The 288,358-nt window shown below is 43.7% G+C and overlaps 2 protein-coding genes, 1 long non-coding RNA gene and 1 other non-coding gene across 9 annotated transcripts; 3 read left to right on the forward strand and 1 right to left on the reverse strand.

Moving 5' to 3' along the window:
- The first annotated feature begins 56,171 nt into the window (after positions 1–56,171).
- Positions 56,172–138,979, forward strand: SNX31 (sorting nexin 31). Of its 3 annotated transcripts, none has more exons than XM_061439271.1 (14): positions 56,172–56,665; positions 56,758–56,832; positions 67,630–67,744; positions 74,250–74,314; positions 90,050–90,160; positions 94,887–94,977; positions 96,787–96,874; positions 100,684–100,753; positions 113,157–113,249; positions 117,086–117,289; positions 125,212–125,325; positions 129,106–129,183; positions 134,800–134,856; positions 137,991–138,979. In XM_061439271.1, the coding sequence occupies exons 1-14, from the start codon at positions 56,606–56,608 to the stop codon at positions 138,078–138,080; spliced, it is 1,311 nt and encodes a 436-aa protein (XP_061295255.1). In that variant the 5' UTR covers positions 56,172–56,605; the 3' UTR covers positions 138,081–138,979. The 3 variants fall into 3 exon arrangements, with proteins under 3 accessions (XP_061295255.1, XP_061295254.1, XP_061295256.1); XM_061439270.1 differs by lacking the exon at positions 137,991–138,979 and adding an exon at positions 134,952–137,302 and having other exon boundaries at positions 56,339–56,665; XM_061439272.1 differs by lacking the exons at positions 56,172–56,665; positions 56,758–56,832; positions 74,250–74,314 and having other exon boundaries at positions 67,656–67,744.
- LOC133260669 (uncharacterized) lies at positions 138,723–149,147 on the reverse strand. The gene is made up of 3 exons (XR_009740925.1): positions 147,738–149,147; positions 144,286–144,378; positions 138,723–140,982 (listed from the first exon to the last, which is right to left on the reverse strand). It is a non-coding gene; the product is annotated as an uncharacterized LOC133260669 (long non-coding RNA).
- A 76-nt stretch (positions 149,148–149,223) lies between these two features.
- Positions 149,224–217,226, forward strand: ANKRD46 (ankyrin repeat domain 46). Of its 4 annotated transcripts, none has more exons than XM_061439273.1 (6): positions 149,258–149,365; positions 176,231–176,326; positions 180,578–180,915; positions 182,090–182,248; positions 188,675–188,840; positions 208,948–210,919. In XM_061439273.1, the coding sequence occupies exons 3-6, from the start codon at positions 180,605–180,607 to the stop codon at positions 209,179–209,181; spliced, it is 870 nt and encodes a 289-aa protein (XP_061295257.1). In that variant the 5' UTR covers positions 149,258–149,365; positions 176,231–176,326; positions 180,578–180,604; the 3' UTR covers positions 209,182–210,919. The 4 variants fall into 4 exon arrangements, with proteins under 4 accessions (XP_061295259.1, XP_061295257.1, XP_061295261.1 ...); XM_061439277.1 differs by lacking the exon at positions 208,948–210,919 and adding an exon at positions 216,080–217,226 and having other exon boundaries at positions 149,260–149,365; XM_061439276.1 differs by lacking the exon at positions 208,948–210,919 and adding an exon at positions 190,348–190,726 and having other exon boundaries at positions 149,260–149,365.
- Positions 202,730–202,801, forward strand: TRNAC-GCA (transfer RNA cysteine (anticodon GCA)). Its single transcript has one exon. It is a non-coding gene; the product is annotated as a tRNA-Cys (tRNA).
- Positions 217,227–288,358: the final 71,132 nt, after the last annotated feature.

Consider the following 288,358-nt stretch of genomic DNA (forward strand, 5'->3'; position numbering starts at 1 on the left):
GATAATCAAAACCTCCCAACACAGAAAACCCCAGAACCAGAGAGCTTCACTGCCAAATTCTACCAAACATTTAAAGAAGAATTTATGTCAATCATTTTCAAACTCTTTCAAAACATGAAGAGGAGGGAATGCTTCCAAACTCATCCTCCAAGGCCAGCTTTACACTGACACCAAAGCCAGATAAGAACACTATAAGAAAACTCTTAGGTCAATATTCTTGATAAACATAGATGCAAAAATTCTCAACAAAATAATCAGCAAACTGATTTCACGAACATATTAAAAGGATTAACATGAGCAAGTAGGATTTATCACTGAGATGCAAGAATGTTTCAACATATGTAAAACAATAAGTAACACATCATATTAAAAGAATGAATGATAAAAATCACTTGTTCATCCCCTAAAGAAAAAAACACTTGACAAAATACACATCCTTTCAAGACAAAAATCCCATGATGCAGCAATTCCACTTCTGAGTATATACCAGCTGAGAGGCACTGAGACGTCCTGTGATAAAGCTTTGTTTGCCTACCTTGAAGCACTGACCTGAGGGGCAGGCACCTTTGGGGTTCTCTCTGGGAATGGACATGGGTGGGTGTCATCTTTGCTCTCTTCTGCCTCACGTCAGCTTGCTGGAATCTCTGGGAAAGGAGCTTGTCCCCTCCTTGAATGTTGCTTTCTATGGCTGCCATGGAGAAAGTGTTCTTAATTGGCTGCCGCTCCCTGGGCACAAGAAGCAACAGACCGAGGCATCGAGTCCTACTATGAAAGCAGCCTACTAGCTTATCTTGATAGCGGTGTCCTAAAGGGCAGGCTTCTAATGAAACACACACATGTGAGGGTCCACTGTAATCCTCTGCAGAGACCCCAAGTGTGGGCACTGTCTTCATGCTGTCCCTCTGCCATGCTCCAGAGTGCCAGTATCTCCTGGAGAGTAATGTGCACACGTATCTGGTGCCCTGGCTTTTTGTGGCTGCTGCCCAGAGGCTGCCATTGATCACTGAGCTCTGATGGCCAGTGGGGCTTGTGTTCCTTGTCCCCTGCTAATGCTAAGTCGCTTCAGTCGTGTCCGACTCTGTGCGACCCCATAGACGGCAGCCCACCAGGCTCCGCCATCCCTGGGATTCTCCAGGCAAGAATACTGGAGTGGGTTGCCATTTCCTTCTCCAATGCATGAAAGAGAAAAGTGAAAGTGAAGTCGCTCAGTCGTGTCCGACTCTGATCGACCACATGGACTGCAGCCCACCAGGCTCCTCCGTCCATGGGATTTTCCAGGCAAGAGTACTGGAGTGGGGTGCCATTGCCTTCTCTGTCCTCGTCCCCTGGGACTGTAACAAATGGCGAGACAGTTCTGGGCTGGCTACCATGCCCAGGGCACTAAGCAGACAAGCAGTCTGAAACACACTCCCACACTTTCTGTGAAAGAGACCTATTTGCTTATCCTGGAGCTTCAACCTTACAGGCAGGCTTCGAGTTTGACACACATTTAGGAGCCTGCTTGGGCTCTAGGGATGAGGTCAGCGGATAGTATTTTTCATACTCTTTACCCTGCTCCAGGCTACCAGTATCTCCTGAAAGGAACTAGCATACTCCTCTGTTGCCTTGGTTTTTGTGACTACCACCAGAGAACATCTCCAGATCACCTGGATCTGGTGGCCAGTGGGACTTATGTGTGCAGTTCCACAGGTCTGTATATGTCTGCATACTTTAGAAGCTGCTACTTGGGGGTCTAGCTTTCAATCATCCTGAATCTAGGTACCAAATAAGACCTGTCCCTTTGGAGTACTGACAGGTCTTGACATATGCTCAACTACTGGGAGCTACAAAAAATAAAATAGGCTGCTTGGACAATCACAAAGTTTTGAGAGACAACTAAAAGAGGGCAAAGTCAAATGATAAGGCTCATCCACTACACAAGATTATTCCAAGACAAAGAGAGGTGGGGTCTTTTATCTAATACATAGAAACTAACACAGAAGGTCAAGGAAAATGAAAAACCAGAAAAAAGTTCCAAAAGAAAGAACCAGATAAAACCTCAGAAAAAGCCATTAATGAAATAAGAAAAGTGATTTATCTTATAAAGAGTTCAAAATAATGATCATAAAGGTACTTACCAAATTATTGAGAAGAATGGATGAATACAGTGAGAATGTCAACAAAGAGATAGAAAATACAGCTTTCAGCCCTAGAGTCATAAGAACTAAGTGGAAGAAGCAGCAAATGTGCATGCTGAAGTGTCAAAGAAGAAAGAGGCAGAGGTTCAAGTACATGTGTACACCTATGGAAGCCACAGGAGCAGAAACAAGGGAAGCCAGAGGCCAGGGCTGCTGGTACAAATTGTTGGACTGCAATGCCTACTGTCTAGAATTTGTCTTAAAGGATCTAGAACACCTATGGCCACCCCAATTACCTAGACCACCTTTGAGAGGCCCACCTTGCTCATATCAAAATGGCTCAAATCAAAGGACATTTTGGTCCTTTGTCCTGGACCTGTGACATTCTGGACTAGTTCTGTTCTCAGCCGTGGCTGAATGTAATATGTGTATAATAGGTCATCTCTTTTGAAAAAATAAAAAATTAGTTTTAAAGAATATGTAAGATAGAACCAAATATAAATTATGGGGCTGAAGAATGTAATAACTCGACTGAAAAATACACTAGAGGTGGAGGTGTTCAACAGCAGACTAGATGAAGAAGAATCAACGAACTCAAAGACAAGGAAGTGGAACTCACCCAAGCAAAGGGGAAAAAACGATAGCGTAAGATTAAGGGACTTATGGGACAATATCAATCAGACCAATGTGTATATTATAGGGATCCCAGAAGAAGGGGAGAGAAGAGGGAGAAGAAAACGTATTTGAAGAAATAATAGCTGAAAACTTCCCATGCCTGGAAAAGGAAACAGAAATCTAGATTCAGGAAGCTCAGAGAGTTCCAAAAATGATGAGCCCTAGAGAGCAACACCAAGATGTATTATAATTAAATTATCAAAGTTAAACAAAGTAACAAAGATAGAGTCTTAAAATAAGCAAGAGAAAAACAACTTGTCATATTCAAGGGAACCCCTACAAGATCATCAGTAGATTTTAACAGAAGCTGGAGGGCCAAAAAGAATGGCCTAATATATTTAAGTGCTGAAAGAGAAAAAAAAAAAAAAAAACTTGCCAACTAGTAATACTTTACTTGGCAGAGTTGTCACTCAGAACTAAAGGAAAAGTAAAGATTCCTCCAGGAAAGCAAAACCTAAAGGAACTTATCATTACTAGAAAGTCCTTCATCTTCATCACTAAGATGAAACAAATGGTGCTAAAGAGCAAGAGGAAAATACATCAAAGTGTAAATCTCACGGTAAAGGTGAATATACAGTAATATTCAGAATAATCTAATGTTGTAAAGGTGGTAGGTTAGTTACTAACAAAGCTAGTATGAAGGTTAAAAGACAAAAGTAGTAAAAATTACTGTAACTACAATATCTTTTAAAGAGAAATACAAGATAAACAATGTAAAATGTGACATCAAAAGCAAAAGACGGGGGGCGGGGAGGTATAGAATAAGAATGTAGACCTCTAGAATGTGTTCACACTTAAGTTGCTATCAGCTTGAAAAAGACTGTTGTAAGCTGTTATTTGTAGGCATAACAGTAGTCACAAAGCAAAAACTTATAGTAAATACACAAAGGAGAAAAAATCTAAGCATACCACTACAGAAAAACCATCAAATCACAAAAGAAAGCAAGAGAAGAAAGGAACAGCAACAAAACAGTTAATAAAATGGAAACAAATACATACCTATCAATAGTTAAATGTAAATGATTGAATTCTCCAATCATAAAACAGAACGGCTGAATGGACAATTTACAATTGCGTCAAAAATAATAAAATAACTAGGAATAAATTTAACTAAGGTAGTGAAAGACATGTACACCAAAAAAGACAAGACATAGAGAAAAAAATTGAAGAAGACACAAATAATTATCCTTTTAAGATGTCTATACTACCCAAAGCAACCTACAGATTCAATGCAATCCCTATAAAAATTTTAATGGCATTTTTCACAGAAATAGAAGAAACAATTCAAAAACTTTTATGGAGCTAACACACACACACATGCACCAAATCGTCAAAGCAATCTCGAGAAAGAACAACAAAACTAGCGATAGCCTGTGCTCTGACTTCAAAGTATCACAAAGACCTATAGTCAACACATTATGTGTCTATGTTTATGCCAAAACCAAGGATCAACAGAACAGAACTGAGAGCCCAGAAGTAAACCCAGATGTATATGGCCAATTTATTTAGGGCAATGGAGACGAGAGTATACAGTGGGGGAAAGGACAGTGTCTTCTACAAATAGTATTGGGAAAACTGAACCGTTCCACGCAAAAGAATAAAACTGGACCATAAGACTGAAACCGTAAAATTCCTACTGGAAATCAGGTGGTAAGCTCCTTGACTTTGGTCTTCCTTCAATATGGCAAAGGAAACAATTAACAAGATGAAAAGGAAACCTATAAAGTGGGAGAAAATATCTGTAAATCATATCTGATAAGAGGTTACCACTCAAAATACATAAAGAATTCATATATGCATACAAGTGGAAATTTGCACATGTATATAAAAATACAGAAAGTATTATAATAAATCAAATGTTCCCATCACCCACTTTCAACACTTACTGACACTTAGTCAATTTTGTGTCCTCTACCTTTCCCTGAAACCACATGCCTTCAGATTATTTTGAAGCAAACTTTTTTTACTTTTAAAAATTTATTTATTTTTAACTGGAGGATAATTGCTTTACAATATTGTGTTGGTTTCTGCCATATATCAACATGAATCAGCCATAGGCATATATATTTGAAGCATACTTCTAACAGTATATCACTTTACCTGTAATTATTTCAGAGGGTATCTATAAAAAAGACTCTTAAAATAACCACAATGCCATCATCCAGCTAAAAGAAATGAACATTAATTCTTTAATACATAAAATATCCAGTCAGTATTCGTATTTCACCAATTGTTGAACTTTTATTTGTGTGTGTGTGGTTTTGAGTTTGCTTTTGTTCGTCTTTTGGTAACAGCTTGTCTGTCTGAATCAGGATTTAAATAAGTTCAATTTATTGGTCTTGGGTGACATGTCTCTGACACATCTCTTACTGTCCTTAGTTGCTCAGTCACGTCTGACTCTTTGTGATCCCATGGACTATAGCCTGCCAGGCTGCTCTGTCCATGGGGATTCTCCAGGCAAGAATACTAGAGTGGGTTGCCATGCCCTCCTACAGCGGGCCTTCCCAACCCTGGGATAGAGAACCCATGTCTCCTTCATTGCAGGCAGATTCTTTACCAAAGTCGTTCAGTCATGTCCAACTCTTAGCGACCCCATGGACTGTATAGTCCCATGGAATTCTCCAGGCCAGTATTCTGGAGTAGGTAGCCTATCCCTTCTCCAGGGGATCTTCCCAACACAGGGATTGAATCCAGGTCTCTTGTTTTGCAGGCGGATTCTTTACCAGCTAAGCCACAAAGGAAGCCCAAGAATACTGGAGTGGGTAGCTTATCCCTTCTCCAGTGGATCTTCCAGACCCAGGATTTGTATCTCTTAAGCCCCTCTGAATTTAAAGTTGCCTACTACTGACCACTTGTGATACTGGGCACTTTATCCTTGCTTATTCACCACTCCTGTGTGTATCTTATTTTGTGAAATATCTGTTCAAGTCTTTTGCCCAAGTTTTTAAAAACTGGGTTTCTCACCTTTTTATTGAGATACAGAAGTTCCTTATTTAGTCTGAACACAAGCCCTCTGTATGTGTGTGTGAAATATTTTCTCGCGTTCTGTGACTTATCTATTCATTCTCTTGAAAGTGAAAGTGAAGTCACTCAGTCGTGTCTGACTCTTTGTGACCCCATGGACTGTCACCTATCAGGCTCCTCCATCCAGGCAAGAGTACTGAGTGGGTTGCCATTACCTTCTCCAGGGGATCTTCCCGACCTAGGGATCAAACCCGGGTCTCCCGCATTGTAGGCAGATGTTTTTACCATCTGAGCCACCAGGGAAGTCCATGAAGTTCAATATATCAAGTTTTTCTTTCTTCATGCTATCTGGGTCCTTCTCTGTACTCAGTAAATGTATTATATTTAATATTATTAAATTCCTTTATGATTGTTGGAGCAGGGTGATGAAGGTCACTGATTAGCAAAATCTTAGAGGCTAAGATGGTAAATTATGGCATTTAAAAAATAGAGGTGTAGTTAACACATTAGTTTTAAGTGTACAATGATTCAATATTTGTATATACTGAGAATTGAGCACAACTGTTGCTAGTTAACATCCATCACCACAGGTAGTTATAATTTTTCTTGCGACAAGAACTAAGATCTTCTCTCTTAGCAACTTTCAAGTATATAATACACTGTTGTTAACTGTAGTCACTATTGTATACATCTCCATGACTTATTTTATAACTAGAAATTTGTACCTTTCGATTCTGTTCACTCGTCTTGCCTGTGGCATGTTTTCAAAAAATGTCTGTATTATTTTGTCCTCTCACTTATTCTAAAAATAACAGCTCCTCTTAAAAATGATTCAAAATAAAGCAGAAAGTAAAAGCCCTTCATTACTGGGTGTGTGTGTGGGGGGGTGGTATTGGGGATGAGGAGCTATGAAGTAAAACTTAGAAATATCTATTACATCCTAAACGAATGATTTTTTACATTCTTGACCTGATCAAATCAAAACAATCACGCCCATGTTCAAGGCCCCAAATCAAAATACGCCCTACCGTGGAGCACCTAGATTTAAATGTCCCGTTACTCTGCTGAGTGTACTGGTTTTTAAGCTTTTTACTTGGAAACAATCACAAGTTAAAAAAAAGTTAGAAATGTAATATGAAGAAAACGTTTTTCTAAACCATGTGTGAGTTGGTTGCCAACCTGATTGTCCCTTTCTGTAAAGCTGCTGCTGCTGCTAAGTCGCTTCAGTCGTGTCTGACTCCGTGCGACCCCAGAGACGGCAGCCCACCCGTCCCTGTGATTCTCCAGGCAAGAACCCTGGAGTGGGTTGCCATTTCCTTCTCCAATGCATGAAAATGAAAAGTGAAAGTGAAGTCACTCAGTCGTGTCCGACTCTTATTGACCCCATGGACTGCAGCCTACCAGGCTCCTCCGTCCATGGGATTTTCCAGGCAAGAGTACTGGAGTGGGGTGCCATCGCCTTCTCTGTTCTGTAAAGCAGTTCCTGTTTTCTATGAAAGGACATTTTCCTACAGAACTGTAATATCACTATCTGTAGTATTGATGCATTATGGCCATCCAGCCCTCAGATCCCATGTAAGTTTCTCCAATTGTTTTACGGATGTCCTTTATAGCAGAGGATCTAGTTTAAAAGCATGTGTTACATTGAGTTGTCATGCCCTTTTGTCTTCTTCAACTTGGGGCAGTTTCTCAGTCTGTTCTCAGCTTTCCTGACCTGGATGCTTTGGGACCCGACAGCATAGCCCTCAAATCAGATGTATCTGAGGTCTCCTTTCTGTGAGATTGAGAGTGTATATATTTTTGGTGGGATTGTCACAGAACTGGCACTGCTTTCTTCCCATCACATCCTGCCACTTGGCCCCAGTTTCCATTTGTCCCATGACTGATGATGTGCAGTTTCAACACCTAAGTTGGTATCTGACTCTCTAAAGTCGCTATTTCCCCTTTGTATTTAATAATATTTTGTAAGAAGCATTTTGAAACTATGTACATACCCAATTTCTCCTCACACGTTCCATTTATTCACTGACTCATTCTTATCTGTGTGCAGACATGGTTCCCTACTTTATTCAACAGGTTGTAATCTGTTAGTCTCATTATTAATTATTATATGCCAACTGTCTATCACGTGACCAGTGGCAGTCCCTTCAAGCTGGCTTATGTATCCTTTTGTTCCCGTTATTTTTTGAGCACTTTCTTGGTTGGGGAAGGTTTTCTTATCTTCTGTTCCAGCCCTAAATTGAGCCTTTTTCTCTAAAGAACCCTGGTTTCTTTTAGTGGAAAACAGCATTTATAAACCGAGACTTGGGTGTAGATATTATATATATGCTTGTATATTTTAAGAGGGCTTCTGCTCTTAAGCTGTCTCAGTGAAAAGTGCAAGGGAATATACCGAAGGCCTGTGAATTAGAGTATGCATTTTTAACAAAACCCCTGGCTGATTCATGCGTGCATTAAAGTTTCAGGAGCACTGCCCACCAACCGAGTAATGACTGCCGTGTCCTAACCAGCTGTTGGCGTGCCAGCTGTCACAGCTCCATCTAAGGCATCAGGAAGGAGGAAGGAGGCAGAAGGACTCACCCCCTGTTGCCTCACTTTCCTTTAATCCCAGAAAACCCTCATGGCAATGCTGCTAACATCTTGCTGAGAACTTAGTCACATGGTTGCATGCAAGGGAGCAGGAAAATCTAGTTTTTCAATTGGGCCCAGCGTCACCTGGGATAAAACTAGTGATCTGTTTCTAGGGATGGAAGATGAACGATGGGTACTGGGGAGGTTACAGGAACCTGCCCCTCTGGCTGATTTGGTTATCTCTCTGTGTGCTCTCAGCATGAGGGGAAGGCGTTGGTAGCAGGAGCTGACACTGGGCACAGCTGCCCATCACCCACTTGTGGACAGCAAGGAGGTCATCATGGCCAACTCAGAGACAAAGCACAAAGGTAAAATCAGTCTTTTATTTACCACTGAACCACTGGGGAAGCCGAGTCTTTATTTAGGCTCGGCTTCCCCAGTGGCTCAGTGGTAAAGTATCTGCCTGCAATACAGGAGGCACAGGTTTGATCTCTGGGTCGGGAAGATCCCCTGGAGAAGGAAATGGCAACCCACTCGAGTATTCTTGCCTGGGAAATCCCATGGACAGAGGAGCCTGGCGGGCTACAGTCCAGGGGGTTGTAAGAGTCAAACATGACTTAGTGACTAAACAGTAACGATAGTAACCATCGCATCTGTCCACCTCACCTTCTGCCTGGCCCCAGGATGGAGTGAGGGGCAGATTTCAGGGACCAGCAAGGTAAACCAGAAAGCATGGGCTGCAGAGTTTAGCACAGAGTCTTAGCTGGGAGACTCTAGACACCAAACCCCCTAGATTCAAACCCCGGCAACAGCACTTACCAGCTGTTGGGCTTTCAGTAAGTTACATCTCCTTGCTAGACCTCAACGGCCTCCTCTTAAAAAGAATGAGCACAGACCAACCTCACAGGTTCTTGTAACAATGTGATGGAAAAACCCACAATAACAATAATGATAATAATAATGCACAGCTCTTGGAGTGCCTGGCCCACATGAACTCTACACGAACAAAAGTTATTATTACTGAGCAGAACTACCACGAGCAAAGACGTGACCTTCCTGAAGACAGCTGCCAAGTCTGACGGTGGATTTGGGTCCAGAGGCCTGCCACACAGGAAGTAAGAAAACCACCAACTTGGAACTGCTGGTTATTTACTTAATACTGTCATCCAATATTCCCACCAGCTTAGAGAAGGCAACCAGCTTCACTGACTATTTAACACCCTTGTGACAAATCCCCAGGACTTTCCTGCCTGTTGTTATTTTATGGCGCAGTATCTTTTCTTTCCATGAGCTTGGTTTCCCTTCTTGACTATTAGAACTGCATTTTTTTTTTTTTTGGAACAACACTTAAGCAAACAAAAAACCAACGTGCTAGATAGAGCATTTGGCCTTACACTCATCTTCTCCACAGCAAAGCCTGCAGCCGCCACTGTCCCTTCACAAGGACTTAGTGAATGCTGGCAAATCCACATTTGTCACTGGATACGTGAAAAGGGACACTATCATTTTCTTAGACAAACATCCTGGGCAATCTGGTTTCTTTTACTTTGTCATTAACAACCGGTTTTGCTGAGGGCCTTAGGGGACCTTGAATGACCAGTTATTGTTTCAACCTCCTCACTAGCTTATCATTTGGATTTGTCATTCTAACATATTTGCCAATGGCTTCCAGGTATCATTGAAAGAAATTCCTAAGATAAACAAAGCATTTTTTTCCTTTTCTTTTCTGAGACCTGCGTCTCCATAATAGGGAGTTGAAGAATGTCAACAAGTTTTGTGAGCAGGTGTTTATGCAAAGCTAGGACTCAATGTCCCCGGCAGCCTCTGTTGAGCCCTTTTGGCCACTTCCCAGTTTGGCAGAAACAGTTGCAAGTAATCCCTTTGCCTCTTTAACCTATGATTTATTTAAACTGAGACCTAAATGACACCTGGTTGGCCACCTCATGGACCAGAGAAGTGAGAAGAGTAACAGCGCCCCCTACAGGTGTGTGCCCGTGACAGTGAACTGCTGCTGCTGCTAAGTCGCTTCAGCCGTGTCCGACTCTGTGCGACCCCATAGACGGCAGCCCACCAGGCTCCTCTGTCCCTGGGATTCTCCAGGCAAGAATGCTGGAGTGGGTTGCCATTTCCTTCTCCGTGACAGTGAACTAGAAACCTCTCCTAGGGCCCCTTGAAGCAACAGGGTTCTGTCCCCTGGTATCTGGCCTGATGGCAAGTGCAAACTGGTGATTAATGGTGACAGTAAGTGTGGTACTGATTGCCAGCGTCTCCAGGAGCCGGGAGACTGGGCGCTCCATGCTGTCTCTGTGGTGGGCTGTGGCAGCTACAGCTGGGGTCTTTCCAGCCAGTTTCCCCCCTCCTCTTCCCCGTTCCCTCCTCCTCCACTGCAGATGAATCTAGCGGGTTTGACACCCTGTCCACAGGGTAGAGTTATGACCCAGCCAGGGCAGTCTTGGATCTGCCTCCCTTTGGCCATGGTTGAGCAAGCTGGAAATCTGTATGTCATCTATAATACCAACCGCCTGCTCACCAGCTATATCAAAGCTGTCAAGGCCTGCCAATCTCACCGCCGACATTTCTTTCTTGCCCATCTCTCTGGTCATCCTAATCCCAGCTGTCACTGTCTCTCTCCCAAACCACTGTCTAGCTTCTAACTGAAGTTCCCACATCCATCTGGGCCACCTCCATCTAGTCTACGGCAGCTAGAGTCTTTCTTTCAAAGGTCAAATATGGGACTTCCCAGGTGGTCCAGAGGTTAAGAACTCGCCTGCCGATTCAGGGACATGGGTTTGATCCCTGGTCCCGGAAGATGCCACATGCTGCCGGGCAAGTAAGCTTGGGCACCACAACTACTGAGCCCAGGTGCTGTAGAGCCCCACAACAGGAGGAGCCACCGTAATGAGAAGGCCACACACCACAGCTGGAGAGTAGCCCCTGCTCATGACAACTCGAGAAAGCCCATGCTCAGCAAGGAAGACCCCGCAAAACAAAAATAAAATATGTAAACAAAGAAAAGGACAAATATGATTGTGTCACTCCACCCATATCCTGTGTCTATCCTGGCTTCCCATGGCTTTAGGACAGAGATAAAAAAATTTTTTTTTTAAATACTTATTTGGCTACATCAGGTCTTAGTTGTAGCATGCGGGGTCTTTCTTGGACCATGCGTGATTGGTCCTAGTTATGGAGTGGGGGCTCCAGACCTTACGGGCTCCAGTAGTTGCCGTGTGCAAGCTTCGTTGCTCCACAGCACGTGAGATCTTCCCCTAACAAGGGCTGAACCTGAGTCCCCTGCCTGGCAAGGCAGATTCTTAACCACTGGACCACAGGGAAGTTCTGACAAAATGTTCCTAGTGTCACCCACAAGGGACTCCACAGACCGCTCCCTCCCCGTTTTTCCTGTCTTACTTGAACTGCTCTCTGCAGGGTATTGTTCCAGCCACTCAGGACTTCCTGCAGCCCCAGGCCTTCGTATTAAAACACTGCTTTGCATTAACAGCAGTATAACAAGCTGCTCCTTCTACCCTACATACCCTGCAACCTAACTCTTCACCTAGGCTACTCATCCTTTTGATCTTAGCTCAAACATCATTTACTTAGGAAAGCTTTCCCTGACCTCCAATTGGGGTCAAGGCCTCTCGTACAATCTCATAATACCACCTATCTCTTCCTCAACTCCCTGGCCACAGTGCCATCTTGCCCTTGTGGCCGTTCATTTATATTTGTCTCCTCCTCCTGGTGTTGGAGAAGACTCTTGAGAGTCCCTTGGACTGCAAAGAGATCCAACCAGTCCATCCTAAAGGAAATCAGTCCTGAATATTCATTGGAAGAACTGATGCTGAAGTTGAAACTCCAATACTTTGGCTACCTGATGTGAGGAACTGACTCACTGGAAAAGACCCTGATGCTGGGAAAGATTGAAGGCAGGAGGAGAAAGGGGACGACAGAGAATGAGATGATTGGATGGCATCACCGACTCTATGGATATGAGTTTAAGTAAACTCCGGGAGTTGGTGATGGACAGGGAGGCCCGGCGTGCTGCAGTCCTTGGGGTTGCAAGGAGTTGGACACAACTGAGTGACTGAAGTGACTGACTGATCTTGAGCTTCATGACTATGGTGTCATTTTATTCATATTTATTAAATGACTGACAATAAATTGGTCCAAGTGGTGAGCAACCAGGATAGGCTGGGCTGACTGGAGCTTTTCCCTAGCTTTCCCAAGTCAAAGGTGGAGGAGAATGGTTCTCTTTTATTTTGGGCTCAGGAGTTACCAGGAGGCAGGCTCTAGGTTGCAGATGACCATCTTCCCTGCCTTATCTGTCTGCAAGATGGAACTTGGCAAGTGGAGAGGAGACATGGTCCTGCCAGCATGGCGTCCCTCGCTCCATCCTCAGGCCCCAAGCTCAGGAATTCTCCCCCTAGTTCTTCAAGCCTCCCCAAGTCATTCCCAGCGGTGAAAGCCAGTAAAACCCCAGGTTGTAAAAGCTGGTTGGGGTTTTGTGACTTGCAACAGAAAGATCTTTGGCTCAGGCAAGTTAACCTGCTGGCGTGAGCCAAGAGACTGGAGAGACATTAAATTAGGATTTTAACAATCAGCCTAAATGCAAGTTAAAATTGTGTTCGACATGGCAAATTTTGCGTGCTACAGTTAGATGGCCTGAATCCCCACAGTCATCTGCCATAGGGAAGGTGGCCCTAACCTGCCGGCAAGCTTCTGGGGAGCGGTTCAAGTATTTCATCCAAAAGCTGAGTCCATCTCTGCAGCAAGTGAGCAGCCAATCTAACCAGCCATCCGTTCCTGCAACACACATGTGTTGCGTACCTACTATGCGCACCAGAGATTCGGCAGGGAACACAGGATGGATAGGATCCAGCCTTCTTGAGAGACTTACAGTGTGGTCTGTTATGGGGTGGGGCACGGATGTGGACAGGATAGAAAGTTCTCAGAACTATGGTCACGTAGCCAGCTTCCGACAGGCGGCATGAAGGGTGGGGCAGCAGCGTGCCGGTTAGAGTCAGAAAGCCCAGGCTACGGATTTTGGCTCTTCTGCTCACTGACACAGAGCCTCACTTAGCTTCCCCTGCTGTTAATAGGGATAATAATACCGCTGCAGGTTATAAGGAGGATTAAAACAGAAAATAAGAAGCGCCAAGCTGAAAGGCTTTCAGCAAATTGGAGTTAATGTTGTTATGTGTCCAGATGTCACCAGGGAAGATCCCCTGACCAAATTACCCCTCCACACATCAGCCAGAACACCTGAAATCCTAGCATGAGGGATTCGGGTTTTGAGTTTACGGTTTGATTGCTATAAGGTCCCTGTGAAAATGCACATGTATTGTTTGAAAGTGCTAACACAATGAGTCAATGGAAGGGATGAATTAAGTCAGCAAAGAACACGCTAGAACTGGAGAATAAGGCAAAGCATACTATGACCCAGCTACATGCAGGCACTGTGCAGCCTGTGTTTTTCACACCCAATTTCCCTCGGATAATTGACCTAAGCTCCTGGTGGCTCAGCGTCCTCATCTGAAGACTCTAACAATAACAGCATCTCTCTCATAGGATTGTTTTTAGAGGTAATTAAGATATTACAGGAAAAGCACAGCCACCATGCCTGGGCACGCCAAAACTGGGGGCCCAAGCCTGTTTGAATGCTTAGGAAGCATGTGGAGCCACAGTCCATCTAGTAGGAAGATCAGTTCAGTTCAGTCTCTCAGTCATGTCCGACTCTTCGCGACCCCATGAATTGCAGCATGCCAGGCCTCCCTGTCCATCACCAACTCCCGGAGTTCACTGAGACTCATGTCCATCGAGTCAGTGATTCCATCCAGCCATCTCATCCTCTGTCGTCCCCTTCTCCTGCCCCCAGTCCCTCCCAGCATCAGAATCTTCTCCAATGAGTCAACTCTTTGCATGAGGTAGCCAAAGTATTGGAGTTTCAGCTTTAGCATCATTCCTTCCAAAGAACACCCAGGACTGATTTCCTTTAGAATGGACTGGTTGGATCTCCTTGCAGTCCAAGAGACTCTCAAGAGTCTTCTCCAACACCACAGTTCAAGAGCATCAATTCTTCGGTGCTCAGCTTTCTTTACAGTCCAACTCTCACATCCATACATGACCACTGGAAAAACCATAGTCTTGGCTAGACAGACCTTTGTTGGCAAAGTAATGTCTCTGCTTTTGAATATGCTATCTAGGTTGGTCATAACTTTCCTTCCAAGGAGTAAGCGTCTTTTAATTTCATGGCTGCAATCACCATCTGCAGTGATTTTGGAGCCCAGAAAAATAAAGTCTGACACTGTTTCCATTGTTTCCCCATCTATATCCCATGATGGGACCATATGCCACGATCTTAGTTTTCTGAATGTTGAGCTTTAAGCCCACTTTTTCACTCTCCACTTTCACTTTCATCAAGAGGCTTTTTAGTTCCTCTTCCCTTTCTGCCATAAGGGTGGTGTCATCTGCATATCTGAAGTTATTGATATTTCTCCCGGCAATCTTGATCCCAGCTTGTGTTTCTTCCAGTCCAGCGTTTCTCATGATGTACTCTGCATAGGACATACTCCTTTTCCTATTTGGAACCAGTCTGTTGTTCCATGTCCAGTTCTAACTCTTGCTTCCTGACCTGCATATAGGTTTCAGCAGGTCAGGTGCTCTGGTATTCCCATCTCTTTCAGAATTTTCCACAGTTTATTGTGATCCACACAGTCAAAGGCTTTGGCATAGTCAATAAAACAGAAATAGATGTTTTTCTGGAACTCTCTTGCTTTTTCCATGATCCAGCGGATGTTGGCAATTTGATCTCTGGTTCCTCTGCCTTTTCTAAAACCAGTTGGAACATCTGGAAGTTCATGGTTCACATATTGCTGAAGCCTGGCTTGGAGAATTTTGAGCATTACTTTACTAGTGTGTGAGATGAGTGCAATTGTGCAGTAGTTTGGGCATTCTTTGGCATTGCCTTTCTTTGGGATTGGAATGAAAACTGACCTTTTCCAGTCCTGTGGCCACTGCTGAGTTTTCCAAATTTGCTGGCATATTGAGGGCAGCACTTTCACAGCATCATCTTTCAGGATTTGAAAGAGCTCAACTGGAATTCCATCACCTCCACTAGCTTTGTTCATAGTGATGCTTTCTAAGGCCCACTTGACTTCACATTCCAGGACGTCTGGCTCTAGGTCAGTGATCACACCATCATGGTTATCTTGGTCATGAAGATCTTTTTTGTACAGTTCTTCTGTGTATTCTTGTCACCTCTTCTTAATATCTTCTGCTTCTGTTAGGTCCATACCATTTCTGTCCTTTATGGAGCCTGTCTTTGCATGAAATGTTCCCTTGGTATCTCTGATTTTCTTGAAGAGATCTCTAGTCTTTCCCATTCTGTTGTTTTCCTCTATTTCTTTGCACTGATCACTGAGGAAGGCATCTCTTCTTGCTATTCTTTGGAACTCAGCATTCAGATGCTTATATCTTTCCTTTTCTCCTTTGCTTTTCGCTTCTCTTCTTTTCACAGCTATTTGTAAGGCCTCCCCATACAGCCATTTTGCTTTTTTGCATTTGTTTTCCATGGGGATGGTCTTGATCCCTGTCTCCTGTACAATGTCACGAACCTCCGTCCATAGTTCATCAGGCACTCTATCTATCAGATCTAGGCCCTTAAATCTATTTCTCACTTCCACTGTATAATCATAAGGAATTTGATTTAGGTCATACCTGAATGGTCTAGTGGTTTTCCCTACTTTCTTCAATTTAAGTCTGAATTTGGCAATAAGGAGCTCATGATCTGAGCCACAGTCAGCTCCCAGTCTTGTGTAGGAAGAGAGACAGCAAAAGGGGAGGAGGGAGCCCTCAAGTTCATCTGTGGCCAGAGCACTTACGACGCCGTAGTAATACGACCACAGAGCATGGCTTCACCAACTCTTTTCCCTGGATACAGGCCCAGGAGTGAGATTGCTGTATCATATGATAGTTCTAGCTTTTGAGGAACCTTCATAATTTTTCTATAATGACTTGACCAACTGACATTCTCATCAGTGATGTTATAAGGGTTCCCTTCCCTCTATATCCTCACCAACATTTGTTACCACCAACTGAAAATGGTCAGTGAAGGGATGAGGAAAGGCTGATGCAGCTGGATCCGTTTGTGATGGCAACAGGAAAGACGACATTGTTACCAGATCTCTCTGACCTTGAGAAAATCTGTTCCTGATATTCCACTAGTTCTGTAAATGCCACCTTTTAAGGTGCGTTCTCTGTTCTTATATTTCTAAGGACTAAAATGTGCTCCATGTGTACTATTTTAAGACAGGGGAACTGATAATAAGATGGTGCCGGCTAAAAGATCTGAAAGAAATGTAAACACTGAGACTTCTTGTTGCAATAGTCCACAGGGGGGCATTGCATGACAAATCATAATTTATGGAATTTTCTATTTCACCACTAGACACCTGAAGATCACAAAGTCCTACACACAAATGACACCTCTGTTATTCTCTCAGTGGGAATTGATTCTCTCTTGTCTTTATTAACTCGACTCTTCTTCTGATGGGAAGGGTTGATTTTTTTCAATAAAAGGTCAAAGGCAACAAAAGCAAAAAAAAAAAAAGGTGGGACTACATTAAACTAAAACACTTCTGCACAGCATAGGAAAACCATCAACAAAGTGAAAAAGGCAACCTGACCATGGGAGAAAATATTTGCAAATCATATATCTGATAAGGAGTTAATATTCAAAATATAGAAAGAACTCATTCAACTCAATGCTTTCCTGATAGCTCAGTTGGTAAAGAATTAGCCTGCAATGCAGGAGACCCTGGTCCAATTCCTGGGTTGGGAAGATCCCCTGGAGAAGTGATAGGCTACCCACTCCAGTATTCTTGGGCTTCTTTTGTGGCTCAGCTAGTAAAGAATCCACCTGTAATGTGGGAAAACTGGGTTTGATATCTGGGTTGGGAAGATCCCCTGGAGAAGGAAAAGGCTACCCACTCCAATATTCTGGCCTGGAGAATTTCATGGACTATATAGTTCATGGGGTCGAAAAGAGTCAGACACCACTGAGTGACTTTCACTTTCACTCCCATACAACTCAATAAACAATCTGATTTTTTAAATAGGCAGAGGATTTGAATAAACATTTTCCCAAAGAAGACATACAGATGGCTAACAGGCACATGAGAAGGTAATCAACATCACTAACTGACAGGGAAATGCAAATCAAAACCACAGTGAAGTTCCAGTCACAACCAGGCTCCCAGTGGACAATCACAACTTAAATTTTGTGGAATTTCTAAAAAACACACAAAGCACACTAATTAAAAAATTGAGCTCACGGGTACAGAGAACAAATTGGTAGTTAACAGAAGTAGGGGAATAGGGAGTGGGGAAATGGGTGAAGGGAGTTAAACAGTACAAACTCTTCTAAAATAAATGAGTCTCAGGCATGTGATATGCAGCACAGTGATTACAGTTAATAATGTGTGTGTGTGCTCAGTCATGTCTGATTCTTCGTGACCCCTTGGACTGTAGCCTGCCAGCCCCCTCTGTCCATAGAATTTTCCAGGCAAGAATATAGGAGTGGGGTGCCATTTCTTCCTCCAGAAGATCTTCCCAACCCAGGGACTGTACCCACATCTCTTGTGTCTCCTGTATTGACAGGCAGATTGTTTTTTTTTACTGCTGTGCTGCCTGAGAAGCCCCCATAATTAATGAGTGTATCCTATATCTGAAACTTGCTAAATGAGTAGATCTTAAAAGTTCTCTTTACAAAGAAAAAAACATTGTGTGTGGTGATGGATGTTCACTAGCCTTATGGTGATCCTTTCACAATACATATGTTTACTGAATTGTTATGTCCATACCTGAAACTAATGAAAGGCTCTGCGGCAGTTAAATCTTGATATAAAAATATGCATCAACTTTGGAAACAGAAAAGATGGGGGAGAGATCAAGATGGCAGAGTAGAAGAACGTGGAGCTCGCCTCCCACCAATGAACACATCAAAAATACATCTAACGTGTGGGACAATTCTCACAGAGTACCAGTTGAAAGCTGGCAGAAGATCTCCTATACAACCAAAGCGGCAAGAAAGATCCCCACATAACCAGGTAGGATGAAAAAGAAAAGAAAAAAGAAAAATCAGGATGGAACCTAAGCCCCTGGGAGGAAGCAGTGAAAGAGGAAAGTTTCCACGGCCCCAGGAAGCTCCTTTGCAGCAGCTGGGTGCTGAAGCTTGGGCTACAGCTGGCAGAACTGGGGAGAGGACTCTGGCTGTGCCTGTGGTGTGGTCTGAGCTGTCATTATGAATACAAGCAGGACAGAGCAAGGGTCCGCCAGAGAAGCGCCTTTATGCCTACATGAAGGGCAGGGTACAGGTCTGCCATTACACGCCTCACCGTCAGCATGTTCATGGCCCAGCTGGGTTCCAGCCACCTGGGGCTTTGAGAGGGCTTGTGCCCGAGGGGGAGCTGACCTCAGGGCCCATTAGAGGTACTTCCACAGCAGGCGGGCTTCAGTGGACTTGAGGACCTCAGGTTGGCCAGAGGTGAGACTGATGTCTGAGCTGATTACTAGCGCTCCTCCAGAGGGGTTGGGTCTGGGGGCAGTTCCAGCAGCAGAAACTTTGTGGACACACACACCAGGTGGTGGGGGTTGCCACAGAGTCACACCTCCTGGTGGACAGCTAAAGGAATTAAGAAAGACTGTTGACAGAAATGCAGATGACTGTAACAAGGAATTAGAAACTAGAAAGAGGAAGCAATCAAAATTAGACAACTCAGTTGCCAAGAAAAAACTGAGGTAAAGGCAATGACTAGCAGATGAAATAATACAGAAGAATGAATAAGTGATACGGAAAACAGAATAATGGAAATCACCCAATCAGAGCAGTAGATAGACAAATGAAAAAAAAAAATCAAAGCAACAGATGAGATCTCTGGGATAATATTAATAAAAAGCATGCCAGCCTACACATAATAGGGGTTCCAGAAAGGGGAGAAAGAGAAAAGGGGATGGAAATATATCTGAAGACTTTATGGCTGTAGACTTTCCAAACTTTCAAAAGGAAACATTCAGAGAGCCCGAAACAAGATGAACCCACAGAGACCCACACCAAAGCATATTGTAAGTAAGATGGCAAAAGTTAAAGGGAGGATTCTAAGGCAGCAGGAGAAAAACAAGAGAGTCAGTTTCTAGGGGACCCCCATAATGCTATCAGCTGATTTCTCTACAGAACTTGGTAGGCCAGAACGGAGTGGCAAGACATATTTAAAGTCCTGAAAGGGAAAAATATTCAACCTAGGATACTCTACCCAGTAAGATCATCATTTAGAATAGAAGGAGATAAAGAATTTCTCAGACAAGCAAAAACTAAAACAATACAGCAATATTAAACCTAAACTATAAGAAATTAAAAAGTCTTCTCTAAATAGAAGAGAAATAAGAATCTATAGGAAAGGGAAAAACAACAAAGGAAAGGCAAATATATAAAAAGATTGAAGATCACTTAAATAAGCCAGTATATAGATTAAAAAAGTTTTCCTGAAAGCGATCATAATTACAATGAGCAGCAAAATGATGGGTATGAAGATATAAAATAGAACATCTAAATCACAAAATGTGAGGGTGGGGAGCAAGAAAATGTAGATCATTTAAAATCTGTTTGGACTTACATGACTATCAGTCTAAAAGTAAGTAGATAGAGTTATTAGGTTAGCATACTTGAAAACCAGGGTGACCCCAAAGCAAGAGTATGTTGCGGATTCACAAAAATCTAGAGGAAAGGAACTCAAGCATAACACAAAAGAAATCCATCAAATCACAAAAGGAAAAACAAGAAGAAGAAAGGAAAAAAGAACTACAAAATCAACCGGAAAGCAAGAATTGAAGTGGCAATAAACATGTACTTGTAATTACTTTAAATGTCAATAGACTAAGTGCACTAATAAAAAGACATAGAATGGCAGATTGGATAACAAAACAAGAACCTACTACAAATAATAAATGCTGGAAAGGGTATGGAGAAAAGGGAGCCCTGGTGGGAATGCAAATTTTTGCAACCACTGTGGAGAACAGTATGATGTTCCTTAAAAAACTAAAAATAGAGTTACCATATGATCCTGCAATCCCACTCCTGGGTGAAAAGATGAAAACTCTAATTTGAAAAGATATATTCACCCCAATGTTCACAGCTGCGCTATTTACAACAGCCAAGACATGGAAGCAAGCTAAATGTCCATGAACAGATAAACGGATAAAGAACATGTGGTATACACACACACACACAAGACTATTACTCAGCTATAAAAAATGACATTGGCAGGAACATGGATGGACCTAGAGATGATCATATTAAGTGAAGCAAGTCAGACAAAGAAAAACAAATATCTTATGAGATCACTAGTATGTGGAATCTGAAAAGATGCACACCAGGGCGCATTTGGCAATGTGGGGAGGTATTTCTGGTTGTCACGCCTGGAGGAACGTGGAGTGGGAGAGATCAGAGATGTTGCTAAACATCCTAAAAGGCACAAAGCTGCCCCGCTACACAGGAATTTCCTATCAAAGTGTCAGCAGTTCCAAGGTGGAGAAGCCTTGCCTGAGGGATTTAACAGAGGACGTGGAGGACATTTGGGAAGTGAAGTGCTGGGATTCCGTCTTCTCCCTTTTCCCAACTGAACCACGTCTGGATAGTTTCAGACTTCCACAACTCAGCCTTTCCCAAAATATCTTCAAAGAAAAGGGACCCACATTGTCTCAGAATTCTTCCCAGAGTCTGAGATTTAGTTTATATTAGAGGTTCTTATCCCAGGATCCAGAGCTATAGGGAATTTATGAGCCGCCTGAAATGGTTTACAAAACCAACACAGTGGGGGAAAGAGGGGGGCAAACAGAGAGAGTGAAAGTGAAAGTGAAGTCGCTCAGTCGTGTCCGACTCTTTGCGACCCTATGGACTGTAGCCTACCAGGCTCCTCTGTCCATGGAATTTTCCAGGCAAGAGTACCGGAGTGGGTTGCTTTTTCCTTCTCCAGGGGATCTTCCCGACCCAGGGATCAAACCCAGGTCTCCCGCATTGCGGGCAGACGCTTTACCCTCTGAGCCACCAGGGAAGCCCCCAGACTGGGAGAGTAGCACTGACATATCAAAATAGCTAGCTAGCGGGAAGCTGCTATAGAGAACAGAGAGCGCAGCTCTGCACTCTGAGGACCTAGAGGAGGGGATATAAAAAAGAAATACACACACATACACATATGGCTGATTCATGATACTGTACAGCAAAAACTACATAAAGCAGCAATTATTATTATTTTTAAAGTGTGTGCATGTCAATTTTTTCTGGAAAAAGTGTCATTTCTAAGTGTGTTCATGAGCCAAATCCTTTAGATCTTCTAACCTATTTTTCCTCCTATTCAGTTTTCTGTGGTATCTCTTCATAGGCAGAAAATTCTGTTATCTGATGCCAATCAAGACCGAATAGCCAAAGCGATCTTGAGAAAGAAGAATGGAACTGGAGGAATCAACCTACCTGACTTCAGGCTCTACTACAAAGCCACATTCATCAAGACAGTATGGTACTGGCACAAAGACAGAAATATAGATCAATGGAACAAAATAGAAAGCCCAGAGATAAATCCACGCACATATGGACACCTTATCTTTGACAAAGGAGGCAAGAATATACAATGGATTAAAGACAATCTCTTTAACAAGTGGTGCTGGGAAATCTGGTCAACCACTTGTAAAAGAATGAAACTAGAACACTTTCTAACACCATACACAAAAATAAACTCAAAATGGATTAAAGATCTAAACGTAAGACCAAAAACTATAAAATTCCTAGAAAAGAACATAGGCAAAACACTCTCTGACATACATCACAGCAGGATCCTCTATGACCCACCTCCCAGAAGACTGGAAATAAAAGCAAAAATAAACAAATGGGACCTAATTAACCTTAAAAGCTTCTGCACATCAAAGGAAACTATTAGCAAGGTGAAAAGGCAGCCTTCAGAATGGGAGAAAATAATAGCAAATGAAGCAACTGACAAACAACTAATCTCAAAAATATACAAGCAACTCCTACAGCTCAATTCCAGAAAAATAAATGACCCAATCAAAAAATGGGCCAAAGAACTAAATAGACATTTCTCCAAAGAAGACATACAGATGGCTAACAAACACATGAAAAGATGCTCAACATCACTCATTATCAGAGAAATGCAAATCAAAACCACTATGAGGTACCATTTCACACCCGTCAGAATGGCTGCGATCCAAAAGTCTACAAATAATAAATGCTGGAGAGGGTGTGGAGAAAAGGGAACCCTCTTACACTGTTGGTGGGAATGCAAACTAGTACAGCCACTATGGAGAACAGTGTGGAGATTCCTTAAAAAACTGGAAATAGAACTGCCTTATGATCCAGCAATCCCACTGCTGGGCATACACACTGAGGAAACCAGAAGGGAAAGAGACACGTGTACCCCAATGTTCATCGCAGCACTGTTTATAATAGCCAGGACATGGAAGCAACCTAGATGCCCATCAGCAGATGAAAGGATAAGAAAGCTGTGGTACTTATACACAATGGAGTATTACTCAGCCATTAAAAAGAATACATTTGAATCAGTTCTAATGAGGTGGATGAAACTGGAGCCTATTATACAGAGTGAAGTAAGCCAGAAGGAAAAACACCAATACAGTATACTAATGCATATATATGGAATTTAGAAAGATGGTAACAATAACCTGGTGTACGAGACAGCAAAAGAGACACTGATGTATAGAACAGTCTTATGGACTCTGTGGGAGAGGGAGAGGGTGGGGAGATTTGGGAGAATGGCATTGAAACATGTAAAATATCATGTAAGAAACGCGTTGCCAGTCCAGGTTCGATGCACGATACTGGATGCTTGGGGCTGGTGCACTGGGACGACCCAGAGGGATGGTATGGGGAGGGAGGAGGGAGGAGGGTTCAGGATGGGGAACACATGTATACCTGTGGCGGATTCATTTTGATATTTGGCAAAACTAATACAATTATGTAAAGTTTAAAAATAAAATAAAATTTAAAAAAAAAAGACAGAACCGAGAAGTAGCTATGATGCAAACAGGGAGGAGGTTGAGCCATTTGTCCAAGGACACTGTTCGCTGGTGGCAGAGACAACTCTAGACCTTCCCTCAGCACCTCGAGGAGAAAGAGGCTTTGCAAAAATGTTCTAGCAAAATGGCCAAGAGCACTGGCCTTGGAGCCAGGTGGCCTGGCTTGGAATTCCTGCTCTGCCACCTCTGGTTGTACAATTTTAGAGATTTTTAACCATTTTGTGCTTCAACTTCCTCGTCTGAAAAATGGGGGTCGTAATACCAATCAACTCACACGGTAAGAATTAAGAGGTTAACATGCTTTGAATGATCCTAGCAGGGGGTAAACACTTCATTCTTTCATATTTGTTATTTACACAGTACTGCTCTATATTTTTAAACAAATAAATACAGTAATCAATGTTTTTGACATGTCAGCATGAGGGTTGTTTTGTTGTTTTTTTTTTGGTATCCTTGAAGGCAGACTTTTGTGTGCAAAATTAAAAAAAAAAATCACCGTAATATCCAGCATATAATCTGCCAGATGGTGGTGGTTAGAGCTGTGAAGACAGATAATGAAGTAGGACAAGGGAGACAGAGGGTGAAGGGGTGAGCAGAGGGCATGGAGGATTTTGCACAGGGATGGTCAAGGAAGACATCTCTGAGAAGGTGACATCTGAGTGCAAGAAGGCAAGGGATGACCCATGTTGCCACCATGGAAAAGAGCATTTCTGGCAGAAGAAACAAAGACATGCAAAGGCCCCAGAGCTGGGATGCTTGTCTCAGCCATGAACCTGAAGTAAGCAAAGGAGAGAGCGGTAGGAAAGTAGAAAGTAGCGGTAGAAAGAGTCAGGAAAGTCGGAGCAGTGGGTGGGAGTTAGCATCCTGAGTGCGAAAGGAAGTGCCAAAAGTTGGAAAAGTGTCATGACCTGGCTAATAGAGGATGGGGGTAGAAGTAAGGGACCACTTTGGAGCCTGTATTTTTTTTTTTTTTAGCTCAGGAGAGAGACAACGGTGGCTATATCACGGTGGGTGTAGGAGTGAAGCTATAGTGAAGCTAGGGAGGAGGACTCTGGATATTTTTTAAAAGAAGTGCAAACAGGCTTTGCTGATCAGAATGGGATGTGAGAGAAAGGAATCAAAGTAAATTACTATTTCTAAAGTAAACACAAGCCTCTTCTGAAACTTAGTTCAAGTTCTGTAAACATCTTAAGCTGTGTTTATACATTTCACATTTTTAAAAGCATCTCAAATGCTAGATTAACAAGGATAATCATCTAGTACTTAAACAATCATAGATAAATCTAACGAACTAGATGACTGATGAAAGGAATTTGCTAGTTATCTTGAACACTAGACTATTGTTAACATATTTGGATAAATTCTATTATATTTTAACTTAAAATCTAAAGTCCACAATTGATTACTCAATTACACATTTTACACTGGAACCACAGGGCTAATATGTTACAATCCCTTCAAACATTACAAACACTGTAGGCGCCAACTGACAAATGTTACACAAACTATTTTCAAATTTAATACAAAAATATAAATACAATTGCTTTAGCTTCATCATCTCTAAGATGATAAAAGTAAAGATGATTTAAAGTCTAAGACTTTACAGGGGTAAATTTGCACACACTCAGTAAGGAAACAGTTTCCCCTCAGTTCACCTGGGGTGATATCTCCTCTCACTGACTAGTCTGAGATTAGCGGTGAATCAGATAGTATTGGCCAGGAAACAAGTTCTGAAGATGCAGAGATCCAGGGAGAGATGTGTATTTGTTTTTTTAATAAGAAAGGGCAAGTGGAACTTAAATGAGAAGGACTCTTTTCCCTCCCCAGAGGTTTTGGAGGGGTGGGAATTTAATGGCCCACCTCCTCTGGACTCAAATTACGCAGTGCCTAAGTCTTTTGTGATCTCCAGATTTGATGGGACAATAACTTTCCCTCCGATTATCTCACCACTTGATCAGACTCAATCTTGGATGTGGCTCTCAAACTTGGCTGCCCAATGGATTCCTCTGTGGGGCTTTATCAACAGTGAGTCCAGGGTCCCATGCAGAGACTCTGATGTAATGGGCCCGGGATAAGACCCAGGTCTTGGAATTTTGACAGCTCGCAGGTGTCTGCACTGTGCAGCCAGGGTTGAGATCCATTGCTGATGCTCATCAAATGTGGGTACAGGCTAAAATCTCCCAAGTCTTTCTATTCTTGTGGTGATTCAGAAATTCTTTTTAAGTCTTAGAGTACTCAGGGGCCAGGGCAGGAATACTCAGGAGCAGCAGTTTTTTCCTCCAGTGTTTGTTGAGTGCTTTTCCTGCACAAGTCATTCCTTAGGCCCTGGAGGTAGGTACACAGTGGTGGCTCAGACACCTCTCTGTCCTACTGGCACTTAACAGTCCAGAAGGGAGACAGTTGACAGCCAAATAAGGAAGAAAATCAGTCAACAACAGTGTGAAGAGCAGCTATATGGCCTAGTGGTTAAGAACATGGGCTTGAACTAGCTGGAATCTAAGTCCCAGTTTGGTGTGACCTTGGACAAGTTCCCAGGTGGTGCCAGTGGTAGAGAGCCCGCCTGCCAATGCAAGAGACATAAGAGACAGATCCCTGGGTAGTGAAGATCCCCTGGAGGAGGGCATGGCAACCCACTCCAATATTCTTGCCTGGAGAATCCCATGGACAGGGGAGCGTGGTGGGCTATAGTCCATGGGGTCACAAAGAATCAGACATGACTGAGTGACTTAGCACACACTCACATGGACAAATTACTTACCCTCTCTTGCTTCTGTTTCCTCATGTGTGAAAAAGGAATTGTAGGACTTCTCTGGTGGCTCAGTGACTAAGACTCCACACTCCCAATGCAAGTGGCCTGGGTTCAATTCCTGCTCAGGGAAGTATATCCCACACTCCACAGCTAAGAACTCGTATGCCGCAACTAAAGATTCTGTGTGGCAGAACTAAAAGATCAAAGCTCCTGCATGCTGCCACTAAGACCTGGTGCAGCCAAATAAATAAATGAATATTTTTTAATGTTAAAAAAATTGTAATAGCTAGGTTAGTACCAACTCATAAAGTTGTTAGAAGAATGAAAAGAGTTAATATATATAAAATATTTAGACTAATTTCAGATGAATAGAGAACAGGGGAAATTAACGATTATTTTAACCTCAGAAACTGATAATTTTATAATAACAAATCAAAGTGAGTCAGGGAATAAAAATGGTGGGAGTAAGAGAACAAAAGTCTGGGAAGGAAAAGGAGGATTGTTATTTTAGCTAAGGTGGTCAGAAAAGGGCTCTCGAGGAGGTGACATTTATGCAGAGACCTAAGTGCAGAGAAACAGTGTCAGACTTTATTTTGGGGGGCTCCAAAATCACTGCAGATGGTGACTGCAGCCATGAAATAAAAGACACTTGCTCCTTGGAAGGAAAGTTATGACCAACCTAGATAGCATATTAAAAAACAGAGACATTACTTTGCCAACAAAGGTCCATCTAGTCAAGGCTATGGTTTTTCCGGTGGTCATGTATGGATGTGAGAGTTGGACTGTGAAGAAAGCTGAGCGCCAAAGAATTGATGCTTTTGAACTGTGGTGTTGGAGAAGACTCCTGAGAGTCCCTTGGACTGCAAGGAGATCCAACCAGTCCATCCTAAAGGAGATCAGTCCTGGGTGTTCATTGGAAGGACTGATGCTGAAGCTGAAACTCCAGTACTTTGGCCACCTGATGTGAAGAGCTGAATCATTGGAAAAGACCCTGATGCTGGGAAAGATTGAAGGCAGGAGAAGAAGGGGACGACAGAGGATGAGATGGCTGGATGGCATCACTGACTCGATGCACATGAGTTTGGGTGAACTCTAGGAGTTGGTGATGGACAGGGAGGCCTGGCATGCTTCGATTCATGGGGTCGCAAAGAGTCAGACATGACTGAGCGACTGAACTGAAGTGCAGAGAGGAAAGAGTGAAAGAAAAAGTGTTAGTGGCTCAATTGTGTCCTACTCTTTGTGACCCCATGGACTGGATAGCCCATTAGGCTCCTCTGTGTTTCTCCGGGCAAGAATACTTGAGTAGGTAGCCATTCCCTTCTCCAGCGATCTTCCTGACCCAGGGATTGAACCTGGGTCTCCTGCAATTGCAGGCAGATTCTTTACTCTCTGAGGTCTGACCCACCAATAAAGAGGATGGGATCCCTCAAATATTCTGAGCTGAGAAAATAGCAAAACACAAGACCCTGAGGCAGAAGACAGCTGGTGGGGCCAGATGAAAAAAAGGAATGGAAACTTGGGGTGGAGTGAAGTGGAGGCGGGAGCAGGGGTGGGGAAGGGCCCATTGTGCTGGGCAGCACATCCGTCTGAAGACGTGATCACCCCACTAGACTGTGATTCTCAAGTCTTTGTATTGCTAGATATTGTGCCAGGCCATGGAGTATGCTCAATACATGTTTATTAAATAAAGGGAAATAAATTATTAACCAGATAAAGCCCCCTCCATCAGCAAATTAGAATATCAGTATTCCAGACTCCATTGTTCACTCCCAAGTTCCATGCAAAACCCATCTGGGAGGTGTGACATTTATAGGTCTCCCAAGGCCTTCTTTTATAAAAGACAGAGTCAGCAGCCCACGAGGAGGGACGTCAGATGGGCCACCAGTTGATAAGAACAATGCAGTCCTTTCCTTGGTACTTACAAGTGAGTGGATACAATTCCCTAGAGGGCCATTATTATGCACAGTTGCTTCTGTGCAGCCAAGGGTTACCAAAATTAGTGCTTTGCTAGTGTTTCCTGGGGACTGATTTAACATTCAACGGAGGAGCTGAGCTGCCAAGTCCGGCTCTGGGGGGTCGCCATCTCCCACTGTGCGTGTGCACGGCATAGCTGGAATTCCTGCCAATTTTAGATGAAAGCTTTGTTATTATTGCATCATCAGTGCAGTTTAGACAGGGATCATGGCTTTCTCTTGCAGTTTTTCTTGCATTTTAATGATAACTCTCTGTTTCTCTTTATCCTTAGGAATCTGGTTCGTTATGGGTTGGTGTGGTAAACTCTAGAGGCTGTGGTAGAGAATGTTCCATCAATGTTTCTCCATCACTTAGGTTCTAAGTCATGGGTAAACTGGTTTTTGAGCACAACTGTTACCTTAGCCTAACCAGCTTTGCTTCTGCTTTCATGCAGAAGCAGCACTCAAGTTTTATGTTGGGGACCCCTCCTCAACTCCACATGTCTCTAGTGGGGTGTTTAACTTGGAGTCTTGCTTCTCCTGCTTCCTTCCTGGCCCCTGCTCCAAGCATGTTCAGCTACCCAGACTAGCCAAGAAGAGCACTTCCTTCTAGCCACATTGAGTCTGGGCTCAGGGGTGGGATCTGACCCATTCTAGATGATCAAGGTCCTCCTTGTGAAGTTGGCAAATTGACGCTCATTAGGCAGGGGAAGGCTTTGTCCTTTTCGTCTAGGACACTGGTTCTTAAAGCCAACACTTCCTTTTTAAAAGCAAATGTTGTTATTATCCCTTTGACATACCAAAGAGAATTCATAGATAATACACACTGTTAAAAATAAACAATGTTGCCCTAATTCTAATATGAAAGAGAAAAATTAAAAATAAAATTAAAAGACACATTAAAAATAACATAATAAAAATAGCTTATAAAAAGTTTACAGTGAAGTAATGATGCATCAATATGTACAAGCATGAGCATGCCTACTCTAGAAGACGACTACTAATATGACGACAAAAGAGAGGTAGGCAAGGTTTAACAAAAAGGCGCATCTCCAACATGAGTTTACTCCTTTAAGGATGGACTTTTTGCCGCTGACTCCTTGTGACCCCATGGGCTGTAGCCTGCCAGGCTCCTCTGTCCATGGACTCTTTCCAGGCAAGAATACTGGAGTGGGTTACCATTTCCTACTCCAGGGGATCTTCCCAATGCAGTGATCAAACCTGCATATCTTGTGTCTCCTACATTGGCAGGCAGATTCTTTACCACTGTGCCACCTGGGAAGCCCTAAGACTGGGAGAGGTGGTTGTTTTATCTAATATACAGAAATCAACTTCCCTCGTGGTTCAGATAATAAAGAATCTGCCTGCAATGCAGGAGACCCAGGTTCAATCTCTGGGTCAGGAAGATTCCCTGGAGAAGGAAATGGCTACCCACTCCAGTATTCTTGCCTGGGAAATTCCATGGACAGAGGAGCCTGGCAGGCTACATGGAGCTGCAAAGAGTTGGACACAGCTTAGTTACTAAACAACAACAACAACATATAAATCCTCTACATATGAATGAGTTCTGTTCAAAGAGTACATTCATAAGTCCAATTTGTATGTGGGGTGCTAAGTCGCTTCAGTTCAGTTACTCAGTTGTGTCTGACTCTTTGTGACCCCATGAATCGTAGCACACCAGGCCTCCCTGTCCATCACCAATTCCTGGAGTTCACTCAGACTCACGTCCATCGAGTCAGTGATGCCATCCAGCCATCTCATCCTCTGTCGTCCCCTTCTCCTCCTGCCCCCAATCCCTCCCAGCATCAGAGTCTTTTCCAATGAGTCAACTCTTCGCATGAGGTGGCCAAAGTACTGGAGTTTCAGCTTTAGCATCATTCCTTCCAAAGGAATCCCAGGGCTGATCTCCTTTAGAATGGACTGGTTGGATCTCCTTGCAGTTTATGGGACTCTCAAGAGTCTTCTCCAACACCACAGTTGAAAAGCATCAATTCTTTGGTGCTCAGCCTTCACAGTCCAACTCTCACATCCATACATGACCACAGGAAAAACCATAGCCTTGACTAGACAGACCTTTGTTGGCAAAGTAATGTCTCTGCTTTTGAATATGCTATCTAGGTTGGTCATAACTTTCCTTCCAAGGAGTAAGCGTCTTTTAATTTCATGGCTGCAGTCACCATCTGCAGTGATTTTAGAGCCCCCCAAAATAAAGTCTGACACTGTTTCCACTGTTTCCCCATCTATTTCCCATGAAGTGATGGGACCGGATGCCATGATCTTCGTTTTCTGAATGTTGAGCTTTAAGCCAACTTTTTCACTCCCCTTTCACCTTCATCAGTAGGCTTTTTAGTTCCTCTTCACTTTCTGCCGTAAGGGTGGTGTCATCTGCATATCTGAGGTTATTGATATTTCTCCTGAAGTTGCTTCAGTTGTCTCCTATTCTTTTCTACCTTTTGGACTGTAGCCTACCAGGCTCCTCTGTCCATGGGATTCTCCAGGCAAGAACACTAGAGTAGCTTGACATTTTCTCCTCCAGGGGATCTTCCTGAGCCAGGGATCAAACCTGTGTCTCTTATGTCTCCTGCATTGGCAGTGGATTCTTTACCACAAGTGTCACCAGGGAAGCCTGAAATTAACCTAGGTATTCAACTAACACCGTTGGCTATATAGTACTCTAATAGTTTTATAATACTTTTCACCCAATAATACCTAAAAAACAAGCACAAAAAGTAAAGAAAACATTTAAAATCTTATAGTACAGTATCTTGAAAAGTGCAGTAGTACAGCAGTACCGTACAACACCTGGCATACAGGGGCTGGAATCGAGCCAGAAGAGTTACTTGGAGTCTTGCTTCTCCTGCTTCCTTCTTGGAAGGAAGGGGAGGAGGAAGGGAGAAGGTGGGAGATGGTAGAGCTGAAGAATCATCAGCAATAGGAGACAGAGGGGAAGCTGCAATTTCACTCATGCATGATGTTGACGATACACTTTCTGCTCCCTTGCTGGAACCAGATGCGTGTTCACATCTTTGAAAGTTTGCACATTGAAGGTCTGTATGTAGGGGACTTATAGTATAATAATAGTAGAGAACTTTAACACTTCACTTTCATCAATGGATAGATCCATACAGAAAATCAATAAGGAAACATTGATCATAAACAACATGGTAGACTAGATAGAAACACTTCAGAACAAGTAACAGAATCAACATTCTTCTCAAGTATATGTGGAACATTCTCCAGGATAGATCGTATGTTAGGCCACAAACAAGCCTTAATAAATTTAAAGACTGAAATCATGTCAGCATCTTTTCCAACCACAATGGTATGAAACCAGAAGTCAATTATAAGAAAAAAACTGAAAAATTCACTAATATGTGGAGATTTACAACATACTACTGGACAACCAATGGTCAAAGAAATAAAAAATTACCTTGAGATACATGCAAATGGAAATACAACATACCAAAACTATGGAATGCAGCAAAAGCAGTTCTAAGAGGGAAGTTCACAGCAATAACCATCTACATAAAGAAATAAGAAAAACGATTCATCTTAAGGAACTGGAAAAAGAACAAATGAAGCCCAAAGTTAGTAAAACTAAGGAAAAAGCAAGAATCAGAGTGGAAATAAATGAACTAAAACCTAAAAAGATGATAGGAAAGTTTTTTTTTTAAAAAACTAAGTGTTATGAAAAGATAAAATTGAGAAAACATTCACTACATTCATCAAGAAAAGTAGGGCTCAAAATCAGAAACAAAAGAGGAGATGTTACTATTGATACCAAAAATTATGAAGGATCATAATTACTATGAACAGTCATATACCAAATTGGGCATCCCAGAATAAATTCCCAGAAACTTACCAAGACTGAATGAAGAAGAAATGGAAAATCTTACCAGACCAGCTAGTAGTAAGGAGATTGAGTCAGTAATGAAAAACTTCCTAACAAAAGTCCAGGACCAAGTGGCTTAACTAGTGAGTTCAACCAAATATTTAAGGGAGAATACCAAACCTTATCATTTATTCTAAAAAATAGAAGGTACACTTCCAAACTCATTCTATGAGACTAGCATTACTGATACCAGAATGAGATAAGAATACCACAAGAAAAGAAATTTACAGGTCTATATCCTTCAAGAATACAGATGTAAAAATCCTCAACAAAATATTAGCAAACTGAACTTAACAATACATTAAAGGATCATATCCAATGATAAAGTAGGATTTATTCTAGGAATGTAAGGATAGTTCAGTATCCACAAATCAACGTGATACCACATTAATAAAATAAAGGATAAATTCATATAATCATCTCTAGATACAGAAAAACACTTGACAAAGTTCAACATCCATTTACAATAAGAAGTCTCAATGAAGAGGCTATAGAAGAAATATACCTCAACATAATAAAGCTAAATGACAAGCCCATAGCTAACATCATATTCAACAGTAAAACAAACTAACAAAAAACCACAGTGAAAACTTTTCACCTAAAATATGGAACAGAACTTTCCCCCTAAAATCAGGGACAAAGCAAGAACACCCACTCTTTCTACTTCTATTCAACATAATGTTGGAAGTCCTAGGTAGAGGAATTAGGCAAGAAGAAGTAAAAGTCATCCAAATCAGAAAGGAATAAGTAAACTGTTGTTATTTGCAGATGACACGATATTATGTATAGAAAATCTTAAAGGTACCATCCAAAAACTTGTTGGAACTAAATAAACAAATTCAGTAAGGTTGCAAGATCTACACACTGATAATGAATTATAAGAGAGAGAAATTAGGAAAAATCCCATTTAAAATAACATCAAAAAGAATAGGAATAAATTAAACTAATGAAGTGAAAGACTGATATACTGAAAACTATCAGATATTGATGAAAGAAGCTGAAGACACAACTAGTTGCAAAGATATTCCATAAGAATGGATTCTGTTCAGTTCAGTTCAGTTCAGTCGCTCAGTCGTGTCCGACTCTTTGCGACCTCATGAATCGAAGCACTCCAGGCCTCCCTGTCCATCACCAACTTCCAGAGTTCACCCAGACTCACGTCCATCGAGTCAGTGATACCATCCAGCTATCTCATCCTCTGTCCTCCCCTTCTCCTGCCCCCAATCCCTCCCAACATCAGAGTCTTTTCCAATGAGTCAACTCTTCGCATGAGGTGGCTAAAGTACTGGAGTTTCAGCTTTAGCATCATTCCTTCCAAAGAAATCCCAGAGCTGATCTCCTTCAGAATGGACTGGTTGGATCTCCTTGCAGTCCAAGGGACTCTCAAGAGTCTTCTCCAACACCACAGTTCAAAAGCATCAATTCTTCAGCATTCAGCCTTCTTCATAGTTTAACTCTCACATCCATAGATGACCACTGGAAAAACCATAGCCTCGACTAGACAAACCTTTGTTGGCAAAGTAATGTCTCTGTTTTTCAATATGCTATCTAGGTTGGTCATAACTTTCCTTCCAAGGAGTAAGCGTCTTTTAATTTCATGGCTGCAGTCACCATCTGCAGTGATTTTGGAGCCCCCAAAAATAAAGTCTGACAGTTTCCACTGTTTCCCCATCTATTTCCCATGAAGTGATGGGACCAGATGCCATGATCTTTGTTTTCTGAATGTTGAGCTTTAAGCCAACTTTTTCGAATAAATATATTGTTAAAATGTCCCCATATACACAGTAATCTAAAGATTCAACATCAGTTCAGTTCAGTCGTTCATTCGTGCCCGACCCCTATCAAAATTCCAATGGCATTTTTCATAGAAATAGAAAAACCTCTAAAATTTACTTTGACCCACAAACTCCAAACAGCCAGTGCTATCTTAGAAAGAGCAAAAAGCTGGAGGCATCATGTACTCTGACTTCAAACTATATTATAAAGTTCTAGTAATCAAAATAGTATGGCATTGGCATAAAAACAGACACATAGATCAATGGAACAGAAGAGCAAGGCCCTAAATAAACCCACATTTATATGGTCAATTAATTATGGCAAAGAATCCAAGAACATCCAATGGGGAAAGGATAGTCTCTTCAATACATCAGGCTAGGAGAACTGTACAGCCATGTGCAAAAGAATGAAACTGGACCACTAATTTACACCACACTCCAAATTAACCAAAAATGGATTAAAAACTTAAAAGACCTGAAACCATAAAACTCCTAGAAGAAAACATAGGCTGTAAGCTCCCTGACATTGATCTTGGCAATTAATTTCTGGATGTGACACCCAAAGCAGGTAAGGAAGTGGGACTGCGTCAAACTGAAAAGCTTCTGCTCAGCAGAGGAAAGTGTCAATAAAATGAAAAGGCAACTTACCAAATGGGAGAAAATAATTGCAAATCACATGTCTGCTAAGGGGTTCACACTGCAATTATATAAAGAACTCATACAACTTAAGAACAAAAAGTAATCTGATTTTAAAAATGGGCAGAGGACCTTCTTTTCCAAAGAAGACACACAGATGGTCAACAGGTACATGAAGACATCTTCAATATCACTAACCAGGGAAATGCAAAGCCATAATGAGAGATCGCCTCACTTCTGTTAGGATGCTTATTATCAGAGAGACAATAGTGTCCATGATGACGTGGAGAAGAGAAGCCTTGTGAACTGTTGGTGGGGTTGTAAACTTGTTAAGCCACTATGGAAAATAGTATGAAGTTCCTCAAAAATTAAAAACAGAGCTACCTTATAAATGTGGCACTTCTACTCCTGGGCATTTATCCAAAGGAAACAAAAAACTAACTTGAAAAAATATGCACCCCCATACTCACTGCAGCATTATTTACCATAGTCAAAATATGGAAGTGTGCTTCGGTGGATGTGCAGATAAAAAGATGCGGAACACACAGAGCAATAATGTGAAAGTGAAAGTCACTCAGTCGTGCCTGACTCTTCGTGACCCCATGGACTATACAGTCCATGGAATTCTCCAGGCCAGAATACTGGAGTGGGTAGTCTTTCCCTTCTCCAGGGGATCTTCCCAACAAGACCAATAATATTCAGCCTTAAAAAAGGAAGGGTATCTTGTCATTGTGGCAACATGGATGGACCTTGAGGGCAGTGTGTCCTCAAGAGATAAGTCAGAGGAACAAATGCCATATGCTTTCACTTATTTATGAAATTTAAAGAAAAAAAAAAACACTAAGCACATAGATGGGCTTCCCTGGTGGCTCAGATGGTAAAGAATCCGCCTGCAACGCGGGAAACCTGTTTGATCCCTGGATTGGTAAGCTCCTCTGGAGAAGGGAATGGCAATCCATTGCAGTATTTTTGCCTGGAGAGTCCCCATGGACAGAGGAGGCTGGCGGGCTACAGTCCATGGGGTTGCAAGGAGTAGGACCCGACCGAGCAACTAAGCGCAGCACAGCAAGTGCATAGATACAGAGCAGGTGGGGGTTGTCAGAGGTAGGGGTTGGACAGTGGACAAAATGGGTGAAAGAGATCAAAAGATAAAATCTTCCAGTTATAAAATAAATCATAGGAATATAATACAATGGTGACTATAGTTAATAATACTATATTGTATACTTGAAAGTGGCTAAGAGCATAGATCTTAAAAGTTCTCATTACAAGGAAAAAAATATGTAACTCAGTGTGGTGATAGAACTTAATTAGACATTGTGGTGATCATTTCACAATGTATATAGGTACTGAAACATTATACTGTATGCCTGACACTAAAGTTATGTCATTATGTTATGTATACTCAATTAAAGATGACTGTGCAAACGGCTTTATATATAAATCGGGGTTAAGTCTAGGCTCAGTTCATTACAAATAGGCTCTCTACCTACATGAATGTCCAGTGGGACATTAGAAACTGGCATAGAACATAAGAACTCTTCTTTGTATAGGAGTGCCCCATGCTCCGTAGGATGTCTAGCATGAAATTCAAACAGTAGCTCCCTACCATCACTGTGACAACCCCAACTATCCCCCAAAATTTCCAAGATGCTTTCTAGGGGGTACCCCCCCCCCAACTCCTCTCGTTGAGGAGCACAATTCCAGGATGGTGAGCTTCATGCTGGGGCTGCTTGCAGTCATCTCACACAGCTTCACGGACGCAGTCATTTGTGGAAGACACATATGAAGCCAACATGGAGAGGATGGTAGAACTGGAGAGAGAAAGGCAGAGTCCAAGATATCTTTTGAGCTCCTGGATCCCAATACACCTTACGTTAGATCTAACATCTGTACTTCCCTCTTTACATGAGCATAAAATTTCCTTTTTGTTGAGTTTGGTTTCTGACATGTGCAACTAGAAAAATTTGGTCCAATACATGCTTTAAGAGGCAGCTGTAAACATAACTTATTTTCTTTTTTGCTTATTCAATGATATTTTATCATCACAACTTTTTTTCCTTCTGCAAAATAGGAATATAAGGGAAGTCTATTCTAACGTGTCATGAACTCTAAGGTGTTATGTTCCAATATGGCAGACTTACTAATGCCTGTGAGCCAACTGACTCTTTTTCTCATGGGATTTATCTACACCTAGACACACACACACTTTCTAGCAGGCATATTCATATACTTTGGTCATGCTCTCCGGGTATGCCTGATTGGACCATGGATGCTCATCATTGTTCAGTCATTAAGTCATGTCTGACTCTTTGCGACCCCATGAATTGCAGCACACCAGGCAATGGCACCCCACTCCAGTACTCTTGCTTGGAAAATCCCATGGACGGAGGAGCCTGGTGGGCTGCAGTCCATGGGATCGTGAAGAGTCAGACACGACTGAGTGACTTCACTTTCACTTTTCACTTTCATGCATTGGAGAAGGAAATGGCAACCCACTCCAGTGTTCTTGCCTGGAGAATCCCAGGGACGGCGGAGCCTGGTGGGCTGCCGTCTATGGGGTCGCACAGAGTCAGACACGACTGAAGCGACTTAGCAGCAGCAGCAGCAGCAGCAGCAGGATTCCCTGTCCTGCACTATCTCCCGGAGTTTGCACAAGTTCATGTTCATTGAGTCGGTGATGCTATCTAACCGTCTCATCCTCTGGACTATGGTGGACCACTCAAATTCTCTCTCCCTGGAATTTCAGCCGTAGGCTTAGTGGACTGAAGCTGTCTCCCTAGGGCTGGAACTGTTACAGGTAACATGAACGCTAGGGAGGGGGAAAAGGAGAGCTGTAAGGCGTTTTATTCTGTCAGATGATTTTAAAGAGGGAAACTGACTAGCAGAGGTGCAGAAAGAAAAACAGTTTCAGAAGCATTCTAGTTCCAAGACCCATGCCTTCCCAAGATTCAACTGTATTCTGCTCGTGGGCTCTTCCAGAAGCCTTATATCTTTAAATGAATTTCCACCCTTTATTTACATCTCCAGTGAGTTTCTATTATTATCCCTAAAGAATTCTAACACTTTATTCCTCTAGGTATTCTAAGTTCTCTCCTCACATCAAATCAGATCACTAGGAAGCCACGCTGTGTGGTGAGGGTAAGGGGGTGAGTCATCCCTGCAGAACAGGGGAGGGGGTTGGGAGAGCTGATGGGGAGATTTAAGTGTTGCCCTCAGCTTTAATCAAACATCAACTCAATGTATGGCAAAACCAATACAATATTGGTAAAGTAATTAGCCTCCAATAAATAAATTTATATTTAAAAAAATAAAAAAATCTCAAAAAAACAAAAACAAAAAAAAACCACAAACCAACCAGAGGCTTTCACAACCAAATCCAGAAATCCAGGCTCTGAGCCTCATCAGCTGTGTCTCTTTGGGTAAGTCACTTAACTCCCCTGATCTCTAAACTTGAGACAATAATGATAACCCACTTCCCAGGGTTGCAGTGGATAGCTCAGTGAGATGAAGACAGAAATGTGCTCAGCGCAGTCATCCGAGCTCAGTAAATATTTCTCCTACATTCTCCCCTGTCCTCTTTGCCACCTTGCTCTTAGTGGCTAACCAGCCCCTCAGTATCAGCACAAGTAATGCCTCTCTTGCACTTGAATTTTAATTTGAAATTCTGACAAAGCATAGAACAATAGAGGAGGATTGAGTCTTCAAGTTTATCTGGTCCAACCTCCCCACCCCTCTTTATTTTCAAAACAATTAAAAAATAATTTATTTTTGACTGTGCTGGGTCTTCGTTGCTGTGCAGGTTTTTCTCTAGTCACAGCGCGTGGGGCTACTCTTTCGTTGCAGAACACGGGCCTAGGGTGCTCCAGCTGCAGCAGTCACGGGTCTGGACTCCAGAGCTCAGGGTTAACAGTTGTGGCCCACGGGGCTTAGTTGGTCTGAGGCATGTGGGACCCTCTCAGATCAGGGATCAAACCCGTGTCTCCTATATTGGCAGGCAGGTTCTTTACCACTGAGCCACCAGGAAAGCCCCTTTTTTAATTTTTAAAAGTTTATAGAGTTGCATATAGGTTAAAGAGTCAACTAAGTCTATAAAGTTTATGAAGATAAGCAGTTCTCTAGACCTCACCCCCGTCTCACCCTCCAGAGAGGCAATCTCTCCCTGTATCTGACTGATAACCTCCACGTCACCAAATGTCACCCTTACAATGCCACTTATTTTTCAGGATCAGCCTCATCTATTGACTTCTCACAATAGAAAGTGAGGATCTGCTCCCTTATTTTGCAGATCAGAAAGCTGAAGTGGTTCAAGATCAGTGACTTTCCCAAGGCCTCACTCAGATAATCTGGGGTTGAGGTCAGAGTTTTGTTTTTTTTTTTAAGCTTCTCAGCATTTTCTCATACTCATGCATGTTTGAGAGCCACTGCCAAGGCAGTGAGAGCTTTAGAGGCAGAACTTCAGCAAGACTTCAACTTCAGAAGTCTTGATTCCGATGCTTCTGGCTATGTCACCTTGAGAAAACCTTTTCTGAGCCTCAGTTTCTTAATCTATAAAATCAGCACATTTTAAAGGCCTTATAGGAATAAAGGGGGTCAAATGCTGTATGAAGATGTGTGATGACTGAGAGTTCCAGCTACAGCAGCATAGGCATATCAATGAGCTTCCCAGAGTCTCATTTTCCTCATCAGTACAGTGGGCCTCACCCGACCCCATCTTACCTCTTCCTCCTCCGTTCCAATTCAATGGCCTTAGTCCTATTTTTCTGAGAGTGCTAAGAGCTTCCTCACCCTTGCCCATTTTTCTACCTTAATCACTTCTCACTTTCATCTCTTCATCAGACTAATCCTGACATACTTAAGGTCTCAGTTAACTGTGCCTTGTCCAGAGAAGCCTTACCTCTGCCCCTGACTCAGGGTTGACACTCTCGCACTCCAGCCCCATGCATGTGCCATGCTCTACGCTTGTCCCTGCGTGGAACAGATTGTGCTTGGAGACTGTTGTGTTTTTTCTTGCTGAATGTCTGGCTTCCCCATGAGCCAGTGTGAGCGCAGAAGCCACTTCTGTACAGTCCCTGCAACACCCACAGCCCAGGCACAGGGCCGACGCTTCCATGGAAGTGGAAGTGTGGGTCCCCCAATCGTGTCTCTTTGTGACCCAGTGACCGTAGCCCACCAGGCTCCTCTGTCCATGGGATTCTACAGGCGGGAGCCCTCCTCCAGGGGATCTTCCCAATCCAGGGACTGAACCCAGGTCTCCTTTCATTGCAGGCCTATTCTCTACCTTCTGAGCCACCAGAAAGACACACGGTAGATCTCCACTAAACATTCTCTTCTCTTGGCTGAATATCAGTCCATCTTGCTGGCCCGGCTCACTACTGGAACCACCAGCTCAACCTTGCTCCTACAACTCCCTGACTAGAGATGCAGAAAATCTGGTTGTCCTCAAGTTCACAATATCACAGTCTGACGGCTGAACAGTAAGACGGGCTCAGCAGGTGGGGCATACTCAGGCATGTTATTGTTGACAGAGTGTCCCGGCTTGGCTGGTAATGTTCTGTCTTCATTGCCAGCCTTGAAGTTGTGGCTGTCGTTTCTGTTAAACACATTTTTTTCTTAAAAAAAATTTGAATCTGTCTCAGTTTCTATTTTGAAAATATTTTTATTAAACTCTCTCTTTTTTTTTTTCCCCTGGCTATGTTACATGGCATGTGGGATCTTAGCTCTCCAACCAGGGATCAGACCCAAGTACCCTGTATTGAAAGCCTGGAGTCTTAACCACTGGACCACCTGGGATGTCCCTAAATCTTTATACAAACCCTTAAATAAGAGTTTCAAGTGACAGGGAGGGTCCTGCTCTATTTCTGAACTGTGGGGCATCACTGCAATTCACATGGTATCCACAGTATCCTCACAAGCGAGGAAGAGGAACCAAAAGGAGAAAGCAAGATTTGCCCAAAAGGCATTCCCTGTGACCTCAGAAAAGTGCACCTTGGGTCATCTCCAGACATACTGCTGGGAAAGAGTTCTCTTTTTAAACTTTCAATACAAAGGTTTTTGTTCAGTGGCAATCTTATGTGACCCATTTCTACTGATTTTCAAAAGCCAAAAGTATTCTTTAAAAACAGTAAGGCCAACTGTGTTATGATACTTTATCACTGGAATAGAAATTTCTAGTGCTAAACAAATTCATACCTAGAAATGTTTTCCATTCAATGAATAAACACCTGAAATGGATGTTGCAAGGGGACTTCAGCAAGGGGTAGGATCGTTCAGATGGCAAATGATGGAGCCTGGGTAATGCAAGTACAAGGTGTAACCGCCATCTCCCCACCCCACCTATGACAGGAGTGGCTAAGTTTTGGTAACAGTTAAGCGGGGCAGTGTAGAATGTGGTCTCTAGAATCATGCTGTCTAGGTTTGATTCCTAGTTCTTTCTTTTAACAGCTGCATGACCGTGGGCAGTTTACTTGGCCACACGGTGCTTCAGTTACTCATCAACACGGAGGGGAAGTGCCTGCCTTGTGCATGCGTACTCAGTCACTCAGTTGTGTCTGACTCTTTGTGACCCCATGGGCTGTAGCCCCCAGCCTCCTCTGTCCGTGGGATTCTCCAGGCAAGATTACTGGAGTGGGTTGCCATGCCCTCCTCCAGGGGATCTTCCCAACCCAAAGATCAAACCTGTTTCTGTTTATGTCATCTACATTGCAGGCAGATCCTTTACTACCAGCTCCACTTAGAAGGGGGTTTGGCCCAAAGTACTCAAAAAACATATTAAGCTCTTAAGTCAAAAAGTAGACACAACCCAAGTAACCACAACAAGCCAATGGATAAACTGTGGTATATCTGCACACTGGAATACCACTCAACAATGAAAAGAAAAGCTATCAACTAACACCCACAAGAACCTGGGTGAATCTCCAGATAACTACCCTGAAGGAAAGAACCCAGGCCGGAAACACTATATGATCCAATTTACACAGAACCTGTGAAAAAACAAAACAAATTTTTAGTAACAGCACATTAGAGGTTGCTTGGGAATTGGGGGTGCAGGGAGAGGCGGTAGGAAAGAAAAAAAGGACACAAAAAAACTTTTGATGGTGATGAATTAATATGTTCACTATCTTGACTGTGGTGATGATCTCATGAATTTATGCATATATCAAACTTATTACACATTTTAAGTATGTCATTTGTTATATGTCAATTATATCTCAATAAAACTGCTTAAGAAATGTCAGCCATTACCAGTTTCCCACTAATCCACCCTTGTTAACAATGTCCCAGGTGGTCATTACTGGATCAGACTCATTCAATTCTAGTCCTCTTGGTTATCCCTGCTGCTGCTGCTGCTGCTGCTGCTGCTGCAGCGAAGTCGCTTTAGTCGTGTTCGACTCTGTGCGACTCCATAGATGGCAGCCCAACTTTTCTGATTTTCTACCACTTTTGAGAATTTATGATTCTGTAACTTACTAGTTCTCTGATCTTAGACAAGTCACAAGCTCTCTGAGCCTCCATGTTTTCCATCAGTAACACATGGAAATTTTATCTATCTGCCTTTCTGGATGGTTGTGAAGACAGAATGTGGAAACGTTCAAAGTGCTCCAAAATACTGTACGGTGTTACGTGTACACGAGGGAGGGACATGTGCTGCGTTCCTCTGAACACGTACTGTGTTTGCCAAGACTTGGTCTGCCAGCAGAACTTGATACCAAGCACCTCTCAAAATAGCCCTTCTACAAATACTACTCAAGTTTATGGTTTTTGTATGAACACCTTTGTTAGCTCATTTTTATGGTTACTCATCAGGCTGTGCTGAGCAGAGGTCCAGAGATGTCAAGAGTCTGAGGGACCCAGGCGAGGCCACTCTGAGAGGCATGCCAGTGTTGGCAGATCACCTTATATAGGAATTTTCCAGGTGGAGATGCCACCACCTGTCAAAGCTGGTTCCTTCTGGCCCGGAGCCTCTGCCCTTTGATGAGTTAAAGCCTGCTGCTGATTAGCATAGCGGGGCCTAGGTTTGATCTCTTGTCATAAAAAAACAAAACAAAACAAAAACAGCCATTTAATACCATTCCAGAGAACCTACCAGGTTGTTCTCCAGAAACAGTGCTTGATAGAAGACCTCATTTTTGTGGTGAGAGGAAGTTTATAAGCTTAAAAAAAAAACCCACTGGAAAGACACAATTATAAGTGTACTAAATAGATGTTGAGAGGTATAAACCAAAACAGTAATAGTGGCTCATACTTCCCAGGTGGCGCAAGCAGTAAAGAGTTCACCCGCCAACACAGGAGATGTAAGAGGCTGCGGGTTCGATCCCTGGGTTGGGAAGATCCCCTGGAGTAGGAAACAGCAACCCACGCCAGTATTCTTGTCTGGAGAATCCCATGATCAGAGGAGCCTGGCAGGCTGTAGTACGTAGGGTCACAAAGGCACAACTGAAGCACCTTAGCACATACGACAGTGATTACCTTTAGACTTAGGGTGAAGATTTTTACTTTGCTCTTAGCTTTCCTGCATTTTCTAAGTTTTCTATGAGTGGATGTCACTTTTACAATAAGAAACTTAAAAAAACAAAAAACAACCAAGGTATGTCTGGCATAGAATTGCTACCTTTGCCCAGAAAGGCAAAGACATTCTTATGACCTCTAACCAATAAAGATGACCATCAGCTGTAAACAGGAACAGAATTTAAATGCCTTTAAGTATGATCTGTCAGCTCAGGCATCCATCTCTGAGGGCTGTGGCACCGGGTAGTTTCAGGAAGAGCTTGCTCTGCCCCTTGACCCCGAAATAAAAATGATCGTGCTGGCCCCAAGCCTCCTTAAGTCCCTTAATACTAGATCTTGTTCTGGAATCCACACATCTCAGTTCTTCTTGAATCAACATGTTTTCTGTCTGTATGACTTAGCTTGAGACTAATCATACCCTGAGTTCCCCCCAAGCCTATCAGTCACTGGATCCCACCAAGAGCCATGAAACAGCCATCACTGGTTCATGTCCATCGAGGATCATATTGAAACCAGGAGCTACTGCAAGAAACCTTTTAAAATGTACAGTGACCCCAGGAGCATCTCATGTATCCATTTCGGCCATGCTCCACAACTGTCTTTTTGTCTTAGACTTTCCTGCAACGCCCAAACAGCCAAATTTCAAATCTTGGGGTTTACCAGCTGGGTAATCTTGGATGAGACAATTTCTCTGTATTTCAGTTTTCTTGTAAAGTGAACTCAGTAAAATCTCTTTCTTAGAACTGGTATGAGAATTAAGTGATTGATATGGCAAAGTTACTCCAAGTAGCACATGGCACATGGTACCTACTTATACACATGAACTATTTTTATTCCTGCCCAACGCCTCTGCTCAGCTTTTGAGCTGCACTCACCTCAGTGGGTCCCCAGCAGTGTGCGAAACAAATCTTCATTCTGCAAACGAATGTAAAACTTGGAATAAAATCCCAGGCGATGCTTCACAGACTTCATTTTATCCCAGAAAGCAGCTTGGATGAAGTTCTAAATGCAGCCAGCCTCCCAGGGAGCCATCTCTCTGAGATTAGACGCTGTCTCACACAGAGCAAGGTGGAGCCAAACTCCAAACTTCAGAATCCGAAAGAGCTAGGAAGGGCTCTGACTATAATGGCTTTTATTACCTTCCCATATCCCTCACACCTGGCAAGTTTTAAGAGCCTGATGCCCAGGATGTATCCCCACACCAATGAAATCAGAATCCCTGAAGGCAGGACCCAGGCTTCGGTATTGCAAGCTCCCCAGATGATTCCAACAAGCAGTCACGGCTGAGAAGCGTTGCCTGGGCCTAAGTCGAAGGTCATGAGTGGGTGAATGTTTTCACAGTAGGAATGGGTGACAGGTGGTGGCTAATGCTATTTAAAGATATAAGATACTGATGAATTGGCAAGATTGGAGGCAGAAAAGGGTCAGGAATGGGGCCTTTCATGAGACAGGCTGGGACTTGGGACCCTTTGCTGCAGTGCTCACCTCTGGACAAATGTCTCCTCCGGTAACAAAATAAAAGAAACTATAAAGGACAAAAAGTGACTGTGTGCATGTATGGCTGGGGGCAAATTATGAACAAGAAGATACAAAAAGGCCCAGACAGCAACTTCCACTTCTGAAGTGCCGGGAGCAAAAGCAGGGAATCTGCGCGTGACCTCTGCACATGGCACCACCAAGAGGGCCAGCACACCACGTGCGCCACCCCTCCCGGCCGACCCAATCTGCTCCCATCCTCACCCCATTTTAGGGACCATCTTGCATCACCCTGGGGAGCTAGCGGGGGCACCTGTTACTGGTTTTCACTTCCTTGTGCAGCAGCGGGTGTCCCAGTGAAGTTTTGCCTGAATTCCACGCCTGGCCTCTGATCAATTTTTACTGGTCAAAGAGTCCAAGAACGTGGGTCAGTAACATTAAGATGTTCAAGCTCCATGGTACTTGATCTTGACAAAAGATGCTTGACTTTGCAGGGATCCTCAGGTAGTACTGCTTGTGTTCTTGTAATGTACAGAGCTTTAGGGGACCATCTCCCTCTTGTTGGCTAACACCTGTCCCACGCTCATAACTTCCCACGAGAACACAAAGGCAGGGCTGGGCAAAGGCACATTTGAGCCTCACATTTCTGGAATGGAGGCACTCGGGGCCTCACGGAGGAGAGTTGAGGGATAAAGGGGAAATGACCAGCCCTTCCGCATATGCTGAAGGTGTGATGGGAGCCGAGCCTGGAAGCATAGAGAAGGAGGCTATGAAGAGTCTCTGAAGAGATGAGAGGCAGTCAGAGGAGGCCACGAGGGAGGGACACGGGCTATGTGTCCCTAAGAGAGTTTCTCACCCTCACAGTGCCTGTCCTTCAAAGGTCAAATGAGGATAATACCTATCTCAGGGTCACTGTAAAGACTGAGTTGGTACCACTTAGATAGTGCTTGGCGCTGAGAAAACCCTTACAGGGTAGGTGTGTTTTCATCTTCATCACCATCAGTATTAAGCAGCAATGGTTATTTAGACTCTTCTACAACCCAGATTAAGCTTTCCTCAATAACATGCCCATCACTTTTGAGAGGTGATAGACTCCTTTCCATTGTGGTTTTTGGGCAATGCTTTGGGTGGTTTTTGAATTCTCATGTTCAAGGTCTGTGCTGCTGTTAAAATCGTGGTTGACATCTGCACTATCTGTAATAATTTAATAACACGCTTACACTTCAGGAGGCTTCCCTGGTGGCTCAGATGGTAAAGCATCTGCCTGTAATGCGGGAGACCTGGGTTCGATCCCTGGGTCAGGAAGATTCCCCTGGGTTCGATCCCTGGGTCAGGAAGAGAAGGAAATGGCTACCCACTCCAGTATTCTTGCCTGGGAAATCCCATGGACAGAGGAGCCTGATAGGCTACAGTCCATGGGGTCGCAAAGGATCAATGCAACTGAGTGACTTCACTTTCACTTTTCATTCTATATCCCATTTCTCTACAAAAGGTCATTTGTTCTTCATCTCTCTCATGAAAATCATCTATCTTTCCCCCAAAGCTATGCTGCCCTTAGAGACAGTTGCCAAAGTGGGTGCTTGTGGCCTACTGGGCTTCACACAGTGTTATGACAGTTGTCTCCTGTGGTCTCCATGGGCCGACCTGGGTACCTAGAATTGGTCAGGCTCACAAAGGACATATGATCTAGGCTTACAGGAGGCTGACGTACTGGCCAACCTCTGATTTATTGAACTACCAGCAGGGAGGGCAATTCTCCATGACAGGGTATTGCTGGCTGGGGTCTCCAGGATACCACTCCTTTGCCAGTCTTCCCAGAAATTCAAATTACTAGTCAGGAGTTTGTGTGGTGAGCATCAAGTCAAAGTGGAGGACACTGGATGGTCTTGAGTGGTACCTCGTCCTGGATGTGCAGAAGCCTGAAGCTCATCCTCTGTCTCACAGCTCCATGGCCGTAGGTACAGGATGGATAAGTCACTTCCTCCTCTGGACAGAACTTGGGGAGGGACAGAAGGAGGAGCCTGGGCTGGTTGGCTGCCCTTCCACCAACCAGAGACCTTAGGGTTCTATATCCTTTCTTGGATACTCACTTCAGTAAAATTGATTTCATTCATTCAGAGGAAGTCTTCTAGTTGTCTTAACTGCACTTCAGAGGCTTTTACCAAGTTTCCACAACATGAGCCCACGTCACACCCTCTGTGCCTTTGCCAGACGACCGGATCCTCTTCTGTGATGTTGGCCTCCCACTGTATTCCCATTCATGGTCTCATCCTTCCTCTCCAGCCTGAATTGAATCCTCCAACTGACTTTCTCTCCAGCACATCCAACTCAGCCCATCCAAACTCGTCTTGGGCTTCTCCCATCCCCTACCTGCTGTCTCCCCAGATGGAGGCCCCAGTGTCCATTGAGCCTCTCCAACCCAAACCCTGAGGCAGCCGTGGGTCTTCTTTATCTTCTTTCTTTACCTCCCATGCCCATCATTTTGAGCCCTGCAACTTTCTCTCCTCCCCCCCGCCCCCGCCACAATTTAAGTACATTGAATTTACTGCAAGATATGATGATATGAAGGACAGGGAAGGCTGGCATGCTGCAGTCTGTGGGGTTGTAAAGAGTGGGGCACGACTGAGCGACTGAACAACAACGATGATGTACAGTGCCATGCCATCCTTGTCTGGTGAAAGTGAAAGTCGCTCAGTCGTGTCCAGCTCTTTGTGACTCCATGGACTTACATACTCCATGGAATTCTCCAGGCCAGAATACTGGAGTGGGTAGCCTTTCTCTTCTCCAGCAGATCTTCCCGACCCAGGAATTGAACTGGGGTCTGTCCAGCAGTCATCATTCATAATAAAGCTAGATGTAGATGTCTGATGTTTGCTCTTGCACCCTTATTTCTTCAAAAGTCAATCCCTAGTTCGTTGCTTCCCATACACCTGGCTACCAGACCAGAACACAGCAGTTGTTAGGAGCAACCATTACACGTGGAGAGAGGAGCCGAGAGAAAGGAAATAGAGCCCACAAATTACTCTAAAGTTTGGATCAGGAATAGCTGGTCAAACTTTGCAACATATTGTGCAAGGATTACAGAGCAGCTTAAAGTCAAATAAAAGTTATTAGTGCCTTCAATTAACATCCGTTGGCTACTTGAGAACAAGAACCATTGCTAATTATCTAGTTGGTGCTGTGTGTGCATGCTCAGTCGCTTCAGTCGTGTCTGACTCTTCTCGACCTTATGGACTGTAGTGCGCTAGGCTCTTCTGTCCATGGGATTCACCAGGCAAGAATACTAGAGTGGGTTGCCATTCCTTTCTCCAGGGGATCTTCCTGACCCAGGGGTCAAACCTGGGTGTCCCGCATTGCAGGCAGATTCTTCACTGTCTGAGCCACCAGGGAAGCCCAGTTTGTTCTGTACTCCTTCAGATTTTAAATCTATCCCTGAGAACACTGCCCTGTCTTCTCTGGCACAAGGACAGCATTTCCTAGGACGCCACTCCTCAGAGTGTGAACAGGAAGACCTCAAACAGCTCCAGGTTCCTCTGCTGCAGACTTCTTAAACTATGTCGACAGCCCAGGAGGGGACTGTCACAAGCAGGTTCACCCCAAGCTCTTAGAGCAGGTTTTGAGGAGCACTTTACAGCAATCTAGAATCTCTTTTGGCCAAAGACTTCCTTGCTGGTCTGACAGCCTCTGGTGGTACAGTCACCAGTGACCCAACTAAAACGCAGGCACCACACCCTCTCTCTGTTTACAAAACTTCAGTGGCTCTTCATCTACGGGACAGACTCCAGGCTCCTTGGCCCAGCGGCTATGCCTTTCAAATCCTGCCTACCTCCCTCGCCAGTCTCAACATGTCCCTCTTTGAGCCTCCTTATAATAATAAACTTCTTGTTTTGGTTTGGTTTAGTTGCTTGATTTGTTTGTTTTCCCCAACCATCCTGGGTCTTTGCTGCCTCCGTCCTGGAATGTTCTCACCAGTTAACTTCTCCTTGCCCTGAAAGGGGGCTCCCCTGGTGGTTCAGGCAGTAAGTAATCTGCCTGCAATGCAGGAGACCCAGGTTCAATCCCTGGGTCAGGAAGATAGCCTACAGAAGGGAATGGCTACCCACTCCAGCATCCCATGGGGTCGCAAAGAGTTGGACACGACTGACACTTTGACTTTGACTTTGTCCTGAAAGGATCTCCAAAAGGGACAAAGCTCCCCTCCTCTAGGAAGTCTCCTCTGCCTCCCGCCTCTCTCTGTGCTGGTCGGGTCAGGGTCCCCTCTTTGTGCTGTTGCTGTGCACCAGGCATCTCTCTGTCCTTGAACTCGCCGCATGCTGGTATTTCAGAGTCTGCATGCCTGCCTCCCCCGACCAGGCATCAAGGCCCCCCCTGCAGTCAGTCCTTGGCCCTTCCTTCCTTCCCAGCCCCTGATGTGGCGTTGGGAGGCACTGGGGCAGAGCTGAACTTGTTGGCAGCCTGTTCACAGGCCCCCTTGATGGGCTTGCTTCCGCAACGCCCTATTCCCAGCAGTTTCATATCCACAGTGTAATCAATTCCTAATGTCAGTGCCCCAAATCTGAAGGCCCTTGACTTTCTAGAGTTCCTTCCATGAGCAAGCACCACCTGAAAAGTTATTTTTGTTTGGAGAAGTGATGGGGAGCAAGGGCTCCAGAGACAGGGGTTTCATCCTGACTCTCCTCTTACAAGCGGTGTAACTCCGGACAAGGGTTCCACTCCATGCACCTCAGTTTGGTCTCCTGTAAACAGGAATGGCAAGTGCACCCAGCTCATACAGTTGTAACAGGGGTTAAGTGGGTTTGTATGTGTAAACACGTAGAGTCACGCCTGGCCCAGAGTGAGCACTGCATAACGTTAGCCTGTCTTGTTATTTTCATGGGGAAATACTTCCTTGCTTCTTCCAGTTTCCAATGACCCCAGGCATTCTTTGATTTGTGGCAGCAAAACTCTATTCTCTGCCTGTCTCCCCACAAGACTTTCTGTGTGCTTGTCTACGTGGCCTTTTCCATGCCTTATAAGGACACTTCAATTGGATAAGCCATCTTAATCCAGCAGGCTGTCATCTCGACTCTTACCTTAAATGCATCTGCATGGATCCTATTTCCAAACAAGGTCCCATCTGAGGTTCCAGGTATACATGAATTTTGCAAGGACACTATTCAACTGATTACAATCAGTCTCTGGGTTTAGGGGTTCCAGATCAGAAAATCACCTAGGAGCCCTGGATGTTTCATAACGACCCATTAGCATAACTTTGAAGCTTTTATGTTTTCTATAGTTCTGTAGTCCTCTCAAGTTCTCAACACAGCCCAATACGGGCAGAGTCGAGACAGAAAGAGACACACAGCCCAAGCTCTCCAGTTCTCCTTTATAACTCACATGTTTGAACTCAAGGAGCTAAAGAGAATGCTGACAAATGAAGAAAAATACTATGGGAAGATTTAATTTTACACCCCTCATCTTATGCCTCTTATACCTTAGTATATTTGCTCAAAAATGCTGCCCATCAACCCAGAAACTCTTTGCATGTTTGCTCAAGTGCTTTTGTTCATATGGCCCATGGCTTTGACCACTGGTGCCCAAAGACTGAGCTATAAGAAAAGAGGAAAGGGCACGTATGTACGGATGGGTTCCCGCAGTGTACGTGAGAGCATCAGTCATTATGAACCACCCAGCTGGCTCTCTGATGGACCCCACTACACTGCCCATCTCAGAGGCCAGAGGGTGTGGACTCAGGAGAGGCAGAAAACTCAATCTCATTATTCATACGCTCAGAAAGAGCGTGAGTACCATATATAAAAGGACCAGAAAGATTACAAACAGGATAAGGAACTACAAGCAAATAACATTTTAAAGGCTTTAAAAGCAGTAAATGTGTACTTGTTTGGTAATATTGTAGAAGTTGCCTTAAAAAACAAAATCTAAAAACTAGCCTGTAGGCTCTGTGAGGTTAGGATACTGAAATCTGTCACTGCAATGCCCAGCCCATAGGAGGCATTCAATAAATCATCCTTGACCGAATGAATGTTGAGCTTTTGTTAAATGCCTGCCACGTACCAGATTAGATCAGATCAGTCACTCAGTCGTGTCCGACTCTTTGCAACCCCATGAATCGCAGCACGCCAGGCCTCCCTGTCCATCACCAACTCCCGGAGTTCACCCAGACTCACGTCCATCGAGTCAGTGATGCCATCCAGCCATCTCATCCTCTGTCGTCCCCTTCTCCTCCTGCCCCCAATCCCTCCCAGCATCAGAGTCTTTTCCAATGAGTCAACTCTTGACATGAGGTGGCCAAAGTACTGGAGTTTCAGCTTTAGCATCATTCCTTCCAAAGAAATCCCAGGGCTGATCTCCTTCAGAATGGACTGGTTGGATCTCCTTGCAGTCCAAGGGACTCTCAAGAGTCTTCTCCAACACCACAGTTCAAAAGCATCAATTCTTTGGCGCTCAGCCTTCTTCACAGTCCAACTCTCACATCCATACATGACCACAGGAAAAACCATAGCCTTGACTAGATGGACCTTTGTTGGCAAAGTAATGTCTCTGCTTTTCAATATGCTATCTAGGTTGGTCATAACTTTCCTTCCAAGGAGTAAGCGTCTTTTAATTTCATGGCTGCAGTCACCATCTGCAGTGATTTTGGAGCCCAGAAAAATAAAGTCTGACACTGTTTCCACTGTTTCTCCATCTATTTCCCAAGAAGTGGTGGGACCAGATGCCATGATCTTCGTTTTCTGAATGTTGAGCTTTAAGCCCACTTTTTCACTCTCCACTTTCACTTTCATCAAGAGGCTTTTGAGTTCCTCTTCACTTTCTGCCATAAGGGTGGTGTCATCTGCATATCTGAGGTTATTGATATTTCTCCTGGCAATCTTGATTCCAGCTTGTGTTTCTTCCAGTCCAGCGTTTCTCATGATGTACTCTGCATATAAGTTAAATAAACAGGGTGACAATATACAGCCTTGACATACTCCTTTTCCTATTTGGAACCAGTCTGTTGTTCCATGTCCAGTTCTAACTCTTGCTTCCTGACCTGCATACAAATTTCTCAAGAGGCAGATCAGGTGGTCTGGTATTCCCATCTCTTTCAGAATTTTCCACGGTTTATTGTGATCCACACCGTCAAAGACTTTGGCATAGTCAATAAAGCAGAAATAAATGTTTTTCTGGAACTCTTTTGCTTTTTCTATGATTCAGCAGATGTTGGCAATTTGATCTCTGGTTCCTCTTCGTTTTCTAAAATCAGCTTGAACATCTGGAAGCTCATGGTTCACATATTGCTGAAGCTTGGCTTGGAGAATTTTGAGCATTACTTTACTAGCGTGTGAGATGAGTGCAATTGTGTCGTAGTTTGAGCATTCTTTGGCATTGCCTTTCTGTGGGATTGGAATGAAAACTGACCTTTTCCAGTGCTGTGGCCACTGCTGAGTTTTCCAAATTTGCTGGCACATTGAGTGCAGCACTTTCACAGCATCATGTTTCAAAATTTGGAATAGCTCAACTGGAATTCCATCACCTCCACTAGCTTTGTTCGTAGTGATGCTTTCTAAGGCCCACTTGACTTCACATTCCAGCATGTCTGGCTCTAGGTGAGTGATCACACCATCGTGATTATCTGGGTCGTGAAGATCTTTTTTGTACAGTTCTTCTGTGTATTCTTGCCACCTCTTCTTAATATCTTCTGCTTCTGTTAGGTCCATACCATTTCTGTCCTTTATCGAGCTCATCTTTGCATGAAATGCCAGGCACAGAGTAAATTAAAATACCCCTTAGAAACAATATAGAATTGATTCAGAATGAGCAGCATAAAATTTCTTTACTTAAAAAACTGCATTGAGTTAAAAACTATAAAGGTCATGGGGATAACGAAATGGCATAGATTTCACAAGGAACCCTTGAAAAGTAGCCATCTGGTCTTTTCAATAAATAGTGCTGGGATAGCTTGACCACTGTCTAACACAATATCCCTCCCAATTAAATATGGATTAAAGACTTGAATGTAAGACCCCAAACCTTAAACGTTCTAGAAGAAAACATCCGTGGTAAGCTCCTTGACACCAGTATTGGCGATGAATTTTGGGATGTGACACCAAAAGCAGAAATAAATGAGGCGTGCATCACACTAAAAGCTTCTGCAGAGCAAAGCAAAGCATCAATAAAATGAAAAGGCAGCCCACCAGATGGGAGGAAATATTTGCAAGTCTTATATCTGATAAGGGCTTAATACCCCAAATATATAAAGGATTTACACAACTCATTAGCAAAAAAAAAAAAAAAGGCACTATGATTTAAAAATGGGCAAAAGGGACTTTCCTGTTGGTCCAGTGATTAGAAGTCTGTCTGCCAGCGTAGGTGACATGGGTTTGATCCCTGGTCCAGGAAGATTCCGCATGCTGCAGAGCAAATAGACTAATGGTCGCCATGGGTTGGGGGTGGAGGAATGGGTGATGGCGGTCAAAGGTACAAATTTCCAGTTTATAAGATGAAAAATTTCTGGTGATCTAATGTACAGTATGGTGGCTATAGTTAATAATACTATACTATGTACTTTAACATTGCTAACAGTAAATCGTGAATGTTCTCCCTAAAAAAAAAAAAACTATGTGAAGTGATAGATATATTAACTTAATCATGGTAATATTTTACAATATATACGTGTATCAAGTCATCACATTGTACACCTTAAACTTACACAATGTTAGATGTCAATTATATCTCAATAAAGCTGGGAATAAAATACTCCAGCAAAAAAAAGTTCATTGACAATAAGTGATTAAGACCTGATTGTCAACTTAGAGGGGTGGGATGAGGTGGGAAGTAGGTTCAAGAGGGAGGGGACGTATGTGTACCTATGGCTGATTCATTTGATGTATGGTAGAAACCAACACAATATCATAAAACAATTATCCTTCAATTAAAAGGAAGACCTGCAAGGGGCAGAGATCAGGGATGAAGGAGGGCAGGGACTTACAGAGAGGCCAGTCCTGTTCTCAGATTCAGGTGTGACATAAGTTAAAGGGAGGAAGTGGCTTGTTTGGACTTTGCTGGGGGTTGAGTCAGGACCCAGGCCCCTCACAGGTAGAAGTAAATCCCCAGGAGGAGGAACCTGACCAGGGCGCTCCACATTGCTGCCTGAAGACTGGACCAGATCCCAGAGCGTACGCTTAGCCTCTAGTCAAGGGGACGCTCAGGGACACCTCTGGCCTTGCTGTGGAGTGCCCCTCCACATTAGACAGGACCCATAGGCAAAGGAAAAACCCTGAGCCCCAGCTGTCCTGGAAGGAAAGTCCTCTTGAAGTGGGTAGCGTAATTAACATGATTTCAGAGACGGAAAGTACACACTTTAAGAATCCAGGGACTTCTCTGGAAGTCCAGTGATTAACAACCTGCCTTCCAACACTGGATTTGAGCCCTCGCTGGGTTTGATTCCTGGGGACATGTGTTTGATTCCTGGTTGGGAAATAAGATCCCACATGTGGGGCAACTGATGAGCCCCCGTGTCACAACTAGAGAGAAGCCCACATGCCACAAGGCAAGATCCCACATATGACAACTAAGACCCGACACAGCCAAAAATGAATAAATAAATATTTTTTAAAAACAATCCACTCACATGCGAAGACCTCTGAGTGAGAGGCTGCTGAGCTGGGATATAAATTCCTACTGCCACACTCTTAGCCACACTGCCTTCTACAGCCTCCCTAACTCCAGGGTTCTAAATCTCAATTCCCTTTTCTGAAAAAGCAGAACAGGTTCCTAGCTCCAAGTTACTGGGGCTATTGAACAGCATGATGTACATCACAGCCCAGCATCCAGCAAGCCGATGGGAACCAACGGGGTTCGGCCGTGCTGTGCTCCTTCCCTGTCTCGGCTTCTCACGTCAGGCCCTCAGTTCTCTCCCAGTGATAAGCATCTTAAAGGGCTTTCCGTGGTTCTGCTGAAGTTCTAGAATAAACTATTTGGACCTATGAAAAAGTGATCTGTGACTTGTAAAAGCTACCTCATTCTCTGGCCTGTCATGGGTAGGATGTTACTCTTCATGTTTACCTGGAAGACTTTACGGGAGGATAAAGGACAGGATAAAGCCCAATGTCCACCTTGGGCTTCCCAGGTGGTGTTAGTGGTAAAGAACCTGACTGCCAATGCAGGAGAACTAAGAGGTGCTGGTACAATCCCTGGGTCGGGAAGGTCCCCTGGAGGAGGAAATGGCAACCCACTCCAGTATTCTTGCCTGGAAAATCCCATGAACAGAGAAGCCTGGGCAGGCTACAGTCCCTGGGGTCCCCAAAAGTCGGACATGACTAAAAGTGACTTAATACACCACACAAAGGACAGGAAGTGAGGAGAGAGCCCAGGGCCCACCTATGACAGACACGCGTGGGACTTCTACCTCCCTCCACCCTCCACCCTGATGACCAGGCAGCAGGAATGCTATTTTGGTTTAACTAAAATAAGGGAATTAGGAGGATTACTTTCCAACTAAAATGAGAGACTGCTGAAAGAACTTAAGATGGTTAGTCCAGAGACCAAGGAGTTTAGGGGAACTCAGCTAACTGGGTGCTGGCACCTGTTTGAAATCAGGGCTTCTTGGGGATCAAGAGTTGCTGAAACCACTTCCATTTGATGAGGTTTCTGGTGTATTAAAGGAAAAAAAGTTTTTGGTTTTCTTTTTTTCTTTTTAAGGAAAAATATTTAGTATTTTAGAAAATCCTAAAGTGGTATTGCAAATACTATGGCATATCTCAAGTATTGCCTTTAACAAATGTTAATACAAAATACTGAATGTAATACAAATGTTCTAGTCATAGGGTAATTACTTGTTGTTTAGTCACTAAGTCATGTCCTACTCTTTTGTGACTCCATGGATTGTAGCCCACCAGGCTCCTCTGCCCATGGGATTTTTGTACTCTCGAAAGAGTACTGGAATGGGTGGCCATTTCCTCCTCCAGGGGACCTTCCCCACCCAGGGATCAAACCCACTTCTCTTGAGTCTCCTGCATTGGCAGGCAGATTCTTTACCACTGAGTCACCTGAGAAGCCCAGGGTAATTACTAGATGTAGGAGAAGGCAATGGCACCTCACTCCAGTACTCTTGCTTGGAAAATCCCATGGATGGAGGAGCCTGGTAGGCTGCAGTCCATGGGGTCTCGAAGAGTCGGACACGACTGAGCGTCTTCACTTTCACTTTTCACTTTCATGCATTGGAGAAGGAAATGGCAACCCAGTGTTCTTGCCTGGAGAATCCCAGGGACAGGGGAGCCTGGTGGGCTGCCCTCTATGGGGTCACACAGAGTTGGACACAACTGAAGCGACTTAGCAGCAGCAGCAGCAGCAGGCATATGTTGACAGTCTTAATTCACAGTGTACTGCATGCAATGATGGCTTGCAATGGGACACAATGTTTTTCAATCCTATCAGGACACTGACTTGCAAAAAAAAAAAAAAATGTCAACATTTGGAGTCTGAAGGTGGGTCTGAGTGTGGTCTGTTTTTGTCATGACGGACCCAATGGAAGGGATCCTGGACATTCTGCTGGCCACAGAGATCAGAATGCGGCCCGGGAGCCCACACATGGAGAAGACGGGGTTCTCTTGGGCTGTGCACCCCCCACCGCCTAACGCCCAGCAAGGAGCCTGAGATGCCGGGTGGGGTGGGGAGTAGTTAGTGAGTTACACAGTTGACAGGTGCACACGACATCCATGCTGCCGGAGCAACTATTTGTAACTTTCGTGGGTCCAAGGAACCCTCTGAAAGTCTGATGAAACCCAGGACCTTCTCAGAAGAATTCCATCGCCCCACCCATCCATGCACATTCTCCCCTAAAGAGCCCCCGGGAGTCCACAGACCCCACGGTGAAGCCTCTGGCCCAAGACGGGCACTGGCACTTTCTAGCGTCTATCTTGAATTCCGTTCCTGGCCCCGCGGAGCACCTGAAGCCCCGCCTGGGGCGCAGACTGGCTGTGGGGCGTGGACGGTGGCCTCACTTCGCCTCCTTCCGTTCCGGGGACCCGAGTGGTCCAGTCGGAGCGGGGCGGGGACCAGGAGGCGGGCCGCACCTGAGGACACCCGAGGCGAGCGGACCGCGGGACCCGCCGCTGCACCCACCGCCGCGGGACTCAGAGCCGAGGACCGCGCCGCCGCCGCAGCCGCGGGCCGGGTTCCCAGCGCCGCCCCGGGCCGCCGCCAGAGCCAGGAAGATGCATTTCTGCATCCCGGTGTCCCAGCAGCGGCCCGACGCGCTGGGGGGCCGCTACGTAGTGCGTCAGGGGGCTCGGGGTGAGACTGGGCAGGGACAAGGCGGGGGTTCACCTCACTCGGCTGATTCGAACTCTGATGTCTCTGTTTGCAGCTGTATTCCGTGTACCTGGACGGGTTTCTGTTCTGCAAGGTGCGTTACAGCCAGCTGCATCGTTGGAACGAACAGGTGAGAGGACCCAGGCGGGTCCCAGCCCACCCACCCGACTCCAGTGTGGCCCGTGGGCTCTGGGTGCTTGACCCTGACAAGACACTGCACTTCCTGAGGGCTTTGGGCTCCTAATCCGAGTCGTGGTAACTGGTTAATCGTGAATTGCTTGGCATATAGCTCAATGAATACATGTTACCTGGTCTAATCACCTAGGGCTGTGAGGTGAGGTGGGGTGCCATAGGTAATTAATTATCCAACCCACCCCAGCCCGGTGACCCCCACCAGCCCAACCTGGGCTCCATTTCAATCCCAGTTGTTTTCCCAAGACAATGTCCTTGTGCAAAATGAGCAAACCAAGTCTAGATCAAGGTGTAGTCTCCAGTCTCTGGTATGTGAGTATTGGGCTTCCCTGGTGGCTCAGATGGCAAAGAATCTGCCTGTGATGCAGGAGACCCAGGTTCAATCCCTGGGTTGAGAACATCCCATGGAGAAGGGAATGGCAACCCATACCAGTATTCTTGCCTGGAGATTTCCATGGACAGAGGAGCCTAGCGGGCTACAATCTATGGGGTTGCAAAGAGTTGGACACAACTGAGTGACTAACACTTTCTTTCTCCTAGAGTTTAATTTTCCCCCCTTTGAAAAGGTGTGTCTCTATTTTTGTTTTCAAAGGAAGGTATTCATAGGCTTCAAATATGGGCAGACTGGAAAGCCAGGAAACAGAGGAATTATTAAATTAGAAGGCCATTTTCCACTCTAGTTTCTCACTCTGGTGTCCTGATGACACTTTCTTCCAGCATGCAGATTGATTTATTAACCAGGTCTAATGGGTTTTGTTTTCCTAACAAGGAAGTGTTGCAAATCATCAAAGTGGGTTAGAGGAGTACATGGAAGTTTGGAAATGAACTTCACCTTTCCCCCACCTTCATGCAGTTTTTGTTGGTTTTTTTAAGATTTTGTATCCAATTATAAAGAACACATACCTAAAGTTAGAAAGAAAAAAGGAAAAAGAAAAAAGCTTGCCTCGGCAATAGATATTAACATTTTGGGGAGAGTCCTTTCAGATAATCTCTGGTTTCTAGTGAGTAAATAGATCATATTTCTTTAAGACCGTTTTCTGTTGATGGACAGCTCAGTTCCATTATTACACTATTATAAAATCTTCACTGAAGTGAGCCTTCTCCCTCATACATTCCAGTGTGTTGGAAAAGTCCATTTTCAAGGTATGACTAAGTTTCTCTGGATTCAGGGAAAACAGGTGTAATGTGGTTGTGACTTTTTGTGGTCATTTTTGAATTGCTAGCACTTAACACAGTGTCTGTGACCCAGTAGGTCCTCAGGAATGACTGTCAGGGGCTGAATAAAAAGGGCATGGATTCAGACTTTTGAAGGATGACAAGCTACTTGTGACTGAAACCTGCCTGGGGAGTTGAGAGGACTACAGATGGGGAACTCAAAGGAAGAGACAGTATGGTTGGTTTAGGCAGTTGTAGGATGAACATGAGGATGAACTCCCACCCTCATCTGCCTCCCTGCATGTGAGGTCATGATGGGGAGGTGGCCATCACAGGTAAAAAGCAGGAGTCGGCAGAGAGGAGAAGGGAGAGATGGACTGACCACTTCCTGGCTGGACACCTCACCTCTTCTCTGACCTTCCATTTTTTCCTCAGAAATGATCAGGTAGGTGGTTGTGGGTGTCAACTTCACAAGGCTCTTGTGAAGCTTCGAATCCAGGTGTTCAGAGAACCTGACGCGTAGTTTATGTGCTCGGTAAATATTTGCTGACGCAGAGGCTTGTCAAGCCCTCCTTAACCGACTCAGAAAAATGCTTGTTTTCAGAAAAATTCAGACTTATCAAATCCTAGCAGGCCCTGAAGCAGAAACATAAAGCCAGTTCTTCTGATCTCCACAAAGATCTGCCTTTTGTAGAGTATACAATGGATACTGATGAATATTTTGTACTTGTTTTTCAAAATTCTAAAGTGAGGATTTCTTTAGCCATTTTCCAACCATCTTACATGTATCATTGTTTCCCTTTTCTGTAGGAACAGTTCCTTTTAAATAAACTACTTAGATCTTAGGAGGTGGCTATTGGTATTATTAATTTAGAACAATAACTAACAGTTACTCTGTGCTAAGGTTGGTGCCAAGAGCTTTATATGTAATATTGTGTTTAATTTTTATAACAGTCTTATGAGCTAGGATTATAATTAGCCCCATTTAACAGATGAGAAAACTGAGGTACACCTTGCCCAGGGTCATACCACTCCAAGTGTTGGAGCCTAGATTTGATCTTTGGAACCTGCTCTAACCATTTTGTGGTTCATTATCAAAGTTGGCAAAACATCAGAAAAACAGACTATCAGAAAAACAACTGCATCCTAAGCTAACATTTTTTTTTTACTTTATTTAAGCATAGTATAATAAAATTCCCCAATTGTATGTGTCTAGTGTGATGAACTATCAGATCAGATCAGTCGTTCAGTCATGTCTGACTCTTTGCGACCCCATGAATCACAGCACGCCAGGCCTCCCTGTCCATCACCATCTCCTGGAGTTCACTCAGACTCACGTCCATCGAGTTAGTGATGCCATCCAGCCATCTCATCCTCTGTCGTCTCCTTCTCCTCCTTCCCCCAATCCCTCCCAGCATCAGAGTCTTTTCCAATGAGTCAACTCTTTGCATGAGGTGGCCAAAATACTGGAGCTTCAGCTTCAGCATCATTCCTTCCAAATATATTTAATCTACTGCCACCATAATCAAGACAGAGAACAATTCCCACACTCATAATGTTTCCTTGTCCCCTTTGCTCTTGATCCCTTCCCTCTACCTCAAGTCCCAGACAACAAGATCTGCTTTCTGTCCTTAGAGTTCCTGGCATAAGATTTTATTCCACCTGCCCAAGAAGCCCCTATAAGGTTGGCATTGCAATCATTATCATTACTCCCATTTTATAGATGAAAAGTCCAAGTAAGTTTGCTAGATTTAGCAAATAAAAATATAGGATCCTCAGTTAAATGTGAATTTCAGATAAATAACAAATACTTGTCTAGTATTAGTTCCGTCGCTCAGTCATGTTCGACTCTTTGCAACCCCATGAACCGAAGCATGCCAGGCCTCCCATCACCAGCTCCCGGAGTCAACCCAAACCCTTGTCCATCGAGTCGGTGATGCCATCCAACTATCTCATCCTCTGTCGTCCCCTTCTCCTCCTGCCCTCAATCTTTCCCAGCATCAGGGTCTTTTCCAATGAGTCAGTTCCTCACATCAGGTGGCCAAAGTATTGGAGTTTCAGCTTCAGCATCAGTCCTTCCAATGAACACCCAGGACTGATCTCCTTTAGATCAGTTGGATCTAAAGGATCTGGTTGGATCTCCTTGCAGTCCAAGGAACTCTCAAGAGTCTTCTCCAACACCACAGTTCAAAAGCATCAATTCTTTGGCGCTCAGCTTTCTTTATGGTTCAACTCTCACATCCATACATGACCACTGGAAAAACCATAGCCTCGACTAGACAGACATTTGTTGGCAAAGTACTAGAATATTTCCTGCAATATTTGAGATACTCTTAACTGGGCATCCTCTATTTTATCTGGCAACCCTAAGTCAGAGACCAAAAGGTTGGCTGACTTCCCCCAGCCTCTTCTCAGCAGTTTTTATTCTTCCTACTCCATGGAAGATGTGAAATGGCTAAGAATTCTTAATCTGATTTAATATTAATACTGAGCACAATAAAAAATGAGACAATATAAAGTAAGTCCCCATCTGTGTTTATGAATGTGTGTGTCCTGTGTCTGTTTGGTGAGTAGAAGTTTATTTCCAATTGATTTGGAAGTTCTGCATCACAATAGAACAGAAATTTCATCTTAATAGGCTTAACTGATTACTCATTTACTTAAGAATATTTACTAAGTACCTATTAAATGGCAAGCACTATGTTAAATTAAGTGAAGACTCTGACTTTTAGCACATGTGTTTTTTGGATTTACGAATTTGATTTCTATTTTGTATATTGATGGAGTGGAAGTCTCTCAGTTATGTCAGACTCTTTGTGACACCGTGGATGGTAGCCCTCCAAGCTCCTCTATCTGTGGAATTCTCCAGCAAGAATACCGGAGTGGGTAACCATTCCCTTCTCCAGGGGATCTTCCCAACCCAGGGATCAAACCCAGGTCTCCTGCATTGCAGGCAGATTCCTTATCATCTGAGCCACCAGGGAAGCCCTCTGCAATTGAGAAGGAGAACCTGACTGAGGTGATGTGGCCCCTGCCCCTTCTATGGGAGGCTAATGTGTATACGACTGACCTGAGGAATGATGGTTGTGTTTCCCAGAGGTCAACTGTGACCCGTGATCTCTGAAGTCATGGCCGGCAGCCCAGTTCCCACGGAGGCTCTCAAGTTCTGGCAGCTTCCCTTCCACTGCTGAGTGTTATCCGTCTCTCTGCCACGGGAACTCCCTGACCTGACTGCTTTCTGTGCCTCTAAATGAATAAAATCGGTTTGATCTACGCCCTTGCCTGTACCACCTCCCTCAAGGGGAGTTAAATCTGTGAAAGAAACCTTTAACTGGCTCATTTTGGCCATCCTGTGTAAATGAGGCTGGACTCTGTGGCAAGGATGCTTGCCTCTTTGGAAATGCCCTGCTGGCATCAGTCATAGCAATGCTGACGAGCCTTGCAAAGGATCCTCCGTGCGAGAGGAGGGTTCCGCACTGGTTCAGTCTTCTTCCCTGCCAGGTGCTGACTCAGTCTGGCTCCTACCTGCTATTTCTTCTCCCTGACTTAGACCGTCTGTTCTCATGAGCTGGCCGGTTGCCACTCCCTGGCTCACTTCCCCCTCCTGAGAAGGCCTCTGCCTGCTGGGCCATGGGTTAGAGACCAGCCTTTCTCAAGGGTCACCTCGAGCTCCACCTCCTCTGGAAGTCCCCCTTAATTGCACAAGACGCCTTTCTCTGATTCCTCTGCCACTCTGTGTTTAGACCTTGTTGCTTTCCCCTTCTTTGTGTGAAGATTTTGTTTCCCTCTTTATTTAGTTGAGAAGCCCACATGCTTAAATGAAGGAATGAATGAAGGCTGTAGGCATAGCGTATCCAGCACAGAATCCTGTTTTAGGAGAGGCCCAATAGAGATTTGATGGAGGAGGAGGATGGGAGGGAAAGAGGGCAAGGAGAAAGAAAAAGTGGTGAAAAGACTGTGTCCAAGTTCTGCTGCTCATTGATCTTGGTTTAAGTCACTTCAGCTGCCTGAGTTACTCATTGTCAACTAACCTTGTTGTCCAGGTGGGAGGATGTGGTCAGATTGCCCTCATTATCAAGGTGGGAGGGTGACAGGGTTCATGGCCATGATGATTGCCTACTTCACAGGACTGTACTGAGGAAGAAATGGGAAAACACACAAGACTGATGTTCTTTGGTACAAAATCCCACAGTCCAGGTTGATTTGAGCTTGTGACCCATTATCTGGACAATCTGAGATTTTTAATACAAGGGGCCTTGGAAGGTGGGATGACTGAGTCAACATCGGAAACAGAGGCTATCAAGAGGACAGTGTTGTGACTGTAATTCCACTCGTCCCAGGTCACCACCAAGGGATAGAAATAGGGGGATGCAAGTGCATATGGCATCTCCAGATAAAAGGTCACAGCTCAAATCAACCTGGACTGTGGGATTTTGTACCAAAGAACATCAGTCTTGTGTATTTTCCCATTTCTTCCTCAATACAGTCCTGTGAAGTAGATGATCATCATGGCCATGCACCCTGTCATCCTCCCACCTTGATAACGAAGGCAATCTGATCACATCCTCCCACCTTGACATCAAGCTTCATTTGGCCAGTAGAGTTCTGTTCATGTTAAGACGCAGAACTGTGCAATGGAGAAATTGGAGTAGGAGACTGTGCTGGAATTTAAAAAAATAATGTTACCTGAACATGATTTTTCAAAGCAAGCAAACAAAAACACCTCTTACTGAAGGAACACAAGAGGTGCATTTTCCTTCTGATCTCTTGAAACAGTTTTTGAATGTTGGGGCTAACTCTGCTGCTGCTAAGTTGCTTCAATCTGTCTGACTCTTAGCGACCCCATGGACTGCAGCCCACCAGGCTCCTCTGCCCATGGGATTTTCCAGGCAAGAGTACTGGAGTGGGTTGCCATTGCCGTCTCCGGGGGCCAACTCTAATAACAGATAATTCTCAGTATGCAAGTGCTTTTAATAGGTAAACTATGTACTATTTGAGACTGTATTTTGGTAGAGTTGAAGAACTTGTGCGGTTGTGATTGACCTTTGGTGGACTTTACTGCTCAGTTTGTTGTGTTTATCTTCCCCCTTAGACCAGTGCTTGAGAAAGGAGGGGAAAGATTCCTTGAGAAGTCAGCTCTGGTTGTAAAACCTGCTGGGAGAGCTTTGGCTCTGGGGTGGGTATTAGGACCTTAATCCTTGTTGACTTTTCGTCCAGCTCTTGGCTGTAGGGCTCCTCCCAAATCTCCCCTGGATAACCCAGATAGCCCTGCTGGTTCAAGGATACTGCGATTCCCACCCATTTGGGAGCATCTGTGATGTTTATGTGGAGAAGGCAGTGGCAACCCACTCCAGTCATCTTGCCTGGAAAATCCCATGGACCGAGAAGCCTGGGTGGGCTACAGTCCATGGGGTCCCACAGAGTTGGAGACGACTAAAAGTGACCTAACACAATGAACCTGTATTGATGCAGAATTACAAACTATAGTCTATCATTTATTCTAACTTTGGTCTTTACTGAATGTCCTTCTGTTCCAAGGCCACATCCAGGCCCCACATTAAACTGTCATGTCACTTTAGGCTCCTCTTGACTGTGACCGCTTCTCAGGCTTTCCTCTTGTTCATGATTTTGACAGTTTTGAGGAGTATCCGGCAGGTAGTTTGTGGAATGTCCCTCTGTTGGACTTGGTCTGATGTTTTTCAGATGAGCAGACTGGGTTTATGGTTTTGAGAGAAAGACCCTGGGGGACAAGTGCTTCTAATCACATCTTGTCTGGGGCAGTTGCTATCGATCTAACATTTTTGATATTGCCCTTGGTCACCTGGCTGAGGGAGTGCTGGTCAGGTTTCTCCACATAAGGTTACTTCTTTCCCTGCCTTTCCACACTGTGCTCCTAGGAGGGAGGTCACCATGCACAGACCACACTTAAAGACTGAGGATTTATGTTCCATCTCCTTGTGGCATGAAGTATCTACATACATTATTTGGGATTCTTCTGCACCAGGATTTGTCTATTCTCTCTGATTTATTTATTTAGTCAATAATTTATAGCTGGGCTAAAAATTATTATAGACTCCTGGATATAATACTCCTGGAGTGGACTCCTAGATATTTACTTTATACTTCAGGCTGTACTTCAATTAGACTTTATTTTATTGTTCAAATTGTTCCAGCTTGGCCTGTGGGAGCTCTTTCTGTTTGTTCCTGTTTCTTTGACATACCCTTATTTGACTTTTGTTTGCTTTACACACTTTCTTATTTTCTGGCACTATAAGATTCCCCAGACTCATCTTTTCTTTTTTTTTTTGGCCCCACTGTGTAGCTGGTGGGATTTTTGTTCCCCGACCAGGGATCAAACCCACACCGTCTGCATTGGAGGCATAGAGTCTTAACCACTGGACCTTAGGGAAGTCCCAGTCCCAGACTCATCTTGTGTATTTCCTGCCTCAGTCCTAGAATCAACCATTTCTTCATGGAGTCCTAGTTGCTTTTATTGGAGAATAACATTAGAAACCAATATCTGGCACTAGATGTGTTCTCCACTGCCGCAGTGTCGTTGCTTTTAGGCCCTCTCAGCTTAAAGAGCAAGAAAACATATGTGCATATGTGCATGTCTATAAATAAATACCTCTGCGTGTAGCCATCGGTGTCTAAATTAAGTTAAACGTGAGTTCATACCGATGTCTTCAACGGTAACCCATCACCACCTGGCTCACTCTAGCCTGTTCCCTTATCTGAAAACTCTCATTACAACAGTGAGAAACCACTCACGCCACCTGCCACCTGTTGACTTGATTGTTCCATTCTGTGGGCACATATAGAGGTACCAGAATGGTTAACCTGTATCCACGTAGGAGACAATTTTATCAGCTGGAGCTCAGTGCTTCTGTACAGCTGCTCTTGCCTTTAATTTTACAGACTCATTTGCAGAGTGACTTGGGTCAGCACCTTTTCCCTCATTCCCTTCACTCCAGTTGATTCATGTATGTATAATATAGTTAAATTGTTTACTCACATTCTGCATTCCTTTCTGGGTTTCCCCCCACTTCCCAAATGATTCTTTAAAAATTTGCACACATTAAAGTTGTGTTGTAAAGTTCAGTAGGTTTGGCAAATGCCTAGTATTCTGTACCATAGTATCATACAGACCAGTTTCACCCTGAAAGGTTCCACAGGCTTCACCAGTTCAACACCGCCCTTTTCCAAGCTCCTGGTGACCATGGATGTTTTCACTCTCTCTATCATTTTGCTTTTCCCCCAAGAATATCATATCATTGAAGTCATAGAGTGTGTTTTTTCAGATTGACTTTTTATTTATCAATGTGTATCTCAGTTTCCTCCATGTCTTTTTGTGGCTTGACAACTCATTTCTTTTTATCGCTGGGGAATATTCCATGGTAGGGATAGACCAGAGTTTGTTTATCCATTCACCTATTGAAGGAGATCTCGGTTGCTTTCAGGTTTTGGTGATTATGAGTAAAGCACCTCTAAATGTTTGTATGCTGTTTTTTTGTGGCCACAGTTTTCAAATCTGTTGGGTGAATAACTAGGAGTGTAGTTGCTGAATTATGTGGTAAAACTATGTTTACCTTGTAAGAAATTGCCAAAAGTTCTTCCAAAGTGGCTGTGCCATTTTATATTCTCTCCAGAATATAACTTGAATATTTTTAAATTGCAAAAATAAATGTTGGCATCAAATTTAGATTCCCTAGAAATCGAACGAACAACCTAGCAGACCAAACGAAATATAAGGGAGCTGTATCTTCCCTTCAGGTAGGCAGGTAATAACCTTTCTAAGTGTTAAATCAACACTATCCAATAGAAATTTATGTGCTGGTGGAAATGCTCTGTATCTTCTTTGTCCAGTTTGCTAGGAACTTGCCATGTTTCCAGTGGCTACTGAGTATTTGAAATGTGGTTAGTGAGATGGAGGAGTTGAATTTTAAATTTTAAGTTTAAATTTAAGTAGTCATGGGTGGCTAATGGACGTCTTAGCGGGTGGCCCAGAATTGGGATTTTGGCTCGTACTTGAGTGAGATAGGCTGCTATGAAGGATTTTGTGCAGGGCAGAGGAATGATCTGACTTACACTTTTAAGTAACTTAGATTCTGTATTAGGAATAGACGGAAGGGGAGCAAGGGCGGAGGCAGACAGATCTGTTAGAAAGTTACTGCAATAACCTGGAGCAAGAGATGACAGGGGTGTGGACAAGAGTGATGGCAGTGGGGGAGGAAGAAGTGGCCAGATTTGGGATCTATTTTGAAGTTAGGGCTGGTGCAAGGTAAATAGCCAAACACACACTATTTTTGACAAAGGTAATGGAATTTTAGTTCGTTCTTATTTGCAGTCTCATTTCTCTTAGATCTGCTCTCATTTTCTTTAAGCCAGTGAAATTTCCTGTTCCAGAGGTACCATGTTAAAATCTTACTGGTTTCCTTTCTTCTACTTTAAAAAGAATAATACGATGTCTTATTTTCAAGCTTTCACTGTAAATGTGAGTCTGGAATGAAGGTCATTTTTGATTACCTAATTTTAAAATTATTTTTGATGCATCCACTATGAGCTTGCATAAAGATAGTTTCCAACCTGGTCGTGGTCTTGGGTCATATATGGGTGGGGAAGAGGGAGGGGTCTGGCAGGGTTTCTATTGGGATCATATGTCAGCCTTGCAGGACTTTTAGAAACCAACATTGTCCACTAGCAGTAGAATGTGAGCCACATATGTAACACTGCAAAATTTTGTGTTAAAATTTTAACATGTTAAAAAAGATTTTAAAAGCAGGTGGAATTAATTTTAATGATATATTTTATTTAATCTGATACATCTAAAATATTATGATTTCAGTAGATAATAAACATAAAAAGTTATTGAGGAGGGTATGGCAACTCACACCTATATTCTTGCTTGGAGAATCTCACAGACAGGAGCCTGGCAGTCTACAGTCCAAAGAGTCAGACACGACTGAAGCTACTTAGCATACACATAGGAAAATGTTTTACATTGTCTTCCCTTTGTACGAAGTCTTCCCTTAAAACTAGAGTGTATTTTACACTTACCTCCCATCTCAGTTTGGACTAGCTGTGTTATCAGAGGCTACCAAATTAGACTGCACAACTCTGAGCATCTGCTGTTCTGTTCAAATTGGGTGGGTGTGGGGAGGGGGAATTAAATTCCTAACTCTCATCATTGATGTCACGAATACTATTGGGGAATGAATTAAAGGAATATTGTATGATGTGACTGATGGGCAGTTGTGTAAAAACAAATGAAAGATTAAAATATACCCCAAATCTACCAAACTCAGACTGGAGTTGTCAGTCTGAGATACGTCTAACAGTGTTCTAGAAACCTATACTATAATAAAATCCTCTTTAAGAAAATCAAGGTATCACCTCTTCTTCCTTTTGACCATCAGTGCAGTTCAGTCACTCAGTCGTGCCCGACTCTTTGTGACGATCAGGAAGTGTTAATTTTAGATAAAGTGCGGGAGAGAGACTTGCCCCAGGCGGAGGTTAGGTGTCTCACCAGCCTTGAACAGTAGGGGCTTCGCCTTAACCCTGTGTTTTCTGGATCTTTCAGCTGAAGCGGGTGTTTGGAAATTGCCTGCCACCCTTTCCACCAAAGTACTATCTTGCAATGACCACATCTATGGCTGATGAGAGAAGGGACCAGTTAGAACAATATTTACAAAATGGTATGTATTTGGATTTTTTAAAACAGATCTGTGGAAATGTGAAGGTTTATATCTGTCCTCAATGGCTCTTAGTATATTTACAGAATTGTGTAACCACCACCGTCATCGAATCTGAGAGCATTTTTACCACCCCAAAAGAAATTTTATACCTATTATCAGCCACTTCCTATTGCTCTCCCTTACCAGCCCTTGTCTTTATGCACTAATTTATGCCTTTATAAATTTGCCTGCTCTGGCTATTTCACATAAATGGAATCATACAATATGTGGTCTTTGTATTTGGTATAAAAATGCTTTGTTTAGAGTTACCCCTTCCCCACGTGCTCTGTGTTGGTTTTGATTGTAGAAGTCAAAGAAATGTCATTTGGATTAAGACTGAACAAAAGGATAAAATGATCTGTTTTTATGTGAAAGCTTTCAGGAGAGATCAGAAATGTTTACTGCCAGTGCTGGAGATGGCAGTTTCCTCTCTGGCTTCCCTAGGAGCAAAGCTGAGGCACCAGGAATGCTTGGAGGTCTGCTCTGGACCCATGAAGCTAGTGATACAGAGTCTTGGAGCATTGGTGGGCTTCTAAAAAGCCCTATATGCACAGCAAGATGAGCTCTCATAAGAGAGGACGGTGGGGAGAAATAGAATCATTGGCATTCAAACAGTTAAAAGTTTAAAAAGGGGAAATGGTATAGACATAAAATGTTCTAAAAATAAAACCTGGCCAAAGAGTTTAAAATGAAAGACATGTTCCCTTCCACCTCAGATTCTCATGCCTTTAAAATAAAATACTATTATTAATACAAGAGGCTTGTGTATTTCTCAGAAACCATCCTGTGTATTCTAGTGTGTGAGTACATCTTTGTTGGTTAAAGACAAATCGAAGCTTACTCTATGCATTTTTCTGTATATGAGTTTTGTTTTAAATTAATTAATTAGCTTGTTTTGGCTGCTCTGGGTCTTCATTGCTGCACATGGGCTTTCTTTAGTGGGGGCTGCTGTTCGTTGCGGTGCATGGGCGTCTCACCATGAGCGGGTCTCTTGTTGCAGAGCATGGGCTCTAGAACACGTGGGTTCAGGGGCTGCTGTTCTTGGCTCAGTAGTTGTGGCCCAAGGGCCCAGTGGCTCCACGGCATGTGGAATCCCCCCCGGGCCAGGGCCCGAACCCATGTCCCCTGTATTGGCAGGCAGATTTCTATTAGCTGCGCCGCCAGGGATGTCCTGAATCTGAGTTTTTAAAACTTTTTAGTCTTAAAGAATTTCTGACTTACAGAGAAGTTGCAAAATTAATGCAAAAATTTCTGTATATTCTACCCAGATTTCCCAGATGTTATCACTTTACTTTATTACTTTCTTCATTACTTTATTACTCTCTCTCACTTTCCCATGTCTGTGTTGGTGTTATGAATGTATGCATAATATATATTGTATATAATTTTTGAGACACTTGTTTTGCATATATAAACCACTTTATCGTTAAGTATATCTATGTGTATTTCCTGAGATCAAGGACATTCTCTTCAGTAACTAAAGTGTAGTTATAAAAATCGGGCAATTAACACTGATATAGTAATGCTATCTAGTATAGAGACTTTATTCAAACATCGCCAAATACCCCACTAATGTCCTTCATTACAAAAGAAAAAAACCTTTTTCTTCTGTATGTTGATTTTGCTCCTCTTAAAATATCAGTCTTACAGATCTTTCTTATTGTTGTTCAGTTGCTCAGTAGTGTCTGACTCTTTGCGACCCCATTGACTGAAGCATGCCAGGCTTCCCTGTCCATCACCATCTCCCAGAGCTTGCTCAAACTCATGTCAATTGAGTTGGTGATGCCATCCAACCATCTTGTCTTCTGTCGTCTCCTTCTCCTCCTGCCCTCAATCTTTCCCAGCATCAGGGTCTTTTTTAATGAGTCGGCTCTTCATATCAGGTGGCCAAAGTATTGGAGCTTCATCTTCAGCATCAGTCCTTCCAATGAATAAACAGGACTGATCTCCTTTAAGATTGACTGGTTTGATCTCCTTGTAGTCCAAGGGACTCTCAAGAGTCTTCTCCAACACTGCAGTTCAAAAGCATCAATTGTTCAACACTCAGCCTTCTTATACCAGGGCTTCCCTGGTGGCTCAGAGGTTAAAGCATCTGCTTGCAATGTGGGAGACCTGGGTTTGATCCCTAGGTCGGGAAGATCCCCTGGAGAAGAAAATGGCAACCCACTCCAGTATTCTTGCCTGAAGAATCCCATGGACAGAGGAGCCTAGTGGGCTACAGTCCACGGGGTCGCAAAAAGTCAGACGCGACTGAGTGACTTTACTCACTCACTCAGCCTTCTTTATGGTCCAGCTCTCACATCCATCCATGACTACTGGAAAAACCATGTCTTTGACTAGATGGATCTTTATTGGCAAAGTAATGTCTCTGATTTCTAATATGCTGCTTAGGTTTCTCATAGCTTTTCTTCCAAGGAGCAAGCATCTTTTGATTTCATGGCTGCAGTCACAATCTGCAGTGATTTTGGAGCCCAAGAAAATAAAATCTGTCACTGTTTTCATTGTTTCCCCATCTATTTGCCTTGAAGTGATGGGACTGTATGCCTTCATCTTAGTTTTTTGAATGTTGAGTTTTAAGCCAGTTTTTTCACTCTCCTCTTTCACCTTCATCAAGAGGCTCTTTAGTTCCTTTTCGTTTTCTTCCATAAGGGTGATATCATCTGAATATCTGAGGTTATTGATATTTCTCCCAGGAATCTTGATTTTAGTTTGTGCTTCATTCAGCCTGGCATTTCACATGATGTACTCTGCATACAAGTTAAACAAGTTAAACAGGCAGGGTGACAATATACAGCCTTGATGTACTCCTTTCCCAATTTGGAACCAGTCTGTTGCTCCATGTCCAGTTCTTACTGTTGCTTCTTGACCTGTATACAGGTTTCTCAGAAGGCAGGTAAGGTGGTCTGGTATTCCCATCTCTTTCAGAATTTTCTACAGTTTGTTATGATATGCTAAAGTCAAAGGCTTTAGCGTAGTCAATGAAGCAGATGTTTTTCTGGAACTCTCTTGCTTTTTCGATGATACAGTGAATGTTGGCAATTTGATCTTTGGTTCCTCTGCCTTTTCTAAATCCAGCTGTACATCTGGAAGTTTACGGTTCACATGCTGTTGAAACCTCGCTTGGAGAATTTTGAGCATTACTTTGCTATGAGTGCAATTGAGATGAGTGCAATTATGCGGTAGTTTGAGCATTCTTTGGCATTGCCTTTCTTTGGGATTGGAATGAAAACTGACCTTTTCCAGTCCTGTGGCCACTGCTGAGTTTTCCAGATGTGCTGGCATATTGAGTGCAACACTTTGACAGCACCATATTTTAGGATTTGAAAAAGCTCAACTGGAATTCCATCACCTGCACTAGCTTTGTTCTTAGTGATGCTTCCTAAGGCCCACTTGACTTCGTATTCCAGGATGTCTGGCTCTAGGTGAGTGATCACACCATTGTGGTCATCTGGGTGATGAAGATCTTTTTTGTACAGTTCTTCTGTGTATTCTTGCCACCTCTTCTTAATATCTTCTGCTTCTGTTAGGTCCATACCATTTCTGTCCTTTATCGAGCCCATCTTTGCATGAAATATTCCCTTGGTATCTCTAATTTTCTTAAAGAGATCTCTAGTCTTTCCCCTTTTATTGTTTTCCTCTATTTCTTTGCATTGATCACTGAGGAAGACTTTCTTATCTCTTCTTGCTATTCTTTGGAACTCTGCATTCAAATGGGTATATCTTTCCTTTTCTCTTTTGCCTTTCACGTCTCTCCTTTTCTCAGACAACCTGAGAAGGCCTATTTGTAAGGCTTCCTCAGATAACCATTTTGTCTTTTTGCATTTCTTTTTCTTGGAGGTAGTTTTAATCACAGCCTCCTGTACCTGTTATGAACCTCTGTCCATAGTTCATCAGGCACTCTATCAGATCTAGTCCCTTGAATCTATTTCTCACTTCCACTGTATAATCGTAAGGGATTTGATTTAGGTCATAGCTGAATGGTCTAGTGGTTTTCCCTACTTTCTTCTATTTAAGTCTGAATTTGGCAATAAGGAGTTCATGATCTGAGCCACAGTCAGCTCCCAGTCTTGTTTTTGCTGACTGTATAGAGTTTCTCCATCTTTGGCTACAAATAATATAATCAATCTGATTTCAGTGTTGACTATCTGGTGATGTCCATGTGTTAGAGTCATCTCTTGTGTTGTTGGAAGAAGGTATTTGCTATGACCAGCACATTCTCTTGGCAAAACTCTGTTAGCCTTTGCCCTGCTTCATTTTGTACTCCAAGGCCAAACTTACCTATTATTCCAGGTATCTCTTGACTTCCTACTTTTGTATTCCAGTCCCCTATGATAAAAAAGGACATCTTGTTTGGTGTTAGCTCTAAAGGGTTGTGTAGGTCTTCATAGAACCATTCAACTTCAGCTTCTTTGACATTAGTGATTGGGGCATAGACTTGAATTGCTTAGAGTTGAATGGTTTGCCTTGGAAACAAACAGAGATCATTCTGGTTGTTTTTGAGATTGCCTCCAAGTACTGCCTTTCAGACTCTTTAGTTGACTATGAGGGCTACTCCATTTCTTCTAAAGGATTCTTGCCCACAGTAGTAGATATAATGGTCATCTGAAGCAATTATAAATTTACCTCATTATTTTTCAGAGTTGCACATATTTTTTTTTAAAACATAGCAAATAGAAATTCTAGAAGTCATCTATTTTCCATTCATCTTTTGTAATGGAGAATGTACCCCTTTTTAGACATATTAAATAAATTTTTTCAAGTTCAAAATGTAATATCTTTTGAAATTTCATTCTCTCTTGGTTTGCTTTCTCAGATCTTCATGAAATACTCCTTTAACAGCTGGCCTTTTCACAAATGCTTACTGTGCTTCAGGGGTCACTTCTCTAGACCTGGCCTTTATCCATAATCAGGATGCCCCGCGCATCCCCTTGGAAGGTAGAGGAAGGAGACAGTGCAGTGTGGCATGTGACTGAGGGCACAGGCTCTGCTCAGACCCAGAGCCAAGCCCCTGGTTTGCACCTCACTGGCTGTGTGACCTGGGGAAAGACACTTACCTTCTCTGAGCTTCAGTGTCTTTATCTGTAAACTGGAAATGCTCTTTACTTCAGGGTTTGTTGTGAAGATTAAGTGAGCTAAAACATGCAAAATGCTTTGCATAGTATTCCGTACTTAACGGTTGTACAGTAAATACTAATTTATTGAACACTTCTTCAACAGTGTTCCCCATCCCAAGGATCCATGGTACTGATTATCATGATTAGTTTGCATACATGCCACATATGGGTTTCCCAGGTAACACCAGTGGTAAAGGACCTGCCTGCCAGTGCGGGAGACATATGCCACGTGGGGTCGATCCCTGGGTCAGGAAGATCCTCTGGAGAAAGGATTGACAACCTACTCCAGTATTCTTGCCTAGAGACTCCCATGACAGAGAAGCCCTGCAGGCTACAGTTGATAGGGTCACACAGAGTCGAACATGACTGAAGCGACTTAGCACACATGTTACATATATTCCAGAAAATAAGACAAGAGCTTGCCCCCCACCCCCACCCCCGCAGTGAAATGACCTCTTTAAAAGAGAGGGAAAAAAGTTTTTGTTCTTACAGAGACTCTCTCTCTTAGTTATTTTATTTTGAAAAACCTGGCATCATTTGGGAAGCACAACCCGAAATGACCTCAGTCGGTGCTAGTTTGGAATGCTGGTAGAAGTGATTTGACAAGATCAGTAAAAGAGCAACAAAAAGAAAGACATTTGATATAGATTTAGAAGGTGGATAAGTTCAGCTCGAGTGTGGGAGAGGACTCATGGGGAGGAAGATAAGAACTGAGAAAGCTACAGGGAAGCCCCTCACGTGTGACTGTGGGGTCCTCGGGGGGCAAGTCCCAGCCCCATGTACTCTGGCTACAGCTCTGTGTGTTGGTATCTGGAGCTTTAAATCTAAGGGGGTAAATGTCTTATAAGTACATAAGAAAGTTTAAATCTCTGGCAGCCTTATTGTTGCTTTTTTTTTTTTTTTGATAACCTCTTGAGAGCTCCCATTGTGAAAAGAAGTCCTCTACATCCTTGTTTCTTGGCTGATTTAAAATTTTCAAATGACCAAGCATCTCTCTAAAGTGGGAGTCTAGATCCACAGTTTTAGATCTTATTTTTTCTTCATATCAACTTCATTGTCTTTCTAGTAGGGGCAGCAGGATGGCTATTGAGTGATGGATGTGCATGAATAAAAAAGGACTCCTGGAAAGAGTCACCTGGGACTGGTGTGATGGGTTCACAGTGTCAGTCCAGGCTGCCTGGAGGAGGACGCCTTGTGGGTTTTCATGGATTTGAGAAGTCACAGGCTCCATTGCCTTTGAGGAGGCAGCGGTGCACTGTCAAGGTCTGGAGGGCTGCCTGGAGGACAGGGCAGTTTAACAGAACAGCCAACCCAGCCCTGTGCTAACCTGGCTTGCTGTTCCTGTTTTTCAGTAACCATGGACCCAAACGTGTTGAGAAGTGATGTCTTCACTGATTTTTTAAAACTGGTGCAGCTGGTAAGCTTACGTTTCTTGACTAAGGTCATGATTTCACTACGGAACATGTTTCCATGGGTGCGTTTCTGACCATCAGCCCTACGGAGCCTGGATTCAGATAAAATACATTCATTTGAGGACACAGGAAGATGGTTCCTATTAATATTTTCTTCTTTTGGAGGCTTAGATTCTAGATGGAACATTAAGTGTATCACTTGGCCTTTTGCCCATTTTAATTAAGTTGATACCTTTTATCTGTTGCATAAGCACTGACATCTCAAAACTAGCCGTGGAAAAGAGAATACATGATTATTAGGGCCCCCACGACAACTCTGGGACCCTGATTCTGTAGCTGGGACTTCCAAGTTTCCACATTGAAGACCTCAGGACAGCATAATAGCCATGCCAGATTATATTTGTGTATTCTCTGCTTAGAACTTTATTGTAAATGAATTATGGAGAAAATTCAATCTCCACAGGACAGACAGGAACTCCCTGTCCTTTGGTGGTCTAAAGAACCATTGGCCACTTGCCCCCAGAGGCTGGAGCTTGGCCAGATACATTTGTTTAGTGCAGGATCCATTCGGCTGGTACACTGGGAACATCTTTATGCCTCCTTGTACGTTCTCTACTGAATGGAAGAGCTTTGAAAGGACCGAAGTCGTCCAGTGATATGATATTACTGAACTGATTCCCTGGTTCAGGGAGGAGTGATACTTTGACCAGATTTGTTTAAAAAAAAAAAGGGAACAAAGTGCATTTATTCAGTGGTTCAAGAGTGTTGATAAACTTACTGGTCCACCCAACTGAGAAATGCCGCTGGAGCCTCCCATTGCATGACTGCCCGTACTTTCACGTATACTTAATGTTAGGGGTGTGTGTGTGTGTGTGTGTGCGTGTATATACACATACATGTATATTTTCCTTCTATTTGAAAAGTTTGTTGTTGCAGTGGTGATGGTGGTAACATTCAAACAGCACAAAACGGTACATGATAAAAGTAACCTCAAAGTGGTGGTGAATCTGCCTGCCAGTGCGGAAGACACAAGCGTCATGGGTTCAATCCCTGGGTTGGGAAGATCCCCTGGAGGAGGAAATGGCAACGCAGTCCTGGAAAATTCCATGTGGACAGAGGAGCCGGGTGGGCTACAGTCCAGCAGTCGCAAAGAGTTGGATGCGACTGGGCCCCCACCCGTGCAACCTCACTCCCACCACACCCGTGCAACCTCACTCCCACCGTAGACACTTGTTTACAGTTTACCACGTGTCCCTCTACGCACTTTTGTGCAGATACGAGCATTCATACATAGGCATATCCTTTTCTGTCTCATGAATGAGCACTTACTCTACCCACTTTCTGAACCTTGCTTTTCACAATTTGCATCTTGCAAATCATTCTGTGTGAATGCACAGAGGTAAATCAGCCTTGGTTCTGTCATCTTTGTGTGCATTGTGGTTTTTGTTTTCAGTGCTTTCTAAAAGTCATTCAGAGGGTGGCAGCGCTTTGGAGCTTTGTTTTGAGTATCTTTGTTTTGAGTGTTTTAGTGCTCTTAGTGTTTTTTTTTATCTGTTTAACTGTGCGGAAGCCTTTTGCCCCAGCTGCATTTGGCAGCATCTCTTCTTTCTTCTTGTGATGGAGTTCTCACTTTTGCAGGGGCTTTGTTTTTCTCTTCCATTGCTTCCGTGAGTTTGGCCAGCTTCCTTCTATGCTCTTTTGTTTGCTTATCTCCTCGTTGAGGTCTTTATTTGTTCTTCGAGGTCTGAGTTCAGAGAAGTCTTGCTTTGGTTAACAGTCATCATCTTCATTTCCTTAGTTGCATCATTTTGCCTTTTTTTCTTTTTTAATTGAGATCTTTCCAGACGAGGGAGCAAACCCATGTCTCCTGCATCGGATTCTTTACCACTGAGCCACCAGGGAAGCCCAGTGGCATCATTTTGGGGGCATATATTTTTCACCCACATTTGGTCACATTTCTTTCCTCCTTTCCTGAGGGATTTTTGCCTCTGGGTCTTCCCAGGAGACCCTCAATTTTGAAAGAGTTTATGTTCCCGGAGCCAGTTGTTTGCTGACCCATGATGCTGGGAGTTGCCAGAGCTGAGTTGGTGGAACCTGTCTGCTGGATCTTGCCTCTCATTTCTGGGCACCTTCTCACTAACACTGTGCCCCAGGGTGGAGTGGCGTGTCTGTCATGAAGCCCAAACCACACAGTTCCTCTTCTCAAGATCATGTCTTCCACCCTCCTGCTGATGAATCAGCCCCAGGACTAACTCAGTAGCTGGGAGTGCTGGCTCGGAGTGAGATGCCCAAGATTCATAGTTTGGCGGCTGCCCCACTTTCAACTTGCATGGCTTGAGGCCATTTACTTAGTCTCTTTGTATCTCAGTCTCCCCATCTCTAGAATGAGCAGAGTAGCTCTTCTCTGAGGGTTGTTGGGAGGATGAAGTGAGCCGGTGCTCCTAAGGCACATAAATGTCACCTGGCCAATGTTGACACCTAGGAGGTCCTCCTGCCATCACCAACACCAATCCTTTTGCCTCTTCCCCACCTGCTGAGATTGCTTTGGGCAAAGACGGCAGGCCTGTGCATCTCTCCCCAGACACCTGGTGCCATCAGAGGGGCCCAGACTTGTGCTCCCAGACCCTCCTGGTGCCTCCTGAGGAGCTGCGTTAAGACAGCGTCAACGTGGCCTAAGTCCTGCCCGCTGCCCCTTTGTCCCTCTGCTTCCCTCCTCCCCACACAGGTCCAGTGTTCACCAGGCTCGGCAGCTCCTCTGCAAACCCAACGTTTCAGGCCTGGGACCATTTTCAGCTTCTTCAAAGAGGATGTTCCTTCCACTTGTTTTCTGTTTGCCTCCAAAACAAAATGAGGACAACTCCTGAAGATGTTTATAAAAGAGGCTACAGTATGATTTTGAAAAGGATACTAAGTCTAAGTCAGGAAGGTGGTTCTGTGTTCATCAGGCCCCTGCCCTGCCTGCTGCCGCCCTTGGCTGTTCATGTTGCTGTTTAGTCCCTTGGTTGCATCCGACTTGGTCGCGTCTGACTCTTTGTGAACCTATGGTCTGCAGCCCACCAGGCTCCTCTGTCCATGGGATTCTCCAGGCAAGAATACTGGAGTGGGTTGCCATGCCCTCCTCCAGGGGGGTCTTCCCAACTCAGGGATCAAACTCACATCTCTTAAGTCTCCTGCATTGGCAGGCAGGTTCTTGACCACTAGTGCCACCTGGGAAGCCTTGTGACTGTTTATAGTGGAACAAATATGTGTTGAATGGTTGCTGGGACTTGATAATGCTGTAGAGGAGACGGAGGCACCAGGAAATCACACCTCGTCCAGATCATGGAGTTTCCAGTCTTGTTGTGGAGACAGAAAAGTCACCATGTAAGACCATGATGTAATGAGCCCAGTGACATAGGAATGAGACTGTGATACAGGACTACATGCTACGGTACAGGGCTGAGTGCCCTTATACAGGACTGAGTGCTGTGATACAGGGTCATGATGCAGGAGAGGATTAGGGATATGTCGAGATCTCCATCCTCTCAGCCCTGATGAAGCATTTGTGGGCCCACCCACCTCCAGCAGCTCTGTGCCCACCTTCCCTGTGTCCAGTACAAACAGTATTATTTTCTCCATGTGACTTGGTGAGAAAAGGGCTCAGAAGCACTGCCACAGGGTGAATGAGTGTCCAAGGAACATGATAGAGGGCACCCTGGTTAATGACCTGAAGAAGGACCTCGAAGTTAGCATCGGGTGATTTCTGGGGTAAGCAGGGAGGTAAGATTATACTCCAGCTTTTTCTTCCCATTCAGGGAAATGCTAGGAAATCACGTTAATATCCAGTGGTCTGGGAGACTCAGGACAGGTATTGGTAAAAGGGAAGCAATAGCTGCTTATTATTGGGGGTGAGTAGCCCGTCCCCTGACCACCTTCCAGGGCCAGCGTTATTGCTCAGCAGTGACTAGATGTGGTCGGTGCAGGGGAGACTCGACCAGCCAAGCCTGCAGCGAGATGGCTCGTGGAGGACTGGTGAGTGCCAGGAGGACTGAGATGAGCACAGCGGATGTGTGGGTCTGCCAGACCAGCAAAGGAGCCCAGGGAGCAAGGGTTGGGAAGTCTCCCCACCTCAATATTATACAGGCATTCCCCCCCGCCGAATATTTTCACAGCTTTTAATAAGTGCTTGGCCTGCTGTTTCCTGGTGGTTATTACCCAATAGTCACACACTCGCAGGCCTGGCTCTCCAGTACTCAGCAGGTACATGCACACCTTCCTGTCTCTGGACAAGGACACAATGTGTTAGAAATGTGAATACGTGTGACCGTGTAGGAGCCTTCCAAGGAGCCTCTACTCAGGGGGAGCAACAGTCATCAGAGGGGGCTGCTTCTACAGGATATTCGATCTGGGCTGGACCCGACACTGTCTGTGCTGTATCTCATTCACCCTCGCAACTTGTTGAGAGTGGTGCTCCTCTTTTTCAGTTAAGTAATTTGCTCAAGGATACACATCTTAATAAGTGGAAGCCCAGGGAGCCTGGATCTACTGATGTCATGAAGTATTTCTAGAGCGGTGGCAGCCCCCTCTAGCCCGATCCCTCACCAGGTTCCGCTGGTTTTGTATCCAGACCCCTCCTGCCCACCCACTTACCATGCTCCCAAACTTTGGCCTGCGATTGCCTCTGAGATGAAGGGGTTTTTGAAAGGCAAAACCAGTCTTTAAACTAAGGCCTGTATGTTCCTTGTTCTTAATCTATATAGTGTGAACAGCATGTTTGAGAAGAAAGAGACTAAGAAGGTATTTGCTGTAGTTTTTGTGTACTTGGGGAGTTAGGGGAATGTATGTATTTGGGGAGTGTTGCCTACCATGGGTCTAGGGGCTCTGTGACTCTTTCCCCATTTCCTCTTAAGAATGTTTCCTGTTTCCCTTGTAGTGAAATGTTTAGGACTGATTAGTAAGTGTGATGGAAATTTAGAGGTTGGCACATCCAAATATGGATTTTCTGGATAATAAAGATCAGGGTAAGTGCTATGGCTACCAGACATTCTTTGGCCTCAGAGGAGAATATCAATAAAGCCCACTGATGGAGCTTCTTTGAAATATTACACAATTTCTCAGGGTATTAAATTTGATTTGAAAATGTGTTAAAATTAAAACATTTTAAATGTTTGAAAATGTGTTAAAATTAAAACATTTTAAATGTTTGAAAATGTGTTAAAATTAAAACATTTTAAATGTTTGAAAATGTGTTAAAATTAAAACATTTTAAATGTTTGAAAATGTGTTAAGGCAGCCCATGTGCGCTCAGTCACTAAGGTGTGTCCCACTCTTTGTGACCCCATGGACTGTAGCCCGCCAGGCTTCTCTGTCCATGGGATTTCCCAGGCAAGAATATTGGAGTGGGGTTGCCATTCTCTTCTCCAAAGGCAGCCCATGGTAATGGAGGATTTAGAGGTTTCTTAAAGATAAATGCATTTAGTTTACTAGTATGAATTGTGTGTTTCAATTCCTGGCCCCCCCCTAAATCAAGATGGCTTAGTTTTGTTTTTGTACAATCTGGACCCACCATGTTGGCTTTTTTCCTCTAATTGCATTATTATGTCTTTTATATTTTATAAATTATATATATATATACAAGTAAAATTCAAATATCACAAATAGAGCCAAATTCCTCCTCGATCACAACTCCCAACCCAGAATGTTTCATCTATTGTGCATTTGCTTTTATCTCATTAAAGTTTTTCAATTCTATCATTTCTCCTCTTCACCATATTGTCCTAAAATTTTTCATTTTTTTAAACCAAACAAAATGTGCTGATAATTTTAAAAGTAAAATAGTGTTAAAAAGTATTGTAATATAACCATCTCCTGCTTTCCAGAGGCAATGGCTTTCAAATCTTTTAGCTTTTTCTTCAGATATTTCAATATCTGGAGATTAATAATATTCATCTCTTTCTCCCATTCTTCAGTTTGTAGGTATTATCTATTGACTCCCTGTATGAGGGATGAGAGGATTCCCTGGTGGCTCAGACAGTAAAGGATCTGCCCTCAATGAGAGAGACCTGGGTTCAATCCCTGGGTCAGGAAGATCCCCTGGAGGAGGGCATGACAACCCACACCAGTATTCTTGCCTGGAGAATCCCATGGACAGAGGAGTCTGGCAAGCCACAGTCCATAGGGTCGTAGAGAGCTGGACATGACTGAGTGACTTTTACACACACACATGCACACACATGAGGGATGTGGATTCAGCTTTCTGTATCACCTTCTTTCATTCCATTCTTCTCCCCAGTTTTATCTCACCATTAAAAACATTAAGTTCCTAGTCAATACTTTGATCTTTATAACAGGTAAATATTTTTTACTACTGAACAAATAATGTTTATGATTACGATTACCTTTACTTTCATGAACAACTTTTGTTTTTCTTAGAGTTAAAAATGACGTCATTTTAAAATGATATCATTTAAAGGAAAAAAAAAAGATGCTTAGTTGTTTTTAAACATATAATTGGAGGGTTGCAACTTTGAGCCCCACCTGCTGGCCTCTGGGTTTGGTAGAGGGGCTGGGGACTGAGTTAATCATTGGTCACGCCTACATGCTGAAACTTCCAAGAAATCCCTGAACTGTGGGGTTCGGAGAGCTTCTGTGTGGGCAAACATGTAGAGGTGTTGCATCCCTTCCATTTAGCTCTTCCTGAGTTGTATCCTTAGCAGTAAATGGGTTATAGTAAGAAAAGAGCTTTCCTGAGTTCTATGAGCTATTCTAGGAAATCATCAAACTCCAGATTTATAGGAGTTGATCAGAAGTCTGGGAGGCCTGGACTCGCAGTTGGCTTCTGAAGTGGGGAGGGGCCGTCCTGTGGGACTGGGTCCTTAATCTGTGTGGTGTGTGCTAACTCCAGGTAATCAGTGTCAGAAGTGTTGATGTGAGTGGAGTGGAGAAAAACAGTGCTTTTCTTTTAGTGTCCCTGGAACAGTGTAAGGGCATTAGAGAGTTTTAAGCTAGAGGAGTACATTTTCAGCTTTGCATGAAAAAAAGTATTCTCTGGCTACTGTGTGGAGAGTGCCTTGCAAGGGGAGCAAGAATGGAAGCAAGGTAACCAGTGAGGAGGCCATCGCAGGCTTCAAGGAGGGGAGGACATATCAGGTGGGACTCAAGGGCAGGTGGTGAAGATGAAAAGAAGTAGATGGATTGAAGAGACTGTCTAAGATGTGAATATATAAGACTCGGCACTTGATTGGATATGAGTGCGGAAAACATCTTCCTGAATCTTTTCTGGGCCCCTTTATTTCTTACCTGTTGCCACTAAGTCAAATCAAAGGTATGTAATGACCTCCTCATTCCTGTGCTAACAAGAATGAACCAAGAAAGCTGCCGCTTGAGTGTTTGCAGGGGGTGCCCTCCCGGAGCTGCCAGCCTTACTTTAGAGCTGAAGGAATGCAGAGCACAGAGGGGAGTCGCCTGTCCAGATTTCCACAGGGTCCCACGCAGTGAGGGCGGAACTAGGCTTGGAACCAGGCAGTCTGCTCTGTGCATCATGCATTTCTCAATCCCACAGTCTAGCCCAGTCCCTTGGTACCTTGTGCTTGAATGACCGCCACCCACTTCTCTCAAGTCTCCCACATCCTTCAGTCTTCCCTCTCGTTCATTTTCACTTACAGTGTCAGACACCTCTTTCCCTAACTCCATTTCTACCCTCCCATGTCCCAGTCCAGAACCAGGTTTTTAATAAAACCCTCAAGTGTCTGATTTTAGGGCCATCTATGATCTGACCCACTCTACCAATGCAATCTACTTCCTCACTTTTCTTTAATATGGGCATGCATTTGTTTCATTTTAACTGTTTATATAATTTAGATATCTCATAGTTTGAGTCAAGAGTTGCACTGAAGTAACAGATTAATGGTAGGCTTTCCCTTAATCATATCAAAAGACAATGGCATCTTTCCATTCATTTTAAGAGTGTTTTTCCTCTGAGGTAAGAGATGTTTGAAAGTGAAAGTGAAGTCGCTCAGTCGTGTCTGACTCTTTGCAACCCCATGGACTGTCGCCTATCAGGCTTCTCTGTCCATGGGATTTTCCAGGCAAGAGTGCTGGAGTGGATTGCCATTTCCTTCTCCAGGGCATCTTCCCGACCCAGGAATTGAACCCGGGTCCCCCGCATTGCAGGCAGACGCTTTACCATCTGAGCCACCTGATGTTTGTGAGTCTAGGCCAAATACCTTTAAGAACCTAAGACCTAAGCAGAGGTGTGTACCTAGAAAGGGACTATTTGCAATAGTCGCTCTGAGAAGCCCCTGAGCCTTGACTACTCAGCTAAATGTGGGGTCTCAGGGGCCCTACTGTTAGCAGTTATCATAACTGCAGGGGAACTTGGGAAATCAGGCAGAATTCCCCTGGGAAGTTAGAAATGAAGAAAGTGTGGCTGAGGTTGTATGTGGGGAGCTCAGGGCGTGTGCTGTGGAGGAGGGAAACCCATGGCCCTGACCTGCTGAGGAAGGGCTTGGAGTGATTCTCAAAGCTTCCCGGGAGGTGGGTTGTCCCAGCGCTGGACACTTAAAGGGAAAACCTGGCAGATGGTTGGGTCAGCATTTGCTGACGTGAAAGCCAGTATTGACAGAGGGAAGCCACAGGACTGTTTGAAAAGTGACCAACATGGTGATTGATGAGTGTGCAAATTCACTCAGGCAGATGGACACTTGTTGTGTGTGGAGAGGCAACATGACATGGTACCTTATGCTGGTATTCCAGTGGTGACATGATGGTCACGTCATTTATCCAAGTGAAATGGAGTGAAAGTCGCTCAGTCGTGTCCGACTCTTTGTGACCCCATGGACTATACAGTCCATGGAATTCTCCAGGCCAGAATTCTGGAGTAGGTAACCTATCCCTTCTCCAGTGGATCTTCCCAACCCAGGAATCGAACCAGGGTCTCCTGCACTGCAGGCAGATTCTTTACCAGCTGAGCTACCAGGGAAGCCCAATTTATCCAAACTTAGACACAAAAAAAAAACAACTATGATGATCTTTTATTTTTCAATATTTAGTTGTGTATTTTTGGCTGCCCTGGGTCTTCGTTGCTGCACGTGGGCTTTCTCTAGTCGCGGCAAGTGGGGCTACTCTCTAGTTGCAATGTGTGGGCTTCTCATTACAGTGGTTTCTCTTGTTGCGGAGCACAGGATCTAGGCGTGTGGGCTTCAGTAGTTGAGGTTCTCTGGCTCTAGAGCAGAGGCTCAGTAGTTGTGCTGCGTGGGCTTGCTATGTGGCATGTGGAATCTTCTCAGACTGGGGATGGAATCCATGTCCCCTGCACTGGCAGGCAGATTCTTAACCACTGGACCACCAAGAAAGTCCCCTTAGACACTTAGAAAGGAGAGCTGTAATTGATATGCTTATATTTGTCTGCTCGGACTGCTGTAACCGGTAGCTTAAAGAACCAAAATTCTAAAAACTGCGAGAAATAAATTTCTTCTTTGTGCACATGTGCAGAGAGCAAGCTGTCTGGTGTCTCTTCTTACAAGGACACTAATCCCATCATGAGGACAGGACCTCACTTAACCCTGTTGCTGCTGCTGCTAAGTCGTTTCAGTCATGTCCGACTCTGTGCGACCCCATAGATGGCAGCCCACCAGGCTCTGCCGTCCATGGGATTCTCCAGGCAAGAACACTGGAGTGGGTTGCCATTTCCTTCTCCAAGGTATGAAACTGAAAAGTGAAAGTGAAGTCTTTCAGTCATGTCCGACTCGTATTGACCCCATGGACTTGAGCCTACCAGGCTCCTCTGTCCATGGGATTCTCCAGGCAAGCGTACTGGAGTGGGGTGCCATTGCCTTCTCTGTGCTTAACCCTAGTCACTTCCTAAAGGCCCCATCTGTAACAGTATCACACTAGAGGTTAGGGCTCCATATAAATGGGGGCATGGGGCACCAAAGACACAAACATTCACTCCAGAGCAATGCAGGAGCAACCTTCCTGGGCCAGCCAGGAGAAAAGTCCATCCCATTTGAGCCCAGGCCCTGGATCATGCAGAGCTGGCTTTCAGTCCTGCCTCTGCTGCCAAATGGCAGTATGTCCTGGAGGGGAGTTACTTAACCTTTGTGAACTTTTACTACATCTGAAAAAGGGGGCTTTAAAATTTTTATTTTATCGAATTATAGCTGATTGACACCGTTGTATTAATTTCTGTTGCATATCAAAGTGCCCATCTTTGCATGAAATGTTCCTTTGGTATCGCTAATGTTCTTGAAGAGATCTCTAGTCTTTCCCTTTCCATTGTTTTCCTCTATTTCTTTGCATTGATCACTGAGGAAGGCTTTCTTATCTTTCCTTGCTATTCTTTGGAACTCTGCATTCAAATGGGTATATCTCTCCTTTACTCCTTTGCCTTTCACTTCCCTTCTTTTCTCAGCTATTTGTAATGCCTCCTCAGACAACCATTTTGCCTTTTTGCATTTCTTTTTCTTGGAGATGGTCTTGATCACTGCCTCCTGTACAATGTCATGAACCTCCACCCATAGTTCTTCAGGCAGTCTGTCTATCAGACCTAATCCCTTGAATCTATTTGTCACTTTCACTGTATAATCATAAGAGATTTTATTTAGGTCGTACCTGAATGATCTAGTGTTTTTCCCTGCTTTCTTCAATTTAAGTCTGAATTTGGCAATAAGGAGTTCATGATCTGAGCCACAATCAGCTGCTGGTCTTGTTTTTGCTGGCTATATAGAGCTTCTCCATCTTTGGCTGCAAAGAGTATAATCAATGTGATTTCAGTATTGACCATCTGGTGATGTCCACGTGTAGAGTCGTCTCTTGTGTTGTTGGAAGAGGGTGTTTGCTATGACCAGTGCATTCTCTTGGCAAAACTGTTAGCATTTGCCCTGCTTCATTTTGTACTCCAAGGCCAAACTTGCCTGTTATACAGAGATCATTCCGTGGTTTTTGAGATTGCACCCAAGTACTGCATTTTGGACTCTTTTGTTGACTATGAGGGCTGCTGCTGCTGCTGCTGCTGCTAAGTCACTTCAGTCGTGTCCAACTCTGCAACCCCATAGATGGCAGCCCACCAGACTCCACCGTCCCTGGGATTCTCCAGGCAAGAACACTGGAGTGGGTTGCCATTTCCTTCTCCAATGCATGAAAGTGAAAAGTGAAAGTGAAGTCGCTCAGTCGTGTCCGACCCTCAGTGACCCCATGGACTGCAGCCTCCCAGGCTCCTCTGTCCATGGGATTTTCCAGGCAAGAGTACTGGAGTGGGGTGTCATTGCCTTCTCTGATAAGGACTACTCCATTTCTTCTAAGGGATTCTTGCCTACAGTAGTAGATATAATGGTCATCTGAATTAAATTCACCCATTCCAGTCCATTTTAGTTCACTGATTCCTAAAATGTCAATGTTCACTCTTGCCATCTCCTGTTTGACCAATTCCAATTTACCTTGATTCATGGACCTAACATCCCAGGTTCCTATGCAATATTGCTTTTACAGCATCAGACTTTACTTTCATCATCAGTCACACCCACAACTGGGCTTTGTTTTTGCTTGGGCTCTGTCTCTTCATTCTTTATGAGTTATTTCTCCACTCTTCTCCAGTAGCATATTGGGCACCTACCAACCTGGGGAGTTCATCTTTCAGTGTCATATCTTTTGCCTTTTCATACTGTTCATGGGGTTCTCAAGGCAAAAAAAGGGAACATTTCATGCAAAGATGGGCACAATAAAGGACAGAAATGGTATGGACCTAACAGAAGCAGAAGATATTAAGAAGAGGTGGCAAGAATACACAGAAGAACTATACAAAAAAGATCTTCATTACCCAGATAACCACGATGGTGTGATCACTGACCTAGAGCCAGACATCCTTCAGTGTGAAGTCAAGTGGGCCTTAGAAAGCATCACTACAAACGAAGCTAGTGGAGGTGATGGAATTCCAGTGGAGCTCTTTCAAATCCTGAAAGATGATGCTGTGAAAGTGCTGCACTCAATATGCCAGCACATCTGGAAAACTCAGCAGTGGCCACAGGACTGGAAAAGGTCAGTTTTCATTCCAATCCCAAAGAAAGGCAATGCCAAAGAATGCTCAAACTACCGCACAATTGTACTCATCTCACACGCTAGTAAAGTAATGCTCAAAATTCTCCAAGCCAGGCTTCAACAGTATGTGAACTGTGAAATTCCAGATGTTCAAGCTGGATTTAGAAAAGGCAGAGAAACCAGAGATCAAATTGCCAACATCCGCTGGATCATGGAAAAAGCAAGAGAGTTCCAGAAAAACATCTACTTCTACTTTATTGACAATGCCAAAGACTTTGACTGTGTGGATCACAACAAACTGTAAAAAATACTTAAAGAGGTGAGAATACCAGACCACCTGACCTGCCTCCTGAGAAATCTGTACGCAGGTCAAGAAGCAACAGTTAGAACCAGACATGGAACAACAGACTGTTTCCAAATTGGGAAAGGAGTACGTCAAGGCTGTATATTGTCACCCTGCTTATTTAACTTATATGCAGAGTACATCATGCAAAATCCTGGGCTGGATGAAGTACAAGCTGGAATCAAGATTGCCGGGAGAAATATCAATAACCTCAGATATGCAGATGACACCACCCTTATGGAAGAAAGCAAAGAGGAACTACAGAGCCTCTTGATGAAAGTGAGAGGAGGGTGAAAAAGCTGGCTTAAATCTCAACATTAAGAAAACTAAGATCAAGGCATCTGGTCCTATCACTTCATGCAAATAGGTGGAGAAACAATGGAAATAGTAACAGACTTTATTTTCTTGGGCTCCAAAATCACTGCAGATGGTGACTGCAGCCATGAAATTAAAAGATGCTTGTTCCTTGGAAGAAAAGCTATGACCAACCTAGACAGCATAGTAAAAAGCAGAGACATTACTTTGCCAACAATGGTCCATCTAGTGAAAGCTGTGGTTTTTCCAGTGGTCATGTATGGATGTGAGAGTTGGACTATAGAGAAAGCTGAGCACCGAAGAATTGATGCTTCTGAACTGTGGTGTTGGAGAAAACTCTTGAGAGTCCCTTGGACTGCCAGGAGATCCAACCAGTCCATCCTAAAGGAAATCAGTCCTGAATATTCATTGGAAGGACTGATGCTGAAGCTGAAACTCCAATATTGATGTGAAGAACTGACCCATTGGAAAAGACCCTGATGCTGGGAAAGATTGAAGGCAGGAAGAGAAGGGGCCGACAGAGGATGAGATGGTTGGATGGTATCACTGACTTGATGGACATGAGTTTGAGCAAGCTCCGAGAGCTGGTGATGGACAGGGAAGCCTGGTGTGCTGCAGTCCAGGGGGTTGCAAAGAGTGGAACATGACTGAATGACTGAAGTAGACTAGATAGAAAAGTGACTTAGTTATACATATACATATATATATATATATCTTTTTCATATTCTTCTCCATTGTGGTTTACCACAGAATATTGAGTGTACTTCCTTGTGCTATACAGTAGGACATTGCTGTTTATCCATTCTCCATTTACTGCTAGTCCCCAACTCCTACTCCTTCCTTCCGCCTTCTCTCTGCTGCCCTCTCCCCTGGCAACCACATGTCTGTGAGTCTGTTTCTGTTTCATAGACATGTTCATTTGTGTTGTATTTTAGATTCCACATGTAAGTGATATCCTGTAGTATTTGTCTTTCTCTGTGTGACTTGTCTCTTTTTATAATCTCCTGGTTCTTCTATGTTGCTGAAAATGGCATTATTTCATTCCTTTTATGGCTGAGCAGTGTTGCATTGTAAGTGTGTACCATCTCTTTATCCATTCATCTGTTCATGAACATGTAGGTTGCTTCCATGTCTTGGCTATTGTAGGTAGTGCTGCAGTGAATATAAGGGTTTAAGTATCTCTAAAAAGGGGGCTTAATAAGTGTATATTCCTCATGGAATTGTATGAGAATTGCATTAACTACTACATGTGAAGCAGCACAGAGCACAGTTATCAACATTGTGATCTAACAATAGGTTTATATGTAATAAATACACAGATATTATATTTACTCAAAAATAAGATGCTATCTCTGCATGTTGACTGTATATAAATATAACACATTCACAAACATATACTGTTTTGTGGACCAACCCTTTGAATTTGGAAAATATCAGCCTTTCTCTTCTAAAGTACTCAAGTTCAGAAGCGAAGCCATTTAGTCATTGTAAGTAGGTGGGCTCAGGGTGGGGGTGGTTAAAATTTAACCATTATTCAAGGATTGCCCTTGGATAATAAAATTAGGAAAAAATAAGCCAGTCACTAAGGTGATGGGCCTTCTGAGGTACCTGGCAGTGTGATTGGGCCTCCCTGGCAGCTCCACTGATGAAGAACCCACCTGCCTGTGCAGGAGACATAAGAGACGGGTTCAATCCCTGGGTTGGCAAGATCCCCTGGAGAAGGAAATGACAACCCTCTCCAGTATTCTTGCCTGGGAAATCCCATGGACAGAGGAGCCTGACAGGCTACAGTCCTTGGGGGTCACAAGATTCCCCTGTTCCCTACAAAGCCTGGTGCCTAATCTGCTATGTCTGTGAACTGCAGGGGGTGGTCAGGAAGACTAAGGAAGGGAAGGGGCTGCCTGTTGAGGGGAAGGGGTCTCAGTGGTCAGCTGACCTGAGCCCCAACCCCATGATCCCCAACAATCTGCTGATCGGTCATTTGGATCTTCCTTTCCCCAAACTGATTCCAGGAAGGAGGTGACCTGGCTGGAAATTTTCTGGTCACTCAAGAGGTACCTCCTCTCGCCTTCCCCTCCCACTGTATTGCTAACTACTAATATTCCTGCTTATATAGTAGGCTCAGAACACAGAAGATGATTTGAGTGGCTCTTTTCTCAGTTCTCCCACAGATGTCACATCACCAGTGCCATTCTAAATGCCTGGGAGGGAAGTGAATGCATTGCACACAATGGCTGCATGAGTCCATTGTGGAACCTGGGATGAGAAGGGCTGTGAGCAGGATCAGCCTCCCAGAGAGGAAGCAGTTCTGTGAACTGACAGGAACCGGTTTGGGAGGTGCTGAGAACAGCCACCCCCAGACACAGCTGCGCTGGGAGGCCCTCGTGGTCAGCCACTGACCCTTGTCCCTGCCCTGCCTGGGGTCCCTCTCGCTGAGCACCAACCTCAGCCTCACGCTTCCCTCAGCTCTGATGGGCTTCCCATGTCACTGGCATGTCTCTGACCTTCTAGAACACTCTATCTGAGAGGTTCACAGGTCCCTGGATTCCCAGTCACCTCTGGCACACACAGGTCCCCTGAAGAAGGCTGGAATGCGTGTGTGCAGGCACGGCTGCGCTGAGCTGGGGTGTGGGCCCTCAGCTGGTGCCATTCAACCAGATGGAGACTTGCTTCCCCACACGGGCCTCATGATTTGCAACTTCAGAGTTTTGTTTAGCAGGAGCTTAAATTACCACCTATCACAAACTTGTAGGGATGCCTGGAAAATTCAAAATGAGAGTTAAAATCTGGGATGACCAAGAGTCACGTGGATGAATTTTATCAAAAGCTTTTTTTCCTAGAATGGATGCCTTGTTTATCTGGAAATTATTCAAGTTGCATGTCATTGCTTTGCCTGGACTCCTCTCCACCCCCTCTTCACTCCCACCTCACCCCCTTAAACCGATCCCCTCAGTCTCTGCATTCGGCTTTCATGTGCTTTGAACACTGTGTGCCCTGAGGGTCGGGAGAGGGAGCCGACTGCCCCCCACAGAAGGGCGCCGAAGCTTATTGTGCTTTCTTCTGCTTACAGGACACATTCAGCATGGCCACCAAGAAAGCGTCTCTGGATATACTTCTGCCCAATGGAAGGAGCATTAAAATCGAAATTCTAACATCAGATACTGCCGAAAGAGTCCTGGAGGTAAATTCGATCTTAGTTCCAGCCCCAGACCTCAATTTAGGAATCATTCTGTTTGAAGGCAGGGACTAGGATACAGTTACCTTCTGGAAGTTTCCTACCTGTCATTTTATTCTGGATGACTCGTTTGTAGAGATAAGAGACTGATGGGGAAATTATCTGAGTGACTGATGGAGGAATCTCAGCTACAGCCAATCTCTGGGATCTCTTCGGTTTTCCCCACCGCCCATGGGCTGGTGTTGGTTCCCTGGAACTCAGCCAGGGATGTGCCTCCTGCAAAAACTCAAAGTCCTTTATTATGGGATGTCCATGGTTGGGAGGAGGATGGAGGATGGAGCCCAGATGAGTCTATCCAGGGGGGCTGATGTCAGGTTCTGGCAGAGAATGACAGTGGGGGTTGTCAATGCAGAAAGACTGCTCCCTTCTCTGATGCAGGGAAAGCCCCTGAAACCAATGCCCAGCGTGTCTAATCATGGGTCCACAGGGCCAGACCTGTGTTCCGTAAGTTCTCTAAGGACCCAGAGGATGGGACCCAGAAAGCATTCTTCCTTCTCCAGATGCAGCCGTAACTAGCCTGGCCCCTGTGGCCTCTCCTCCCTCTACTGGGCTGTGGAGAGGACTCCTGGGTTGGTTCCCAGGTCCCTCTCCTGTGGAGACTTTTAGCTTGTCAACTTAAATAGGAAGGTAAGATCAGGCATCTCAAAATTGTCAAGAAGATGCATGTAATCGGGAAATAGCAGAGGAATTGGCAATTGGGCACATACAAACTGGAGAGGTTGCTGGCGTGTCCGCTGAGGGCTTGGAAGAGACTGTATTTCCAGGCTGGGAACGTAAAGAGGGGAGAGTTCAGTTAGACTGCTGAAACCAAAACAAACAGAGACCGGATTTGAAAATTCCCTGAGCAGACAAAACCAGTCCAGTCACACAAACAAAGCTCCATTCCACTTATTTCATGAGACCAGCCTGACCTCGGTCATATCTTGTTTGGGTCTCTGGAAACCATGAGCAAAATTTCCCAAGGTTGATGTGAGGCAACCCTGGACCAGCTCCCTAGCATTTAAAAATAATTCCAATATTATCAGTTTTCTGTGAATCAGGCATTTATGAGAAATCAGCCTCTCCGTCCTTAGGGCTTGTCTTCTTGAGGGCACACTTGTGGGGTTTTCCATTTTATATCCTCCAGTTGCATTTGCAATGCTTTCACCAATTCTAACCTTCCAGAGAAACATTCAATGAAGAATAAGAAGCTATGAACAGGAGGGGGTCAGAAAGTTTCTAGGACCTTTCCAAGGATGGGAATTCCCTGTGCTGGGGTCCTGGTGTCGGCTGGCTTCTGAGGCTGGCTTCTGAGCCGATGACGGGACGTGCTCCCTGCTGGACTCCCAGCCCTTGAGCCTGCCTCGCCCTGAGACCCTGGGCGCTTCCTGTTGCATCCTGGCTCCCCTTCCCAGCCTGCAGATTTGAGCTCACCTGCACCCTTTTGTTTGCACCCTCAGATTAGGAAATACCCCTCTCTAGGTCTTGCTCTGCTCAAGAATGATAATTTTATAACTTTCTTCCTAGCTGAAGTCACCACATACAGCCTTTTCTTGGCTGCTGGATTGTGACCCGTTTGCATGGTATCAGCAGCCACCTAGCTGCTGAAGCCATTCGTTGAGAAGTTACTATGGTTCCTCCTCCACCTCCTCCTTAGCCCCTTAAATCCTACTTCCACTACATCCCATCTCTCTGCTATTCATTCACCCTCCCTCTTTGCTCCTTTCCATCCCCATGCCCCTAGCAGCCCCCCAAACTAGATTCCCTGCTTCCAGTCTGGCTAATCTGTACTGATTTCTAGAATGATCTTTCTAAAATGCATCAAGGGCTCTTGGTGTTTAATACTTGAGGGGTTTTATACCGAGAGACCCCAGAACACAAATCACAGGTCCCTAAATTGCCCTCCCAGGACTAACAAAGTGGGAGAAAGACACAACAGAAGAAGATAGTAACAGTTGGTGTAGGGAACACAAACTCAGAGACTTCGGGGGCCAGGCACCTAAGACAAGGATGCAGCTGCAGGTTGTAAGCTAATTTGCAAATGGCTGGACCTGTAGAGACCTGGAGAGCAGCCACCCTCCTGAAGACACCATTATTGACATGTTTTCCATACACTGGGCTCACTGGCCAAATTAGACATAACTGTAGCTGAAGTCGGCTGCTGCTGGGAATATGGGGTCTCCTATCTTCTGGGGTTAGGTCAAGTCCCAGCTTCAAATTACAGAGCTGCCCCATCCTAGCTGTTTGAGTCTGGGTAAGTTATTTAATTTTTTGAGTTGATGTCTAAGTAATTATAGGAATAGCTTGTGATCCATCAGCAGTGGGGGTTACTGTTCTTCATCAATATTGGTATTGGTACTGATATTAGAGGGAGTGCTGAATAAATATTGAGTAGGGCAGTAAGTCTGGAGGGCTTCCCTTGTAGCTCAGATGGTAAAGAGTCTGTCTGCAATGCCGGAGACCTGGGTTCAGTTCCTGGGTGGGGAAGATCCCCTGGAGAAGGAAATGGCTACCCATTCCAGTATTCTTGCCCGGAGAATCCCATGGACAGAGGAGCCTGGCACGCTACAGTCCACGGGGTCGCAAGAGTCAGACACGACTGAGCGACTAAGCATACACACAGGGAATAAGCCTAGGGTTCCATGATGCCACCTGTTTCGGCCAGTTTCCCTTTGTAACTAATAGCATAAGTTGAATGAGGTACTTTAACCTCAGAAAAATGAACTTCCCTTCTTCCATCACATTGGCCAGTGAGAAATTCAAACCCACGGCATGGACATCCCTTGGCCCTGGAAGTAAAACAAAGTAAAGGAGTTTCCCTAAAAGGTAAATCGAACGCTTGTGCTGTGTTGTGCTTAGTCACTTGGTCATGTCTGACTCTTTGTGACCCCACGGACAGAGGAGCCTGCCAGGCGATTCTCCAGGTAAGAATACTGGAGTGGGTTGCCACGCCCTCCTCCGGGGGATCTTCCCAACCCAGGGATCGAACCCAGGTCTCCCACATTGCAGGCAGATTCTTTACCATCTGAGCCACCAGAGAAGTCCAAAAGCAAATACTTGGCCAGGCACTGGTGTGAATTCTCTTCCAGGGAAGTTCAATAGCTGGTATAAAATGTAATTTGCATTTTGTAATTAAAAAGTATTGTCTGTATCTTTTCAAGCGTACTTGTTACCACTCTCACGTCACCACTCTCATTTCACTTCTCCAGCTATCCTGCTGGGTTCTTTTAAGGACCAGCAACAAAGTAAAATCTCTTTTTTAATTTTGTATACATTTGTGCTAATGTAGTTGTACTAGTGGTATTTGAGTTTTGAAGCATCATTAACGTTTGCTAAGAAGGAAATACTATCGTGTCTCTTTTTGTGCTGATTTTTCCTCTTGAAAGGTGTTTATCTATGTCTTTATAAATTGTAGAAAGCATCTCTGTTCTCTTTCTTCTCACTCCACTATCTTCCTTGGCTTGTAAGCTTCCTGTTTTCACTGAATGAGTCAGAGAAAAGAGGAATCTAATTTGAGCGGATGTGGGTCTTATTTACTTTAGGAAAGGATGACTTTGCAATCTATTACTACTGGTGCTCACTCAGCCCCACACACAGAGGTGCCCTGTGGTTTGGTTTGGACTTTTTGTTTGTTTGCTTATTTTTGCAAGGGCCTAGGGAAAAGAGTAAAAGGTAGAAAGAAGGAAAATGGGGAAAAACATTGAGTAAAAGCTGTGAAAAGTTCCCAAGCTCATCTTTATTTTCAGAGCTATATTAAGAACACCCACTCATACCATCCACCTCTTTAGACTGTCTCTCAAGGTAATTTACACGCCTCAGACAGGAAAAGTACCACTTTGAGTCTAGCATTTATACAACTGCCACCTTGAGAACCTGGAGCCCTGGTTAAAAGGTCAGCTCATGAACAGAGCTGTACAGGTGGACTCTCACATGCTGCAGAGGTGGTCCAGCGAATTCAGACTAGGTGTGCAAAGAAATCATGCAGGAACCCTGCCTTAAAGAGGGGTGGGCTGGCTAAGTGGAGAGGGAAAGGGCCAATGGAACAGGAACGTTCCTGCTGAGGGAGAGTGAATGGACGTGAAATGTTACAAGGTTACGGCCTCAAATGAAATCATCTGTGTTGAAATGAAAGCTGTTGGAGGTAAAGGTCAAAGAGGAATATGAAATGAAGGCAGCCTGTGCCCAGGATCTGAGGTTTCACTGAGCAAAAGCCACGTGAATTAGACTTGACCATCACAGCAGACAGCAGAGAGAAGGAAGCCTGGGGTATCACAGGTGGACATTATCCTGTATACTTTCATACGCCAGCCAAGTGGTGGGGAACATCCCTTTTCCCAGGATCTGGTAATCCGGTCCCTGGGGCAGGCAAGTTGGACCAATGATCGTGGTGAATGGCTACTGCCCCCAGGGGACAATAAAAACCAAAACCATCTGGGAAGACGCGCCCGCATGTGAGATGGGACAAACCAGTCTCAGCTGGGACCAGTTCATGTCCATTGCAGGGGGACCGATTTTTATTTACTTTACTGTAATTTTTTTTTTTTAATTTCTAAATTTTCTAAAATGAGTATGAACCATTTTTAGACTTGGGAAAGAGTTCTCTTAGTGTCTACTGCCCCCTTAAAGCTCTTTTTTATTGGCATTTACAGGTGGCCGCTCCTAACTTTTCCCTTTTTCTTGTCTTTGGTTAAAGGTGGTGTCACACAACATTGGACTGTGTCAGGAGCTGCTGGGATACTTCAGCCTATTTCTCATTCAGTTTTGCAAAGAAGGCAGGCTGTCTGGTAAGAAGGACAGAAGGAGGTGCAGGCAGCCTGAGATGGTACAGGCTGGTGCGGGCAAGTGCTCAGCCAGGAGACGAAGGATTGCCACTGCGGGCCGGTTACACTCCCCTCAAGGGGAACTCCCAGTGTGTGGTCCCTACTATGACTCTTGGCTCCTGGACTGGACATCTGTTTTGGGGGGTTGAGGTTGTGCCTTTGGGCTTCCCTGGTGGCTCAGATGGTAAAGAATCTGCCTGCAATGCAGGAGACTTGGGTTCGATTCCTGGGTTGGGAAGATCCCCTGGAGAAGGCAATGGCAACCCACTCCAGTATTCTTGCCTGGAGAATCCCACGGACAGAGGAGTCTGATGGGCTCCAGTCCATGGGGTTGCAGAGAGCTGGACATGTCTAAGGGACTAACACTTTCACTTTCACTGTGCCTTGGACCTCGGGGTGAGCTGGGGTGAGCAGCTCCAGAGACGCAGTGAAGTCAGGAGCAAGACGTCAGTTCTTTCCAGTAACTACACTTCCTCTGGGGGCTCTTGACCCCAGTCCTGCTATCTAGGCGCACCTTCATCTCTGCCCTGGCTGCTGGCCGCCAGCCATGCCACAGTGTGCTGGAGTGCTGGACTCTGGGCATCAGCAGATCCCATCAGACCATCATGTCTCCTTGTTAAGGAATATTTGCTTGAAAGTGTGGATGGTATAATTCAGTTCTTAGATCCTTTAAAAAAAACTCTACTTGCAGTGAGATAGTGACCGATGACATTATGTTTCATATCAGTCAGTTCAGTCAGTTCAGGCGCTCAGTCTTGTCTGACTCTTTGTGACCTCACGGACTGCAGCAAGCCAGGCTTCCCTGTCCATCAACAACTCCCAGACTTTACTCAAACTCACGTGCATCGCGTCGGTGATGCCATCCAGCCCTCTCATCCTCTGTCATCCCCTCCTCCCGTCTTCAGTCTTTCCCAGCATCAGGGTCTTTCCCCATATGTTTCGCTTTTCTCTGCAGTGCGTTTTTAGAAATTACAAGTTGTTGTTGTTGTGAAATGGTATGTTACCTCTGAGTAGTTTATATATGTTCTCAGGTGCTTTGGGGAGGTGATTTGGAGGTGGAAGTTAGGAAAACCTCCTAACTTGGCCACCAGGAGCTGTGGTGTGCTGGTGAAGGCATTGGATCTCTGTGGACCCCAGTTTCTTCATCCGCATCACAATGAAAATGTCCCCTACTCAAAGCACTGGTCTTTTTTTTTTTTTTAAATACCTGTGAAGTTTTTTTAAAAAATGTATCAGCTGCACTGAATCTTCATTGCTGCGTGGACTTTTCTTTAGTTGCGGCGAGCGGAGGCTATCCTGTAGTTGTGATGCATGGACTTACTGCGGTGGCTTCTCTTGTTGCTGAGCACAGGCTCCAGGGCATGTGGGCTTCAGTAGCTGTGGCCGGAGGGCTCAGGAGTTGCAGTTCCCAGGCTCTTGAGCACAGGCTCAATAGTTGTAGCGCACAGGCTTAGTTGCTTTGTTTGCAGCATGTGGGATCTTCCTGGACCAGGATTCGAACCCGTGTGTTCTGCACTGGCAGGCAGATTCTTAACCACTGAGCCACCAGGAAAGCCCAAGGCACTGGTCTTTTATGAGGATCAAAGGCTACTCATTTTTTGAATGAATTTTAGAAAGTTAAAAATTGTATACAAATGCAAGAGAATATTATTAATGTGATTTTATTCCTTCCAATATTAATGCTCTATTTTATCTCTTTAAAGCACTGTATGTAAACACTGTGTGTAAATATGTATGTATTTCAACCAGGAAGACTCTTTCTTCTTTCTCTAGTCGTGAAAAAATTGGCAGACTTTGAACTCCCATGTGTTAGCCTTCGAAGTTCTGAAGTGGAAAACTGCAAGGTTGGACTCAGGAAGTGGTGAGTAAGCATTAATGATGACAGAGTGTTTCGGGATATCTTAGCTTTGCTCATAAGAACTTGTCTGAATCTCACCACATCCAGCTTACAGTCTAACAGCTGGACAGAGCTCAGGGCCTTGGGGAAGGTCAAGAGGAAAGCAGTGAAGGAGGGCGGGGCGAGGAAATGAACCAGAACATTTGTCCTAAAGAATAGGCTGTTGAGGATGACTTTCACTGGCTCAGATTAAAAACCTGAGGGATAGTATCATAAGGATGGCAACCATGAAGATAAGGCTGGGGGTAGGGGGACTGGGGATTGAAGCAGGTAATGGCAAGTAATTGCAGGGTTTGCTTTGGAATATATGACTGACTACTTAATTGAAGGAGTTTATTGATGATTACAAGCAAGTCTGATTTATCTGTTGAACTATGGCATTTTCTGAAGGCAGAGAGGACTCAGCTAATTTGCAGTGAACTTGAACTCTATGTATTCAGCTTACCTTCCTAATGGATTCCAATTACACATGCTTATTTACCAGAGCCTGACATATTTTCCTAGATTGAGAAGATGAAATCTAGGGGGAAAAATCTGCTGTATTTTTGCAGAAAACACCTTTATTTCCCCCAGATACAAGGGATCCTATGGAGAACAAGTGAACAAAATAACAATGAGAAGCAGGACACTCTCCATTGGCACGGGGGGCGGATTAGTCTGTATTTCCCAGTGTATATCACTGTGGCTGTATTGGATTGCTTCTTTGGTTTACTCTCTGCTGGCCCAGTTATTCTGTAATCTGAACACAGAAGCTCTAAAGAAAGGCATTTGAAATCAAGGAATAGTTATAATCTTGACCTTGTGGTGCCTTGTTAGAGCTCCAGGCTGTGGCTTCAAATTTTGGAAAGGGATTCCCAGCAAGGCTAGAAGTTCATGTACTGCTATTCGAAAGTATTCTGAGAAATAATTGAAATATGTGGCAGAGAGCCCTGAGAAAGCAAAAAGGTTGCAGTTTTGTCTGAGATTTTAGTGAGTAACAGGTGGCTAAGCACAGTTGTTCCTGGGATCTGAATATGTGCGTCTCAGGGTTTAGCTCAATAACTCTAGCCGTGTTATTGAAGCTCTCTAAGCCTCAATTTCTTTATCTGTAAAATGAGAATATTAATGATAGAGTCTATCTCAGGATTATAGTGAGAGTTAAATGAAGTAATCCTATGTGCTCAATAAATTTTGGTCATGTTTTTTATTGTTATAGTGATAATAATCATGATGAAAATTGTAATTAAAAAACAAACCCTCTGGATTAGACTGTTTTGTCCACGAACTCTCTAAGAGATGAGGATTCTGTCCCTCATCTTAAACTTGAATTAGAAATTGGGCTTTGCCTGTGTCTACATCAAATAGATAAACTCTAGATCATAAGTACAAGATAAAATGTCTACCCCATCATCAGCCTGCATTTCAGATCCAGGCAGATTGCCTTTGCTCGTGGGGACCGAGAGGAAAGGAGGGCCTATTTCAGCTCTTAGAGCTGAGGACGAGGTTACTGGAAGGGGCGAGTCTGGGGGCAGGATCCTGCAGGTCCTGGCCCTCTGTCCTGAGGGAGCCCTCACTAGGTGGGAGCAGGGAGGCTAGGTCGGCTACCACTTGCTGTGGAAGCCCCAGCAGGTGAGGGCTGTCGGTGAGGACAAGTCGAGTTTTAGGGATTTTTCTGTCAATTCCCTGATGCTTCTTGCTAAAGATGGTATAGTTCCTTCTAGACCAGAGGGTGGCCTGCCGTGGCCTCTCAGAGCTCCAGTCTGGAGTGAGTCTGGGGGCTCTCCATCTCTGGTGTAACAGTTGTTATCTCTGCCACATAGGGCACCTGGGGTGCAGGGGTGAAATAGCTAAATGGAACATACATAGGAACGCTTCAGTTGCTTCTCCCCAGCCTCTAGAATGAAGTTGATCTTCGAGCATCTGTATTTTCATCCTTTTCCTGGTCTATGACAATCCCATCATCTCCTCCCCCTCCTCTGCTGAGCTCCGTGATTCTGCTCACTCTGCCTTCAGACTGGTGATAGACCAACCCTGGCGTACCCTCTCCTGACGGTTTCAGTCCGGTCTTGGCTGGCTACTGCATTCACATAGTATGTGTAACTTCACTTCATCCTGGCAATCCTGGATCTGCTAGACGAACATGAAGCTCTGCTATTTGCAAGTCCCTTTGCCAAGGTCCAGAGGGGCAAGGGGTCTGAATAGGACCCAGCCCCTGGGCTCAGGGATCTTCATATCTGGTGTAATACCAGCTTGATCAGAGCAGAGATCAGGGTAAATTCAGGGAGCTGAGGAAGCCCAGGGGATGGGTTGCTAACACAGCCTTGGGGAGTAGGGACCAGAAGAGGAGACACGAGGGTGAGGCTTGTGGGAGAGGCCAATAAGTCCAGGAAGAAGGCAGCTGAGGGGAGTGGTCTTTTGAATGGAGGGAGAAAAGAGAAGACAAGGTTGGAATGTATAGAGTGTGTGCCAGGGGAGAGAGGTCAGAGAGAGAACTGGAAATGAAAGTGGGATCTCCTATGAAGGGCCTTGGGGGTCAACAGGATAAGTGCTCCAACCCCTGGGACTATGAGCATCTGAAAGGTTCCTTGGGAAAGACTACTCCAGTTCGCATGTGGAGTGTGGGACTGAGGGACACAACTGAGGTGGAATGTCTGGTGAGAAGGTCACCTGAGCAGCTCAGGCAAGAGGTGAGGCGGCCTGGGCATAGGACAGTGATATGGATGTGGGTACAGGGCAGATGGCTATGCCGGGAATTGCAGGTGGGAAGGGGGCGTTGAGACTTGAGGCTTGATGTAAATGGAATGTGGACCATTTCCTTAAGGCCTTGTTTTTTGTGCATGTCTACTCACAGAGGGCACTAAATAGGCTTACAATGAGTCAGATCCTAAGAATCAGGCAGTGTGTTTTCACAGGCTTCTGTTATAACAGCTGCAAAATCCTTGTATCTCCAGAGTTGGGTTATTTTTATTCAGATGAAATCAACCTTAATTTTGTTGTTGTTCATTCTGTTTATTGTCAAGAATAAGTGAGTGTAAATATATTATGGCTGACTTTTATAATTCACCAAGAACAGAGATAATGAAACATTGAGCAGAACTGAGTATTTATCAACATTATTTGAACACCTTATTATTCTGGGTCTTGTTTTCTTGCTTTAATTTATCAGTTATTTAAATGGTCTCATTTGTCTACCCATTTAGTTCATATCTCTCTCTCTTTCCCCTCAAATAAAATATAAGTTGAGCATGGACTTTGCTCTGTCTACTGATGTGTTTCAGGGTTGGGAATATAATAGTTGCTCAGTAAATATTGGTTAAATAAGCAGATGTTGGAGAAGGCAATGGCAACCCACTCCAGTACTCTTGCCTGGAAAATCCCATGGATGGAGGAGCCTGGTAGGCTGCAGTCCATGGGGTTGCTAAGAGTCAGACACGACTGAGCGACTTCACTTTCACTTTTCACTTTCATGCATTGGAGAAGGAAATGGCATCCCACTCCAGTGTTCTTGCCTGGAGAATCCCAGGGATGGGGGAGCCTGGTGGGCTGCCGTCTATGGGGTCGCACAGAGTCGGACACGACTGAAGCGACTTAACAGCAGCAGCAGCAGCATAAAGACAATGGGAAACAGAAGAGGTCAGAGGTCACCGGAAGACTAGGCAGGCAGAAGACTGTGGCTGTGCTGGAAAAGGGGCCTTGGTTCAAGGCATTGAGGGCCACCAATTGAGAGAGCATGCCAACCCAGGTATGACCATCTACTGTGTCATAAATTAACTGAACACTCCTGAATCATGCAGGTACCTGGACCCATCCCTTGACGCCAGGCTGATGGACTGCAGAACAGCTGTAGATCTGATCTACATGCAGGTGAGGGGAACCAAGGGCTATCAGAACACCAGATATTATAGGCCTTGAAACAGAGAAGGTGTGTGTGGCAGTTCAGAATTCTATGGCGACACCTAGAATAGGCCAATCCCTATAAACTGAAACTAGAACAGAGGTTACCAGGGGCTGGGGTGGAGGGAGTTGTTGTTTAATGGGGATAGATGTTTTGCTCGGGATAATGAAAAAGCTTTAGGTATAAAGAGAGGTGGTGGTTATATAACACTGTCAGTGTTTTTAGAGCCAGTGAATTGTACACCTCTAGATGGTTAAAATGTTATGCATATTGTAATCACAGTAAATAAACAAATATTTTAAGAGAAGTAGGGTTTGAGGGAAAATAATTCTACCTCCATTCTAAGCATCTCTCCACACTGGCAGCTGACATTCCATCATCTAGGCTAATTTAATAGCCAGGAAAGGACAGCCCTGCTAATCTAAAGTCACAGAAAAACTGAAAGTGAAAGGCACTCAGTCACGTCTGACTCTTTGCGGCCCCGTGGACTGTAGCCCATCCGGCTCCTCTGTCCATGGGATTCTCCAGGCAGGACTACTGGAGTGAATAGCCTTCCTCTTCTCCAGGTGATCTTCCCAACTCAGGGATCAAACCCAGGTCTCCTACATTGGAGGTGGATTCTTTACCATTTGAACCACCGGGGAAGCCAATTTAAAGTCACACATGGTCCCTAAATCTCACTTTAGCATAATCTTTTTTTCCTAAACCAACAAGTAGCGTACTTGTCTCCAGGGCCAGCTTCGTAGGCAAGTGGCCTGTGAGGCTGCACTGCCCCTTCCCTCCACGCTCAGAGGGGCCCCAGGCTTGTCTCACTCTCTGCTGTCACATCTTAAAATTCTTAAAGTTTTATAAAAGGACCACATTTTCATTTTGTACTAAGTCCTGCAAATGATGTAGTTGGTCTTGCCTTACTCCTGCCCCTCAATCCACAGAAAAGCACGTTTAGAGTTTGGCCTCCTTTCTTTTTCCGACTCATGCAGTGAAGGTTCTGCTTATCTGTCTGGAGGTCAGCAGATGCTGCCCCTGTGATGTATCGCCGGGCACCCCCACCTCAGCCCCCACCTCAGTCCCCTCATCTTAGCACCCCCACCTCAGCACCTCAGCCCCCCACCTCAGTCCTCTCAGCCCCCCACCTCAGCACCTCAGCCGCCCACCTCAGCCCCCCACCTCAGCCCCCACTTCTTCCCCAGCTCCCTGCCACTGTTCAACTTCACAGGGCAGCATCTTTGGAGGCCCATCCTTTCCCAGGCCTGGCTTAGACAGTTCTGGAGGGAAGTTTGGAAGCTTCTTTTAAGGATTTCCTTGAAATTACCGAACAGCTTATTCTCAAGCCCAGAACGGTGGGTCGAATTCCTGGCCTATTCAAACCCTCCCAAGGTTTGAATAATAAATTATTTATTATTTAATAAATAAATAAATCCCATCTCAGAATAAATCTCTCATCCTGACACTTGTTTTATTTTCTCCTTAGCATTTCTACCATTTCACTATATAAAAAATTTGAGTTACTCTGTCTCTCCCTGCTAGAATGATTTCTCCATGAAATTGGGGGTTTGTTTGTTTACTGCTATTATCTCCAGAAACTAGAACTATTCCTGACATGACCTTAGCCTTAATCCTTACTATCCATACTAATGTATGGATAGGCCAAAATTTCCTTAGCTGTAACCTTAATATTGAATATACTGTTTATTTTCCATTACTTTAATATAAGTGACAAACTGAACATGTTTGTATAAATTTGTGTTTCTTGTGGTTATTCATTTCCTTAAAATAGGAAACTATTAATAGGAATAGAAATAGTGTCTAAAGGACGAGTATTTTTAAACATCTTGATGCATATATTTTGCCATACTGTATTTGGGATATCAGGACATATTTCATGACAATTACATTCTCTTTGCCTTCAGAGATTTAAGTATCATGGATGCTTCTGAATCTTTGATATTGAAGTAGATTACAATGATGAGCTCAATATTTTTTGTGCAAATGAAATATTTTTATATTAATTTTATGTTTCTTTTTGTATATAATCTATTAGCAATACATATATTGTTTTACTCTGCAATTCTCATATTTTTGACTATTTAAAGTTTTTCCTTTTGGGGATCTCAAATTTATAGTTTATTCCATTTGCAGTGCTTCCTGTAAATCTTGGAAAGACCATTCACATTTGGGATGAAAGAAATCATTCAACATTTTCTTTTATTTTCAATGTCTTTATTTTAAATCACCATATCCCTTTAATATGTAACAATATGTACAATACACTTGCCAAATCTGTTGGGTTTCTTACTATGTGTCAAGACAGTTTTTCTCAGTACTTTACATATGTGTCTATTTAATCCTCTCAAAAACCCTAAGGCAACAGGCACTATCATTATCTGTTTTATAGCTGAGAAAACTAAAGACCTACATTGTACTGCTGCTGCTAAGTCGCTTCAGTCGTGTCCGACTCTGTGCGACCCCATAGACGGCAGCCCACTAGGCTCCTCTGTCCCTGGGATTCTCCAGGCAAGAATACTGGAGTGGGTTGCCATTTCCTTCTCCAATGCATGAAAGTGAAAAGTGAAAGTGAAGTCGCTCAGTCGTGTCTGACTCTTAGCGACCCCATGGACTGCAGCCTTCCAGGCTCCTCTGTCCATGGGATTTTCCAGGCAAGAGTACTAGAGTGGGTTGCCGTTGCCTTCTCCGACATTGTACTAATTGAGCCTCATAATAACTCTGTCAGGAAGTTGGTGCTATCTACATTTTTTAAATTGTTTATTTATTTGTTTTAATTGGAGGTTAATTACCTTAGAGTATTGTGATGGTTTTTGTCATACATCAGTGTGAATCAGCCATAGGTATACATGTGTCCCCTCCATCCTGGCCATCTTTGTTTTTAAGAAGAAGAAATAAAGTTTGCTGACAAAGGATTGAGTAGGCTTAGACATGGAAGATTAGGAAAAGGGATTTAAAAACACATTTGCAAGTGGCTTTTATGTAGCGTGGTTCTAAACTGCTGTACTCTGTAGCTTTTCATAAGCTAAGGCAGAATTGAAGAGAGGGGAGAAGTTTCAGATGTTACTTTAAAAAAAAAACAGGTAAAACCCTTTTTAAATGTTAACTTTTATTTATTTATTTGTTCTTGGTTGCTGAGTCTTCATTGCTGCCTGCGGGCTTTCTCTTAATTGCGGCGAGCAGAGTTTCTCTCTAGTTGTGGTGCGTGGACTTCTCGTTGTAGTGGCTTTTCCTGTTGCAGACCAGGGGCTCTAGGCAACAGTAGTTGGGGCTTCAGTGGTTACAGCTCGTGGGCTCAGCAGTTTCAGATCTCAGGCTCTAGAGCGTGGGCTCAGTAGTTGTGATGCATGGGCTTAGTTGCCTGTCGGCATTTGGAATCTTCCTGGATCAGGGACCGAACCCGTGTCCTGTGCATTGGCAGGTGGATTCTTAACCAGTGGACCACCAGGGAAGTCCCAGACATTGCTTTTAATGAGCTTTGCTAGGACACATCCAACACCACAGTTCAAAAGCATCAATTCTTTGGCACTCAGCTTTCTTCACAGTCCAACTCTCACATCCATACATGACCACTGGAAAAACCATAGCCTTGACTAGATGGACCTTTGTTGGCAAAGTAATGTCTCTGCTTTTCAATATGCTATCTAGGTTGCGGAGAAGGCAATGGCACCCCACTCCAGTACTCTTGCCTGGAAAATCCCATGGATGGAGGAACCTGGTAGGCTGCAATCCATGAGGTCACTAAGAGTCGGGCACGACTGAGCGACTTCACTTTCACTTTTCACTTTCATGCATTGGAGAAGGAAATGGCAACCCACTCCAGTATTCTTGCCTGGAGAATCCCAGAGATGGAGGAGCCTGGTGGGCTGCCGTCTATGGGGTCGCACAGAGTCTGACACGACTGAAGTGACTTAGCAGCAGCAGCAGCAGCAGGACACAAGGAGGGCTTCCCAGATGGGCTAGTGGTAAAGAACCGGCCTGCCAGTGCAGGAGACAAAGGAGACGAGGGTTCAATCCCTGGGTCAGGAAGATCCCCTGGGGGACGGAATGACAACCCACTCCAGTATTCTTGCCTGGAGAATCCCACGGACAGAAGAGCCTGGAGGGTCACAGTCCATGGGGTTGCAAAGAGTCGGACACAACTGAGTGACTGACACTTTCACTTTCTTTCAGGAGACAAGAAAACATTAATAGAACCTCCTGCAGTAGTTTGGTTATAGCAAAAAAAGGTAAAAGGATGGATTTTGATGCTCTGGTTTGCTAAAGAGCATAGAAGAAGAAAAACATGTACTTCCTTAGGTGACTTTTGGTCTTGTTTTCAACAATTCAATTGCTTTAATTAGATTATTTTTAGCAAGTCTTCATTTTTGGAGTGGTTTGTTATGTACTACTACTACTAAGTCACTTCAGTCGTGTCTGACTCTGTGCAACCCCATGGATTGCAGCCTACCAGGCTTCTCCATCCATGGGATTCTCCAGGCAAGAACACTGGAGTGGGTTGCCATTTCCTTCTCCAATGCATGAAAGTGAAAAGTGAAAGTGAAGTCACTCAGTCGTGTCCGACTCTTAGCGACCCCATGGACTGCAGCCTACCAGGCTCCTCCATCCATGGGATTTTCCAGGCAAGAGTACTGGAGTGGGGTGCCATTGCCTTTTCCCTGTTTGTTATGTAGCAACTGATAAAGAGCCATTCCCTTTAGTAGGATTAGGTGTGTTGTTGATATATGTGTTGAGTCTAATTGTCATTTAAAATCACTTCAAAAAGTATGATTCTGGATGGAAGGGGAGTTACTGCTTACGCAGAGAGGCAAAGACAGGGTGGCAGGGTTCCCTTTTGTACCAGGAAAGCAAATGTTCATCTTTGAAGACATGACCGCAGTTCCATGTTTCACATTTTCTTGCAAAGTGACAACCAAGTGCTTTATGTTCACACAGAGAGGAAACTGCCCTGTTTTATACTATGATTAAGCAAAAGGGCTGCCTAGCACAGGCTGAGCAGTGCCTCTGCAGGCGAGAGAAATCGCCAGATACCTCAGAAGAAATGAAAGCAATTACCCGCCAGGAGGGATACGCTGCACAGGACTGCCTCGTGGTTCTGTGTCATAATTTATTTGGCAGTCTTTTTTCTTAGTGTCACACAAGATTATGGTATCATAAAATCAGTGGAGTTTTCAGTTTGACAAAATAGAGCATCATTTGTGTAGAGATCTCCCCCAGTAGACCACCAGCCACACGCAGGGACCTTGGCTTTTTTGGCACAGGGCAGAGAAGGTGGGTGTGTGACTGAGCAGTCACAGCGGACCCAGCAGCCAGAATGTCACTGGAGGAGTCACAACCTTCACACCCATTTCTCCTTAGGTGACTTTTTAAGAGACCAAGACCATCTAGTAAACGATTTCCATGAAACTCTAAGAAGGCAAATCAAAATATCACTTATTAAATGTTTAGTGTTCACTATTGTGCTTTTATGGCCAGAATATAGTTTTCAGCTCATTTCACGTCCTGCTTTGATCCATGCATAATCATGTTCAATGTACTTTTACCCCTGTTACATGAGTTGGAATGTAATTTACCATTTTAAATGTTCCCTGAGGCTTAGCACCACTGTTTCCTTGCTATTACAATGCCTTGTTAGTTACATCCGGTTTGTTTGCCAATGCATCACCTAATTCTAGTATTGTTTCTGTGGGATGGTTTCCAGGGATACAGGGTAACAAGAATTAGGAACTACTAGCATCATACTTAGCAGCAGCAGCAGAATCTTATGATGTTTATCAATCTTCATTAAGGAGTTGTAAACCAGAGAGAAACTGATGGTGTTTCCTCCTCTTATGGCTTGGGAAAAGATGGTTTCTTGAAAAGCACACTGAATGGTAGTTTCAAAAATGCCTTCTGTCCCTGCTCTATCAGTGGCCCTCTCCTCTGGGTGACCTTGGACTGGTCACTTCTTCCTTCTGGAACTGGAACTACAATGTCTCCCTGTGAAGTGAAGAGACTGAACTAACAGTCTCTAAGTGTTCTTCCAGCTTTAACAGACTGGTATTCAAACCTTAGCTCTTTGCCTGGCAAAGTTTTCAAGAAACTATATAGCTGATGTCATAACAACCTCTGCCTTTATCATTTCTCAAATTTGAGTGAAGCTCCTGAGAAATGGAAAGGGGGCCCAAGGCCAGCAGGAGGGAGGGAACCACAACTGCTGCCTCCTTTGGGAAGTCCTCTCTGCCCCCTTGGCATTTTGTTCTGCCCTCCATCGTGGCACTCCCACCCAGTGTTGTGAATGCAGGTTCACATCTGCGTCTCTCTAATTAGACTCTGAATGGCCAAGGGCACAGACTGTGTCCTGGGCGCTTAGGAGATATGAATGAGTGAGAAGCAATCATCCTTTTAAAAAGTGAATCGAAGAATTCTGGGGAGTTCCTCTGATAAATAACTGTGCCATCATAATTAACCATTAAGAAATACTCTCAAATTTTTTAAAGCTAGTGTGTCTAGCGATGTCCCAGGAGCCAAGTGGATTCCCACAAGGTGTTTACTTCCTTCTTTTCAAAACTTTAAGTGACATTAAACAAAGTGGGGGCTTCCCTCGTAGCTCAGTTGGTAAAGAATCTGCCTGTAATGCAGGACACCTGGGTTCAATTCCTGGGTCAGGAAGATCCCCTGGAGAAGAAAATGGCAACCCACTCCAGTATTCTTGCCTGGAGAAACCCATGGACAGAGGACCTGGCAGGCTACAGTCCTTGGGGTCTCAAGAGTCAGATACGACTTAGCAACTAAACCACAAACAAAGTGGAAGATTGCCTATAAAAATAGAAGTTTCTGGATTTTCTAAAAAATACCAAAGGCTCTGTCCTGTCTGGGCCTACATTTCAGCTGGGCCACCACTGGCCTGGTTACAATTTGTGCAAATTAGAAAAGGTGCCCCTTCCGCTAGGCAGGTCAAGCCCTGCATCAGGGCATGTGGTGTGGTGAGGGGAGTGTGGGCTGCCCACTACCCTCCTAATACCGCCGTGACCCAAAGTGCTCCTTAGCCTTGGTCTGTTCTGCCTCAGCCACCTGGAGCCGAGTGGCTGCTGCCTTGTTTGAAAAGGCATGCGCTCTCCATGTCTCACTGCTGTAGACTCTGCAGAGAGCACTAGAGTGTGTGTGATTGAAGCTCATGAAAACCGTGACTTATGTGATTTCACACAATTTTAAAAATTAGGTTCCACATGAGTCTCTGTCAGGCAGTCTTTGGGGAACCATATAACTGAGTAGAGGCATTTATCTAAACTTGACTCTCTCACTGTCTGGAGCGAGGCACTGTATATAATACATTTGAGTGATGACTTGTGAAATCATAATCAGGGTCAAAGGTTTTCAAGGGTAGTAAAACAAAAACATTTATCTTACCTCTCCTGTCGGATATTTAAAGCTCTACATTTGAGAGTCCCAGGTCCTCTAATGATTAATGATGTATCTTTAGTTAGTACTTACCTACTTACCACCACGAATGCTGTTTACCTTGTATATTTTGTCAGGTTTCTCTCTGACATCGTTGCCAGGTTCTAACAGTCCTTACAGGGCTCTAAGATCAAGTGAGTTCAGGAAAGAAAAGGTGTTCCTTTCTTCACACCCATGCTAATTCCATTCTTAGCTTAGGTATGGTATCTACGTTCAGTTTCGAGAACAGTTGACAATAAGGAGAAAGTCTTGCGGTGTGTAGCTGCCTATGTGGTCAAAATTCAGTGTCTCGGGCAATAGGAGGAGGGCTTGGTAGAGTAGTCTGACCCGAGTTTTAATCCAACCGTTGCCGCTTACTTACTGGATTGTCTTGAAAGTTATCACATCTCTGGATCTTGATTTTACTCATCTCTAAAATGGGGGTAAATGTTCCTAACCCACAGGACAATTTGGAAAAAGTCAATGAGAAAACTTTTCTTAAAAAGGTCTCAACAAATAGTAGTTGTTTTTCTTCTCCTCTTTAAATCCATCTCCTTTTCCCCAACTTCAATAGTAATATCAAAATGTATTCCACTTTTCTTTCTCCTCTTGGAGCTAAGACATACCCTGTCCCTCAGTGATATAAGGGTCATAACATATAGACTTACATTCAGACTAAGGTATATACTATCATATACTATATTATATTCATATACTATATTCAGTATATTCATGCTATATTCAGACTATCATATACTAAGGTATAAAGTACCTGATAGCAAAGAATTGTTTGTGAGATTGCTGTACGTAAGACGTTGCACAAGATACACTTTGGTAAAGGACCCTGGTTCTTCTCTAGAAGGGTTAATAGTTTGAGGGCCAGTGGAAAACTCCATTAAATAAAGCATGATCTCAACTAGTGATAAAGAACCCACCTGCCAATGCAGGAGACATAAGAGATGTAGATTTGATCCCTGGCTCAGGAAGATCCCCTGGAGGAGGGCATGGCAACCCACTCCAGTATTCTTGCCTGGATTAGCCCATGGACAGAGGAGACTGGAAGGCTACAGACCACGGGGTCGCAAAGAGTTGGACATGACTTAAGTGACTTAGCACAGCACACACTCAGGCTAAGTGTATGCAGCTGATGAGATGGAAAGCTGATCTCAGAGCCTGTCCTGGGGCCAGGAAGGATAAAGGGGAAGGGAAGGCTGCGTGCCAGGAGAAGAGGGGAAGAGCACAGGAAAAGCTGCCGAGGGCTTCAGGAAATCCAGGGGCCGTCTGTCTTCAGTGAGTTCTGGCATCGAGACCAGTGTTGTTCGGCTTGAACCTGCAGTGCAGATTAGGACAGGGGACTGAGCAGCCTGTCAGGGAGTCAGAGTTTGAGAACATTTGCTGGTGGCAGTTGCTCAAAGCCCAGCCAACAGGGCCTAATAGTGTATTCACTTCTCATTGTTTTTCAGTTATAAAATTTGTTTTCATTTTATAAAAATGTGCAGATATGGAAGGACTCAAAAACAAAAGTAAACATCATCCCAAATCTTATATCAACCATACATATCAACTCTTTAACTTTTTCAGTGTTTTACTTCGTATACTATTAATTCATTTCACTCATGTACACATCCATTTTTCTTGACTGCTAAGTGTACATACAAGGTCTTTGGGGCTTGGTTTATATTTATTTTTTTTTGTTTTATAAAAATCAGGACCTGATTACTATGCCCTTATTTTGTAACTTGACATGTTTTCATGTACCAATGCCTCATAGACTTTTCCCATGTTGTTAAATATTCTATATAATTTTAAATAGTAGCATAACCTATTATTTGATTGTACCTAAACTCTATCACCTATGCTGGGGCATTTATTAATAGTACCTACTTCATAAGGTGCTGTGAGGATTGATCTTTTTCTTTATAGGTGAGGAGCTCTAAAATAATAAAAATTTATTTTCTCACAGTTCCATAGGTCAGAAGTCTGAAATCAAGGTATTGGCAGGGCCATGTTCCCTCTGAAGGTGCTAGGGGAGTTTCTGTTCCTTGTCTCTTTCATCTACTGGTGGCTTCAAGCATTCCTTGGGTGGAATACTACTCAGCCAGGAAAAAGATGAAATTGTGCCATTTGTGATAACACTGATGGACTTTGAGGGTATTTTGCTAAAATAAGTTAGATGGAGAAAGACAAATGCTGTATGATTTGATCAAAATATAAATTAAATAATAAATAAATAGTATAATAAAATTAATGAACAAACCAAACCAAACAGAAGCAAACAAGTAGATACTGAGAACAAAGTAGTAGCTACCAGAGAGGGGAGGGGCTGGGGTTGATTTTTGTTTTAGAGCAATTAGAACATTGCCTGACACACAGTAAGCATTATACATATGTTTGCCACAATTTACAGTTGAAAATTTTTCAATATTAAAAGTGATAGTAGTAATAGCCTGAGTGAAGTCCAGGAGTTGGTGATGGACAGGGAGGCCTGGCATGCTGCGATTCATGGGGTCGCAAAGAGTCAGACACGACTGAGTGACTGATCTGATCTGATCTGATCTGAGTAATAGCCTTATTAATACATTTTTCTTAATCTGTGTTTATCATTCCTGTAGATGGTTTTAGATTTAAATACCAAACTATCTCCATAAAGTTGTACCAGGTTAAATTGCATCAGATCTATATGAGCTTCCTATTTCTTCAACCCCTTGCCAACTCTGAATATTATATATATATTTGTCTTCACATTGCCATTCTTTGGCATTGCCTTTCTTTGGGGATTGGAATGAAAATTGACGTTTTCCAGTCCTGTGGCCATTGCTGGGTTTTCCAAATTTGCTGGTATATTGAGTGCAGCACTTTCACAGCGTCATCTTTTAGGATTTGAAATAAATCAACTGGAATTCCATCACCTCCACTAGCTTCGTTCGTAGTGATGCTTCCTAAGACCCACTTGACTCCACATTCCAGGATGTCTGGTTCTAGGTGAGAGATCACACCGTCGTGGTTATCTGATCACACCATTCTTTGAGCCAAAGAATGCTGTAATTATTGCATAATTGCACTCATCTCACATGCTACCAAAGTAATGCTCAAAATTCTCCAAGCCAGGCATCAACAGTACGTAAACCATGAACTTCCAGATGTTCAAGCTGGTTTTAGAAAAGGCAGAGGAACCAGAGATCAAATTTCCAACATTCGCTGGATCATAGAAAAAGCAAGAGAGTTCCAGAAAAACATCTACTTCTGCTTTATTGACTATGCCAAAGCCTTTGACTGTGTGGATCACAACAAACTGTGGAAAACTCTTAAAGAGATGGGAATACCAGACCTCCTGACCTGCCTCCTGAGAAAGCTGTATGCAGGTCAAGAAGCAACAGTTAGAACTAGACATGGAACAACAGACTGGTTCCAAATAGGAAAAGGAGTATGTCAAGGCTGTATACTGTCACCCTGTTTATTCAACTTATTTGAAGAGTACATCATGAGAAACTCTAGACTGGATGAAGCACATGCTGGAATCAAGATTGCCAGGAGAAATATCAATAACCTCAGATATGCAGATGACACCACCCTTATGGCAGAAGGTGAAGAAGAACTAAAGAGCTTCTTGATGAAAGTGAAAGAGGAGAGTGAAAAAGTTGGCTTAAAACTCAGCATTCAGAAAACTAAGATCATGGCATCTGGTCACATCACTTCATGGCAAATAGATGGGGAAACAATGGAAACAGTGAGAGACTTTATTTTCTTGGGCTCCAAAATCACTGCAGATGGTAATTGCAGTCATGAAATTAGAAGACACTTACTCCTTGGAAGAAAAGTTGTGACCAACCTAGATAGCATATTCAAAAGCAGAGCCATTACTTTGCCCACAGAGGCCCATCTAGTCAAAGGTATGGTCTTTCCAGTAGTCATGTATGAATGTGAGAGTTGGACTATAAAGAAAATTGAGTGCCGAAGAATTGATGCTTTTGAACTGTGTTGTTGGAGAAGACTCTTGAGAGTCCCTTGGACTGCAAAGAGATCCAACCAGTCCATCCTAAAGGAAATCAGTCCTGAATATTCATTGGAAGGACTGATGCTGAAGCTGAAACTCCAATACTTTGGCCACCTGATGCAAAGAACTGACTCACTGGAAAAAACCCTGATGCTGGGAAAGATTGAAGGTGGGAGGAGAAGGGGCCGACAGAGGATGAGATGGTTGGATGGTATCACCAATTCAATGGACATGAGTTTGGGTAAGCTCCGGGAGTTGGTGATGGACAGGGAAGTCTGGCGAGCTGCAGTCCATGGGGTCACAAAGAGAAGGACACGACTGAGCGACTTGAACTGAACTGATGGATCTTCACCAAGTTGAGAGGCAAACAGATTCTTTGATTACCAGTGAGGTTCAATCTGTATTTGTCATTTGGAATTCCTTTTTATTAATTGCTGATATATAGCATTTCTTCATTTTCCTATTAGAGGTATTTATATTTTTACTATTGCTTTATGTAAATAAGATTAACTCTTTGCCACATATGATGCAGTTTTGCCTTGGTTTGCCATTTTCTTCTTAGTTTTATTCTTGGAGGCTTATTATTTTTATGTAATTATATATTCACTTGTATGTTATTTGTCTTTGTAGCTTAGAAAGGTATTTCTTATTGATCAGATAAAAATACTCACTTTTACTTTCTTCTGGTTCTTTTATGGTTTTTACATTCAAATCTTTAACCTATCTGTGTTTATTTGATTGGGTGGTGTGGGGAAAGAGAAAATTTTATTTTCTTTTCCAAGTGCTACCAGTTGTACCCAAACCATTGTACCCACACCCAATTAATTTTAAATGTAACCTTTATAACCTGCTAAATCCTTATATATGCCCACTTGGGTTTCATACACGAGTATATTTTTGTTAGGTTAATTCATTTCTGTTAAGGTTGCTAATTTTACAACTTATATTGTTTTAAGGCAATACAGGACATTGAAAAAGAATGGGCCAAACCCACAGAGGTGCAGAGGCAGAAATTAGAGGCTCTCCAGAAAGAAGACAACCAAACAAAGGTGAATGAAATATTGCACCAAGAGAAATCTCTTGGAAGGGAGTTAGAGAAACATATTGGAATTCAGCTGTTTCTGTAATTTATAAACCCATCAAGCACTAAAAATGGGGCTTAAAAATGAGAATACCTTCATTGATTTTTCTTATTATAAAATTAATAAAGTCTTATTGTTTAAAGATTCTTAAAAATACAATATAGTGTGCATCCTTTGCCAAGTTAATTAATATAGACCCTCAACATTATTTTTAATGATGCAGAGTATTCCATTTTATGATTATGTTATCATTTAGCTAACCAATTTCCTATTATTGGAAGTCAGATTGTTTCCAGGATTTGCTTCTATAAATCACTGTGGCAGCGAGCACCACGAGGCCCAGGACTGAGTCCATCTAATTTATATAATACATACTCTGTGTTCCCAACACCTGGTATGGTTCCTGGCTGAAGGTCCCTGAACACAGCAGCCAACATTGTCTGTCTTGAATCCATGTTCTATTATTCTTCACATTATTTCTAAATGTTCATTTTTAAAACTTCCATAAAGATGGTACAGTACCAACGGACATACCCCCAAGAAATATATGAGTCTGAAAAGTTATATTTTAACAGAAGAAATGGTCTTTGCTTCATTGTATTATCTTTTTTTAAAAAACCTTTATATTTTACCAATGCTCCTCACCAAAGCACTGATTTTGAAGAAAATGCAAATAAAATTTAGGTAACTCATTTATACTTAGGTTGATATAGAAAGCCATCCTTCAAAGTCACCATATTTTTAGAATTTTATTGATGAGTTGCAAAAAAAAAAAAAAAGGGAAAAAGCATATACTGTCATGATTTAGTATTTTCCCCCTTGGTATACTGAGAATTTGGAGAAGGAAATGGCAACCCACTCCAGTATTCTTGCCTGGAGAATCTCAGGGACAGAGGAGCCTGGTGGGCTGCCGTCTATGGGGTCACACAGAGTCGGACACGACTGAAGCGACTTAGCAGCAGCAGCAGCAGCATACTGAGAAATCTTCCCAGGTGGCTCAGATGGTAAAGAATCTTCCCTAGGTTGGGAAGATCCCCTCAAGAAAGGAATGGAAACCCATCCCAGTATTCTTGCCTGGAGATTCCCATGGACAGAGGAGCCTGGAGGGCTACAGTCCATAGGGTGGCAAAGAGTCTGACATGACTGAACGTCTAACACTTTCCCACTTTCCCGTTGGTATTCCATTACAGCTTTGTCTCAGAAATTTTGGAGTTCAATTTCTCTGAGTGTTTGCAAATTTTTATACTTACAGCTTTTATTTTGATGAATATCATGTTGCTATTGCTTTGGACACAGTTACCAATTCTAAGGACATTTCTGACCTATAAACTTCTTAGTTTAGTAAGAACGTTGTTTTTAACTATGCTGCTATGCTCTAACAAAATTTGTGTTTTTGCCATAGAACAAAGTTTATTTTCTATGGTTGAATGTTTTACATCATTTTACCATACTATTTTAATAGTGATCTTTAAAAACTCTCACTTTGAGTGCATGAATTTAGTCCTCTAAATTTTCTTTGCATTTTGTTTGAAGTCAGTGCTTTAGTAGTTGGCTAAATATAAAGAATAAAAAAGATAACACAATGAAGGAGAGGCCATTTATTTTGTTAAAATATGTCTTATTTGTCAGACTCACGTGTACTGCTTCAGGACAGGGTATGGCTGAGGTGTTTTTTTTTTTTTTTTCACTTGAAAAAAACTGAACCATTATTCAACTTAACAAATGATTTTTCTCTTGAAGCATCTAAGCATACTGTTATTAAAACCAATGTTATTTAAGTGTTTGTAAAAGTTCTCCTGCTAATGGAGTCAACACATTAACAACTTTTGCTTTACTTTGTGTACATGTACAAGAAAACTTGGAATTGAAAATGAGTGAAATTAACTTAAAGGAGCAGTCATTTGATCTAAATCAGAGAGAGACTGATCTATGGTCCCTGGGCCACTGTTTGTGTAAATAAAGCTTTATTGGCACATAGCCACACTCACTCATGTGTGTATTGTCAAGTGGTGATTTTGTGCTAGAGCAGTAGAGGTGGTTACTGGCAACAGTGCTCATATGCCCACAGAATTGAAGATGTTTACTACACGGGTCTGCAGGTAAGTTTGCCAAAAGCTCATATACCTTCTGCAGTTCTACGTGTTAAATTATCTTTTTCAGGTACTTCTTAAGAGAACAAATTTCAGAAATTCCATGGTGGTTCCATGGTTAGGACTTGGCACTTTCACTGCCATGGCCTGGGTTCAATCCCTGGTTGGGGAACTTAGGTCCTGCAAGCTGTGTGATGTGTCCAATAAGAAAACAAAACTTATTTTCAAGTAGATAATCCTTTTAGATTTCTGTCCTCTACTTTTCACACAGGCAGTAATATCAGTACTCCCCGCCCACCTCATTTTGAATGGCAGGTGCCAGCTAGCATTTTGAGCAAGTTACTTATTGATCACTAACTTCTTAGAGAAATGGAGGTTAACTTTCAACGAAAAACACTTTCACCTCTTTTAGAGCACTGCAGCCAAGAGTGTATTACAGTTTATTACAAATTTTTTGTGTTACCAAAGAGTAAAATAAACAATTAAGAATTTATACCATATAATACAAAAGAAGTTTTGTAGCAAGAGCCATGAAACTACTCTGAATGCTCAGTGGCAGGATTACTCAGCCCCTGTCCCCACCACACAGGTAACATCTACCCACCACCTGTCATTTCTGATGTCTCCCACTGACCCAAAGGGAGGTCCAGCAGCTGAACGCACCTCCTAAGTTGAATGCATGGGCCTCAGTGCAATGAGCTGATCCGACACATGGCCGGGAGGGACAGGAGCCTGGAATCCTTCCACCACCTGGTACCAAGAGTCGCCCATCCCTCACGGCGTTTCTCTTTATCAGAGAGCGCTCATGTAGCCCTCAAAAGGGAGATGTAAGTTACCTTGCTTCAGGAAAGGATTGGGAAAGAGTCAGGTTGTCGCTGAGTGGCCTACTTTCTGATTTAACCATGTGGTGAGGTGTCAACTACCTTCTCTGAACACACATCTTCCACCCCGTCAGATAGGACCATGGCGTAGGCTGGAAGAACAAAGTGGAGGTCACTGAACTGATAGCAGGTTACTTGAAGGCAGTCGCCAATGATCACTTTGTCGAAAGGTCCTCAATAGACATTAGCAGGACAGGATGCCAGGACCACAGGTGTGACCTGCAGCTGTCCTCTGTTCTTCAGTAACAATAAAAGCAGAGGGAAAAGCTAAACCTTAAACATCACCAACATTCCATTGGCACTTTGGGGCCGTGAAACTCGACTTAGCAGACTCACTCTTGGCCTCACTTCATTGCCATTTCCAACACCTCTGTCTCTGACAGTGAATACCACCAGCATATAAAGCAGCCTGTAAAAATTTGATCTCAGCTTAGTTGTTTTTCTTTTTAAACACAGCATCTTAAACATTCACTTTTTGTTTATTCTGCTGCTCTAATCTACTGAGATAGAATCATAACTACTCATTCGATGACATCCTACTCTTTTCTTCCTTCATCGTTCACACACTGAATATTTTATTTCCACTATGTCTGAACCCTGTAAAAAGAGCAGGGACATGATGGTCAACGAGGAGGCACACGCCCAGGAACTGGGGCAGCCCTGTCAGCACACGGGGCGTGGTCTTCATCTGCGTCACCTGGAAGAAGAAGGTGCTTTCACTGTGACTCCATTCCGGGTGTTGTGTTAGAATGGCAGTAGCTTCTGACATGAGATTTTTCATCCGCTTCAAGCAGTCTTTTGCTTTCTCCGTCCCCACCCCGCTTTGGAGCAGTTTTTGGAGCTCGCCCGGGAGGTCCAGCATTATGGGTACATGCGGCTGGAACCCTGCACCTGTGACCACCCAGAGCCCGGCTGCCAGGCCCTTCTTTCCGTTGGCAATAATGAGATCAGCTGCTGCATAACCCTGCCTGATAACCAGACCCAGGACGTCATTTTCCAGATGGACAGAGTGAAGTGCTGGCAGGTCACTTTCCTTGTGAGTATCTTGGCACCTTGCCTTTCCCATCATTTAAAGCCTTCATCCACGATTTTAAAAATCCTAGTGTTTTTGGATGACAGTGTTGGTATCAGGGAGACAGGTTTGCCATTTGAATCAGTACCTTGAGTGGACTGGCATCTAAGCCACAGTAAGCATCATAAAATCCCATGGACAGAGAAGCCTGGTGGGCTACAGTCCATGGCGTTGCAAAGAGTCGGACATCACTGAGCACGCACAAAGCATCACCTAGTAGTAAAACCTACCTGTTATCTGGGACAAGTGCCTCACTCTTGCTGTAGAGACACTCCTCTTCTCACCTTCCAACAGCAGACTTCTCTACTGCTTGAAGGGTATCTAAAGTAGTAACAACATGTAGAAATAACAGCTACCATTTACTGAACACTTAATACGTGCTCAGTACCAACAAGATCTCTATGCTTGGAAACTGGATGCTGCCCAGCAGAGCTATTCTTTTTTTTTTTTTTAATTAATTTATTTATTTTAATTGGGGATACTTTACAATATTGTGATGGTTTTTGCCATACATCAACACTAATCAGCCATGGGTATACATGTGTCCCCGCATCCTGAACCCCCGTCCCGCCTCCCTCCCCATCCTATCCCTCTAGGTTGTCCCAGAGCACTAGCTTTGGGTGCCCGGCTTCATGCATCAAGCTTGCACTGGTCACGTATTTTACATATGGTGATATACATGTTTCAGTGCTACTCTTTCAGATCATCCCACCCTCGCCTTCTCCCACAGAGTCCAAAATTCTGTTTTTTACACCTGTGTCTCTTTTGCTCCCCTGCCTGAGGATCGTCATTACCGTCTTTCTAAATTCCACATATATGCATTAATATACAGTATTTGTCTTTCTCTTTCTGACTTACTTCACTGTGTATAATAAGCTCTGGTTTCATCCACCTCATTAGAACTGACTCAAATGTGTTCTTTTTTTTTTTTATAGCTGAGTAATATTTCATTGTGTATATGTAACACAACTTTCTTATCCATTCATCTGCCAATGGACATCTAGGTTGCTTCCATGTCCTAGCTATTGTAAATAGTCCAGCAGAGCTATTGGTAAGGATCTCTGGCATCACACCTGCATTGCCATGTCCTTCCAAGAGAGAGCTTTCTGACCAGACTTACTGAGTGCTTACTTTGTACCAGCTATGCTAGGCAATGACACATACGCTATTTAATTCTTTTTTTTTTCATTAAGAGGAAAACAAAGGTCAATATTTATAAAAAGTAGCATTTCTTACTTAAGTTCTTAAATATAACCCAGTGAGCTAAGAGGCATTATCCCATTTACACAGGAAATGGAGATTAACTAGTAGAGAACAAACCCTACTAAAGCAACCATGACACCCAGCTACTAAATCCATGAAACCCATGGGGATTTTTTAGCTGGCTCAGTATTGTGAAGGTAGAGAGACAGGCCTGTCTGCAGCATTTGATACGTCAATCACGTCTTCCTTTTCACAACTCCCCCTGCTTCCTCCTCTAATTTTGTGGGCTGCCTTCCCTCTGACCACTCCTGAAATGCTGGTGTTTCCTGGGGTTCCATTTCTAGAATCTCTCCTCTACTTATCTCCTGAAGTCATTTTCCCAGATGACTGTCAACAGGTCCAGTATTTCCTACTGCATTCTTGACATCTTCGCCAAGTGATTCAGACACCTCAAGGTCATCCTTTCCCCAAACCGGACTCATCCTTTCCCATATGCCCAACCTAGGGTTCTTCCTCCTGTGTTCCTTATCTTGGTAAATAGGATTTCCACCACCACCCCTAGTTGCCAAATCAGCAATTTTGAAATTACCCCTAACTTTTCTCTTATCTTACATTTTTAACTGCTGATGCAGACAGACCTATCTGTTCTACGACACTGGTGGTGGTGATGGTGTTCAGTTGCTCAGTCGTGTCCGACTCTTTGCAACCCCATGGACTGCAGCACACCAGGCTTCCCTGTCCTTCACCGTCTCCTGGAGTTTGCTCACATTCATGTCCACTGAGTCGATGATGCTATCCAACCATCTCATCCTCTGCCGGCCCCTTCTCCTTTTGCCTTCAATCTTTCCCAGAATCAGGGTCTTCTCCAGTGAGTCAGCTCTTCGCATCATCCTATGGCACTGCTGTCCTTCAAGATTCTCCTTTTCTCTCTGCCCTCATGTCTTGATCTCAACATTTGCTGCCTGGATGAAATCCCACAGCCTCCTAACCCTTCTCACTGCCTCACTCTTACCCTCTTGGGGTCAGAAGAATAAAACACATCATATGATTTCAGTCCCTTTAAACTATGGGAAGTTGTTTTGTGGCCAACGTTTGGTATATCTTGAAATGTTCGGTGTGCACTCAAGAAGAATGTATACGCTGCCACTGTTGACAATGCGTATGTTGCCCTAACTCTAACCCTATAAATATCAATTCGTCAAGTGGTTAATGACGTTCAAGTCTCCTCTATCCTTACACACTTCTCTCTACTTGTTCTATCAGCTATTGTGAGGAGTGGTAAAATCTTCAAATATAATTGTAGATTTGTCCATTTCTTTAAATTTTGTTAGTTTTTTCCTTCATGTCTTCTATAGATTATTTTATTATTTAGACATTCATTTGTTCCATTGTTTTTTTAGCCACACCTTTTAAATTTATGGTTACTTGAGTCTTTAATATACATCTTTTTAACTTATCACAGTCTACTTTTGAGCATTACATCATTTCACAAGAAGGTTAAACCCTCGCAACAGTCGTGCCTCGGTTTGCCCCGTCCATCCTTTGTGCTATTTGTCGCCATGCATTATTCCTACATATATTATAAACCTCATGCTGTGTTATAATTATTTCTGCTTTCAACAGTTAATGACTTTTTCATTAAAAGGTCAACTTTTAATTTTGATATAATTATAGATTCATATGTAGTTGAAAGAAATGGTCCAGCGATTTTGCATACACTTTACCCACTTTTCTTCAATTATTACATCTTTCGAAACTAGAGTACAGTATCACCACCCATGCTGCTGACGTTGATACAACGAAAAGTTGAGACGTTTCCATCATCACAAGGATGCTTCATGTTAGCTTTTTATAGCTGCATCCACTTACTCCCACTCTCATCCCTCTTGAACCCCTGGCAACCCTAACCTGTTTGCCATTTTCATATTGTGTCATTTCAAGAATATTTTATAAAGCTTTTGGAAGTAATGGATTATTTATGACTTGATTGTGGTGATCATTTCGTGGATACATGCATATGTCCAAACTCTTCAAATTGTGTACATTAAATATGTGCAGTTTTTTTGCACGTCAATTATAACCTCAGTTAGAAAAAACAAACACTCACACACACAAAACAAGGTTATGCACCAGTCAGTTGATGAAGATATTGTGACCTAAACCTGTATTTCCCCTTGGACTGTGTATCAGAACTCACTAATGCAGTGTTTATGGTAACTATAGAACATAGGTAGTGTGAACAACAAGAATTGACTGTGTTTAGGAGGTAAACATAAAATAAAAGCAAGGAATTTGTTACCTTAAAAAATAAAAGAATGTTCAGTTCAGGTCAGTCGTTCAGTCGTGTCCGACTCTTTGCGACCCCATGAATCACAGCACGCCAGGCCTCCCTGTCCATCACCAACTCCCGGAGTTCACTCAGACTCATGTCCATCGAGTCAGTGATGCCATCCAGCCATCTCATCCTCTGTCGTCCCCTTCTCCTCCTGCCCCCAATCCCTCCCAGCATCAGAGTCTTTTCCAATGAGTCAACTCTTCGCATGAGGCGGCCAAAGTACTGGAGTTTCAGCTTTAGCATCATTCCTTCCAAAGAAATCCCAGGGCTGATCTCCTTCAGAATGGACTGGTTGGATCTCCACACAGTATGTAGTCTTTGGGAATTTTTTTTACTCAGCATAATTCTTTGGAAATTCATTCAGCTTGGTGTGTATATTTCAGTAGTTTGTGTCTTTTGGCAGCTGAGCAATGTTCCATGGTATAGAACAGCCACAATTTTTTAAAACACTCACCCAAAGAAAGGTATCTGGTTGTTTCCAGTTATTAGCTATTATGAATAAAGCTTCTATAAATATTGATTCATAGGTTTTTGTCTGAGCACAAGTTTTCATTTCTCTGGGATAAATGCCTAGGAGTGTAGTTGCTGGAAGTTGTGTGTTTAATTTTTTAAGAAACTGCCAAATTGTTTTCAAGGGAGCTGAGCCAATTTATTATACATTCCCACCAGCGATGTATGAGCAAGCCAGTCTCTCCACTTTCTCATCAGCATTTGGTATCGTCATTATTTTTTATTTAGTCATCCTGACAAGTGTGTATTGGTATTCAATTATGGTTTTAATTTGCCTTTCCCTCATGGCTAACGATGTTGAACATCTTTTCATGTGCTTATTTACCATCTGGATATCTTCTTAAGTGATATGTCTTCATAATTTCTTCCATTTTCCAGTTGGATTTTTTGTTTACTATTGAGTTTTGAGAGCACTTACATTCTAGATATTAGTCCTTTTTTGGATATGTGGCTTGCTAGTATTTTCTCTCACTTTGTAGTTTTTCGTTCTCTTCACAGGGTCTTTTGCAGAGCGAAAGACTTTAATTGTGATGAAGTTGTTTTTCTTTATTGTGTTTTTGGTGTCAAGTCTAAATTCTTTGCCAAAGTTCCCTTTTTTTGCTTATGGAAGTACAATTGCTCCAGGACCATTTATTGCAAAGACTATCTTTCTTCAGTTGAATTGCTGTCATACCTTTGTAAAAAATCAGTTGGGCACATTTGTGTGGGTCTAGTTCTGTTCCATCGATCTTTGTGTAGACACACAGAGGGAGGCATAGATCCCTCTACCAATACCACATCATCATTCCCTTCTTCTGCAACAGCTTTATCAAGATATTATTCACATTCCACACAATATAAAGTGTACAACTCAGTAGCATTCAGTATATTCCGACTTGTGTAACCATCACCACAGTCAATTTTAGAATACCTCAAAAAGAAGCTCCAGACCCTTCATTTGTTACTTCCTTGTCACCAGGCCCAGGAAGCCACTACTTTACCTTCTGCCTCTATAGATTTGCCTGTTCTGAACTTAGCATATTAATGGAATCATACATGGTGCTTGTGAATGTTTTTTTTTTTTTTTTTGAGAGGGAAACCCAAACAGAGACCAGAGGTCTTGCTAAGTTGAGGAGAAAGAGAGAAAAATCTGTGAAGTGGTGGTTAGAATTTATGGGATAAAAGACTAAAGACAAGGGTTTTACATAGAGCAAGAGCTCCAGAGAGCATCTTTCAAATCTTTTGGCTAAATAATGATTTGTGCGTGTGTGGGCAATGGACAAATCTGCATCTGGGAAGTCTGGGGAAAGAACCACTGAAAAGCAGCAAGTTGAACAATTCAAAAAAAAACATACTGGTGTTTTTACTTAACATAATGTTTCCAGGGTTCATTCTTGCTGTAGCATATATCTGTATTTATTCCTTTTTGTGGTCAAATAATATTCCATTGTACAGATATATCCACTTGTACATTGATGGTTGTTTCTACCTTTTGACTGTTTTGAATTATGCTACTATGAACATTTGTGCATACGTTTTTTTATGTGGACATAGGTTTTCGTTTCTCTTGGTTATATACTGAGGAGTGGAATTGCTGGTAATTCTACCATAGTGGTTAACTTTTATGGTTAACTTTTTGAGGAAATTCCAGACTGTCATTTACAGTGTCTTCTCCATTTTATATCCCCACCAGCAGCATAAGAGGATTCCAACTTCCCCATTTCCTTGCCTATACTTGTTATTATCTAATTTTTTAAAAAAATATGGCCATTCTAATGGATGTAAAGTAGTATCTCATTGTGGTTTTATTTCAGTCTTTTTTTCTATCTGTACTTAATTTTGGGTGGTTTCTGTTGTCATGATTTCAAGGTCATCAGTCTTCTGTAGCATATAATGTGTGTCTTTCCCACTCGTTATAATTTTATTTCTACTCTTATACTTTATTTTTCATCTCTAGAAGGCCATTAAGGTCTCTTCTGTATCTTCCATTTCTCTCCTTATCATGCTATTTTTTCTAAATTTTTGGTGTGTGGAGCATATTTAAAATAACTGTTTTTATATTATGGTCTACTAATTCCATCAGCTCTGACATTTCTATTGATTGATTTTTCTCCTATTTGCAGAGTACGCTTATCTCATACTTTGCACACCAGGTAATTTATTATGGTATGCCAAACACTGTGAATTTCACGTTGTTGAATGTTGGATTTTATTGTATTCCTTTAAAGAAGATTGAATTTTGTTCTGTCACACAATTAAATTACTTGGAATTAGTTTTATTTTTTTAAGACTTGCTTTTAAGCTTTCTTAAGGCAGATCAAGAGAAGTCTGGAGGACTAATTTAGTACTTTACTTAATAGCTGCCGTTCTTAGAACTCTCCATGTCTTGTTTATTATGCTATCTCTACTCAGGTTGATAGAAACTATTTCCAGGCTGGTTTAAGAGCTTTTGGAATTGTTCAACCTGCTGCTTTTCAGTGGTTCTTTCCCCAGACTTCCCAGATGCAAATTTGTGCATCTCCCAGGCATGCACAAATCATTATTTAGCCAAGAGATTTGAAACTTTGTCTTTAGTCTTCTATCCCATAAATTCTAACCAGGACTTCACAGATTTTTGTCTCTTTCTTACCAACTTAACAAGACCTCTGGACTCTGGGTTTCCCTCCGTGTACTGAATCTTGGAAACTCCTCCAGGCAGTAAACTGGGTAACCACAGGGCTCACCTTATTGTTTTCTGCTTCTCAGCGTTGACAGTTCTGCATTTTCTGCTGTTCTATGTCTGAAAACAGCTGTTTCTCAGTTCAGTTTTTTACATTGATGCTGCCAGACCCATAGATCTAAAATACAAATTTGTGTTATTATTCAGCTTTTAAAATCTTTTAACAAAATGGCCTGTTGCCCTTAAGATGAAGTTTAGACTCCTTCACTTAGCTTGTAAAACCTGTAACAGCCAGGGATCTTTTGGTAGCAAATAGTAGAAACCAATACTTCTGGCTCTAGCGGGGGGGGAAAAAAAAGGATTTATTAGAGGGGTATGAGATAATGCACTGATTTAAAGGAAAGGGTGAAAAAAAAAAAAAGACTGAAATAGAGGCTCAGGATAACCAGGAACCAGAGGAGCTCAAGATTTCTAGAAAGCAGGGATTCTTTATCAGGACCTGCTCTTTGGATCCTCTGCCCTGGAATCAAATGAGAGACCCAGAGTATTTATCCAGTTGGCTTGAGCTTGGGTCACGTGCCACCCTCCAAGAGGGCAGCATTTCCTGACTGTCCTAGCTTGAGAGCCACAGTGAAAAGTTTTTCCCAGGGGAATTTGAAACTCTAGTACCAGAAGAAAAAGTGATCGATGCTGTAAAGCAAAAATCACAGGTGCTTCCTACCAGGCTTCCAGACTCTGGCCCTGCCCTTCCTCTCTCAGCGCCCCGTCCCTCACGGCAAATGATTCAGCCATACTCCAGAGTGCCTGGCTCCCCCGTGCCTCAGTGCATCTGCGCTTATTTTGTCTTCTACTGGGAAACACTTGTTATCACCACACCCACCCCTCAAAAAAACACACAACAAACTTGGATAATTTTTTCTGCTGCTCAGATAACACTCTCCCTCCACTCCCACCCCACCAGAACTTCCTTTACCTCCTAGTTTGGATTAGATGTCCAACCTGTTCACTTCCATAACCTGTGTTTGCTTCCCTTATAATACTTATATCAAACTATGATGATTTATTGTACATTCATGGCTCCCCAAAAGACTGATAGCATCTTGGGAATAGGGATATTCTCACTTGTTTTGATATTTTGTGCAGCACATAATAGCCATTTAAATTCCTGCTGAATGTCAAGTAATATCTTTTCCTTTGTAGGGGACTCTGCTGGATACGGATGGGCCACAGCAAACTCTCAACCAGAACTTAGAGCTCAGATTTCAGTATTGCGAGGACAGTCACTGGCGGTGGTTTGTTATTTACACCAAACAGGTAAGTTCTCAGGGCAGAGCAGGAAAACCTTCAGTGCTAAATGCTCTCTTGCATGCTGGGGTGGACAAAGCACCTTGCCCTAACCCGAGTGGAGCAGAGTATTAGAGTATGCCACACATGCACTTTTAGGCCTGTAATACCATTTATTTGTTTTGGTTTTATTTTATGGTTGTTCAGTGGCTAAGTCAGGTCCTACTCTTTGTGGCCCCATAGACTGCAGCACGCCAGTCTTCCCTGTACTTCACTATCTCCCAGAGTTTGCTCAAACTTGTGTCCATTGAGTTGGTGATGCTATCTAACCAACTCATCCTCTACTGCCCTCTTCTCCTTTTGCCTTCAGTCTTTCCCAGCATCGGGGTATTTTCCAGTGAGCCAGCTCTCAGACTTGTTTTGTTTTACTCGTCACCAAGCTTTCATATAAATTAGAAACAAATTTATTTACCAAGTATCAGAAGACTCAACTATCAGTGACTTAGACCATGGATTAGTTAACTTCTCAAGGAATCAATGATGGTAAACATTTTAGGTTTTTAGGCTCATATGGTCTCTGTTGCAACTACTTAACTCTATTTCTGTAGCACAAAAGAAGCCACAGACAAGATATAAACAAATGGGTATAGCTGTGTTCCAATAAAACTTTATTTATAAACCCAAGTGGATGGGGCAAGATTTGTTTGCCAACCCCTGGCTTATACAATACAAATTTTTTATCATCTCACTTAGTAAGAATACTAGAGGGAGATGTTGGCATCCCTATAATTCTTTTGGCCTTTTCCAAGTAGATAAAAGCAAAAGTCATACCCCAGAATCACCCCCCCTACACCCCCCAGTAGACTTTCCATTTTGTCTTACTGGCCAGAACTGGGTCACACGAGCACTCCTAGCTTCAAGGGAGTCTGGCTTCAAGGGAATCTGGGAGTCAAGCATTTATCATAGAGGAACAGGATTCATAATCAACTTAGGATAAGCATGAGTCATTGCCTAGAGCTGGGTACTTTGTCATTCCCAAATCAGGGTTCTGTTACTAGGGAAGGAGGGACACTGGCTTTTGGGTAGCAATAGTTAAATCTGAAGTAAATGTGAACTACTTTAAATAAAAAACCCATTAAAAATCTAATTATCAATATGCCAAATCCAATTGGAAATTCTTTTTACTTAGCTAACTTAAACTATTTCAATTTGGAGTCAAAACTGCAAGTGTCCTAAAACAAAACCAAAATAGCAAAGTAATCTTTGCATCAACATTATAGTCAACTTGAGTACTTGATGTGCGTGCTCAGGCTCACTTGCTCAGACTCCTCTGTCCATGGGATTTTCCAGGTAAAAATACTGGAGCAGGTTGCCATGCCCTCCTCCAGGGGATCTTCCTGGCCCAGGGATTGAACCCACGTCTCCTGCAAGGGCAGGTGAATTCTTTACCACTGTGCCTTGTGATCACAGTCAGTTCTGTGTTCCATGCAGCATTCCAATTTTAGGCAACCAAAGCTCAGTTTTAACTCTCCACTAGTACAGTTTTGATCAAGAGATAATAGATATCCATGTCCTCTGAAAAACAAAGTACTAAATCAAAATCCCAGGTTAAAGAAATGGCCCCCCCAGGTTCACTTTAAATATAAAACATCCTTAGGGAAGTGGTAGGATGGTTTGCTGAGGCAAAATCTGCAGTCACGTGGAAACATACAGAGAGATTTTGGCAGCAACACCACCCCCTTCCCTCCGAATGCTAAGTGCGGTAGTTAAATTTTATTATGGTCTTTTAATCTAGTCTGTATGAATGAGTTTAAGCCACTAAGGAGAGGTGCAATAAACATCCTTTGAAAAGAGTCCTAGTAAGGTCTTATTTCCTTTGAAGTATGGATTTATTGATGTGCACCCAAGGGCTACTTCTGCAAAAGGCAGAAATGAGGTTTGTGTGCCTCGCAAATATGGAAAGAGGGCTTGGCCCGACTCTTTCCTGGGCCCTTTAAATGGAAGCTTCAGTTCAGTTCAGTTCAGTCGCTCAGTCGTGTCTGACTCTTTGCAACCCCATGAATCACAGCACGCCAGGCCTCCCTGTCCATCACCAACTCCTGGAGTTCACCCAGACTCACGTCCATCGAGTCAGTGATGCCATCCAGCCATCTCATCCTCTGTCGTCCCCTTCCCTCCTGCCCCCAATCCCTCCCAGCATCAGAGTCTTTTCCAATGAGTCAACTCTTCGCATGAGGTGGCCAAAGTACTGGAGTTTCAGCTTTAGCATCATTCCTTCCAAAGAAATCCCAGGGCTGATCTCCTTCAGAATGGTCTTCATATATAATAGTAAGATTTATTGATTTACTTGTATTTTATTTTTTGGCGGTGGTGAGTCTCTGTTGCTGCCCTTGGGCTTTCTCTTGTTGCAGGAAGCAGGGGCTGCTCTTCATTGCGGTGCTCTGGCTTCTCACTGTGGCAGCTTCTCTTGTTGCTGAGCACAGACTCTAGGCACCTGGGCTTCAGTACATTGTATAGGCGTATGGAATCGGTCTACACCTTGTGGGACACTATTAAACACCCCTCCTAGCTGCATCAGCTCAGGGTTTGCTGTCATTTACCTGTTTCGTACCCTGATGTTTCATGGGTAACGTATATGCACAGATAAACAGGGTTCATTCTTAGCTAAAGCAGGAAGGCAAGCTTTGTGTCTGTGTATAAACCCCACATCCGTGACTCTTTTCCTTATTGGTGGCAGCCCTTTCTTTCCCCTCTTTTCTCTCCACTTAAATAAAATGCAACCCATCTCTGTAAAACTTTGAAACGCCCCCTCTATGTAGCCCCTTCGCCCTCTAGTTCCACTTTCTATGTCCTGTCCTCCAAAAGCTCTCTGCATTGGCTGCCATAACCCGAGCTTTCCCTCCCTTCCCTCTCCTCCTCTCTGTCATCCCCTCACCCCCAAGTTCAGGGACCATCCTCAAGCACAATTTATACTAAAGTTCTCTAGCCTCAAGCTTTGAGCTTCTGTTGTCTGAAACCTCAGTGGGGCTGAATGAGAAATGAACAGTCCAAGAGTTGAGAGCAGAAAAAAGGGGGGGAATAAAATAATCTGTAGGAAAGGAGCAAAAGGGAAAATCACAAGGGAACCTTAAGTTTGGCACATGGGGTAACCTAGAGAAAGGAAAGCCCCAGCTTTTGTGCAGCAAGATGTGTATGACGTGTCTTGCCACTAGCAGTGATGAGCCGTCGATAAGCCACAGGTAGTGTTAGGGGCAGTGGTCAATCTTGACAGTGAATAACTAAAAATACCAGGAAAATTAAAAAAGGAAGAAAAGTGACTAATTTTGTCTTCAGTTCAGCAAGAGCCATAAGGTGCTAATATAGCTTTTCAAACAGGTTAATATGTATGCCTACTTATAGGTCTCTCAATCATTATATATACAGTTAAATAGAAGATTGACCATCAACATTTGATTTGATTGTGAGTAGAAGCGATTTTTATTATTTGTTGCTCATAAAACATGAGCTGTTTACAAAGTAATGGAAAAAAATGGGATGTAAGGGGGTGGTTTTGAAAAAGATTAGTTATGAGATCCTGGTCATTTTTAATCTATCTTTTAAAAAATTTACTGCAAGTATATCCCTGTAATTGAGAACATTTATGGTTACTTGCTGGTTACATCTTATGAAATTAATGAAAGTCAAAGAACTCTAAATTCTTAAAAGCACAGTTTTGGAAGACAGGGCACAAAACCTGCTTCTCCATATGAAGAGGGAAGGAAGAGAATGAAGTCTTTAACTGAGAGAGTTCTTTATTTCTGGGTTTCTTAGGCTTTTTTGCTGAGTAGCTGCTTGAAAAAGATGATCTCAGAAAAGATGGTAAAGCAAGCTGCAGAGAATCCAGAAATGGTAAGTGCTCTTGTCTGTGTCTGTGTTTCAGTTTGTTTCCACCATCAGCTGGCACTAAACTACACTCATGAATTTCCCCGGACACAGCGAGTCTGGTCTTCCAGTTCAGCTCAGTTCAGTCGCTCACTCGTGTCTGACTCTTTGCGACCCCATGGACTGCAGCACATCAGGCTTCCCTGTCCATCACCAACTCCCAGAGCTTGCTCAATCTCATGTCCATCAAATCAGTGATGCCAGCCAACCATCTCATCCTCTGTCATCCCCTTCTCCTCCCACCTTCAATCTTTCCCAGCATCAGGGTCCTTCAAATCCAGGGACGAACCCAACTGCCCAGAAGTGAGCTTCTCAGCTCTCTGGGAGCTCAGTCTTCAGAATTCAAGCCAATTTCCCAGGGAGAAGTCAGTTGTCCTTGGGTTGCTGAGAACTTGCTAAACCTCAACTCTGTATCCTTGTATTTCTGCCTTCTCCCAAATGGAAGATTCCAGATTTACCATAAAAGCAACAACATGGACAGAATCAGCATGGCAGGTAAGAGCTTAAATAAGCTCTGAAGTTTTGTCTCTAGATAGAACTCACAGCCTCTTGATACCTCTACTGTACCAAATAAAAATGCCTTTAGCAGTTGGGAGAAGCCATCAAGTAAAAGAAGCTCTCAAGGCTATACTTTTTTCTCAGTGTAAAATTTATTTTTCTTGTCTCCATCTTCAATAAAGGCCTGGTTACTCACTGTAAGTGTTGGTGCTGGGGCTGTAAAGAGTCCCTGAGATTCTAAACTTTCTACTTGCCTTGTCACCATCAGGATACAAGCTTGTCCCCATCAGGATACAAGCTTGTCCCAAGTAAGACAGTACACTTTGATTTTTTAAAATGACATTTATAAACATAATTCTCTTGTAGGATAACACACTGGGCTTTAAAAATACAACAGAAAATATTTGAAAACTTTTCCTAATGTTTTAGTGTATTATAAGAGGGCGGATTATACCTTTAGTTTAACACTGATCTTTACTTGACTTTGCAACTTTTTTCCTCAGAAAAATGTTGCATTTTATATTTACTTTTCTTTCTTCTATAACTCAAAATATTTTCCCAGGGAAGATAAAAATCACTGCCCCTTGGTGTTTGAACACTTCAAAATGTACTAGAGAATAGCAAATCACACCAATAAAACAATCAAGGATGCTTTTTTTCTTTTTAAAGCATAATAAAATCTAACCTCCTAAGAAGGATGGACCCATTTAGGCCTCAATTTAAATATATGTATATGATAAATATGTATAAACATAAATATATCATATATCATTTTATATATGTATGTGTATATACAGAGAAAAGCAATTAATGTAGCCCCATTAAAAGGGAGAAGTGCTCTCAAATGTGGTTTGATAAAGTGTAAGCTACTTGATGCAGGAAATACTTGTACAATGAATATCTAAAAGAGTTTTCTCTACAGTAGGAGGAGGTAGTAATCTATTTAAAGTTTTCAAGAAAAACAACCACACCATCATATTCCATAGATTTGCATGCAAATTAAAATCTATAATTTATCCTGGTGACTGATAGCAAAATCATCATGGTAGTCAACAAAACTTGTATTGCCTTATCCAAATACTCATCAAGTTTTATTTTCACAAACTCTTTATTTCTTTCCTTATGTTGGTTCTTAGAAAGAAGTTAAGATTTTTCCTCTGAAAATTGGATGGTGTTGGAATAGTTCACATTTCAAGAGAATGTTGTAGGAATAGTCCACATTTTAGTCTGGAATTTCATCTATTAATACAAACCCTTGGGTAGAACGGGACCCTGGAAAGGAGATAGAAAAGACAGATCATCTCTTTGAACTTTGGATCTCCTTGCAAAGTACAGTTGATAAGACCAAGTCATTTTATGGAGCTTAAAGTAACCATATAAATGTCAGACTGTGACATTTACTCATTTTCTAGGCAAAACATATAAAGCCTGAATTGACACCTATCACTTATAGAAGTCTCATAGACCAAAAATTTACAAGGCAGAACAAATTCTAAAATTTTATAATTGTGAAGAATCTGGGGAGGGAAAGAAAATCTGAGAAAACTGTAACCAACTGAATCCCATAAATAAAGCAGATGGTCCCTTGAGAGATTAAATAGTACTGTTTTATCCTGGTAAGAAGGAAGAATTGAAAGAAGAAATTTAGTGCTAACTTAGAGTTAATTAGCTTAGTTAGCTTTAGGCAATGGTGTCAAAGGTTAAGACTTGAACCACTTACGAAGAGATGATTAAGATTTGAAGTCAAATGAATGCACTAAAGAAAAATGTAAACATGCAGCCAAAAAAGTGTTAAATTCTTAAGACAGTATTAATTGAAAAACCAGAAAGGAGAAAAATGTGTAACATTATTCTTAGAGCTGTGCTCTTATACAAAAACCTAAATTGATTTTTTTTTAATATTTGCTACTTTTAACTAGAACAAAATTAAAGAATTATTTTATTTGAAAATAAACTATATTAGTTAGGAGTAGTTTTGACTGCCAATGACAAAAAACAAAACAAGACAAAATAAGTGTTTTGGACAAGATAAAAGTCTGTTTCTATCTCATCTAAAAGCCCAGAAGTAGGCAGAATGGGGCTGTGATAGTGAGTTCACGGTGTCACCAGAGATCTTTCTGCTCTGCCGACTTCAATGTGCGGCTTTTACCTCATGCCCAGGATGACTGCTGGAGATCCAGCCATTACATGCACATTCCAGATAACAAGTGTAAGGAAAGTATGCAGAAGCACTCACCCTTTTTCTTTAATGAGGAGTCTCAGAAGTCTCACATAGAATTTCTACTTATAGCTCATTGTCCAAGAGTTAGTCATATCGCAGGCCCCCACCCAGCTGTAAGGAAGTCTGGTAAATGTAGTCTTTTTGCAGAGTATGTTGTCTTTCCAAATAAATGTGGGTGTTACTACTAAGAAACAACAGAATGAATAATGGAGTAGGCTAACAGCAATCTCTGCTATGTAGAAATCTAAAAGACACCAAGAAAAGAAAGCAGGTGGATTTTATGTAGTACATGTATTCCCTGCATACAGGATATAAGGGCTTCCCTGATAGCTCAGTTGGTAAAGAATTGCCTGCAATGCAGGAGACCCTGGTTCGATTCCTGGATTGGGAAGATCCCATGGAGAAGGGAAAGACTACCCACTTCAGTATTCTAGCCTGGAGAATTCTATGGACTGTATAGTCCATGGGGTTGCAAAGAGTCGGACAGGACTGAGTGACTTTCACTTTCATTCCTAAGGAGCTTCTGAAAGTGTATTATGATCATTATAATTATCATTATTTATATATTGAACCATAATCTGAATACATGAGTTATCAGAAATATGCTAGTAAATATTTTCTGAATTGAAAAACTAGTTTTAAAAATAGTCTATACCTAGTTTGTTTTTATTAGTTTATATAACTTTTCCTTAGGTTTACTTAACAGTGGGTCTGAATCTCTAAACTGGTCTTCTGAAAAATGGTGAAGAACAAGGTGGCCTTCTGACTCCAGCTTGCCTCATACCTCCCCTCCCCTCCCCAGTTACCATAACCATATATATTTCTCTCTCCACTTCTCTTTCATTTGGGGCGAGATCAGACAGTGTAAAAGGCCACTGGGTGCTTTGAAGTGTGTTCCTGTTATGTGATGAGAAGGGGAGACACCAAGGCCAGTGCTATCTGATGTCCCAGGATCGGCAGCCTCTGCATAGCTTGTCCAGTTCAGAAAACAGAAAAGGTACTGACATTACAGCCGTCACAAGAATGGTCCGAGCATAGCAGGAGGACAGTTTCAGAGAGCCAGAGGGGAAGGAATGAAGGATTATGCTATCAACAGAAACTCTCTGTTGAGAGAGAGAGTGCAGGAATCCTGCATTATGAAAAAAGGATTAACTCCCCCCCAACTTTATCACCCTGCTATATAAAATATAAAAAGCCTACTGAAATAAGTCAAGGAACCAAACTATATCAGAAATTGCTGAACAATTCTAATGTGTTTTATTTTTACATAGGGAGAAGGAGGGGAAGGAGACTAGGAGAGAGAAAAATTCTAAGAAGTTTCCCCCAACTTCTGTATTTCACTGCACAAGACTACTTACAGACTATCATGTAATGCTGTAAAATGATAAAATAACAAAACACAAGGCCTCGGAACATTACTTTCTCATTTATCAAGACCTAATAATGATTTTTTAAAACTATCGAGATAGGCTGCAAATATATGAACATCTCTATTGAGAATACTAACCCAAAGGAAGTCCTATGTATCCTTCAAAGCGATATATTTTACAGAAAAATTGAGTTAATCATAGTTAAAAATTAATCCTCTTGTGCAGTACCGTGTTATTTATCCCACTTATTTTGTAATGTCCTGCTTTATATAGGGGACATGATCTCATGAATAACAAGCAACTTAGTTAATTCACCCCCTCATTCTATCATTTACCGATGCCTATATTTACCATATATAGTGGCTAGAAACTGAGAATCCAGAGTCAAGGAGTTTATTTGTTGGAAAAGAAAAGCAATTAGTAAAGAGACATTTAGGATGAGAGAGTGATAAGCTGAGATACACACCGAAAGCATAGTTCTTTAATAGTAGTTCTTTTCTTTTTCTGTTGGGCTGGCTAGAAAATTCTTTCAGGTTTTTCAGTATGCTTGGAAAAACCTGAATGACCTTTTTCGCCAACCCAATAAAGGAAAAGTCTAAGAGTCCTTTCCCCTAAACCCTGGCTAGGAGACTGACCTTGGTGTGCTATGATCTTACCCTCTGACCTCCGCTTCCAACCGGGGTCACCCATGGGGAAACCCAGTGAGGTGGGAGGAAGCGGAGACCAGGGTATTTATTTCTCTGACTCCGTCCCTGCCGGGTCTCTGCAGTTGGCCCAGTCCTAGACTGAGTGCCACAGCTCCTGAAGCGACCTCTCCTACCTGCTGCTTCGGCCACTCTGGTTCCAGTACCAGCTGTTCCAGTACCCCTTCAGACCCAGAAGTGGTGAGAACCCACACCCACCCCAGCTCCTCGCCACTCACTACATCCATTCATTGGTGCACTCTAATCCTTCCCACACCTCCATTAAGCAGTTCCTTGTAGAAAACTCCCTTGGTTACCCCGGGAGTAAGCCATCTGCTTTCTGCTGGGCCCCTGACTGTTATATTAAGGTTACTTTATGTGCATGAGGTATATTCAAGTGCCTTAAACTTCAGTTTGATTCTTCTCTTGATTAATGATGCCTTTTGATTAATCAGAGCCCCATTTGGCTTTGGTTCAGCATATGGATTGGAGCTCGGTGGATTATTTCTGGATTTAGGAGTTCATTTTGTGTGAAGTCCTTTTAAAAGCTGTGTTAAATCACAAAATCCATAGGCAGCCACCAACGTTAAACATTAAGCTTCACTTCACTTTCGGGGACTCGATTTCTGAAACGCTGAGGTACTTGCAAACGAAGGGGGATTGTGCGGATGACGAGCAGGTGTCCTGCTGACTGGCAGCCTTCGGGACCATTAAGAGGATTATTGTGGAAGGAGAAATGTGCTGGTTAAATAGATTATTTGTGTGCTCGCTTCTCTGGCTGTGCTGACTGACATTTCACTAATCTATTTAGCAGATTGAAGTTCCAGAACAAGGCAAAAGTAAAAAATACCACATTCAACAAAACCAGGTCTGTGAGTAAAATTATGTAATGGGTATATTATAATTTTGATAAATCTGCCTGTTTTTCCCCTTTTAAGTAACCAAAGTCATTCTACTTTTAAGGTTAAGCCAGAATTCTCTTTCTCAGAAGCTCCTCCACGCAGACTGATCCAATTGGACGACCATCACAGAAACAGAGTGTTTTTACTGTAGAACCCAGTTGGGCTAGGAGAAATGCTTTCCTGAATTTATATATACAAAAGTTCCAAGAAGAACACAAAACTCTAGTGATTTTCTTCTCTACTCCGTGCAGTTTTTTTTTGAAAATGTTCTTTCTAGTTTGTATGTTTTGGTTTCATAGACTTTCTGCAGTGTATTCTGAATAAAACAGCCTTTAAGTTGATAAACTGCTTTTTCAAGCGTTTAGGTCTGCTGTGCAGATAACTATAGCAGTAAATATCATAATAGAAAGCATTAATAAATACTAATGGCCAGACACCATTCAAAGTACTTTTCTGTGGATTAACACATTTATCCTCACCATGATCCTGTATCATTGGTACTGTATCACCATTCCTCAAATCAGTTGAAGAAACTGGAACACAGAGAGGTTAGGTGACTTGCTCCAGGTTGCACAGTTGGTAGAAGGAAGCAGGCAGTCTGATTCCACAGCTGTGTCCTTAACTAACTCTTCCTTTTGAGGTTCATATCTTAGTGGGTGTGAATGAAATAAAGGTGGCCTTTAAGTAGCATTGAATGGGATTCATTATTGGTTCAGCTCCTGTCACAGAGCCTGCTGTGTATATAAAGGTAGTTAGTATATAATTACAGTATTTATAAATATATATGGTCCTTCCTTGAGTGGATAAGATCAGAGAAAAATTTTAAACACAGACTAAAAGCAGACTTCTCTCTCTTACATAATAACAGCATTTCTGGCTGTTTACATCAGAGACAGACAGTGAAAACTCCACCAATTACTGGCTATGTGTCTTCAGGCAGATCAAAAAACTGGATGTGTATAAGGGATGCTTGGGGTGCTTATTAAAATGCAAATTCCCACCCCAAAAGATGGATCCAGTAGATCAGCATTTATAGCAAGAATGCCAATGGGAAACACTGCACCAGACTTCTTCTTTATCTTTAAGATAACTTCATCACTTAAATTCATCCATGTCAGCAGCATAGTATGGCATAGAGCTGTGGTTCTCAAACTTGGCTGTATAATGTTATCACCTGAAGAGCTCAAGAAACATGATGGCTGAGCCCCATTCTCAAAGATTCTGATTTATTAACAAATTTTTCTGAGGGGCCTGGCAGTGGGATTTTTTAGCTGCCCAGATGATCTAAAGTACAGCCAGGATTGAAACCATTACTCTAAAAGAGTGGTTCTCAGAGTGGGGTCCCTAGACTGTCAGGGTCAGCATCCCTTGGGAACTTACTAGAAATTTAAATTCTCAGGCCCCAACCATATTGGACCAGAAGCTCTGGGGCTGGGGCCCAGCAATTGTATTGGGCAAGCCCTCCAAATAAGTCTGATGCACGTTTGAGTTCGAGAGCCACTGTCCTAGAACAACAGAGATGCCAGTCAGCATGGATGAACTGCAATGCTAAAGGAGGTGAACCTCTGTGATGCTCTGAGCAGGGCCAGCAGGTTGGAAGGGAGCCTGGTGCCCAACTGTATTGAATTCCAACTTAGTTTAGCCAACCTTTATAGAGAGCTTATCCTGAGCTAGGCACTGTTATAATTGCTTTCCACATATAACTCACAGCAAGCCAGATATTATTATTATCCTTGGTTTGTAGCCAAGGGAACTGAAAACAGAAGAAAGGTTAAGTAACTTGCCCAAGGTCACCCAGCTGGTAAATGACGGAGTTAGTATCCATGCCCAAACACTCTTTGTTATTTAACAAATAAAATTTTGTTGCTGTTGTTCCTTTAACTGCTCTGCCATGAGGCCTCTCTATCAAGACAAATTCCTCATAGGAAAAAAAAAAAGTTTTAGTTGCTCTGTCTGGTGAGCTGCCACACATTTATTTCACCAGGGCCAAAACCCAGTCTCTGTGACTCTGTCTTAGAGATTTTATAAACACTGAAAGTCGACTATTCACTCACTGAAGGTCTGCAGCAACCGTAACTTCTTAAAGTATGTTAAAATGTCTATAATACTTTTTTGTAAAACTTTGTAAGGGATGTGCACTGAAGATTTTGGTGAAGGTAAAAACAGAAAGTCATATGTCTTTAAGAGATGAGGAAAAGACAAGAGAGGCAGGGTTCAAGTGTTACCTGGAGACACCCCAGTGCTTGCAAAGGTGCTCTGGACATGCCTCTTCATACCAGTAGGGGGCGCCCTCAGCAGTAACAGATGTATGCTGCTGCTGCTGCTAAGTCGCTTCAGTCGTGTCCGACTCTGTGCGACCCCATAGACGGCAGCCTACCAGGCTCCCCCGTCCCTGAGATTCTCCAGGCAAGAACACTGGAGTGGGTTGCCAGTTCCTTCTCCAATTCATGAAAGTGAAAAGAGAAAGTGAAGTCGCTCAGTCGTGTCTGACTCTTAGCGACCCCATGGACTGCAGCCTACCAGGCTCCCCCGTCCATGGGATTTTCCAGGCAATAGTACTGGAGTGGGGTGCCACTGATGTATACCTACCCCTGAAACACAGCTGCTACAGAATAAAACCATTTAAAAAAATTATTTATTTACTTGGTTGCGCTGTGTCTTCATTGATGCACGGGGGCTTTCTCTGGTTGTGGTGAGGGGGGCTACTCTTCGTCGCGGTGCAGGGGCTTCTCAGTGTGGTGGCTTCTCTTGTGGTGGAGCACAGGCTCTAGGCGCCTGGGCCTCAGTAGTTTCAGGGGGCGCCAGCTGGAGAACACACGCTCAGTAATTGTGGTTCAGGAGCTTCGGTGCTCTGGGACACGGTGGAATCTTCCTGGATCAGGGGTCGAAAAGGTATCCGCTGGCCTTGGCAAATGAATTCCTATCCACTCTACCACCAGGGAAATCCAGGGTAAAGCCATTTAAAACAATCATTGCTTAACAGATACAACCTTTCTGTTGCCTTTTTAATATTAATCTTTGGCTTTTTAACTATTATTGTTGTTATGGAAATTACTTCCTCTCATATGTATTTCTGACCTCTCTGTTTACTTTGTAACAGAAAGACCATTCTAGTTTTCTGCCAAGAAAAAGCAAGATTAAGATAGCTGAAGTTGACTGTGGTTTTGGGACCATAAAGGAAGATCTTTGAAGACAAAGTCTAACTTCTTAAAATGGTCTTAAAGGTGATCTTGACCATGAAAGGGCTTGGAAGTTGAAAGTGGGCTTCCTACCACCAATGGAAGAAATGTGAGCCTTCCCATTTTTTTCCTGGATGGACCATATTCATCAAGACTACTTCAAAACTCTGTTTGTCTCAAGATTAAAAGAAAATGCAAACCAAAGTCATACAATTTGTTTTTAATGACTTATAAATGACAAATGGCAAATCTGAATCAATTAGTACAAACCTCCTTCTTTTTTCTTCCCCTAAAATATATGTTGTCCTGGCTTCATGAAGCCTTTTATATGTTCTGATATTGCGTGAATGAAAGACCTAATCTAAAACACTACAAATGCATTTGGGGTTAAGATCTGAAGACATGACTCATCAGCTGTGGCTCTAAGAAATGGAATCATTGAAAAAGAAATCTGGACTTCACTGATCCGTCCAAAGCATCAGAACAAGGAGGTGATGAAACACCAATTTGTTTTCTTATGTAACTCTGAGCCTACCAATATGGATGTACTCAAAGTAATAGGCTGCCCCGTGCTCTGTTTCTCCACAGTTGTAGGTACATTCTGTCCTTAGTATACTGAGTTCAGTTCAACAATCATGATGCTATTTTGGATATTTTTATTTTGGAAACCAAAGGGACCCTTCACTCAATATCAAATATCTTAGCTTTAAAACGATGTATACTTTTTCACTAGATTTTTCCTTATCCAGTTTCAGTTCATTGTGATAACTAATAGAATTATACACAGAATTAATATTGCAATAAGGGATAGGGACAGAGGAATCAATGTAATCAATAAAGTGTGATATTCTAATGTTCTTTTCTAACTGTGTTGTGTAACTAATTATATAATAAATAGGAATATATTCTAGTGAGTGTACGATTTATTGGTGAAAAAACTCTGTGAATGATTTTTTGAAGTGTAGAATCTATTAAAGCCCTATTATATTTATAAAGCACTGTCTCTAACCATAATTCCTAGGGCCATGAAGTTTCATTTTTACATTTTAGGTGATGGTGGGACATTTTTGCAAGGTGGAATCATCCCAGATCACCCATGGTGAGTGTATTAATGGGCTAAGATACATTTTCCAATTAAAACAGAAGCTTATTCTCTATTTTGCCAATTTAAGAATAGTCAAAAGTCTATTTCTTTTTAATAGCAAATGCCTACACTGTGTAAGCATTTATTGAAGACCTTAGAAATGCAAAGAGAATTTGTATTTGGAGTGAGAAAATGTATATATTAGATGGAACCATATTTAACTGCTGTTGTAGATCAAAAATAGTTGAATGTTAACCCTTTAATGATACATAGTTGCAAATAATCCAAGACAGCATGGGAGTAGGTGTCCAATGTGTAGTGTGGTCCTGTGTGTCATAGGAAGTTGCGGGGGGTGGTCAAGAAGGCCTGAGGTGAAGAGGGACTTTGAAGAAAGCAGAGTCAAGCAGAGGCAGAGATAGGGGCACGCAGGTAGAAAGAAGCATCGACTCTGGTGGGAGAGCAAGTGCAGTGTCCAGGGAAGGATAAGCAACCCTGCTCTGCGCTAGCGAAGTCTGAGGTTAAGGGAGTGGTTAGGAGATAAGAGGGACCAGCACCTATGCCTACAGGACTGCAGCATCCCTTAGTATAAGTAGAGCAATTTACCCCTGTTTGATGATGGCAAAAACAGAAGCATTGAATTTAAGTTTTTTTCCACCAAGACATTGAGATCACCATCAATATCAAAATAGGAGAAGAAAAATACAAGTGATGAAGTGCATTCCATAGTACATACTGTGAAGAATAAATGAACTGAGACAGTGGGAAACAAACTTCCTCAGCAGTTATGCAAGATAAGAAGGAGCTATTAATTAATTAGCTCCTATGGGGGTTACTGGGCCTTCCTTTATCTGGAAGGAATTGGGGGTTTGAATCACTTCTGGATCAAAGCTACTTCATTATTGGGTTAAAAAGCCTGACTTCCAACTGCCAGAGTGACCTTCCCAGCTGCAGGCTCCGAGAGAAGATGGCCAGTGAGACCCCATCACTGCTTGGGGTGAGGTCTTCACCCTCCAGGTGTGATGCTGAGGTAGGACCTTCCCAACAGCACAGCCATCCGCTCCAGCAAGACATCCGAAGACATCCTTCGGGGCGTGAGTAATGCAGGTAGGCAATTGCAAAATTCATTCAAGTAACTCCTAAGGGGTGTGGTGTGGCTTTGGAAATCAGCATATGCTTTAATCTATGGGTTAACAGTCATCAACATCACTTCTCTCCATGTCGAGACATACATATATGTTTCTACTGCTATTCATAGTCCTAAAATAACTGGCACTTTGCCCACAGGCAAACACACTTGAGTCTGAAATTTTCACAAAAATAATTATGGGGGAAAAGGTCAGAGCTGATTCAGTGGTGGTTGGGCCCTGAAATCTGAGCCCCGTTGGGACCCATGGAGGGAAGCATGTGTGGGCTTTGTCTGAAGAGCTGATGGACTCGCCAAAGCCACTGATGAGTGTCCGGCTTGCACACATCCCCATGTGGACAATTGGGAAGCAAATTTTGTGTGAAACATGTAGATAAAAAATTACCTTAAGTTCCCCCTCAGGGTGAATTTAAGAAGAGCTGAGGGATCTTAATTTGTGGAAAACCAAATAGGTTACAAGCCTCAGTGGGGAAATAATGGCCAAAATGATCCTAAAAGGCAGAACGAAAGCAAAGCACGCCGCGGCAGCAACGACGTCTCCAGATGATTTCTGGTCCTCTCTCCTCCTGCCGTGGGTGGACGGTGGTCCACCAGGCAGGCTGAGGGAGGGGCCCGTGTGGGCTCAGGTAGGAGATGGAGTAGAAAGCGCTTCTCTCCTTCATGAGGAAGCTCTTGACCCTGCCATCTGTGATCCCAGGAAAAAAGTCAAGAGAAAGTTATGAACTTTTTTCTGGCTCAAAATAAGACACCACCCCACCCCAAATAAGACATGCTGAATTAACTTACAAAAAGTATGGCTAACTAATAATCCCTCATAAGATGGCTTGAAAAGAAAGTGAAAGTTGCTCAGTCGTGTCCAACTCTTTGTGACCCTGTTATATAGTCCATTGAATTCTCCAGGCCAGAATAGTGGAGTGGGCAGCCTTTCCATTCTCCAGGGGATCTTCAAACCCAGGGATGGAACCCAGGTCTCCCACATTGCAGGTGGATTCTTTACCAGCTGAGCCACAGGGGAAGGCCAAGAATACTGGAGTGTGTAGCCTATCCCTTCTCCAGAGGATTTTCCTGACCCAGGAATTGAACCGGGGTTTCCTGCATTGCAGGCGGATTCTTTACCAACTGAGCTACAAGGGAAGCCATAAGACAGCTTAAGCCTTATAATTGTACTTCCCTCTGCCACCGTATTCACCTATAATTGTTCTGATAAGTTGCTTTGTAATATCTATTTGTTACTATTTTTAAAGAACAAGTCATTTGTATAATAATTTCCCAGATAAAAAAAATTAGTTAGAGCCATAGAAAAAAAATACAAAGTGGGCTTGGTTCTTTGGTCTAGCCCTAGCCCATGTACTTTCCTGTAGGGCAGAGCCTTTGGCTAACCATATGGGCTTTGCTTGTGTAATATCTTGGAAGAGATGAGATGTTCAGTTGATTTAAAGGCACTGACCCTAGTGATTTTGCACTGCTCCTGCACCGAATGTGGTTTCTCTCCCGGAAATGTGGGAACACAGAGTTGGCTGTACTTCCTAATGGGTTTTCCATCTGTCCACAAGAGCACATATTTGATGGGGTCTGCGGTACAGCAGTTGTTTGGGGTGGAGGCGCTCAGAGCAGCAGGCTGAAAAGTGTGAGTTGGCTTTGCTCTGCACATGTGTGCTTTTGTTTGCACTAGAAACTGGTCCCTGCAGAATTTCTGAAGAGCTCCAGTCCTTTGGAATGGGGTCTGGTGAGCAGAGGAAGAGACAATGGAAATCTACTGCCCCTGGATCCTAATCATGAGAAGGTCACAACAAAGATGATGAGCGAGACAAGCGACACGGCAGTTATTAAACATACAGGTTGCAAAAGCCAACAAACTTGAAGATGTATTCTGTTCAAAAATCAATTAATCGCAGAGTTGATTCATGGATTTTGGTTCACACAAGCTGGTGGAGCTTCATGCTTTCCAGGAGCACTAGGCCAACAAGTACACCTCTTTACGCTCAGAGAGAAAGCACATAGACTCCCATCACTCGTATAGCACCACGTTAAGGAAGAAAACAGGAAGACTGTACATAAGAGTTTATTTTTACGTGTTGACTGAACACGTACCACAATGGTTAAACCTAAAATGTTTACTTGTAACTGAATTTATATCCATCATGTATCTAAGTATTAGTTGAAAGTGAAAGTCGCTCAGTCATGTCCGACTCTTTGTGACCCCATGGACTAGTCCATGGAATTCTCCAGGCCAGAATACTGGAATGGGTAGCTTTTCCCTTCTCCAGGGAAATCTTCCCAACCCAGGGATAGAACCCAGGTCTCCTGCATTTCAGGCAGACTCTTTACCAGCTGAGCCACAAGCGAAGCCCAAGAATACTGAAGTGGGTATCCCTTCTCCAGGGGATCTTCCCGACCCAGGAATCCAACTGGGGTCTCCTGCACTGCAAGTGGATTCTTTACCAACTGAGCTGTCAGGGAAACCCAAGTATTAGTTCAGTTCAGTTCAGTCGCTCAGTCGTGTCTGACTGTTTGCAACCCCATGAATCGCAGCACACCAGGCCTCCCTGTCCATCACCAACTCCCGGAGTTCACTCAAACTCACGTCCATTGAGTTGGTGATGCCATCCAGCCATCTCATCCTCTGTCGTCCCCTTCTCCTCCTGCCCCAAATCCCTCCCAGCATCAGGGTCTTTTCCAATGAGTCAGCTCTTCGCATGAGGTGGCCAAAGTATTGGAGTTTCAGCTTTAGCATCCCTTCCAAACAACACCCAGGACTGATCTCGTTTAGAATGGACTGGTTGGATCTCCTTGCAGTCCAAGGGACTCTCAAGAGTCTTCTCCAACACCACAGTTCAAAAGCATCAATTCTTTGGCACTCAGCTTTCTTCACAGTCCAACTCTCACATCCATACCTGACCACTGGAAAAACCATAGCCTTGACAAGATGGACCTTTGTTGGCAAAGTAATGTCTCTGCTTTTCAATATGCTATCTAGGTTGGTCATAACTTTCCTTCCAAGGAGTAAGCGTCTTTTAATTTCATGGCTGCAATCACTATCTGCAGTGATTTTGGAGCCCCCAAAAATAAAGTCTGACACTGTTTCCACTTTTCCCCATCTATTTCCCATGAAGTGATGGGACCAGATGCCATGATTAGTTTTCTGAATGTTGAGCTTTAAGCCAACTTTTTCATTCTCCTCTTTCACTTTCATCAAGAGGCTTTTGAGTTCCTCTTCACTTTCTGCCAAAAGGGTGGTGTCATCTGCATATCTGAGGTTATTGGTATTTCTCCCGGCAATCTTGATTCCAGCTTGTGCTTCATCCAGCCCAGCGTTTCTAATGATGTACTCTGCATAGAAGTTAAATAAGCAGGGTGACAATATACAGCCTTGATGTACTCCTTTTCCTATTTGGAACCAGTCTGTTGTTCCATGTCCAGTTCTAACTGTTGCTTCCTGACCTGCATACAGGTTTCTCAAGAGGCAGGTCAGGTGGTCTGGTATTCCCATCACTTTGGAGAGTATGTATTGATGTTTTCTGCGATAAACAACAGTGTTCTTTGGGCAAGTTCTCACATAATCCTACACCCCAAATAAGATGATCCATCACATGCCTAATAGCTCATATCTCATTACTTAATGATTTTGAGATCTGGTGGTCACAGGCATAACTTCTTATCAAAGAGCCCCAGTAACCCAGGTGCCCAGAGACAGTCTGGGCAAGATAGAGTGATTTAGGCCTAGTGTTGGTACACAGGCTACTCAGAGACCTTTAACCTAGGAAAGGAACTCAGAAGTGATGAGTTGAATTTTTTCTCCTATTTTCTTGAAATCCTTTGCAGTGTTTAACTACCACAAAAGATGAGAGATATGAGAGTGGAGTAGAAGATGACCCCTCTGACCTGAATTCTGAGCTTGCCTCTGCTTCCAGGTAGTAATGTGAGTATAGGCGATTTACCTATATGGCCCTTAGTTTTTTCATCTGTAAAATTGGTTATAAGAACTTACATGTGTGCTGGTTAAGGTGGGAGCTGAACCAAGTGTCCCGGTTCCTATGTGGTTCCAGTTTAAAATTAGCACAGAGAAGACTTTCCAGGAGACCTGGGAGACAGAGCAAGGCAGTGGCCGTTACCTTCTGACAATCAGATACAGTGACATGGAAAGGGTAGTTTCTAGAAGTTTCTGTCCCTCTCCACTCTGTACCAGCTCTTCTTCTTGACCGACAGAGCCCAGGCCCACCACCAATTGCTTGGTGGGGGGCTCACAAAATAGTAGCTGGCTTCACAGAAACAGCAAGTCCCAAAGACCCCCTTCATGGGCCCACTTGCAGCAGGCTTCAAGCCTTACTTGGCTTCTAGAATTCTCAGAGAAACTAGTTTGTGACCTTTAATCTTAGCCTCCAACACCTCCTTCCAGACCTTCACTTCCTGGACTCCTGCCCCAACTGTGTGAGACAGAATGCCTGTAATAAATCCATTATCCCCTCACACAGCCATTCTGCCTCTCTGACCAAACCCACATCTCCCCAGTCACATTTAAAGGCTTGCAAAGCAATGCATTTGCTTAAATCTCTGCAAAAGGTATTCCCTGGCTAACAATCGGTTACTTTACTTTTGGAAGAGAAAGATAATTGGGGTTAGGCACTATATACATTCCCATCACATATATTATTCAATCTAATGTACATGTGAAAACCTGTGTGGTTCTGCCACATGCAGGTTAAGTGCAAAGAAAAATAACAAATTGAGTTTTCAACAAGCAGCCAAGCTCTTTTCTTCTTCCCAGGGGTGTAGCTGTTGTTGTCTTAGTAACTCCGGAAATTCAAGGAGACCTAAGATGTTTACTTTTCAATTAACAAAAGAAGAGAGATCCCTTTTCGAAAGATTTGCTTGCTGCTTCATTTCTAATTGTGTTGGCTGCTGAAGGAAACTCTCTTCCTAGGTTTCAATTTTTTCCCTTAATTTTGTAAATATAATGCCTGGCACACATACGCTATTTATTTCTTTTTCCAGTGGTTTAAATGTGTAAACTGTTGGAGAACTGAAATGAACAGAACTCTGGTGTAGATAAATATACGGTATTTAAGTCTAATTCTGTGACTTGCTCTCTCAACGATTATGCCTTGAGAACTCTCAGTGTTAAAATAGCCGAGTCTCGTTAGCCTGGGTGAGAGACTGGAGACAGGGGAAGTCACGCTTTCTGGGAGCATGTCTCCCCCTTATGGTCATTCATTAGTACTACAAAAAACTGGAACACCTGGGAAAAGAACTCAAAACCAAGAAACACCTTTTCCTTTGTAGACATGGTGTGTTTTTGAAACACCTGTCCGTTCCAACACATCTTTTTTCTACAGAGACAACTGGTTACTGGATGGTTTCTGGATCACTTGAGGGTCTTCTGATAAGCATTCTGTCACAAAGTGGTCTTTTCTTAAAAAAATTTGAGATATAGTTGATGTACAATATTATGTAAGCTACAGATGTACAACATAGCGATCCACAAATTTTAAAGGTTTGTACTACATTTATATGGTAAATGTCATTTATAAAATATTGGCCATATACTCTGTATTGTACAATATAAACTTGTAGTTTATTTAACAATGTTTTTGAAAGCTTTTTCTGCATTTTCTAAGACTGAAGAGGAATGTATAATCAAGATGGCCAAAACCCTTCTTTTCTTTAAAAAGAAGAAAACCTCTTAAGAGAAAATCCTACCCCAAGCAAATATTTTTTGTCATTTTTTTTTATTCTTACTCCTGTGGTTGTATCTAACAAAGTGGGTTCTCAGCCCTGTCTGCACATTAGTATTCTCTTTAAAAACTATGGATATTGGGCCATACTTCCAAATAATTCTGACTCGGTCTTGGCCAGGGTGTTGGTATTTTTAAGGCCCTGCAGTGATTGCAACGTGCTGCCAGGGCTAAGACCTGTGATGTGTCACTCACTGTGGTGGTGCTAAGGATTTGATGGCAGGGACACAACTCAGTCACCCTGACATCCCCATTCCCAGGCCACACATACTGCTGCCTCTGTCTGAATCACTCCCCTTGTTCACTGTATAATTAATTCCTCCTCCTCTGCATCTCAGTTAGATATCACTTATTCAAAAGCATTGCTGCTCTTCCATCTAAATTAGGTCCGGAACTGTTTGCCCTCATACAGCATCTCCCTTCTTTTCCTTCGTTAACACTTACCCTAGTTATAATTATAGGTATTCCTCTTGTTGGAACTCTCACAATCAGAACTCAGGACCAAACAGATTTTGCTAATGAGGAAGAAAAGATAGATTTCCCTGAAGGAAATGGAGTTTAAGCATCAGGGCCGTTGTGTGGGCTGAATAACATTTCCTCCAAAGGTGTCCCTGTCCTAATCCCCAGAATCCGTGACTATGTTAACTTGTGCAGTAAAAAAGAACTTTTCAGATGGGACTAAAATTAAAGATCTTGAAATGGAGGGACTGTTCTGGATTATTCAGATGTACCCAACATGATCCAGAGTCCTTATAAACAGGCAGGAGGGTCAAAGTTAGAGAGGATACACAGTTGGCAGCAGAAGTCAGAGAGAAGAAAAGATGCTACACTGCTGATTTGGAACATGGAAGAGGCCATGAGCCAAGGACTTGAGTGACCTCTAGAAGCTGGAGAAACAAGGAAATGGGTTCTCAGATCCTCCAGGAGGAATACTGTACTTCTCACACTTAGCAGTCGCTACACTTTTTCAGATCAAACAAAAGCAGATCATGAAGATGGAAAGATTCATTTGAACAGAAGTAATGACTAAGGTCTTGGATTGTTTGTTAACCAATTAATAAAAAAGAGGAAATTGTAAGAACATACTGGAGAAATTCTTTGCTGATTTGACACAATTTACTGGCATCAATGAAGACATTATAAACTCAGCACACAACCTCAAGGAGAATATCAATGACAAATTGGTTAATAAATGTCATCAATTCAAAGAATATTTAATATTTATGATAGTCACTGCACAAGAAAATGTGAAATGTCTGAAGTCTTATTCTTATGTGAAAGAGATTTGATAGAGTCTTTCTCAAATTTGACAAAAATCCCAAACATTTACATGACATTTCCAGGAACACACTGTTAGTAATGTCCAAGGAATGGATGGACATGAGACCCCCTAGAGGGAAAAGGTGGATTGGCTGAGTGAGTATGCTAAAATTCAGGGGAGAGAGGATCTCTGTGCAGAGTAAGTCTTCTTGGCCACAGGACTGGAGTTGTTGGTAAACTCAGGGAAAAAAGTTGCAGTAAATGTACTTCTCACCACCCACTATCTTTATAGTTTTGGCTAGGCACATGTTGCATTTCGTCTAGGAATTTTAAAAAGTGGGGTGTAAGTAGTCAAACCCTTTTTGAAAAAACTTAGGTTCATATTTGAAAATTAGAGCAGCCAGTTGCTATTACTAATATATCAATTTGGGTTACAGAGAAGACTTACCTGAAGGCCAGCAACTATTAATTGATGCCTACAGCTCTTGGTAGATCATAGCACCCGGTTCCATCGCTTCATGGCAAATAGATGGGGAAAAAGTGGAAACAGTGGCAGATTTTATTTTCTTGAGCTCCCTAATCACTGCAGATGGTGACTGCAGCCATGAAGTTAAAAGACGCTTGCTTCTTGGAAGGAAAACTATGACAAATCTAGACAGTGTATTAAAAAACAGAGACATCACTTTGCTGACAAAGGTCCCTATAGTGAAAGCTATGTTTTTTCTAGTTGTCATGAACAGATGTGAGAGTTGGAACATTAAGAAGGCTGCTGCTGCTGCTGCTAAGTCGCTTCAGTCATGTCCAACTCTGTGCGACCCCATAGACGGCAGCCCACCAGGCTCCCCCATCCCTGGGATTCTCCAGGCAAGAACACTGGAGTGGGTTGCCATTTCCTTCTCCAATGCGTGAAAGTGAAAAGTGAAAGGGAAGTCGTTCAGTCGTGTCCAACTCTTCACGGCCCCATGGACTGCAGCCTACCAGGCTCCTCCGTCCATGGGATTTTCCAGGCAAGAGTACTGGAGTGGGGTGAGCACCAAGGAATTGATGCTTTCAAGTTGTGGTGCTGGAGAAGACTCTTGAGAGTCCCTTGGACTGCAAGGAGCTCAAACCGGTGCATCCTACAGGAATCAACCCCGAATATTCATCAGAAGAACTGATGCTGAAGCTGAAGCTCTAATACTCTGGCCACCTGATTCAAAGAACGGATTCATTGGAAAAGACCCTGATGCTGGGAAAGATTGAAGCAGGGAGGAGAAGGGAGCAGCAGAGGATGAGATGGTTAGGCAGCATCACCAACTCGAAAGACATGAATTTGAGCCAACTCTATAGTGGAGGAAGTGGAAGATAGTGGAGGACAGAGATGGCACCCCACTCCAGTGCTGTTGCCCGGAAAATCCCATGGATGGAGGAGCCTGGTAGGCTGCAGTCCATGGGGTCGCACAGAGTCGTACACGACTGAGCAACTTCACTTTCACTTTCCACTTTCATGCATTGGAGAAGGAAATGGCAACCCACTCCAGTGTTCTTGCCTGGAGAATCCCATGGACGGAGAAGCCTGGTGGGCTGCAGTCCATGGGGTCGCACAGAGTCGGACACGACTGAAGCGACTTAGCAGCAGTAGCAGCAGCAGAGGAGCTTGGCCTTCTGCAGCGCATGGGGTCACAAGGAGTCCGACTCAACTTAGAGACTGAACAACAACATAGCTCTTGGTAAGACTGTCCTGGTCTGTGAAGCCTTCATTTAGCTGAGGGGTGGGATGTTTGTTTAGAAAAGGCCTTGAGAAGTGCAAAATGCTCCTGGACTCAGATCTATGGAACCTTTCTCAGTTGTCTTCTCTTCTGCCCCGCAGCAGTTTTCTTACTTTGCGTAGTGATTGAGAGCTGGTCGAGCCGCCAGTGCGACTTCCAGCCTCCAGGGGGCGCACCAGCCGCGGCGGAGTGAGGCCTCTCTGGCCAGCTAGGGCCAGCTCGTCTTAGTGGCCAGCCCGTCCCTCCTCTCGGTCCGCTGCCGTCGCCTCTGCCGCGGTCGCCGGGAGGAAGGTGGTGCCGCTGCCACCATTCCTCGACTGACTGGAAGGTACTTGGGTCTCGGCCCGCGGGCAGCCCCGGGATGAAAGCCACTGACACCTCCCCCCGATGGCCCCGAAACACCGGAGGGCCCAGCTTGGGGCCTGGTCTAGGGACCTGAGAGGCTAGGCCGCCCGCGGGGAACCAGACCCGTGGTGACCGGTCTCGGGTCTGTGCTGCCCGGGGGAGCTGGGAGGGCCGGCGCGGGCTTTGGGGGCTGGTTTGAGGGTAACGGCCGCGCGGCGGGCGTGCCGGGGCGGGCGGCCTGGCGGGGCCTCGCGAGGTCGACGGTCCGAGCCGGAGCCCCCACGGCCGGCGTCTCGTCACTCCGCCAGAAAAGGTGCACTGTCTCGGCCTCGGCACGGACAGCATGCGGCCAGTTGCTCGGAACCCGCAGTTCAGGCGTGAAGAGAAGCTGCGGAGATGTGAGCGAACTGTCCCGATATTACATGGCCCCGGGTACCCGGGTTCAAAGACAGGACTGCTCCGTATTAAATGTGCAATGCAGGAGGCAGATCATCTTGCAGTACAGGGCTCTGCCTCGAGAAAATGACATTTATTCTTTAAAACGGCCCACGGTGTTTAGAGTTGGCTACCTAATATAACGAAAGGGGAAAAAAATACGTCATTTAATAGTATCACTTCTCATTCTAAAGAATGGTACCTAGGAGCTTAAAGAGCTCTGCTAGTGGGGCGGGAATTATAGTAAGAGCAGTCTTCAGTGCTCTCCATATGTCATTGTGCTGGATGCTTTAAATCGTATTGTGTCTGTATTTAATCCTTGTAGCAACAGCAGGGGGTACCATTTCCATTTTACAGATAAGGAAACCGAGGCACAGAGTCTAAATTAACTTGTCCAAGGTCAAACAGTTAGTAAAGGATTTAAACCTCATCTCCTTATTACAGTGTCCCTGCTTGTTACCTATACAAACCTATTCCATAAGACTTTTGTTTACTTATCAATTTGACTCGTATTAGGTTGGTACAAGAGTAATTGCGATTTTGGCCCGTGAATTTTCAATCATTGTAACTAGGCGCCAACACATGGTTATTAATCAAAATAGAAACCATTACAATCAACATGTTTTTATCAATGAGAAATAAGTTTGTTTATTCCTATAGTGTAAAAATAACGTACTTTGGGATTCCACAAACTCTTGGGAAGCATTTTCTACCTTCTGCTGGTCGTGGAAGCGTTTGCCTGCAACACGTTGTCAAGATGCTTAAAGAAGGGGTAGTCAGTTGGTGAGAGGTCAGGTGAATATGGCAGATGAGGCAAAACGTAGCCCATTTCGTTCAGCTTTTGAAGTGCTGGTTGTGTGGCGTGCGGTGGGGTGTTGTCATGGAGAATGGGGCCCTTTCTGTTGACCGGTGCCAGCCGCAGGTGTTGCAGGTTTCCGTGCATCTCATCGGTTTGTTGAGCATACTTCTGAAGTGTAATGGTTTCACCGGGATTCAGAAAGCTGTATGAATCAGACGTGCAGCAGAACACCAGACAGTGACTATGACCTTTTTTTGGTGCAAGTTTGGTTTTGGGAAGTGCTTTGGAGCTTCTTCTCAGTCCATCCACAGAGCTGGTTGTCACTGGTTGTTGTACACAGTCGACTTTTCCTTGCATGTCACAGTCCAATGGAGAAATAGTTCATTGTTGTTGAATAAGGGCAAATGACACTTCAGAAGAATGATTTTTTTGATCTGTGGTCAGCTTGTGAGGCACCCACTAACTGAGCTTTTTCACCTTTCCAGTTTGCATCAAATGCCACACAACTGTAAAATGGTCAACGTTGAGTCCTTTGACAACTTCTCGTGTGGTTGTAAGATCAGCTTTGATAATGACTCTCAGTTGGTCTTTGCCCACTTCCGATGGCCAACCAGTATGCTCCTCATCTTCAAGGCTCTCATTTCCTTTGCAGAACTTCTTGAACAACCACTGCACGTTTGTAGTTAGAAGTTCCAGGTCTAAATGCCTTGTTGATGTTGCGACTTGTCTCCCTGCCTCTTTACAACCCATTTTGAACTTGAATAAAAAAAAAAATCGCTCAAATTTGCATATTGTCTAATGTCATTTACATGGTCTAAAATAAATACAAACAACAAGTAATAAGTCATTAGCAAAAAACATAAAGCAATAAGTGCACGTTAAAATGATGTATAACATAACCACATTTATTTAAGAATGTATTCCAGTGTCATATGGCCAATTTCTAGTGTAAAATTGCAATTACTTTCACACCAATCTAATAGCTTGAACTGATTTCCCTGAGGTTTAATTTTCATGGGTAAATGCAAGTATCCTGTATCAACTCCTTTTTAGCTTAAAAGGGAATTTAATTAGAAAAATGTTTGCTTATTAAGGAGTATAGTGATAATAAAGTTAAGCATAGACTAGGGCCCTCACACTCTGATACGTGTGATTTGATTTGAAGTACGGTTGGGTTTATTTGGTTGTTAATGAGCTTCATTACTTTTCATCATTATTTGCATTTTGATAGCATTTTTAGTGAATTCACTTTGGCTTTGCAATATTATGACAGTAATGCTAAAGGGGAATGAAAGATTTGTCCATGTGATGAAGAACCCACCTGTCAGTGCAGGAGACATAAGAGACACGAGTTCAATCCCTGGGTCGGGAAGATCCTCTGGAGTAGGACATGGCAACCCACTCCAGTAATTTTGCCAGAAGAATCCCATGGACAAAGGAGCGTGGCAGGTTCCATAGGGCCCATAGGGTTGCAAAGAGTCAGACATGACTGAAGCAACTTAGCACACAAGTTAATATTTTAGAGGATGTAGGAAAGACATTTGAAAGACTGTAGAAAAGAGGAATTAAGAAATTTGGGGCGTGCTATTTAGAGCAAATTGTATTACTATATGGAAGAGAAAGGCATTTCCAGTTCCTGTAAAGTGGTATTTCCCATTGTGGAGAGAAGTTGGATACTATAGTGTGCTAAATCCCTTAGCCTTATCAGCATTTAAGAGTTTGCATATTCAGCACTCCTGTAGCAAACGTATACGGAGTGCCTCCCAGAGCCAAGCATGGTTCTCATCCCTGGAGATGCAAGAGGAACGAAACAAAACAGAATTTTTGTCCTCCTGGAGCTAACATTCCACTGGGAAAAGGTGGGGATGGGGATGATAAATAAAATACTTTTTTAAAATTAAAAAATTAAAAATTAAAATCTATCCAGTCAGGTGGTAATAATTGCTTAGAAGAAAAATGAAGCAGTGAAGGGGGATAGGGAGATCCAGGGAAGGAGCAGAAGCAGTTTTGAAATAAGGAACAGCTTCATAGAGAAGGCTCCTGAGTACAACCTGAAGGGGTCAGAGACAGCCCTGCAGCTGTGTAGGGGTTGGGTGCACCAGGCAAGGGCCCAGGCCCAGAGGCCGCCAGGCTTTTTGGCCAGCAAGGAGGCCAGTGGGTTTGAGCAGAGGCAGGAAGAGTGAGGAAAGCTCTAGAGCTCATCTGTCCTGGTGAAGACCATGGCGTTTCCCCTGAGTGAGGAGGGAGGTGGTTGAGAGGGGAGTGGGGGGACCTGACTTAACAGGTGTAAAAGATCACTGACTCCTGTATTCAGAATGGACAGTAGGTGCAAGGATGGAAGCAGGGAGCCCAGTTAGGTTGGGTCAGTATTCGAATGAGAGATGAAGGAGTTTAGACCAAGTGGTAGCAATAATGTAGTAAGAAGCTGCTGTTTTCTAGGTATGGCTGACAGGATTTGCTAATGGATTGGGTGTGGAGTATGAGAGTAAAAGAAGGAAGGATGATGCGAGGCCTTTGGCCTAAGCTAGTGGAGGGATAGAGTTGTCCTTACTGACATGGGGAAGACTTGAGGATGAGAGAGATGGGGAGGTTGGTGGAGCAGCAATCAAGAGTTCAGCTTTAGACGAATCAGGTTTGAGATGCCTGTTGAGGTGATGTTGTATCAGACTGGAGTTGAGTGGAAAGGTCCCAACTCAAAATAGAAATTTAGGAATCATTAGCAAATAGGTAGTATTTCACGCCTTGAGATTATACGAGATCTGGTCTAAAGAAGTAAGGATTGAGCTCTGGGATTTTCTTTCCGTGTTCAGAGGTTGGAACCACAGAGGAGACTGAGAAGGAGAAGTCTTTGATTCGACACATTGTAAGATGAGGACTTTGAAATGAATGTTGTACTTAGCAATGTAGCGGTCACTGGTGTTGATGCAAGAGGACTCTAAGAAGAGTGGGAAGAAAATCTGGTGTGGTTTGAAGAGAGAATCAAGGGAAAGGGATTGGAGTCAGCAACTATGGACAGCTTTTTAGAGGAGGTTAGCTGTAAACTCTTATTTGAAAGCACTGCAGTTGCCCTCACAGTAAATAATTTTATTTCTAGCTCCACCTATTTAGCAGTCAGACTTGGATCACTTTATCAATGATTGGTGGAAGTAAAATAACTGTACTACTATACTGAAAATGATAATGTGTTATTAACCTCCAAAACCCATACACAGAAAAGCTTGTCCTTTTTTACATAATTCATTTCAGGGCTCAAAAAAGCCCTTTGGTGGAAGATGTTCCTTTGTCACTTATTTTTGTTCTTACCTCAGATTAAAATTAACTTAGAGGTGCTACAAACTGTGCATTTAAAACAAAATACATACTCAAGAAAGTTGAAAACCAGGATTTATTTTGAAATATGTTGTCTTTTTATCTCAACATGAGTTTAGGTCCTTGTTTCTGCCCTCAGTAAATTAATGCCCAAATATAAAATAATCTACAAGGTATATACTGTATACTAGATTTATACCATCTTTACTGTGGATATAAACTCTTTCCATGGTCTTGTTTTGTGCCTTTTCCATAACAAGTTCAGCTCACAGTTGCATTGTAAAGGTTAAAGGTGCTTAAATAAATTATTTTGAAGTTTAGGATTGTATCTACTGATTGTTTTAATCCATTAGTTTTATCTGGAAGATGATGTGTCCTTCAGTCTGCAGATGGAAATCTTTTTAATTTGAGGGAGGTACTTTCTTAAATTTGTCTTTTGTTGTTTTCTCATTTTTCCCCCTTTGGCAGTTTTTCATGGGTTGGCTCTGTTCTTTAGTTGTCATAATCATTTCACACGTCCTTGTTAACTGTTCTTTTGCAGAGTTTCTTAAGTTAGGCCTTTCCCTCACCGATTTGTTTTTTGTAACATTTGTTATGTTCTTTACTGCTTACAGGGACATCCCTGGTGGCTCAAACAGTAAAGAATCTGCCTGCAATGTGGGAGACCAGGGTTCAGTCCCTGGCTTGGGAAGTTTCCCCTGGAGAAGGGAATGGCAACCCACTCCTATATTCTTGCCTGGAGAATCCCACGGACGGAGGAGCCTGGCAGACTGCAGTCTATGGGGTTGCAAAGAGTCATACACAACTGAGTGACTAACACTTTCTCTGCTTACAATTTGAATTTTAAATTTTCTTTAATGTTTTTATCTAATTCATAGTCTTTTTTATAATCCCAGTTTCCATATGGTACTTTTTTTTCCCCATAACCTGAGTTCTTAATTTTTTTTTTTTTTGGTATATTCCTAAGCCAGACTTTTTCTTTTTTTTTTTTTCATTTCTTGTAAATAATTTTCAATGGTATATTTTTCTATGTAGAACTAATGAACCTCTTCTCTTATGCTGCAGGGTTTTTCATTAACTCTATTCATCCTTTAAAAATGGAAGAACTTTTGAGATTGTCACTATAGAAATATCGTACCAAATTTGTTCCATACCATTCTACTAAAGACTTTTTCTAGATTTCTTACAAGGAAAATTAATGAGAATTATATTTTATAAAGGATTGTATTGTGGTGTTTGAAAAAGATTTACCTATTTAAAATTATTTTCGGTATTATTAGAACTTAAATTTATGGTTTATATCTTTGTAATGAAATCCCATTTTCCAAACCAGCATACAGACATAAGAATGATCAACTTACATCTTATGCATAAAGTATATGTAATATATAAATAAAATCAGTGACAAAGGAATAGCTAATTTCCAAATTAAGTAGATGCTTGTTCCTTTTTCCTTTTTTCCAGCTTCAGTTCAGTTCAGTCACTCAGTCATGCCGACTCTTTGCAGCCCCATGAACCGCAGCACGCCAGGCCTCCCTGTCCATCACCAACTCCTGGAGTCTACCCAAACCCATGTCCATCGAGTTGGTGATGCCATCCAGCCATCTCATCCTCTATCATCCTCTTCTCCTCCTGCCCTCAATCTTTCCCAGCATCAGGGTCTTTTCAAATGAGTCAGCTCTTCACATCAGGTGGCCAAAGTATTGGAGTTTCAGCTTCAACATCAGTCCTTCCAATGAACACCCAGGACTGATCTCCTTTAGGATGGACTGGTTGGACCTCCTTGTAGTCCAAGGGACTCTCAAGAGTCTTCTCCAACAACACAGTTCAAAAGCATCAATTCTTCAGTGCTCAACTTTCTTTATGGTCCAACTCTCACATCCGTACATGACCACTGGAAAAACCATAGCCTTGACTAGACAGACCTTTGTTGACGAAATAATGTCTCTGCTTTTGAATATGCTGTCTAGGTTGGTCATAACTTTCCTTCCAAGGAGTAAGCGTCTTTTAATTTCATGGCTGCAGTCACCATCTGCAGTGATTTTGGAGCCCCAAAAATGAAGTCTGACACTGTTTCCCCATCTATTTGCCATTAAGTGATGGGCCCAGACGCCATGATCTTTGTTTTCTGAATGTTGAGCTTTAAACCAACTTTTTCACTCTCCTCTTTCACTTTCATCAAGAGGCTCTTGAGTTCTTCTTCACCTTGTGCCATAAGGGTGGTGTCATCTGCATATCTGAGATTATTGATATTTCTCCTGGCAATCTTGATTCCAGCTTGTGCTTCATCCAGCCCAGCATTTCTCATGATGTACTCTACATATAAGTTAAATAAGCAGGGTGACAATATACAGCCTTGACGTACTCCTTTTCCTATTTGGAACCAGTCTGTTGTTCTATGTCCAGTTCTAACTGTTGCTTCCTGACCTGCATACAGGTTTCTCAAGAGGCAGGTCAGGTGGTCTGGTATTCCCATCTCTTTCAGAATTTTCCACAGTTTATTGTGATCCACACAGTCAAAGGCTTTGGCATAGTCAGTAAAGCAGAAATAGATGTTTTTCTGGAACTCTCTTGCTTTTTCCAAGATCCATCGGACGTTGGCAATTTGATCTCTGGTTCCTCTGCCTTCTCTAAAACCAGCTTGAACATCAGGAAGTTCACGGTTCACGTATTGCTGAAGCCTGGCTTGGAGAATTTTGAGCATTATTTTACTGGCATGTGAGATGAGTGCAATTGTGTGGTACTTTGAGCATTCTTTGGCATTGCCTTTCTTTGGGATTGGAATGAAAACTGACCTTTTCCAGTCCTGTGGCCACTGCTGAGCTTTCCAAATGTGCTGGCTTATTGAGTGCAGCACTTTCACAGTGTCATCTTTCAGGATCTTTCCAGATTCATTGAAATATTATTGACAAATAAAAATTGTACATAATGTTTATGCAGTCTGATTTTTTAAAAGGCATACAGTGTGATGATTTAATATTTTCATAAATTTGAAATGATTGCCCCCAGGCAAGTTACAATTAATACATCCATCACCTCACATAAGTACCTTTGTGTGCATATGTAATGAGAACACAAGATCTGCTCAGCAAATTTCAAGTACACAATACATACTATTACCTGTAATCAACCTGCTGAACATTAGCTCCATGTCATGAGTGATAGTTTGTACCCTTTGACCAACGCCTTCCCATTTCCCTGTCCCTCAGCCCCTGGCAACTACCCTTCTGGTCTCTGGTTCTGTGAGTTTGACTTTTTAGATTCCATATCACATGTAAGTGAGATCATTCCATATTTGTCTTTCTGTGTCTAACTTCTCTTTGCGTGGTATCATCCAGGTTCATTCGTGTTGTCACAAACGGCAGAATTTCCTCCTTTTTATGGCTGAATAATGTTCGTCGTGTATATTCAGCATCTTTCTTATCCACTCTAATCCACTCACTCAACCTCAGCATCAGTGGACGCTTAGGTTGTTTCCATACCTTGGTTATTGTGAATAATGCTGCAGTGAACATGCAGGTGTCTCTTGGAGATAAGATTTCACTTCCTTTGTTTATATACCCAGAATTCTAGAACTTGAAGAAGTGTAGAACTTGAAGAAGAACCTGTTAGTGCTGTTCAGTTTTTCTAGACCTCTTTGTTCACTGCAGTATTTATAAACCTTATATAATTTAACTTTTGATTTGCCAGTAGTTATTAGAGAAACAAAACAATTCTAGACTAAACTATGTTCAATAAAGATAGGCATACACCCATCTGATTAAAAAAAGTTTGATGATTTTTTTGTTCCCAGCTCTTGGTCACGTGGCCATAAACACACATATGCCAAAGTAATACTGATGCTTCTGTGTATTCACGGAACTATCCAATAAGTAGGAGTACTTTTGACAGATTTATCCAATTGAATACAATCAATTAAAAGATATGTGCACATTGTTATTTAGGGATGGTGCCAAGTCATATAGAAGCAAATGCAAGAACACACATGGTTTATTTAGCTATTTTTTCGACATTGGTTCTTCATGAAATTCCTCTGTTGTATTTTACTTAAAGTCTTACTTGTGGTATGCAGGATCTTTAGTTGTGACGTGTAAGATCTAGCTCCCCAAGCAGGGATCGCACCTAGGCCTCCTGCATCGGGGGCACAGAGGCCTAACCTCTGGACCACTTGGGAAGTCTCTGTTTTACTTTTTAACCTAAGTATATTAAAACTAGCTAAGAAACCTGTATTTTCTCTTATGGTGTCTTTTTTTCTTTAGTCTAAGTTAAAATTTTTTTAATGTCCTGGGTGTGGCATTGTCAGAACGGTTTAGGCATTCTAACTTTGGTGGCATTTTAGCCCGAATATGTCTTTTTCCAAGAGCCAGATGGCACTGATTCTTTCATTTAAATCTCTTTCTGCCGCTTCCCCATTTGGGGCTGTGTTTGCCTCTTGGTTGTTTTTCTTAAAAATAGAACAAAAACTGGTATTGTCTGTGTTTTCCCCACAGTGAGCTTATTTTTATCTCATCTATTCAGATGATCTGTTCAACTTGTACTTCAAGTTATCTCCTTGGTGAGCGCTTAGAATTTACCCAGCTTTCAGTCTGCTTCCTGCCTGCTGTGCTATTTATTCCATTTTCAAATGAGATTTCTTAGACCTTAGTTAATTCAGCTTCTTGAAGAGAGTTAGATATCATTGCTCCCACCCTTCATTTGATCTTTGTCTTTCGCTGAAACATGTAACACAAGCAGTATTTTTTCCTTCGTAGAAAGCAGTGGCAGAAGCACACAGCAGTAGGAATCAAGTGGTAATGACTACTTTAGATTCAAGGACAGTGTAAAGGAAGTGTTAGTCACTCAGTTGTGTCTGACTCTTTGTGATCCCCTGGACTGTAGCCTCTGTCCATGGAATTCTCCAGGCAAGAATACTGGAGTGGGTTGCCATTCCCTTCTTCAGGAATCTTCCCAACCCAGGGATTGAACCCCAGTCTCCTGCATTGCAGGTGGATTCTTCTCCCTCTGATCCACCAAGGAAGTAAGACTTTAGGTTCTGTATCATTTAAATATTTGGTTGTAACAGAAAACCTAATTCAGACTGTCAGTAAAAAAAGGAATTTATTGATGCCTGTATTTGAAAAGTCCGTAGTTAGTATGAGCTTCATGTGAGGTTTAATCAAGGTCTGGCTCTGTTTCCCTGTGTGCTTCTCATCTCCAGCACCCCTACCTTTCTCTTTATCTGTTTCTCTCTCTCCCTCTGTCCCTTCTGAAATACATGTCAAAATGACTAAAGCAATTTTAGATATTCTGTTTACACATTATTATCAGAAAAAAAAGAATATATCACTTTATATGGTTTTTCCAGTGGTCATGTATGAATGTGAGAGTTGGACTGTGAAGAAAGCTGAGCACCGAAGAATTGATGCTTTGGAACTGTGGTGTCAGAGAAGACTCTTGAGAGTCCCTTGGACTGCAAGGAGATCCAACCAGTCCATTCTAAAGGAGATCAGTCCTGTGTGTTCATTGGAAGGATTGATGCTAAAGCTGAAACTCCGTACTTTGGCCACCTCATATGAAGGGTTGACTCATTGGAAAAGACCCTGATGCTGGGAGGGATTGGGGGTGGGAAGAGAAGGGGACAACAGAGGATAAGATGGCTGGATGGCATCACTGACTCGATGCACATGAGTTTGAGTAAACTCCGGGAGTTGGTGATGGACAGGGAGGCCTGGTGTGCTACTATTCATGGGGTTGCAAAGAGTCAGACACAAATGAGCGACTGAACTGAACTGAATATATATCACAGTAAGTAAAGGGTCTTATTGGACTGAAGTATGTCTGCTGCTGCTGCTAAGTCACTTCAGTCGTGTCCGACTCTGTGTTACCCCATAGACGGCAGCCCACCAGGCTCCCCCATCCCTGGGATTCTCCAGGCAAGAACACTGGAATGGGTTGCCATTTCCTTCTCCAACGCATGAAAGTGAAAAGTGAAAGTGAAGTCGCTCAGTCATGTCCGACTCTTAGTGACCCCATGGACTGCAGCCTACCAGGCTCCCCCGTTCATGGGATTTTCCAGGCAAGAGTACTGGAGTTGGTTGCCATTGCCTTACTTCTAAATAAAACCACTGCATAAGAACCTACTGTAGAGGACAGGGAACTCTACTTAACACTCTGTAATGACCTATATGGGAAAAGAATCTAAAAAAGAGTGGATATATGTATAACTGATTAACTTTGCTGTACAGCAGAAACTAAGATAACATTGTATTAATAAATCAACTGCGCTTCAATAAAAATTAATTAAAAAACAATAAACCACTGCAGCTAGAAGAATGTACTATGTTACATGTTACATGGCTTGGAATTAGAGCTTATTTCCTCAAAACATACTTAGGGACAGCCAGGAGTGATAGTGCTGGTACCATGGGACAGAAAAAGGCATGAATGGTAGGCAGCCAGTTGTGTCCACTGCGGTGGCACTGGGCCTCCAAGGGAATGAAAAGCACAGTTAGTTTTGGCCAGTATGTAAGATCTTCAGCTTTTATAAGACCTGGTTCTGAACTCATTGTCAGGTGGCAAGTCGGAGGCAACCATGTGGAGGAATGAGCATGTGGTAGGAGGAATGGAGAACAAAAACAAACCCTTCTCCCAAAATAAGCTTACAGCAGAGATTCCAAAATGAATGAAAAAGATCCAGTGTCAAGAAAAATCCATCCAGCAATGTTGCATTGGAACACAAACTCAGGCCTAGTGTAAGTAATTTTAGGAAACTATCCAACAAAGTTTTTTTTCCCCTTTTTTTATTGAAGTGTGGTTGCTTTAAATGTTTTAAGGGGTACAGCATAGCAATTCAGTATTTTTACAAAGTATATTCCATTATAGGTTGTTATAATGGCTATAGTTCCCTCTTCATACAGTATATACTTGTTGCTCCAACAAAGACTTTCAATGTCCTATGCTCAAGTAGAGAAAGCACTTGCATTTATTCAAAGTGGTAAATTATGAAACAAAAAGTAACAAGAGCAGATGGAGATGAAGACAAAATTAGAACTCTCAGAAGTGAAAAAGTACAGTAGTTGAGGGTTGTTTTTTTTTTTGGATGTGTGATAAACTTAGACTCAATCCAGCCAGCGATAATAAATCAATTAGAAGATAGTGCTGAGAACTGTACCTAGAAGCTACAGTGTAGAAAAGTTTTTTTTTTTAAGAAAAGCATAAATTGAGTTTCCAACATATATCTAATAGGAAGATATGATTGAAAAGCAGTAGTTGGAAGAGGTAAGTGAGAATTCCCCAGAATTCAAGAGGCTATGGTCCTTAGATTATAAATTATAAAAACTCAGAATTCCAAGCAGGATATATAAATCCTCCTAAATAGATCCCAACGAAACTGTTAACATTAAGGATAAAGTGAAAATTTTTAAACCAAAGAAAAGACTTATGCAACAATTAGAATAAAGCAGATGTCTTCTAGCAATAATAGAGCCAAGAAGCAGTGGAACGATAGCCTCAGAATGCTAAGGGAAAGTAACTGGCAGCTACAGCCTTGTAATCACATGGACTATTATTCAAGAATAAAGTAAAAATAAAGCCACTGTCAGAAGATTGAAAGACTGTACTGCTTACAGATCCTCACTAAAAGAATTGAAGGATGAACTTCAACCAGAAGAGTGAGGCATGGAATTTTTTTTAAAAAGAGTGGTCTGATTGATAAAATGTTGATAATTTAGTTAACCATTCTTTAAAAAAATTTTTTTAAAGATAAAATCTATAGACAACAATCATGAAATGGAATGGTCTTGAGACCTTAGTCACTGACCACTCTTTCCCCTGTTGGTCACAAATGGCCTGGTAGGTCTTTGGGCAGTCTATAAAAATAGTTCCACAGGAAAGTGATACAGAGTTTTGCCAGCCTCTATTCCTGTTTCTGAAAGATACCATAGACTCTGAGTACACAGATGTAAACTGAGCCAACTCACAGATCTGCCATTTTACTAGGAGAGGCTGCATGGGGGCCAGGTCTCAGGCAGAAAGGGGATTGCTATGATTCATTGTCCATTTGGAATTACTGTCCCACTAAAGAAGCTACCAGGACTGCTGACTCCATCCTGCTTTATAGTATTGGCATTTCCTACTTCTTGCCCCACATCTTAGATTCCTAAGTGGCAGCACAAAGAAAGCTCCAGCTGAAAAATAAAACTTCTGCTTGAAATCCTATACTTATTTTTATCCTCCTAACCGGGGTTAAAAAAAAAAAAAGTGGGCAAAAATCCATATTTCTCTTTGTTGAACCTAGAGCCATTTCTAAGCATGTAATTCACTACTTTCTTTGGGTATCAAAGATGCTTCCCCAAAATAGGTTACCCACAGTCCAAAGGAGAGACAGCAGGAAAGGAATCAAAGGCTCCCTTTAAAGCCTTACACACTCAACTCTCAGTTACTAAAACTCTGCACTTTCTTCCTACCAAAGATTTCATCCTTAACTGTTTCCAGTGGGCAGAAATACCTGTTACCCCATGTGGTTTCTATGTATAAGCATGCCACTTTTATTTTTTTAATATTTATTGATTTATTGGTTGTACTCTGCAGCATGTAGGATCTTAATTCCCCCACTAGGGATCACACCCACGGCCCCTTCATTCCAAGAGTGGAATCTTAGCCACTAGACCAAAATATAAAAAAAAAAGTCCAAACATGCCATTTTTAAAGATTTGGCTAAGTTAGCCCCTTCAGCCTGTTGTCAGTCATTTTCTTCATGGCGTATGCTTATTTACCAAGGTCCCTAAAGGTTGGAACAAGTAGGGTAAGAGGTAGGTCTAATAATGATATGTGAGGAGTTCCTGAATTTTAAGGGTCTACCTGGGCCATAAGTGTAAACATCCTGGAGCTCTAAATGTGATTTAGACTGGAGTGGTTCACGTGGCCTCACTGTTACCGAAGCACAAGTCTGTGTGCCCAACGCACAGTGAGGCCAGTCAGTACTAAAACAGAGTTTGGAACAGAGAAAGGTTTGTTACAGGTTCATACAAGGAGATGGGTGGCTCGTGCCCTAAGAACTCCAAAGGTACCGAAAGCTTTCAGCAAGCCCCTTTAAAAGCAAAAGGTGACGGATGGGTGTGGTGAGTTGTTGCATACTTCTCAGTGTCAGCTCCTTGGTTCTTAAGGTCTGGTAATAGTCAGGTAATGATGATGCTGTAAATCTCTACTAGATGAATGTTATTCTCTGTCCTGACCAAAAAGGGCAAGATCCCAAAGCACAACTCACCCTCCAAGGTCCCAGTCCTGGCTAAGAGGAGGCGGATCTCAGTTGGCAGCTCCTTCAGGGCCAGGTTCCCACACTCTTCCCAGCTCATCCCTGAGGGAGCCAGGCATCCAACCCAACTGGTCCTCAGTCTCCTCAGGTCGCCCAAACGAGGAGACCAGGCCTCATAGGTCAGGCAGACGGCACTGCTATCAGGTCACAGAGTAGGGATGGGGGAGAGGTTCACTGCTGCTCGAGGCCTGGGCCATGGCTAGTGGGGGGCCTTACTGAGGGCGCTGGAGCCCTCAGAATGTAGTTCCCGGTCTGTTCCCTGGGCCCTCCAGCTCACCTGCAGGCCCAAGCCTGGGTGAGCTGGAGGGTCTCCAGGAGAAGGCTTGAATCTGCCTTGTACTCACTCTACCTGACGACCACCACACCATTGACCCTTGGCTGAATTGCTTCCCTAATGGTCCCTCGTTGACAGTTACTTGTGAGCAGGGTCCACTGTGGTGCTGACCAGTCCTCTCGAGTTGTGTAGACTAGGGAGTGTCCTATTCCACCCTTTGTCACTAGAATGGGTGTTTTATATTAAGGGTGCCACACACACTAGCTTCCATCTAGCACGTAATTCAGAGCATGAATGGGAGCAGGTTATAGAATTGTGAAAACCTGTTACGTTGAAGATGATGTACCTTGTATTTCTACCATAGATCATGAATAAGGCTAGAACCCTAGAGGTGAGGGTTGACATGAAAAGTTACAGCCTCTGGTTCTCAGTATCGTCTATAAGCCTAGGAGCTTGGGTTAGATAATCTGTTAGGTGATCCTAGATCACCCTTCAGCTGTAAAAATTTCATAGAAATACTCCTAAGAACAGTCTTTTGCTTTCAGATCATTTGAGGTGAAGTCTGGTTAAATTTTGTGTCCTATTTAGAAAATAAGGAATAATTTACAAAAGGTTGTAATTCCTATATTTTAAAATAACACTGAATAAATGAATAAGTGAGAAGGTCATTTTTGTAGCACTTTAACAATTCTGTGTATATGAAGTCTGATATCAAAGGTGGGCTTAATGAGGTTTAGATTTAAAAGGCCTGGAATCATATTTATGCTATTTATTTGCCTAGTAAGCTCTTCTCCCCTCTCCTACCCTGGCTGCTTTGCCTGGTTTATGGGATTTTAATTCCTCCACCAGACCAGGGACTGAACCCAGGCCCTTGGCAGTGAAAACACCAAGACCGAACCACTGGACCGCCAGGGAATTCCCCTTCCTTCCTCCCTCCTCCCTTTCCTTTCTTTTCTTCCTTCCCTTTCTTTCTTTTCTTTCTTCTTTGAGGTATAATTGACACACATTATATTAGGTAAGCTTTTCTTTTCGAAGGAAAATTGAAGTTCAGACCAGTTCTGAATAATTTCAAAATTAGTAAGAATGACAAGTGACTGAAATGAGACAAAGGAAAACTTCAGAGGCGCTCGTTTTGGCTTTATACCAGTACTGCTGCTGCTACTGCTGCTAAGTTGCTTCAGTCGTGTCCGACTCTGTGCGACCCCATAGACGGCAGCCCACCAGGCTCCTCCGTCCCTGGGATTCTCCGGGCAGGAACACTGGAGCGGGTTGCCATTTCCTTCTCCAATGCTAGATGCTCACATTGCTCTTGAAGTCCAGGTGGGCCACAAGGTGGCACCATTAGGTCACGTAAGTGAAATACTGAGGTAGCTAGGAAAAAACTTTTTAAAAAATCAAATAACTTTATTGCAAAAGTAATATGCTTCACATTGACCTCCCAGTACTAATTTGATGTCTATATTTTATTATTACAGATTAAAAATTGGAAATTTCAGTGGGAAGAATTCCCTTCCTAAGAATTTTTAACATGGTGAACACAGTAAAAATTTATAGAAAATACTAAAAGGCATCAGAATAAAATATCTAAGATAATATTCTCTTTGTAAAAAATTAATTTTTATCTATCTTAAGCCAATATTTTTCTGAAATTTGAATTGTAACTAAAAAAAAATTTTTTTGGCTGCACCAGGCAGCATGTGAGCTCTCAGTTCTGGAGCCAGGGATTAAACCTGTGTCCCCTGCACTGGAAGCACAGAGTCTTAACCACTGAGATGCCAGGAAAGTCCCACTAAAGTTTAATAATTTTAAAATAATGGTTAAGTAATATAAATACTTCAGGATATATATTTTAGAAATTCTTGTTTGGTTTGTTGTGATTTCCTGATGGAGAAATAAAATTTTAGGCAAGTATTTTCTCACTATCCCAACAAGTAAGAAATGCTTGGGAATATTGAGTCCAGGAACATAGTCACTTCCTGTAAGTGGAAAACACTTCCAAATACTTTATTTTTATTTTTCTTACTCTTAAAAAAGTCTAATTTGTGTGAGATGATTGCAGAGAGTTTATCAGAATGATATGTGCTAGATTGACACTTCTTGTAAAGTAAGAAACATTTCCAGATGTTTATTGTTTTGCCACAGTTTAAATAAAGTTTACTTTTAGTGAAATGATTCTAAGAGTTAATTCAAAGTGTGTAGGCTAGACTAATGTTTCCCTTTATATAACCTTTGATGAAAAGATTTGCTAAAAACTAATTCATTATATTAAAAAGAATCTTATGAAAACAAACTTAGGGACATAGTTTTTTCACCTATAAAAGTGAAAATAATGATATCAATAGTACTCACAGTATAGGTCTTTTTCATGAGGACTCAGTTATTACTAGAAAAATACTTAAACAGTGCGTGGCGTATAATAACTTGATAAATGTTACACATGTTGCTAAGCAGTTGTTTGCAGAGTAATAGCAAACATGCAAATCATTTTGCCCTTTCCATCATAAATAATAATCATAACATAATAAATATTTATAAACATAAATTCTTTGTTCCCTAAGAATATCACCTAAGTAATACTCAATTAGCCCACTTTTAATTAATATCAATATATGAGCTTAAGCACAATGTACTGGCCTTTCTTAAAGTAGCATTCTCTAATTCACACATTTGAAATTAACCTCCCCTTTACTGCAATAAAAGATTTTTAATAATGGAGTAATTGATAACTTGGTGTTGAAATCACACAATTAAAAAATTTTAGTTAAATTCGACTTGGGAATACCATAAAATGTGTATGCTTCACAAATTTAAATATAAACTAAAATTATATCTTGTGAGTCCAGCTCTATCTAAAACATACTCTTTTGAACTTCTGTTAATTGTTTTTGAGCCTTGGAAGTAAAATTCAGAAGGTTCTACTTTTAAACTTCCTACTTTAAGTATTCTTCATGGTACTGAAATAGCCTGAAATGATGTGTGTATGTTAAGTTGCTTCATTCTGACTCTTTGTGACCCTATGGACTGTAGCCTACCAGGCTCCTCTGTCTGTGGGATTCTCCAGGCAAGAATACTGGAGTTGGTTGCCATGCCCTCTTCCAGGGGATCTTTCCAACCCAAGAAAGGGATCAAACCCGAGTCTCCTGCATTGCAGGCAGACTAAAAAGCAGAGACATCACTTTGCCAACAAAGGTCTGCATAGTCAAAGCTATGGTTTTTCCAGTAGTCCTGTACAGGTGTGAGAGTTGGACCATAAAGAAGGCTGTGCACCGAAGAATTGATGTTTTTGATTTGTGGTGCTGGAGAGGACTCTTGAGAGTCCCTTGGACTGCAAGGAGATTAAACCAGTCAATCCTAAACGAAATAAACCTTGAATATTCATTGGAAGGACTGATGCTGAGGCTGAAGCTCCAGTACTGTGGCCACCTGATGGGAAGAGCTGACTTATTGGAAAAGACCCTGATGCTAGGAAAGACTGAGGGCAGGAGAAGTAGGCAGCATAGGATGAGATGGTTAGATAGCATCACTGACTCAATGGACATGAATTTGAGTAGACTCCAAGAGAGAGTGAAGGATGGGGGGCCTGGCAGGCTATAGCCCATGTGGTCACAAAGAATCGTACCTGACTTAGCGACTGAACAACAACAGCAAAAGGATCCTAAATCTAACTTAGTTTAAGATGAACCGTAAATAAAAATCTTGGAAGTTTTATAGTGAGCAAAGCAAGCATTGCATTAAGATTGCTATCACAGTAACACCATTTGCCAGTAAGAAATGAAGCTGGTTCAACAGCCTTTCATTATAGTCAGGTTCATCTGTGTCACATTTTAAATACATTGCCTAAAAGCTTACTGTGGTAGTCAAATTTTGTCCAAAAATATTATTTGAAAATTCTCTTAGACTATCTTCAGTGTCAGTGAATTTGAATCTGGGTAATAATTGGAAGACTATAGGGCGGATTCTTTTTTAATATGCTAGGAAATGCAATAATAAAATTATGGTACATGCAAACAATAGAATATAACCACTAAAAATAATTTAGAAGACTGATAACTTGGAAGCATGTTCACAATATAATAAAAAAGTTTAACATTAGTATGTATAGTATGAATTAAACATTCATATAGAGAAAAAAGCTGTGAGACTGTAACGTCAAAATATTAATGATAGTTACTTCTAGTTGTTAGGATTATGATAACGTACTTTCTTCTCTTTGTTCATGTTTATTTTCTTAAGAATTTTACAATGAACTATAGAGCTAGTCATAAGAAAAATGTTACTTCAAAATCCTGTTATAGTGAACTTAATTGAGTGTACATTCAGCAAAGAATTATTGGAACCCCCCATGTCTAGGTTTTAAGAAACAATGTGCCAGGCACTGTGTAATCTGCCAGGATACACAGACAGGTCAGACCCGTTTTTTGTCTTCTTAGAGGCATGGTCTGTCAGGAATTTAAAAAACAGTTATAAACAAGCAACAAAGCTTTGTATAAACCATTTTCTCCTGATTATCTTGTTAATTGTATAGAAGCTGCATGGCATTTTGGAAATCTTATAGACTAAATTTGAAATCCACTCTGACAATAATAAACTTAGACCCATTAAATTTTCTTAAGTCTTGAAAATTATCAAGACCGCTCTATTACAGAAATACGGAGCTTCCAGGGAGGACTCAGTGATAAAGGATCCCCCTGCAATGCAGGAGATGCAGGTTTAATCCCTGAGTCAGGAAGAGCCCCTGGAGAAGGAAATGGCAACCCACTCCAGTATTCTTGCCTGAGAAATCCCACGGACAGAGGAGCCTGCTGGGCTATAGTCCATTGGGTTGCAAAAGAGTTGGACATGACTTAGCGACTAAACAACAACATTAGAGAAATATAACTGCTAAAGATAAATAGATGGAGAAATATATTATCTGTGTTTTGGGAAAGGGTTTAAAGACTGTTAAAATTTTTACTTGCTCACAGCTAAATTTCTTTTACATAGGGCTTTTTATCCCCTTGTCTAATATCTGTGGATCCGTGCATTGCTTAGGTTTTACGAAAGGTGCCAGTCCAGGTTCGATGCACGATACTGGATGCTTGGGGCTAGTGCACTGGGACGACCCAGAGGGATGGTATGGCGAGGGAGGAGGGAGGAGGGTTCAGGATGGGGAACACATATATACCTGTGGCGGATTCATTTTGATATTTGGCAAAACTAATACAATTATGTAAAGTTTAAAAATAAGAAAAAAAAAAAGATGCAGATTACAAAGGAAAAAAATAAATAAATAAACTGCAAGCAGTTAGGATTTAATAAATTCACTGGACATTCTTGTTTTATGGCTCTTTGAGATCATTTTATGTTTTAAAAACAACTGTATCCTTCTAATAGGGTAGGAATAATCAGGTGAGTGAATCCAGATTCGGGGGTTCCATTTACTAATGTCATTCTCAGTTTTAGTACTTTCCCTTGACATTGGAAAATGCAGGTGATAAGATCTGATAGCATATCTCTTCAGGTATGCCATTTTTCCTTGAATTTTGTTGAGTGTTTGGTACTTTGATCTCTGATCAAAGTTGTTTGTGTAGGCATAAGGCTGTCAGTCCATTTGAACCAAGAATGTAGCATTTGGTCTTGCCTTTGCCAGTGACTTTTCAAAATGAAAAATAAATCAACACATTATGTATGGTTGGTGATATTGGTTATAGAATACCAATTTAAAGTTATGGTATAGTAAGTATATGTTAAAATAGAACATGTTTTCTTCACTGTTTCTTAACCATCAAGAATACTTAAAGCTGTTGAGATTGGCCTAAAATTAATGTAAAATAAAACTATAAAATAGAAAAGAGTGTTAACTAGAACTTTATTATCAAGTTGGCGACTCACAAGTTTTCACTGAAACCTCCTTACTCTTTGTTATGTGGGTTTATACAAGCGCTGTTTGGCTTTAGGAGCTCTTGTTACTGAGATCTGGGTGACTGCCTTGTCCCAGAGAATGAGTGACTCCATCCTCATGATTCCTGTGCAGTATAACAGAGCGTGAAGTTGGAAGTTTTAAAGCTAATACCAGCCCTCTTAAGACCTGACCCCCAAAGTCCTGCTTCTAACAATCCCAGGGAGTTGGCCTCTGAACCAGTCGTTGAACACTGTCCCTTAGGAATCAAAACTAGGCCATGGTGAACAACCTGAGGGCTTTCTGGGGCTTGACTATTCCCAGTATTGGCTGTTTTTGTGGTTTTTCCTCTGTGAGGAGGAACCAGTTCTTTTTCTTTCTTCGAGGTCTTTATTCCCCACTAGAGGTCACCTAGTTGTTAGAAACTGCTGTGTTAACAGGGGATCAGTGCTCTGTGCAAGCTAGAGTACAGTTGAGGACTGGTCTGAGAGCTGTGCCCAGCCTCTGGAGGGTGGTAACTTACATTCTGGGTACTTGAGTCATATAGCTATTATGTAACTGAAGTGGGGCTTAAACCTAGGTGTTCCAGTTCCAGATACATTCTGGGTGGAGCAGCCAAGCCCTCTGAACATCTGACTGTAGAGAAACTGCCTCTAGAGTCCTGTACACTCCTGAAAGCAGCCCCTGGCAGGAGAGTCTGACTGCATCGCACCCCTCTCCCTCCTGCATTCCCCACCTCTAAGGCCGCCTCCAGTGTGCCCACATCCTTTCACAAGGTGACAGACTCAGCCTTCTGTGAGTCTTGAAAGATATCACACATTAATGCTTGTGAAATGGTTCTTATGATGCCTTCCCTTTGGTAAATACCAGGGCTTCCACCTGAGCCCTTCCACGTGGTGAGTTCTACAAATTCTTCCATGAATAACCTCTTACTCTTCTAGCACCCAGAGAAATGACCTCAAAGAAGACCTTTCTTTCTTCCTTTTTTTTCTTTTCCCTTACATGGGGAAAATAAATACCTTCAGACTCAACAATATTTTCATCAAAATCTTTAGGCTTCCATATGACTCAGAAATTGCACTCCTGGCCATTTATCCCAGAAAAATGAAGATTTATATTCCCATAAAAAACATGCACCTGAATGTTTTAGAAGCTTTAGCATAACACCCCAAACTAGACATAATCAGATGTCCTTCAGTAAGTAGACAGTTAAACTGTGGTACATCCATACCATGGAATACTACTCAGCAGTTAAAAAGAAAGAACCTGTTGATACAGACAACAACCCAGGTAAATCTCCAGAGAATTATGTTGAGTGGGAAAAAAAAAAAACAATCCTCAAAGGTGGCATACTGTATGGTTCCATTTATGTATCATTCTTAAAATGACAGAATTCTAGAAATGGAAGACGGTAGTGGTTTCCAGGGGTTAAGGGAAGGTGGGGGCAGGAGGGGAATAGGTGTGTCTGTGAGTGGGCAAAGACCCTGGTGGGGATGGAGAGGTTCTGGGCCCGTGTCCTGACTTTATCAGTGTAAGTTAATATCCTGACTGATGTTGTACTACAATTTTACTCTATGTTATCATGAGGGAAACTGACTGGATGCCACACAGGATCTCTGTATTATTTCTTACAGCTGAAGCTGAATGTACAATTATCTAAAAAAATTTAACTGAAAAAATCTTGAGTCCTCTTCACCCTTCAGACTACAGTTAATATATATCCTGATTTTTATTCATTCCTATTATTTTGGGTGGGAGCTATTAATAGCTTTCTAGTGATTTATTTAGGGTCTTTGACATTTTCTTGGCAGGTTTCTAGTAAGTCTAATGCATTTATAAAATATTTAGTTTGAAATTGTAAATTTGTAATTTGATCAAGTTTATTTTCTTATTGGGCCTTGTCATATCAAAAGAAACTGGCAGAAAATAGTCTTTCTTGTAAATTTAAGGAAACATTTGGATTACTTTGGGGGTGCATAACTATATAATCTATAATTCTGTCTCCAATCACAAAGCAGCAATTGTCCTTTTCATAATATTGGGTTGACCAAAAAGTTCATTCAGGTTTTCTTATTAAGGTTGTACAGAAAAACCCAAGTGAACTTTTTGGCTAACCCAATATAAATGTTACAAACTTCAAAATAACCCCTGTACCATTTTAACATTGAAAAAGGAAGATTTTATATTAATATATTAGAGGCTTTAGTCATGAACACTCAGCTCCAGTGGGCAGGACAAGAGAGGAAAATAGTAAGCTTTGGGTAAACACAGATTATTTGTTCAAGGAAATCAATTGAGTGATTTGATAAATCAGTGATAAATGAAGTTTGTCTAAACTGGTATTACAGACCGACAGAAAACTAGGGAACAGTCGAGAAGTGTGGATGTTTTGAGTATTACTGTGTCATCAGGATATTTGCTGAACTATTATGGGACTGGTCCTCTCATGCAGCTTGTCAGCCCTTGTCTTCACTTGCAGCCTCGCACTGTTAGCCTTTATGATACAACCTAACTTACATTGGTAAATGGAGCTTCATAAAATGCCACTAATTACTTTCCTATATAAGTTTACTTAAGGGGACTTGATAACAGCACGAATGACTAGTAAAAGTCATGAATTTCAGCTGGAGCTATAAATTTGGAATTTAGACTTTACTTTCCAACTTTACCACTTTGCATGGTATCTAGAACATTTTTGGCACACAGAAATGTTTACCTAGCAAATTACTATGGATTTTTTGTGGTCCATACTTCCTGTCCATGACCTCCCTCCCTTCCATGTTCCTTCAAGAGGAGAGAGTGGTCAAAAAGAAGTCTCTGGAAATGTCTCTCAGTGCCCTGAGGGGAAACCTGAGGGGCTCCCAGTGAAAGTGCAGAGATGGGGCACCACCAAGGTGCAAGACGGGTGAGGTCAGGTAGGTGGAAAAAACTGCAGTTAGAGCTGAGCCAGTTTTCTTTCACACTGAAGAGAAAAGATGGGGGAACAATCTCAGAGATTTAAGTATACCAGCATTCAAATTAGAAATTTTTTTTTTCCTTAAACGTACCTATTTCAGTTCAGTTCAGTTCAGTTCAGTCACTCAGTCGTGTCCGACTCTTTGCTACCCCATGAATCACAGCACGCCAGGCCTCCCTGTCTGTCACCAACTCCTGGAGTCTACCCAAACTGATGTCCATCGAGTCGGTGATGCCATCCAGCCATCTCATCCTCTGTCATCCCCTTCTCCTCCTGCCCCCAGTCCCTCCCAGTATTGGTCTTTTCCAATGAGTCAACTCTTCGCAAGGTGGCCAAAGTATTGGAGTTTCAGTTTTAGCATCAGTCCTTCCAATGAACACCCTGGACTGATCTCCTTTAGGATGGACTGGTTGGATCTCCTTGCAGTCCAAGGGACTCTCGAGTCTTCTCCAACACCACAGTTCAAAAGCATCAGTTCTTCGGCACTCAGCTTTCTTCACCGTCCAACTCTCCCATCCATACATAACTACTGGAAAAACCATAGCCTTGATTAGGCAGACCTTTGTTGGCACAGTAATGTCTCTGCCTTTAAATATGCTACCTAGGTTGGTCATAACTTTCCTTCCAAGGAATAAGTGTCTTTTAATTTCATGGCTGCAGTCACCATCTGCAGTGATTTTGGAGCCCCCCAAAATAAAGTCTGACACTGTTTCCACTGTTTCCCCATCTATTTCCCATGAAGTGATGGGACCAGATGCCATGATCTTAGTTTTCTGAATGTTGAGCTTTAAGCCAACTTTTTCACTCTCCTCTTCACTTTCATCAAGAGGCTTTTGAGTTCCTCTTCACTTTCTGCCATAAGGGTGGTGTCATCTGCATATCTGAGATTATTGATATTTCTCCTGGCAATCTTGATTCCAGCTTGTGCTTCTTCCAGCCCCACGTTTCTCATGATGTACTCTGCATATAAGTTAAATAAGCAGGGTGACAATATACAGCCTTGATGTACTCCTTTTCCTATTTGGAACCAGTCTGTTGTTCCATGTCCAGTTCTAACTGTTGCTTCCTGACCTGCATACAGGTTTCTCAAGAGGCAGGTCAGGTGGTCTGGTATTCCCATCTCTTTCAGAATTTTCCACAGTTCAATGTGAGCCACACAGTCAAAGGCTTTGGCATAATCAATAAAGCAGAAATAGATGTTTTTCTGGAACTCTCTTGCTTTTTCCATGATCCAGCGGATGTTGGCAATTTGATCTCTGGTTCCTCTGCCTTTTCTAAAACCAGCTTGAACATTTGGAAGTTCACGGTTCACGTATTGCTGAAGCCTGGCTTGGAGAATTTTGAGCATTACTTTACTAGCGTGTGAGATGAGTGCAATTGTGCAGTAGTTTGAATATCATTTGGCATTGCCTTTCTTTGGGATTGGAATGAAAACTGTCCTGTGGCCACTGCTGAGTTTTCCAAATTTCCTGGCATATTGAGTGCAGCACTTTCACAGCATCATCATTCAGGATTTGAGATGGCTCAACTGGAATTCCATCACTTCCACTAGCTTTGTTCATAGTGATGCTTTCTAAGGCCCACTTGACTTCACATTTCAGGATATCTGGCTCTAGGTGAGTGATCACACCATTGTGATTATCTTGGTCATGAAGATCTTTTTTGTACAGTTCTTCTGTGTATTCTTGCCACCTCTTCTTAATATCTTCTGCTTCTGTTAGGTCCATACCATTTCTGTCCTTTATCGAGCCCATCTTTGCATGAAATGTTCCCTTGGTATCTCTGATTTTCTTGAAGAGATCTCTAGTCTTTCCCATTCTGTTGTTTTCCTCTATTTCCTTGCATTGATTGCTGAGGAAGGCTTTTTTATCTCTTCTTGCTATTTTTTGGAACTCTGCATTCAGATGCTTATATCTTTCCTTTTCTCCTTTGCTTTTTACTTCTCTCCTTTTCACAGCTATTTGTAAGGCCTCCCCAGACAGCCATTTTGTTTTTTTGCATCTCTTTTTCTTGGGGATGGTCATGATCCCTGTCTCCTGTACAGTGTCATGAACTTCTCTCCATAGTTCATCAGGCACTCTATCAGATCTAGTCCCTTAAATCTATTTCTCACTTCCACTGTATAATCATAAGGAATTTGATTTAGGTCATACCTGAATGGTCTAGTGGTTTTCCCTACTTTGTTCAGTTTAAGTTTGAATTTGGCAATAAGGAGTTCCTGATCTGAGCCACAGGCAGCTCCTGGTCTTGTTTTTGCTGACTGTATAGAGCTTCTCTATTTTTGGCTGCAAAGAATATAATCAATCTGATTTCGGTGTTGACCATCTGGTGATGTCCATGTGTAGAGTCTTCTCTTGTGTTGTTGGAAGAGGGGTTTGCTATGACCAGTGCATTCTCTTGGCAAAACTCTATTAGCCTTTACCCTGCTTCATTCTGTATTCCAAGGCCAAATTTGCCTGTTACTCCAGATGTTTCCTGACTACCTACTTTTGCATTCCAGTCCCCTATAATGAAAAGGACATCTTTTTTGGGTGTTAGTTCTAAAAGGTCTTGTAGGTCTTCATAGAACCATTCAATTTCAGCTTCTTCAGTGTTACTGTTTGGGGCATAGACTTGGATTACTGTGATATTGAATGGTTTGCCTTGGAAACGAACAGAGATCATTCTGTCATTTTTGAGGTTGCATCCAAGTACTGCATTTCAGACTCTTGTTGACCGTGATGGCTACTCCATTTCTTCTAAGGGATTCCTGCCCACTGTAGTAGATATAATGGTCATCTGAGTTAAATTCACCCATTCCAGTCCATCGTAGTTCGCTGATTCCTAGAATGTCGACGTTCACTCTTGCCATCTCCTGTTTGACCACTTCCAATTTGCCTTGATTCATGGAGCTGATATTCCAGGTTCCTATGCAGTATTGCTCTTTACAGCGTCGGACCTTGCTTCTATCACCAGTCACATCCACAACTGGGTATTGTTTTTGCTTTGGCTCCATCCCTTCTTTCTTTCTGGAGTTATTTCTCCACTGATCTCCAATAGCATATTGGGCACCTACTGACCTGGGGAGTTCCTCTTTCAGTGTCCTATCATTTTGCCTTTTCATACTGTTCATGGGGTTCTCAAGGCAAGAATACTGAATTGGTTTGCCATTCCCTTCTCCAGTGGACCACATTCTGTCTGACCTCTCCACCATGACCTGCCTGGTGGCCCCACAGGGCATGGCTTAGTTTCATTGAGTTAGACAAGGCTGTGGTCCTAGTGTGATTAGATTGACTAGTTTTCTGTGAGTATAGTTTCAGTGTGTCTGCCCTCTGATGCCCTCTTGCAACACCTACCGTCTTACTTGGGTTTCTCTTACCTTGGACATGGGGTATCTCTTCACGGCTGCTCCAGCAAAGCACAGCCGCTGCTCCTTACCTTGGACGAGGGGTACCTCCTCACAGCCACCCCTCCTGACCTTGAATGTAGAGTAGCTCCTCTTGGCCCTCCTGCGCCCGCGCAGCCCTACCTATTTGGTTTAACATAAATATTGGATTGTTTTTGCTTTTTCCCCCACTGCAAATAGCATTTTATTTCTGAAATTGCTTTGGTGGGCTAACCTGAGATGCAGCCACCATTTCTAATGTGAAAAATATGCATTTCAAATTCTGGTACGTTAGAGCGAATTTTCACAGTCCAGTGAATTTTCTTCACTGCTGGTGGCACATTATCTGACTCTTCCGTCTTTCTGACCATGTTTGTGGGCTCCTTTTGCCACTTTATTACTCCTCAGTGGCTTTACCAACTTCATAAGTTGATGCCTTACCCATTGATTGTCTAGAAAGTATTTACAGGTCCCTCTACATTGTCTGGGTTTAGTAGAACAGCAGGTCCTTTGTTATAACTGAATTTTCTCTTTACTGTAGATCCTTGCTGGCACATTTCTGGATATTCTGGTGAACCTTGTTAAGAATTCAGAGAAACTGTCACGTGATAAAGAAAGATCCAATCTTAAGGCTTACGTGAGTATTTTTTACTGTGGACTTCTTCACAATATGCAAAAACTTCAGTGAACTGTGGTCTTGAATTTGGGTATATTTAGTTCTGTAATCAAGATGAAAAATATGATCTATCGTTAGACTTTAGGCTTATTCAATTTGGAGGTTAGTAGTTTCTTAAGGACACAGAGAAACTCACATAATATACCATGCTTATTCTCACTCAAAAAATAGACAAGAAAGTCTTGCCCTTTTTACTGAGCCAATATTCAAAAGAATCCCAGTCTGAAAACCACAAGAATTCTTACTGTGTTTGAACCAAAAAACACTATGTTTTTTGGTTCAAAAACACCAAGTAGATTGTTTTTCATTATCTATTCTTAGAGAATTTAACCAAAGCACATTACCTCTTGAAAAATTCTTGATACATGGTATTTTAATTTTTAAGACATTTGTGATACCTCTGTCTTTTTTTATGATCCAGTTAAAAATACTATAGGGGAAAATAGGGAGATTACCTTGAAAGAGAATTTTTGACTGTTTTTTGAGTAACATCTTCCCACTGGGTTAGTTTCTTTTAAAAGTATTATATAATATAATAATCTGAAGTTTATCTTATCTTGATTTCTATAATTCTTAATCATAAGCAGATTTCCCCCTTATTTAGAATTACCCTTAACAGTTCCTTCTCACCCTACATTTCTGTGTTAATTCTATCTAGGATATCCCTCCAGTATGCCCCCTTCTCTCTGCCACTGTATTAGATCAGGTTATCCTCATTTATAGCCTGGATTTCTACAATGACTTATTGATTGATCTCCCTGTCTCCAGTCTTGAGCCCCTCCAATCCAACCTCTTTATATTGCCAACAAAATCATCTTTTTGAAAGAATGATATACTAAGACTTTGCCATTTCCTTGACTTAGAATGCTTCAATGACCCCTACTAAAATCAAGTATAGTAAATCTTACCCTGGGCTTATTCAATTCAGTCACTCAGTTGTGTCTGACTCCCATGAATCGCAGCACACCAGGCCTCCCTGTCCATCACCAACTCCCAGAGTTTACCCAAACTCATGTCCATCGAGTCGGTGATGCCATCCAGCCATCTCATCCTCTGTCATCCCCTTCTCCTCCCGCCCCCAATCCCTCCCAGCATCAGGGTCTTTTCCAGTGAGTCAACTCTTCACATGAGGTGGCCAAAGTATTGGAGTTTCAGCTTCAACATCAGTCCTTCCAATGAACACCCAGAACTGATCTCCTTTAGGATGGACTGGTTGGATCTCCTTGCAGTCCAAGAGACTCTCCAGTCTTCTCCAACACCACAGTTCAAAAGCATCAATTCTTCAGCGCTCAGCTTTCTACACAGTCCAACTCTCACATCCATACATGACCACTAGAAAAACCATAGCCTTGACTAGACGGACCTTTGTTGGCAAAGTAATGTCTCTGATTTTTAATATGCTGTCTAGGTTGGTCATAACTTTCCTTCCAAGGAATAAGCGTCTTTTAATTTCATGGCCGCAATCACCATCTGCAGTGATTTTGGAGAAGAGAGATCTCTTCAAGAAAATTAGAGATACCAAGGGAACATTTCATGCAAAGATGGGCTCGATAAAGGACAGAAATGGTATGGACCTAAAACGGAAGCAGAAGATATTAAGAAGAGGTGGCAATACACAGAAGAACTGTACAAAAAAGATCTTTACAACCTAGATAATCATGATGGTGTGATCACTCACCTAGAGCCAGACATCCTGGAATGTGAAGTCAAGTGGGCCTTAGAAAGCATCACTACCAACAAAGCTAGTGGAGATGATGGAATTCCAGTTGAGCTATTTAAAATCTGAAAGATGATGCTGTGAAAGTGCTGCCCTCAATATGCCAGGAAATTTGGAAAACTCAGCAGCGGCCACAGGACTGGAAAAGGTCAGTTTTCATTCCAATCCCAAAGAAAGGCAATGCCAAATGATGTTCAAACTACCGCACAATTGCACTCATCTCACACGCTAGTAAAGTCATGCTCAAAATTCTCCAAGCCAGGCTTCAGCAATACGTGAACCGTGAACTTCCAAATGTTCAAGCTGGTTTTAGAAAAGGCAGAGGAACCAGAGATCAAATTGCCAACATCCGCTGGATCATGGAAAAAGCAAGAGAGTTCCAGAAAAACATCTATTTCTGCTTTATTGATTATGCCAAAGCCTTTGACTGTGTGGCTCACATTGAACTGTGGAAAATTCTGAAAGAGATGGGAATACCAGAGCACCTGACCTGCCTCTTGAGAAACCTATATGCAGGTCAGGAAGCAACAGTTAAAACTGGACATGGAACAACAGACTGGTTCCAAAAAGGAAAAGGAGTACGTCAAGGCTGTGTATTGTCACCCTGTTTATTTAACTTATATGCAGAGTACATCATGAGAAACGCGTGGCTGGATGAAGCACAAGCTGGAATCAAGATTGCCGGGAGAAATATCAATAATCTCAGATATGCAGATGACACCACCCTTATGGTAGAAAGTGAAGAGGAACTAAAAAGCCTCTTGATGAAAGTGAAGAGGAGAGTGAAAAAGTTGGCTTAAAGCTCAACATTCAGAAAACTAAGATCATGGCATCTGGTCCCATCACTTCATGGGAAATAGATGGGGAAACAGTGGAAACAGTGTCAGACTTTATTTTGGGGGGCTCCAAAACCACTGCAGATGGACTTATTGGGAAGATTAAATAAAATTCATTAAAAGCCCTTAATGCAGTGCCGGGCTCAGAACAGGCCCTCAGTCTGTCTTACCGTTTCCCCTTTGCCCTCATGGCAGCAGCAGAGCTTAACATGGCCCAGGACCAGAGGGGCAGTGACTCTGTGGGAAACCAGGCTAAAAGGGGTACCGGCCAAGAATCTCACCAGACTCCAGAGCCAGGCTTTCTGAATCCCTGTGAGGTTAGGCACAATAGACTGATCTATTATCCAATTCCATCTGTGTTCCAGAAAGACTTTGCCTGGTAAATTACAAGCCAGCTCATTTGTGACTAAGCTTTTGTAACCTTAGGAGCCATCTTTACAAACACATTAGTCTCTGCCTTTGTTTTCTTCTTTCGGTTTGTTTTCTCTTTAACTCCTTAGTAAAGTTTCTTGTGTCAGGCTTTAATTTTTTCTTAAATGAATCAAGGAAGAGATGGTTGCAGGTGGGGTGGAGATGCACATGCATGCATGCACACTGAGAGACCCAAGAGATTTCTAGGGGCAGGGAGTGTCAGTGAAAGAGGTGTGGACAAACCCGTTGGTGAAGTGAGTCTACTCGGATGGGTGCAATATTAGCATGGACACAGCTATTCCCATGGAGACCTCATCTCTCCATCTTCAGACAGTGGGCGTTTGGCAAAATCAGGTAGCTAGATAACCATAGAACAAAGCAGAATAGGATCAATACTGTAAAAAAGATGGACATTCTTAATTTCATAATAGGTCTGGTTTTTAAATTTAGTTTTCTGCTTTCCTTAGCTTTTCTCTTTCTATTAAAATTTGACCTTTGTGCTCTAAACAGCATTTGAAAGTGAAACTGATAGTCGCTCAGTCGTGTCCAACTCTTTGAAACCCCCTGGACTGTGGCCCGCCAGGCTCCTCTGTCCGTGGGATTTCCCAGGCAAGAATACTGAAGTGGGCTGCCCTGCTTTCCACTAGGGGACCTTCCCAACCCAGGGATCGAACCCACATCTACTGCATCTCCTGCAGTGGCAGGCAGACTTTTTACCCACTGAGCCATCCGGGAAGCCCCAAACAGGATCGAGAAGGTGCTTACTGAGTGTGAATTAAGTTCATTTTTTTTTTTATGCTGATTCAGTTAACTTCTGAGCACATGATTCTGTTTTACTGTATAGAATATCTCAAGTACAATAAGAAACAAATATATGAAAGAGAACTGCTGTGTGTGTATGTGTGTGTGTGTAAGGAACTTACTGTCTGTGTCTTCCGACAATGTAATAAAGCTAAATCTAAGCACTTATGTCTTGCTTTACTTTAAAAATATCTCAGTCTTTTTATATGATGAAAAAGGGCTTTATGATAATTTAATTGCAATTTTGATCCAGCAGATATGGGAAAACTTAGACATTTTAATGGAAAATAAGATATAATTGATAACTCTGATGTTTCTGTTTGGTTAAGTAACTTATTAGAGGCAGGAGACCAAGAAGGATGAGAAATAGTACTTTTCTAAATGACTTCACTCTCTTGATTTAGTTTGGCTTCTCTGAATCTCAACTCACCTCATGTTTCTTTACAGGCACATTCCATCCACCACATCCGAACAATGTCCTACGTTTTTGTAAATGATTCTTCTCAGACTAATGTACCCTTGCTACAGGCCTGTATTGATGGAGACTTTAACTACTCCAAGAGGCTTTTGGAAAGTGGCTTTGACCCAAATATTCGTGACAGCAGGGGCAGAACAGGCCTTCACCTCGCAGCAGCCAGAGGGAATGTAGACATCTGCCAGTTGTTACATAAATTTGGTGCTGATCTCCTGGCCACTGATTATCAGGGAAACACGGCTCTTCATCTCTGTGGCCATGTGGATACTATTCAATTCTTGGTTTCCAATGGACTCAAAATTGATATTTGGTAAGTTCTGTGGTTTTTGAAGTCTCGTCACTTCCTCGCATTAGCCTCTCAGCCAGTGGTCTAATCTTGGAATCTATTGATTTTGTTTCCTCATTGATCAAGTGTAGTGACAAGCTCAGAAAGGTATGAGGGCAATGAGTGAGGGAACAAGAGCCTGACTTCTAGATTTGTGCTGTAGCAATGTAAAGTTTTCTATGAAAATAGTGGCTAAGTTCTGCTACTAAATAATTATGTATTATAAGACAAGGGAAAAAGAAGAACTAACATTTGTTGAAAATCTGTTATGACCTGGGCACTGCGTTTACTGTGTTAGCTCATTTAATCTTCAGAATGAATAGCTCTTAAGTATTTGTTTTATAGATGAAATAGTTGAGACAAGAATTCTGGGTTAAATGACTTAACACAGTTGGAATTTAAAACTAGTTCCACCTGGTTCCAAAGCTTGTTTACCTTCTATCGTGTAATATACCAGACTAGCTTCATTATCTCTCTGGACTCATGAAGTATAAGAGTCCTTCTTATACTGAACAATTTGAAGAAGTAGTGTTTTTTGTTTTGTTTTAGTGATACCTTGTCTCTTGAGTGGGAACAATATCAGGTCACTTGAAAAATAAACCTTGACCTTTAAGATACATTTTTTATACCTAATTTATTGGTGTTATAATGTCCCTAAATCCGAATAAGACAGTAAATGATTCTGCTACTATAGGACAAAATGTCTAGGAATTAACTATAGGATTCAGTGTTGGTCAGGCTTTCTCCTGTTGTTAAATGGTTAGGTGAACCAACGCAGATTATTTGATTGCTTTTGAGCTTAGGTTTTTTTGTTTTTTTCTTTTAGCTCTTAGACATTTCAAAAAATAGACACTGTTCTCATGAAATATATAAATGTCAGATAAGAATGAATCTAGAATCTAGACTTTTCCAATTAGTTTCTAGGAAGATGCCCTTTTTTCTTTATTCTCATTTATCTACTCTTGACTATGTATATTTTTTCCTTTTTCCTAAAAGAAAAAAAAAGGTTAACTCAAAATTCAGGCTCCATCTCAACCACTGGTTCTGTTCTGGTTTTAATTTTGAGTTAATGGGGCCCGTGCCTTCCTCACTGAGATCCCCACAAATGGCTACTAACAGTATAGTGTAACAGCTATTTTTATTTTTATGAACTTTTTAGCAACCATCAAGGTGCTACACCCCTAGTTCTGGCAAAGCGCAGGGGAGTGAATAAAGATGTCATCCGATTGCTGGAATCGTTGGAAGAACAGGAGGTAAAAGGATTTAACAGAGGAACTCACTCAAAGCTAGAGACCATGCAGACAGCTGAGAGTGAAAGGTACTTAAGATTTCATTTTTTTAAGAGGCAAGTCACTTCAGGTGAATCTTTTTTTGTGGTTTGTTTCTTTTGTCTTTTTAAATTTATTTGTTTTTAATTGGAGGATAATTGCTTTACAGTATTGTGCTGGTTTCTGCCATACATCCACATGAATCAGCCATAGGCATACGTATGTCCCCTCCCTCTTGAGCCTCCCCCGCACTACCGCCCCACCATGTCACCCCCTAGGTTGTCACAGAGCACCGATTTGAGCTCCCTGAGACAAATTTCAAATTCCCGCTGGCTCTCTGTTTTCTGTATAATAATATATACGTTTCAGTGCTCCTCTCAGTTTGTCCCGCCCCCACCTCCCCCTCTGGCCACAGGCCTGTTCTCTGTCTCCATCTCCATCGCTCCCCTGTGAGTAGGTTCATCAGTACCATCTTTCTAGAGTCCATTTACGTGGGTTAATATACACAGTATTTTTCACTTTCTGACTTAGACTTCACTCTGTTTAATGGGCTCTAGGTTCATCTGCCTCATTAGAATTGACTCAAATGCATTCCTTTTTGTAGCTGAGTAATATTCTCTTTTGTGTATCTTCTATAGCTTCTTTATCCATTCATCTGTCCATGGACATCTAGATTGCTTCCACGACCTAGCTATTATAAATAGTGCTGCAGTGAACATTGGGGTGCATATGTCTTTTTAAATTATGGTTTTCTCAGGGTACGTGTCCATTAGTGGGATTGTTGGGTCATATGGTAGTTTTATTTCTAGGTTCTTTTTTTTTGGAATCTGCATACTCTTCTCCATAGTAGCTGCATCAATTTACATTCCCACCAGCAGTGCAATAGGGTTCCCTTCTCTCCATACCCTCTCCAACATTCATTGTTTGTGGATTTTTTGATGATGGCCATTCTGATCAGTGTGAGGTGATACCTCACTATAGTTTTGATTTGCATTTCTCTAATAATGAGGGACGTTGAGCATCTTTTCATGTGTTTATTAGCCATCTGTACGTCGTCTTTGGAGAAATGTCAGTTTAGGTTTTCTGCCCACTTTTGATTGGGTGTTGTTTTTCTGACATTGAGCTCCATGAGCTGCTTGTATATTTTGAAGATTAATCCTTTGTCATTTGTCTCATTTGCTATTATTTTCTCCCTTTCTGAGACTTGTCTTTTCACCTTGTTAATATTTTCCTTTCCTGTGCAAAAGCTTTTAAGTTTAATCAGGTCCCCCTTGTTTATTTTTGTTTTTATTTCTATTGCTCTAGAAGGTGGTCATAGACAATCTTGCTGTGATTTATACCAAAGAGTGTTCTGCCTATGTTTTCCTCTAAGAGTTTTATAGTTTCTGGTCTTACATTGAGTGAATCTTTTTTGACAACTTTTTGTCAGCTTTATATTTATTTGCTTTCGAGTAAAGTGCTTGACACTTTGTTTGAACTCTCTATTGGTCCTTATGGCTCCAGATTACGATTGAAAAGCCATTAACAGAAAACACTGTGTGCCCACACGCACAGAATGCTCTGTTGGCCACTGTGGAGGGCAGCCTGCTGTGTTGGCAGGACAAGAGAAGAGCCTAATAGGAGAGAAGGAAACAGGAGTTTGAGAATTTAGGTACAGGTCACAAAAAGAATGGGATTTCAAAAAAGGCAGAGAAAGATAGAAGAACTTGGACAATGTTACGAAAGGTAGTTCCAGAGATAGGGAATTAAAGTGCTAAGGGAAAAGTAAAACAGGAGGAGAGTAAGACAAGATTTAACACATACACAATTCAGTGATGTGAAAGTGACTTTAACATGAGTTGGAACAAATTAAATTTGGGCTCCTGTATGTAACTGAAGCTAAGATGGAGTGACTGACAGGGTCTCACGTATCTCCTCATTCCTCATCTAAAGGCAGTTTAGAACATAGTTCAGGAAGCCTGACAAGGTGATCAGTCATCTTTTCTCTTGGCGTCACGGCTCAACAGGTAAAGCCTCTAGGCCAGATTTAGTTGTACCAGCTTGTAGTTTGGTTGACCACCATGTAATTTCAGGCTTCCAGATAATGCAAGGTAAGAAGTATAATGAACTTACATAATCTCCTCCTAGATTTTTCAGGGGACTGGGGCCCTCATTAGCTACTGACTCAGTAGCAGATTGACCAGGACTTAGAATTAGGAGCATATGGTCCACTTAGACTTCGGGATCATTGTTTCTGTGAGTTCCAGATGAAATCCTCTCTGACTTTCATACTTCACCCTTAATTTGATTCCTGTGTGCGCATGATTCCTTTCCTCCCTCTTCATAGACTTGCTCATGTACTTCTTCGGGACCACTAATTCCACTCTCAAGTTTAGGATTATTTTGCTTGTGGTAAACACTTATTATTGTCCAAAGAAATTAAAGTGTTTTACTTCTAAAATGGTGCATGCTCCTCATGACTTATCACTGAAGGCTGGCAAGTACATAAAATAAGAAGTCAGCAGTGCACTGGCAAGCCCTTCTCTCACCTGTGTGCTCTGGATTGGCACACAGATTGCTGTAAGAAACTTAATAACATTGAGTTATCTGTTTTTTTTAAAGATCATATGCTTCCAAAATAACTTGAAATGTATTTTCATAATGACTTTTGGGCTTCTTTACCATGAAAAATGTCCTAGATGTGCTCTTCCTGGTCTATTTTCAGGATCTTGCTTGGTATATTGTGTTACTAGCCAGTTTCTTGGCATCTCTGTATTAGAAATGTGTTTTATTTTGCCTCAGTTGTGATTCCTTATTAACTCAGAAGTGATTAGTCATTTGAGCAGTGCAGTGTAAAATATTTATTCCTGCTTCTTTCACATACATGCCATTGCACTTCAATATGAGGATTCATATTATTTACAGCATTAGGTAAAGCTTGTTCTTTAAAAATTAAATTATTAATACTTGTACTACCTAGTTGCCTGGTCTTACTCCTGCCCTGCAGTGTCATGATAGGAAGGTGTGGTTGAAGCTTAAACTAGAAAGCTTAAAAGCAGCATCATTGGTCATTAGGGAAAATGCAAATTGAAACCAGAGTGAAATACCACTTCGTACCCAACAGAACGGCTGCAGTCAAAAAGATGGACAATAACAAGTACTGGCAATGATGTAGGAAAATTTGAACCACCCTACATTGCTGGTGGGAATGTAAAGTAGCTGCTGTGGAAGATAGTCTGGCAACTCCTCAAAAAGTTACACAGAGTCACCATATGACCCAACAATTCCACTTTTTGGTATATACCCAAGAAAATTGAAAACACATGTTTACACAAAAACTTGTATGCAAATTTCACAGAAGCTTTACTTATAATAGCCAAAAGGTAAAAACCACCCAAAAGTCCATCATTGATGAATGGATAAGCAAAATGTCATCTATCCATTCAGTGAAGTATTATCCCACTATAAAAAGTAATGAAATACTGACATGTGCTGCAACACCAATGAGCTTTGAAAACATGCTCCATGAGAGAAGCCAGGCACAGAAGGCAGGAGTGGTTGCCAGGAGCAGGGGAAGGGACAAGGGCCGGTGGCTGCTGAAGGGCACAGGGTTCATTTATAGAGGCAAGATGACATTAGATAGTGGAGGTGGTTCTGCAGCTTTGTGAATTTTCTAAATAACACTAAATCATGTACTTTAGAAAGATGAATTTTATGGTACATGAATTACGTCAACTTAAAGTGAGGGGGAAGCTTAAAGGTGTTGGCTAGTACATGGCATTGTGGCATAGCTATGTGATGATTAGCCTTTTCTAGAACAGGAGATAAAGCAAGACTTTGAATGTATTTAGTATTTTCCTGTTCCCTTATAATTCCCTAAAACATAGCATAACTTCTTAAGGGCCTATAAATCAAGTTGATGAAAAATATTTCCCTACACCATTTAACCTAAGTTTAATTTAGTTCCTTTTTATGTTAGGTATGGGCTGACAGAGACGGTGTAGACGCAGTGTACAAAAAAATTAAACATTGTACACACAGACCATCATACTAGAATCACACATTTCCTAGATAGTGGAAAATATTTCATTGGATCAAGTCACGATAGACAGTTCTGAGTGTCAGAACTTCATGAGCTCTTAGAGAAGGCGCGACTGAAGTCTCATTTTATAGGTCCCCACCCCACCCCCACTATCCAAAAGTAGAATGTTCCTAGGGAACTTTTCCTTAAGTCGAGATGGCATAAAGTGAAGAACCTTAGGACTCATCTTACTAACAGACGCACAAAAGAAACTGAGATAAAACACAGGTGCTCCAAGCACCGTTCAGGGCTGGGCAGCTGGACACCGAGATGCTGTGAGGTTCCTGGGGAAGGAGCTAGGCGGTGCCAGTCTTGCTGCAAGACAAATGCTGAACACTGTTTTGCTTTATGCCTTTCTTCCTATAAAAGCAAAAATCCTCTTGGGATTTCTTTTAATTAGCAAATATAGGTAGTATAGTAGATGTTTCTTAAAAGTGAGGTGGCATAAAGTGAACTTTCAAAAAGTGGGGGATACCTGTATATCTAACACCGTTAAGTATGAGAGCATTTTGAATCAGATGTAGTCAGTAAATTTCATGTAAGTCAAAATGAAGACATTATTAGAGCAGGAAGTACAAGCATTTAAAAATATGTAGTTCAGGGTCTCTGTGTATCAAGCTAACTCAGATGTTTTAAAAGTCTTTTTTTTAAACAGAGTAAGTGAAATATCTGTGGCTAAGAAGTTTGGGATTTGTGATAACTTTGTAGTCATATAAAACTTAAGTGCTTTGTGCCTCTCCACATGTGGTTATTTAATAAATAGAGAAGTGAGCCAAAAAAAAAAAAAAATTAATGTCTCCTGAACTTCTCAGAGTTCTAATCTTATCTTTGAACTTGCTAGAGTTTTCTTCAAATTTTTGTATTGTTATAAATTCCCATTGAAAATGTCTTCTCCTATTCAGAAGATAAACATTTTTTATCATATAAAAAAAGTTTGGATGGCAAACAGACTGGCCCTTTACAAAGTCATTTTCCTAGGATTGGAAAAGACACTAATGCCAGGAAAGGCTGAAAGGTCTGTGGTTAACAGTGTCGGTGAATAAAGTAAAATTGTAACTTACCAAAAAAACCTGTCAACTGTGCATGATGAACCAGACTCTTAAGATCTTGTTTTGTGCTGTTTCCATTGTTCTGTCCCAAGATGATCAGAAGAATATGAAAAGAAGTTTAGAAAGAAGAATAACAGCAATCACTAGTTGATACCTATGATTATGGTCACTGTGGCTTTAATCTAAATGATACCCTGTTATTGGTCCTGCATGTTGTGACATAATTGTGGGTGCTAATCTCTTGGAGCTTCGAACTCATCACAGTGCAGCGTCTCGAATACCAGTGTCAGATATACTCTATTTGTAGCAGTCTTGTTCTCACTTACATAGTTTTTATGGTACTTGTACTACCTTATTTTCAACTAGACTCAGCCTTTATACAGAAGAGAAGTAAACTTATTTTGTGTTATTGTACAAGATGAAGCTAAAACTAGTGGGAGGAAGCTATTAAGAGGAATCACTAATGGCTAGCCCTGTCCAAGTGTACAACAGAGTAAGCATCCATTATTAGAGTATTTCAGTTTAAAGAAGGAATTCCTTCATTGGTCAGATTATTGAACTAAATTGATAAAAATCCACCTTTAAGATTCACACACTGTTCAAGACTTCTTCCCTGGTGGCTCAGAGGTTAAAGCATCTGCCTGCGATACAGGAGACCCGGATTTGATCCCTGGGTCTGGAAGATCCCCTGGAGAAGGAAATGGCAACCCACTCCAGTATTCTTGCCTTGAGAATCCCATGGAGGGACGAGCCTGGCAGACTACGTCCACGGGGTCGCGGAGAGTCAGACTCGACTGAGCTACTTCACTTTCACTTTTAAGACTTCTGCTTCACGGTTGGGATGTTTTTGTTGTTGTTCAGTTGTGTCCAACTCTGCAACCCCATGGACTGTGGCATGCCAGCTTCCCTGTCCTTCACCATCTCCTGCAGTTTGCTCAGACTCATGTCCATTGAGTTGATGATGCCATCTAACCATCTCATCCTCTGTTGCCCCCTTTTCCTGCAGCCCTCAATCTTGCTAGCATAAAGGTCTTTCCCGATGAATCAGCTCTTTGTATCAGATAGCCAAAGTATTGGAGCTTCTAACTTTGACTCTTCTAGATACTTAAACAAGGAACATAATCATTATTGTTTAGCAATTTATGGTTCAAGGTAAATTGTCCAAATACTTGAAGATATTTAAATTGGTACATAAATGGGTATTTAAATCGGTACATAAATGGGTTAGAATATATATGTCAGTTTTCTTCTTGTCAATGTATATTTTAAGGTTGGTCTTCTTAAACAATGCAGTTTCTGTGGTTTTTTGTTTTTGAAATGGGTGATGTGTTGTTTCATGCCCTTCTTTCTCTTTGCTTCTCTCACAGTGCCATGGAAAGCCATTCCCTCCTCAATCCCAACCTGCAGCAGGGTGAGGGGGTCCTGTCCAGCTTCCGCACCACGTGGCAGGAGTTTGTAGAGGATCTGGGCTTCTGGAGGGTGCTGCTCTTGATCTTTGTCATCGCTCTGCTGTCTCTTGGCATCGCCTACTATGTAAGTGGGGTGCTGCCTTTCGTGGAAAACCAGCCTGAACTGGTACATTAGAGGAGCTCACGGGAGAGGAGACAGATGCCAGTGTCCTGGCTTCCAGTGTTCGTTCTGTTTATCAAAATCTCTTAGTGCAGAGCAGTGAGGGCTGTACTTTTGTTTCTTTTTGCATTTTTACACACTGTAATCCTTTTAGAAGAACAACCTGTATGTTTGAACTAACTACATACTGTAGTCAAGGATGCTGTCCTAAAGCTACCTCCAGCTCAGCCTGACTTCTTAGGAAAGGCTCTGCATAGCCTTGTTTGATAACAATGTGGCATTGACTAATGAATGCGAGATAGAGGATGAGACTAGGAAATCCTTGCTACAGAAACCTTACCCAACATAAGACCAACTAGAGTGAAATGTTTAAAGTTTGTTTTATATGATTAGTTGTGGTTGGTATTTTTGTTTTGTTTTTGTGTATTTTTTGCAAGAGCTGCTTTTTGCTATTTACTTTCTCTGGGGAATAGTAGGGTATGGGGAAATGAAACCTTCAGCTTAAAACCTGAAGCGCTTTTTTCAGATCTTGTAGCGCAAATCAGTATTGTTGGGATCTGTTTGGTTTATTTTCATATTTTCAAGGGATCTCTTTGGTTTATTTTAATATTTTCAAGTCTAGTCACAAACCAAACAGAACTTTTGAAAAGGAGCTATATTTTCCTCAAAAAAGATTGATTTGATCTTATATTTATTTGTTTTTAAGGTAAGTTTGATTTTTTTTGTAAGCTGCTTTGCTTGTTGTTAATATCTGTGAAAAATGAACTTGAGAATTTTCAATTGAGGAACTTTTAATTTCCCCCTAGTGTTATTTCAAAGATATCCTATTCATCAAAAATACAGTTGGAAGACTTTTTCTACTCAGTAGTTAGCAGGAATAAATATTTCTGATGTTTAATGTCACTGTAATTCTGTAGTACCATTATTATGGTGAAAAATTCAGTTCTATAAGCTAGCTGTGTTGTCATGATTATATCATAGTTCATAATTTTTTCATTTTATGTGCAATCCTCTTTAGAGGCCCTGTTAGAATTGTCATAACAATCCCATCCATGTCAGTTGTTCCCTGATGGAAAGAATGGGTGGAGCATTTCTGAGTTAACAGTGCTGAACAGTATTGTACCAGGTGTCTTTATCAATGGTAATATTATGTAAATTGAAATCTGGCCCCCAAACTGTATTTCAGCTTTCTGCAGTGTGTTTGAAGGCCTCTTGTTAATGATTCTGCTATGTTTATATCATATTATTGGGTTATTAAAAAAAAGATATGAAGACTTGATAATTATTCATTAGGTGTAGTCAGAAAATTGTGGTGAAAGAACTATTGGTTTTATTTTTTAGAACACAGTCCTCTAAGCTACTGCTAATTGAATTGTTGCTAGAATTAGAAATTATAATTTAGAATAGAATTGGTATTTCTGTGATTCCTTTTGCTTCTTAGTATTTTCTCTTCTGCGTTTTATATATCTAGGTTTGAGGCATCTTCTTTCATGTGACTTTATCCTGTCTTAAAGAGCTGTTCTGAAGTTCCTGATTTACCTGACTGCCTCAGGGTCAGCTCATAGCCTCTTGCTTTTAGATTAGCTGCAAACAAAATTAATCATACTTGGTGTAAATACAGCAAAAAGCAGTGGACGTTAAAATGGAGAACACTTCAGATTAAAAGCTTTGGAATTAGCTTTGTATTTGTTTGTAACTCTAAACAGATGTGCAAAATTGGTTAACATATATGTAAATATATTGCATTTTTAAAGATTAATGTTTCCCTTTAAGTGATGATTTCTTTGTATTCTGTTCTCTGCATTCAGTATTCAATAATATTACCAATAAATATATTTATAATCTCTTAATCACAATCTATTTTCTTATTTATCATTGTTTTTCTTTTAATTTAAGATTTTTAAAAAATAGGTTCTAGTTGGCTGTTCAAAAAAGCAAAGAGCTTTTTTTGAAACCCCATGTAATATGTGTATCAAGTTTTATTTGTGTTTGCCTTATAAATATTCTGACACTAATTTGGGTGAATTGCTTAGGGATTTAAGAGTGATAATGCTACTGTTGCTAAGTCACTTCAGTCATGTTCAACTCTGCAACTCCATGGACTGTAGTCCACCAGGCTCCTCTGTCAGTGGGATTCTCCAGGCAAGAATACTGGAGTGGGTTGCCACGCCCTTCCCAAGGGTTCTTCCTGACCCAGGGAGCGAACCCACATCTCTTAGGTCTCCTGCATTGACAGGTGGGTTCTTTACCACTAGTGCCACCTGGGAAGCCCAAGAGTGATAATAACTACTATGATTAAGCACCTCCCAACTGTATAGGTCACTTTAAAGCCTCATCTCATTTAATCCTGAGACTTCCCTGGTGACTCAGATGATAAAGCGTCTGCCTACAATGCTGGAGACCTGGGTTCGGTCCCTGGGTTGGGAAGATCCCCTGGAGAAGGAAATGGCAACCCGCTCCAGTATTCTTGCCTGGAGAATCCCATGGACACAGTCCACAGGGTCACAAAGAGTTGGACCCAACTGAGCAACTTCACTATCATTTAATCCTTATGATCATCCTTATGTTCCGTGTAAGATGAGGACACTGACACTGTGAGGGTTGAGTAATTGGTCAGTTACTTAAGGTCAGACAGGCAAAGAGCCTGGTGGGCTTCAGTCCATGGGGTCAAAAAGAGTCAGACACGACTGAGTGACTAAGCACAGCACTCTTTATTTTGTTCAAAACTTGACCAGGAACTTTACCTCTTCCTAAAAGTCTTATTCTTGACAGCAGTGCTAGTGATGATAGTTGAGTCCCCCACATAACCCTGTCAGTGGGCACTGATAACTTCATTGTTTCTTCTAGTATGCCTGTGCCTGGGCACTCACGTACTGAAATACGCACTTTGTTATCAATTACTTTCCCTTTATTTTTCCTTTATATTACATGATTTATACTAAGTCATTCTATTAATTTCAGCAATTGTTACTCACTTTTATCGGGGATGCCTACTACAGCTTCTTTTATCATCTCAGTTTACCTTTTCCTAGTAGTTTATTTTGGAGGGTATACCAGGAAGTAGCATTTCTCAAAGTTAATGGAACACTGGGGAGAAGAAAAGAGGCCAGCACTGGCTAAAGCACCCTTTAAAATTGTTCAAACTGAGACAATCCCAGCTGTGCTAGATGAAGTGGAACTTTGGGATCAAGCCCATTCCTCTGGGCTCTGAAGTTGATTCAAAACAGTTTTCTAGGGAGGATCTCAGCCTTGCTGTGGATACTTCCTTGGCGTCCTTCAAAGTGCTGGTAGCTGGCATTTTGTCCAGTCCTTCATGCGTTTGTTCTCTTCACTTTACATCATGAACAGACAGCTCCACGTCAGGCGTTAGGGGTCTCCACTCACTGGGCAACAGAGGTTTGGTCATGTTCTAGTTAGATGTCAGGGAATACAGTCTGGAGTTCCTTGTTGTCTAACAGTCATCAGAAAACTTAGCTGATAACCATATTCACAGTGTTGCTTGGAAGCTGTTTTAGATTGGCACTGTCCAAACTTTCTGCCACAATGGAGATTTTCTGTGTATGTGTCTAGTGTCGTAGCCACTCATCATTGTGGCTGCTCAAATTCATTTAAATTAAAGTAGAAATCCAATCCTTCATTAGCACAGTTATCCGAGCCTGAAACTCAAATGCACTGTACGTTTAAAAACAAAACTAGCCACATTTCTAGTGCTCATTAGCCACAAGAGGCTGTTATGGACAGCACTTTTTTTCCGCTGTGCCAGGTCTCAGCTATGGCACATGAGATCTTTAGTTTTGCCTGTGGGCTCTAGTTCCCTGACCAGGGCTTGACCTGGGCAGCCTGCACTGGGAGTGCAGAGTCCTAGCCACTGGACCTTGGAAAGTCACTAGCCACAGGGAAGTCCTTGGATGGCAGTGTTTGCAGAAACTTCTCTTGGACAGCAGTACTCTCAAATCTCCCTAGGGCTCTTTGGGTTGGATAGAACTAGCTATGGAATGGAATGAAGGCAGTTTCCACCACAACTGCTTTTACTGAGCTCTTTGTTAACAAATAGTAACACAATGCAGTGCTGCTTAACTCAATTCTCGGCAGATTGCTCTTGTAGCCGCACCTCACAGTTAGGGCAACTGAGTCACCTGAGGCAGGTTGGAACAATGTCCCAGGTCCCACAGCTATTAACTGGCGGAGCTGGGGTTTGAAGTCAGACAGTATAGGACTGGGGTCTCTTCTAACCATTGTGCCGTCATGCCGCCCTGTCCTCAATCATGGTGCCATCATCTTGGGGTTTGAATTGTCTCTAGGACTAGCACTGTATTAACCACTGCATCTATTCTAAAGAAAGTTATTGAGGATGCTGTTGGTACAGTTCTTCTGTATGAAGATCTGTGAGTGCTTTTTACAGCCACAAAAAACTGCATTTCTGCTGAACTTTGCTTCCATCTTATGTTCTCTATGAATTATGTAGTTGATCAAGTAGAATTCCTCTTCCACATTGGACGCTGTCAAGTTTAATGCCAGATGGGAGTTCCATCAGAAATGATTCTAATATTAGTCATTATGGTGATTTATTAGGACCACATTCCTGATTCATTTTATAGCCTCATCTTTAGTTTTATTTCCTATTCTAAATGTTCACTTTGAATTTATGCTATTCTGTATTATTTAAGCCCTCCGTCACTTTTGGATCATAATAGGGGATGGTTGTTAATTAGACAGTTATTAGTTTGGATTGATAGAACTACCACAAAATTACCTGTCATTTTCCGGAAACTAATGGCATTAAATGTATTGACCTTTTGCAATTGGAAAAATAGTTTGTTGCCTCCTATTCAGAATGCAGTTATGGTTTTTGGCATTGCTGCATTGTGTTTACCTTCTTTACATGTCTCTGTTCCAAAAAGTATTTGAGTTCCGCTGAATAAGCAGGTAGTAAGTAGTCTAAACCCTGGAAGTCCAGTGTCCTAGTTCTATTCTAGCATTTTCATGAATCATTTGAATGAAGCCTGAAAAATAAACTTTAATAAATACTAAGAATTTTAGAGACAGTGTGCCATTAGAAGTCATCTAGGGAGGGTAAAAGACGAGGAAGGACTCAGTGACTGTGGTCCCTCAGGTGTGAAGGGCAGAACTGCTGTGCGAACCCACTTTACCACTCTTAGCTCAAGTACACCATCCCTTACTCTTGCGGTCTCCATCCCCACACCCGCCACAGACCATTCTAATGTTGTTTAAAAATACACGTTAGAGCATTCTCTGTCACCACACACGAAAATAACCTCAAAATGAATTAAAGACCTAAATGTAAGACCCGACACTACAGAACTCTTAAAGGAAAAGAGAGGCAGAATGCTCTGAAATAAATTACAGCAAGATCTTTTTTGATCCACCTCCTAGAGTAATCGGAGAAGGCAATGGCACCCCACTCCAGTACTCTTGCCTGGAAAACCCCAGGGACAGAGGAGCCTGGTGGGCTGCAGTCCACGGGGTCGCTAAAAGTCGGACACGACTGAGCGACTTCACTTTCACTTTTCACTTTCATGCATTGGAGAAGGAAATGGCAACCCACTCCAGTGTTCTTGCCTGGAGAATCCCAGGGGCGGGGGAGCCTGGTGGGCTGCCGTCTATGGGGTAGCACAGAGTTGGACACAACTGAAGCAACTTAGCAGCAGCAGCAGCCTAAAGTAATGAAAGTAAAAACAAAAATAAACAAATGGGACCTAATTAAACTTAAACTTTGCACAGTGAAGGAAATCATAAATAAAATGGAAAGACAACCCACCGAGTGGGAGAAAGTATTTGCAAATGAAGTGATTGACAAGGGATTAATCTCCAAAATATACCAACAGCTCATGCATCTCACTATTAAACAACCCAATCAAAAAATGAGCAGAAGATCTAAACAGACATTTCTCCAAAGAAGACATACAAATGGCCAAGAGGCATATGAAAAGATGCTCAACATCTGTAATTATCAAATAAATGCAAATAAAAATTACAATGAGGTATCACCTCACATTGGTCAGAATGGCCATCATCAAAAAATCTACAAACAATAAATGCTGGAGAGAGTATGGGGGAAAGGGAACCCTCCTACACGTTGGTGGGGATGGAAATTGGTACAGCCACTATGGAGAACAGTATGGAGGTTCTTTAAAGAACTAGAAATAGACCTAGCATATGATCCAGCAATTTCACTCCTGAATATGTATCCAGAGAAAACCATAATTCGAAAAGACACATGTACTTCAATGTTCATTGCAGTACTATTTACAATAGCCAGGATGTGGAAGCAACCTAAATGTCCATGGACAGAGGAGTGGATAAAAAAGAAAAAGTGTATATATGTGTGTGTGCGTGCATGCGTGTGCATGCGTGCGTGTGCATACTCAGTCATGTCCAACTGTGACCCCATGGACTGCAGCCTGCCAAGCCCCTCTGTCCATGGAATTCTCTAGGCAAGAACACCGGAGTGGGTTACCTTTCTTTCTCCAGGGAGTCTTCCTGACCCAGGGATTGAACCCATGTCTCCTGTGTCTCCTGCATTGGCAAGCGGATTCTTTACCACTGTGCCAACCACATATATATACACATATACATGCATACACACAATGGAATAGCACTCAGCCATAAAAAGAATGAAATAATGCCATTTGCAGCAACATGTGCATGGACCCAGAGATTGTCATACTGAGTAAAATAAGTTGGACAGAGAAAGACATATATGGTATCAATTATATGTGGAATCTTAAAAATGGTATGAATGAAGCTATTTATAAAACAGAAATAGAGTCACAGATGTAGAAGCGAACTTATGGTTACCAAGGGGGAGGGTGAAGGGAGGGATAAACTGGGAGATTGTGATTGACGTATACACCCTACTATATCCATTAATAACATAGATAGCTAATAAGAACCGACTGTATAGCACAGGGAGCTCTACTCAGTACTCTGTAATGATCTATGACCTAAATTCCATTCTATTTAGAATCTAAAAAAGAGTGGACAGATAATATGTATAACTGATTAACTTTGCCATACAGCAGAAACTAACGCATCATAAATCAACTATACTTCAATAAAAGTTGATTTTAAAAAAGTATTTGATGCTAGATGCATAAAGATAAGCTTCACATTGTGTTCTGTGTATTTTAATAATTAACCAAAACAATATTAACCAAAATATTGACCTGCTCTTGTAGGCTGATACTGTCATAAGCCCAGGGTGTTATTTTTATTTTTGGCTGCGCATGGGCTTTCTCTGGTTGCAGCAAGTGGTGGGGGGGCTACTCTCTAGTTGCAGTGCAGACTTCTTGTTGCAGCGGCTTCTCTTGTGGTAGAGCGTGGGCTCTAGAGTGCAGGCTCAGTATTTGTGGCACACGGGCTTAGCTGCCCCATAGAATGTGAAATCTTCCCAGACCAGGGATCAAACCCACGTCCTCTGCACTGGCAGGCAGATTCTTTTTTTTTTTTTTTAATTGGAGGATACTTGCTTTGTGGATTCTTAACCACTGGACCACCAGGGAGGTCCAACTATCATCTTCCCCTGACAAACATTTTAAGTGAGAAATCTTTTTACTTCTAAAAACAAACAAACCAAAAAAAGATCTGCATCAAATGATGGACTTTATCTATAAAGTGTTTTGTGTGTGTGCTAAGTCCCTTCAGTTATGTCTGACTCTTTGCAACGTTATGGAGTGTAGCCTGCCAGGCTCCTCTGCCCATGGGATCCTCTAGGCAAGAATACTGGAGTGGGTTTCTATGCCCTCCTTCAGGGGTCAAACCTGGAGGGATGAAACCCACATCTCTTACGTATCCTGCATTGGCAGACGGGTTCCTTACCACTTGCACCACCTGGGAAGCCTATGAAGTGTTTTACACTGTGGAGATGCTGTGAGAAAGGTGAACAGAAGTTTCCAAAATACCACTTTATCACTGGTAATCCACGGTTTCTTATTGGAACAACGATGTCTTCAATGCTCCTGTCTGCTGCATGCTTTTCATTCAAGTTAGGAGATCAGTGGTTGCAGGACCATTTGTAAACTCAAGCCCTGGAGCTGTAAAATGCCCTGCTTGATGGTGTTCGACAAGGCTCTTCAGTACCTGGTTCCCTAGTGTGTCAGAGATGTCTTGCAGGTGTTAACTGAGCTCTTCAACGTGTGTTCCTTTGTGTCCTTTCTCCCATCTTTGGAAGCATTTCTAAAATGAAAAATGTGTGAAGGTAGAAGAACTCACACCGGGATTACGCTGTCACTGTATCTGCTTAGGAATCACTCTTTTTAGGGATATTGCCTAGATTCTTCTCCCCTTTTCTTTTCCCTAAAGGTTTGGTTTGGTTTTCTGAAAGTGTTAGTCACACAGTCATGTCAACTCTTTGTGACCCCATGGACTGTAGCCCGCCAGGCTCTTCAGTCCATGGGATTCTCCAGGCAAGAATACTGGAGTGGGTTGCCATACCCTTCTCCAGATCTTCCCAACCCAGGGATCAAACTTGGGTCTCCTGCACTGCAGACAGATTCTTTACCATCTAAGTCACTAGGGAAGCCCTTTGTTTTGTTTTAATTCTGAGTTATATTTTCATGTTCAATTAGTCTAAGGATCAACTTAATAGTAAGCACTGACTGACCAAGGATAATTCCAGCCTGAAATGTGCAATAGTAAGTATACTCCTGAGATTTAAAAAACATAAGTGAGTAATTTTCTTATTTGCCAGAATCATTGCAAATTAATGTATACATATATTTGTTTTATGAGTAAATATATTTCAGCAAATTTCAACTGTTTTCTTTTTCTCTTTTTAAAGTTGTATCCCTTGAAAAATGATATGGTATGCAATATTAGTGTTGCAGAATGCTTACTCCGTATGTGTGTCCATAGCCGAATTCCTCTTTGGAGGTTCAAGGATAATTGCTAGCCTAATTCTCTTACATCTTCATGCTATAAATTGCAAGTATTTGAAAGTGTGGCATTGCAGAGTTAGTTATTTCTTCTTATAATTGGGCTATCAGAAGGTTATTCTTTGTCACAATAAAAATTAATATTCCCTTTCTTTGGAGATTAACTTCTAAATTTGAAGACTCTGGGTCACAGTTGGCTGGACTGTTTTACTGAAATTTCAGCCCCTAAGAAACAAAAATAGGTTTTGAAATAGTTTCTAGGTCACTGGCACAGAAAACTGTCCAAAAGCTGTAACTTACTGTAGATAGTCCTAGTTAGTACAATTCCATCAGCACATGCTGTTCTTTTAGACTCTGACTCAAATTTAGAAGAAAATAAAATATATGGATCCCTAAATTCTTACTCTGTAAGTTTAGTTCTAGATGATTCTCCCTTACTTCAATAGAGCCCCTGATTTGGGGAAGGGAGACATTTAATCAGATTATCAGTTCTGCATTTCACCAACTTCATTTGTTAGTCTAAGTTCCAGTTTGGATCAGATGGTGCAGGCTATGGTTATATTGGAAAACATGCAGACTTGGAGTTACAAGATCCCAGCTCTACCTAGGGCTCCCTTGGTGGCTCAGACAGTAAAGAATCCACCTGCAATGCCGGAGAACCCAGGTTTGATCCCTGGGTGGGGAAGATCCCCTGGAGAAGGGAATGGCAACCCACTCCAGTGTTCTTGCCTGGAGAATTTCTTGGACAAAACTGCTTAATATGGACTGACCTTGCTCAAATAATTTGGGTTTTTTGCGTCTCTGTCTTTCTTTATCTGTAAGAAATAATATCCTCCCCAAGATACTTAAAATTAAAGGAATAATAAAACTGTCTTATTTGAGTACTGTGTGTTTGCATGTATACTAGACCCTACAAGTGTTGATACTGTTGTTATCCCCATTCAAGAAAACAAGGCTTAATAAAAAGTGAAGTATGTCTCCTAAGGTCATAGAGTAAACCAAAGCAAGAATCTAATTCCAGTGATTTTGCATGTAGCCATTAGAACATTTTGCTTCTCCTATTGAGTTACCACATCTGAAAGTACCTAGTACTTTATAGGGACTCAATACAAGTTACTTCTTCTTTTCTCTCAGCAGAATAAATTCTGTGATTTATTGACTGACTTTTTATGAGGAAATTATCTATACAGTATTATGCAGTTTCTGACTTGGTGAGGCAGCTTTAACAACTGCTTTATTAAGTGCAACCCCCATCCATTATTTTTCATATCAGTGGCCTTATAGAACCTTCCATGCATCATCTCATTGCTCTGGTAGCTCCTCCTTGGTGAAAGAGCCTTTCAGCTGTTGGTTGAATCCAGAGACCTCTCCACTGAGAGGGAGAAGGGAAATATCTCAGCTCATAACCTCTGAACTGTCCCATCTCAAGTATACACTGGGAAAGGAAGTACCTTTATAACCAACTGTGACATTTTAAAATTCCAAATGCACACCCTGTAAGACTCAAGAGGGTGATTTCCACTGAGTTCTATGAGAAAAGATCCAGATGTTGGTGACCACATTTGCTAAATTCTTTATAAGGGATTCCTCTGTTAGAAGTACTCTTGATTGTAACTTGGAAATGAGAATGTCGAAGCTTATGTTTTCATTCTAATTGAGCTTGGTTTCTGTTTAGGAAGCAGAAGACTTTTCTCTCCTGGTTTTTGTATCTGTGATGACATTGGCGCTGTCAAGACATCATCTTGCCTAATTACAAACATGTTTTAATGGCTGAGCCTAGAAACCCTATACTTATATACTGTACTTCCTATACTTCTTAGGATCTTCAAAATACATGTGTTAGTCTGAAATGGGAACACATTAGATGCTTCATTAACCTTCAGCCATTCTGAAATTCCCATTATAGAAAGTGGCAGCCCCAGCCTCCAACGCAAGGAAGCAATGCTCTTTTATTTCCCTTCTGATAAACCTTAGACTTTGCTAAGGACTGCCCTGCCCACATCTTGAGCTATAGTTGGAAGAGAGATTGAGACTCAGAAGGCAAGTAATGATCTTGTTCTCTGGCCCTCACTCAAAGAAAGCCATGAGTAGAAGGGACCTCCCACTCTCCAAAATCACGATTCTCTTGCTGCAAGCTAAACATCTGATCCTGCTCAAAACACAGCTTTTTTTTTTTTTTCCCTCCAGCTGTGCCACATGGCACACAGTATCTTAGTTCCCTGACCAGGGATCAAGCCTATGTCCCTTGCATCAGAAGGTGGAGCCTTAACCACTGGACTGCCAGGGAAGTCAACCTCTTGACTACAGGGAATACAACTTCTGTTAAATCAAGAGGATTATTCTTTTTAGAAAGAAACTATTCCTGTTCTAAAATTATGTGGCTGAACCTTTTTTCTCCTGCTAATTGAAATTCTTTATTGTCTTAAATGGAGTCCTAATGACCCAGACAGTGGCCTGACATTGGTTCACTGGCTTTGTTGTTGTTCAGTCGCTAAGTCATGTTCAATTCTTTGAGACTCATGAACTGCAGCACACCAGGCTCCCCTGTCCTTCACTGTCTCCCTGAGTTTGCTCAAACTCATGTCTGTTCAGTCAGTGAGGCCATCCAACCATCTCATCTTCTCCTCCTGCCTTCAATCTTTCCCAGCATCAGGGTTTTTTCAGTGAGTCAGCTCTTCATATTATTAGGTGGTCAAAGTACTGGAGCTTCAGCTTCAGCTTCCATCCTTCCAATGAATATTCAGGTTGATTTCCTTTAGGATTGACTGGCTTCCAACTGCTCATGCATTCTCAGCAGTGGGATAAATATGGATTGTCAACTTATTTTTAATGTCAGCCTTTTAGAGCATGTGCAGACATTTCCTGATTTCTGGATAAATTAAGTTGTTATAGAAGGTCAACGTGGTGCTTCTGAGGGGCAACGATGGATATGAAAGGAGGGAGGTGCCCCCACCCTCGGCACCCAAGGGAAACACACACACCCAACTTGGTCTCCCTGCCTGACCATTTCCCAGCTTCACATGAAAACAAAATAAAGCACCGCTTTCCACAGACAGCTTCTGTGCGTGACCAGGAGACAGAATGGTATGGTGGTTAAACACCTGGGCCTTGAAGTCAGACAGCCCTGGTTTGGATCCTAAGCCCACAATTAGCTTGGAGTGGCCTCGGACAGGTTACCGTCCCCCTTTCCCTGCCCCATTCATCTGTTAGCTGAGAATAGTAACCCTAACCGGAGGCTGAGGGAGACAGTGCCTGTGAGCGGCTCAGCCCAGGGCCTGGTGGGCAATAACTCTTCAGTCGTTAGCATAATTATGTGATTGCTTCCCCTTTAGGCCAACTGCTACCTAGAACTGTGGCAGCCCGGAGCTATACTTTAAAAAGCTTTTGTGGGCGGAGAGACAGGACTACCTCTGTTCTCCGGTGACTGGTCAGGCCCTCAAGCGGTGAGTGACCGGGTGCCGGAGTGACCAAGCGACCGGTCAGCCTCCCGCTCTTCTTTGAGCTTTCATTAAATAATACCTTCATTATCAGCTCAAGAGGACGTGGATCCGTGCCCCTGCCAATCCCCCCAGCTACAGCTCACCACCGTGTGAGTGTTGAGAGATCTGAGGGCAAGAACAGGGCAATATGCCTTCTGCTTTCCAGATTCATCCTCTCTCGTTTGGTCCAAGAGCATCCCTGTAGGGGAGCAGAACGGGGATTTTGTTTTTTTTTACCCTCCCCACCTTTTCAGAGGGGGGAAATAGGCTCAGAAACTCTGCAAGGCAAAACAGAAGCTGAATCCAGGTCAGTGTTCTCTGCGCCCAGCGGCCGTCCGCTGAGCATTGGACTCTGAAAGAGGAGGGACACGAGCTGGTGTCCCCGGCAGGTGGGGCGAATCCCGTGATGACTTCCCGAGCGGCATCTCTGCAGCTAGAGAGGAAGCAGGGCGATCTCTCTGCCAGGCCCTGCCTGTCCAGGCCCGCCCTGCGGCCTGCCTTGTGCACCTGCCTCCCCCCTTCCTCCCGGCTCCTCAAGGCAAGCTCAGGGGACCATTTCTTCCTCTGGCAGGGCAGGATGCGAAGACCTCCCTAAGGCAAATCACATCCATCTGATGTTGAATAAGAAGCTGCTACTGCGTCTGAAGTGACCACTCCCTGGTGGGTGATGTCATGCTGTTTTGTTTGTCTCCATGGACAGTGGGGATCCGATTTCAGTTGAGAAGAAAACGGTCTGGAGAAAATAGTTACTTCATTCGGAAAATTCCAAGAAACCATAAATACAGTTTGCAGCTGATGAAAGTGCATTCACGGGCGGACAGTGATTTGAGGATGGAAGAAGAGCTCCAAGAGGGGGCCCTTCACCCTGGCCTTGGCCACCGGCAGCCCCTGCTCCTCTGGGCTTTGGGCAAGATCCCCAGCAACCCTCTCCGCTGAGGAGACCCCGTAACCCAGTGGGGGATTGGCTGGGGACATGGTTTCCCTGGTCCCACCCTAAATCGCCTCCTGCCAGTCCATCCCTGGAGTATCTCACACAAAGCAGCCCACTTCCCTCTCGTAAGTGGTTGACCTGCGTTTCTGAGTTGCTGTTAAAGCAAATTATAAATAACATCTCATTATCTTGTTTTCCTTTCTTACACACTTTCCAGCCTTACAATCTCTTGTGAATCCTTTTCTGCTCTTCATATCCTTTTCTCTTTTTTAGCCTACCGTTGGCACAGTGAGAAAGAGGGAATAAATAGAGAATGAAATCCTATTTTGCTTTTCATGAGAAACTGAAGAGGATAATTCCCAGTCCAGATCCCCAGCCCTGGGTCAGAGGGGAATGACCACAGCCAGGCAAGGCTGGGGGCAGATTGCTTATATCCAATGCCAAGTGTCCAAGAAACGTTGCCTTTCCTTGACCATCTTTCCTCACTCCTCTCTCTCCAATTATATAAAAACAATATGGCAAAATTACAGCCGGCGGGGGGGTGGGCCTTCCCAGGTGGCTCAGATGGTAAAGTGTCTGCCTGCAATGCAGAAGACCCGGGTTCAATCCCTGGGCCGGGAAGATCCCCTGGAGAAGAAAATGGCAACTCACTCTAGTATTCTTGCCTGGAAAATTCCACGGACGGAGGAGCCTAGTAGGCTCCAGTCCATGGGGTCACAAAGAGTCAGACACAACAGAGCAACTTCACTTTCTTTCCCTTTCACAGATTTTTGGAAGACATGAGAAAGTCTCCCTAACCCAGCCCCTCCTTCCATCCTTGCGTCCACCTGGCGCCAGGTCCCCAGGACACTGAGCCCCTCATTCTGTCTTCCTTGTCACCCTGACCCCATTTTGGGGCACCCCTTTCTGGGGCCGGGCCTCCACAATGTCCCCAGGCTGTGGGAGCTGGTCTTTCCTGACCCTCGCTCACAGCCTCATATTTCCATCTCAGACTCAGTTCCCAGCAGCACCAGGTCCCTTGTATTCATGCTGATTACCCAGAGCCCTTTCTTTTGGCCTAAGACCTGGGCCGCAAGTACCTGCTGGCCTGGGTGCCCAAGCAGGTCAGCCCCCAGTGCCCACCATCCTGCAAGCATAAGTGGGGCCACCTTGGCCTCGACACTGCCCCGGGCACAGCGGTTTCCCGCCCAGCCACCTGGTCAGGGCAGGGGCTCCGGGACAGGACTGGGAACCCGCCCTCTATCTTCCAGTGCTCTCCCATTCTGCCTGATTCCTGGACGTGTGGAAATTCAATAACCACCTGAGGAACCAAGGGGGAGGCCAAGTCCGTCTCTGGGAGGGCTTTCGGCCCCTCAGGCAAAGCATTGCCAGATGGTAGAAGAATGAAAACAAAGCCAAGCTTCTTCAAAAGTCCCCATTAACCCAAGTAGTCAAATCCTGAAGGGGCCTTTGTGTTAATGGAATCCTGCTGTATCTCTTGATGACTCGAAATAAAGGGACCATCAGCTTGCATTTAGGAAATGTGGATTTTCAAGCTCGTGGGATTTGACTTCTAGACATCAGCAGTTTTTCCTCACAGATCAGGCTCTCCCATAGAAACCCAGTGCAAGACACTGAAGGAATTTTAAATCTTCTAGTAACCATACTTTTGATAAGTAATAAGAAACAGGTGAACTTAATTTTTATAGTATATTTTATTTAATGCAGTATATCTCAAAAAGTAAGATGGAATCAATATTAAAAAATATTAATGAGCCATGTCACATTCTGTTTTGCCCTAAGTCTTTGAAATTTTACCCTTTCAACACCCATCTATCTGGACCGGCCACATTTCAAGTACTCAGTATCCACACTGGGCTACAGCGCTGGATTGTTCAGTACAGTTCAGTCGCTCAGTCGTGTCTGACTCTTTGCAACCCCATGGACTGCAGCATGTCAGGCTTCCCTGTCCATCACCAACTCCCAGAGTCTGCTCAAACTCATGTCCATCGAGTCAGTGATGGCATCCAACCATCTCATCCTCTGCCGTCCCCTTCTCCTCCAGCCCTATGCTGTTATACACAAATGTGTCTGATCCTGGGAAGGTTCCCAGGAGATACGGTCCTAGGAAGTGGGCAGTGGCTCTGAGAACTCAGCAGCAGCCCCAACAAGGTGCTACTCGATCTGAGATCTTAGGGCACAACCGAAAACAGGAGGAGTCCGGAGCCTCCCTCAATTTTCTCAGTCCTAACATGGCCTGGGATCCCCCAGACCCATCTTTTCCTTGCAGTCTCTTGATTCAGCCTGGTCAGATCTGAGTGGATAAGTCTGGGGTAGGAGGTTTGCTTCCTCTGGAGAAACATCATTAATTTACCCAACAAGCATTTATGGGGCGGCTTCTATGTGGCAGGCCCTGTTCCAGGACTTTGGGATACAGCAGTGAACAAAACAGATCCCTGCCCTTGAGTAAACAGGCAATAAGAAGGAAACAAAATAGGTGAACAGATCGAAGAGTATATTAGAAAGTCGTAAGTGCTGTGGAAACAAAGGAAAAAATAGAGCAAAGTAAGGAAATAAGTGCTGGGGATGGGGCGGGTTGCAGTATTAAATGTCATGGTCAGAGCAGGTCTCCTTGAGAAGGTGAGGTTTGAACAAATCCGTATGCAAAGATTTGAAGGAGACAAGGACGTTGGCCACTAGAGCATCCAGACAACACAGCTAGAGCAAAGACCCTGAGGTGGGCAGGGCGTGTTCAAGAAATAGCTAAACACACAAACAACGTGCCTGGAGAGGAATGGGCAAGAGGGAGCGTATTAGATGAAATCACAGGATAAGCTAGTGGGGCAGATCAGGCAAAGCCTTGCAGGTCATTTCCAAGGACACTGGCTTTTATTCTGAGACAATCATGATAGAATTTTGAATAGCATTAAGTTAAGCGAAAGTCACTCGGTCGTGTCTGACTCTTTGCAACCCCATGGACTGGAATTCTCCAGGCCAGAATACTGGAGTGGGTAGCCTTTCCCTTCTCCAGGGGATCTTCCCAACCCAGGGACTGAACCCAGGTCTCCTGCATTGCAGGTGGATTCTTTACCAGCTGACCCATGAGGGAAGCCCAAGAATACTGGAGTGGGTAGCCTTTCCCTTCTCCAGTGGGTCTTCCCAACCCAGGAATCAAACCAGGGTCTCCTGCATTGCAGGCAGATTCTTTACCAACTGAGCTGTCAGGGAAGCCTTGAATAACATTGCTCTGACTTAAATTTCAACAGGGTCCCTCTGGTTGCTGCATTGAGAAGAGAGTAGAGGAAGCCAAGAGTGGAGGCAGGAGGGTTAGGAGTCTACTTCAGCAGTCCAGATGAAAGGTGATGGTGCTTGGACCAGGGTAGTAGCAACAAACTTGATGAAGAATAGACAGATTATGTTTTCAATGTAGAGTCAATGGGAGGAGGAAGAGTCAAGGGTGATTCCTGGGTTTTTTATTCAAGCAAAAGATAGATGTCAAGGCCATCCACAGAGGTAGGAAAGGCTGTACATGGACAGTTTTATGTGAGGAGACCCAGAGTTTAGTTTTGAAGATGTTGAATTTGACATGTCTGTTCAGCATCCGAATAGAAATATCAAGTAGGCAGTTAAAATGATGAGTCTAGAATTTGGAGAAAGATCAGGACTGCCGACACAGATCTGGATTTCTCAGCATATGGGTGGAGTTTAAAGCCTTGAGACTCAAGGAGACCATCTGAAGAGTGAGTACAGAGAAGAATATCCCAAGACACCTCAACGTTAAAAGGTTCAGAAGATAAGGAGAATCAGCAAAGGAGATTGAGGAGGAGTGAGGTAGGAGGAAAACTAAGAGACTGGCACGTCCTGGAATCCAGAGGGGAAAAGTGCTTCAAGGAAAAAGGTGTGAACTGTGTAGAATGCTCCTGACAGTCAAGTAAGATGTGACTGAGAAATGAGATTTGACCACTGGATTTAGCAACATGGAGGTCACCGCATTCATAGAGAGCAGTTTCCAGGGAGCAAAAGCATGACTGGTGTATAGACTTAAGAGAGACTACGCGGGACAGAATTGGAGACACTGAGTACAAACACCTTCAGAAGTCTTGCAGAAGGGTAGCTGGAAGGGTAAATGTGGTCAAAAGAAAGCTTCTTTTAAAAATCAACTTCAGGGAACTCGCTGACGGTCCAGTGGTTAGGACTGAGGGCCTTCAACACCAGGGGCAGGGTCCAGTCCCTGGTCAGGGAACTAAGATCCTATAAGATGTGTGGCACAGCCAAAAAAAAAAAAAAAAAAAGTTTATTGAGGCATAATTTACTCTTAAGTATTTACATTTGAAGTATATGGTTCAATGAGTTTTGACAGATATATGTATCCATGTGACCACTGCAACAAAGAGGTCTAACACTTCCATCACCCCCTCAAAATTCCCTCATGCCCCTTTATAATCCCTCTCACCATCACTGCCCCAATCCCCAGCACCACTGATCTGCCTCCTTTTTCTTTTTAGTAACTTTATTTGCTCATTTTTGGCTATGCTGGGTCTTTCTTGCCCCGTGGACTTTCCCCTAGTTTCAATAAGCGGAGGTTACTCTCCAGTGGTGATGCAGGCTTCTCACTGTGGTGGCTTCTCTCGTTGCAGAGCACAGGCTCTGGGGCGCACAGGCTTCAGTAGCTGCTGCGCACAGGCTCAGTAGTTGTGGCGGACGGGCTTAATTGTTCCACGGCATGTGAGATCTTCCCAGATCAGAAATCGAGCCCGTGTCTCCTGCACCGGCAGGCGGATCTTTACCACTGAGCCACCAGGGGAGCCACCACTGATCGGCTTTCTGTTACTGAGATTAGTTTTGCCCTTTCTAGAATTTCATACAAGTTAAATCATCCAGGGTGTACTCCTGAGTCTGGCTTCTTTTGTTCAGCATGTTTTTGAGACATAACATCTTTTATAGCGTTAAGTGGCATTCCATTATATGGATATATCACACTTAACTTTCCATTCACTTGCTGTTGGACATTTGTATTGTTTCCAGTTTTTGGCTATTGTGATTAAAGATATGATGAATATTTGCATGTAAGTCTTGGTTTGGACATGAATTTCACTTTTATTGGATAGAAATCTAGGAATAGAATTGCTGGGTCATATCATAATGTATGTTTAATTTTATTAAAAAATTACCAAAATGTCTTCCAAAATGACTGTTTAGTTTTACATTCTAATCAGCGATGTGTAAGTTCCAGTTGCTCCACACAGTTACCAAACACTTGATACTGCCAGGAAGGTTTGTTTGTTTGTTTACAGAGTGCTCTGGTATACTGTTGGCCCAGCTTTCCCTAATGTTATCATCTTACAAAGCCATGGTAGACTTGTCAAAACTAAGAAATTAACTTTGGTATGGCATCAACAGGGTTTCCCAGGTGGTTCAGTGATAAAGAATCTGCCCACCAATGCAGGAGACACGGGTTCAATCCCTGGGTCAGGAAGTTTCCCTGGAGGAGGAAATGGCAACCCACTCCTGTATTCTTGCCTGAGAAATCCCATGGGCAAAAGAGCCTGGCGGGTTACAGTCCATGGGATCGCAAGGAGTTAGACACGACTGAGAGGCTAAGCACAGCACAGCAAGGTTTTCTACGATTCAACTGGGGTTACGGGTTTTAAGGAAGAACATTCCAGTGACAAAGCGCCCTTTTGATTAGATCGTTTGTGTGTATGATAGCAATGTGACTTATTATGTTGGCTTATCACGTGCTGTGACCATCATCACTTGGTGAAAATGGTGTCCAACAGGTTTCTTTCCTATAAAGTGACTCTCTTATAAAGTTACAGCTATAAATGTATAGCTTTTATAGAGAAAGCTTTCTCTATAAAAGATTAAGAAAAGAACAGTCTCATCTGTATGTTGATAGAAATGAACCTGTAGAAAGCGAAATATCGGGAGAATGTCTGGCTTCTTCTGTAAGTGTTGAAAATCTTTTTCACTCTCAGAGTCTCCACCTTGTCTCATAAAAATTTCACTTACCCATAATTTAACGTCCTGAGGCTCTGTTGGAGGTCAAATGACCTGTTGACAAGATCAGGGCAATTTTCCCTGGTGACCCCATGCTGGCTAAGAACTCCACGGAACCAGGTGTCAGGTCTGGTCAACCCGCAGAACCCCTTGGTGCCAGGGGGAGGATTGGCCTTTCTCCTTCCTGCTCAGCTGCTCATCACGCAGGTGCTCTGTGTGGATGTGCAGTTCTGGGTCTGGGGAAGAGCCCATGTTTGAGCAGAGAAGAGCCAAACATCTGTCATGGGGCGCTGAAGCCTTCCGGGGGTGACTGTGGGGCCTGGTAACTGTGGGGGAGAAATCTCAGAGAAGGAAGCAGCACATAGAGCTCCATGATTCCATGGCACCTGTGTGGCTTCCATCCATCCCCTCACTGGGAGGACGGGGCTCCGGGAACAATGACCAGGGCTCTAAGCTCTGGCTGGGGGCTTAAGGGAAAGAGGAATCTGAGCACCCTGGGCACGAGATGAGATAGGCATGACCTTGGAGGCTCAGGTTAGAAACTCAGTGTGGAAGAGACAGCCCAGGAGAGAGAGGCCCAGGCCAGGCCCTTGGCCGCTGCCAAACAACTTATCACCCTCTCCCTCCCCCAGCCCCACCTCTGCAATCCCTGGGCTCAGAGATCTCTCATCTGGTTCCAACTGGGGAACTCCAGGCCCACAGGGTGCAGGGGTGGGGGGAGAGAGTGGTTATGACAAAGGTGACATATCCTGGCTGGCAGAAATGAACTCCAGGCATGTATTTTGCAGAGGCCAGCAGTATGGTGTCTACAGAGATGTATACATCTGCAGATGAATCAATCCACACCCAGCCCTGTCACCATCGAGAGGAAGGTGGTAAATTCCCTCTCGTTCAGAGAAGACCTCTCTTCTCAACCAGCGGCCCACGGGTTTCTCACCAAGATAGCAATTCATTGTACAGGGAAGGGAACTTACCATGTGGAAATTCCCACTTCCTCTGGAGAACAGTACACGCAGGGTTAACCTTGGTGAGTAAGAACCCACCCCACCGCCCCCATGCCTCTGAGGACAGCTTTGCTCTCTGGATGACTGCAGCCACCCAAGGTCTTATCCAAACTCTCAGCCCAAGTCTGAAAAATGCCCGGGACCTACTTAGGAGTCAGTCTCTGAGCACCAGTATCGATGGACTGAAGCAGTTATCCATGATTCTTCCTGCCCTGCACCTTGTCCTTCTGACAGCAGCCTTTCGGCTTTCCTTAGGGGAGCACTCTTCGACCCTCTCTGTTGATGTGCTCCTGTAGGGGCACCTGGCCCAGGCCCTAGGACTGGACACAGAACCCAGGCTGGGGACTTCACTGGTGGTCCAGTGGTCAAGCATCCGCCTGCCAGTGCAGGGGACGTGGGTTAGATCCCTGCTCTGGGAAGATCCCACATGCCTGGGGAAAACTGAGCCTCTGTGCCATCACTACTGAAGCCCCCACACTCTAGAATCCGTGCTCTTCAACAAGAGAAGCCACTGTGATGAGAAGCCCTGGAACCACAAGGAGTAGCCCCCGCTCATTGCAACTAGAGAAAAGTCCGAGCACAGCTCTGAAGACCCAGTGCAGCCAAAAATAAATAAATAAATACATTTTTTAAAAAGAAAAAAAGAACCCAGGCTGGGCCAATCAGAGACAACTTCGGCAGACACTGCTAGTCTGGGAGTGGAGCTGATGCTGAGGAAAGGGGGGCTAAGAGGTGGGCAGAATCCTGAGAGCATCCCGGCTCCAGCTGGTATTTTAACTTACAGAATCAGGCAAATTCCTCTCCACCTTTCCCTCTCTCTCCTTCTTTCCTTCCCTCCCTCTGTCTTTCTCTTTCCTTCCCTCCCTTCCAGACTACCTCCTCCTCCTCCTCATTCTTCTCTCTCTCTCTTACTTATTTTGGCACAGTCCAGTTTGAGTTTGGTTTTTGTCTCTTGTACTAAAATTGTTCCCCCAAAATACCCTGATGGCATTTCCACTTCATGTGCCTGCCCATCCCCCCTCCCGCCTTCAACCCTGAGAAAGGCTGCTGCTCTGGTGCTGTGGAGGCTACCAAATCATCCCAATCTCCAGCCCCTTCTGTCCCTGATAGTCTGAAGTCAGAACAGAATTTCCAGTTGAATAAATACATCATTCTGTTATTGGCTTCCCTGGTGGCCCATATGGTAAAGAATCCACCTGCAATGCAGGAGACCCGGATTCGCTCCCTGGGTTGGGAAGATCCCCTGGAGGAGGGCATGGCAACCTACTCCAGTATTCTTGTCTGGAGAATCCCATGGACAGAGGATTGTCAGGCTACAGTCCATGTGGTTGCAGAGTCAGACAGGACTCAGGCCACTTAGCACACTTGCTTGCATCTTTCTATTATATAAATAATACAAAAATTAATTTTTTTTAACTTAGAGAAGAGGGGGAGAATTACTCCTAAACCAGCTACTGTGAGCATTTTAGCTTATTGCCTTACAAAGGTTTCCCCAGACACAGTCGTATAGTTACAGACCCCAACGCACAGAGTGTACACCACTGTTGTCATCGTCACCATCACTATACAGGTATTGTCATTAGCATTTCTCTTTCTGTGGCTTTTAAAAGTCTATTTTCAACAGCTTCCCTTCAGCTGTTGTAAGATTGGAAAGTAAGGAATGTACAGCGTGAGCCCACTTGCTTAGATGGGAGCTATTACTATAGCTAACTGTTTTTTTGTTGTGTCTGGGAGCTGAGTTTGATCACCTGGAGATTTATACGGATGCCTGAATTCTGATTTGGTAGGATCCATGGGGGCGCAGGGAGCGGTTCCAAGAATTCATGTTTCCAAGCAGCTGCCAGGTGATGCCAGTGCTCAGGTCAGCGCGTGGAACTCACCCTGGGGCTGAGACGCATTTGCTTTTCAGCTGATTTATAAACATATTCAACATAGACGAATCCCAGCTTTCAGTTTAAGAGTCATTTACTAAACACTAATTCATATACCTGTGGTTTTTCAGAAGCCCACGTTTTTCTTGGGGGCCAAGTTTCCAGGGGGAAGTATGACCTAGAGCGTCACATCTAAACCCCGTGGGGTCCCCGGATTTCACACCTAAACCCCCTGGAGTCCCCCAATTTCACACAGGCTGAAAAGGAAAAACATTGTGAAGTGAAGGTTTCTTTCACTATTCCTTTCTAACCTTTGTCCAGTTGGACAGAGGTTAAGGGGCAAACCGTGGGGGCTAGAGCCTTCAGTTCAGTTTCGTATTTACTGAGTGTTGCAGACTACTCCAGGGAGGTGACGATGAACAGAACATGGTTCCTGCCCTGTAGGCGTTGACGATCAATGGACAGAGAGAGGAACACAAAATAAAGAAATGTTGGGTATCCTGAAAAAGAGCGAGGGTCGAGGGAGGCCAGGTTCCCTAGGAGCACAAAGAAGACCCCGGGCAGCCTCAGTGGGTCAAGATGATGAGCTGAGGAAGACTTAGCCGTCGACTGGGAGGAGGGGAGGGAGCGGAAAGGGCGCCGTGGCTGAAGTAACAGCAAAGGCGCGGAGGTGCTCTTAGGTGAGGGTGGTGAGACAGGGCGAGGAGGGGCGAGCTCAAAATGTTGCCTCCAAGACAACATATTTTGGTCAACCATTCCCCGAGCTCAGTTTAGGCCTGCACACACTGGGTCACTACAAGGCCCTGTCAGCTGGGACCACAAGTCTGTCTAAGGACAGTGTACTGTATTAACTGCTGGTAACAGCAGTGACTTGCTGAAATACAGGTATGTTTTCTCTAGAAAGCAGTCCAGGGTTCATAGAGGGGCCCAGTGGTCAAAATCAAGTGCTTCTAGCATTGGAACCAACTATTCTTGACTGCCTTGCTACTCAACACGTGGCCCGATGCTCCACTGCTGGGTATGAGTTAGAGCAAGTGTTCTATCATGCAGAATCCCAGTCTGTCTTGTAACTAACACCCATGTGATTTACTTGAATGCCTGTAGTTGAACAAGTTGGCCTAATCACTTACTGCAGCTAAGGAGAGGACTTGAACTTTGGTTAGGTGAATTTAGGGAGGGCCCAAGAAAGCAGGGCTTTGCTCTGGACTGACTTCTGTCAGGAAATTGGACGACTTTATGGTCTGGTACCTTGGAAGTCTTATCTGTAAGGAGGGTAGATTAGATCAAAGCTAAAGTCACAATTGATAAAGAAGCAGCTGTCATTCACATTAGCCAGGGGAGGGAGATATTCAGTATTTTGTGCTTGGTTTTGTCTGTGTTTAGATAAACTTATGAAGTGGTCCATTGGACTCACTTTATGGCCTCACAGGCACAGAATGGCCTTGCCTGATAGCGGTGTTATATGAGATTGTTTAGACTAAGGCCTGGCGAAGGTGGTGGTTGTTCAGTTACTAAGTCGTCTCTGGCTCTTTGCAAGCCCATGTACTGTAGCACACCAGGTTTCCCTGTCCTTCACTATCTCCTGGGTTTGCTCAAACTCATGTCCATTGAGTCGATGATGTGATCCAACCATCTTATCCTCTGTAACCCCCTTCTCCTCCTTCCCTCAGTCTTTCCCAGCATCAGGATCTTTTCTAATGAGTTGGCTCTTCGCATCAGGTGGTCAAAGTATTAGAGCTTCAACTTGAGCATCAGTCTTTCCAATGAATATCCAGAGTTGATTTCCTTTAGGATTGACTGATTTGATCTTGTAGCCCAAGGAACTCTCAAGAGTCTTCTCCAACACCACAGTAGGGGAGATTGGGTATGGAGTTGGCACTGCAGTCTGTCTCTCAGACAGGGAGGCCTGGGCTCAAGAATGGGGAAATTCCAGGCCTTGGAAGGTGATTTTTATCTTCTCCTGCTTGTCAATATTTAACATTCCTACTGCTAGTTGGGTGGGACCTTCACAAAAAAGAATAAGCCTGTCTCCAGGGTCTGCAAGAAATTCTTGTAAAGTAGAATTTTCTTCTCAAGTTTTCCATACCAGTGGCTGGAAGAGTGAGGGGTCTAAATGAGTTGAAACTGTCCCCTGCCACTGTGGGAGAGCTGTTGGAACAAGAAAGGACAGCTCAGAGAAGAGTGAAACGGCAGAACCAACACAACACTGTAAAGCAATTATCCTCCAATTAAAAAAAAAAAAAAAGCCGATCACCAGTGGTGTCATAGTAATGCCCACCTCACAGCGATGCGCCCCACCCCCGCCACACACAGAACCACCCGCTCACATAGACCTCCACCCCCTTCAGAGTGTCCCAGGCATTTTCTGGAAACCCCCAAAGGGACTCCTCACATGTCCTCTTCATGGTGCCAGCTGCCAGGTTTACTGCCTCATTTAACACAAGTTTACAAGTTTACTGAATACCTTCGAGACACCAAGCCCTGTGCTAACGATGTCATATGAATGATTCAGGTGTCAGAGAGATGCATCACTGATTGTAGACAGCTGACAGCTAATTGAGGGAAGACTCTAAGACATTGCTGCTGCTGCTAAGTCACTTCAGTTGTGTCCAACTCTGTGTGACCCCATAGACGGCAGCCCACCAGGCTCCCCCGTCCCTGGGATTCTCCAGGCAAGAACACTGGAGTGGGTTGCCATTTCCTTCTCCAATGCATGAAAGTGAAAAGTGGATGTGAGGTCGCTCAGTTGTGTCTGACCCTCAGTGACCCCATGGACTGTAGCCTTCCAGGCTCCTCCATCCATGGGATTTTCTAGGCAAGAGTACTGGAGTGGGTGCCTTTGCCTTCTCCGACATTTTATTGAGTATTGTCTAAAAAAATATATACAATCATAAATTGTGGAAGCACTATGATAAAAAATATCTGATAGTGACCAACAGTAGATAGGGTGTTCCTTAAAAATATGCCAAGCATCCTGGTGTGTTCCCACCTCAGGACACAACTGCTGTTTTTTCAGCAGGAAGGAGTTTCCCCCTGCCCATCCTCGTGACCCACTTCTCACTTCCTTCAGGTCTTCCTTCAAGGTCACCTTCTCGAGGCTGCCTTCCCCTGTGGCCCCCTCCCAACCCCCGACTCCCTAGCTCCTGTCCTTGTTCTCTATTCTCCCTGGTTTTACCATCTACCATCTTGTATATTGGTTTACTGATTGTCTCCCCTCCCTCCACCAAAAACTTCCTTCCAAGAGATCAGGGTTTTTTCCCTGTTTTGTCACTGCCCCCAGGGTCTAAAAAGAGTATGTGATAGTGCTTCAGTGAATGCGTGTTGGATAAATGAATGAGTGAGTGAGCGATGAGCACAGGAAGGGGCCATCAGGGAGGACCCCTGGGACCGCGATGGTGAGTTTGTCTTTTCCCCCTCGGGAAGCAGATGAAGCAAGGGTGAAGGAGATTTGATTTGTGTTTTATCACTTACACATGGAAAAGGCCAAGGTGGAAATCGGGCCCGGGGGGTATGGGGCACAAGGTGGGCGGCCGTGGCTGTGGCCAAGCCAGAGAAAATCATGCTTGGATAAGATGGTGGAACGTGGGGGACAAAACTGGGCAGGTCGAGGGACAGGTTAGAGGTGGAGGGGACCAGATACCGGATCATGCTGAATGGGAGAGAAGTGGAACCTGGCCCCTAGAATTCTGGCCTCGACTCCTCAAGACAGGCAGAAGGGAGGAGGAAGAGGTGGGGGCCGGTCACAAGTCTCCCTTGGAGTGTGTTTTCCCTCTCCTGCTCTGCCCCAGCTGTCAACATCTGCAGCCTCCGTCAGAGCACAGCCAAGGGTCTCAGCATAGCCGCTAAGACCGTGCCCATCCAGGAGGGCTACGGCCGTGCAAGTGTGCATGAAAAAGGTTGCCTTTCCCTATCACTAAACAAGGAATGCTGCCTGGAGCCCAGCAAACCAGCAGCCAGCCCTGACTGTGCACTCAGAGGGGATCAGGATGAAGAGTAAGGCTCCAGGCTCCAGACAGCCAAGATGCCGAGCAAAGCAATGATTTCAGTGAGCCCAGACTCTTGCATCTTCCCATACTTGGAAAAGCGCTAAGTTCATTAACTTGAAATGTCTGGTTTTCTTTAATTAACAGTCATCTTTTGATGTTCTGACTGCCTGATTTTTTTATATATAATTCCTATATCCTGGCTCCTCCCTTACCCTCTGGGAGCTCTCTGTCCAAGAGGCTGTTTTCCAGACTTAAGTCCTCAGTGTGTCTGCCAAATAAAACATAACACCCAAGTTTTGGGTTGTGGCCTTGGCACCTACTGAGGCAACCATAATTGGTTCCATGCAGAAGGGGGCCATGCCTGCCCCCCACCTCTCAGGTCCTCACCCCTCTAAGGTCCCAGGGCCTCACTCCAATCCCTCTTTTCTCGGGGTGCCTGCTCCAACCCCACCTGCCCGCCTCCACTGATTCGCAATACCTGCTTTACCGTGCCAATGTCCCGAGGGGAGACGCCAACCTCAACCAGCAGTGAGGCAAGCTCCCAGCCAGCAGAGCAGATGCCCAGCCCAACACCCGAGCTGGCGCTGGAGTCAGAGGGGCAGGGAGAACTCGCCGGAGCCCAGGACCCACAGGTGACACACTCTCCAAGGGCCCAGCCTCCTCCCAGGGCTCTGTCCCTAGCTCCAGGGGAATTGAAAGAGACCTCTGACGAGCCCCCAGGCCAACGGAGTCCAGTCTCAGGGTCTGCAGGTTCCCCCATTCTTCTCGCTTCCCTCCCTGGCCCCACCTTCCGTCCCCCAGAGGCACCCCCATCCCCTCCCACCCCGCCTCCTCCATGAAGTCAGCCCTGCCTCCTTCCGCTCCTTTGATTGTGTGCTCCTCAGGGCTCTTGGGCCCCTATATTCTACTTGAGGGTTTGGGGCCGTGTGTTTCAGTCCAGTTCAGTCATTCAGTCGTGTCCGACTCTTTGCGACCCCATGGACTGCAGCACGCCAGGCCTCCCTGTCCATCCCCAACTCCTGGAGCTTGTTTTCACCTCCTGCTTTTTAATTCCTCCAGGCCTGAGGGTGTGTGTGACATTCCTACAGAGGGGAATGGCAGGCACAGACCGCAGCTGACTGGACACGCATTCAAGGCCAGCCTGCTACTGTGTGACCCCGGCTAGGAGCTTAACGTCTCTATGCCTCGCTGATGAATGAGGATACTCATGCCTACCCGAGAGGCTCCCGGGAACATTAAATGAAACTCCATTTGCAAAGAACCCAGGCCAGTATCTGACGTGCAACAGAGACATGGCTGTTATTCCCATGTGACAAGTCTCCCCGCTCCCCATACGCGACAGCATGCCAGGCATCTGGCAGGGGCCCAGGAAGTGCTCGGTGGCCAGGTGGGCTGAATCTGGGTCTGTAGTTGGCTCACGTGGGTGAGGCACTAGAGCATTTGTTCCCATTTCTCTCTGGACTTGTCTCCTATTTGTGGGTTTGAAGAACTACAGGCTGATGTCTCATTTCTTCAGAGCCTGAGCCAGCAAAGACACATCAGGTCAAGTTCGTGGATAAGTGTAGAAATGGACACTGACCCCTCTCAAGGGGTGAAGAGAATCTTTCTCACAAAAATTTTCACCGTTCATCCTACCCTTTTCCTCCCTAAAAGCATTCCTAAAGCAGGAGCAGGTTTTGAGGCAAACTTATTTCTGAAAGATAGATTTTTAGAGACACTCTTCGGAGATCTTTCTGGTCCTCTCTGACCTTTTGCCATGATTGAGGACCTAATGAAAATCGGTGAGCATCTCCAGAGCATGTGGTCATCATGATGCCTCCCTGATCCACAGGTCCCCAGCCAGCCCCAGGCATATTTTATACCCATATTCTCTGTCATACCCACAACAACCCCATCCTACAGGTGAGGAAACAGATTTGGCAAGCTCACACAGCTGGTAAGTAGCAGAACCAAGATGTCCACTCTGCTTGACCTGTCCCAGCCCACACTCCTGCCACGGGGCCACTCCCCTTGGTAATGGGGTGAGCACTGGCCTGGAATCTGAGAAGCCAGCTCTGAGCCAGTGATGGACGCTCTCCCTGGAACCTCAGCTTCATCCCTTTCTACACGGGGAGAGGAGAGGCCACCCTCCCACTGTCCAGGTGAGGGTTTGGGGTGGGGGCAGGAAGAGAGCAAAGAGTGAAAATAAATTTCTTTTTAACTGACAGCTAACCAGATTTTCTCCGGCAGCAATTTATATCTATTTTCCCCTCATTCAGGCAGCTGGGAATATGAGAAAAGCATTCAGCCGTTTGAAGAGTGCTATTTAACTCATGACAAAGAGCAGTTCTTTTGAATCTCAGAATTTTCTGTAAGTCACATGTCATTTTCACTTTCCCCTATGAAACTGAAACTCATATTCACCTTTGTAAAAAAGCTTCCCAGGGGGGAGGGGCAGGGGGGTCGTGGAGAGGCGGCCAGCAGCAGGGACTGGGTCTCAGGCTTCCCTGGAAGCACAGACCATCCCAGCAAGTTGCTGTCTTAGGCTCAGACCTGAACTTGTTTTGGAAGAAAGCCCTGAAAAAGGTCACGGTGAAGGTCTGTCTTTATCTCGACTCACTGTGGGCTTGGGCTCACTGCAGCAGCTCCCGGGAGTCCATGGGGAAAAGCCAGGCTGGGAGGAAATGGAGTTCCCCGGGCTGGAGAGGAGCCCAAAGGTTGGATAAGACCCTGTCCCACACCTGCTTCCCTCGTAAGGCATCCCCTAGCTCCCTTGTAAGGGACCCTGCCAGGTAGAAACCAGACCAGTGCTGGGCCAGGAGCCAGAGCAAGGGCTAACCTGGTAGGAACATCTGCTAAGCTCTTTGAACGAAATGAAAACCCTGCTATTTTAATGATCATAAATTCCTACAGCAGTTTCCCCCAGTACCTTGGCTGTCATGTTAATGGAATTGCACAGGGCCAGGTGTGTGTGTGTGTGTGTGTGTGTGTGTGTGTGTGTGTGTGTTGTGCATGCATGTGTGTGTGCGCATGCGTCTGTGTGTGTGTTTGTACACGCCTGCATTTTTCAGGAGTGAGGATATTTGCATAACACAGATATGGTGACAGATACCAGATAAACAGGAAGTTTCAGACCTGGGCCGTTTCCTTTCACTGTGAATCAGCAGCCTCTGTCTTCTCGTACAGAAATGGTGGAAGTCTCAGGGGATGGCTCGGGAATGCGCAGTACAGGAGAAAGCGCAACAGTTCCCAGTCCCCTTCTTTGGTCGGGGGCTTCCATAGATGCCCACCCCTGCTGGCGCTCCTCAGGCCCCTGCTCTCCACCCATCTGGCTTCCAACAGCCCTCCAGATGCTTGGACACCAGCCCCAAACATATCAGCCAGTGTTGCCACACAACATTCATTCCACCAGCACTTGGAGAAGGCCTGGCTGGGGAGTTGGGGGCACCTTAGCTCCTGGTTCCCCAGGGCCCAGGTTTGTGTCCCAGAGAGGCGATGCAGGGTAACAAGCACACCCAGGACCTGCACCACAGTCCCTGGATTCAGACCCTCAGGCTAACCAGAGAGGCCTTGGGCCACCTGCTTTGAACTCTGAGCCCGGGCTTCCCTATTAGTTTTGTGGGGCTTATAATGGCCTTCTGCGGGTTTGGAGCTGTGATGCAGTACATATGAAAAGCAGGGAATAGAAAACATCAGTTAAAAGCACAGGCTTTGGAATCAGATATCTGAATTCAAAACCCAGTTCCATTGTGTTCTGGATGTGGGACTTGGGGCCAATTACCAAACTTTTCCGAGTCTATTTGCTCATCTGTGAAATGCAGATAATAAGAGTCGTCTAAGGGAACTCTCCCACACTGTTGGTGGGAATGTAAATTGGTGCAGCCACTGTGGAGAACGGCATGGAGATGCCTTAAAAACTAAGAACCAAACTACCATATGATCCAGCAGTCGCAGTCCTAAATATGTAAAAACGAAAACACCAGCTTGAAACGTTATATGCACCACCCCAATGTTCACAACAGCACCATTTACCATAGCCAGGACGTGGAAACAACACAAGCATGCATCAGCAAATGATTGGATTAAGAAGAAGTGGGTGTGTGTGTGTATACACATGTATATATATGTGTGTGTGTGTGTATACATATGTATATATATACATATGTATGTATATATATGTGTATACATATATATACACACACACAATGGAATAATACTTAGCTGAAAAGAAAAAAAGACATACTGCCATTTGCAGCAATGTGGATAAGCTAGAGATTATTATGCTTGGTGAAAGAAGTTAGAGAAAACAAATACTCTATGATATCACTTACAGGTGGAATCTAAAAATGTATATAAATGAATATGTATGAAAAGCAGAAATAGACTCACAGCTTAGAAAACAAACCTCTGGTTATCAAAGGGGAGAGGGAAGGGGAGAGGGACCACTTTGGGGTATGGGATTAACAGAACTACTATGTATAAAATAGATAAGAAATGAATATACACTGTATAACACAAGGAACTATAGCCATTATCTTGTAATAACTTGGAGTATAATCTGAAAAAATACTGAATCACTGCTGTACACCTAAAACTAACATAATCCTGTAAATCAACTATACTTCAATAAAAAAAAGAGTGACCCACCTGGCAGTCTGTGCAGAGGGTGAAATGGCATATTACTTGGCACCCAGAACAGTGTCTGGCTCACAGGAAACTCTCAGCTCTGTGAACCAACTTTCCTACTGCCTTCTCCCCTTCTCCCTTCCTCCGGCCTCACCCAACACAATAAGACCAGTGAGGCAGGGATGCTGCTGAGCTTCCCCAGTGAGCACCCAGCACCTGGCTGGGCACATAGTAAGGCTTAACAATCCAGTTGAATAAATGAATGGAAGTTCTTGGTTCCTCACAGGTGCTGAGGAAATACAGCTGTATAAAACAAATCCGTACGAAAAGCACGTCTCTCTGTTGTTGAAATCCCTAAAAGGGGGCCAGTATAGAATAAAGATTATAAGCATCATGGGCTTACACAGCAGTCAGATCTGCTGTATCCTTTAACTTCTCTCAGCCTCTCTTTCCTGATCTGTAAAATGGGTACAGTAGTAACTCACCCACTACTGTGAATTGCTGGGTTGTTGTAGGGTTAAATGAGACAATGCAGGCAAAATACTTAACAGCACTCTGCACGTAACTAGCATGTGGAGGACTGTGTCCGAGAAATCCCAGCTTAATGACCCTTCAAGAAGTTGATTCCAAGACTTGACTTTTTTCCCAAGAGGACAAGTCTTAGGCCTGGCATCCCTCCTGCCTCATTTCTCTTGGTTCTCCCTTTCCCAACAGTGTCCCTCTTCCTTCTTAGGCTGAGTGGTCTTTTCTTATTGAAGAGTTGGCACTTCTGAAGCCCGGCTCCCCTCATCACTGTGGGATTGCTGCACAGACAGCAAGCCATGCCCTACTGACTCCACCAGAAAGGGATTTCTGTGCTGCGTGCACAGGGGTGTGGGGGGTCCAGGGGTGTGGGAGGCTTGTCTCTGCAAGGAACACAACACACTTGCCCAGGTGTATCTACTCTGGGGCTTGGACACAGTGGACATAAAGGTGAAGCGCCAAGATCTGTACTCAGCACGGCTTTGCATCCAGGCTCTGCACAGACAAGCTGTCTGATCTCAGACAAGTCTGGTACCCTTTCTCAGCCTCAGTTTCCTAATCTGCAAAGTAGACACCAATGCTAGTTGTTCAGTTGCTCAGTCGTGTCCAACTCTTTGTGACCTCATGGACTGCAGCACGCCAGGCTTCCCTGTCCTTCACTATCTCATGGAGTTTGTTCAAACTCATGTCCATTGAGTCAGTTATGTCATCCAACCATCTCATCCTCTGTCGTCCCCTTCTCCTCCTTCCCTCAATCTTTCCCAGCATCAGGGTCTTTTCCAATGAGTCGGCTCTTTGCATCAAGTGGCCAAAGTATTGGAGCTTCAGCTTCAGCATCAGTCCTTCTAATGAATATTCAGGACTGATCTCCTTTAGGATTGACTGGTTTGATCTCCTTGCAGCCCCAGGGATTCTCAAGAGTCTTCTCCAGCACCACAGTTTGAAAGAATCAATTCTTTGGCACTCAGCCCTTCTTTATGGTCCAATTTTCACATCTGTAGATGAAAAACCATAGCTTTAACTAGACAGATCTTTGTCATTTTTTGACTATATAAACATTTGTGATACCAATGCTAGTACCCAGGGCTGATTTTGAAAATACTTAATAACCAGCTTTGGCACTAAGCTATTAGATGAATGCCAGTAAATACAGGCACAACCACTAAATATTAACTCTGCTGATTTCTGCTGCAGAGGTTGCTATGGCTCCTGGCACAGTGGAAATACCCTAAACATTAGCTATGATTTTTATGTTTAGCCCATGTCACACAGTTCCCAGAGCAGTCCCCAGGGGAAGAACTCTCAGAGAAGTGATGCCCCTGGAAAGACCTGGTCTTTGTTTTCTCCCATTTTGACTAAGACCCCCTTGCCTCTCTTTGATCACCAGAGAGTCACAGAAGTGCTGGGGATGAGAAAGGACCTTGGTCTTCTCTGCCCAGTGCAAATCATAGTCCGTCCCTGTGTTTCCCATGGCTGGGAGCTGGTTTCCCCATGAACGTTCTTTCCAGATCTTCCTCACAATCACAGAAGAGCCAGACACCCGGTGACCGAGTCACGGAGTCTGTTCGCAGTACCTGCCAAGCCAGTGAGAGGCTGACACATCACAGAGTGGGCCCTTGTGCCTGGATGGAAAAATCCAGCGATTTGATTGTGCACGTGCCGCTGGACATCTGTGTCTGAGGCTAGAGTCTCCTCTCCTGATATCACTCCTTGGACCAGGTCTTTAAAAAGGGTCCTGGACGTGCAGAGCATGGAGGCAAGCCCTCCATGGCAGCAGCAGTTGATCCTCAGGCACTCCCATTCTTCCTGCACCCCAATGATCCAAAGCCAGAAATACCAAGGACAGTGGGCCCAGCAGCCCAGAGGCTAGAGGTCATCTCTGCCCCCAGGCAGAGTCTGCAGAGGTCATGCCTGCTAGGGCCCAGGACAGTCGGTCGCCTTGAAGGCCTGTGATTAAAGTAGTCATCTCCCTTCCTAGACCCGGTAGCCCATTTGTGTCCGGGGCTGCATATCTATGAAGTCCTGTGCTGTCGCCTCATAAAAGATGCTCCCACTGGAGTGAGTATGGATGCAGCCAGAGAGCGAGGTGCCTGTAACCTGGGTGATGGCTGCCCATCAGAGCTAAATAATACAATGCAAACCCAATGGGATTTTCTAATAACTCTTTTAACAGAGGACTTTTTTCTTTTTAGAACTTTCTTCATGGTTAGAGCCCAGCAGGAATTTACCCATGGGTTTTGCAAGCAACTATATTTGTCCTTTGCTGTGTCACAACTGTCAACAAAATAACATAACACTGTAATCATGAAGCTGCCATTTCTTGTCTGTGAACTCTGCTCTGACCTCTAGCGGGTATTTATACATATTCTGTCCTTTGTGGGTATTTCTTGCCAAAACCCATGGGAAAGATTGAAGGCAGAAGAATCACAATAATAATTATTATAACTTAATTTAGTAATAATCAGTAAATATAAAACACATTTTATTTTAATAAAACACATATTAAACTTTTTCAGCATGCTAGGTTTTGTGCTCATTGTCTTATAACTCACATCTCACTTGTTGCCTCCATGATCCCCATAATGTAAGTACTATTATTGCCCCATTTCACAGATGGGTAAGGGGAGACCTGGGACTCCAGGCCAGATCCACAGCTGCCAGACCCTGTGAACTTCCTCACAGGCTCCACTCAGCCTCCCTTGTCAGCCCTGCTTCTTCTCATTCATCTTCTACCAGGGAAGGGGAGGGCCAGGAGACTGAGGAACCCACAGCCAGCATGCAAGCCACTGAACTGGCCAAGCACCAGAATGCAAACCCTCCTGGCAGGTCAGAATTCTGGGGCTAGCTTCCCACCACCTTCCTGCCAGTCAGTGCAGACTAGTGATAACTCACTGCTTTGTGTACTATGTGTAATGTACTAAATCCCTTCAGTTGTGTCTGACTCTGTGCTACCCCATGGACCTGTCCGCCAGGCTCCTGTCCACAGGATTCTCCACGCAAGACTACTGGAGTGGGTTGCCATGCCCTCTTCCAGGGGATCTTCCCCACCCAGGGATCAAACCCACGTCTCTTATGTCTCCTGAATTGGCAGGAAAATTTTTTACTTCTAGCACCACCTGGGAAGTCAATTTACCCCTTCAGTTCAGTCGCTGAGTTGTGTCCGACTCTTTGCAATCCTATGGACTGCAGCACACCAGCCTTCCCTGTCCATCACCAACTCTTGGAGCTTGCTCAAACTCATGTCCATCAAGTCGGTGATGGCATCCAACCAACTCATCCTCTGTTGTCCCCTTCTCCTTCTGCCCTCAATCTTTCCCAGCATCAGGGTCTTTCCCAATGAGTCAGTTCTTCACATCAGATGGCCAAAGTATTGGAGTTTCAGCTTCAGCACCAGTCTTGCCAATGAATAGGACTGATTTCCTTTAGGATAGACTGGTTGGATCTCCTTGCAGTCCAAGGGACTCTCAAGAGTCTTCTCCAACACCACAGTTCAAAAGCATCAATTCTTCAGTGCTCTGGAGAAGGCAATGGCAAACCACTTCAGTATTACTGCCCTGAGAACCCCGTGAACTTACCCCCTTAGTTCAAATGAAGTAATGAGGATAACTTCTGTCACCTGCACTGATAGCTCTGTTTTAGCCACTCAAACCATTAGATTTGACACTTTGGGAACTGAAATGAAAGGACCGAGGACCGAATAACCTTAGCAGCAAATGCAGAGCTGCCATATCCTTCCCCACTGCCCCAGTTTCCCCTTATTAACACCTTGCATTTGTGGGTCACATTCCTTGATGAACCAATACTGATACATATTGTTGACTCAAGTCCATAGTTTACTTTTTATTTTATTTATCTATTTGGCTGCACTGGGTCTTCGTTGCAGCACACGGACCTTCCATCTTCATTGCCACCCATGGGATCTTTAGTTGGAGTTCAAACTCTTAGTTGTGACATGTGGAGTCTAGTTTCCTGAGCAGGGGTGGAACCCGGACCCCTGCGTTGGAAGTATGGAGTCTTAGCTACTGGACCACCAGGGAAATCCTAGAGTCCATAGTTTACATGAGGGTTCACTCTTGATGCCGTGCACTCTAAGGTTCGGACAAATGTATAATGACACGTGTCCACCGCTGCAGTTCTGCAGAGAACAGCTACTCCCGCCCCCCACCCGCCAAGTCCCCTGTTTTACGGGTTCATCCCTCTCTCTCCTCCAGTCCCTCACCTCTCACCTCCTATCCCAACCCCTGGCACCATTAACCTTTTTATTGTCCATAATTTCACCTTTTCTAGAACATCACATATATTAATAGTAGTTGGAATTATACAACCCATAATAAGCTTTTTTCAAATCGGCTTCTTTAACTTAGTAATATACCTTTAAGTTTCTTCCACGTCTTTTCATGGTTTAGTGGCTCACTTCTTTTATCCTGGAATACTATTTTATTGTCTGGAGGTAACACAATTTACCCATTCGCCTACCACAGGACATCTTGGTTGCTTCCAGGTTTGGGGAATTATGAATAAAGCTGTTATAAATACCTGTGTGCAGGTTTTTGTATGAAAGTTAAGTTTTCAAGGAGAACAATTGGTGGGTAAGTGCATGTTTAATTTTGTAAATAGTATTTTAAACTTAATTTTACCTTGCGTATTGTGTGTTTTAATGAAAGTGCTTAAGCTGTGCTGGGGATTTGCGGTTCTTTCAAGAAGAGCAAGAGCCTCCTCAAGTATAAAAGCCTAGTTCTCCAGCCTCCTTCCTGTCCTCACCTCTTAGCCTTTCCATCCTTCTCCACCCTCTGGGGACCCAGAAAATCTGATCTCAGACCCACCAAGCTAGGGTTCAGTGCCAGCACCTGGTTCATACCTTCTCTGGGACAGGGAAGTAATTGCATGGCTTTTTTGTTACCATGCAGCATGTGGGATCTTAGTTCCCTGAACTCACACCCCTCTGTGTGGACGCTTAGAGTCATAAACACTGGACCACCAGGAAAGCCCCAACTGTTGGGCTTTTACGGGCAGTTAAAATTCGGTCGCTGCTTAGAGTACACAAAGATGTCATTTACGTCAAGCCAAATTGTTTAGAAAGTTAATAGGATTTGCAGTAAACTTTTGGAATAATTCTGAAATATAATTGAACTAGTTGTACACATATGATTAGGTTCTTCACTGTTAATATATTTCATTTCTTTCTCTTCCCTGAATGCTGTTTCCTTATTGAACTGCTCCTTCATCTTCTTGATACACATATTTCTACTTTGGAAAATCACACTCGTATTTTATTAGCTCAGCAGAGCAGGAGGTAGACCTTGTTTGTCTTTGTAATGCCTGTGTAAATATTTATTGAATGAATATTTTGGAGAAAATGATCTTGTTTTTCCCTCCAGTGTGAAAGTGTCTTTCCACAAGAGTCAGTCTTTACAGATCTGTACCCATGAGCATCGTTGCAATGTCATTCACATACTGATTTAACATATATTTAAATGTGCTCTTTCCCCCTCCTCCCAGGTCACAGGGGGAGATCATCAAGGGCATGAGTTCAACCTCAAGGGCTGTCTCTCAGGATCCAAGCTCCCACGTCTTAGACCTTTCTCATGAGGGTCTGGATGAGCCTGTTGCTGCTGCTGGCAGGTCCTTTACACGCAGTCCCTTGGGGCCCCACAGAAGCCAGCTGCTCCTGGCTGCCCTGAGGACCTCTGTGTTCCCGCTTTCCAGGGGTGCCTTGGGGGACTGATTTATAGAGGAGCCTCTGGGATAATGAGCCACTGGGACCTCAGTGACCTGTATGCTGACAGCTCTTCCTTGGGTTTTCATTCTTTCCAAATTCCTCAAATTCCTTTGTTGTTTTGATTTGTTTAACCTCTGGGTAAAAAGTAAAGGTAAACCTCTGGTGAATCTGGAAGTGGTCAAACAGGAGATAGCAAGAGGGAACATTGACATTTTAAGAATCAGTGAACTAAAATGAACTGGAATGGGCAAATTAACTCAGAGCACCATTGTATCTACTACTGTGGGCAAGAAGCCCTTAGAAGAAATGATGTAGCCCTCAGAGTCAACCAAAGAGTCTGAAATGCAGTACTTGGGGGCAATCTCAAAAATGACAGAATGTTCTCTATTCATTTCCAAGGCAAACCATTCAATATCACAGTAATCCAAGTCTATGCCCCAACCGGTAATGCTGAAGAAGCTGAAGTTGAACAGTTCTATGAAGACCTACAAGACCTTCTAGAACTAACTCTCAAAAAAGACGTCGTTTTCATTACAGGGGACTGGAATGCAAAAGTAGGAAGTTAAGAGATACCTGGAGTAACAGGCAAGTTTGGCCTTGGAGTACAAAATAAAGCAGGGCAAAGTCTAACAGAGTTTTGCCAAGAGAATCCACTGGTCATAGCACACTCTCTTCCAACAAAAGAGAAGACTCTACACATGGACATCACCAGATGGTCAACACCGAAATCAAATTGACTATATTCTTTGCAGCCAAAGATGGAGAAGCTCTATACAGCCAGCAAAAACAAGACCAGGAGCTGACTGTTGCTCCAATCATGAATTCTTTATTGCCAAATTCAGACTTAAATTGAAGAAAGTACGGAAAACCACTAGACCATCCAGATATGACCTAAATCATATCCCTTATGATTATATTGTGGAAGTGACAAATAGATTTAAGGGATTAGATCTGATAGAGTGCCTGAAGAATTACGGATGGAGGTTTGTGGCATTGTACAGGAGGCGGGGATCGAGACCATCCCAAAGAAAAAGAAATGCAAAAAGGCAAAATGATTGTCTGAGGAGGGCTTACAAACAGCTGAGAAAAGAAGAGAAGCTAAAGGCAAAGGAGAAAAGGAAATATATACCCGTTTGAATGCAGATTTACAAAGAATAGCAAGGAGAGATAAGAAAGCCTTCCTCAGTGATCAATGCAAAGAAATAGAGGAAAACAATAGAATGGGAAAGACTAGAAATCTCTTCAAGAAAATTAGAGATACCAAAGGAACATTTCATGCAAAGATGGGCACAATAAAGGACAGAAATGGTATGGACCTAACAGAAGCAGAAGATATTAAGAAGAGGTGGCAAGAATACACAGAAGAACTGTACAAAAAAGATCTTCATGACCCAGATAACCACTATGGTGTGATCACTGACGTAGAGCCAGACATCCTGAAATGTGAAGTCAAGTGGACCTTAGAAAGCGTCACTACGAACAACGCTGGTGGAGGTGATGGAATTCCAGTGGAGCTATTTCAAATCCTGAAAGAGGATGCTGTGAAAGTGCTGCCCTCAATATGCCAGGAAATTTGGAAAACTCAGCAGTGGCCACAGGACTGGAAAAGGTCAGTTTTCATTTCAATCCCAAAGAAAGGCAATGCCAAAGAATGCTCAAACTACCGCACAATTGCACTCATCTCACACTCTAGTAAAGTAATGTTCAAAATTCTCCAAGCCAGGCTTCAGCAATATGTGAACCGTGAACTTCCAGATGTTCAAGCTGGATTTGCAAAAAGAAGAGGAACCAGAGATCAAATTGCCAACATCTGTTGGATCATCGATAAAGCAAGAGAGTTCCAGAAAACCATCTACTTCTGCTTTATTGACTACGCCAAAGCCTTTGATTGTGTGAATCACAGCACACTGTGGAAAATTCTTAAAGAGATGGGAATACCAGACCACCTGACCTGCCTCCTGAGAAATCTGTAGAGAAGTCAAGAAGCAACAGTTAGAACTGGATATGAAACAATAGACTGGTTCCAAGTTGGGAAGTATGTCATACTCCCAAGTTGGGAGTATGTCAAGGCTGTATATTGTCACCCTGCTTATTAAACTTATATGCAGAGTGCATCATGAGAAACGCTGGGCTGGATGAAGCGCAAGCTGCAATGAAGATTGCCGGGAGAAATATCAATAACCTCAGATATGCAGATGACATCACCCTTATGGCAGAAAGTGAAGAAGAATGAAAGAGCCTCTTGATGAAAGTGAAAGAGGAGAGTGAAAAAGCTAGCTTAAAGCTCAACATTCAGAAAACTAAGATCATGGCATCTGGTCCAATCACTTCATGGCAAGTAAATGGAGAAACAAATGTAACAGTGAGAGACTTTATCTTTTGGGCTCCTAAATCAGTGCAGATGGTGACTGCAGCCATGAAATTAAAAGACGCTTGCTCCTTGAAAGAAAAGCTATGACCAACCTAGACAGCATATTAAAAAGCAGAGACATTACTTTGCCTAAAAAGGTCTGTCTAGTCAGAGTTATTGTTTTTCCAGTAGTCATGTATGGATGTGACAGTTGGACTATAAAGAAAGCTAAGCACCAAAGAATTAATGCTTTTGAATTGTGGTTCTGGAGAAGACTCTTGAGAGTCCCTTGGACTGCAAGGAGATCCAACCAGTCCATCCTAAAGGAAATCAGTCCTGAATATTCATTGAAGGACTGATATTGAAACTGAAACTCCAGTACTTTGGCCATCTGATGCGAAGAGCTGACTCATTGGAAAAGACCCTGATGCTGGGAAAGATTGAAGACAGGAGGAGAAGGGGACAACAGAGGATGAGATGGTTGGATGGCATCACCGACTCGATGCACATGAGTTTGAGCAAGCTCCAAGAGTTGGTGATGGACAGGGAAGCCTGGCATGCTGCAGTCCATGGGGCCGCAAAGAGTTGAACCCAACTGAGCGAGTGAACTGAACTGGGTAAAGAATCTGCCTGCAATGCATGAGATCCAGTTTCAATCCTCGGGTCAGGAAGATTCCCCTGGAGAAGGGAATGACAGCCCACTCCAGTATTCTTGCCTGAAGAATCATGGACAGAGGAGCCTGGCGGGCTACAGTCCATGGGATGGCAAAGAGTAGGACACAGCTGAGGGACTAACCCACTCACTGGGTCCTTCCAGTGAAGAAATAGACCTAATTTCCAGAGAGCATTTTAAGTGAACCTCACACTCCAAGTCTCTCCTCCTTCTGTCCCAGGTGTGGTCCAAGAAGAGCCCTGCTCACTGAGACCCTCCTCCTCACTTGGGAGAGGGACCACTCACCCTTCCCTGCTTTGCTCAGAGGTCCAGCTTCTAGTGTCCTAGGTCTTGACCCTCAGCTCCAGGGTCCTCTACCCCTTTCCCCAGAAGCCCTAGGAGAGAGCCCTAATGAAAAGCAATGTTTCTTTGGCCCTCCTCCCATCACAGAATTCCTATGGTGGGCATGCTGGTTGACCCTGTCTTAGTGATGGGGGCTGAACCCCTGAATGACTAGAGCACCAAATGCATGTCTCAGATACCATGAAAGTGTATTTCTAGATCACATAGCATGCAGCGGGATATTCCAGGTAAACAGGGGATCTAAGCCACATGACCTAGAAGCGACCTGGGCTTCTTCCAGCTGTGGCTCCAACATCCCCAAGACCCAGGGCCCATGAAAGGGGAACAGAAAATAAAGAATGCATGCTGCTCTCTCAGAGGCATCTCATGCTGCTATGACTGGAAGTCAGTGTTATGGGTACCCCCACCTGCAGAAGGGGCTGGGAAATACTGCCTAACTCTCACCCAGTGAGGAGAGAGAGAGATGGAAGAGAGGGAAGCCCACAGCCCCTGCCACAGTCCCCATTCCTCCTCCTAAGTCCACCCTCCTTCACCTTCCTGCTCTCACCCCATTTGTCGCTGTTAGCATGTGACATGGGGGATTCCCTGGTGGCTCAGTGGTAAAGAATCTGCCTGCCAATGCAGGAGAAGTGGGTTTGATCCCAGAAGACCCCCTATAGCAAGAAATGGCAACTCATTCTGGTATTCTTGCCTGGGAAATCATGTTGACAGAGGAACCTTGCAGGCTACAGTCCATGGGGTCGCAAAAGAGTGGGACTTGATTTGGCAACTAAACGACAACAAGCACGTGACATATGGAAAATCGTATAACCTAGGAACTGATACAATCAGCAGTCAGCCACCTACTGCTTCTAAGGAGCAGGTAATAGAATCTTTTCCCCAATCATTGCTGACTTAGTAACACACAAGCCATAGCCCAGCACTGGTCTGCATTAGCATTCTCGGAGTTTTTACTTTGTTTGTTTTAAAATTTATTGTTTGTGCTGTTACTCACTATCTGCAGGCCTCACTGATGTGTACCAGCTCCAGGGGAAATAAAAACCAAACCTTAGCAAACATCTTTCCTGAGCACAAATGTGTTTCAGAGCATCGAGCTCAGCATCAGTTTTGGGATGTTAATCCTTGGATACATTCTCAGGATCCCATTCAGACACATTTGCCTTACCGGACTAGACTTGGGGTCACAGCACCTTGACGGGGGTCTGCAGCCTCCACCCCGACTCCAGCTGAGGCTGCTTTCTCCCACGTCCCAAGGTACAGGAGAAGTCCAGTTGATTTTGACTGGACATTTATTGGGTGCCCTGTGGAATAATGTGTGCTTTTGGCTTAGAGATGGAGGAAGGCGAAGGGGGAATGCAGTGTGACATGTCCAGAAACCCTAGTGGTCCATGGGAATTTGGCCAACTGGAGACTGGGTTCAGTTGAGTTCAGTTCAGTTCAGTCGCGCAGTCATGTCCAACTCCTTGCAACCCCATGGACTGCAGAACACCAGGCCTCCTGATCCATCACCAACTCCCGGATCTCACTCAAACTCATGTCCATTGAGTTGGTGATGCCATCCAATCATCTCATCCTCTGTCATCCCCTTCTCCTCCCACCTGCAATCTTTCTCAGCATCAGGGTCTTTTCCAGTGAGTCAGTTCTTCACATCAGGTGGCCAAAGTATTGGTTGGAGCTTCAGCTTCAGCATCAGTCTTTCCAATGAATATTCAGGACTGATTTCCTTTAGGATTGGCCTGGTTGGATCTCCTTGCAACCCAAGTGAGCCTCAAGAGTCTTCAACACCACAGTTCAAAAGCATCAATTCTTCGGCGCTCAGCTTTCTTCACCGTCCAACTCTCATATCCATACATGACTACTGGAAAAACCATAGCTTTGACTAGATGGACCTTTTTAGGCAAAGAAATGTCTCTGCTTTTTAATATGCTGTCTAGGTTGGTCATAGCTTTTCTTCCAAGGAGCAAGCGTCTTTTAATTTCATGGCTGCAGTCACCATCTGCCGTGATTTTGGAGATTGAGTTCAGTTCAGTTCCGTCGCTCAGCCATGTCCGACTCTTTGCGACCCCATGAACTGCAGCATGCCAGGCCTCCCTGTCCATCACCAACTCCCAGAGTTCACTCAAACTCACCTCCATCGAGTCAGTGATGCCATCCAACCATCTCATCCTCTGTCATCCCCTTCTCCTCCCGCCCCCAATCCCTCCCAGCATCAGGGTCTTTTCCAATGAGTCAACTCTTCGCATGAGGTGGCCAAAGTATTGGAGTTTCAGCTTTAGCATCAGTCCTTCCAAAGAACACCCAGGACTGATCTCCTTCAGAATGGACTGGTTGGACCTCCTTGCAGTCCAAGGGACTCTCAAGAGTCTTCTCCAACACCACAGTTCAAAAGCATCAATTCTTCAGCGCTCAGCTTTCTTCACAGTCCAACTCTCACATCCATACATGACCACTGGAAAAACCATAGCCTTGACTAGACGGACCTTTGTTGGCAAAGTAATTGGGTGAGACTCACTAAATTTTTTTTGGTCGCGTTTTCTCTAATTGTTCAAAATGTGAGTGCATCCCAGGCAGGGCCTGTGTTTGCTGTTAATCACTGGGGGACTCTGGTTGTCCTGACACCCATCCCTCACTGCTTCAGGGGACAAGAATTTGCTGGCACTCTTCGATACATGACTTCAGTTGCACACATTCCCTGTATCCCCCTCCCAGCAACCCCCATAGCACCCCCCTCCCCACTTCATTTCCAGGTTCAGCCCTCTCCACCTTGACAGTCCACTCCTGTGTCTCTGCCCCAGATTCCCTGTGAGAACCTTCCAGTGCTGCCCCTCCCCCAGGTAGGCCCTCAGGGGGGCCAGTGCCTGGACCACATGCTGAGACCTGAGGATTGGACTGCTAGGAGCCATCTCCACCACCACCCCTTCACTCCACCCCCCTCCCCCCACCTCCATCTGCATTCTGCAGAGGGGTTAGTTCTTCTCACCTCCACCCCCAACCCATTACTGTCCTCTTCCCGCTCCCAAAGCCAGAGCCCTTCTGTGTGTGCTGCCTGACCTTGGAGACTGCATGGGTAATCAGGTAATGAGGGTCATTCCCACCTCCACACCCTCCTTCCTGCTGTTTTCCCAGCCTGGATTTTCCTGACCTGTCCCTTTCTGTTAGGCTTGTCTTATTCTGGCTCAAGGCCCGCTTCCTCCAGACAGCCTTTCTTGAGCTCTACCTAGGCTTAAACTGGACATGGAACAACAGACTGGTTCCAAATCGGGAAAGGAGTACATCAAGGCTGTATATTGTCACCCTGCTTATTTAACTTGTATGCAGAGTGCATCATTAGAAATGCTGGGCTGGATGAAGCACAAGCTGGAATCAGGATTGCTGGGAGAAATATCAATAACCTCAGATATGCAGATGACACCACCCTATGGCAGAAAGTGAAGAAGAACTAAAGAGTCTCTTGATGAAAGTGAAAGAGAAGAGTGAAAAATTTGGCTTAAAACTCAACATCCAGAAAATTAAGATCATGGCATCTGGTCCCATCACTTCATGACAAATAGATGGGGAAACAGTGGAAACAGTGGCAGACATTCTTTTTTGGGGCTCCAAAATCACTGCAGATGGTGACTGCAGCTATGAAATTAAAAGACACTTGCTCCTTGGAAGGAAAGTTATGACCAACCTAGACAGCATATTAAAAAGCGGAAACATTACTTTGCCAACAAAGGTCCATCTAGTCAAGGCTATGGTTTTTCCAGTGGTCATGTATGGATGTGAGAGTTGGACTATAAAGAAAGCTGAGCACCAAAGAATTGATGCTTTTGAACTGTGGTGTTGGAGAACTCTTGGGAATCCCTTGGACTGCAAGGAGATCCAACCAGTCCATCCTAAAGGAAATCAGTCCTGAATATTCATTGAAAGGACTGATATTGAAACTGAAACTCCAATACTTTGGCCATCTGATGCGAAGAGCTGACTCATTGGAAAAAGACCCTGATGCTGGGTAAGATTGAAGGTGGGAGGAGAAGGGGACGACGGAAGATGAGATGGTTGGATGGCATCACCGACTCAATGGACATGAGTTTGAGTGAGCTTCAGGAGTTCATGATGGATGGGGAGGCCTGGTGTTCTGCAGTCCATGGGGTCACAAAGAGTCGTACAAGACTGAGAGACTGAACTAACCGAACTGACTGACCTCAGCTTGAGTAGCTATTGCGGAAACTGCCCAACTCAGATGGGACTCAGACACAGCCAGAACCCAGACTGGGGCTTGATCCAATGGGTTGTGACTCAAACTCACTGTCTCTAATTGAAATCGCATACTAGTCTCAGGACTTAAGGAAGCTGAGATTCTTTATGTGTCAGTGCAGAAGGAATTCAGTGAGAGGCAAAGTGATAGGTTAAAAGTGTATTTATTTAGAGAGCTAACACAGTCTGTAGACAGAGTACTGTCTGCCTCAAAAGGTGAAAGCAGCCCTGAAATAAGGGGTGGTTAGTTTTTATGGGCTGAGTAATTTTATAGGCTAATGAGTGGGAGGATTATTCTAACTAGATTATTCTAACTATTTCAAGGAAGGGGCAAGGATTTCCAGGAATCAGACCACCACCCATTTTTCGGCCTTTTATGATTGGCCTCTGTTGTGACATGGGTTTGTGTGTCATTCAGCACGCTAATGTATTACAATGAGTGTATAATAAGGCTCAAGGTCCACGGGAAGTCCAACCTTATGCCATCTTGAGCCTTATTGTATCCACAACGGCTTCTTTTAAAGGCTGTGCCCTGCCCCCTTCCCTCCTGTTTCATTACCAGGTCCAGGTGAGTGGGCCTTAAGCAGAGTCCTCTGTGAAGAAAAGTCGCTCAGTCATGTCCGACTCTTTGCAAACCCATGGACTGTAGCCCTGCCAAGCCCCTCTATCCATGAGATTTTCCAGGCAAGTATACTGCAGTGGGTTGCCATTTCGTTCTCTAGGGGATCTTCCCGACCCAGGGATCGAACCCAGGTCTCCCACACTGCAGGCAGAATCTTTACTATCTGAGCCACCAGGGAAGCCCTAGAGTCCTCTCCTGGAGTAGAAACCCTAGATTTTCTGCAAGATGAAACTATTGAAATTGTGTCAGAGACAATAAACTGCCCCTCCCCGTTAGTTAATAGAAACTTTCAGCCACAAATGTAGCCCCAAAGGGTGGGAAGCATACTTACCTTGCACTGGTAGAGAGTGTAGGAATACCAGGTAAATCCACTCTCTAGTGTGTGTGCAAGCATATTTAGTCATGTCCAACTCTTTGCCACTTCACCGCCTGTAGCCCAAGGTCCTCTGTCCATGGAATTTTCCAAGCAAGAATACTGGAGGGGGTAGCCATGTCCTTCTCCAGGGATCAACCCAACCCAGAGATCGAACCCACACCTCTTGTGTCTCCTGCATTGGCAGGCAGATTCTTTACCGCTGAGCCACCTGGGACTGTGGTCAAAACGTGATCCTTGCCTTTGTTTTGTGCCTGTGGTGCAGCCTCAGTGAACCTGCACTGCAGATGGGATTCAAACACAATCTTCCAACTGAAGCTGCACAACTCGTCTCAGGACATAATGAAGCTCAGGCTCTTTATGTCCGTGCAGAAGGATTTCAGCAAGAGGCAAAGTGATAGGTAAAAAGCAAATTTATTAATAGCATATCCTTTGTAAAGAGGTTGTGGGAAAATGGCGCGTGAGAGGATGGTCATGTCCCAGGTCTTGGGCGAGTTCCTGAGATGGATGCCAAGTGAGGGTCTTTGGCTTGGAGGAGGAGAGAATTCAGGAGTGAGCCACAGTCAAGTGAAAGGAGTGATTCACGTTCTGAATCCTTTCATCTCAGACTGGGACTTCAACCCATGTGCTGGGACTTGCATCCAGCCAAAACCCACTGTCTTCCAACTGAGATCACATACCTGGTTTCAGACCCAGCGAATCTCAGGTTCTTGATGTCTCATTGCAGAATTCAATGATAGACAAATTGATAGATAAAAACTGGATTTATTTAGAGAGAAACATCCTCCAAAGACAGAGTGTGGGCCCTCACAGAGGGTGAGGGCAGTGGCCTCAAAATGTGGTATGGTCAGCTTTTATGGGCTGGGTAATTTCATAGGCTAATGAGTGAGAGGATTATTCCAACTATTTTGGAGAAAGGACAGAGATTTCCAGGAATTAGGCCACTGTCCACCTTTTGATTTTGATGGTCAGTGTTGGAGCTGTCATGGTGCCCTGGGTATGTCACTTAGCTTGCTGAAAGTGTTAGTTGCTCAGTCATGTCTGACTCTTTGTGACCACATGGACTATAGCCCACCAGGCTCCTCTGTCCATGGAATTCTCCAAGCAAGAATACTAGAGTGGGTTGCCATTCCCTTCTCCAGGGTGTCTTCCTGACCCAGGGATTGAACTTTAGTCTCCCGCAGTGCAGGCAGATTCTTTTCCATCTGAGCCACCAGAGAAGCCCTGCCAAGCTTGCTGATGTGTTACAATGAATGTAAACTGAGGATCAAGGTCCAGTGGAAGTTGACTTGTCTGCCATCTTGGACCTACTTCATTCTAAGCAGTTTATGTTGTGTCCTTGGGCTAGTTCATTCTTTCAAAGGTTGTGCCCTGCCGCCTTCTGTTTCAATTCCATAGGCAGAATGCAGTCCATTTCAAATGGTGAGCACAGTGGTGAAATATGGGGTGGTTAGTTTCTATGAGATGGGTAATTTCATAGGGTAATGAGTGGGAGGATTATTCCAACTATTTTGTCGAAGGGACAGACACTTCCAAGAATTGGGCCATGCCCACTATTTGACCTTTTATGGTTGGCCTTGGAACTGTCATGGTGCCACTGGGGGTATTGTTTAACATATGCTAATCTATTACAATGGATTTACAATGAGGCTCAGGGTCTACTGGGAGTCCAATCTTCTGCCATGTTGGAGCTAGTTATTTTTAACCATTTTACATCATCTACTCAAAAATTATGTCATTCCTTTATTTTTTTTTTAATTTTGTTGAAGTATAATTGATTTATAATGTGTTAATTTCTGCTGTACAACAAAGTGGTGTGTGTATATCTATCTATCTATCTATCTATCTATCTATCTATCAGAGAAGGCAATGGCACCCCACTCCAGTACTCTTGCCTGAAAATCCCATGGACGGAGGAGCCTGGTAGGCTGCAGTCCATGGGGTCACTAAGAGTCGGACACGACTGAGCAACTTCACTTTTCACTTTTCACTTTCACGCATTGGAGAAGGAAATGGCAACCCACTCCAGTGTTCTTGCCTGGAGAATCCCAGGGACGGGGAGCCTGGTGGGCTGCCGTCTATGGGGTCGCACAGAGTCGGACACGACTGAAGTGACTTAGCATAGCATATATATATATATATATATATATATATATATATATATATACACACATATATATATATATGTATATATTGCTTTCCACTGTGGTTTATCACAGGATACTGAATTAGTTCCCTGTGCTGTACAGTAGGACCCTGTTGCTTATCTGTTCTATATATACTAGTTTGCATCTGCTAATCCCGAACTCCCAATCCTTCCCTCCCCTTTGGCAACAAGTTTGTTCTCTATGTCCAAGTCTTAGGTGTCTTCCCTTAAGTCCTATTTTAGACTCCACATATAAGTTACATCATACGGTGTTCGTCTTTGTCTTTCTGGCTTTCGTAGTTAAGTACGATCATCTCCAGGTCCATCCATATTGCTGCAGTGTTTCATTCTTTTTTGTGGCTGAGTGATGTTCTGTTGCGAGCTTCCCAGGTGGTGCTAGTGGAAAAGAACCCACCTGCCAGCGCAGGAGATGCAGGTTCGATCCCTGGGTCAGGAAGATCCCCTGGAGGATGGCAGGGCAACTGACTCCAATACCTGGAGAATCCCACGGACAGAGGAACCTAGGAGGCAAGGGTCCATGGGGTCACAAAGAGTCAGACACGACTGAAACACCTTAGCATGCACACACAATGTTCTACTGTATACATATATACACACACACCACACTTTGTTTACCCAGTCATCTGCTGATGAACATTTAGGTTGCTTCCATGTTTTGACTATTGTAAATAGTGCTGCTATGAACATAGGGGTGCACTTTTTGAATTGTAGTTTTTCTGGATATATGCCCAGAAGTGGGGTTACTGGATACATGACAACTCTTTTTTAGTTATATCATTCTTTTAAAGGTTATGCCCTGCCTGTCCCATTACAGCAGAGAAATGCCAGTAACTCTAACTAAAATACAGATTTCTGGTCTCCTTCACTTGGACCTAGTGAACCAGGAGCTCTGAAGGTGCAGCCCAGGAATCGGCATCTTTATCAGGCACTGTCTTAGCTTGACTGTGGTTAGCTGTTTGGCATGAGATGCTGTAACCTTGCTCCTTCCACCCCAAGGGACTTGCAGCATCCCCTGGGGTCCTAGGGCCTCTTGCTTCCGTAGCTAAGGCCTGATAGCTCCACCTTAGAGCCCCAGGCCAAGGCTCACCCCTGGTTTTGGCACATCATCCTAGACCATTTTGCCTAATTGGGCAATCTATAAATATTTATTGAACTGACCTAGGACTCTCAAGGGCAAGGTCATGTTTTCTTTATTTCTCTGGGGCCAACTTCCAGCCTGTAGTAAGTACTCACTCTATCCCTGAGAGTAGGCTGTTAGATGAGGTCACAGATCCAGGACATACCTGCACAAAGAGACTGGAGAGGAGAGCAGCTCTAGTTGACTCCAGCTTCCCCACTCCTTGGGGTCTTTCTAGAGGAAGAGGAGGCTATGTTGTTTATGTTCACAACCCACAGACTTGCAGCTGGGCAGAAACTCTTGGTATGAGTTAGGAAAGGCAGATGTCATCACAGGTGTGTTTTCTAAGAAAGCCAACATGGGTGAGGAAATGAGATTGACCTCAACTGTCTTGACAATAGCTTGGCCAACCTCAACTTGTGTACACAGTTTTGTTTTTTGCTCTCCAAGATCAGGGCCATGTTAACAGTCCTTGGTGTGCTTCCTGGGTATCAGCTTAAATGGAGAAGACAGAGCTCTGAGATATGCAGGAAAGGAGCCCACCAGCCATGGATATGGCTATGAAAAAACTTAACCTTTTATGGGTAAAATAAGTTTGCCCTTAAGCTAAAGACCAAAAAGAAGTTGGAAAAAACTTAAGTGAGCCCTCAGACCATGAACTAAGAGAGAACCAAAAATGAATGGATTCCTATTGTAGCGAGAAAATGCACATGGACACACATGGGAACAAGTGGGAATTATTGGCTCCTAAGAATTGTTCAGGGTTTCCCAGGAAAAGAATCTCTCTGCAAGGCAGGAGATGTGGGTTTCATCCCTGAGTTGGAAAGATCTCTGGAGAAGGAAATGGCAAGCCACTCCAGTATTCCTGCCTGGGAAATCCCATGAACAGAGGAGCCTGATGGGTTCCAGTCCACAGGGTCAAAAAAGAGTTGGACATGACTTAGAGACTAAACAACAACAACAACCAGGATTGTTCAGCATTATGGAAAGCAGCAGCAAGTATATACAGAGCAATATTACAGACTAGCCTCTCTGCTGGGATACAAGAGGTATTCAGAACAGCCCCTACCATCTCTGGGTGGAAAGCTAAGCCCTCTGCAAAGAGAGAACCACACAGAGGTTCTCAAAAGTAAGCATGCCTGCCTAAATGGCCAGGAAACTTCTTCAAGGGACAGAGTCCGGGTCTTACCTTGAATCCTGAATCTTTGATTTTTAAATATCTTAAATTCTTATATAGATCAAAGTTACTTGTCTTCAGTTCAGTCACTCAGTTGTGTCCGACTCTTTGCGACCCCATGAAATCGCAGCACGCCAGGCCTCCCTGTCCATCACCAACTCCCGGAGTTCACTCAGACTCACGTCCATCGAGTCAGTGATGCCATCCAGCCATCTCATCTTCTGTCGTACCCTTCTCCTTCTGCCCCCAATCCCTCCCAGCATCAAAGTCTTTTCCAATGAGTCAACTCTTCGCATGAGGTGGCCAAAGTACTCGAGTTTCAGCTTCAGCATCATTCCCTCCAAAGAAATCCCAGGGCTGATCTCCTTCAGAATAGACTGGTTGGATCTCCTTGCAGTCCAAGGGACTCTCAAGAGTCTTCTCCAACACCACAGTTCAAAAGCATCAATTCTTCGGTGCTCAGCCTTCTTCACAGTCCAACTCTCACATCCATACATGACCACAGGAAAAACCATAGCCTTGACTAGACGAACTTTTGTTGGCAAAGTAATGTCTCTGCTTTTGAATATGCTATGTTGGTCATAACTTTCCTTCCAAGGAGTAAGCGTCTTTTAATCTCATGGCTGCAGTCACCATCTGCAGTGATTTTGGAGCCCAAAAAAATAGTCTGACACTGTTTCCACTATTTCCCCATCTATTTCCCATGTACTTGTCTTAGGCTACATAATTGAAAGCAACAGAAACAAACTTTGACTGGTTCAAGAAAAATAAAGTTTAGAAAAATATAACTGGGAACTAGGCTGAGAAAATGGGCAGAAACCACAGAGGCTGGAGAGTGGGAAGTATCACTGTTTAACCCTATGGGAACAGCCTGGTAAGGACACTGCTGTCACCACTGCAAGTCTAGGATTCCAGGGCTTCCAATTTAAAGTCATGCCCACATCCTAGCTGCAAGGGAGGCTGGAAGGTTCTGATTTTCAGCGGGAGGGGATACTCATGCATGAGGTAGAGAATTCCCCAAACACTGGAAGGGGGTTCAGCAGCCAAAACAAATGACAAATGCTCACCACACCTTCCATATCTAATACAGGAAAAGAAAGTATGAATGTGAAAGAATATTCATTATCATTTTCCAAAAAAGAAAACTGAAGGGTGGGAATTGTGCAGGTTACCAATGCAGTAAGATTCTGCTCAGTGGGAATTAGGAAAGTTTTAAGGGGAAGGGGAACCTTAAAGACTTTGGAGGCATGGGATAAATGGAGAAGAGGTAGGGAGATTGTCCAGGCTGGGAGACCACCCAGAGGTCAAAATTAGCCACATAGGTGTGGGGGCAGGGAAGAGAAATTCCAACCTCCCTACAAAGCCAGCCTTCTCCAGGCTCAAGCTCTGACATGGGAAGACCCATCTTATCCAACATCTGTTGCAGATTCTTCAGCATCACCCAGAAGTCCTGTTTCTCATATATCATTTATCAATAACATCATGATATGGCTCAGGAGTAAAGAATCCACCTGCCAATGTAGGAGATGTGGGTTCAATCCCAGGGTTAGGAAGATTCTCCTGGAGAAGAAAATAGCAACCCACTCCAGTATGCTTGCCTAGAGAATCCCATGGACAGAGGAGCCTGGCGGGCTACAGTTCATGGGGTCATAAAGAGTTGGACACAGCTGAGCATGCACCTCAGATTAATTATCACAAGAATGGCATCACCACTACTCTGACAGTCATTGACTTTTAAGTGGAATGTTTAGTTGGTTTATATTTAATGTAATTAATGTATTGATGTGGTTGTTATTTGCTTTTAGTTTGTTCAATCTATTTTTTATTCTTCAGTTCCTTTGCCCTCCTTTCTTTGGAGTTAATTTTTTACAATTATATTTTAATCTATCTACTGGCTTTTTAGCTATCCCTATTTGCATTCATTTAAGTAGGCATGTTAGGGATTTTAATAAATATCCTTAACTTTCCATAATTGTACCCCTTCACAAAAATGTAAGAATTTTACAATTATATAGCTTCATTCATAGCCTTCATCTATGAGCTATAGTTGTCATATATATTACATCTATATCTGTTGTATATACTTTATGATACATGCTCTACATTTTGTTCTGAACACTCATATTTTTAAGAGATAGTAAGAGAAAAATAGACTCTTACGTGTACCTACATATTTAGCATTTCTAGTTTACTTCATTACTGATGGTCTGCATTTGATCTGATCTCATTTCCCTTCAGTATGACATAACTTTCTTTAACATTTCTCGAAGTTCAGATCTGTTCATGATTAATTATTTTAATTTTCATTGATATGGAAGTGTCCGTTTCACCTTCATTTCTTGAAGTGTATTTCCTCTGAATATAGAATCCTTGGTTGAAGGGTGTCTTTGTTGTTTCCTTCCAGCACTTGAGGCACAGGGTTTGCGGCAAAGTTAATTATCACCTAGATATGAAGACTGAAGATGCCAAGACTGTAAACAGAAGTCAGAAATTATGGCTCCAGGCCTCCTATTCTCTGCTGATTTACTCAGTTGTCATCTTCCTTTTGCCACCCATTGCCCTACTTCTTCAATAAAATGAGCTCTTGCCTAAAAAGAGTTTATCATTTACATTTACTGGCCTGGGAGTTTCCCCCCACCCCAGACCTCTTGTTAAATAAGGACATCCTGTCATGAAGCTTTTCTGTCTTTTATTCCTGCTTGAAGGGCTATGACATTCCCACTGCCTAAGAGGAAAGACCCTTTCTCTCAAATGCTTTTCTTCTTGGCCACACACCCTAGTCTTCGGTTCACATTGTGAACCAACCACTTCTTCTAAGTGGTTTAGCTTATTATTTACAATGATCTTTCAGACTTTATCTAAAGCTTGGCTGGTGCAGCTGGAGGCAGCAAGGAGTGAGAGCTGGCGTTGTCCACTCCTCAGGCCTCTGCATTAGAAGGCTTCTGGCAGGTGCTCCTCTCAGATTTTCCCTCTCCAGCACCCCCCATACCACAAATAGACTTTTAATAAAGCCACAATGGTGGGTTCTCCTTGAAAAAAAAAAAAAAAACTTCTGCCTCCTGCTGAAACTGTGAGAGAAGCTTGATTTTGAAAAGAGCTCAGTTTCATCTAGTTTATATAGTGGTCTGAAGGCTGCATTGGGATGTACTTCTTAAATGTTTGAATTCAAATGCTTTTAGAAAGGACAGGCATCACCAATCTCTATTTTGTTTTGACTGGCTCCTTCAAGTGTCTAGATGTGTAACCCTTGTGTGTGCCCAGTAACTCAGCTGTGCGATCCCATGGACTGTAGCCTGCCAGGCTCCTCTGTCCATGGAGTTCTCCAGGCAAGAATAGTGAAGTGAGTTGCCATTCCCTTCTCCAGGGGAATCTTCCCAACCCAGGGATCAAACCTGAGTCTCCTGCACTGGCAGGCGGATTCTTTACCACTGCACCACCTGGGAAACCTTGTCGCGAGCTCTATCTGGGAGCAACTAGCAGAGTACAAGGCACCTGGGATTTGGGCTCACCCACTGGCGCCTGAGTAAAGGATCCAAAGCCCAGAAAGCATCAACAGTAGTAGGTTCACATCTGAATGTGACCATCAAAGATGCGGAAACACACTTTCTAGGGCCCCAATACCAGCCCACCTGTTCTAGGTCCCACAGGAGCTGCTGGAAGCACAGACTCAGCGTCTAGGGGCCACCTAGAGTCCATGGCTGTGGTCCCCTCCTCCATCTTCTAAGTACATCACTCCAGTCTCTGCCTCTGTAGTCAACCTGCCTCCTCCTCTGCTCAAGTCAAATCTCCCCTCTGTCTCCCTCTTGAAGGATACTTGTGATTACATTAAGGGCCACCTAGATGACCCAGCATAACTCTCAAGATCCTTAATTTCATCACATCTGCAAAATCCCTTTTGCCATCTAAGGTAACAGTCACAGGTTCTGGTGATTAGGATGTAGACATATCTTGGAGGACCCACTAACCTGGCAAATCCTCACTGGCCCCCTGGTTCAGACTTCCTCTTTCTCTTCCAAGAGCCTTAAGACACTTCTCCAGGGTCTAAGGTGCATCGAGGGGTCGGGCTCCCCAGCGCAGCACACCAGATTGTAATTGCCCTTGTGCCGTTCTTCTGTCTCTTCTGCTTGAGGCCGAGGATCTCACCCATCTTCTTCCCGTTGGCATCCCCAAGCTCTAGCTCACAGTGTGTGCTCAATATACATTTGTAGGACTGAAAGTGCCCCTCTGACTCTCAGCTAGAGCCCTGATGGAAGTGGGCACAGAGGTCCCCTGGTCAAGGTGATACAGGGGCCTGCAGAAAGCAGGGCCAGAGTGGGGCGTGCTGGCTGGACAGGCCACATTATGCTCTGGAGGTGCCTCCTTTGTGTTTGGAGCTGAGAGCTCTGCACCAGGGGTGTGACAGTCCGCCAGCAGCACAGCCCTGGGCTCCTCAGCCACGCACACTGTTCAGTGCAACGTTCCTGCTGCTCTGAGCCCGGGAACGGGGCCCTTGGGAGCAAATGCTTGGAAGCCAACTTCACTGCTCTGCTGTGGTGGGCTGTGACTGGCTCCTTTAGTCACTGATTAGTTTTTCAGGGACATATAATCATTAGGCAAATTCCATCCATCTATCAGGGAAGATATAAACACAAGTAAACATTAACCTGGATACAAGGGTTTACAACCCACAGCTGCCCTTGGGCACATGGGCAGTGCCAGCTTGCCCTGGGTCCAGGTGGCTTCTTAGTTGAAGGGTAACTGATGGTATCATGCTTTCAATTTACTCCAACAGATACATGTTCCAAGGGAACATGACCCTTGGAATGTGAACTTACACATCACCAAGCTTTACCTACCGGCAACAAACACAAACACACATACCCCTCAAAGCTATGTTATGGCACAACTGCACGTGTTTATTTCTGTCAAGGCTAATTTAACTTTCGTTATTTATGCCAAAACTTATAAGCCAATAAAAATGTCCTTCAGATCAGGGATGCAAAGGAAAAGAAGTCTTGGTAATCTAAGACCTTGCTACAGCAAGCATCATGCACTTAACTCTTTTTTTTTTTTTTTAACCTGAACCACTTTTTAAATCTTTATTGAATTTGTTACAATGTTGCTTATGTTTTGTCTTTTGGCTGCTGGAGGCATGTGGGATCTTCTGACAGGGACTGAACCCACACCCCCTGTATTGGGAGGCAAAGTCTTCGCCACTGGACCCCCAGGGAAGTCCCCTGCACTGTACTCTTGCGGGCAGCAAGCTGGGGCTGTTGACTGGTGTGTGTTTTCTTCTGCTGTGTGGTTGAGGTCATGTGGGTGTGACTTTCTGCTTTGGATGGTTAAGGGTGGAAACAGGGTCGGGGAGTCTGGTCAACCCTCAAGCAGCATATAGCTTTTGGAGACCACAAATGTCAGAACGGTGTAAGACCACCCCCTTCTGTGGAGCCCACCAGGAAGCTATCCTCAGCCCCTTGGGTATCTGGGTGCTGGTGCCTGGAAATCCTGGAACACACAGTCAGAACATTGGTCCTCTTGGAAGCCTGAAATCCTCATTCCAGGACGACCCCTCAGCTGACTCTTTCTAGACAGTTCAGGGAATGTTCTTTCCTCTCCTTTCCCCAAGAAGCTGCTTTCCACCCTCAACTTTCCTCTGCCCCTTCCCTCTGCTCCATCTTTAAATGACTATCACTCTGTTACGTCCTCCATTTGAAGTCCTGTGTTTGCTGGCATCCCAGGCAAGGGAGAAAGACAACCATGAGAGAGGGATCTCAGAATGAATCAGAGCTCTGTACTCACCTCTGGCACATCACACAACGAGCATCAGTGATAAAACTGGGGTTTCTTTTCTCTTTCACCAAACCTGAACTGACAGGCAGTTTAAGGTCATGAGGAAAGGCATGGATTTTGGAGTCAGAGATACCTGGGTTGGGACTTCAGTGGTTAAGAATTCGCCAGCCAAGGCAGGGGAAACAGGTTCAGTCCCTGGTCAGGGGTGATCCCACATCCTCGGGGCAACAAAGCCCATGTGCCGCCAACTACCGAGCCCACACTCTAGAGCCCGCGATCTGCAGCTACGAAGCCTGCCTGCCTAGAGTGTGTGCTCTACCAGAGAAGCCACAGCAACGAGAAGCCTGCGCACCGCAACTAGAGAGCTCCCACTTGTCACTTGCTGCCACTAGAGAAAGCCCACATGCAGCAACGAAGACCCAGCACAGTCAAAAATAAATTTAAAAAACGTTAAAAGATACACCTGGGTTAGTGGTGGCTCTATTTATAAGCTATATGCTGTTATTTGCCTTACGACTCCTTAGTTTCCCCATCTGTAAAATGGAATAAGTGATAGCTACCTCACAGGGTCCTGATAAGAACTAAATGAGATTGTGCGTGCAAAGGGCTTAACAATTCCTTGCATATGCTGCAAGTGATCGATGAACATAGAGTTCAATTCAGTCGCTCAGTTGTGTCCGACTCTTTGTGACCCCATGGACTGCAGCACGCCAGGCCTCCCTGTCCATCACCAACTCCTGGAGTTCACCCAAACTCATGTCCATTAAGTCAGTGATGCCATCCAACCATCTTATCCTCTGTCGTCCCCTTCTCCTGCCCTCAATTTTTCCCAGCATCAGGGTCTTTTCAAATGAGTCAGCCCTTCGCATCAGGTGGTCAACATATTGGAGTTTCAACTTCAGCACTGGTCCTTCCAAAGAACACCCAGGACTGATCTCCTTTATTAGTTATTGTTATTATTGGCAGTTATAAGATTGTGGGTAACATAAGAGCCTCATATAGAAACTATGGTTAGACAACGCAGGTGAATCAACTTCTGAGGCACCTCGACTCTAAATTCAGGGCAAATGGAGGTATGTATGGTGAAACACCATGTGTCGTGGGTGGAGAACCTCTTCAAGAGCACACGCGAGGTCTCATGTAGGGTAGAATTCTGAATGTCTGCTCCCACAGGCTGCCTGGATTTCTAAGCAAATGAGAAGAATCATATCTAGACTTCCCTGCTGTTTTTGTTGAGAATCTGGCCCAAAGAAAAGTGTTTCAACAGAAACTGCTAAGTTTGCGTCAGAGGAAGAAGGCTGAGCCACCCTCTAGGGAGGAGCCGGGCTATCCAGCCTTGTGTGACAGGTCAGAAAAAAGGAAGAAAATGATTCAGGGTTAGCTTTAACTCACAGCCTGATCAGGTCAAAAGCTGCTTCCCACAGGTATCAGGCCAGAATCTTGAAAGAAGGAATTTCTTGGGGCTGAAGTAACCACAAACAGATCCAACTGGTTTTCGTGGCGGGTAATGTTTATTTAACATTACATCCAGATGTCTATGCCATGAGACACAGACATTGGCACCAGAAAGTGTTTATCCAATTTTTTGTTGAACTCCAGACTGAGTTAGATACTGGGACAAATCAAACTGAAACCAAATTGCAGGCCCCACCCTTATGAGGAAGGGCTGGAACTGGTCCCAGGGTTTAGAAAAAAGCGGACAAGAAACCAAAAGACGGGAATCATATGAGCAAGAAGGACTTGCCCGGCATTCTCAGCTGTTTTCCTATTCCAGGAAAAAAACGCTAAGTCGTGGACATGGCAAAGTAATCAGGGGCTGTGTTAGGATCTGGTTTCCTAGGTGAGCCCAGGACAGTGACAAAGCCCCCTCCCTGGAACCACGTGGCTCCTTCCCATCACCAGGCAGCTAAGGAGAGACTCTGCTTAGCAACCTCCCCATGAGGTTGGGAAGTGAATGCTCCGTGCCACCCCCTCCCCCGCCCCCCAAACTGGCTTAACTGTGCTGAGTTCCTTTCTCTTGGTCTTTCTACTGAAATTAAGTATCAACATCCTCTATTGGGGCAATGACTTCCTGTTCTGCCAAAGAAGTGGAAATGGTTTTAATGGTTGTTTTTTGTTTGTTTTTACCCTGATGTTGGCTACAAACTTGGGTTTGTATTTTTAGGTTTGACTTCAGGTAGCAGGAGAGATAACAATGAGATCGGGCCAAGGGCTCCAGTAGAGAATCAGCTCAGGCCAACATTCACGTGACTTCTGGGGGATAGTCCCAGTGCACTGTCCTGAGAAGGGAAATTTCCATAAGTGTCCTTCCTGTGAAAAAAAGAAGAAGAGGTATAAATACAGGATTTCAGATAGGAGCCTCCATCAGCTAACAATCTCCCCAGAGTCTCGCTTACATCTGGGCCTCAGAACAATGATAAAATGTTTCTCCACAAACACTGTGTTTGAAGCATCTGAAAAATCATTTATTTGTAGCTTACTATTAAAGAGCTCTACGACTGAGAGGCAGTTATCTTTAGTCTATACATTTCATCCTTCCTTCAGTGGATAAAGGGTGAAGGGATTGCAAAAGAGAGGACTCCACCTCACTCTATATCACTCCACTTCCCACCAACGTGTTAACTATTTGGGCAAACTTTCTTTGGCAAACAGAAGGTAAGTCTGAAAGAGCTGCAATAACTGGTGACAAAGCTTTCCCCCTGGCAAATTAAAGCAAATAATTTTGCTGTCAAATCTTTATCCCTGAAGTCACATGGCAATCTGGAGCACTTGCCATCAGAGAAACTGCCAAAGTGGGTCCAATGTGCTTGGAGTGAGGTTAGGAAACAGAATATTTGACTGAAAAGATAAGACAGAAAACTGAGTCTTTTTTCTGTGGAATGAGCACGGAGAGAATTTTCTAGATGCTTGGTTTTTAAAGATTGCATTTGTGTGAATGGGGCATACCAGGGTATAAAACTAGAGTCATATCCTAGAAACAGGGAATCCTGCTGGGCTGTCTATGTTCTCAGGGAGCCTCCCATGGGTCTCAAATAAATGCTGTGAGACCCAGAGTGGAGACTGGATATTTGGCGTGACAATCATCTTGGAGTGTTTGTTCTCATACACAGACATTAGAAGGGGGCTAGAAACCTGTTGTCTACCAGATGCAGAGCCCTCAGTGGTTACAGCTGCAGGCTCTGCTGTCAGCTGGACAGGGTTACAATCTGGGTACTGCCATCCACTAGCCAATAACTTTTGATGTTTCATTTTCTTCATCTATCAGATGGAGATTATTATATGACTAATATCTATCAAGGGCCTTGAAGAATAAATGCGGTGATGCATACATACACTTTGGCATGGCCTCAGCCACATACTGAAAGTGAATTTGACACCAGACTATCCACAGTCTCCTGAAGGCCATGTGCAAGGGAATGATGTCATGGGAGGCCCGTGTTTAATTCACAAGGGCATTAAAGACCAGTATCAAGCAGGCTTGAGACCGAAGACATCAGTTGTGGAGTTGCCCCTTCATTTTTTTTTAAAAGACAAGGTGATTTGTAGATAGTAGAGATTTGGGGGATCTGCCTAAAGTCAAAATGTTTTAAGTGTCAACAAATTTTTCTTAGGGGTGATACCAAAAATATCATGAAGGGGTGACCCATTCTTCATCACTATATATTGGGCCCTTATATTGGGTCTCCCCCACATGGCTATAGGCTTCTAGAATAGATGAGTAGAAATGTTTCTTGTGTCTGAAACTCTGAAGACATGACAAATTTTCAAAGTCATATTATTTGTTCTCACTACAGTATGTTTTAGACCGTTGTCTGGCACAAAGTGTGCAGTGTAAGTAAATTCATTCATGTATTCATCATTTATTCAACCACGATGTGCTAAGCACCCTTTTGTGTGCCAGGAACAATTCTAGGTACTGGATTAATCCATCAGGGAACACTTCCCTGTCCTTGTAGAGTTGACATTGTGTAAATACTTCTAATCAGAGGCAAGCAGAAATCACCTAAGTTAATGGGCATTTCTTTGAATTGTTTCCTGGGCTAGTGGTGAATTAACTAAGCAAGAGGAACTCAAATGCTCTGTGAATGGAATGATGTCCAGGCATCCGGAAGGGAAATGGAAACGCCAAGGCAGCTTCCTTGAGGGAGCCATCCTGGAGGAGCACCCAGCCTCTCTCTCCAGGAGTGAGGGCTTGTGCTCAATCGCTTCAGTCATAGCCAACTCTCTGCGACCCCACGGACTGTAGCCCACCTGGTGCCTCTGCCCATGGGATTTCCCAGGCAAGAATACCAGAGTGGGTTGCCATGTCCTTCTCCAGGGGACCTCCCCGACCCAGGGATCAAACCTGGGTGTCTCCTGGAGTGTCTTCTGCATCTCCTGCATTGCAGGTAGATTCATTTACGGCTGAGTCACACGAGGACTTGAGTCTCTCTCCATCAATAGGCTAAGTTTTGAAAGCAGACTAAGGACAACTTACGTGGCCATGTGGGGTCTAGAGACCACTTCCTCCCCGGGGCATTTCCCAAAGAGGGGCTGTTTGCCTGGCAATGTGTGAGTACAGGCCCAAAAGCAAAGTATGAGAGGCACAGCTCTTATGGGCAGGGAAGAAATTTGCGGAGGGGAAGGTCTGAGGAGGGGACTCTTGCAGGCCTGGCTGAGACTCCTGCTACTTCTGCGGCTGGAGATCTCGGGGCCAGAGCGTCTGCGAGGAGGAGGAGGAGACAGTAGTTGGCAGCCAAGTCCTTCGGGGCGCTCCACTCTAAGCCCCAGAGACTGGTTCCGATCATCAAGCAGGTGTTTACAAAAAGGAAATCAGCTAGCTCACAGAATCAGCGGGAGCCTGAAGAATCAATTTCATGGAACAGCCTCCAAATCTATACTACAGAAGTGCCCTGATAAAGAGGCTGCTGCTTTGTGGCTGCTTTATCAAGAGGCAACCAACACTAGCAGAGAACTGATACCATTTCTATCCCCTTCTGGAAAAAAAAAAAAAAAAAGCCCTCGACTATCCCCTTGCCAGTGACACAATTTCTACCCTGAGCCTTTTTCCTTAAAAGTCCTCACTTTCAAGTCAAATGTACTCTGTTCGGTGGAACTCAGTTCATACGCCTGCACCCTAATTGCAGAGGAGTTTGGGAACTGATTTTCTTGGTTTCTTCCTAATGAAAGTAGAACTCATAAAGCTGGAATTTCCCAAAAGACCCAAGGTGGGTTAAAAAGTTGCTGGACAGCCAGGAGACATTGCAATTGTCTCTTTCAATCAACCCTTTTGCCAACCCAAGGCCAACACACACCACCCACCAAAGTCAAGCTCAATATGAACTACAACAAAATTCTCTGCCTGACACAGTTCAGGGTGCCCAGATGGAAGCTCAAACAGCTCCTCTGCCTGAAATGGGTATAACCCAAACTCAAGCAGAGGTGGGCCCTCAAAAGTAAAGAACAAAAAGTAACGGGAGCCATCTCATCTTTTATTGGAGAAAACTGGCAAGCCGTGTTTTCGGTGTGAAACCTTCAGGGGGCATTTTGTGTGTGTGATTAAGGAACTATCAAGCACTCACTGGGGACCTCTCCTTTCTGGCTACTTAATTCCACAGTCTCTTGCCAGAGAGGAGTATCCCAGAATCCTCTCTCCTCTAGGCCTTCTAAAGGCTCAAAACACAATTGTCCAGAGCATCACGCATGTTATGACTCCAAGCTGGGAGTGCTGACGTTTCTGTGCCGGGCAGCTGTGAGCCAGAGTCAAATTCCCTTTCGGGGCTCACAGTCTCCCAGTTTCTCTCTGCATCCATTTCCTCCTAAGTGGTTCTCCGGAAAATGACCACAGTCACGTGTGAGGGTCATTCATCCTTACCTGTTTACCGTGGAGTCCTGGCCACCCACGATGGTCCCTCAGGAAGGTGTCCTGTGACCAGTTAGAGGAGGTTGCCCCACAGTTTCTCAGGAACCGGCACCGGAACTGGTACTAGTATCCGGTTCTTTGCGCTCCCTTGATGGTGCCGCTTCTTCCAGGATATTTGCATTTACTGGAGGACAGAGACTGAAGCCAGAGGACTGGGTTTCCTCTTGTGAAACATCAGTCACCTTTGAGCCCCTGTGCTAAATATCGCTGTGTGACAGCACAGTGTTTCTCAGGAAGCCACCCGGAAGGGAAAGGTGAGAGGCGTGGGCAGTCCCGTGGCGTCCGCACCTGGATGAACGCCTGATGCCCTCGGCTCACAGGCCGTGGGGAGCACGGGGCTGGAGAAGGAAGGGCGTCCATCTGGAGCTTCACTTTCCCGCGTCTCTCACTCCCTCACACTCAGGAAAACACTGGCCTCCGTCCCGCCAGCCAAGTTCAGATTCTGTTACCCTCTCAGCTGAGAAAAGCGCGTGCTGGAGGAGAATCCGTGTGGTTTTTCAAGTTCCCTTCTGTCTTAAAATCAGGGAATTGCACATTATGGTCTGGGGAGCCCTCTGGGCCGGGCTGGCAACCCTGTGAGAAGGTGGACAGAGGCGGGGTCCCCTCTGAGGAGAAAGGTTCAGTCAGGGCTTAGACATCCAGGGGCTGTGAGTGCATCTTCTCATCAGAACCTAGAACAGGAGCCATCAAGGCCCCGGCGCCAATAGCCCAGATGTTCCGATGACAGCGAGAGTTTATTCGTCTCAACAGGAGGGGAACGTTCTCAGACTCTTGGGCTTGGGGCCATCTGTCTTCATGCTGTCTGCACTGGTCTCTGCTCATTCAATATTTCGAGTTAAAAGCAAGGCATGGGCCTGCCAACCCGCGGACTTTCTCACTGCATTTCTATACCTGTCGCGTCAGTCGGACTACCCAGTCCTGTTACTCAGCTGAACAAGTGCTGCAAATTTAATTTGAACTTGAGTTTTCCAAGAAGTGTCTTAATCTAAGACTAATGTCAATCTATTAAGCATATTATGCATTATGCAAAAATGTATGCTGTTAGTCACTAAGTTGTGTCCGACTCTTTGTGACCCCATGGACTGTAGCCCTCCAGGCTCTTCTATCTGTGAGATTTCTCCCACCAAGAATACTGGAGTGGGTTGCCGTTTCCTTCTCCAGGGGAATCTTCCCAACCAAGGGATCAAACCCTGGGTCTACCCGCATGGTGGGCGGGTTCTTTACCATCTGAGCCAAATAACAGTATGTAAGCTGTTTCCCACCTGGCACAGTTTTAGAATAAAACCATGATGCATGAAAGCCTGTCAGGCCCCAAGAAGCAATTCTGTTTGACTCGCGTCCTGTGCCTGTGTTCCTTGACTGCCATAAAGAAGGTGGATGTCTGGACAACTCTGCTCACAGTGCTTTTCTCTTCCATCAGCACATGATCCAGCTTCTTTTTTCCTCTGAAATCTTGGGGGAAACTCTCTCAAGTACTAGTCTGGGCACTTCTTTTTCCCCTACTCTTTTTGCTTTCTGCCCTATGGAAGCTCCTGGGCTTAGACATTCTGTCTGGCAACACAGTACCCTGGGAACGGTGAGGAAGCGCAAGACTCATACAGTAGGGCAGTAGTTCTTGAACTGGGATCAATGCTAACAGGGCAGGTAAAAGTTCATCCCCTGCCCATAGGGGCCCACCTCTACCTGCCTTCTCACTCTGCAAAATACTTTCTTCTAGATTTGTGGTAGCAACTCAGGTAAAGAGCAAAAGGTGGGGTGACATCTGTGGGACAGAGGGAGAGGAAATACCAAGCCCTAAGAAAGACAGTTGCTGTGAACTGGCAATGGACATTATCGGTGTGAAAACAGGAGGAGAGGGGGGAGTCATGGTGATGCTGACTGGCCAACATCAGTCTGCGTATCAGGGATACCGGGGCAGGCTCAGTAAATAATGACAGTGCTCGTCTCTACCGTGCCGAGCGTGTCAATTACTTTACACAAGACGTTCCATTTATTCCTCACAACGACTCTTCAAGGTAATAGCCCTCTGTTGTCAGGGCAAAACTTAAAGCTCAGAGAGATTAAACCATTAGGAAGTGGTGGAGTTGGGATTTGAACCTGGGTAGAATGACTCAGAGACCATGCTTTAACTTCCACTCAGGCTTTACTGACAAAAGAAGGTTCCATTTGGGAGTGTGGAAAGAGGCTCAAACAAGGCCCCTGGCATGTGGGCAGGACTGATGTTTTCGGCATGAAGAAAGATAGGAGCTGGGGGAAATCCCACTCGTCACAAGACACGCTGCTCTAGGAAATGCTGCATCGGCATGATCTCAGCCCAGCCAACGGCTGCAACAAACAACCCAGGAGAGGAACGCCTGATCACAGAAGTTTACTTCCTGCTCACACCAGCTCTCATCAGACAGGCCCAGTCAGGCAGCTCTCCTGGGCTTCTCCTCCACACAGTGACCTGGGGACCCAGGCCCCTGCCCCTCAGTGATGGAGGTGACAAGAGAGTGAGGGGACACAGCAGCTACTTTACCAGAAAGCGCCTCCTCCCTAGGGCTCACGTGCCACTGGCCAGAATCAACCACCTGGGTGGATTGGGGGTTCAGAAACGTAGTCCCTGGCTGGTCAGCTGCTTCTTAATGGCAACTCTACACTCTAGAAGGAGACCATGGCTCTTCAGGGATCAACCAGCCATTCCATTCACAGGCACACTTGACAGAGTGGAGAGTGATACCATGGCCCCGTGAATGACACTGGTGAATGACGCTGGAATTTCGGCATTGTATGGGCTGTGCTGGAAGTGGGATGCTCCAGGGACTTTGATGGGGGCTTCCCTCAAGCAGCGGACCCTGGAGGCCAAGCCCATTCTGCAAGCATCTGGGGCTGTTGAATCTTGGCCAAGGCTCCCAGATTGGGGTCTGCCCTCGCATGTGGTCCAGTGTCCCTGAACTTGACTCCAGAAGGCAGCCTTACCAAATAACTGGTTTCTGAGAGCAAGATCACCCTTCTTGTGAATGTCAGTTACTTAGCTAGTGTCAGTTACGTCTGGTCACATGACTTACTGAGGGTTGTTTTTTTTTTTAAGTTCCTATTGATGGACCACTCTAGGAGTTCAGGAAAAAAAAAAAAAAATTGAATTCCAGGATCTAAATCTGCAGACTAAAGACATTCACAGAAAGAATTTGAATAAATGTGGCTGTCGGAAGGGAAAGGGGCCAGAAAAAAAAAGGGTAGATAGATTCTAAGGAAAGAAAAACAACAACAAAACCCAAAACAAATAAAAAAAACCCACCAGGTTGTTCTTAGAGTCATATTTCAATTCCAAGTTTTTATGTCTTTTTTCCCCCAAATTGTCATTAATTATGGATTGTGTGTCCCTTGGAAGTTTGTTAATATTATTAGTTTTGGAAAGACGTTTCCTGCTTCTTTTCCATATGCGACTATTTATTTAAGCAGCTGGTTCTCATTTCTGAGTGTAATTTCAGTGGTCCTGCTACAGGCTGAAATGTCTCAAACGAAGCTTGAATAAATAAATTACTTTGATGTTTGTTTTTTAGGAGTGGTTGAATGCAGTATTGAATCGATTGGTACGAACCTGGCCCCTCTTTAGGAAAATGTCCCTAGATGGAAATAATAGTGGATTTGAAAATTTTTGAGTTGCATATTTTCTGAAAGGCCAGCACTCTCTCTGTACATCTGACACTTTGTACTTGGAAAATGATCTGTAACTACTCTTCAGAATGCCCCTCAGAGGAAAACTGCAAAATTTCCCTTAGTTTCCAGATGAGGAAACAGGCTTTGGAAACACAGGCCTCTCTCCCAAGGTCACGGGGAGAGCGCCGACCTTGGAGATCCGAGTCCCAATTTCTCAGCCAGTTTGTCACGCCGTTGGTCCATCGCACCTTCGTGAAGCTGCTTTCTTCCCCACCAAATAGGCAAAAAGAACACAGGGTGAATTCACACAGACCTAGCTATGAGAAGTTGTAGAGCCACTGTAGGAATTTCCACTTGAAATGAGAGCCTGAGTCAGTGTTGTACACAGAAGCAGTCACATCAAAAAGGCTCGGTGAGAATTTGCTGTATGACTCAGGGAACTCAAACGGGGGCTCTGTAATAACCTGGAGGAGTGGAAGGGAGATTCAAGAGGGAGGGGACATATGTACACCCATGGTTAATTCATGCTGATATATGACAGAAATCAAGGCAATATTGTAAACCAATCATCAATTAATGAAAAATATATTTTAAAAAAATTTTTTAAGGCTCCATGAGGCAAAGTTTTTCCTCTACTTGCAATCTCTTTATCTACCAGGCTGCCTCACCTGCCTCACTCTCCTCTGACCCACCTCCCCCTCCTCTAGGACATCTCCCTACAGTTCTGTCTCTCGGGTTAGCACTCCAGCATCCTTCTTCTCCAAGGCAACCCGCTTCACCTCACTGCACAAGCGCAGCTGGACAGGGCTCAGACGGAGAGGGCTTGGGGGCCCAAGCGCTTCTATATCCAGGAGGTCCAGGTGTGGGCCGCAGTGGGCTGGAACAGGCTGGGCTCCTCCAGCAGGTCAGTGGGGTACGGCAGAGTCTAGCACAGCAAGAGCTTGTGACCTTGGCTACAAGGAAGGCGGAACTCTGAACCAGAGTTGGTGTCAGAGGCAGCATACAGCAGACCTTGCTGTGGACTCAGGGAAAAGGGCACTCTGGACATGCAGTCAGAAATCCTGTCCTCAAATCCCGCCTCTGACAGTTATCAGCTGTGTGACTCTGGACAAATAGATTAATTTCTCTGAACCTCAATTTCCTCCTCGATAAAATGAATGCTGCAACAAGATTAGCAAAGACTTATCTATCTCTTAAAATATCCCAGATGTTGTTCTGAGCACTTTGTGTATACGAGTTCATTTAGTCCTGACACCAGCACTCCAGACTGTGTCTATCATTATGTACAGTTGTACTGCACCAATGTACTAATTAGTACAACTGTATCATTGTACCGTTATGGAAATGGAAACACAGAGCAATCTGCAACTTACCCAAGACATTATGGCTTACGTGGCTGAGCTAGAATTTGAACCCAGGCAGACTGACTCCATTATCTCCTAGAGTAGCTAAGGGTTAACATTTGTAAAGCTCCTAGTTCCATGGCTACCACAAGGTATATAATTAGTAAAGACGTAGAGATAGGGACTTCCCTGGCAGTCCAGTGGTTATGACTCCACACTTCCACTGTAGGGGATGCAGGTTCCGTCCCTGGTCAGGGAACTAAGATTCTGTATGCTGAGAGGTGCTGCTAAAGAGAAAAAAAAAAAGGATGTAGAAATGAAAAAGGCTTAATGGGAGAGTAGGGGTAGTGGGGACGGGCAGAGATGAAAGTCAGGATAAGACCCTCAGAGAAAAGAGGTTGAATGGCTATGTGAAAAGCCAGGCTGGACAGAAAGACAGGCAAGCTGCACTGACAGTCCAAGTGGGGGCCTGCATTTGAACTCAGGTCTCAGCTGAGCTGTCACTTCTTCCAGGAAGCCTTCCCTGATCTTGCATGACTGAATTAGGGGCCCCTCTTCTCTAGTGTATCCTCTAGCATGGGAACAACGGTCCCACAGCAGCGCTGGCCCCCTGCATTATAATCACTCAAATTTGCTTCTTCTCCCCACTGTGGGCTCAGCAGTGACTTTGGCCCGCTCTCCTCTGTGGCCCCCGGGGGACCCAGCACCCCACCTGGCACACAGGTCTCAAGAGCTCTGCTTGGGTAAATGAATGAATGAACAAACAGGCACAAAGGGTCCCAGGGCGAGCAGATTGACAAAAACCTTCCTGCCCCTTGACAAAACATTTAGAATCTCAGAGCCCCGAGGCCCTCTGAGCAGCCCGCCCGACTTCATTCCTGCCTCACCTGTGGCGGGTCTGTGAGGCCTGCTGCTAACAGGGGACCACATCAGGGCTTGAAGGAGGACCCTCTCACCCTTTATGGAGCTCCAAGGCTTTCCCAAGGGAGTTGGTATACTGTCTGGAGCAAGAGTACCACAGAAATGCTCCCCCAGCACAATGTGTAAGTAGCAGCTTTTCTTGCCGAGGCCTTACCCTCAACGTGGCAGGCGCTGGGGTCACTTGCCCTGGCTTCCAGCCTGGCCACCCCAGATCCTTCTTCCTCACAGACACAGGCTCTTCCTGCTCCTTCCAGGCCTGGGGGTGGGGGGCTCTCTCAGGGGAGTGTCCATGGGAACCTCTAGGGGAATTCCGAGCGCTACAGGGAGCGCCTGCCCTCTGAACTTGGCCTTTCTCACGGTTGCTCAAGAACGCTGGCACGGATTGGGACACTCAGCACAAAATGCCTTGGTTTTTCTCTCCCCAGCACGGTTGCTCCAGCCAATCCCCAGGATTCAGAAATGCCTTATTATGTGAGCTGGAAACCGGCAGGCCAAGCTGAAATCGGGTTTGGGCACAAAGTGTAAAATCAATGTCTGATCACCTAACAGGCCCGAGGTCAGCTTGTACGGTTTTCTTCTGAAGTTTCCATCAGGCCAGGTTATTTCTACAAAGCCAGGCAGGCAAAGCCATCATCACCAGGGGACTGGACACAGAGTCCAGGCTCGGCCCTTCCCAGCTGGGGAAAAGCTGGGCGTGGGACATGTAACTCTAGCCTGTACTCTCTGCATCTCCTTTTCGGGATGCAAGATTGAGCAGGAAACACAGGTCAAAGCAGTTACAGCGCTGAGAGATCCAGGCGACTCTCGTTGGCAGAGATAAAGGGCTTCCTGCTAATCTGTTCTCTAGAAAACGCACGTCAGGGAACGTTCTGGACAGCCCTCGGATAGCCCACCATAACACAAGTTCTCCGTAAATGACACTGGTGTTGTAAGATACGAGAAACAATGTAGCCAGAGCTGACAACGGCTGACAAAGCAGGCTGGCTTGTGAGAGCGTGACCACCTCCATGTTTGCCCTTGACCGAGAGCGGCCAGCCCGTGTGGATCGGCTGAGGGGACTGCGGCCTCGAAGGGTGAACTAATGGGTCAGGACAGTGCCAAGACTCAGAGGCTAGCCCCGGGTCTTCTGGAGAGACTCATGCAAGGCTGAAAGTGAAAGTGAAAGTCACTCAGTCGTGTCCGACTCTTTGTGACCCCATGGACTTCTCTAATAGCTCAGTTGGTAAAGAATCCACCAGCAATGCAGGAGACCCGGTTCGATTCCTGGGTTGGGGAGATCTGCTGGAGAAGGGATAGGTTACCCACTCTAGTATTCTTGGGCTTCCCTTGTGGCTCGGCTGGTAAAGAATCCGCCTGCAACGCGAGAGACCTGGGTTCGATCCCTGAGTTGGGAAGATCCCTGGAGAAGGGAAAGGCTACCCACTCCAGTATTCTGGCCTGGAGAATTCCATGGACTGTATAGTCCATGAGGTCACAAAATGTTGTACAAGGCTATGACCCAAGTAAACGGAGATGATGGTACCTGCTCTACCTCTCAGGGCTGTCACCAGGTTTAAACTAAATGACAGAGTGTGTGTGACTGTGCTGGCTGTTAAATGCCACTGTTTCTCACTGCTAGCCCCTGGGGCTCGCTTGCCAGTGGCTCCCCGTTCATCCTGCCGGTTAGCGGCAGTTCTGGAGCAAGGCAAGCAAGACCCTTGGGATGCAAAGTGGAAGACGGTACCGATACTGATCTAAGCTGTGGCTTCTGTACCTGCACACCCCACGCCCAAATGCTCACAGAGGTTCAGCCTAAATGCCGGTTCTTACCGCCCCCGTTTACAGACACGTGCCTCGCTTCACTGATGCAGCACCACCCTCAGGAACATTCCTGGGTAGCTGTCTTTTTGTTTGTTGTTTTTTGTCTTATCTTTTTGGTGTGAATTCCCCGGGGGTAGTTGTTTTAATGATTTCAGTTTCTTTTGTTCCCTCCAGTGACAATAGACTGATTGCTTTTAATTAACAAGGGAGCATTCAGAGCCTGAGTTGGGCTGCAGAAATTCCTGAAGGTGGTGGAACCGGGGAAGTCCTTGCTTCCTGTCTCTGGAGGAGGTGGGTCTGGGCTGAATGAAAGGAGGACAAGATGGCTCAAGTGGCTTGGATTCCACGGCTGTCAGGGTCATCCACGCGCCCATAGGCGGCCTGCACCAGGCTGCCAGAGGAAAGAAAGCTGGCCAAGGACGGGAGCAGTCAGCAAGGACGGGCAAGGAAGAAGAAATCCAATCCTTGGAAAAGGAGCCCGAATTGCTAAGAAGGAAAAAGAATCACCTGGAATGCAGAGCCTGCCAAGAGCAATCAAGGCAATCATGTGGGCATCATTGTCCCCAATTCCAAGGAAATCATGACTCAATCTGGTTTAAGGAAAATAAAATCTATAGTGTTTAATGATTCTGTTCCCATAATAACACTCAAGGAACCAACAACATCTTAGCTCTGCTTGGGGAAAAACATAAGCCACTCTAACGGAGGGAGGTTTAAATACAAAGCTCTCTCTGATTCACCTCTGCCTCCCTTACCCCAGACCTACTGCTCTAACCGATATTGACATAACAAATGCCAAATCACTAAGCTGTTGAGATTATGTTCTGGGGCATCTTGATTACAACTCCCCCGTGATCTTTGTGTCTGTATTTCATCTGAAGCCTAACCTGTGCTCTCAGATCCCACAGACATAAGCTTAGGGCCAGAGAACAGTAAACACAGTTGATTTTTTTTTTTTTTTCCATGCAAGAAAATGATAGAACAAGTATAGTAGCTTTCAGAAAGATTCCTTATCTCACACTGTTTAACATGTAATTTAGAAATGCACTCTTTTTGTCAGTAGTATCGTGTTAGTTTTCTGGAGCTGCTGTAACAAAGCACCATAGACAAGGTGGTTGAAATACCTAAATCAAGGCCTCAGAAGGTTGTTTTCTGCTGAGGCTTCTCTCCTTGCCTTGCAGGTGGCCGCCTTCTGCCTGTGTCTTCATGGGGCCTTTTCTCTGTGTGTCCACAACCCAATTTCTTCTCCTTATATTGGACTTGGGCCCACTCACATGACCTCCTCAAGTACCTCTTTACAGACCCTGTCTCCAAATAGTACATTCTCAGGTCCTGGGGGGTTAGGACTCCAGCATACGGATTTGGGGATAGGAGACACAAATCTGTCCATACCATGTACTAGTGATGATAATTGCATTAATAGTTAACGTTGCTTGAATGGTTACTGTTCAGAGTTGTGCTGAACAGTCAACTTGAGTTTAATCCTGAAAATAGTTTCATATTATGGATGCCATGATTCTTCTCATTTTACAGATGGGTGATGGAGGCTTTAGGAGTGACTTGCCCAAGGTCACATTCTTAAGAAGTATAGAATTGAAGTACAAACTACAATATAATGGGAACCCAGGTGTGTCCAGCGCCAAAGAGGCCCAAGCTTCAGAGGATCCTGAAATTATTTCCTTCTCAGGCAAATTAATGAAAACAACTTACGAACCCTTAGTTGTTATACACTGAAGAAATATCTTTTTTTTTTTTTTCCTGACTGTGCAACACGTGGAACTTCCCTGACCAGGGATCAAACCCGTGCCCCCTGTGTTGTAAGCACAGAGTCTTAACCGCTGGACCACTGGGAAGTCCCTAATGTGAAATATCTTTGAAAGAGAAATAATGCCTCAGGCATTTCAAATTTTAAAGAAAGAATATAATATATGCCATTATTGGATGAGAAAAAGTTTCACAAATGAGAAGTGTTTTAAAGATTAAGCTAAAGAAGAAAAGCAATGAACAATTAAATTTTATTTGTTGATGTTCTTGGCACTGGATTAGAAAATAAATGCTGATTATCCATTTTGGAGAAAACCCAGCTCTGAAGAACATACTTTGTACTATGAAATTTGAACCTTACACAAAGACAAGAACAGGAGCTAAATTGAGTAGGTAAAAAAAAAAATCTATGTTTATTTTTCTCCACTTTAATTATAAAATCATCTAGTTTTATTGATAGACTAAGACTTATCTGAAGATAAGTTTAATCTGGTTTTAAGTTTTATCTGGTTTAATTCTTTCATTCTCCTTACCTATCTCAAGATTCCTATTTATGGTAATTTATTCAAAACAGTTTATCAATGATCCAGTGGGTCACTTTTAACATATACCTGTTTTACCTATTTCTTTGCTCTCTGCCCCTGTTATCTGATGCATTCTAGCTAGATATTGGCCAGCTAATCTTAACAGGTAATAAAATGAGTAACTATGATCTGAAATGATTCTTGAGCTGAATATTTCAAACATTCCAGATAAACCTAAATTGGGATTCAAAATGTTAGAAATACTCAGCAAATGTGGCTGGTATTTGAATTAACTAGTTAATGTCAGCCATAGTTCTATAATTAGCAGCAATGAATATGCAATTGTCATGACAAAAAATGTATACATCCAACATCTTCTGTATATGATTTTTCAAAGTTACTGTAAAAAGCAAGATGGAAAGATTTAGTTTATGCCCTTTAAGAGTCGAGGCAATATTTTAAGATCAATGATATGCTTTGTATATATGATTAAAGATCCAAACTGGCATAAATTGGTATTACCTGCTAACCTTGAATTTATCCACAAGGAATGAACTAGAGAAAAAAAAGAAAAACACAGTTCTTAACTGAAACCTTCCATCTGATCTGAACATAAATCCACTTCATGCTCAGCTCCTAAACACATAATGTACGGTAGCTAATAAAAGCATTGGATAGAAGGATTAAGTGACCAGAGTCAGTAGTGGCTACATCAAGACTTTAATTGCAACAAACGCTAATTAACAAACCCTCAGTGGAGAAGTAGTCCCTTTATAATAGAATCAACATTGCTTTTTAAAATCATAAATAGTGCAACATAGGGTCAATGTCAACGTTAATTTTACCACAAAGATACACACACGCACACACAGGTTCACAATTTTATACAGCAAAAATATCATTCTGTTTCCAGTTTCTATTGATAGGGAAAATGGTATGTAGCAGTTGAGTCTGTTTGCAGGAGTACCTAGCAAATATACTGCACACCCCATCTTCACCCTCCAGCGTGGGGATCCCCCTCCTCAAGCTCATTCTAATCTCCATACCCGTTCACTCTTCCTTTAACTTCTCCCCCTACACACTACAAATCCCAAACACTCATATTTTCCTCCACAATATTTGAGTTTACTATCTTGTCCTTGCTACACTATAAGCTCTTTGAAGGCAGGTGGAAATTGTTCTGTTAACTTTCTAACTGCCTAGGACTAGTAGTCATCCATAAATGTTTACTTAATAAATGAATAAATTAGTATCTTACTTATCAAATCCAGTCCCTCCAATCTGTTGTTGGAAGTATATGCCTTTATGTCAATATATGATTTCACATTTCCAGTGACAAAGTACATTTCAAAAATGCATCATCTTGTTGATAGAATGATCACTGTACACATTCAGCTACTTTGCTGAATATTAAACTGGCTTATCAGAATAAAATGCAAGAACACTAAGATTAGATTTTTTTCAATAATCCAGAGTGACTAACTCTCTGCAGTATCTAAAGAAATGGACTCAACAAACAAATATTCTTTTTAATTTTTCCAAGAAGAGAACTTTAGAGGATATCGAATAATTACTCTTGCATCTTGCTATGTGACTCAGATTTTAGGACACAGTGAGAATAAGACTGTGATCTGGAAATCCCCCTAAATGGGTACTTGTGGTCCAGCCCATTGTGAAATTCTGTGGCATAGCATAGACCTGTTGCTACGCAACGTTGACGCTGGGACCACGACTCTCTGCCTCAACAAAGCTGTGCTCCAGCCCAAGTAAACAACCCTGCTGCTTTAAGCAGGCAAAGAACTGTCAACACAATATTTTCACTCAGCTCTGAAAACCTATGATTTCCAAGCTTGGAGGGTACACAGTACTCTCTTGCTAAGAGGAATCTGCTACTTAAAATAAGAGGAGGCATACTTAAAAGCTAGGAGGTCATAGACCATATGACTCTGAAAGCTAGGCGTTCAGAAAACAGGGTCACCATTTTGTGCTTGAGTAGTTGTTTTGTTTTGTTTTCTGTTAAGCCCGAGTGAGGAATATTGAATGCAGGTGTCCATATTTGCATACGTACCTCCCATGTTGCGATTCTATTTGCCAATGGCAATGACTCTGTTGGGGTTTTTTTTCTGTTAAGCAAGAGAACTGTTTGCACTGGCCAGGTCTGAGTGGGATGCTCTGCTCAAATTGTCTGCTTTTAATGTAGAGTCTTACCTAGCACCAGAAATTCTAACCTTATGGCAGAACCTTCTGAGGGAAAGACAGTGAAGGGGGCAAAGTCAGACTCCTTTTATGCCCTCCTCTCTGTGTCAATATCTTAGGAGATAGATTTTGGATGTAACAATCTTTCAGATAGGGAGTTGTTATATCACTGGAGTTCCCTTGAACTGTTTTTGAGTAATTCTCCAAAAAACCAGGAAGCTCCCAGCCTTCTTATTCTTTTACACACAAACATGCACACACACACACACACCATATATATTCTCTACCTTTGACTCTGCACATTTTTTTGTAAAATAAGACAGTACTCTGTGGCTCAGATAGTGTTAGGGTTCAGGTGGGTATTTTGAAGTAGGCACAGTGCTATGTGGTGATTTTAAAACATATTCACATATTCTTTGGCACGCCTCCCTTCACAAAGTAAAAGCTAATGCCTCTTCTCTTGTTCATGGGCCTGATTTAGTGACTTGCTTCATAGGAATAGAATGTGATAGAAATGAGGCTATGTAACTCAAGTTTAGGTCATAAAAACAATAGCTTCTGCCTGGAACACTCTTAAGACTGCTTTCTTTGGTGGAAGCTGGTTACTATGTTCTAGAGACGCTTAAGGGGCTCTGTGGAAGAGGCCAGGAAGGGAGGAGCTGAGCCTCCTACTAATAGCCAGCATCAGCTTGCTAGCTATGCAAGTGAGTTTTGGAAATGAATCCTCCAGACTGCCAAGCCTTCAGGTGATTGCAATCCCAGCTGACATCTTCACTGCAACTTTGTCTGAGATTTTGAACCCCCAACGCCCAATCAAACTACTTTCATAGTCCTGACCCATAGAAACTGTGCCAGTTCATAACTGTTGATTCAAGCCACTCAGTCTGGAGGTAATCTGTTGCACAGCAAACAGATACACCAACACTCCTTTTTCCTATGCCCAGAACAAATAATACCAATTGATTATGGAACCCTTGCCCCATTGACCCTGGGTGTAGCTTTGTAACCCTTCAGCAGTTACATTTCACCAGGCAGCCACCACCAGAAAAGATCAAATGTATTTGCCAACATGTGCTAGGGGACCAACAAGAACTGATTACCATTCAGCGCAACATTTTAGAAAGTACCCTTTTACTATTAATTGTAAATGACGACTGACTTTAGCAACCCTTCCACTGTGATGTAGACACTGTTGCACAGTATTTACAACTGCGAATGGGTAAAAAGTATGACCTGTGGGGACATTTACCAAATTTAATTTGTTTTTGCTCTGTTTCCCATGGCCTTTTAAACTTACTCTACAATAAGCTGACGTCATGCACCAGTTCAAGGATTTGGTCAAAGTGGATTTTGTGAGTATAACCCAGGTCCCTGGGCCACCGGAGGGTAGAAGTAAAAACAATCACTCTCAACAATGGAGCTGGGGAGGGATATCAGCAAATTGGTGGAGTGGGTAAGCTGCAAGCTCATGTTCCCCCACAGAAACACCAAAAAAAAAAAAACCAAGCTGAAACTGTCAGAACCAACTTTGTCAGAACTCCAGAAAACAGTCAGAGGCTTACAGCAACCAAGTAAATGCTGAATCAAGAAAAAAGCAACTCAAAAATGGAAAGTTTTGTGGCCTTTCCATTTGCTCTTACCCTACTCCCTCCCCAGGGAAGGCCGTTTTGGAGAGACAGCAGCTGTGTTGGGATCCTGTTCCTTGGTTCCAGAAGAAGCAGAGCAGAACTTGTTCACACATTATCATGCATGCCTGTTCTAACCTGTCCGGGGGTTACCTGAAGGTGCTTGTCTCAGGTTTCCCTAACTCAGACCTCAGGCCAGAAAAGCAGTGGGCATTGCTTGAAAATGTTGTTAGGTAAACTAACAACCTATGGACGTCTGGGGCAAAAGATTATGGCCCAGATATACAATAGATTACCTAAGTCCCAGGAGGAAAAGCTGGGGAAAATTCTTCAGGAATTGGGACATTCCCAAAGCATTTGAGTATACAGGCAAATTTAGAAAGCCATGCACAATCTCAAGGTAAGATTCATGCTCAGAAAAGACCTGAAAAGATCCTCAGTTCTCACCTTGTGCCACCTAGGCTCAGGATAAGCCTGACTAAGTTAGAGAGACCCAGCAGAAAATCAATCTGTGAAGACTGAGAGAGGTGCTTGCTTTTTGTGTTCTGCTTTTTCACTTCTGGTCTTTTATTTTTGTTTTGCATTAACTTCTGGCATTTAAGGAAACTTTGTCAAACATTAGCTGAACACAGAGCTTCCCCAGCGGCTCAGTGGTAAAGAATCTGCCTGCAGTGCAGGAAAGGCAGGCAGATGCTGGTTAGATTCCTCAGTTGGGAAGATCCCCTGGAGGAGGAAATGGCAACTCACTCCAGTATTCTTACCTGGAGAATCCCATGGACAGAGGATCCTGGCGGACCACAGCCCACGGAGTCGCAAAGAGTCGGACACGACTGAGCATGAGCACACGCGCAGCTGACCGTAAACAAATAACAGTCACCACACACGTCAAGGAACATCCTTTGCAAAAAATAGTTTGAGAAGTCAACAAACAGGCAATCATAGCCTTCAAAAACCAACAACAAAAAACAAAACCCAGCAAATCTTGGGGAAGGTAACTATCCTGACTTTCAGAGTTATGACAACACAATATTCAAATAGTTTTCAACAATAAAAAACCATAAAGCATGCCAAAAAAAAAAAAAAGCCCAGAAGACTCGGCAAATTTAAAGGACCAGATAAATGTGCAGAGGAAGCACATTTATCTGGTCCTTTAAATTCCTTCCCTGAGGAAGCCCAGACATCAGACTTATGAGACAAAGACTTTAAAACAACTGTCTTAAATATGCTCAAAGAACTAAAGGAAAATGTGCACATCTTCCTTTAATTAAGCATGCAGAAGCAAATCAGAAGAACAATGTATGAAAAAAACGAAACCGTTGTAAAAAGGAACCAAATACACATTCTATAGCTGAAAAGTATAATGCCTATAATGAAAAATTCAGTACAAGGATTCGGTAGTAGATCTGAAGATTCAGAAGGAAGAATCAGCAAACTTGAAGATAGGATTATTAAAGGTACCCAGACTGAGGAGGAGAAAAAAGAAAAGAAAGAAAAATGAACAGAGCCTAAGGGACCTCTGGGACTATTAAGTGGACCAACATATGCTTTATGGGAGTCTCAGAAAGAGGAGAAAGAGAGAGGGAGAGAAAGGAGTATAGAGAATATTTGTAGAGTAATAGCCACAAACTTTCCAAATTTGATTAGAAATATGAATCCATGTACCTAAGATGAAAAGACAGCATGCTCAAAGCAACAGGAGAGAAGAGACTCATCATAGTCCAGGGATCCTTTATAAGATGAATTTTTGATTTCTCATCAGAAACCATGGAGGCCAGAAGGTAATGGGATGATATACTTAAAGTGCTGAGGCGGGGGGGGGGGGGGGGGGGGGGGTGGGAACTGTCATTTGAGAATTCTATATACTGCAAAATTGTTCTTAATAAATGAGATAAAAATTAAGATATTCTTAGATAAAAAGTAGAGTTATCAGTGTGATAAGATCCACAATTAACAACAATATAGTCAATAATGAAAGGCTGAAAGGACTGAGGGACTTTCTCCCTAAGATCAAAAATAAGGCAAGGTGGGCTACTTTCACCACTGCCATTCAACATTGTACTGGGAGTTCTAGCCAGAGATACTAGGCAAAAAAAGTGGGGGGGGGGAAAGTTATCAAAATCGTAAAGGAAGAGGTTAACTATCAAATTTGCAGATGACATTATTCTATGTAGAAAATCTCAAAGAATCCATAAGAAAGAAAGTTACTAAAGCTAAAGAAATTCTGCAAAGTTGCAGGGTACAAATCAAGACACTATCAGATCCTTACCTTACACCATATACAAAAATTAACTCAAAATGGAATAATGATCTATGCTTAGGAGCTAAAACCGTGAACTCTTAGAAGACATTACGGAAAATCTTCATGATTTAATGCCTCTGAATTATACACTGAAAAGTGGTTCAAATGGCAAATTTTATGTTGTATATACAGCTGACCCTTGAACAACACGGGGATGAGAGGTGCCACACCCCTGCACTGTTGAAAATCTTCACATCTTTGTGTAATTTTACAGTTGGCCCTTTGAATCCACCATTCCACACCTGCAAATTCAACCAACCATGGATCATGTAGTACTGTAATATGTATTAACTGAAAAAAAATTCTGCATGTAAGTGGACCCATGCAGTTCAAACCTGTGTTGTTCAAGTGTCAACAGTATATATTTTACCATGATTTTTAAAAACATGAACTTTAAAAGCCTCTTGCTGAGATAGGGGAGTTTCCAGGTGACGTTAGTGGTAAAGAACCTGCCTGCTAATGCAGGAGACTGTAAGAGACTTGGGTTCGATCCCTGGGTTGGGAAGATCCCCTGGAGGAGGGCATTGCAACCCACTCCAGTATTCTTGCCTGGAGAATCCCATGGACAGAGGAGCCCGCAGGCTGCGGTCTATAGGGTCACATAGAGTTGGACACCACTGAAGAGACTTAGCACACACACAGCTGAGATAGAGGAGATAGAGGGAGAGGATCTTTTGCTCTCCCTGAGCACGTTCCCCTAAAGTATTGCCTTGGCTGCTACTGCTAAGTCACTTCAGTCATGTCTGACTCTGTGTGACCCCATAGACGGCAGCCCACCAGGCTCCCCCGTCCCTGGGATTCTCCAGGCAAGAACACTGGAGTGGGTTGCCATTTCCTTCTCCAACGCATGAAAGTGAAAAGTGAAATCGCTCAGTCGTGTCCGACCCTCAGCGACCCCATGGACTGCAGCCTTCCAGGCTCCTCCGTCCATGGGATTTTCCAGGCAAGAGTACTGGAGTGGGATGCCATTGCCTTCTCCGATTGCCTTGGCAGCATTTGTTAAAGGATAGCTGTTGAAAGGGCTTCTCTGGTGGCTCAGATGGTAAAGAATTTGCCTGCAATGCAGGAGGCCTGGGTTCAATCCCTGGGTTGGAAAGATCTCCTGGAGGAGGGCATGTCAAAAAAAAACCCTCCAGTATTCTTGTCTGGAGAATCCCTGGGACAGAGGAGCCTGGCAGTCTACAGTCTATGGGGTCGCAAAGAGTTGGACATGACTGAGCAACTAAGCACAGCACAGCTGTTGAAAGCAATTGTTGAGGCCACAAGGAAGACACAGTAGAGGAAAATAAGACAGATCTGTGTTTACCTACCAACCATCAGGGCCGGGCTTCAGCCCCTCAAGACCACCCCCTCCCCAAGCACACGGCTCAGCTCCCGGCTATATGCCTCAGGTGACCACTCAGTAACATTCTGAAGTCTTCAATAAATGTTTCCCAAATAGATCTAACATCCCTAGAAAAATGTCCCGGGTGTGCCCAGGTAATCCCCGCAGGTACACTTGGCTTCTGTTTCTCTCCCACCCTCTCTCCTACAGTGAAGCCTGCCTTGTGGGTTACTGCACCAAGACACCATCTCAGCTCTGGGTGCCCTGTTCCCCAGCAGACACCACAGGGGGTGGGGAAGGGGAAGTCCCCTCTGTTCCCCTGTTGTACAGCAGGTTAAAAGCTTACAAACCAGGCTGTCTAAAGCTCTCAAAGTCTAGCAGATTTTAGGAAATGGTTTTTTTCATTTTGTCACTCCCTCCCCTAGATCTCAGGCAAGAGTCCCCAGGAACAAGGCAGGGGGCCCTGGGTGAGAGGCAGTGGTCAGTCTATGTGACAGACACAGGGCTCTGCTTAGAAACCTCTTTGGGGACTTCTCTAGTGGTCCAGTGGTTGAGAATCTGCCTGCAAATGTAGGAGACACAGTTTCGATCCCTGGTCTGGGAAGATTCCACGTGTCACAGGGCAACTAAGCCCATGCACGGCAACTGCTGAGCCCCTACTCTAGAGCCTGTGCTCCACAGCAAGAGAAGGCTGCACACCACAACTAGAGCATAGGCTCCAGTGGTTGCAACTAGAGAGAGCCCACACTCAGCGTCAAGATCCAGCAAAGCCAAAAAATAAATAAATAGATAAAAATAAAACAAAAACTTTAAAAAGTTAAGCAAGAGAGAAAAAGAAACCTATTTTGACCTACTGCCCTTGCTCTAACTTGGGAACGTCCGTTCTCTTCCTTTAGCACAAATTCTCTCGCAGGAGTAAGCTCATGCAAATAGAGCCCAAGTGGGCTGCCCTTCTGCATCCCCAGGCTTGCTTGGACAGGCCTGCGTCCTAGGGGGCGTCCACTTATTATTAACAGTTAGGTTCATGTTGACCTTCTCTGTGCCAGGCGCAGTAGTAAAAACTTTAGACACATTAATCTCCTTACTTTTTTTTAATTAAAAAGATATCTGATTATGTTTTTAATATCTACATGTTTTGGAAAATGTGCAATGCACCAAAAATTATATATGAGATCATTAAAACTTGCCCTCAATTTTGTTGCTTATTATTTCATTTAATCCTCACAAAAATGCAATGAGGAAGATCTAATGTTTCTATTTTCCAGGCAAGGAAACCTAGGCTCAAGGAGAGGTGAGAGTCCTGGCCGGAGGTCACACCTAGAAAATGGATTTGCACTGGGAGAGCCAGAGCTCCTCCTCATGGACTGCACTGCCTTCTCAAGCTGGGTCTCCAGCCCCTAAGTCAGTACAGAGACTGCCTCATGCTCAGAGGTTCCTCTCACGATATTCTCTACCTGGTCCTTGCTGGAAAAAAAGGAAAAGAACCCCAATCATTGCTAACCACAGAAGAAACTACTAACTGTCAACATTGGGCAAGATGATTTCCTAAACTTTTTTCAGTTGCAAAATTATTACCCCCATAGTGTTAGCTAACATCCCCATAGTGTTCAGTTCAGTTGCTCAGTTGTGTCTGACTCTTTGAGACCCCATGGACTGCAGCACGCCAGCCTTCCCTGTTCATGACCAACTCCTGGAGCTTGCTCAAACTCATGTCCATTGAGTTGGTAATGCCATCCAACCATCTCATCCTCTGTCGTCCCCTTCTCCTCCCACCTTCAATCTTTCCCCAAATCAGGGTCTTTTCCAATGAGTTGCTTCTTTGCGTGAGGTGGCCAAAGTATTGGAGTTTCGGCTTCAACATCAGTCCTTCCAATGACTATTCAGGGTTAATTTCCTTTAGGATTGACTGGTTTAATCTCCTTCCAGTCTAAGGGACTCTCAAGAGTTTTCTCCAATACCACAGTTCAAAAGCATCAATTCTTCTGTGCTCAACTTTCTTTATGGTCCAATTCTCATATCCATATGACTACTGGAAAAACCATGGTAGTGGTGGTGGTTTAGTCTCTCAGTTCTGTTCGACTCTTGCGACCCCATGGACTGTAGCCTGCCAGGATCCTCTGTCCATGGGATTCTCCAGGCAAGAATACTGGAGTTGGTTGCCATTTCCTTCTCCAGGGGATCTTCCCCACCCAGGAATTGAACCCAGGTCTCCTGCACTGCAGGTAGATTCTTTACCAACTGAGCTATGAGGGAAGCCCTTTGACTAAATGGACCTTTGTTGGCAAAGGTTCATGTTGTGTGACTACTATTTCTTTTCTATGGTGAGAACATTTACTATCTGCTCTCTTAGCAACTTTCAAGTATATGATATGGTATTATTAACGAAGACTTCCTAATCTTAGCTGCAAGGGTTGGAATAGTCCAAGGACCATTAGAGATAACAGGCCTAAAGAAATGCTTGGTATTAATACTTCTCTTAGAAGTTTTGATTGCACAAATAAATGAATGTCCCTTGCAGGACAAATGTTCCATGACAGTTCTACCTTTTGATGTTTGAACCGGAATTCTATCTGGATTACTGATACTAGGGTCAAGCTGAAATGGAAAGCATTCTATCCACACAGTCAGACATACTGAAAATTGTAGGGGAACAACCCACCCCGGTCATAGTCAAGGTAGAAGAGTTAGTTCCAAGAAGGGAAGTTATTTTGCTTCTCCTAAATTCTACAGTGTGTGTGTGTGTGTGTGTGTGTGTGTGCCTTTTGCTACATGTCTCACCAGTTTCAGGGTTTTTTTCAACTTTCTAATGCACTCAAGGGGTTTGGGAATTCTCTCTGAATCATAGGCATAAAGATCTGCCAGGAAGTCCCTGAGTTATCTTAGTGATAAATTCCTTCCCTAACTAATTTTAAATCTTCTCCAGGGGCTGGTTAGGGATTCTGTGACCAGCTCACAGAATGGAGTGCCAAGTTTCTTCTGCAGGTAAGATATCCTGGCTTCGGCCATATCTGGTCAAGGACTTCACATTAATAAATTCTCTAAAGTGGATCTTTCTTCCATGATGCTCACCTGCAAGCCTTAGAGAAGATATTTTTCCACTTGAAAGTCACCTCCCAAAGTTGGCTTGGCTTCTCTGGTTCATGATGTCACCATAAGAGAAAAACCCAGCTTCAGGTTGAGTCCACACACGGCCCACTACTTCCGTAACAATGCAGCCGGCCTCTGACTCATCCTCAAACTTGTGAATGATTCATGCACATGAGCCAGCTCGGTGCGTCCCTGCCACCCCCACCCCTGGAGTTCTCCCCAACAATTCTCTACCACAACCAGCACCCTGTCCCCCATCCTACTTCCTCCTCTCCATGCTTCTCAGGGTGTAGAGGAGCTAAAGCTTGGAGATGGCCTCCCCAGTCCCTCTCTGCAAGAGTCACTCTTGCCAAAAGGCAGCAGGGGAAAGTTTCTGGAACAACGGTTTTGCAATCAGGCAGGTCGTGGGTGAAGTTTAAGTTCCTTCAGTTGTTGGTTGCATGGCCTTAGATTAGGTGTATCCATTAAGGTCTCTAGTCTTTGTTTTTCTCATCTGTAAGATGGGAAAATAACTGTACTAATTTCTTGGGGAGGGGGTGAATAACGAGAGGCATGGAAAGCATGTAGCACATAGAAAGTGCTTCATAAGAGATAGGTATTATTAGAATTATTAATACCCAGAGACTCAGCGCCGCATGGAGGCACTGGCAGCCCAGCCCACTGTGAACAGCCCCAGGCTTGAACCCAGTGATCCGCTCTTGCTATCTCACACCTCATCCCACTTGCTCACTCTCTCCAGCAAGGTCCCAGAATCAGCCATCCTCCTGCCTCACTTGATGACATGGCTCTGGTGCTTCCTTCTGTCTAAAACACTCTTCCTCTTCTTATCCTCTTCATCCCTTTTGCTTGGCTGACTTCTCACCACTTCTAGGAGAAGCCTTGCTGAGCTCCCCACAACCCCTCCCCACCCCAATCTGATTAGGTTCCCTCTTGACGCTGTTAAATGCTGTATCTCTTTGGAACACTGTCTATAATTATAACTATATCATTATGAATGTAACCATGTGTATACCCCGCCCCACACATATAAGTTCCATAAGGGTAGAAGGGTAGGAATCATGTTCATCATGGCGTGCTCATCACCTAGGAAATGGCTTGACACATAGTGTGAATGAATGAGAGAAGGAATAGGAAGAAAGAGTGAGAGAGGGGGAACAAGGAAGGGAGGGAGGAAAGGAGAGAGGGAAGGTAATTGACTCCTGGCCACACATGAATCATCTGAATCATACCATTCTAGGTCCTGGCCACACTGGCTCAGCTCACAAGACTGGGATTCTATATCAACCTGCCTAGACAGTTTGAGGCCCTGTTTCTGGATCTTAGCCAGCATTGTGGAGCCCAACAAACAAACAACCACTTCCAGACCCTTCTTTAGAGTATTAGATGCTGCTTTCAGACCCACCAGGCAGTGCCGAAGGTCGTGCAGGGCATAAGCTTAACTCTTTGAAACATGCCCCAGCCACCTGCCTGCCTTTGCATATTTCACCCCACCTGATCCTCACGTGGTCCTCTATCCCCTGGCCACCTAGCCATGGTGGCTGCCTGGACCTCAGCTAAGTTCCCATACACTAAAGATGTTAGATGCACCCCCAGCCCCATCCCCAGTGAAGCCCAGGGCCGTCTCTCCTCCACTGCTGTGAGGCTGAAACCCCAGCAGACCTCATGCTTCTGGTTCTGAATTCTGGAGGAGCTGGGGCTCAGGGTTACCATTAGTACTTCTAGGGCATGCAAGGAGCCTAACTCTCAGTGTAACATCCAGGTAGAATTTCCCACCAACTTCCCATGGAATATGGTAGAAATTTGACATATCTATGAATTTCTAAAACAACTCATTTGAAAAATATTAATTTTTCATGAAGCTTCTTACTTGCTTGGGGTTTCCCTACCACAATCGTGTTAAAATAATCCATGTTACAGCCCAACCCCAGCTCGACACACACGTTTCAGTCTTATTCCACCTAGGCTAATCTTCACGTCTAGCTCTGGGAAAATGCATGCTCAGATCCAATCAACCAACCTAAACACCAGTCTGGGAACCTCAGTCCTTGACATGGAATGGAAGATTGGCTGCCTGCCCACCAGAACATAGGTCTCCTTACAGGTGGAAACAAGAGAAGGTCCAGGAGAGACATAGTTCACGTTCAACTTTAAAGTGGGCTTCTCAGGTAACTCAGCTGGTAAAGAGTCCGCCTGCGATGTGGAAGACCACCGCTGAATTCTTGCACGGGGAAGTTCCCCTGAAGAAGGGATAGGCTGCCTACTCCAGTATTCTTGGGCTTCCCCCATGGCTTGGACGGTAAAGAATCCTCCCAAAATATGGGAGACCTGGGTCCGATTCCTGGGTTGGGAAAAGCCCCTTGAGGAGGGCGTGGCAACTCACTCCAGTATTCTAGCCCGGAGAATCCCCATGGACAGAGGAGCCTGGTGGACTACAGTCCATGGGGACTCAAAGAGCGACTAAGCATACACACAGCTTCAAAGTAATGAGACTGCTTGAGGTATGTGCCTGGGGAATTGCAGGGATCCCCAACCTTTGGGATCTAATGCCTGATGATCTAAGGTGGAGTTGACATAATAATAATAATAGAAATAAAATGTGTGCATTTATAATAAGTGAAATGTGCTTGAATCATCCTGAAACCACCCTCCTCCCCTCAGCCCCTGGCCATGGAAAAATTGTCTTCCACATAACCAGTCCCTGGTGCCAAAAAGGGTGGTGGCTGTTGGAGAAATGGGCCACTTTGCCAGACGGCCCTCCTTTCTGTCCCCCGTCACAGACCACCGTCCCCCTCCCCCAGTCTTTGTTTGCACTGATGCTCCTGACGGGATAACTTCTCCCTTCTCTTCCACCTGGTTACACTCCGCCCATCTTCTAGATCCATCCTTGAAGCTTCCTGAGACTTCTCCAGACTGTGCTGACCTGCCTTTCTGAACTCTTAGGGCCCTTAGCACACATCCCTGTCTCAACTTGCTCTAGAAATTGCTCCAGCGCTGTCTCACATATGTTTCTCCCAATCATATTTTAAACTCCTTGAGGGCAGGGCCATGTCTGGAGCCGCTCCACAGGGTGAGCTCGTGTTGATTCCCATAAGCCCTTGCTCCTTTCATGGACTTGGAGCTAAGGTCCTCCTGGGCATCTCTGCCCCCTCATTACCACACATATTCTAGCTCTCTGACCTCACAGGAAATGGGGAGGGTGAAACGGGACCACCCAGAACACCCTGGTATCATGTATGTCAAACAGAGGTGTGGCTGTTTATATCCCCCAAAGATTTCTGCTGTGAGTGGGAAACCACATTCTTTTCAGGAAGGAAGGACAGCCTATCAGCTCAATGAGCTCAGCTACTGGGTTGTGTGGGGTGACAGGTACACGGGCCATCAGAGAGGCTGAGAGAGGCCAAACGACTGTATAAGAGACGCGGAGGGAGCCACCCAGGTAAAGGAGTCTTCTACAGGAGGAGAGACTGCAAAGAGGAAGGAGTTGGAGCGAGAGCCAGTGTGGCTACAAGTTTGAGGAGACAGACTAGGAGGACCTGAAAACGGGGATTGTAAAGGGAGAAGAAGCCAACGCAAGGAGTGAAGCTGAGGGGAAAAGAAAGACATGTCTAAGGGCAATTTTAAAGAAGGTCATGCTGTGTGGAATAGCATACATACCCCCTGTCCCTCCCTTGGAAAACTTCAGTAAAAAATTGACATCTTTCCTTGATGTTTTTAGAATCACACATGTGGCGTTTGGGGCTCACTTTTCTCAATAAGACTGCAGGGGTTCTCCTGATTGGAGTGGGTCAATGCAAAGACTTCCAATGAAGCCCAGCGTGGAAACATGTTATTTTTTCTTTTCTTTTCTCTCTCTCTCTCTTTTTTTTTTTTTTTTGAGAGTGTCAGAGTCATCCTTCATTGGTACAAAGACTAAAGGAAAATACAATTCGTGAGAATAAAAAACAAAAAGTTACCCTGAGTCCCACCAGGTTAACAATATTTTTCCTTGTTTTTTTTTTTTTTCAAATCCTGACTGAGCCGTGAAGAAATGCGTTCCTAACCCAGGACCCAGGGAGAACTCTGAGACTGGGGAGGGTCCCCAACTCTGGCAACCTCTGGGGTCCCTGTGGACAGCTGGTTGCTGATGGTGGCTGAATCGGCAGAAGACCCCTTATGCCCAGCGGTTCTGAAGACCACTTGCCTGTCCCTTCTAGGGGAAGATGGAGGGCTGAGCAGGAGGTGCTTCAGCCATCAGGAGGGAGAGCATTTGGCCCCAGCAGCCGCACCCCATGGGTGCAGAACACACTCACATGCATCATTGAATTCCAGAAACTGAACCAAGCCAAGAGCAACAGCTTGTGATTTGTGGGTGTCAAACATGCCAGAAAGGGGTCAGCGTGTCAGTGACAGATGGGAGGGGAGGTATTCCTTAGCGATGTAGCGGGGGAGGCTGAGGGCCTCCATTTTGAAACCTGTGGCTTTCCTCAGCGGAGGAGAGCTGGCCATGCCGGGCGGCCCTCAGGGAAGTCTGTGTCTTAGGCCTCTGAGCCTGCAGGTCAGGCGTGGTTACTTTAAAAATAAACCCGGGTGACTGTTACCCTGGCTCAACTCATGCATTTGCGGCCTTGGGCTCCAGACGTTTGGCCGTGGTTATGATTTGCTTTCACCAAAAATAGTCATTTCAGCATCTGAGAGTGAGCTCAGCAAGGAAGAGCCAGGTCCCATTGCTGACTCCTCCCTTGCTGCTGTTTCTCTCTGTGGAACCAAACAGATCATCTCAAATCCTCACTGTTCCCTCCCACTTCAGTCACACTTGCTCAGGCTTAGCTGTCTTCACTTGACAGAAGTTTATTTCAGACTGTTTCAGGCACCAGCTGCTGTGAGACACTGAGGATTCGAAGGTGAACAAAACGGATGTGGCTCCTGCCCTCAAGGGTGTGTATTACTGGGTGTGTATTAGTTTCCTGTGGCTGCTGTAACAAAGACCACACACACGCTGGCTTAAAACAATAGAAATTCACTGTATCATAGTTCTGGAGGCCAGAAGTCCAAAATCAAGGTGTTGGCCAGGCCAAACTCTTTCCAAAATCTCTGCTGAAGAATTCTGCCTCACCTCTTCCGAGCTTCTGGGGTTTGCTGGCAACCCTTGGCTTTTTTGGTGTGTAGATGCCTCATTCCAACCTTTGCCTCTGTCTTCACATGGCCTTCTCCCCATGGGCCTGTGTGTCTGTGTCCAAATGCCTTTCCTCATATAAGGACACCAGGCATACTGGATTTAGAACCCACCCTACACCAATATGACCTCATCTTGACTAATTACATCTGCAAAGACACTCTTTCCCAGTAAGGGTCACATGCTAAGCTTCCAGGTGGATATGAATTTGGGGGAGGGGAGGCAGACACTGTTCAATATGATACAGGATGTTGAATGGCAAACCAATAAACACACAAATGAAAAGAGATGGGGGAGGATTATATGGCAAGTATTAAGCTGGTGGTTTTCTATATATTTCTATCTCCATCCTCCTTCTCATTGATACACCTGGTCATTACAAGGCAAAGCAGGAAGATCCTTGGATGCATGAAGCTTGCAGTCTGTTTTCCTCTCACAGATAAGAACCAAGATAAGCCAGGGCCTGGAGAGAGGAGAGTGAGAAGACAGCATGGCAACAAGAAGAGGGGCAGTGGGGGAAAGGGGAGGGGAGGGGGGGGTCTTCAGATGGAGAGGACGGCCGTCTTCTATGGGAAGGACCAGGGAAGGGAGTGGCTGGGCTGTCCTTGGGGGCCAGTCCCCACACACAGACACACACACACAACTCCCCACCTCGTCAAGCATCCCAGGCACTTGGAAGTCCCTTTCAACCAACGGGATGAGACTTGGACATCTCTGTGGAGATGCAGCAATGGGAGGGGTTGAATAGAGCCAGCTGGAATTGCTGTCTGAGCTGAGGCCATGGTGGATCACCGTCTGTGTAATTGCAGGTAGAATTACACAGGAACAGAATCACAGAGTGGGCTGCTTTCAGCTGAGGCCCAGAGAGCTGCTCTCTGAGACAGTGGCTGTCGGAATGGGACACAGACTGGGAGGAAGTTCACAGCAGAGAGGCAGGGGTCGGGGCTTGTCTGGCAGAAGCAGAAGCGAGCAAGGGAGAGAGACACTAAATGGAGTGAAGGGGGAGGCCTGGGCTGGAGTCTCAGCCTGTTACTGTCGAAGTGGAAGTGTTAGTCGCTCCTTATGTCCGACTCCAACTCTTTGCGACCCCACGGACTATAGCCCACCAGTCTCTTCTGTCCTTGGAATTTATATATATGTGTATATATATATATTAGGCCTGAGGGCTTCCCAGGTGGTGCTAGTGGTAAAGAACCCACCTGCCAATTCAGGTGGACGGAAGAGACACAGGTTCAATCCCTATTCGGGTCAGGAAGATCCCTGGAGGAGGGCCTGGCAACCCACTCCAGTGTTCTTGTCTGGAGAATCCCAAGGACAGAGGAGCCTGGTGGGCTACAGTCCACAGGGTTGCACTGAGTCGGACCAGACTGAAGCGACTTAGCACGACAACACACATACGAGGCCTGACATAAAGGGAGTAGTCGTCACTGTTACTGTCTGTTACCAAACAGCCCTGGAGTGCCTGTCTGACCGACCCAGCGAACAGTCAGTCCCACTCTGGTGATTCAGGAATCTTGACATGAAGAGGAAAACTGTAGACTTTAGGAATCACACAAGTGATACTGACCACGCCAGGACTGAGAGCCTTGCCTCTGAGCCCCGAATTATAAACTCATGGCCACTAGCACCACCCATTCCCTGGCCCATTGGTCCCCTGTCCTTGGCCTGTCTCAGGCTGCCCCAGCCTCCTGACGAGGAGCCAGGGCCTAAAGCTTCAGTCCAAAAATGTTTTTTTGTCAATTTGATATTTCTGTCTCTGTGAATGCCTCCTATTCTGCTTTTAAAATGTGAAGATACTTATTCAGACGTCATCAATGTCTAGGCCTTCTTCTGAAGACAGAGTCCTTGAGACCAGCAGCATCAGCATCACCAGAGATTTGTTAGAAATACAAATTCTCATCCCATCCCAGACCTAGTGAATGAGAGACTATGAGGGTGGGGTCCAGCCGTCTGTTTTAACAAGGTGTCCAGGTGATCCTGACGTGCAGTAAGGTTTGAGAACCACTGCAGTGCTCTGTTAGGGCATGGTTGGTGCTGCTGTTTAGTTGCCAAGTCGTGTTATGACTCGACTTAGTTGCAACCCCATGGGCTATAGTATGTCAGGCTCCTCTGTCCATGGGATTTCCCAGTCAAGAATATTGGAGTAGGCTGCTGTTTCTTTCTCCAGGGAATCTTCCCGACCCAGCGATCGAACCCACATCTCCTGCATTGGCAGGTGGATTCTTTACCACTGAGCCACCAGGGAAGCCCGCACTGGGCATTGTACCAGGGGTCAAAAGCAGGCTACCCCTACCAGGTAGATCACATGGCTCACTGGGAAGTCAATTGACGAACCTAGCTAGTCTTCCTCCCCTCTGTGTGGTCGCTCACACAGGATATAAGGCTTATTAATTAATTAAACAAATACCGAGTGCCTATTCTATGCCACGGGATGAGCCAAGAAGTGGAATACAGTGGGGAACAAACCTCCTGGGGCCTCATCTCATGAAGCTAACAGAGAAGACTTTAAACTGATTGTCACCAGTAAGTGATAACTTATAAGACTTGCAGAGTTTGTTTGTTTGTTTGTTTGTTTTTTCCATAATCAGGCCTTCTCAAACTTTAATATTTATGCAAGTTACCTGGGATCTCATTAAAATGAAGATTCCACTTTGGTAGGTCTGCCGTGGGGCCTGAGAGTCTGCATTCCTTTATTTTTATTTTATCGGAGTAGAGTTGATTAACAATATTGTGTTAGTTTCAGGAGTACAGCAAAGTGATTCAGTTATACATATATAGGTATCCATCTATTTTAAATATAGCAGTGTGTACATGTCAGTCCCCAATCTGCAATCTGTCCCTTCCGCCCACCCTTCCTGCCGGTAGCTTTAAGTTTGTTCTCTAAACCTATGAGTCTGTTTCTGTTCTGTAGATAAGTTTGTTTGCTTCACTTTTAATTCCACAATAAGTGATATCATATGACATTTGTCTTTCTCTGTCTGACTCACTTCACTTAGGATGATAATCTCCAGGTCCATTCATATTGCTGCAAATGACATTATTTCATCCTTTTTAATGGCTGAGTAATATTCCACATCTTCTTTATCCATTCATCTGTTGATGGACATTTAGGTTGCTTCCATGTCTTGGCTATTGTAAACAGCACTGCAATGAACATTGGGGTACATGTATCCTTTCAAACCATGTTTTTTCCTTGATATATGCCCAGGAGTAAGACTGCTGGGTCATATGGTAGCTCTATTTTCAGTTTCTTAACGAACCCCCATACTGTTCTCAATAGTGGCTGCACCAATTTACATTCCCACCAACAGTGTAGGAGGCTTCCCTTTTCTCCACATCCTCTCCAGCACTTATTGTTTATAGACCTTTTTTTTTTCTTTCTTTCATTTGTAGACCTTTTGATGATGGCCCTTCTGACTGGTGTGAGGTGATATCTCATAGTTTTGATTTCCAGGGGATCTTCCCCACCAGAGATCAAACTGAGCCACCAGAGAAGCCTACAATAGTGAGCAATGACAAGCATCTTTTCATGTGCCTCTTGGCCATCTATATGTCTTCTTTGGAGAAATGTCTATTTGGGTCATCTGCCCATTTCTTGATTGGGTTGTTTATTTTTTCTTACATTGAGCTACATGAGCTGTTTGTAAGTTCTGGAGATTAATCCCTTGTGGTCTGTAACATTCTCAACAAGCTCTCAGGTGAATCTGAGCCTGCCTGCCTGAAGCCACACTTTGAGTAGCAAACCTCTTAAGGCAATTTCCTATGTTACTACATTCTGGGGCTTCCCTGGTGGCTCAGCGGTAAAGAATCTGCCTTCTATGCAAAAGATGCAGGTTCGACCCCTGGGTTGGGAATATCCTCTGGAGAAGGAAATGACCACCCATTCCAGTATTCTTGCCTGGGAAATCCCATGGACAGAGGAGCCTGGAGGGCTACAGTCCATGGGGTCACAAAGAGTTGGACATGACTGAGCGACTAAACAGCCACCACCACCACATTCTAGCCCAGACTTTCTCTGATAGGAAAAAGTGGCAGGAATTATCATCTTCATTTTCAAGTGAGAAAACCAAGGTCCTAAGACTTTCTTATATCAAGGGCTTGTGCCCCAGAACCCAGGAGCTCCTCACACCTCTGCTGAGTTATCTCGAGTTGCTGGCAACCCAGACAAAGGAGGCAGGCAGCTCTGTCATTAATTAGCCTCCAGCTCTCGTTTTATCACAGAACCGCCGAGTTCCCTCTGTTCCAGACCTGATGTGAGGGAGACAGTTGCTGGATTCTGCCTCCTGTCCAGGACTTTGATAAGAAAACAGATGTCAATTTGTGATGCTGCCAATCAAAAGGAGCTCTTGGGTCAGCGCTGAATGATAAGGCGGTGCGGTCCCCGGTCCTGAAAAGGGAAGAATAGCACCGGGGCTTTGTAGGCCTTCTCACTCCCTCTGCTTTGAAAAAGAAAAGCCTCTCAATCTCTTTCCTATAGAGAAGGGAAAAACGGGGCGCAGGCTTTTCTTGGCTTGTTTCCAGTAGGGGCAGCTGGAATCTATTGGACGCATTCAAACAGGCCCTCTTTCCCAAGACAGACTGGATAAGCACTGCATTTCATTCGAGAACTCTGTTTCCCCTCTTGGGCCTCCCCACTCCAGACTGAGAGGAGATTCCCCTCCTAGGTCCACGCTTTACCCCTAGCAACCAGGCTCTGTTTCTTGCCTACACTAAACTCTCTCAAGGTCTGGGGAGGTGTGTGATTCCCAGATTTTAGGGACTCTTCCTTTGGAAGATTCCATCCAACACCATGTCGAACATAGAAGAAAACATCCACATCTCACGTGTTCCACAGCTGGCCAATTTGAGCAAATTATTTAATATTTTGGCTGTAAAAAATATGATATGACTTTTGTAATTCTGCTTTTGCAATGCTTTCGCCTACAAGGAATACATCCAATTTACGACTGGCTGTGATTTTTCAACCATCATTATGCAAACTAGAAAACCTCTCAAAGTAAGAAAAGCAGGAATTATTGTTTTTAAGCATCATGAATTTTTTATGAATTCCAAATTTAACTATTCATGAAGCTTAGTGTGATATTTTTGCAGGCATTTAATCGAACCTCCATTAATTTCAATTTTGTAGTTTTCTTTTCTCCCTTTGGCATTCCCCACAAGTTTTTTAAAGGGCCTTAAATACTTCTGTGGGCTCTTAAGGGCACTTAATGGCTAAAGTAGCATCGAATGAGAGTGAGTGAGGCTGGTGAGAAGTTCAGTGGATGCCCCTTGAAGGAACCACTTACCAGTGCAGCGAATCTTCAAGGCACTTCACTTAGTTCCTGCATGTCCTGACCTCCAAGGATCCAGTTTCATGTAAAAATCTGGTTGCCATGGTGCTGGGGAATCTCAAACTGTATGGGAAGAACTAGAGGAAGTCATCTAGTCCAGTGGATTTGTTCATGTCAACTAAATTTTAAATGCAGAAATTGTGCTGAGCAGTGGGTAAGGGAAATATGGCTCAGTCTGGACTGAAAGGGGTCCCTGAGATGGGATGGGACTGGGTGGTACTGAGGTGGACACCTGGGAGTCAGGCAGCATCTGTGTGAAGGTCCCATATATTGAGTATTAACATACACTGGGCTGTGGGCCTGGGTGTCAGATGGCTTTTCACTCCTGGCTCATCTTTATCATGCGTGCATGCTCAGTCACTCAGTCGTGTCAAACTCTTTGCGAGCCCCCTGGACTATAGCCTAAGTCCAACCTAGGCTATGACCTAAGTTATAAGCTATGACCAAGCTAGATAGCATATTAAAAAGCAGAGATATTACTTTGCTGACAAAGGTCTGTCTAGTCAAGGCTATGGTTTTTCCAGTGGTCATGTATGGATGTGAGAGTTGGACTATAAAGAAAGCTGAGCACCGAAGAATTGATGCTTTTGAACTGTGGTATTGGAGAAGACTCTTGAGAGTCCCTTGGACTGCAAGGAGATCCAACCAGTCCATCCTAAAGGAGATCAGTCCTGGGTGTTCATTGGAAGGACTGATGCTAAAGCTGAAACTCCAATACTTTGGCCACCTCATGCAAAGAACTGACTCATTGGGAAAGACCCTGATGCTGAGAAAGATTGAAGGCAGGAGGAGAAGGGAATGACAGAGGATGAGATGATTGGATGGCGTCACTCACTCAGTGGACATGAGTTTGAGCAAGCTCTGGGAGTTGGTGATGGACAGGGAAGCCTGGCATGCTGCAGTCCATGGGGCTGCAGACACAACTGAGTGACTAAACTGAACTGAACCGAAAGGCTCCTCTGTCCGTGGGATTCTCCAGGAAAGAATACTGGAGTGGGTTGCCATGTGCTCCTCCAGGGGATCTTCCCAACCTAGGGATCGAACCTGAGTCTCCCGTGCAAGGCCTGCAGTAGCAGGCAGATTCTTTACCACTGAGTCACCTAGGAAGCCCTCTTCATCAGGTGACCCTGGACAAATAATTTCTCTTCTCTGTCTTGGTTTCATCTCTATAACAGGATAATAATCGCTATGCCTGCCTCTGAGCACTGTTGTCAGGATTAAATGAGATACTGCATGTAGAGCACCTAGCACAGTGCTTGACAGATACCAGCACTCAAATATTATTGTGCCCATAAATGTGTATGTTTACATTTATTGGATTCTATCAAAATAATATGTATTTCACGGCTTATTATTTGTATTATATTTGTATTATTTTTATTGTGGACAGAGTCCCTGTCAGTGTCTCTGCCCTTATATAGCATGATATGACTCAGATCCTAAAATACAATTTTTTAATCAGATTGCTCCAGTGCATGTTAGGACCCTCAGACACCCACCACTCTCATCTGCTCACAGGTAAATCCAATAGCAATCGCTGGCTGGATAAGGGTTTTCTAAGAGAACAGTTAAAGGATGAAAATAAAAGTCTGCATTTGTCAACCCCTCCACAAACACCAAGCCAACTGGTCTTGCTGTAGCCAAGGCAACATGGCAGCAATTAAAACAAGCATTAACAGTTAGTGGTTCTCAACCCCGGGTGTCCATTGGAACCTCCCTGAGGCCTCCAGTGGATCCTGGGGTTGGAGTGGAAGGGAAGAGGTGGTCTCATGGGCCAGGCTTGGAAGAGCCTGGCCCTGCTTCCCTCCCACCCCATCCCTTCAGCCAGACTCCAGCAAACATCACCTCTGGGGGACTGAAAAACGTGTCCAGCCTGAGCCAAGAGGAAAACCAACCAGTTGCTGCTGCCGTGGATGATCTTAATGCAACAGTTAAGTTCAAAAACTGCTCTCCTGCAGCAAAAGGCAAAGAGAATTTTGAAGTTTCAAAAACTGCAGAAAGAGAAAGAAGCACGTGAAGCAATATCTGACAGTTGAAGAGGAGCTCATGGGTTACAGCACGATTACAGACGCCCATTCCACATCCCAGATAAAGTGTCACAGACTCCAACACACCCTTCAAAGCCCTACAGCGATGGTCCAGGCCTCCCCGCCCCCACCCAGCACACTCTGGCTTATGGTGTGCCTGCCTGTCTCCTCCATCAAACTGTAGGCAAGGGTTGCAAAGCATCGTCCCCAAATCCCAAGGGCCTGGCACGGTGCTTGGCACAGGGTAAACATGGCATTGGGTGAACGTGGCTACATAGGAGATGGTTGGAGGAGAAGAAAATGAGAGATGGAGGAGCCACATCCCATGGGTTAAGGGCACAGATTCTGCCTCTCAGTAGCTGGGGGACCTTGAACAGGTTTCTTAACCCCTCAGTGGCTTATTTGTAAAATAGGGCTCATAATGACAACTGCCTCGAACACTTGTTGTGAGTATGAATTGAGTACATATATCCAAATGTGCTTATAAGAGTGTCTGACTCATAGTTAAGTCCCGGGTAAATATTGTTGCTATTTTTGTTAGTAAGACAATAAGAAACCCCACAACTGAAAGGATGTGAGGGCAGAAATGAGCAATCACAACAAGGAACTTGTTTGCACACAGAATAGGGCATGAGGAGGAGTTTGATGGAGACAGAAAAGTTTCCCATGTACCATGGCTAGGAAACTTCAAAGCCAGTGAACATCAGAGGGTGACATTTAACTTTTGACAGAGTAAATGGAACATCTCCGTTCTAGCCCCAAGCTGGCTGGGGCAGGAAATGGGTCAGCCAGAGCTGAACGGTTGACACAGGTGACTTGAGGAGTCCCACGGTGTCGAGTGGAGGCTGATGTTTTGAAGGGGGTATGAGGGGGTTATGTGTGTGGGAGAGAGTGATACACCTGGGGTATCTGAGATCCAGCAGATAATATCTGACACTCTCGGCAGGCAACAGAGAAGTTTTATTGCATTACAATTTCCATAATTTAGAAGTTATATTACAGAAGCTGCATGATAAGATTTCAAAGATTTGGAGGAGACTTGAAGATACAGCAGGGAAAAAACCCTGCATGGTAAGACTAGGAGGGAGATAATGCCATGACTTTCAGCTTAGTCATTCAAGGTTTAGGTTTATTTCTCATGAAAATGGAGCACAGACCACTTCTGACAACACCAAGATGGGGTGTTTGATTTGTGAATTACCTGGACCCTGCTGACTCTTTCCATTCATTAACTCCTTCTCAGAAAATGATCAAGAGATGGAAAACATGATGAGATGCCAGCTAATCAAAACTGATAAAAATGAAGGGAATATTTTGAGCGTGCCTTCCAGAAGAGCCTGGGTGATTGGGCCGTGGCCCAGGAGGACTCCAAGATCCCTCCTGTTGTTAAGACCCTACAATTCTAATCCTGGAGATGGAGCTGTGTTTCCTTTCAGGAGGAAAGTAGGAGCTGTGTTCCGTCCCCCCACCCCCACCGAGGAAAGTGGGAGCTGTGTCCCCTTGTGAGGAAAGTGGGAGCTGTGTCCCCCCGTGAGGAAAGGAGGAGCTGTGACCCCCCGTGAGGAAAGTGGGAGCTGTGTTCCCCCATGAGGAGAGTGGGAGCTGTGTCCCCTCTATGAGGAGAGTGGGAGCTGTGTCCCCCCCATGAGGAAAGTGGGAGCTGTGTCCCCTCCATGAGGAGAGGAGGAGCTGTGTCCCCCCGTGAGGAAAGTGGGAGCTGTGTCCCCTCCATGAGGAAAGTGGGAGCTGTGTCCCCCCGTGAGGAAAGTGGGAACTGTGTCCCCCCGTGAGGAAAGGAGGAGCTGTGTTCCCCCGTGAGGAGAGTGGGAGCTGTGTCCCCTCTATGAGGAGAGTGGGAGCTGTGTCCCCCCGTGAGGAAAGTGGGAGCTGTGTCCCTCCGTGAGGAAAAGTGGGTACCAAGTACTTAGCTGGCTTCCTTGGAGGCAAGTCTGACCCTTTGTGAGGTGTGTGACCGGAGCTGGAAGAATAATCCACAATTAAATAATGTTCCACCAGTTCTCTCCTACCTCCTGGCCAATGCCTACAATTCTATAGTCAGATAATCAGTTCTTGTCTGAAGGCTTGAACTACCATTACAGCGCAAATTCCTGGGGATGACTTTTGGCCTCTTGTGATTGAAATTTACCTTGGAAATCAAGGGCTCTAGGGAGAGGAGCTGAGAATAAGGGTGGGGGTAAGTTGGAGAGAGGAGAATGGGAAACCAGACTCGCCCCAGTCTGTCCTCACGTCTCTGCTCTGTTTAAATTCCTCCTAACTCTCTACTGCCTGAAAATGAAATCCACACTTCCCAACGTGGCCTTCAATCCTCTGTGAACTCCACCTCATTCTTTGCCATCTCCAGTTCACCTCTCTGAAGCTGCATTGGTCTATTTGCAGTTCCTTGAACACAGCAAGCTCTTCCCCATTCCCTTGCTGTGTGTTGTGGCCTCTGCCTGGAAAATTCTTCTGGCTCCCTGAGACACGACTCACTCCTCCCAGATTTACCCTTCTTCTGCAAGGAGGGGGCATTTCCCCCACCAGAAGGGATCTTGCTGTCTTGGTAACCCGGGTACACCTGAACCCAGCATCTGTGCAGTCACCACTCAAGCGGTTGTTGAATGAATAAACTTGTTTCACGGTTTTGTTGGGCAAGTCCCATAGCTTGGTTCCCAGTAGGATTGGGCTTGGTGAGTGGGTTGAGTTTCTAAAAAAGTCTCTCTCCCAGGTTGCAATTTTGGTGAAACTGTCTTTGTGGGCACGAATGAATGTGTTCACCACTCTTGATTCATGTCTCCAATACCCAGCTGTGGACAGTGGGGGCTGTGCCCACAGAAGACAGCCTCACCCTACACTCACCTTTCATTTCCTCCAGCCAGAGGAACAGCGGGGTGCCACCTCGTTGGAAACCCTAAAAAATGGGGCTCCTAAGGATGGTCAGGATCACTGTGTTAAAGATGATCAAATATCCTTGACTAATGCCTCTGTTGTTATATTGAGAGTTCTATAGTTAGATTCTGAGCATTAAGAGTGAAATGAGATTAAGAAAGCTACCGAACTCACATAGAAAGTGATTTTCCTCGCCTGGCACCCGGAAACACTTTCTGCGGTGTGAACCCTGAAGGCAGAAAATGGGGCTGCCATCCCAGGGTAGAGAAGCCAGTAACACTTAAGTGAGATATGTGGTACCAGGTAGGACTGAGTCTCATCAAGAGAATCTACAATATGGTCACCTCTTTTTTGGCTACTCTGGGTACCAGAATTTTTATAATTAAAAAAAATTTCATATGTATATTTGTATATAGCCACCATTAAATGCTATTATTGTATTTATACATATGTGGGCTTCCCTGGTGGCTCAGTGATAAAGAATCTGCCAGCAACATAGGAGATCTGGATTCGATCCCTGGGTTGCGAAGATCCCCTGGAGAAGGAAATACCTACCCACTCCAGTATTCTTGCCTGGGAAACCCCATGGACAGAGGAGCCTGGAGGCTATAATCCATGGGGTCACAAAATAATTGGACACGACTTAGTAACTAAACAACAACATATATATGTATATATTTGTGTATGTATCTTATTTGTGTGTGTATATACGTATACATAAAATATATAAGAGGATTTACCAGTGGTTATTTCTGACAGGTGGGGAGTACAGGTACTTTAAAAAAAATCTTGGCTGGATTTTCTAAAGCTTCCTAAATGAACACGATTTACTTTTGGAAGAAGGAAAAAAAAGCAATGAAAATAATTTTCCAAAAAGAATGTGCTCTCATTAAAGATAAAAAATGGAAAGGCTGGATTTTCTAAAGCTTCCTAAATGAACACGATTTACTTTTGGAAGAAGGAAAAAAAGCAATGAAAATAATTTTCCAAAAAGAATATGTTCTCATTAAAGAGAAAAAATGGAAAGTACAGTAGCATTACAAATGAGGAAAAATTCCTGAAATCAACTATTATTCATAATTTTGGATTTGTTAAAATTATCTTTTTAAATAAGTAAGATATTTTGTCTTATTTAGCATAGTTGCAATCACACTGTATGCAAAATATTTTTGCCTTGCATTTTTAAACTTCATTATAATCACTTTTCCTGTTATTACTTAGTCTCAGTAACATTATTTTAATTTGAGAATAATGTGCTGACTATTGAGATGTTACACTTCATTTCTCATTAGGGGACACGTACATTGTTTCCAGTGTTTCATGGTTACAAGCTGCCCTTAGCATGCCATGCCATGGGATTTAGATTTCACTAAATCTATGCAATGGGAGGCCAATGACAGATTTTTTTCTTGTATATATATGCTTTTTAAAACTGAGGTATAGTTAATTTACAAAGTTATGTTAGTTTCAAGTGTACAGCAAACTAATTCCGTTATAAATACACACACATATATATTCTTATTTGGAATATACTCTTTTTCATTATAGGTTATTACAGAATAATGAGTATATTAATAGTTCCCTGTGCTATACAGTAGGTCTTTGTTGTTTACCTATTTTATATGTAGTAGTGTGTGTATGTTAATCCAAAACCCTAGTTTATCTCTCTTCACCTAACCTCCACACTAGTTTTTAAGCAGATGAATGACCATCCTGTATCCATTTCAGAAAGATGCTCTGGCTGACTCACCTACAGGGTAAAGCTAATGGCAGGCAGAAGCCAGGACTGACGTGGAAACCACCCTCACCTCCCATTTCACAGAAACCTAAACCCACAGCTCCAT

This window comes from Bos javanicus, chromosome 14 (genome assembly GCF_032452875.1).
Source record: "Bos javanicus breed banteng chromosome 14, ARS-OSU_banteng_1.0, whole genome shotgun sequence".
Lineage (NCBI taxonomy): Eukaryota > Metazoa > Chordata > Mammalia > Artiodactyla > Bovidae > Bos > Bos javanicus.

Bases quoted from the DNA above. Each gene is read 5' to 3' on its own strand.
- SNX31 (XM_061439271.1), top strand. From the start codon at position 56,606: ATGCATTTCTGCATCCCGGTGTCCCAGCAGCGGCCCGACGCGCTGGGG. The intron at 94,978-96,786 runs GTAAGAAGGACA...TTCTTTCTCTAG, and splicing joins CAAAGAAGGCAGGCTGTCTG to TCGTGAAAAAATTGGCAGAC. The intron at 113,250-117,085 runs GTGAATGAAATA...GCTTTGGAGCAG, and splicing joins AAGAAGACAACCAAACAAAG to TTTTTGGAGCTCGCCCGGGA.
- ANKRD46 (XM_061439273.1), top strand. From the start codon at position 180,605: ATGTCCTACGTTTTTGTAAATGATTCTTCTCAGACTAATGTACCCTTG. The intron at 180,916-182,089 runs GTAAGTTCTGTG...TGAACTTTTTAG, and splicing joins GGACTCAAAATTGATATTTG to CAACCATCAAGGTGCTACAC. The intron at 182,249-188,674 runs GTACTTAAGATT...CTTCTCTCACAG, and splicing joins CAGACAGCTGAGAGTGAAAG to TGCCATGGAAAGCCATTCCC.